Source organism: Sciurus vulgaris (genome assembly GCF_902686455.1).
Source record: "Sciurus vulgaris genome assembly, chromosome: 4".
In the NCBI taxonomy this organism is placed as follows: Eukaryota; Metazoa; Chordata; class Mammalia; order Rodentia; family Sciuridae; genus Sciurus; species Sciurus vulgaris.
This window is the reverse complement of record NC_136464.1, coordinates 31,296,954-31,515,333: the sequence shown is the minus strand read 5'-3', so window position 1 is coordinate 31,515,333 and position 218,380 is coordinate 31,296,954. Positions and strand designations below refer to the sequence as shown.

Below are 218,380 nucleotides of genomic sequence, written 5' to 3'. Positions count from 1 at the left end.
ATACCTTCTTACCAATGATCTGAGGAGGACATGGTAGATGTTCTCATTTAACAGAGGAGAAACATGGTTCTAGGTGTTCAGTGACATCCCAAGGCCACAGAGTTAACTGATGGGCAGAAGTTGAGAGATGCAACTCTTTGACAGGAACTTCCCCAATAGCAACAGCTTTAAAAACTGTTTGTGGGCTTGGGTTGTGGCCAGTGGTAGAGCACTTGCCTAGCATGTATGAGGCACTAGGTTCAATTCTCAGCACCTCATATAAATAAAATAAAGGTCCATTGACAATTTAAAAAATAAAAACTGCAAGGTTCATTTGGAAGGAATGGAGTTGCCATACCCAAAGCAATAAGGCCTTGAGGGGCAGGAAGGTTATTTTTAGGTAATTGGGGTTGTGATCTGTTACAACACTGGGCAGGAAGAAAGGGAAATTGAAGGGTTAGCCTGTTGCCCAAGACAAAGAAGCAGCAGATAGTCTGGGTGTTTAATTTAGGACTCAAGCCCTGGGGAAGGGAGAGGGCCTTTATTACCCGGGCAGCGCATTAGGCCCCACATGGTACAGTTGTGTCTGTGCATGGTGTTAAAGTCCACACTTTTGACTTAGGAAGCCTGGGTTTGGTGCCACATCCCTGCTGTGTGAGCTGGGGTGGGCAGTTGAGCTCTCTGCCACGGTATCCTCATCTGAAAACAGGTTGCTATTATGAGGCTCAAATGACGTGATGTGTGTGAAATGCCTGGCACACCACTGCTGCAGGAGGTCAAGCAGTACCTGAAATAAAAAGCTGAAGGTGTGCATGTATTACTTGCTTGAGGAAGGCGGCGCTGTGCCAGTCAGGTCTGATGTCTGTGAGTGCCGGAGGGAAGTGACCTCACAGAGGGTGTGGGAAGTGCGAGGCTCAGTGGTGGGCACACTAGGAGGAAAGAGAGGTGGGGCTGGTTGGTCAACAGCAGGGTGACTGTGGCCAGGGGCTGACTTTCAGACCATGTTCACAGAGACAAGTTGTCTTTGTTGAGCAACACAGAGACAAGTCATCCTGATTAAATGGTTTAAAACTAGTCGTGGAGGTGATTTCTTGTCATGGCAAGAGAACAGTCTTTTCTGTTGATAGGAATTGTCCCCCTGCCAGGTAACTGGTAGCTCAAAACATTCACCCTTCTGGGAGTTATTTTGCTTTAACAAAGGATCCTTTGCTCAAGGAGGGAAGGTTTTTGGACTGGCTGGTAAAAAATTTTGGCCTGACCCAGACTGTGGCACTGAGGTCGCATTTGTTACCTCTCTAACATCCTGGGGCCAGAAAGTTCCCAGCACAGTGAAGTTAGCTGCTGGGCAGAGGAACATGGAATCAGAAATGGGACCTAGAAGCCTAATTCCCAGTCACTTGTCCTGTACCTGAGATGTGAGGCTTCAGTGGATAGTATGGCTCCCCTGGCCACACCTCATAACCACATTTTGTTCCTGTCTGCCTGTCTTTACTGAGGCCTTTTCTTTTTCTCTCCTTATGCCTTCCAGTGAGCAGGAACCTGTGTTGTCTTTTGTGGATATATATATATATATATATATATATATATATATATATATAGTGTGTGTGTGTGTGTGTAGCTGGGAATTGAACCCAGGCTTCACCCATGCTAGGCAAGTGCTCTACCACTGAGCTACTTCCTGGCCCTTTTTGGTTTTTAGTACCAAGGAATATGCCACCACGCTCAGGTGAGAATATCATATTCTTGCGAGTCACACTCCTGAGATTATCCCTGTGCTACACGGGAGAACCCTGTCTTCAGTCTTCCTATGGCAGAGCCACTGTTTTAGGTTCCCCAGAGCCACCTGCCCACTTCCTTCCATGGAGCAAGGGCTTTTGTGGATTTTTTTTTTTTTCTTAATAATTATTTACAACTTTTTGAAAAACAGCTTTATTGAGATACAATTCATGTATCACATACCATACACTTTTCTCTGTTTCTTTTTTTGGTGCTGGTACTCTGTTTTTTTGTTGTTGTTGTTTTTGTTTTTTTGGTGGCACTGGGGACTGAACCTAGGGCCTTGTACTCACAAGGCAAGCACTCTACCAACTGAGCTATATCCCCAGCCCCCCAGTTCTTTTTATTTTTACTCTTAGGGTCTCACTAAACTGCTGAGATTGGCCTCAGTCTCCAGAGTCAGATTACAAGCCTCTTTACTCATTTAAAGTGTACCAATTGGAGTCTTGCCTGAATGGGTCTCCTTATCAGCTTGCAAAGGTGCTTCCTCTGGCTAGTATTTTGGGGGCGGCCCCTGCCAAACCAGCCCAGCCCAGGGACAGGACTCAAAGATACTGAAATCTGCGTGGATCCAAATTATTTGTAAACCAGAGGATGAATAACCAGTGGGCATGAGAGGTTGAGAATATTCCACTTCGCTGCAAACTTGGGTAGAGATCATTTCCCTGTAGGTTGGAGCCAAGGAGCACAATGAGTAGAAGAAAGCCCCGAGGTGGAACAGTAAGTTCTAGACGAGCCCAGAAGTGAACTTGGGAAGCAGCCTCCACCCCTGAGATTTCCTTGGAAGCAGAACCCATAGAACTTGTGGAAACACCTGGCGATGAAATCGTGGACCTCACCTGTGAATCTTTAGAGCCTGTGGTCGTGGACCTGACTCACCATGACTCTGTTGTGATTGTTGACAAAAGGAGGAGGTCAAGGAGGAGCACCAGGAGGCTGTGCCAAGACCATGCCGACAGCTCTGTAGTGAGCAGTGATGACCAGGAGTTGTCCAGGGACAGAGATGTGCCCTCTGGTACTGTCAGTTGTCCCGACTGCATGGACAGATACTCAGAGATTGTGCAGAATGGACATCTCATTGTCTCTGCAGAGTATGGCCATGTCTTATTAGCCAGTGCCTCTGTGTTCCCCTTAAGAATGCTAACACTTGCCCAACTTGTAGGGAAAAGATCAACCGCAAAGGGTTTTATATATGAAGTGTCAGAGCTGCTCAGAAGAGATGGATGGACAGACAGCCCAGCTTGCTCTTCACATGGCATCTGCCTCCAATTTCCTGAGCTCAAAAAGACTGTTTCAAAACCAACAACTGATATGTAAACTTCTCTTTTGTTTCCAACCCCCTTATACCCTTAATTTTTTTTTTTTTTTTTGGGTGCTGGGGATCGAACCCAGGGCCTTGTGCTTACAAGACAAGCACTCTACCGATTGAGCTATCTCCCCAGCCCCTCCTTATACCCTTTTGTAATCTCATTTGATGCTCTGGATTTGGACTAGGACCTTCCCCATCTGGTTCCGTATCTCTGCTCCTCTGGGGTGGTTTCATCCCGGAGTAGGAAAAAGGGAGTCAGGACACTGCAGTTGAAAATTGTGCTTCCAGCCTTTCTGGGCCTACATTTGCCAAGAAGTTTCCCTGTTTGGAAAGCTTGCCCCATCTCTCCCAGGCGCATGGCCTTCCCAGGCACCTGTCAGTTGGCCAGTCCATCTACTACGCAGTAACCAAGCCAGACATGGTCCACTCGGCCCAAGGGTCCAGGGGCAGGAGTGGCCCCCTGGAAAACCCAACCACAGGAACATTTTTCAAGAACTTCGGCAGGGCAATCCCTTGTTTCCTAAGAACAAAAAGTGCAATAAAGCTGCTCTTTACTCCCTTACAGCAGTCCAGGAGATGTAGCACTGCCAGTGTCCTCTGCAGAGCCCTAATGTTGCCTGTGGAACAGTGCCCATCCCATCCTGTCTCTGCTCACCAACTGTTCTCAGGAACCTTACCCAGGCTCCAAAGTTCTCCACCTGCCATAGGACATTCGGGGTCAATAGGGCAGGCATGTATTTGGGTTTCCTCTCTTTTCTGATAAAATCCGTCCTGTGTTGGCCACCTGCCCTCCAGTCCTCAGTTCAATTCCTACTCCCTACATCTACACAGGTACCAAGAGGTGGTGGCAGAAACTGTGGCCTTATCAGTCGCTCACTTCCATGCTTTGGCCAAGACACTGGTGACCCCCGTTTCAAAGATGTTGGCCCATTGGCTCTGGCCCTGGCTTGGCTTCTCACTTCCCCCAAGTCGACACTTAATACAGAAGCTGCTCTTCTGACCAGCTGAGCTCTGATCCTTTGGGCTTTTGACTGCTCTATAGGTTTGGTTGGCAGAGCATGGTAGTAACTCTTTCTCTGCAAAGGCCTGAGGACAACCTCTACTCCATAGGTGTGTGGGACCCTCAGGTTCCCTGGGACGTGACAAGGTGATCCAGGCTGCCCCTGAGGCACTGGGAGTTGGCTAGTAAGGGAGAGGCCTCACCTGCAATGCAGGCCAGCTTGTGCTGCCACACCCTCCTTCCTCAGAGGGCTTCAAGCCAAACCAACAGCCTTTTCTTGCAAAACACCTTCCTGTGGGAAAGGGGCCCTTCTGGCTTTGCTAGCAATAACTGACCTTCGGTGCACTGTCCTGAAGGAGCAGACACTCCGCAGACTTCACTTTAGACGGGCTGAAGGAGCACCCCTCCTCTATGTGAAAGAAAAAGATTTCATTCTTCACTCTGGCTTCTCAGCCGCCTGGCTCACTTCCAGTTAGTTGGAATGAGAGTCATAACTTTCCTCATGGAGTTGAAGAGGGTAGGAGCTTCTGTACTCATCGTAGTGACATGCTGCGTGCCTGTCCCCTGCTGGACATCATGGCCATGAAGTCCCCTCTGTAAAGAATCCCACTGAAACCACACCAGACACGGGAAATCACACAAGGGAGTTTATTAAGCAAACAGAGTGTCTCCCTGCAGGGTAAGAGAGAAAATGAGAGGAAAAGAGAAAGGAAAAGAAAGGGTGTGCGCTAGAGAGAGTGGAAAGCGAGGAGGAGAAAGAAAGTGAGTCAGGGGGAGAGAAAAGCAAGAGAGAAAAGACGGCAGTGAAGCTGTCTTTAAGAATTCCACCAGGCTAACAGGAGACCAAAAATGGAGAAGGATACTTGCAAGCTGACTGATGAACCGATAGCTAGCTAGGATGTTCACAGACTGACAGCAGTTGGGAGGCGGGGAAAACGGCTGCACTGGAGAGGGCGGGGAGAGCAGCTTTGTATTACACCCTCCATGTTTCATGGAAGTGCTCTTGTTAGGCTGTAGCAACCCTGATTTCAAGGGTCAAGGTGACTGTGAGGCCATCAACCCATAGATGTGGTGACACCCATTTAAAATTTTCTTTGTATTTTATCCTTAAAGACAACTTAAGCGATGGATTATAAAAGTTGCATTACTCCATTCTAAATTAAATTGGGAAAAAGTGCATTTAGTCTACTAATGAGAAACTGCAAATTAGGAAAAGACTGGTGTGGGAAAAAAAATCCCTTTCCTCAGTGTACATAGTTCAGCTCTTTGTTACATTTAAACTGTATCCACATCAGTCTGTTTTGGACTCCTCTGCTAGTTTAAAGATGTAAATAAAACCATTAATTTAGACCAAAAAAAAAAAAAAAAAAAGCATACAAATTGTTTTTAGTATCTTCACAGATGTGTACAACTTGACCACATCACTTTGAGAACATTTTTATGACCTCAAAAAGAAACTGTGTATTCCTTATTTATAACTTCAATCCTCCCAGCCCTAGAAAGCTAATCTTCCTTCTGCTGCTATAGATTTGCCTGTTCTGGACATTTCACATAAACATAGTCATATAAATTTAGGTCCTTTTTTTTTTGTGGTGCTGGAGATTGAACCCAGGGCCTTCTGCATGCAAAGTAAGCAAGCACTCTACCAACTGAGCTATTTCCCCAACCCCTTAGGTCCTTTGTGAATGACTTCTTTCATTCAGCATGTTTTCAAGGTTCAGTCATGCTGTAGTGTATGTCACTACTCTTTTTTTTTTTTGGATACCGGGTATTGATACTCAGGGGCACTCAACCACTGAGCTACATCCCCAGTTCTATTTTGTATTTTATTTAGAGACAGAGTCTCAGTTGCTTCGGGCCTCACTAAGTTGCTGAGGTTGGCTTTGAACTCAAGATCCTCCTGCCTCAGTCTCCCAAGCCACTGGGGTTATAGGTGTGTGCTGCTGCGCCTGGCTACTACTTCATTTCTTTTTATGGCCAATAGCATTCCACTGTGTACATGTCCCATATTTTATCTATTCACCTGTTGGTGGACATTTGGGTTGTTTCCACCTTTTGGCTATTGTGCATAATACTGTCATAAACATTCATGTCCATTTGTGTATGAGTTTTTGGGTGGACGTTCTCATTTATCTTGAGTATATAGCTAGGAGTGGACTTGCTGAGTTACAGACTCATTTAATGATAAGGAACTCATGTGGATTTCTGTTTGTGGTTCTTTCTTGTCCACATTTCTGAGGCTGAACAACCTGGAACCTGTGCCCAGTGCCAGCTCAGAGGGGCCATTTTCTTCCCCTGCACTCAGAAATATAAAGGCCATTGATTTTCCCGCTGCACTCCAGTAAAAACCTTTAATAGGCCTATGGAAACCTGGTTACCTTGCCATCATCTGTCAGCTACCTTTAATAGCTTTCCTATTCACTGAGTGCTGACCTGAAGACACTTCTGAGGGACATAAAGTGTACTTGTGGTGGCCAGGAGAATACAGCCTTCAGATCTCACATAGCAAGGAGCTGGTTGGCCAGGGCCCCAGCTGCTTCACTCTGAAATCCCCCCCAGAGACTGCACTGCCTGTATGTTACCTCCACCTATGATTTAACATCCCCACATCAAGGCTACCCAGGCAGCCCTGATCCCAGGAGACAGGACTCCTTGAAGGGTGACTTTGACTCAAGGACTTCCCAACAGGCTGCTGAATTTTCCTTAGAAAGTACCTGCAATCTAAGATGCTTCCACCCACCCCCCTTCCTTCTCTCAGAGTGGCACTTGGCTCCCCCTCCCCATTTCCTGTCAAAAGCAATTCTCCTGACACACTTCCTCCAAGTCCTATCTTGGCAACTGCTTCTCAGAGATCCTGGACTAACACACTACCAAATGCTAGCCATTCACTAAACTCCAGAACATTTAGTGCAAATAACAAAGTGACTGTTTCGTACTCAACATTTAATCTAAGAAAATATAGACTAAGGAGACAGTTGTATGTGAACGAGGGTAGAAGGAGCAAAGACATCTGTACACTGCCTGGCTTTGAGCATGGTCATCTTCATGGCTTCACACACAGGGCCACAGTAGAGGGTGTGGTGCATACTGTGGGTCTCTCCTCAGACAAGCTCCGTAATCCAGAGAGAAGGCTGTACTGAAGCTGGGCTGAGCACTCCAGCCTGAAGACAGCATTTAGAGGTTGGGGGGGGGGGGGGTGTTGTCAGGGGAGTTCTAGAGAAAGCCACTAGCCTGCCCGGAACTCTCCTCTTGCTTTGCTTTTCTGGTTCTGACTCTGTTCCTTCTTAATGGCGACTGCATTTCAAACCTCCAGAAAGCACAGCTCCTTTTCCTAGAAGCCAGTCATCAGCTTGACTTTCTCTCTCTCTCTCTCTCTCTCTCTCTCTGGCATAAATCCTCTCCTCAGACACTGCCAAGAGCTGAACATCTGGTGATGAGTTTGCAAGATGGTTCTGCAAGTAAAGACATGTGGTGTCTTCACAGGGAGTCTCGGGGCTGAACAGCATCCACCCCTCTTCCACTCCTCAGAGCCTTGCCCCACTCATTCTAAATCTGGGCTTTCACTGAATGTTCAGTACTTGATAAGGGAGTTATTTTTCTGTGGAGAAAATACATGGAGAAGGAAGGCTGAGAGAAGCCTTTTCTGTTCTGGAGGGACAGTGAGGGTAATGACCGTGACTCCTGATTATCCTTTGAGTTTTCCTAACCCACAAGGCTTGTTGTTCAAAAACGTTTAGTCCTCAGACATGGGTGACACATGCCTGTAATCCCCAGAAAGGCTGAGGTAGGAGGATCACTAGTTAGAGACCAGCCTCAGCAATTTAGGGAGGCCCTGAGCAACTGAGACCCTGTCTCAAAATTAAAAAAATAAAAATAAAAAAGGGCAGGGGGGATGTGGCTTAGTAGTTAAAGAAAGAAAAAAAAGAATCTGTGAAGTTCCCTGGGGCCTGAGAAATTAAACACTACTCTGGAAGGGGCCAGGGTGTGTATGGGGTGGGGGGAACATTTTGCCCTAAGAGCTCAGGATTTAGAGTCCTGCTTGGAGGAAAGTCCTGATCAGATTTTTTTTTTTTTTTTTTTTTTGCCTTTTGGCACTGGGGATTGAACCCAGGGTTGCTTTACCACTGAACTACATCTACGTTTCTTTTCATTTTATTTTAAATTTTGAGACAGGGTCACACTAAATTGTTGAGGCTGACCTTGAACTTGTCAACCTCCTGCCTCAGCTTCCTGAGTGTCTTGGATTACAGGATTACAGGTGCTAGCCTTACTCAACCCCCAAACCCAGGTCCTCATGTATATTAGGCAAACACTCTACTGCTGAGCTACATCCTGGCTCCCAGTTTGAATTTTTTCGTTAGGGTTTATTACTGATGAGTATCCCTTGCCTGAGATGACTGCTGAGAGGACATGGAGCATGGATCTGCCACCGCTATCCCCACAGATAGATGGATTTAGTTGGACCCAGTTGCTGCCTACAGGGCAGAAAAGCAGGCAGTGCCCTGTAGGGAATCCTTGGGTGCTTTCAGGAGGGGTTGGGGAGGATGATGGATGTGCTAGACCTTAGCTGTAATCAGATCCTTTCCACCTGTTTTGTTCTCAGGACTGTGAATACTCCCCTATGTCTCCCAGAGCTTTAGAAGCCCAGGAAGCAGCCCTGACACATGTCTTAGTGTCTTGTGTTCAAAAGAGTTAAGACTAAAATTGAATGAAATTGAGGATGAAATACACTGATTTATTCCTACCTTTTACTGACATTTAAGAAATCTTGGTTTGGTAATCTTTAAGCTTCTTACATTTGAGATGCTGTGATAGGCACTGAGTGGGATCCCATATTCACCAAGGAATTCTGTTTCTGGCTGCATGGCCTTCAGGTCCTTGCCACATGGGCAGGCATAGCCTCCCAGTCCCTCCCTCTCTGGATCTCTGCACCTGTCTCTCTCTTCTCACACAGCAAGTCCCAACATGGAGGCCCTTCCCCATGGATCGCCTCTGACTTGTTACTGATAAATCTGGTCTCCTGCTCATCTCCTGATCTTTTGAATGGTTCCCCTCACTTTCCTTATCTTTCTGATGTGAACTGGAGTGGCAGGAGGTGGGCACTTGTAGTGGAGGACTGTTGAGGTCTCACCCAGTTCTGACACCCAGGGACATTCAGGGACACTACGAAGGGCAAAGGATATTTCCACCTGCATGTGTGTGGATGTATAAAATAGTTAAGATGTGGCACCCATCCTCAAGGAATTTGCAGTTGAATAGATTCATGAAAAAAAAAAAAAAAAAAAAAAAAAGTGAGGAAGCCAAGCATTGTGGTGCACACCTGTAATCCCAGGTGCTCAGGAGGCGGAGGCAGGAGGATCATGAGTTCCAGGCCAGTCTGGGCAATTTAGCAGCAACTTGTCTTGAAATAATAAGGGCTGGGGATGTAGTTCAATGGTGGAGTAATTGCCTAGCATGTGTGCGACCCGATTTCAATACCCAGTACTGCAAAACAAAACAATACAGCAAAAAACTTAACTCCGAGGTAATTTAATCCAAGGTAAATATTCTGTGAGGCACAGAATTACCAGAGTTCATCACGGTTTCAAGGAGATAAGAGATTCCTTCTGGAGGCAGAAGGGGTTGGTGAAGGAAATAAAGCAGATTCCTTAGTTCTTTCCTAGGGTTGGGACAGATGCCCTTGGACTCCTGCCCAAAGAATTCTACTTATCTGTCTTGCTCTTATTCCTGCAGGCAAGCCATCCCCTATCAGGCATCCTGCTGGGAGGAAAGCCTGTCTAAAGGCTCCCCAGGCTTACAAACTCTGAATTGGTGGTCTTCATTAAGTCTTGTTTGTCGCCTTGATCTCAGTACTAACAATATTTATTATTAATATAATGCTATTAATATTTATTATCATTTATGATTGGTTGCTAGACACAGCACTAAGTTCTTTCCATGCACCATTTTATTTCTCATGACACTGGTGTATGTGGGTATGAACATAATTTTTTTGCAGTGGGTAGTACTGGGGATTGAACCTGGGGTGCTTATCCACTGAGCCACATCCCCAGCCCTTTTTGAGACAGGATCTCATAAGTTGTTTAGGGTCTCACTAAGTTGCTGAGGCTGACCTTGAACTTGATCTTCTTGCTTCAGCCTCAGCCTCCCAAGTCCTTGGGATTATGGACATGCACCACCACGCCTAGCCATGGATATGATTATTGCCCCAGTTCACAAATGAGGAAACTGAGAAGGAGAAGTTGAGTTATGCATCAAAGGTTCTAGCTGGAAGCTGAGACGTATTTAAAATTAGGTTTCCAATGGCATCTTCCTCCTATTCACACTTCCTAGTCCTTACAGAAATGGGAGACTGACTAGAGGAGGACACAGGAATCTTGAATTTCTTGAGAGTGGAGAGTGGTGAGGAGAAAGGGAGTAGGAGTCAGAAATGGGGACAGGGATAGAGGTCAAGGCGGAGGGACAAAAAGTCCAGTCAGAAAAGCCAAGGTTAAGCCAGGCACAGTGGTGCATGCCTGTAATCACAGCGGTTTGGAAGGCTGAGGCAGGAGGGTCTTGAGTTCAAAGTCAGCCTCAGCAACTTAGTGCATCCCTAAGCAACTCAGTCAGACCCTGTCTCTAAATAAAATATAAAAAGGGCAGAGGGTGTAGTTCAGTGTTTAAGCACCCCTGGATTCAATCCCCAGTACAAAAAAAGTCACAGTTAAGGTCAGAGGAGCTACTCCTGGGAAGGCCTGCATATCAGAGCAGGATGACCAAGCAGCAGGGAAGACTGGAGGAGGAATTTCCTAAGAGGGAGTCTTCCTAGCATCCCGGATGCGTGTGTGTGTGTGTGGCCAGGAGTCCTTTGAGGACAGTTCTAGCTGTGCAGCCCTGGAGTCCTGTGAGTTTCTGGGTGCAGCTTTTAGGGCTGCACCTCCTCCTAGTCATCTATGACCCTGAATTCTATCTTCTCCCAGCTGCAGAAGAGGGAGGCAATGGAGTGCTCTTGTTAGAATGCCGACTAGGTCATTGAACTGCCTGGGTTTGAGTCCTGTGTCTCCTCCACTTCCTACTGTGACTTTGTACACAGTCTTTCTCTGTTTCCTCATCTGTAGAACAGAACTGTATGAGTACCTACATGATATGAATTGCTGGAGGGTTGAGATAATAAACACGACATATTAAACTTCCACAAACAGTAGCTATTATAATTTATCTACAAGGTGTCTTACGTGTTTTGATTTTTGAAGTTCTGAAAGTGCCTTTTCTTTGCTTCTCAAATCTTTTCCACCCTTTGTGGTCAACAAATACTTAAAATGCAATGAAAATATGAAGGTTGAAGAGAAGAGTATAGGTGAGAGCATGGACTTGGGAGCCAGTTAGCCTAGGCTTGGATTCTGGTTCCAGTAACCTTGGGCAAATGACCTTATCCTCAGTTTTCTAATCTGTTTAAGTGGGGAGTGTCTGTTTCAGGGGGTCATTGTGAAGATAGGAGGAGTGAATGAGTTAGTGTTTGTAAAGCACTTAACAAGGCTGCTAGGCATGTAGTAGGTATTTTACCAGTGCATGCCAAAAATCTTTCTTTTTTTTTTATTGGTACCAGGGATTGAATTCAGGAATGCTCTACCACAATCCCAACATCCCCAGTGCCCAACCTAACTCCTTGGCCCTTTTTTCTTTCTTATTTTTTGGAAATGGGGATTTAACCCAACACTGTTTTATCACTGATTCACACCCCCAGTCCTTTTTATTTTTCATTTTGAAAAAATAAAAAAAAAGGTCTCACTAAGTTGCTTAGGGTCTCACTAAATTTGTGAGTCTGGCTTTGAACTTGCAATCCTCCTACCTCAGCCTCTGGAATTGCTGGGATTACAGGTGTGCACTACCTACCCTGGTTAAAATCTTTTCTAGGCTTTCTGTCAAAATACAGCAAGCAGGGGTTGGGATATAGCTTAGTTGGTAGAGTGCTTGCCTTGCAAGTACAAGGCCCTGGGTTCAATCTCCTGCACTGGGAAAAAAAAAAGAAAAAGAAAAAATACAGCAAGCGGCACAATTTTGTTTACTGTTAAAATGTGGGTCTTACTTGATCTCTGCTTGCAGTGAAGGACAGGAATTCAAGTCATCCTCACTGCTTGGCACATGTTTAGTGTTCATTAAAATGGTTAGATAGAAATAAAGTAGGAGAAAGGGATCTGTGCAGGAGAAAGCAGCCCAGACGGGTAGATATTTAAACTACTGATTGGGGCAAGAAGAGGCCGGACAGTGACCAGAATCCACCACTTCCCAGAATATCTGAAGGGGCCTTAGCTTTTGCTTCATGGCCGTAGGGAAAAAACATCAACGACAAGCTGTGGACAAGGATTGGATCAACAGCCCTGTGTCAGATACAGAGCAGGGTATGGAATCAGCAGAATTAGGATCCTCACCTGTGAAGTAAGTAAAAAGACCAGTATCCTGGTCTTTGAAACGGCAACAATTTTGTTTTTCTTCTTTTGTGGTACTGGAGATTGAAGAAGAACTTTCCACAAGCTAGGTCAGCACTCTACCACGGAGCTACATTCACAGGCTTTGAGACAGAGTCTCGTTAAGTTTCCCAGGCTGGTCTTGCGATCCTCCACCTTGTCTTCCGAGTAGATGGATGACAGTATGTGCCACACGCCTGGCGCAACTTCCACTGTATGCTGAGCACTTCCAGGTAGAACTGATTCAGGTACCAGGTAGGAATTATGAGGTCCATTTTACAGCTGAGGCTGAGATAGCTTTTGTGACCTGTCCGAGATTCTAAGTAAATAAAATGGATGAGTGAAACTTCGAACGCAGTTGTGAATCAAACTGTGTACAACTGGGACAATAACCTGGCGGGGTTGCCTAGCGGTTCACTGGATAAGGGCTCATGAAAGGACACAGCAAGAGAAGAGCGCCGCCCAACCCAAGCACCAGGCAGCGTGCGAGCCCAAGGCCCCGCCGCCCTGTGCTTACGTGCACTCCGTGACCGCCGCGGGGCCGACAGCAGAGGGCGCATGCGCCCTGGAGTTTCGGAGCGCGCCCCCTCCCTAAACTGGCTACAGCTCCAAGCAGAGGACGCATGCGTACACCTGGCGGGCGGCGGGCGTTCTCGAGAAAGTGGAAAGATTTGGTAGAGAAAGTGCGCGGGAGCAGGGCGTGGGGGTGCGAGCGCGCAGGCGCGGCCGGGGGGCGGGCTGCGGCTCCGGAATCTCTGCAAGCCTCAGTCGGCGCCGCATCCTCACCTCGCCGCCATGGCTGCCTACAAGCTGGTGCTGATTCGGCATGGCGAGAGCGCCTGGAACCTAGAGAACCGCTTCAGCGGCTGGTACGACGCCGACCTGAGCCCGGCCGGCCACGAGGAGGCGAAGCGCGGCGGGCAGGCGCTGCGAGGTACCGAGCGGGCTGGGCCGTGGGGGGCAGTGCGAAAGGGTCGGGCGCCCGGCCTCGGAGGCACCCCAGCTTGCACCTGCGCGCTTCGGGAGACGGCCGACACCTTGCGCAGTGTCTCTCCAGTAGTTTAGCTGGCAGTTGGGAAAGCGGACGCAGCGTGGGCAGTCGACTTGCTCAAGGTCACCCAGTGGAGTGTGAGGGGCCGCGCCGGGAGGAGGATGGAGGCTGGTTGCTTCGTAGCCCTTTGCACAATTGGGGACACCTCCTGGCCGCAATTTCTCCCTTTTTAGTCTTAGAATTTACACTTCAGGGATGGGTTGCCCGGAGAATGGGCTGCCCGTGGTCGGTAGGCCTTTTTAGTGTTCCCTCAGGGCTGGGGGCTCTTGGAGAGTGCCTGGTGCCTTCCGGTGGCTGGCCTTCTCAAGGGGTTGCTGCAGATGCTAGCGAAGCGGCAGGCCACACGCTCTTCCCCGCAGTACCGGGAGTGAGACTGCGCTAGGGGTGCCTCACATGCTTGAAGACACCGGGGAATCCGCGTGGTTGGGTAGGGCTTTGCAGTTCACTCACATGCTACAAATACTGTATCCAAAACGCCTCCAGATGCAGGTAAGTGAATGAATGAAAGATTCGAGTTGATCGTCTCTAAAGTAGCCCCATAAAAACCCCTCCTTCCTGTCCCTCCCTGTCCCCCTTTAATAGTTGGCAAAAGTGAGGGTTGGAAAGGTGATTTGTCCAAGGTCATATACTACCTATTAGTCCACGGTCCTTGCCCTGTTTCTGGGTGGAGTAACAGGTAGGTGTGAGAAACTGGCAGGCTAATGGCCAAGGACAAAGACTGAGCAAAGTGGAAGTGGCAGAGAAAATGCTTCCCTACTTAAGACTTGACCCATCTCCGTGATTTTGGAATTCTAATAAGAAATCCCTGTGATGAAGAAGTGCTTTCACTGATAATTAAGGCAGATAGGTCCTGCCCTGGTCCCCTCGAATCTTTGGACCAAACAGCCATATAAAAAAGGTTTATATGCCTGGTTGATGTGGCACTGATATTTGGCCCCAAGTTGCACTCTCTAACTTCTTGCCTTCATTGTACATCCTTTTGAAATGAAGTAAAGCTTTGTAAAGTTTGAGAAATGTAATCCTGTTGGGGGGGGGGCGGGGGGCATATGAACGCTTTGGGTTGCCCTGTTGTAACTTCAGCATCTAGGAGAGGCCCTAAAGGAAAGATACTAGTAAAGGAGGCCATTTTCTTTGGTTTTGTGGCAGGAAGAACTGTGTAGATCTGTGGTGTTTTGCTGATGCTTAGCCTAGGACAAAGTAAATTTACTTCTCTAAGACCACCAAATGGTTAAACTTATAATTACATCTGAATAACAAACCCCATTTCCAGTCTTATTAGTGTGCGTGTGGGACTGAGATCGCGGGAGGGAGGGGGGGGCGTGCTTTTTTTTTTTTTTTTTTTTAAATTTTGGGACAGGGTCTCCCTGGGTTGTCCAGGTTGTCTAGCCTTGAACTAATCCTCCTGCCTCAGCCTCCCCTGTCACTGGAATTGGAGGTGTGCCACCATGCCCAGCCCTGTTTCAGTTTTAAAATAAATATTGTTAGCATTAAATTTTAGGAAAATCAGATAAAAATTTTTAATGTGTATGGGCATTACAAATAATTACATTGAAGAATAAAATCAAAAGCAAAACTCTTGATCATTATGAATAATCTAGTAATATAAAATATCTCAAATACATATTAAATTCATTTGTGCTTCAGTTAATAGGATTTTTACATTCTTGATTTTGATTTCAGCAGGAAGCTAGTGATAACTGTTTCCAATGCAGTGTTAAGGTAGAGAAAGGGAAAGATACCTTGGGGAGACTGGAGTCCACCCTACATTATCATCCTATCTCTAGTTATACTCTGATTTAATGGGCAAGCAAGCCAAAGGAACATGCTTTATGATTCTGATCCTTTAGCATTCTCTTAAAGAGTCCTAAGGGAGTAGCACTTTTCTCCTTGGGGACTTCCTGTATCCAAAGTAAGATGCTTCACTGCAAGTGGAAATAATTGCAATAAAACTGCCTGTAGCTTTTCATCATGGGAGCTGAGGTTTGCACTATGGGTATTCGCTTTTGTTGGGAGTCATTCCTCCCTTTAGGTTAGGGAGGTAGTTAAGTCGGGGACAGTAGCCAAGTCTAGTCAGACTTGTCCTGAGGGTCAGTGGAGGGATCTGTAGTCTTTTCTCACGGTGGTGGGTTTCCTGGTGGTTCATCTTCCCATTCCCTGTTGGTTCTTAACAGCCTTATTCTCAGTTGAATGACTGGCAGGAAAATTCATTTCATGTTTTGTTAATTACAGTTGCTAACCTCTTGAAGCAATATGCAGGAAAGTTTGTGCTGAAATTTTTTTTTTTTTTTTTTTTTTTTTTGGTACCAGGGATTGAACCCAGGGGCACTTAACCACTGAGCCACATATCTAGCCGTTTTTTTTATATTTTAACTAGAGACAGGGTCTTGCTTAGTGCTTTTTAAGTTGCTGAGACTGGCTTTGAACTGGAGATCCTTCTGCCTCAGCCTCTCAAGTCATTGGGATTACAGGCCTGCACCATGGTACTCATCTGTGCTAAAATTTGAAGAGGACCTTGTAGTGTTATGGAGAACAGGAATATTTTCCTGACTCATATAAGGAAAAAGTCATCTCCCCATTCAGGTGGGAGGGAAAATCATCTTTTATGGAACAAGACTGATTCATTGTAAGCTATTGGTTGGGTCAACATAACTCTTAATTATAGCTGACACACAGTAACTAACATGTATGGAGAAATTAGTGATTTCATTTATAAAGGAATCAGATAGCTGGGTGCCCCTGGTGCTGTATGACTACTGTAATCCCAGCTACTTGGGAGACTGAGGCAGAAGGTTAGCAAGTTGGAACCCAGTCTGGGCAATTTAGTGAGACCCTGTCTCAAACAGGGCTGGGGATGTAGCTCAGTCATACACTTTTATAGTATGTGTGAGTCTCTGGGCTCATTCCCCAATACTGCAAAAATAAAATAAAAGGACTAATACAGAATACAGCATAGTTAGGAAAATGGAGATTGCTAGAGATGGTGGTTAAGAGTTGGGGTTGGGGGCTGGGAATGTGGCTCAGTGGTAGAGTGCTTGCCTGGCATGTGTGAGGCCCTGGGTTCAATACCCAGTACCATAAAAAAAAAGTTAGGGTTAGGTTCAGAATCCCTCACCCTCAGGTTGTTTTTTTGGTGGGGGACAGGGTGGAGTATGAGGGATTGAATCCAGTGGTACTTTACCACTGAGCTATATTTGCAGCCCTTTTTGTTTTTATTTTGAGACAAGGTTTCATTAAGTTGTCTGAAGCCTCACTAAATTGCTGAGGCTGGCCTCGAACTTGCAATCCTTCTGCCTCAGCCTCCTGAGTCACCCAGCCTACAGCCTAAGTTTTATTTGTTCAAATAGTGGCTGTAACCTTGGAAAATTTGCTTATCTCTTCACATTTTTATTTTCCTCATCTGGTAAAATGAATTGTAAGGATTATAACGTCATAGGATTGTTACGAAGACCAAGTAAAACATAGTGCCTGACCAATGGTAAGCCATCTGGAAATGTTAGCCATTGTTATTTAGGAGGAGATTCTAAGTTGCCTTTTTTTGTACCAGGGATTGAACCCAGGGGTGTTTAACCACCAGGCCACATCCCCAAGTTTTTAAGAGCTTCTTTAAAGAGTTGAAGCAGAAATAATTTTTTTTAAGTCCTTTTTTTTGGTACCAGGGATTGAATCCAGAGGTGCTTAACCACTGAACCACATCCCAGCTCTTTCTATTTTTTAGTTTGTGACAGGGTCTTGCTAAGTTGTTTAGGGCCTTGCGAAGTTGGAGAGGCTGGCTTTGAACTTGTGATCCTCCTGCCTCAGCTTCCTGAGCCACTGGGATTACGGTCATGTGCCACTGTGCCTGGTAGAAATAAATTCTTGAGATTAGCATACAAGCACATGTATCAAGTTAACTGGTTGTCAGTACATTTAGGCCTTGGGGTAGATGAATTATTGGGGAACTACTAGGAAGTATATATCTATAACATAAGTCAATAAATTTTGCCGGGCCTGGTGGCACATATAGGCTGAGACAGGAGGATCATAAATTCAGCCTCAGCAACTTTGTGAGGCCCAGAGAAACTCAGTGAAACCCTGTCTCTAAATAAAATACAAAAAAGGACTGGTGATGTGCTTAGTGGTTAAGTGCCCCTGAGTTCAATCATTGGTACCAAAAAACAAAACAAAACAAATTGTCTTTCTCAAAGGCACAGTATTGCATTTACTACAGAAACATACACAATAAAATATTTCATCAAATAATTTTCATTTGGATACCTGTATAACAAGAGATTAATATTAAAAAAAAATTCTGGTTCAGAGTGAACTTATTTAACTTATCATTTGGAACCTCTAATTTCCAGATGCTGGCTATGAGTTTGACATCTGCTTCACCTCAGTGCAGAAAAGAGCAATCCGAACCCTCTGGACAGTGCTGGATGCCATCGATCAGATGTGGCTGCCAGTGGTGAGGACTTGGCGCCTCAATGAGCGGCACTATGGGGGTCTGACTGGCCTCAATAAAGCAGAAACTGCTGCTAAGCATGGCGAAGCCCAGGTAAAGATATGGAGACGCTCTTATGATGTCCCGCCACCTCCAATGGAGCCAGATCACCCCTTCTACAGCAATATCAGTAAGGTATGGGCAAACCTATGCTTGGTCACTGTACTTCACCCAGAGCCAGGAGGATAGAATCAGGGAATCAGGCCCTTTTTTTTTTTTTTTTTTTTTTTTTTTTAGCTTTTATTAGTGACTTCTTGGCCCCACTGAGCTTATAATTTATGATAAAATAGTTAATGGAATCTTTCCTCTACGAACGAATGAATGACCATGGTTATAAGATTTAGTTGATATTTTGTTTACCTGAGAAGAATTTTTATCTCCATTCTTATACCTCCACTGGCAAATTTTATAAAACCCATTCATAGGCTTCCTAAATCAATTACAAGTTAAAGTGTAGTGGGAAGAGCCTTGTTGCATAACTTTTTTAGGTTTTCTTTCTTTTGTACTGGGTAGTGGGGGAGGGAGAGGCAGGATAATGATCCCTTTTCCCAAGCTGGCAGCTATGTTCTGGACCCTGGTGAGAGAACTTCATCCATCCCTTCACTCCTTAAGAGATGAGGATTGGCAAAATTAATACATTCTAAAAGCCATTTAATGAATGCAACTGGTAATAATTTGTAAACGAGTTTTTTTGTGGTTGTATAGGATCGTAGGTATGCAGACCTCACTGAGGATCAGCTGCCCTCCTGTGAGAGTCTGAAGGACACCATTGCCAGAGCTCTTCCCTTCTGGAATGAAGAAATTGTCCCCCAGATAAAGGAGGGGAAACGGGTTCTGATTGCAGCCCATGGCAACAGCCTTCGGGGCATTGTCAAGCATCTGGAGGGTATGTGCATTTTTTAGATGGGCCCTCATAAAGATGGGTAAAGCAGAAGTTCCATGAATTAGGGACTTAATTTAGTATAAAGGAGACTCTTGGGAAAAGGCCAACATACTGATAGCCTCTGACAGTTTAGGTTGACTGTAGTGGGTAGACACTTGTACCCCTGTTTCTCAAAATTTGTCTGCAGAGCAGCAAGAGCTGGACTCCTGATAACAGGTTGTACATATAGAATGCCAGGTCCTATTCTAGACCTGGTTCAGAATTAATATCTATGACCCAGGAGATTTGATACACATTATAGTTTGAGATGCCCATCTCTAGACTAGGATGGAAACTACTGGTAAAATCATCTTCAGTCACAGCCTGGCCCAATTTCACATATTAATCTCCATCTTACATTATTTCACTCCTGAGGACCTAGGAGCCCAGAGTGCCAATTTTTGGTAGATAGGTGGACTATATACGAAGTTTGGGATATGGAGAGTCCTGCTTCACTATAGGTTTAGATCACTTAGATATGAATGTAGGGATATCTGCAGTATACACCTTTCAGTAGTTTGTTGGTGGCCTATCTCAGGATCTTGTGTACCTTTTCATACTTCTTTTCTTGCTTTTCAGTTTAGTGGCTTGAGAAATTAGTCCTGGGGGGTCATTCCTTGTGGGGTGAATCTACTATTACAAAGATTCAATTACCATTACAAAGATAGACAAGGTATCTTAATTCCTACCGAAATCTTTTCTCACCTGGGGGTGAAGAGTAAACCTAGAGGGGTGATGTGGATTCACACTTTGTATGGCTGATCAGGGTGGCTCTTTTCAGGTCTCTCTGAAGAGGCCATCATGGAGCTGAACCTGCCAACTGGTATTCCCATTGTCTATGAATTAGACAAGAACTTGAAGCCCATCAAGCCCATGCAGTTCCTGGGAGATGAAGAGACCGTTCGTAAAGCAATGGAAGCTGTGGCTGCACAGGGCAAGGCGAAGAAATAAAGGCAAATAGCAGACTATTGTACTAAGGAACACCCTGCCCATCCATTCCTTTGTCCTCTCTCCTGCAACAGACCACATCTGTAGGCATCTTAAGTTGTAGCTGCAGATGGGGACCAGTAGCTCCCATTTTAATTTTAGCATTTTGTCTCTTGCACCCACTCCCTTTGTAGATTCTAGTCAGAATAACACCTCTGGGACACAGATTCTCATTCCAAGCCCAGGGAAGCCTCCTTGTGTCCAGAAAAGTTGAGGTAGTAGTTCTGGGTTTTTTTCTTAGTGATTGTTTAAGGACCTACTTCAGAAGGGGATAGGGAGGAACTGTGCCAAGGCATGACCAATGAGAAGCCAGAGAGCCTGTTTGTGTTTCCAAGAGTAAGTTCTGCACTCTTCTGTAGTCAGGTCACTGTCTGGAAATGGGGAGGCAGGGGGCTCTAGTCCTTCCAGTGGAATATGAATGTAACCTGCATAGTGATTTTAGAAAAACAACTATTTCCTCCCTGGCCCTAGAAGGTTGGGAATCAACTCTGAATTGTTTGTTACATTTACTTTCACAAAAAGAAAAATAAATAAATCTATATATAAATAAATACTAAGCAAAGCCCTCTGGGGTTTCTAGTGGTGGTTAGTCCCCCATGTGGTTACCAGAAAATAAGCCATTCCTCACACCAATATGGGATAAGCTCCTTGGCCTGTAAGGTGTAGGAGTGTTATCTCGCTATGTATCTGAGAGAATTCCTCCTCTGCTTTGTTTCGTGGCAGTGAAATGCCTCTTGATCATGTCCCAAGTGTGTCTTTAACTGTTTGATTTCTGAGTCATGTTGCAGTTGCTTGGCTCTGCCACACAGGCCCAGTACTCATTTTATGCATAACTGTACTAAATCTTTTTCCAGATCAGTATAATAAAGGAGTGATGTGCAATATTTTCCTGTGTGATGTTATACCTCTTGTCTGAGGGCTCTTACATTGAGCAAAGCTTTGATTAGGAGCTTTAGAACAACCATTACATGCTAATAGTATTTGAGTTTCTAGCAGTTTCCAGACCTTACACTAATAAGTCATAACTAAAAGTCCTGCCTGATGGCAAGAAAATAATGGAACAACTCTATCAGCTACCATTAACACTAGGAAACCAACAACTACTAGACCTGCAAGACAGTTCTCACTCTGAACACATCAGAATTCCCTGTGGAGCTTAAAAATACCTGCTCTGGGTTCAACCCTTTGAGACTCAGGGGCAGGGCAAAGTCACCTGCTTTATTTAAAGCTTTATAGGCAGTTTCAAGTATACTAACCCAGGGCCTATCATTCTAAGGTACAGAAAAGTCAGCCTGAAGCTGGGTAGAATGGCACATGTCTATAGTCCCAGCTACTCTGGAGACTTGAGGGAGGAGGAGGATCACTTGAACACAGGTCGGGTCAGCCTGGGCAACACAGGGAAGACTATTTCTTAAAAACAACAAAATCCCCACTTTTTGGAGGGCAACTAACTAGTCAATGTCATCCCAGGAGCAAGGGCTGTCATGCTCTCTTACATCATCATTGCAAGCAAAAAAGGCTCTTGTAACTTAAAAAAAGGGAGGGGAAGAGGGCAGCCTCCTCTCAAGATGATTTCAGGTTAACAGTCTTGACATCACTCAGTGGTCCCTAACGTGGCAAAGCTTCTCTGTTGACAGAACACCCAGCAAAATTTTTATTGAGTACTTATGTGTTAAGGCACAATACTAAGTCCTGGGGATTCAAAGGTACTACAGAATCCTGCCCTAAAAGGAGTTCAGGCACATAACTTTGTACAATATTGTATGCTTGTGGGTAAGAAAATTGGTTTACATTAGATCATGGAATTCTATTAACTAGTTGATTCAAATGCTCTGTCAAAAGTGACACAAAAAGTAAAATCAGTACTAGTTGGCCTCCACTTCTATACCCTGAAAAATTACATCATGAAAACATTTGCTACTTTAATGAAATCTACATACTAAATCTAGAAACTACTGAAATGTGGAAATAATTCTAGCTGGGCACAATTAGAGAAAACCAGCCTTATTCCATGTGCAGTTATTTTCAGTATTGATTGGTAGGAAAGAAATAAATACATCCTGATTGAAATAAAGCATTAGATAGTAGCCTAAGTTAGGCCATACTGCTTGGGTAAACAAAAATGGCCTTCTAATCACTACCTTGTTCTGCTTTTTTTTTGAGGGGTGTTTCACTGTATTGCTCAGGCTAGGCTCAAACTTATGATCCTCCTGTCTCAGCCTCCTGAATAGTTGAAAAGGTACCACCACCACTGGCTTTGTGCATATTCTTAGCTCCAGCATTCTACTTCTGAGAATCAGTTGTGTACAGGCGTGCATGCACAAGTATAAAATGGTATACAAGTTTTCTTTGTAGCACTGTCTGTAATAGACTAAAGTTAAAGTACTTATTAATGGTAAACAATCTACAAAGTGTCTAACATAAGGCCTGGGACTTGGTAGTACTTTATAGAAGGCAATTGGATATGTATAGTAACCATGATATATAACAATAAAATTAGCATGTACTGGGGCTGGGGTTGTGGCTCAGTGGTAGAGCGCTTGCCTAGCATTGTGAGGCACTGGGTTCAATTCTCAGCACCACACATAATTAAATGAAAAAAATAAAGGTCTATCAACATCTAAAAAATATATATTAAAAAAATTAGCATGTACTGAACACTTATGTGTTTCTCCTTCATAATAATCTGATGAGATACTACTATCCCAATGAGAAAATGGATAAAAACAACTTGCTTAATATCAATGTCAACATGCTGGTGTTTATATTTTTTAGGTGGTGCTGGACATTGAACCGACGGCCTCTCATAGGTTAGAAAAGTGCTCTGCCACTGAGCAATTATAATTTTGCAAAATGTCTTAAGTGGGAGAAAATGGGCCAAGGGTACAAGGGATCTCTGTATTCACTCTTTCTTGCAGGGCTGGAGATATTGCTCTTCTTTATTTTAGTGCTAGGGTCGGAACCCAGGGCTTTGCACATGCTAGGAGAGTAGATCAGTGGTATAGCATGAGCTTGGCATGCACAAAGGCCTGGGTTCCATCCCCAGCTGTGCCAAAAATAACAAAATCAACAAATCAAACAAAACTGCATGTGGACCTACAGATACCTCAACAAAATTTTCCATTAAAACCAAAAAACCCTAACCTGTTGAAGGTTAGTAACTGGAGGGCACAAAACCAGGTGCGCTGTCTTCAAAACTCACCCTCCACCACTGTCAGCACACACTAGGGTCATGGGCTTTGTGAGCAACATCTCAAGAACAAGCTCATGTTCATCTTTCCTTCCCAAGCCGTCTGCATGTTTAACTTATATCCCTCCCTCATCTCCCAAACTATGCCTTAATTTCTGCTTCTGCACTTTGCTAGGGCTTCTTTCTGCCTGGAAAGGGGCTTTTTAATTCCCTTTGATCTCATGTCACACGAATCCTTTCCTGGCTACCTTGCATGATAATGCTTTGTCCCTTTTCAATTAACAAACATCTTCTGAAGTACCCACTGTATCAGTATGTTTACCAAAGAGCTCACATGCTACCTGATCACCACATACATTCTATAATGTACCTAAGTAAGGGGTGCACATGAAATGTTTGACCCAGTGTTTGGCACCTAGAAAGCAAAAGCACATAAAATAACAGGAAAAATATCAGAGATCAGCAATCAGGATTTGTCTAGAGCAAGCAAGAGTTGACACACATCAGTTAATGGGTACTATGAGGCAAATAAACCCCTGCTCTAATAAGTGTGACACTATTTAGATGCCTTTACTTGCTCAAGACAACAGAAACCATAAAATCCTTTTAATAAAAATGTTTTCTTTGTCACATCAAAAAATATATACTTAAAAGGACTGTCAGGTTATCTCCAAAGTTACACAGTGTTGTTTGCTGGTGTCCCCAAAAGACAAGCTTTATCCTCAAGAATCCAATTTACTAAAAGGTTCACAAAAATAATGTTCCACCCATAGTAAATTACTGGCAGAGTTTTCTAGAGGTGGTCACTGGCTGACCCCAGGTATCTGAATAAAGACCATGGCATCCTGATGTTATTTTCATCATGTACTCTTGGAAATAGCTTACCCCCCTCCTTGGGGTAAAATGTAGCATCTTAGGTCTGCAAAAATTCAGGTTGTACTCTGGCCACTTTCCGGAATTCTTTAGTGTGGGTCTTAGGACACTGCATCTCACACCAGCTGATGGGAACCATCTGGACACCTAGAGGGAAAAAGCCAATGTTGGAGTTGGGACCCCAGATATTTTCCTGAGACACCTCTTTTCAGTTGAGTATGAGAAGGCAATGTTAGGCTTGGCATGTGGTTAAGTGCTGGAGTACATGCCTAGCATGTGCAAGGGCCTGGGTTCAATTCCCAGCCACCAGGGTAGGGATGGGTTATCAGCAGTTACCTAGGGACAGGAAAAAAACTTTGTTCCATTGACTTATGGAGTTAACTACCTTTTTGCTTAGATTTAGGAGTATCATTCTGGTTTTTTTTTTTTGTTTGTTTGTTTGATGTGGGGATACTGGGGGTTGAATCTAGGGGTGCTTAACCACTGAACTACATCCCCAGACCTTTTATATATTTTATTTAGAAGCAGGGTCTCACCAAGTTGCTTAGGGCCTTGTTAAGTTGCTGAGGCTGGCCTTGAACTTGAGATCCTCCTGCCTCAGCCTCCTGAGAGGCTGGGATTATAGGTATGCACCACCACACCCAGCTAGGAATACCATTCTTTTTTTTTTTTTTTTTTTTTTCCTGGCAATGCTGGGGATCGAACCCAGGGCCTCATGCTTGCAAGGCAAGCACTCTACCGACTGAGCTATCTCCCCAGCCCCCCGGGATACCGCACACTAAGCATTAACTGATTGTGTCACTGGAGCTCCAACTTAGGAAGAATCATTGTAATTTCAGTAGTAAGCAGTCCTGTGTTAATGATGGGACATATTTTTATTGTGCAAATACCATAGAGTATACCTACTAAGATGGCTATATTATCACTAGGTGATATAATTTTTTTTTTTTTTTAAATCCTGGGTTTCAGACAAAGGGCCTTATACATGCTAAGCAACAGCTCTACCACTGAGCTGTACCCCCAGCCCTAGGTGACATAATCTATGGGACCACCACAGTATATGTTGTCCACTGTTGACCAAAATGTCATGCTGCACCACATGATGGTATCTACACCCATACTACTTCCACAATAGAAAACAAGGAAAAGCAGGAAAAACAATGGATTAAGTCCAAACCTCAGCTCCCAGGGTAAAGTAAGGATATGGAAAGTAACTCACCTGATTCACTGTGGGCCACGACCACTCCCAGCTCGTTTTCGGCAGTGGTCAGCAGGTAGTTGGACTGTGCATCACCTAGGGAGATCTAGTCACATAACAATGGTGAAGGAAAATGAGGGGTTTTAAGTGTTCCCCCTAGGGCCACTTGAAATATTTCTCTAGTTTCATTTCTTTTTTTTTTTTTTTTTTTCAGTGCTGGGGATTGAACCCAGGGCCTTGTGCTTGCAAGGCAAGCACTCTACCAACTGAGCTATATCCCCAGCCCTAGTTTCATTTCTTTTAAAAAATTAAAAAAAAAATTTTTTTTAGTTGTAGATGGTCACAATATCTTTAATTAATTTATTTATATGTGGTGCTGAGGATCAAACCCAGTGCCTCACACATGCTAGGCAAGCGCTCTACTACTAAGCCACAATTGCAGCCCCTTGTTTCTTCTGACAAAGGACAGATGTCAACAGGGAATAAAGGATACTACTTTGGCCAAGACAATGTCACCTGGGCGGAAACTCTTATAAATTTCAACCTGCAAAGGAATAACAGGAGTGTTATGTGAAGGGTCTAGATCAGGTCCACCTCAAACTTTCATCCTTCCGGTAGAGGTAGTTTACTTTCTAATTCCAGAATGTAGAGGTCATCATTACTTGTCAGTCAATACCTTTCATTGCTTCTACAGAATCAAAATATGAATCGAAGAATCTGAATTCAATAATCTGATCATAAATCTAACTTACACAAAAGGCACTACAGTTGCTCTGAAAGGGCCCAGAGTAAGTCTAAGAGAAGAGCAATGAATAAATAATCAACTTCAAAGGCAAAGAATAAACTAGGTAGGAATAAAACTCATAAAGAGTGGAAAAGGACAGTGAGATAAATTTCACACATTATAGCATAGAATATATTAAACTTCCTTGAACTCCACATTGCTCTGACTTTTAGAAATTCACTGGGATAATAATTTTTAAAAATTGAGATCCCTAAAGCCATGGGAAAATAAAATCAAACCAACAACCTTGTCTTTTTCAGTTGCTCGGACATCTTCCTTTCTATAAAAAAAGACAGAAAGATTAATTTTCTGTGAGAACTATCCTGTGGGGACCCAGCTGCCACCCATGGACAAAAGGTAGAGAGGTAGCCTTAGCCTGCATTGAAAGGATAAAACATTTTCCCATTCTTGGACCAGAGAGAAGGTCAGTATTGATACCTCTGGCTAGGGAAAAGCAGATCAGATTTAGCAGGAAAGGTAAAGGAACTTTGCTATCTCAGGAAAACTTAAACAGAGGTATTGTCCAAGATCATATTGAATCCTGACATTGGAAAAGGCCTCAAAAGTTAAATTAAATTATCTGGTTTGCAAGAATTTTTCATCCTTTCTCAACAAGTCCACAAGAGAAAAATCTATTTCACCTTCAGTGCTTCTTAATGTTTTAGAACTTCTGGGTTTAATCTATATTAAATTCAAGAAAAAAAAGGTACTTCCTAAAATGCTTTTGATTTGTTTGGTCTGAATCATCCTGATACTGCTAATCTTTAGCTTGACACAACTTTTTTGCCATAATTTAAAACCCTCTCTTATTAATATTTTTCTCATAGAAAAATTTTTGGTTACAACTTGGGGGTACTACTAGCACAAAGAAAAGAGAAAAACAGACAGGAGTAGGAATTGTAATTGTTCTTAAATGTTCCAATCTCCCTGACTATCTTATTACAGGTACTAGGGAAAATGTGAGGACAAGGGTACTTCTTACCGGATAGTTCCTCGGAAGGAGTTCTTAAGTGGTGTGGAACCCACATATAGGATGTGCACTTTGGCAAAACGCGAATTGATGCTAGAGACCTGTGGAATAGAGCAAGGATCAGCATCAAAGGATTAGCAGGTGTCACTTCAAGGACACAGCAAAAAATTAGGAATTACTAGGATTTTAGTATAAGCAACATTACTGAGAATTTAACATAAGTTAACTGCTATTTATCTCTATCAAAATGATATCTGTGGAATAAGTGGCCACCTGATAGGGTTACTATAGAAATCAAGTGAGATAATAGCATATAGATTTTAAAAGTCCACAAGTTTCACATAAATAGACACAGAGCATAGAAGCAATCTAGACCTCTAACAGATCTTATTAAAAGGCTTACATAGTAGATAGAATTTAAATCTATGTTTCATCTGCTGCCTAATATTTGGATCAATGCCTGCAGTTATTTTCAGAGTAATACACATACTTTCTTCTGGAGTAATTTATACAGTAACCAAGAGCTACAAGTGAACCTGGCAGAGGGTGGGGATGGGCAGAGGTAACTTATGTGTTACAGTTACAGTACATCAGTCAGTACCTCCTCTCAAAAAACCCTAAAAGGTCAGGCGCAGTGGTGCACATCTGTAATCCCAGTGGCTTAGGAGGCTGAAGCAGGAGGAATGTGAGTTCAAAGTCAGCCTCAGCAAAAGAGAGGCGCTAAGCAACTCAGTGAGACCCTGTCTCTAAATAAAATACAAAATAGGGCTGGGAATGTGGCTCAGTGGTTGAGTGCCCCTGAGTTCAATCCCCATAACCCTGTGCCCCCTTAAAAAAAAAAAAAAATTCCTAAGACGGGCTGGGGTTGTGGCTCAGTGGTAGAGTGCTCACATAGCTTGTGTGAGGCACTGAATTCGTTCTCAGCACCACATATAAATAAATAAATAAAGGTCCATCAACAACTTAAAAACAAAAACAAAAACAAAGACCCTATAAGTCTTTATCACCTGTTGGTATGCCCCACATCTCAGACAGAGGTTGAAACTACATGCTCAGAAACCAGCTCAGTGAAGAACCATGCATGCCTGAATTAGCTGCCTTGATCATTATCTTAGAATTTCTAGACCAGTATAGTTCAGTCAAACTTTCTGTGATGATAAAAATGTCATGCGCTTACCCATAAGGCACAAGCGTCTTGCTGGGCGGATTTCACTGTTTGAAATGTGGCCAGTGTGATTGAGAAAGTGAATTTTTAACACTCTAATTTAAACAGTTACATGTGGCTAGTGGCTACTGTACTGAACAATGCAGTTCTAGAATTATGATTTCAATATTGGATGAGTATCCTAAGCACGTAGGTTAGGACCAACTTACCTTACAGGTTACAATAGTTCCCACATCTGGAAGTAACTGGGACTCTGTTTCTCTCATTACAGATACCACAGGAAGCTATAGAGAGAACAATACAAAATAAATGTTCAGAATGTCCTGTCTAAGCCTTGGGCTTAGATAAGATATCTGTGGCTTATAACCGAGAAATGCCTTGATACATTTCTAAACATTCCAGATGAGTTCTAATAAATTTTATAAAACTATCTTGGAATTTCCTGGTATACAACCATATTGCCTGTAATCATGGGTAATTTAACTCTTTCCAGGTTTTACCAATGCCTGTTTCTTTTAATTATTAATTGTACAGCATAGAATTTCCAAATAAATGTTATATAATAATGGCCATACTATTTTCTTTCATTTTGTAACTATTTCTCACAAAAAGTTAAAGTTTTCTCTGTAAGTATGATATAGGCCATTGGTGTAAAACATATTTTCAACCTCATCTTTTATCAATCTCTCCCTTGCTCACTATACTTAGGCTCTCTCAGCCTCTTTCAATTTTCCCAACTTAAAGACTTCTTCCCACTTCAGCAGGATCTCTGTTTAACCTGTTCTTTCTGCTAAAACTGCATTTTTTCCACCCAACCAACTCTAATTTATCCTTTAGATGAGTCAGCTTAAATATCCCTTCCACTGACCAGGGCAGGTTCTCCAGTTACATGTTCTCATGGTGCTGTATAATATTCTTTCAAGGCAATCATCATATTTGTTAACTAGACACCAATTTGAACATTAATTTGTTTGAATTGTATCTGTGCTCCCTGATAGTAAAAACTATCTGTATCTGGCTTATTACTACATCTTCAGAGGTCAGCACTGTGACTGACACATGAAAATGCTTGAGTACTTTATGAAAGGAGAGGTAAGCACTCTCCTTGACAAAAATGAAAGAGGTCTTCAGGCCTGATAATACACATAGAGCCTGCTTCCAGCATCTAACCATTATTTTTCAGCAGCACAATTCACAGTAGCCAAACTATGGCATATATACACAATGGAGTTTATTCAGCCAAGAGAAGAACAAGATTATGTAATTTGCAGGAAAATGGATGGAACTTGAATACATTATGCTAAGTGAAATAAGCCAAACTTAGAAGGTCAAAGGTCCTAGGTTTTCTCCCATACAGAGGAAATACTACCAGGTTCAGTGGTGCATGCCTGTAATCCCAGTGACTCAGGAGGCTGAGGCAGGAGGATCACAAGTTCAAAGTCATCCTGAGCAACTCAGTGAGACCCTGTCTCAAAATAAGAAATAAAAAGGGTTGGGGATGTGGTTCAGTGGTTAAGTGCCCCTGGGTTCAATCCCTGGGGCTGAACAAAAAAAAAAAAAAAAAAGAGAAGAAGAAAAAAGGGAAATACTAAGGAATGATATTGGCCAAATTATATTGTTATATTGTGTGCACATATGAATATGTACAACAAATCACACCACTATGTATAATTATAATGCACAATTAAAAACATGAAATAAAAGGAAAATGTTCAAGAGGTATCTATGAAATAAAGAAACTTAGAAATGTTAAGGATATCCCCAAAACTGAATAGAAAGACCTTCATTACGGATGAGGAAAAACCTTAAGTTAAGAGTTTAGGTTTGTTTTCCAAAGCAGAGTCAAGGTCTAGTACTTTCAATTGGACATTCCAATTCTGAATCTCCTTTCTATTGTGCTAGGTTTTTTTTGTTGTTTGTTTATTTTGGTATTGGGGATTGAACCCAGGGGTGCTTCACCACTAAGTTACATCACCAGCCCTTTTCCTTTTTTATTTTGAGATGAGGTCTAAGGTGTTGAGGGTCTTCCTAAGTTGTTCAGAATTGCCTTAAGTTTGAGATCCTTCTACCTCAGCCTCCAGAGTAGACATGTGCCCCCCACCACTCAATCGATTGTGCTCTTTCAAATGCTCCTCCGAAGACTGCTTATCTGATCCTGAGCTAATTCTGGATAAACCTCTGGTACTAAGGATAGCATTATTCACTCATTCATTCCACAAGGATTTATTGACCTCTACCTTATGCCAGACATGGAAGGTATGAGAGTGGGGCCTTATTTCATGGAAATTAACCTCTAGTAACGGAAGAGTTTAGTGGGGAACATATAACTGAGTGTTTAGTTATATGCTGAAATATTCAGGGAAAGAAAGAGTTCTTTGTGAGTTTTAACAAAACCAAACCCCCTAAACTCCCACAAAACCCGTTTCCTTAACCAGTAGGTCTAGAGAGTTTCTATGAGGAAATGATACTAGGGAGGCTATCCGAAAGAGGTAAGAAATACAAAGGCTAAGGAGAAGAGGAGTGTGTTCCAGACAAATGGCAGGTGTACAAAAGCCCTGCGGCAGGAGAGAGCTTAGCGCGTACGATAATGAAATAAGCCAGTAAGACTAGACTGCAGTCAGTGAGGTGGAGATAGTGGAGGTGGAAGGTGGAAAGGCAGGCGACAGGCTGACAGGATTCAGCTCACTGCTGGGCTAGGCTACTCTGTTTGCATCTGCCCTCGACCCAGCCTCCTCCCGGAGTGTCAGCGAGACCAATCTAACTGGTATGTGCTAGCTTAAGTGCACAGCTGTGGCGATCACAGCTGGGGAAAGCCGAGAGACCAAATCGTTTTACTAGTAAGGCACCAAAGACGCGCCCGCGGTGCAGGTGTCTAAAGACCAGAACTCAAAGGCAGCCTAAGAGATAGGAAAGGGGAAGCCGCCTCCTTTACCGCGCCGTTCTCGCTGCTCTTCGTCAGGCAGCCGGCGAGCGACGAGAAGATGTAGCCGTGCCGGGTATAGGTGCCGCTGCCGGGGCTGCCTTCCTCCAAATTACACAGACGTTCGCCTGCAGAAAAAACGCCGCATCAGCCTTGGGCTCCCAGAAGCTGGAGGCAGCTCAGGTTCCTGCCTCTGTCACTATCCAGGCCTCTGGAACGGCACCCTCACTTACCAGGGATGCAGTATCTTACGGGTGGCGCCATGACTGCCACTGTCGTAAAGCCCGGATGAAAACGAAGCCGACTCCTCACTGGTCACACACAGGTGCAGTGTCTCAGTAAAATATGCGTCAATTGGTGCACTTTGTCACGTGAGCAGAGCGAGCTAATTCTCCGGGGTAAACTCCATTTCCCAGGTTGCCCTGGGACAAATTAGGGGGTGGAACTTCGGGGCTCCAGGGCACGCGCTTGCGCTCATGGTTGAGGATGAGGCTGTGGGTCCGGGTCCGCTCGCTGGCGCTGTGGGTGGCGAGCAATGGTGGGTTGGATTGAACCGGGCCTGGCCCGGGCGCGGAGCTGGAGGGAGTGGTGGTGAGGGGCCGCAGAGGCTGCGGCATTCGGTTTGGCTGATTGAGGAGTCGGCACGCAGCAGGTAAGGCGAAGTCGCGGCCCTCTTTCCCCATTCTAGCCCCTCTTTCTAAGATCCGGCCCTGTCCCAGGGCCTTGTAGTGAGTCCGGCCGGGTTCCTGCTCGCTGCTCTCCCCGCCCTGCAGGGCCGTGCCCTCCTCCCGCAGAGCGCACCCTCCGGGCATCTGTAAGGCAGAGCAGGAAGGAGGTCAGCCAACCCAACTTGCCCATTTCTCAGGTTTGGAAACTCAGATCCAGGGACAAGGTTTGACTTGTTCAACGTCTCGAAGATAATTCAAGGTAGAGCCCGAGCCAGAACCTAAGTTTTTTGGCCATCTGTCCTTTGCAGTTTGACATCGCCTCCCTCATTGACACAGAACATTTTCCTGGTTTTTGTAACTGCAGGTTCAGTGCTGCAGTTGGATCCTCTAGTTGTGAGGGTCCCTCCTTAACTGCTTGCACCTTCATGATAAAGTTATTACTTAAAAAAAATTTTTTTTAAGCATGGTAACCCAGACGGGAAGTCTGCACATGAATAAAATACTGCTTTTACTGATGTCTGACATCTCCTACTTGAGATCTTGCGAGCAGTGTCTTTGTCTAGATGAAATTTGCCACAACTCTGATCTAAATTCTGGCGATTTTGAAATCTGTTCCTCCTTATCTCCCCATTTCTTTCTGCCCTTCGTTTTTTTTTTTTTTTCCCCCATAGGGAAACAGATGGTGATTTAGAGCTCAGGGATGAGGGGAGTGCTGTGGCCTGTAGCTTCTAATCTGGTGGCAGATGGACACCATGGTTTGTGGGTACTACTGAGGAATGGGGCTAGTCAGAGTTTATCCTGGTATGATGGTAGAACTGTGCTTTACTGTTTTCCTTCCCTGTTCACTGAGCTCACTGCCCCTCTGCCCAACATATACTTTTTTGACATTTGCTTTACTTCAGTTTCTTGAAATGAAACCTGTTTTATTTGTAGCCCATGGATAACATGTCTTTTCCATGGTATCCCCGTGCCTCCTATGTCCCATTAGCTACAAGTGAGGGGAGGGCCCTGGCTTCATACTTTGTTCACCCAAATTTGACCTGTGCGTCTGCATCTTCAAGCTTTCTGTTTACATGTTTGGGTTGATTTCTTGTTGGACTTGTTTTCCAAAATGTCTTTTAGCTCCTTTTAGTGCTGTGATTCTAATAATGGTTTCTATTTCTCTCTTTATTAATCAGGAAGAATGTTAGCAGCAGACACTTTATTTAGTGTTATCACATTGGCAGGAGTGACCTTACTGATGTTTGTAGGACAGGTAGACATCTGACCAGGCTTTCCACTTCTGCATCCCTCCAGGTCATTAATTCAACAAGTATTTATTGAGTACTTCCTTGAGCCAGGTATTGTGCTAAGTACTTTATAAACTTTTCATTTATACTTTGCCAAATATATATACATTATTTATAAAGGGTTAGAGCTAGAAGGGATCTTAGATTTAATCTTACCCTCTGTTAGAATTAGAAAACAAGGTTATTAAATTCTATCAGGGATCAATGATTTGCCTAAGTCACAGGACTACTTAGGGGCAGAATTGAACCCTAAGTAATTAGGGTCTGGGAGATGAGAGTTGCTAAATCTAGTCTTTGAGGTTGACATTTCATGTAGAGCTCAGGAATTCAGGAGGTGGTTGAGAAGAATCTGAAAACAAGGAGAATTTTCGTTTTTTTAGACTACTAGTGGTGGCTTTGAGGTGGAATATGATTCTTGTTGATTACATATGAGGAATGTGTCTGATTTGTATGCCATTGTTACAAAAAGTATTTTAGCAACTAGGAAATTCTCCTTTATCTGTGGTAAGGGAATATACAATGGTATGGCCAGTCTAAAAATCACCTAGATTTGTTGTGGGGCAGTTGTTCTGTCCTACTCTTAGATTTGATTGTGGCTGTCTGCTGTTTTGATAATTCATGCTTCTGCCAAATCATGGTTCCAAACAATAGGCATCCAATTCAGAGAAGGTAAAAATCTGAGCTTATTGGTTTTCCTCTTTTCTACACTTCTTTTAATTTTCTTATCTTCCTAGGAGGTAATGGGAATGGCCAGTTTCTTTATTCTGGTGCAGTGGGTAGGTCCCTTTCAAATTGTCTTTCTCCTTTTTGTAGGCCTTGTCTGCTGGATTTCTTTTCTCCATAAGGCTTACGTGGCTTGTAGAAGGAGGTAATTATTTTTTCTGTGAAAGGTCTTCTGTGGGGATGAGCCAGAGTGCAAGGAGAATACATTGCTCCAGTTACTGAACTGAAACCATCCCTACAGCAGAGCAGCCTCCTCCAGTTTCTTCTGGGTTTTGAACTGCCTGTTAAATAAGTCAGTGGAGTTGTTAAGGACAAAGCAGCCCTCCCTGGCTGCCCTGGGGGAAAATCAGATAATTTCTTTTCTGGTAAAAGACTTCATCTGCAGAATCGAGACCATCATGGAAAGAGCCTGTTAGAGCATCTGTGTCCTGGTCATTGCCTGAGCAGTGAGCTCCTCCTATGCCGTGGATGAGGTGAAGAGTGCAAAGGGATGGAGGCTCTTGCACAGCTGGGAAAGCTGGTTAGGAAGCTTGGGGCGAAGGGCAGCAGCTACAGAGAAGGTCCTTTTGAGTCTTACTAGTGCAGAAGGGAAGACTGATCACTGAGAGGGCACACCCTGAGGTCTTCATGAGCCACCAGCATGGAGTTCCCTCTCCAGCCTTGGTTCTGTTGCTCTGAATACCTGAAGTTGTTTTGACTGCTATACTCTTGGGGTAGGGCAGGAGTGGAATTAGAGACAAAGCATCTTATGTCATGTGAGGGTTGGCTGTCTTGACAGGAGACAGGGAATCACATGCTACCAGGTTGAGTCTACTGACCTGGAATATCAGCCTAGAGGGAGTAGGAAGAAGTATCTTTTGCCAAGATAGCACCAAGGCAGATCTATGTCCAGGATCCATATGCTATACACTTAGTGGCCAGGGCAGGCAGGAGGCTCTGGGAAACTTCTGCCACAGTGGTCATGCTGAGATGTACTGGGCAGCTTTGTTCATGTGGTCCATACTCCACTCAATGGTCTCCACACAGATAGCTCAAGACTCCTTTGATTGATGCCACCTTTCTCCTCCCTCACTCTAATACTGTAACACATTTAGTCTAAGTGTGCATCACCTTGGATTTGCTGTGCACCCTTGTGGTATAATATAAATACCATTTTTACTAGTTCAGAAACTCCAGTCCCTCTTTCTGGTTGGGACATCAACACTGGGCATTCTGTAGAAAAGTGAAGTGACCTTCCTGTTCCTCAGAGCTGGTGACTGGCCTAACTGGGCCTTAATCTTAGGTGTTTGCCCTCTGAGCTGATACTCTGGGCCTTCCCACTGGTTGGGTAGGGAGGGACAAGACCCACACTAGATCCTTACAATGGTATGCTCTCCTAGGAGCCATGAGGGGTCAGCGGAGCCTGCTGCTGGGCCCAGCCCGCCTCTGCCTGCGCCTGCTTCTTCTCCTGGGCTACAGGCGCCGCTGCCCACCTCTGCTCCGGGGCCTGGTGCAGCGCTGGCGCTATGGCAAGGTCTGCCTGCGCTCCTTGCTCTATAACTCCTTTGGGGGCAGTGATTCTGCTGTCGATGCTGCCTTTGAGCCTGTCTACTGGCTGGTGGACAACGTGATCCGCTGGTTTGGGGTGGTAAGTGATGCCCAGGAGCAGGAAAATGAATGTTTTGGGGGGAGCAGAGAGGCATGTCTCTCACTGATAGACCCACACTAGGTTCTGGAGGCCAGCCCACTAACCCCAGAGAAATTCCTGAGTCTCCTCTGAGTGTAGCATTCTTACTGTCTATCTGACCTCTTTGGTGTTGGCAGGTGTTCGTGGTGCTGGTGATAGTGCTGACAGGCTCCATCGTGGCCATTGCCTACTTGTGTGTCCTGCCTCTCATCCTTCAAACCTACTCAGTGCCACGACTCTGCTGGCATTTCTTCTACAGTCACTGGAATCTGATCCTCATCGTCTTCCATTATTACCAGGCCATCACCACTCCACCTGGGTACCCACCCCAGGTGGGTTCCGCATAGTGGGTGGGGAGAGGCAGGGGCAGTGTGAGTAGTGGCGATGTGAGCCAGTCCCAAGAGTGGGAGGGAGAGTGCCGTGGGATAATTTGAGGCATAGAAATGGTGCCATCACAGTGGTCCTGATGCTCTTTCTTCACAGGGCAGGAATGACATTGCTACAGTCTCCATCTGTAAGAAGTGTATTTATCCCAAACCTGCCCGAACACACCACTGCAGCATCTGCAATAGGTTGGTCTTGGCTTTGTTCTTTATGAACCCCAGTGGTGACTCTTTTGTTGTGGCCCCAGGGCAAAACCTGACTTAGAGTTTGCTAAGACATGTATGAAGCACTCATCTTGTCCCAGGCAAGGTGCTCTTGATTTCCTGATACATAGGCCTCAGAATGGTTCTGAGTTTTGCATTATTACTTCTTGTGGAAACTGAGACTTGAGAGATTAGTTATTTTGTCCAGTATCACATAACCAGTAAGTTATAGAGCTGGGTTTGAAACAAAGCCTGGCTGTCTTCAAAGTCTGTGCCCTCTCCACCTCAGCAGGATGCTGGTCCTTGTAGGAAAGGATTGGTACTGACATCTCAAGAACCTTGGCCACCTAAACAGAGCCTGTGTCCCTCCCTCACAGGTGTGTGCTGAAGATGGATCATCACTGCCGTATCCTTTTGCTTTCTTCTGACTGAGGCTGCCTTCTTTAGTTCCAGAGCACTATACAGGGTTAATGGCCACAAGTCCAAGACTTCACCCTGCAGACAACACTGGGCTTATGAGAAGTTAGTAGAAAAGGCATTGTGGGAGTTGATCATCTCCTGAGGGCGCAGGAGGCTCAGAGGATCTCTGGGATGGACCTGGGAGCAAGGCATCTTCTAACAGGTTTCTTTTGTAGGCTGTTGCTAACAGCTATTGGGTGGAAAGAGATGCCCGCGTTTCTGTGACTGTACTCTGGGGGTACCAAATAGAACCGTGGGTCCCCTTCTATTGTCCCCTACAAATGTCCACCTAAGCCCAACTAGGTTGAAGGATTGGCAGGTTTATTTTCATGATTTTCTGGTGAGACTTTAGTGCTCTGAAAAGCTTATAAGACTTTGACCTGAACCTTAGGAAACAGTCCCATATTTTCTTGCCTTTCAAAAATAGTTCTTGCTTGATTGATGCTGTCTTTACCCAGGTATGAACCAGAGGCCTGGACACTCCTGAAATTGTGTTTGATCTTGTCCTTAATCATCCCCCCAACCAGCCTGGCTAAATAACTGTGTGGGCCACTATAACCATCGGTACTTCTTCTCTTTCTGCTTTTTCATGACTCTGGGCTGTGTCTACTGCAGCTATGGAAGTTGGGACCTTTTCCGGGAGGCTTATGCTGCCATCGAGGTGAGCCTATGGTTAGGAGCAGGGCGGTTCAATAGTGCAGTTTCAGGGTGTGAGCCTGTCCCTAAGGAATGGGACTGGCAGCACCCCCACCCCAGGGCCTTAAGAGTGTAACCAGCACTGTTTTCCATCCCCTTAGAAAATGAAACAGCTCGACAAGAACAAACTGCAGGCGGTTGCCAACCAGGTGGGCTGTCCCCACCCCACTGCCTCCTGCTGCTCAGGCCAGGGGCATAGAGCTGCTCAGGCAGCTGGGCCTGCTAGTTTAGGTGTAGGGGCTGACTGAGCCTTAGTAGGCCAAATCAGGGGCGTTTAGGGAGGCTGCAAGACTGAGTGACCTGGGGACAAGCTGGAAGTGTCTGGGATGTGACAGTTTTTGACAATCCCATCATCACCTTTTTGGGCTGAGCCTGGACTCTGCCTTGGTGATGGCCTGAGCAGCAAGGAGCCTGTGTTAGTCTGTGTAATGGGGTTCCAGGGGACAGATATAAAGCTGGTCCATCTGTATCTGGATACTCCCCACTCTGTGCCTTTTAGGACTCCTTATTCTGAGCACATCTTGGGTTCACATATTGTACCTCTGCTGCCCTTCTCAGTACTTAATGATTCTCTCCTCTCCTTAGTGTATGCTGGGTATGGGTCTGGTCTTCTTTCTTGGGGATACAGCCACATAAAGGAGTTATGGCTCAGGAATGGAGTGGCTTCCCCTGGAGCCCCATTCATGTTGTCAACCTAAAGGCCCAGGGTCAGCTCCTCCTGTGCTTTTCCATCTTGTCCAGACCTGCTCTGCCCAGTGTTTGTCCATGTGATGGTGCCATCAGGCTTGGTCCACCCCTTTGCCTGCTGTCCTGACTCCTCTGTAGCTTTAGTTTCCATTTTTTCTGCCTGGATTTGGAATATTTCCTGCATATAGGTGCTGGGGGCTTTGGTGGTAGTTGCTGGAGACCACCTGAGCAAAAGAGCCAGGCTTTGCTGTTTTCTTTTTCTAGACTTATCACCAGACCCCACCACCCACCTTCTCCTTTCGAGAAAGGATAACTCACAAGAGCCTTGTCTACCTCTGGTTCCTGTGCAGGTATTTAACTCAGTTTTGGTAGTTTTAAGGGTGGGGCAGCTTTAGAAAAACCTTTGTAAGTGCTCACATGCAGGCAGGAACCCATCCTGAATGACCTGCCTCTGTTCTAGTCTAATTGAGGTTGGCAAAGTCAGCACTTTTCTTCTTCAACATTTTGGGGCAGGGAACACTAAGGACGTGAGCATTACTGTTTACCAAGCACTAAGGATGTAAGCATGCTTATTACTTGTTATGTGCCAAGGTAAGTTAAACTCATTTATTCCTGGTAGTACCTATCTAAAGGGTAGGCAACTACATTTACAGATGAGGAAAACTGAAAACTGGAAGGATGAAGTATGTGTTCCATGGTTCATAGCTAGGAGTGCTAGAGCTGGAATGTGAATTTCATGTCACCCTTGTCTGATCCCCAGTGTTTTTACTACCCTTCACTGTCTCTCATGCATGAGTTTTTAGGAAATACAGAACATTTTTTCTCAGTAAACTTATTTCTCCCCATTCCCTTCCCCATAACTTATTCTTAGCCTACCTCAATTTTTTTTTTTTTTTTTTTTTTTTTTTTTTTAAGGAATTAGGGATGGAACCTGGGGCATCACACATGCTACAAAGGTGTTCTACCACTGAGCTACATCCTCACCCCTTTTATTTTGAGAAAGGGTTTCACTAAATAACCTAGGTGGCCTTGAACTTGTGATACTCCTTCCTCAGCCTCCTGAGGAGCTGGGAGCCTGATGTTCTTTATAGATATGATGAAGTACAAGTTAATTTAGGAAGTATGCCAGGAAGATAAGAAAGATGAGGCAGAGAGGTTGCCAACTAATCATTGTGTAGCTCAATTTCAGACCTAAATTCGCTGGCCCTAATTTCCACCAATCTTTGTCCTTTTTCTTAGTTCTGTGGCACTTGCCCTGGGTGCCCTAACCATATGGCATGCTGTTCTCATCAGCCGGGGTGAGACTAGCATTGAAAGGCACATCAACAAGAAGGAAAGACGTCGACTGCAGGCCAAGGGCAGAGTGAGTGGGGTTGAGGGCTTGGGTGGGCAGGTAGGTAACTGAAACGGCATCCTGGAAGCAGAGATGATCAGGGATGGCTTTGCAACTATCACATAAGGCCAGAACTTGTCTACCTAAGCTTTAGCTTGGCTGTCTGTCTCCAAAATGAGAAGGGGATTACATAGAAGAGGTTTGTAGAAATGTTTTTTCTTCCACTTGGCTCTAGGTATTTAGGAATCCTTACAACTATGGCTGTCTGGACAACTGGAAGGTATTCCTGGGTGTGGACACAGGAAGGTAAAGTAAGAGACCATTGCTACCCAAAGAACTGTGATAAGAAAGATGGCCTCTGCTTGGGAGTATATGGGAGAATGTGGACAGTGTTACTGAAGGGATTTCATTTTCATAAGTTTAAGTAGCCACATATAACCAAAGGTCCTTGTCTTTGCACAGTTCTAGACTGTAGGTGTAAAGAACATGGCTTTCATTTGAGACAGGGGCTCAGAGCTCAAACCATGGCTTAAGGAGCAGATAAGGTTTCAAGATGACTACATTAGAGTCCCGAGACAGGTAGTATGTAGTAGTTGCCAATCACTCTTCATTTGTAGGCAGTGTCTGAAGTTGAAGCCAATAATGTGTTGAGACTGAGGTAATCCACTTGTGATAGAGTTCTTGAGGCAATAAACAGGCTAGCTCTTTTAGCCCTAGAGACAAGGGGAGGTCATTCTTCAAACTGACTTACTGACGCAGTAACACCCAGATGAATGTCAGTTCTTTCCTTCCTCCCTTTCCCATCTTCTTGTCACTCCTGCCGAACACAGCTCAGAACCTCAAAAGGCCTTCAGTGCCCCAGAAGGCATATTAAATGGACAGTGTTAGACAGGGGAAATTAGGACTCTTATTACCTTTGTGCTTGATGTATGCATGCTGTAGAGTAAATCAAAAGGATACCAGGAGCTCTTGGAACTCAAACATTTCTGTCTTCTCTTGTAGGCATTGGCTTACCAGGGTGCTGTTACCTTCTAGTCACTTGCCCCACGGGAATGGAATGAGCTGGGAGCCCCCTCCCTGGGTGACTGTTCACTCAGCCTCTGTAATGGCGGTGTGAGCTGGGTTGTGCCAGCCACAACTTGAGTATTTGTTCTGCTGCCTCCAAGGGCAGCTTTCCTTGGAATCCTTCATCAAAAGGAACCAGTGGGTACTATGCAGGGACAACTGAAGGACCAACCTGGCCACTGCAGAAGCAAGATACAATGTGGAGAAATCCTAGGACTAAAATCCCTTTACTCAGGCAAACAAGTTCCAGCCCCAGCCTAGGGGTCAGGCAGCTAGCTACCTTGCCTAGTGCTGATCTGATGTTCTCCATATCTCAGCACTGGGGCTGGCTATCACCTCTTCTACTTGCAGTTTGGGAAAACACCTGAGGGATCCTGGGATCCTGGATTCTTACTGGGGCAAAGACAACAGGCCTGCTGCCCAAGTCACTGCCACTTTTCACATGCTAATGAAGGGAACAAAAATAAAGGTGTTTGATTTGTAAAGGTGTATGGTCCTCAGTTCTTTGCCTAGTTCTAGGGCAGGAAAGGGGGAAGTCGGGTCAGGGGCCTAGTGAATTCTGCTCATGCCTTTACTGCCCTTACTTGGAGGGGTTGGATGCCCTGCAGAATTCTTGACTAACCCCTAAAAATCATTGTGCTACCTCTGGTTATATGCTACCAAGGCATATGTGAGGTGATGGGGAATAACTCTGATGGTTAGCACCATTACCAAAAGAAATCTTTATTCTCCAGCAGGTACACACATGTCCACTATCATCCATTATCCCTGGTCTTCAGGGCCACAGTCATCTGCACTCATCCTTCAGCAGCACAGCTCCCTTTTCCTGACGTGAAATATAACAGAAGAGCCCAACAGCCCAAGATCTTCCTTCAAAAACAAGTAGACTCGCTCAGGTACTTCACAAATCCATTAGAAATTAGGACTCCGGTTTTTCTTATTTAGCCATGCAGCAGAGGTCTAGCACTTGTGCTGTGTCTGTGGGAAACGCAGGCAGAGGCTAGTGGTCTTGCCTTGGGCAAGACGGCTCGAGAGCTAGTTAGTAATTCCAGGTTAGATTGTCAGAAGAGTCTAGGCCAGAAATAAGGGCTCAGCTGCCAGGGCTTCCCAGCAGAAACCTGTAAGCAGAAAAGAACATTGGTAACAGCAGTAAGGTTTGTCTTGGTCCCATCTCTCCCCATGACCTAGAACTCACCATTCTCCCCTGGCTGACACAGCTTCCTTTCGCACTAGTCTCTTCTTATCATCCAGGGGTTTGGCTAATGCCCGGATCACCTGTGGTTTATATGGCAGCAGCTGTGGAGTCAAAAGGAGCCTATGTCAAACATAGCAATCTTAGCCTAAGTCAAACAGAGCAACCAGAAGTGCTGCTTCTCTGGCTTTGTAACTAATATTCTCAAAAGTACAGAACAAGTCCTATCTGTTTTTGGTGGGATAGACTGAACCAAAGGAAGGCCTCACATGTGCTAAGCACATGCAACATATCCTATTTTTTTTAGTGATCCTAGAGGATGCCAAGTGGCAGAATGGCCATTCTGTTAATTGGGTGGTCAGTATTTTAGAGTCATTCTGGCCCCAAGGGAAAAAAATTGTGCTTATCTGTACCTTGTAGTTCATATCTTAACTACACAGTGGGGTGGCTGATCTCACTTGATGAAGGCAAAAGGGTACTTCACTGGCTCTTGTAAGAGGTTCCTAGGCCAGGGAGCACAACCCAGGTACTTACCACAGGAGTGGGCAGGTGAGTGAGAGCATGCATACACTGCAGCGCAGCAATCCGGACAGCCTGGAACACAACAATAAGGAGGTAAGGGGAGACAGAGGAGAGATGAAGTACCAGAGAAGTGCTAGGGTTCAACGCACCATGGAAGGACTGGAACTGAGGTTCAGAAACTTGGTGACCAGGGTATCAACATGAAGACTCATGACTTGGGGTGCTTCCAGTAGAAGAGGCTGAAGACAGCTGAGGGTGGACAGCTGGACCACAGAATCAGGGCACGATAGGGCCTCCAACAGCAAGGAAAGAAGCTAACAGGCAACAGAAAAGGTGGGTGACCACACTGTGATGATCTTGGTTCTCTTCCCTTTTCTGATCCAGGCTGTGGGAGAAAAGCTTTGTCCCTTGCTTGAAGGCTTATTATAGAAACTTACTGTGGGCAGCTCTGGCAAAAGCACAGGTTTGGGCAATCTATTGAGTACATGAGACAGACCCTTCAGGTAGTTTGGCTTCACATCTGTTAAAAAATGGAGAAGCTTTAGGGGAGAAAGGGGCTTTTACATTCAGTATGAGAACTCAATTCCAATTTCTGACAAGGCTTTCAGCATACAAAAAGAGAAGGGAAATAAAGCAACTCAAGCTCAGAATAAGCAAGATATACCCACTGAAGGAGAGTGGGGCAAGAATCTGGAAGTTTAGTTTTCTCTGTATAGAACATAGTATAGCTCTAACGATACACTTGGGTCATAAATTATTTTAGAGTCTATTGCTAAGTGAAACAGGTCTATATATCTGGGGGCCTGCTTTTTAAACTTCTCACCTTGAGCAGCAGCATGGAAGCCTTGGACCAAAGCAGGCACATTATCTGTGAAGAAACGTTGACGGAACATGATCCGTACTTCAGCATGGCCAGCTCGAGTCAGCACATCAGTACAGTCAGACATGAGCAGCGAAAAGCCATCAGCTGCTGCTGGGCCTAGTTCTGGGTCACTCAGGAGGCCCATGAGCTAGAGAAGAGAGAATCTTTGTGGTACATCAGGGAAGAAGAACCTTAAATACCAAGGAGGATGGAAGTGGTTTCTAGGAGCCAATGGGGTCAACACGATTCATGTTTAAGTCGGAGTTCTCCTGTGTCCCAGAAAGCGCTTACCCGGGCAGTAAGGCAGGAACTGAGAGGATGGTATCTGAGTACAAGGGCCTTTGTTACCTGTAATATGAGAGAAAAGTCAAACCACAGAACCCTGAGATAGCTGCTTATGGCGTAGGGTCATCAGGGACATTTTATTTAACCAAATAAAACTGCCTATGTCTAGCCAGAATTTAATCCACCACCTTACCCAGAGCAGCAATGTGAAGGCCTGACTGCGGGAAGCCTTGGAGCCCAGGCCATTTTCCACTGTGTCCACAGCCAGCTGGAGGAATTCATCCAGCTGCTGCCCTAAAAAGGAAGCAGGACATGCTGATGCAATGGCAGCACAATTTAAGTGCAGAATACCCAAGAAACCATTAAAAAGGACAGTATCATTTTGCCTGTAGAAAAAATAAGACCCCAGCACAAAAGCCTGGTATAGTCTACCCAACATAGGGATGCTGGCATTAGAGAAGGTTGTCTACTCCCAATAAATACTTCACTGTGTCAGTATAGAGAGAGCCCTGTGATGCTTTGTCCAATTTCTCCTCTAGAGTCTTGTCCCAAGAATTGAAGACAGTGCAGGGGCAGTCCTATTACATTACTAATAACCTTTTTTTTTTTTTTTTTTTTTTTTTGAGGTACTGGGTATTGAATCCAGAGGTGCTTTACTATAGAGCCTACACCCCCAGCCCTTTGAGATAGGGTCTCAGTGAATTGCCCTGGCTGGCCTTGAACCTGAGACCCTGCCTCAGCCTCCCAAAAAGTAACACCACACCCAGTTAGCAAAACTTTTTTTTTTTTGGTACTGGTATTGAACCCAGGGGGCTTTACTGCTGAACTACATCCTTGGCCTTTTTTAATTTTTATTTTGAGGCAGGGTCTCACTGAACAGCTTAGCACCTTGCTAAATTCCTGAGGCTGGCTTTGAATTTGTGATCCTCCTGCCTCGGCCTCCTGAACTGTTGGGATTACAGGTGTACAACACTGCACCTGGCAATAAGCCCCTTTTTTAAAGGTTTGAGGCGGCTCCCAACCCAGGCTCACTCTAATACCTGCAGGATGTTTGTTGAGGAGTCCTGCAAAACACTTGGCAGCAGCAGTGGAGGAGAAGGGGCAGCCACGGCAGCAGCTCAGCTCCAAAAGCTCCCGCATGAGTTGGTTCAGCTGAGGGATTTCCACCTACAGAAAACCTGGTCATGTAACGAACCCAGAAAATACTTGAACTCCAAGAGATAACCCAGTAGGAAGTGCCAGCAGGGACTGGCATGAGGATTGATAAGAACGAAATTCTCTAGTGGGGGATGTAAAAAATCAGCCCAGGTCACCCAAGATCCAACTCCCCAAATGTTGTACTAACTTACATTTCGTGGCAGGGAGCAGACAAAGGCCATAAGCAGTGCAATCAGCCGCCTCTGCCCTGAGGAGCCATCCTATAAGGGGAAAAAAACATTTCAGGCCTGTCCTGCTAGCAGTAGACTTATCTGTCCCTATACCCATCCCAGATCAGCCCTACAAGTATAAGTTTGAAGGACACAAATCCCAAGATTCTCCCTCATCTGATTCATCAGTCTGTCTGTCACCTGGAACGGCTGGAATCTGCTTGGGAAGCTGTTTTCAGGCAGAAAGGAGGTGTTGCCATCCAAGAAGAGAGGCACAATGTGGGTGACACTCTGGGCAGCTAACCTGGGGGACAAGGTACAGGTGTTATCAGGGAGTTAGGATTCTAAACAGCCCTTTCCTCCACAGCAGTGCCTTTCCAACTGGGGTTCTCATTAGGGTCACTGAGCCAATGGGACAGGCCAGGATCATTATGTATTTGACAAATATTAATTTGGCACATATTATATACTTGGACCACTCCCTTTGAGACTGTTGTGAGAGAGCGGTGAACCAGATAGAACAAATCCCTACCCTCTTATAGCTTACAATTTAGTAAGGAACTCAATGTATATTTTAAATATGTTCTACAGGTGATTCTGTAGCTAAGAACACTGGCCTATGGCTTACCCACCCCTTCTTCTAGTGTTAAAAACCCCTTCTTTTCCTTTGCCAGCAAACTTATACTCACTCAGGGCTCAGGTGGGTGGTGGCGGTGCCAATGACAGACACCATGGCAGCCAAGGCCTCATCTTCCAACAGCACTTTTCTGAGAACTGAGGGTTCTTTCTCTGCAAAAACAAAACACCAACACACATACATAGAATCAGAAGGCCTTGACTGGTTCAGAAGTCCAAAATGGTTAATTCCTGTCCTTGTCACAGTGGGCTCAACTCGAGCCACACAGCAGCAGTTCTCAATTGTCCTCTAGTGGTATGTGATCTTGAGAATCAGCAAGGCACCAGAAACAAAAGTCTTCTAACCCATGGAGCTCTTGGGAGCATTGTGCATAGTCCTTAGACCAGGCAACAATGAGAAAAGAGGATGTTATTATGAACATTCTCATATTAGACCTAGAAATGTCAGTCTTTTAAAAAAAATTTGAAACAACTGAAATTTATAGGTCCTTATGTATAGCAACTATCATACTGAGTACTTGCTATGTGACTGAGCATCAAACATTATCTTCCTTTAATCCTTACCAACTACTCTGTGATGTAGATATGACTATCTCCACAATATTAATTAAAAGGAAATAAGGTATGTATCTTTTTTTTTTTTTGAGGTTTTAGGGATTGAACCTAGTGTCTCACAAATGCTAGACAAGTGCTCTACCAATGAGCTATATCCTCAGCCTGGTATGCATCCTTCTGAATACTACTAGCTCGAGTGGATTTTGGTTTCTGCCATTGATCATGTTAGCACCCTTTCCTCTGAAGTGAAATCTCACTTGGACAAAAAATTCAAAGAAACCTGATGGTACAAAATGCAGTATCATGCCAGGTATCACAATAGTAACACAATTTTGCTGATTTCTCGGGCTTTGTTTTGTTTTTGTTTTTTTTACCCCCGGTCCCTTTTTTTAATGGAGTGTGCTGGTTGTCTCTATAATTTGTTTAGATGACTGCAGAACCTGGAAAAGCTGTTGCTGCTATTGATGCATAACACACTGCTATTATTGGTCTTTTTATATACATATAAATATATATATATATATACATAATTTGAATTTTTGGAAACTTTAGCTGTGCTGTCAACTTTGGAAAAAGTATCCCAGTTTACTGTGTTGAGTTGGCATTGTACAGAAATTAACAGCCATATTGGTCTAGAAACGTTAAAATTAATTTTTTTCCATTTGTACAGGGGTAATGCACTGTATTAAATATGTAAGGTCTTATCTACGTGGGTTTGATTACAGAAACTAATAAAGGATTCTCTAAATAATGGAAAAAAAATGCAGTATCATCAATAACCCAGTGGATGGCAGTGCTGTCCAACAGTAGTGGAAGACAAAATTCAGAGAGGATGTGAAAGGGAGGTGGAGAAAATTACCTGGCATGGAAGCCTGCACAGCCAAAGCAAGCAGGCAGGGTACAGCGGTTTCATGGAAATACCAGTAGCTCTCCAGGTCCTGCTGGCATTTTTCTGCCACCCGCTGGAGACTCTGGCAGACAGCAATAACTTCAGTGGATCCTGCAACCACATTCCCTGGTGGGGAGAAAGTGTTCTCTAAGGTTTTCTGAAAAGCACTTCTAGGTATTTTTTGATATAGCAGATGGGAAGAATAGTCAAAGACAATGACTAGAGAAGAAAATGTCTTGTTAAAGAGCCCAGTCATTAGCTTTTTTCTCTTTTCATACTTTATAGTTGAGACCTTCTCTGTGCCAACTCTGTATCAGTATTTACTTACATTCTCCCCTGTTTTTTAAGTATTGCTTCCTTGGCTTTACAGAGGTAGATATGGAAGCTCAATGAAATTATCAGTGTTTTTCCCAGGGTCACAGGAAGTACAGAATCAGGAATCAGATCCAGGTCACAGTGTGAGTCTAGTGTTTTTTCCTCTACCTAATAGCTGCTGAATCCATCCACAAGGGCTGGACAGTCCAAAGCAGAGAACTGGTTAGTGAGGACTCATGGTGACCACAAATAGGTTCCCAGTAGCAACAAATATTGTCACTTTGGCTTTGAGGGTACCCAAGTTACCTGGGGATCCAGCTCAAAAGCAGATTCTTATCAGTGAGGGACTCAGACAGAATTTTTTAGTCAGTTCCTAGATAACACCCAGGCTGCTGGTTGACCATATTGAGTATCATGCCTCAAGGGTGATGCTTCTCAGTTCTGACCCCACTTGAAAATCACTTGGGAATGCTTTATCATTGCTATTGTCCAAGTCCCAACCTTCCTCAGAGACTGATTCAATTGGACTAAGGCCCAGGTAGCAGTGATTCTTTTTTTTTAAAGTTCACCACATCCACAGAAAGACAAATAGTGTGTTTTTTATTTTTATTTTTTTTTAAAGTTGTAGATGGACACATTTATTTTTATGTGGTGCTGAGGATCAAACCCAGTGCCTCGCACATGCTAGAGAAGCGCTCTACCACTGAACTACAAACCCAGTCCCTAAATACTGTGTTTTAAATAGTGGTTACCAGAGAGTGGGAAGGGTCTGGGGTAGGGAATCAAGAGGTGATAGTTAATGAGTATAGTGGGGTGCTCCTGGATAGGAGAAATAACTTCTAATGTTCAATAGTACAGTAGGGTAACTATGACTGATAACAATTAATAAAAAAAAAAAAAAAATTTGTTTCAGTGCTGGGGATCAAACCAGGGCCTCACTTAGTTGAATATTTCAAAATAGCAAATATAGAGGATTTTGAATGTTTCCAATACAAAGAAATGATAAATGTGAGTGATAGACCCTCCAATCATTCTCATCTGATCATTACATAGTATACACACATACTGAAATTACTATATACCAATTTATTTAAGAAGTTTATCACGTCACTCTTATGTACAGCTACAATTAGAACCATTGCCTTAGAGGTGTCAACTTCAACTGTGGCCGCCAACTCCCCATTTCACCCAGTTCCCAGTGATTATTCCTGGTACTTACCTTTGTTAGTCTGCCAGAGATGCTGCAGCAGCAAAGGCAACGTCTCCTTGACAATGCTGGGATGTGTTGAAACAGCTGACAAAGCTTGCAGACAGCGCAAATGCCGGGAGCATTTGGTAGGCTCATCCCCTCTAGCCAAATCTGACTCCCCTGAAAGCAACCCAGGAGACAGGTTTCATTATGTGATGGTAGCAGGCATGAAGGCCCCCAAAGCCTTGCTCTAAAGGGCTGGGTCAGAAGATTAGCCATACCTACCTCTGCGCAGTTCTTCAGCAAGCTTGGGTATCAGGTGGCTGCTGAAGGCCACAGGGTAGAGAGCAGCCAGGGCTCCTGAAGCTTCCAGTGCTGCCACCCTGCTGGGGCACACAGCAGATAAGCATTAGCTGAGTCTTGGCCTACTGTTCTCTCACCAAGGCCTGCCGATAGGCAGATCCAGGAGTGTGGGCTCCCAAGGCCACCTTGCTAAAGAGCAGGACTAAAATACCTACACCACTGAGTTGGACAGGGCTTCTTAATGCCCAAGAAAAGAGAGAGCAGTCCCACATCTCTCCAACCGGTTAGCAGCCAGAGCCAAACACAGAGCCCACCTTCCCTAAGGAGAGACAAGGGTCAGAAGCACAGAGCCCTGGTCCTTGCTGCGTCTGTTGCTGCCGTACAGAGGCAGGGAACAGCGTGCTCTACCTCACTGCTTTAGATTCTCACCAACTCTGGGAATCCTCCTCCAGGAAGCTCAGCCTGTACAGGTGACCCACTGCCAGCTCCAAGTCCCCAGTAGATAGGAGACCTGTGATTAGAAGGGAACATAAGGGCTGGGGATATAGCTCAGTTGGTAGAGTGCTTGCCTTGCAAGCACAAGTCCCTGGGTTCAATCCCCAGCACCGCAAAAAAAAAAAAAAGAAAGGAAAAAAAAGGGAACATAAGTCTCATCTTCCTTCCTCTGTAACTGTCACAAAATTCCTACTGGAAATCCCAAAACAAGTAGCACTGCGGTGAGAACAGGGGATGAAGACTGTTCTTCATTTAAGACAGAAAGCCACCAGGAAGGGGCCCATACCCATATCTTCTCTCTTTCCGCTAAGATGTACCTGGCTGGGCACCCAACACTGTCAGTGTACGGATGCCAACAAGTTGAGGCTGAATGCTAGGATCTGTTAAGGCCATGAACACCAGTGAGCAAAGCTGGTCCTTAAAGCCACTCAGAGGGTTTTCATCTAGGAAGAGACAGAGGTCAGGTTAGAAGGAAGCCCTACATTCAGCTAATGCTTATCTGCTGTGTGCCCCAGTACTGCAGTACTGCAAAGACAACTCAGGACAGATTTTAAGAGCTTAATCTAGTAAGCATCCAGGAACACAATGAAATAATAAATAGGTCTCATCCAGTGTTCTCTTGTGCTATAACTGCAGAACAGGACCACTGTTCTAGACTCTCTCTGCATAGTAATCTGCCCTGCTATCCTTTATACGCTGCAGGTTTCATCAGCCCTCAAGATACCTCAACTGGAAGGTCACCTCACCTTTGTCCTCATAGCTCCATTTCTGCTGCAGTTTCAAGAAACCCAGGATCATTTCAAGGATTGTCCGCCGCTGGTTGCTCTGAAATGTGAGTACTAGAGTCAAAAATATTTTAAAGGATTTCAATCCTGCTACTCTGGACATGGGGAAAATTATCCTTTTATGTAAGACTTGAGTCGGTGAAAGAGTGAATAAGGGAATGAACAGCAGCTAATGGGAGCAAAACCCCAGATCTCTCTGGCCCAAGATAAAGCTTTGGTTTCTCTCTCCCTTAATCTCCCTCTGAGAAAGGGATCTCGGCACTTTGGTCCCATCATCTTCCTCCCCAAAGACCAATCCTTACCTGACTATGCTTGTGGAACTGATCCAACAGTAGAGGCAGCACGCTGCTGGTGATGTGGTCACAGGCCCGAGCAGATGCACCTGCAGCTGCCTGCAACAGCTTGGCACTAGGCCACACCAGTTTCATATCTGGTTCACACAGATGGTGCCTGCAGTCTAGAGAGGCAGCAATCACAGACCTGGGGAGTAGGCCAAATGTTGCCGCCTGCCCCTACGGTCCATGAAGGTTGGAGACTTAGACCTGGAACAGTTTGCTAGCAGTTATCAAATTGTCTTCAATTCAAATTAGGGCTATAGCCCCCACATCATTGAACACTGGGGGATACACATGAAGGGTCACTGGCCCTTGAGAAATGTCATCTTTATTGTGCTCACTCCCCTTTCTGGCTGTCATGGTCCCATTACCCTGTAGAATGTTGCTAAGGAAGGAGTCAAGGAGGTCCTCAGCATCAGCCCTCAGCACAGAGCGAGACAAACACGCTGTCAGGGAGAGGAGGGCTGCCAGGCCTTCTGTCTCCACCCGCTCGCTGGCCGTCTGGAACACCTGTCAGGGAGGGATCCCATGGCTACTGAGGTGAGCCTGCACCAGATGAGACCCCACCCATCCACTGTATATTTATTTGGGGGCAGTGTATTGAGAATTTTTAGGGCACAGCAATAGAAATGGAATACCTCAGTGGTGTCTTTGCCACTGATTATCCTTACCAAGTCCTTGTCCCAATAGGATTATTACAGGTACTTTTTGAGAAACAGGATGCTAACTCTGAGTAGTGGCTATAGGGATCTACCATCTAAAGTCTCTTTCTTTCCTCACCATTCAGTATGGTATCCATACTATGACCCACACTCTTTGACATTAGAGAACAGGAAGTGGACAGAGTACAAAGGTGACCATGGGTCTTCATCATGCAGCTGGTTCATGCATAGGAACTCTCTCCCTTGTCACTCACTCAACCAGACTGGAGACTAGTCCCTGGTTGTCTAATGAATAACCAGGCCTACTACCCTGACCCTGGGGACAAGAGAGATTATTTCCCTTCATGCCTGTCAACTGGAACTAATAATAGTGAGTTTAGCTAAGTAAGTAACACTCACCTCTCTACGGATAGAAGCCCAAAGGCTGGGAAGGAAGTCCTTCAGTTCTTTCTGTCCATACACAGCACAGCAAGCATTCTACCAAGGAAACAGCAGGCATCAGCTACCTACACATTCAGATGTCCTGAGATGCAGGAATTTCAGCATAACGGCACATAAAGGAGACTGGCTCTCAGCAGAAAACCCAGCAGAATGTTGTAATAGTCCTATCCAGGACCCAGAAAAAGAGGAGTTCACCCTGACTTATGAAAAAGAAGCATAATGAGGAAGTCCTGGTGAGACTTTTCTCACCACTCAGTTACTATAGGATGAGACAATATGTATCTGGGGGCTTTAGGTGATCTCCTGGGCCCAAGTACTGGGTATACAACTTTTAAGGTCTATGAACTGTTCTCTGGAGGTCCAAGAATCCCTTTATCTTTTAATACTGCTAACTTGTCTAAAGGGAGTTGAATCCTGCTAGGAGTAAAATCACTCACCAGAGTCTGCAGAGAATCCAGCTTGGCACTCAGAATTTCAGAATCTACTTTCTCAATCAGCAGGGGCAGTAGGAACTGTAGGAGAGAACTTAAAGCTGAAATAGGTAGTGTCTGAGACACACCAAGGTCAATTATGTCCTTATTGCCACCAGTCTCAAGGGACATCAAGGAGCTCAAGTCAGGAGTTATGACTGTAAGCTAACATTCCTGCTAAACTGGCCACAGCCCTAGTTACCTGAAAAATGGGCAAGTTGGTAAAGCTGAAGGATTTCAAATCAACAGCACCATATAGGGATGGAATCACTATTCTAAGGGATGAGATGGTTAAGTTTTCAATATTGAAAGTCTGAAGATACTTGCCACACAAGACACCTGCAGGATGCCATACCCTAAAAATGTACCTTAGGTCCCCCTCCCCCCACCACGTTTCACTATTCTTTCTTCAGAGGCTTCAGTTGGCAGAGACTACCCAAACCCTGGCTAAGACCTACTTCTGCAAATCGTGGTGTAGAAGCCAGCACAGCTCGAAGACTGAGGATGAGATCTTCTCTCTGGATACCATGGGGATCATTAGGTGGCTGGAAAGGGAGAAGGGCCATGGGTTTGTATAACTTTTCAGACCACCCTTGGACACAAAAGCTAGAATCTGGCAAACCTGTACAACAGGGTAATGTTTATACTTAAGTTAGAGAATAGGAAGATATGAGACCTCGGCAAGAAGATATGCTTACTTTTATGTGTTCCTTGGAAGTTTTTGTCTTTTAGACACTTTTTTTTTTTTTAATCTGAGTACACACTTTCTATCTGATCTATCATTTTACCACTCATAGATAAGCACTCATAGCTTTCTGGGAATTGGTTTCTTCTCTGTACCTATATTAATATTACAATATGTTAGAATACATTGATTCTTTTTTTCTTTTTTTTTTTGGGTGCTGGGGATCGAACCCAGGGCCTTGTGCTTACAAGGCAAGCACTCTACCGACTGAGCTATCTCCCCAGCCACCTAGAATACATTGATTCTTTATACATAAATGTGATTGCTAGCCAGGCATGGTGGCACATGCCCATAATCTCAGCTACCTGGGAGGTTGAGGCAGGAGGATTCCAAGTTTGAGGCTGATCTGGGCATCTTCATGAGATTCTGCCTCAAAATTTTAAAAAAGGTGCTGGACAAGCCAAGGAATATGAAGGACTGACTACATCACCAGTTGCTGGGGGAAAGGCAAGGAAGGATTCTTCTCTGCAGGTGCCAACACCTTGATTTAAGACATCTGGCCTCTAGGACTGTCAGAGTATAAGTATAAGCATTGTTTAAGCTTAAAAAAAGGATGTGGGGGTATGTGGCTAGGAAATAGCTCAGTGACAGGGCACTTGGCTAGCATGCCTGCAGCCCTGGGTTTTATCCCCAATACTGGGAAAAAAATAAACAAAACAAAAAGATGTGATTGATTGCTCTGTACATATGGTCTATAATCTATTTCTTCACTTGATACATTAAGAACATTTTAAAATGATATTATTCTTTCATACCATGTTTTAGTGGTGGATACTATTGCATTGTGTGGTTCAGACACAGTTTATATAAATAACAATTCTTTGATAGACATTTCTGTTTCTTCACCCATATAAAAAGCTGTAACTCTGACAACATAAAAAGCATAGATGGTTTATGTGTCAAGACGGCAGATCTGAAAACATGAATCAGATTGGAATTCCTTTTCTCCTTTGGAAACTACACAAAAAAATACAATATAGGGATTTTCTTTTTTTGAATGGTAAAGGTTGAAGAGAACAAGAGATAGCAGCAATAAAATTTTAGAAGCTAAAAAGCAAATAGATATGAAGAAAATAATTCAACAGATCCAATACAACAGAATCTGAGGTGGACTTGGAGCAAGCTGAATGACTACCCATACACATACTGCACAGTCCTCAAAAGACTTTGGGACGGCATTTTCATGAGCCTCTGGAATTGGGAGTGGAGCTAGAAAAGCAATCTGACCTAGACTGCTTTCCAGCTCCTCATTAATGGCAGCAGAATCTGAGGCTTAATTTTCTGGAGCAGGGGTCTTAGTCTTGGAGCTGCAGGTGTGGTGGAGAGCCCCAGTACTACACCAAGAGAGGGGGTCTAAGTGATAGGTACCGAGTGCAGGTATTCCCAGCTCCCTCTGCTTGTAATCAGACCTCTCCTGGTGGGCAGATCTAAGGACTTTTTCTCCAAGTATCTGATTAGCCCAAGAAAAATAATATTTGGGGAGTTCTCCAACTATCTAGGTAAGCTGCTCTATGATGAAGCTCACACTTAATAAGTACACTTATAATCCTCACTTAGAAACATGTAAAAACTCCCAATTAAGACCCTGCTTCCAAAATAAAATTAAAAAGGACTAGGGATGGGGCTGGGGAGATAGTTCAGTTGGTAGAGTGCTTGCCTTGCAAGCACAAGGCCCTGGGTTCAATCCCCAGCACCCCCCCCCCCCCCCCCAAAAAAAAAAGGACTAGGGATGTAGTTCAGAGGTAGAGCACTTGCCTAGCATATGCTGGGTTCCACTCCCAGTATCATGGGGATTAAAAAGGAAACCAAAGCAAAAACGAACCTGGTAGCCAAACCAGAATCTTTCAAGATTTCAAAGGTGTAAAGCTGTTCTGGGTTATACAGGTCACTGGTTATGGAAGATATGAAAAGAATTTCAGGACAGAAGTGGTCCCAAGAAACACAGTACCACATTAAATAAGCTGGTAAGTAATTCCCTACAGCAAAAATGGCTACTGCACTTCATTTATGTTTATTTTTATGGTACTGCTGGGGATTTAACCTAGGCATGCTCCACCACTGAGATATACTCCCAGCCTTGTTTTTTCTTTTTATGGTGGTGGTGGGGGGTGGGTGCGGGGGGACAGGGTCTTGCCAAGACTGGATTCAAACTCACAATCCTCTGTCTTAGCCTCCCACCAAGTCACTGGGATTATAGGTGTGCAGCACAGCATTTGCGCCTGGCTGGCTGTGGCACTTTGAAGGCAGTGACAATCAATACTCAAATGTTGCTTGCTATGCTGCAACAGAACTCTTGGTTTCTTCCACATTACTGTTTGCAGTACACATACCCACGCATGCCTACACAGTGATTAGACCCTGTATATTTTGAAGTAGAAAAGAAATCAAATGCGAAATGGGAGGAAGGCCTAAGAGGGCCACAACAAATACCTCCTATATATACTGTGCTTGATTGTTCCTTTTTCATCCTGCCAGTTTGTTTTTATCTCCTGAAATGCCCCTACCAACTCCAGAATCATTCCATGCATTCCTCCAACACTAACTGAAATCCCATCTCATCTGTGAAGTCAGTTGTCTGCCCACTCTAGCTTACACTGAACTCTGTCTTCTCAGAACAACCACAGCATCACTCATTTTGGGACCTAATCTCATATTGTTACTTAAGTGTTTCAACTTCCAAGGGCAGGGACCATGTTTTCACAATCCTGTAGCCCTCAGCACCAAATATGTTGTTAAGGAACTTGAGGAGTCCCCTCAAATACTTGCTGATCTGAATCTTTCCTCCAATGGCAAATGCGTCTCCATTTCTCAGTGTACTAAAATGTAAATCCGTGAGGATTTCTAAACATAAATCTAGGGAATGTTTGTTTTGTTATGCTGTACCCTCTGTGCCTAGAATAGTGTCTGTACACAGCAGGTACTCAACAAATATTTAAATGAATAAACAAAGGTGCTACTTACAGGAGTAAAATCAATAGGGAAATAACAGGATGTCACTTCAAATAACTCCTCTACAAAGGGTCCTGTGACAACAGAGAAAGAATGAGGCTGAATTATTAGTTTCATTCATCTAACAAGCTCTAGTCAGTTAATTCACGGCCACTAAGACATACCCAGGCTATAGTCCCTGGAGATGAGATCATGGACGATGCGGAAAGCCACCAGAAGATTACGGGGATCCTTTTCCCCATCCATCACCTGGATGAAGCCAAATGTGAAGTCAGCTCCTAGGCCCTTTAGCTCTGGGAAGGAGAGAACAAGGTCACTACCGACCCATGGGATAGAAACTTCGGACTTTCTCCTAGGAGGCCTGCGTTCTCTTTCTGTTATCACTTGCTCCCCTTTCCTGCTTCTCAGAACAGACCTTTATTGTCTTCCTATCTCAAGACAAGTACTCAGTAAAGAGATGTGCAAATATATACAAATATATAATTTTAGAGATAAAAATTTAAAAGCCTTTACAATGCAGAAGGGGAGAACAGACCCCCAGTCGTCCTTTATCATTCTGAGTATTGGCTCTTCTATAAAATCCCCAGGCTAAAATGCAACCTACTAATGTGGAAAAAAGTATCATGTACTCACTTTCAGATGTTCCAGTGAGTCCAGCCTCTTACCTTCTTCCCGGGTTCGCATGAAGTTGGTGATGATACTGTAGACTGTGTGTCGGTCTACCTGGAGCAGGGACTTGAGGGTAGGGGAGAAAGGAAATGAAAGAAGAAAGTGCTGAAAAAGACCTCAGCTGATACAACCACTTCTGTTTCATAATCTCTAAATGGCCATTTCTCTTTATACCTGCATGAGATCAACCTAAGAGTAACTGAAGAGAGAGTATGGCTACTGACAAGCATGGCAGTGATGTCTTTCTTTATGTCTTACTTTCTCTTTAGGCTAAGAGGACACAGGTCAGACATAATAGCATGCATCCCTCCCTCTCCATATTTAGTAAGAACGAATACCATATAAACAAGGGCACAAGACCTGAAAGAGTTCAGAATTTAGAAAGCAATATGTTTTGCCATCTAATTCTAGTTACATTAAGGGGTAAGAGAAGAGAATACCACTGTGACAGTCACTACTCACCTGTACATGTACTTCCTGGAAGATGGCTTTAAGCACAGACACAGCCAGCCCAGGAGGCAGGGCCACACACAGGCTCTGGGGGCAGAAGGGAAGATATGTGAACACTGATGGAATTATAGCACTCTCTCCAAGACACAATCTAAAAGAGGCCTTGTTAGCTATACCGGGAATCACAACATCCTGGTTTAGGAGGAAGTACCAACAGGAACTTTCTCCATCTAGCTGAGAAGTTTTCTGCAGGTCCTTCCAGTTGAGCTGAATTCCAGTCCCCCAAAGGTTACTTTTACTCCTTGGAGTAAAAACTTAAGTAGAGCTGGCTAACACTAATATAGTCGCACATTTGGGTCTCTGTCCTTTAGCACGTAAAGCCTTACCCTCAGAAAGCAAGGAGAGAACTGGACAAGGGCTCCCATGAACACAGTTAGGTAATGAAAAGGAGAACTCACAAGTGCCCTCAAACCCTGCAGGACAGAAGGGATCACAAGATGATGGTCCTTCAGTCGGTTCTCATAGAACAGGATCAGGTGTACCACTGCACAAACCAGATTCAGCCATTAGTTTATGCAGGCATAAGGAAGGCCCACCAGTTTTCGCTCCTTCCCTCTGTAAGGCTGTTCCAGTCTGGGTTTCACTAAAAATATTCTCCTTCACCAGGAGATATATTCCATGCCTTCCCACATCTGGTGGTGGCTTGACCTGATGAGTCAGGAAAGTAAGGGAACACCTCTTATTATTAATTCTCACATAGGTCCACAGTGAAACCCATTCTCAGCTCCAGATCTATCTATAGATCTTTTTCTTTTTTCTTTTTTTTTTTTTTCCTTCCTTTTTTTTGGTGCTGACTGAATCCAGGGCCTCATATGTTCCACCACTGAGTTACACTCCAACTCCCTAAAAGATGTGTTCTTGTTTTTTTGGTGCTGGGGATTAAACCCAGGGGCTGCAAACTTTTCTTCTTAAAGGGCCAGATAGCATTATAGGTTTATAGGACATGGTTTCTATTGCTATTATTCAAATCTATCATCACTCTAACCTAAAAACAATATGGACAATAGATAAATAAATGGTTGTGGCTATGTTCTGACAAAACTGTAGTTTTCTTCTCCAGCTAGGACACAGTACTGGAAACACTGCTTTGTTCATTTGATAGACTGGGGAAGATACACTGAAAAAATTATCTAAGGCTAAAGTTGAAACCCATGTGTCTCATGGCTCAATTTTTACCACTGCAGCCAATATACCAGTGAGGAATAGAGACCTTGAATTAAGAGTTTATAGGTATGCTACAACCTCCCTCCCTAAAAAGTTGATTTGAATAGGCAGGGGATGCCTTGGCTCAGCAATCTGGGAAGATTCCTACTAGTGATGACAGTACCTTCCTTTTCCAGGAGCAATGAATGGCACTGGAGTAGCACCTGTGACAAAAGTTGGATCCCTCGTGCCCGAGTTCGGGGTTCTGGATTCTCTAGAGAGGATCTGGAAGAAAATGGGATAGAGACAGTCTGTTATTAACCAGTTCAAATCTCTGAAGTAAGACATACTCTGCAACTGGTCATACTCAGACCCTGGGCATAGAAGCAGAGTCAAGCCCTATTAAAAGAGTAGAAACATTTTAGAAAGGTGCTCCTGAGGTAGCAAAATTATAGATAACCAATAAGAACTGAAGCCTGAAAAACTGATCCCCATACGGATCTGGCATTATTAGAGGCACATGTGACACTACAGCCAACAGAAGTTTCTGTTTCCAGGCACTCCCACCTTGACACCTAAGAGGATTTGTGCTTATCCTCTTCTCCCCAGGGATATGATTGTGACCCCTGAAACAGAACTTAGCAGCTACCCACAAGACTTGAGATAACTGGCAGCTGCATCTTCTAGCAAAAGAGGAGAAGGGGTATATTTTGGTAGATTATTGCTAAGGAAACAAATGCTGAGAACCACCACCAAGGTCCTAGGGTGAAAATAACAACACACACAAAAAAAGTCACAACACAAAATCCCCAAACTTTATAACTGAAAGGTTACAAAGATGGCCAAAATAAAGGTTTTAATTATGTAAACTACTGATATGGGAGAAGCTGAAGCAACAAGGTGATTTACCTTCAAAATAGCTCTACAGAGATAACAATTGAACGTACTAGATACAACATAAGCAGGAACAAGCAGGAAGTAAATTCCTTGAGAGAAGCTGGCCACGAGTTACAGTAAACCTCAAGGATAGAGGCATGCAACAGGAATAAGGGGGCAAAAATAAGATCCCTTCTGACGGGATATCTAGGATAGAAACTTGTAGGAAGATTTCTGCTCAGAAAGTAGAAAATTATGCATTCTCAGCATTCATAAATGAATCAAGGCACACAAATGCTCATAGCAGCATTATGCAGAATATCCAAAAAGTGAAAACAATCCAGATGTACATCAATTTAAGAATAACTTAAGTTAAACAAAATGTGTGTATCTGGGCTGGGGAGAGAGCTCCGTTGGTAGAGTGCGTGCCTTGCAAGCATAAGGCCCTGGGTTCAATCCCCAGCACCGCAAAAAAAAAAAAAAAAAAGTTGTGTGTCTATACAACGGGGTATTATGCATCCAACAATGAAATGTATAACTGATAATAATACATGGGTGAACCTTGCAAATATGCTCAGTGGAAGAAGTCAGCCATAAATATCATATATTATATGATTTCATGTATACAACATTTCTAAAATAAGGCATATTCCTAGAGATTGCAAGGGCTGGGAAGGAGGAAGGAGTAATGGATGCTAATGAGCATAAGTTTCTTTTTGGAGTAATGAAGATGTGCTAAAATTGATTTTGGGGGGAAATCCATAAATCTATAAACATACTAAAAGTCATGGAATTAGGAACTTCAAATTGGTGAATTATGCTGGGTGTGATGGTGCATGCCTGCAATCCCAGCAACTGGAAGGTTGAGGCAGGAGGATCACAGTTGGAGGCCAGCCTCAGCAACTTAGTGAGACTGTATCTCAAAACAAAAATAAAAAAGGCTGGGGATGTACAGTTCAGTGGCAAAGCACCCCTGGGTTCAATCCTCAGTAACAAAACAACAACAACAAAAAGTAAATTTTATATGTGAATTATATTACCATGAACTATTATTAAAAAAAAAAAAAAAAATGAACCAAGAACACGAGAATGTATACCAAAAGGTCTACAGAAATGGTCTGTTATGTGGGAGAAATGCCTCGTAGATGATTCAGGTTTTTAAATTTCCCACATTTTCTAGTTTTCCCTCTTGTTTCAGAAGACATGCTGGGTGTGACAGTTAATAACCCTTGATAATAAGACTTACAATTTAAATGGTCTGCCAGTGTAAAATATGAGGAAGGCAGGTATTGGACAATAAACACATATTTTCTCTGGAGCGTGGAACCCTAGATTTTAAAAACACTGCTTTTAGCTGTTTCCCTAAGCCTTTTCCCTCAGTGGTGAACTGGTGTGGGGGTCAGCCTTCTGGCCACTTTCTAGACAGGGCCCATAGCTTATCTGCTTTAGGTCCAGGTCAACCAGATCCTGTAGAGATTGGGTGAGCCTAAAGAAGTACAAAAGGAATCCTTACTCTAATTAAACAATAGTGGATGGCCTTCAACCAACCACCTTGCCCCAACTTGTGGGTGCTGTGTACCTACAAGCTATGGGCTTCTTAACACTATCCTAAGCTTCAGTCAGGCAGCATGGAACCTTTTCAGGAGAAACAATTCAAAAATGTAAGCTTAGACTGAAATACTGGTAGGTGGGGTTTTGGGATATGGGAGAAAAATCAGGCTCAAGGAAAGCAGCAATACACAAAAATAATTTTCTCAGAGTTCATAGGTAGGGCTGAAAGAGCATTCTAGAACAGAGACTCTTACCCAAGGGCTTCCACCACTTGTAACACTGTATAGCTGCCAGATTTCACATCTAGAGGAAACAAGAGAAAGAAATTATGAAAAAACAAAAACAAAACCCCTATTACAGGGTTCCACTGCTCTAAATATCAGTGCTTCCTGCCTACCCTAGGCATGATACCATGGGGCCCACTGTACTTGCCAAGAACCCCCTCCTAGATAACCTAGATAAGAAGTATTACAGTAACACTTCAAATATGCAGCTTCAAGTATAAAAACTAAAAAGAAAGTATATCATTTGGAAATGATGTGTTTACAATAAATTCGAGAGAAATATAAAGTAAAATAATTTGTTACGATAGCTAGGCACAAAATTAATATTATGAAATTCAAAACCGTCACATATCTATTGTAAAATGACTTAGTGGTGGAAAATTCTATTTTTGTGTAGAGAGGTAGTGAGAGAAAGAGAAAGAGAGAGAGAGAGAGAGAAAGAGAGAGAGAGAAAGAGAGAGAGAGAGAGAGGAGGGAGGGAGGGAGAGAGAAAGAGAGAGAGAGAAAGAGAGAGGAGAGAGAGAAAACGAACATACACCTAGATATAAACTTAGCAAAAATAAATAAGTAAATCTGGGTATATATACAAAGAAAATGAAATCTATATCTGAAGAGGTGTTTGTACTCCCAAGTTCACTGAAACATTATTCATAATAGCCAAGGTCTGAAAACAACACTGAAGAAGTTATATACACACTGATAATAGGACATCTAAAAGCAGAATAGCAGAATGTGCAAGGTGGGTGCACACTTGAAGTCCCAGTTACTTGGAAGTCTGAGGCAGGAGGATCACAAGTTCCAGGCCAAACTGAACAACTTTTTTGGATCCTGTCTCAAAATAAAAATAAGAAGGGCTAGGGATGTAGGCTCAGTCAGTGGCAGAGTGCTTGTCTAGCATGTACAAGGCCTTGCAAATAAATACACAAATGCAGCACGGGGATAAAAATAGTGTGTACAGTATGTACAGATTACTGTTTTTAAAGTGGGGGGATTGTTCCTATTTACATGTCTGAAAGATATACCAGGGAATAATAACATTAGTTGCTTCAGAAAGACAATGAATAGCTATGGATTGAGAGGTAGACTTTTTTGTTTGTTTTTTTAAAATTTAGTACTTGGGATTGAACTCAGAGGGCACTAATCCACATCCCCATTCCTTTCTATTTTTTGAGACAGAGTCTTGCTAAGTTGCTGAGGCTGGCCTCAAACTTGTGACCCTTCTGCCTCAGCCTCCCAAACTGCTGGGATTACAGGTGTGCGCCATTGCACCCAGCAAGAACAGTATACTTTTCAATGAAATGGTTTATTTTGGAATAATTTTAGATTTATAGAAAAGTTACTAATATAACCTTCACCCAATTTCTAAAATCTTATATGGTACATTTGTCAAACCACATACATTTGTTAAAATTAAGGGACTCCCAGGTGTGACAGTACACACCTATAATCCCAGTGACTTGGGAGGCTAAGGTAGGAAGCTCAGAAGTTTGAGGCCAGCCTCAACAACGTAGTGATGCTCTAAGCAACTTAGTGAGACCCTTTCTCAAAATAAAAAGGGCTGGGGATATAGCTCAGTGATAAAGCACCCCTGGACTAAATCCCCAGTACAAAAAAACCAAAAACCTAAGAGATTAGTATTGCCACATACATGACTTTAACTAAACTCTAGGTTTTATTCAAGTTTCACCAGTTTTCCACTAATGCCATTTTTTTGTTTCAGGATCCAATGAAGGACACCACATTGCCATATCAGGAGTCCTTAGTGTCTTCTAGTTTGTGAAATTTTCTTACCTTTCCTTGTTTTTCATGACCTCAATAATTTAAAAGATGTACATTTTCAAGAATATCAAAGACATGAAATACCATTTTCCTCACGTCATATCTGGGGTTCAAGTTATCCAACATGGCCTCTCTACCACTGGTGAGGCTCTGATCACTCTCAGTCAAGGTATAACCACCAGGTCTTTGCACTATATAGTTACTATTTTCCTTTCTGATACTTTTTTCTTTAGAAAGGAGTCTTTAAGTCTAGCCCCATTCAAGGAGGAGGGGAAGAATAAGCTCCTGAAGAGAGGAATACCTACCTATATTATTTGAAATTCTTCTACAAAATAATTCAGACCAGGCATGGTGGCACATACTAGCAATTTGGTAGGCTGAGACAAGAGGATCTCAAGTTCAAAGCTAGCCTCAGCAACTTAGTGAGACTCTGTCTCAAAATAAAAAATAATAAAAAGAACTGAGGGTGTGGCATAATGGGTTCAATCCCAGGTACCAAAATAAAATTAAAAATTAAAAAGAATTCAGCGATTTATTGTATCAGTATAGATTCATATAGACTTTAATAATTTGGGTAACAATTTAATAAATCTAATCTAATTTATTAATACCCAAAAAAATAAAAGGTTACTTATATTGTTGTTCAAGTTGTTCCATCTTTGGCCATTGAAAAAATACTAAAGTAAGGTTGGCTCCTATGTCCCTTTGATATGATCCATGTTTTTATTTTTTGAGAACTTTTTACTTTCTAGCCCTATAAAACAGTATAGGTTCATCTTGCAATTTCCCTGCTCTATCCTTTTCTCCAAGAAGCCCTGTCTTTTTGTTTTTTTAAATGGTATTTAGAAACCAAGATATGCTCACTGTTAAGATAACACCATTTCTAAGCCTGCTCAGCACAGAGCTGGGAAACGGATATACGTAGCCTAACCTACATTACACAAATATCACTATTTCTCTACCTGTTCATATACATTAGTCTAATCTGAAGATCATATTAAAGTCTCCAACTCTAATCCTGGGTTCGTTCTAGCCTTCCCCCTTTGCTTACATGTAATTTCTTTCTGACAGTGAGAAAGCTGATTCCCATTATCTACCATTTATTATTGTTCAATCCTGGCATAGGCTATACAGTATTATCAACCACCCTGAGAAACAAATTTATAGGGCTAGAGGTGTAGCTCAGTGGAGTAGTGCTTACCTATCAAGTATGAGGTCCCAGTTTCAATCCACAGCACCACAAAAACAAAACAAAATGTATAAACAGAGTAGTGTTTATGTACAGTTTTGTCTTTTGGTGTTAGAAATAAAAAACAAAATACTGTTTTCCAAAGTTATCCAGGTTAACTCTTTCCCCCAACCCTCTTCAGGTGAGGATATGTCATACACTAGTAATATGGATAGGTTCAGTTGTTACAGTCTGCATTCCATCTTGGAGGGACACTTCTTGCTCTATTTTACTTGGGCACTTTTTGAATGCTGTGCCAGGAAAATATATTACTTAGCAATTTTAGCAGTACAAAAGTAACAGACAGACCTAACAGAGGCTTTTTAGTTTACAATTTCAAGGGAGAAACAAAGAGCAAAAGGTCATCTTCATAAGGGTTTATTAAGAAGTTTATTAGGGCTGGGGATATAGCTCAGTTGGTAGAGTGCTTGCCTTGCATGCACAGGGCCCTGGGTTCAATCCCCAGCACTGCAAAAAAAAAAAAAAAAAAAAAAGTTTATTAACTTCATAAGAGTAACAAAGAGGAGTTCCAGCTAATGAAGGTATGGTGTGCAGGGAATTACTTTCAGGAACCTGTTCTGGGTTCCTAACTCACCTGCTTCTAAATGCAGGACCTTAGCTAATCACCTCTTGCTAACAAGGGAAAAAATGAAAAAAAGGCTTGAGAGCAAACTCTAAGCCTCCAGTTGCCCTTAAGGCTCTGGTCTCAGGGCAACAGCTGTGAGCTGAGCTAGACAGAAGCTCACTCTGGTACTAGAGTAAGAAGTCCAAGCAGGCTGAGGAAAGGAGAGCTCTAGTTAGTATTCACAGCTCGTGACTGGCACCAATTTAGACATCAGGCACTCTTAGCCCTACTTGTGCCAGGATGTGGAAGGCCCAGCTGCTGCTCCAACTCCTGAGAAAGAGCCAAGGGAAAAAATGAGCAGGCTGGAGGGTGGGGGAAGGGGCAGGAGTCAGACTCACAGGACAAACAAACTAAGGAACTGATGGTTGGGTTCCATGCCCGATTCTTTAAGTGTAACACTTCCATGAAGAGAAATACCTATTTCTTGGTTACGAGCCATAAAAAAGCACTTTATGCTGGGTACAGTGGTGCATGCCTGTAATCCCAGCAGCTCAGGAGGCTGAGGCAGGAGGATTGTGAGTTTAAAGTCAGTCTCAGCAACTCAGCAAGGTCCTAAGCAACTCAGTGAGACTTTATCTCTAAATAAAATAGAAAAAAGGGCTGGGACATTGCTCAGCAGTTAAGTGCCCCTTGGTTCAATCCCTGGTACCAGAAAAACCCCAAAAAACAAACAAACAAAAAAAGGTTTCTATCAGCAAAGGAAGTTTCATTACGCCTCTACAAATCAACTCTCACTCTCAGAGTTTGCCTCAAATTTTATAATTGAAAATAACTTCTGGGCTGGGGATATAGCTCAGTTGTTAGAGTGCCTGCCTTGCAAGCACAAGGCCCTGGGTTCAATCCCCAGCACTGCAACAAAAAAGAAAAAAAACTTCTTCAGCATTCAGCGTACATCATTCTGAAACTGGCTCCTTTATTCTTACAAAGAAACATTTATTGGCATGGATTCCTTACATCCCAATACATGGGTGAACTCTCCTGATGGAGCCCTTTAGTCTGCAAAACTTTCACAAGAATCCCAACTTGAATTAATGCAGTACATTTAAAAGGGAGGGGGGAGGTCTAAAATAGTACAAAATTAGGGAAAAAAAAAATAAGGCTATCATACCACAGTAAGATTAAAGAAAATGGGAAGCTGGTAAAAAATATATATATATACAGAATTGGTATTTTGGGGATGTTTTCACAGAGTTGACTAAATTTAACATTCCAGTTCACCTCAGAAATGTCTTTCAAATATGAAAACTTCTTTTCATTCCTATAACCAGACTATATAGTGACTGCTGTCAAAAAGCCTTACACTTTTTGCTGTGATGAAAATGTTAGTGAATTTTTAGATTATGGAACACTAGTGAATTAAAAACAAACAAAAAACCACAGAACTGTTCACTTAAAATTGTTGAAGTGGAGCTGTGCATGGTGGTGCATGCCTGTAATCCCAGCTGAGGGAGGAGCATTCCAAGTTCGAGGCCAGCCTCAGCAATTTAGCAAGGCTCTAAGTGACTTTTTTTTTTGAGCGATCCTGTCTCAAAATAAAAAATAAAAAGGACTGGGGATGTGGCTCAGTGGTTAAGTGCCCCTGGGTGAAATCCCCAGTACCAAAAATAAAATAAAATAAAAAATAAAAAGATATAAATGCAGACAGGGAGCAAGGTGTGGTGGCACACACCTACAATCGCAGATAGATACTTCAGAGACTAGAGAATTGAGGTCACCTTGGGCAACTCAGTGAGACCTTGTTTCAAAATGGAAAAAAAAAAAAAAAAAAAAATTAGAAAGGTTGGGGATGTATCTCTGTGGTAGAGTGCCCCTAGGTTCAATCTCTAATACCACAGTAAAAAAGAAAAGAAACATATCAGAGAGTTTTGTGGGTTTTTTTGTTTTTCTGTTTGTTTTGGTACTGGGGAATGAACCCAAAGGCGCTTTACCACTGAGCCACAGCCCAGCTCTTTTATTAATTTTGAGACAGGGTCTGGCTAAGTTGTCAAGGCTGGCCTCAAATTTGTGATTCTTCTTTCTCTGCCTACTGTTGCTGGAAGTAAAGGCGTGAGACACCATGCCCAATGACAGGGAGCTTTTAAGGAGCCCACAGTTTGGTGGGGCAGTGAGATTAAAATAATCAGTAGTAGGTAAGGTGGCACATACCTGTAATCCTAGCAACTCAAGAAGGTAAGGTAGGAGGATCTCAGGTTAAAGGCCAGCCTTGGTAACTTGGGGAGACCCTGTCACAAAATAAAAAAATAAAAAGGGAAGCCAGGCATGGTGGTGCACACCTTTGATCCCAGCAGCTCAGGAGGCTAGGCAGGAGGATCTCGAGTTCAAAGCCAGCCTCAGCAAAATCGAGGTGCTAAGCAACTCAGTGAGACCCTGTCTTTAAATAAAAAATACAAAACAGGGCTGGGGATGTGGTTCAGGGGTTGAGGGCCCCTGAGTTCAATGCCTGGTACCCCCCACCCCCTGCAAAAAGGGAGGGAAGGGAGCAGGCTGGAGAGAGGAAAGAGGAAGGAGAGGTACTGGGGTCTGAATTAGAACAAGACATAGTCCATGCTTGCATAATTATGTCAAAATGGATTCTACTGTCATGTATAACTAAAAAGAACAAACAACAATTAAAATAAATAAAAGGGGTGAGGATGTAGCTCAGCTCAGTGGTAAAATGTCCTTTGGATCAATCCCTAGTAACACAAACTTAACACACACATCAATCACAGCCTAACAATTTCAGTGTCACCACAGTGATAGAAACAGAGACTGGGTTAGCAAAAGAAATGAGTAAAATTCCTGGGTTTACAGACCAAAGGTTACTAACTTTAAGTGATTAATCTTTTAACACTATAAGTACTCCCAAATGAAAATAACCAGAATACCTGGGAATACTGTTAAATTGGACTTGAACTTTTGGGATGAAAGAAGCTAATAAAGAGTTCATTTTCCTAAGGGTAGACTTCCTGGTATTATGAACAAAAATAAGTTCTTTCCCTTTCTAGCCGGCCTAAGTTTTCCCAGTATGTTCAAGATTTGCTTTTTACAGATGGACTTAACTAGCATCTTTTAGCTCCCCACTTCCCTCAGGAGGGAACTAATTCATGTGGGGTACAGAGGAGTCCTCAAAGGAGTATTTATGAGGTCACTGATCTAGAGGGCACAATCAGATCTCTGTCTGATAGAGTTACAGTCTCTTGAGAATCTAGAGTGGCAACCCAAAGCAGTGTGGGCAGGTCTGGGGTAATGCAGGAGGATTCATAGGAGCCAGAAAGAGAGAAATGTCTCAGGAGTAGGTTCCAAACAGGTTCTCAAATGCCCTTTTTGCTGCTGATGCCACAGACATTTCTCCAAACTATGAGCTATTCTTTTTTAATGATTTTTCACTTCACCAATAGTGTTCTCCCCTGGCAATTATGTATATGGGAAAATACAATACTATAAAAAAGACTGAAACAAAGGAAAATCCAAATACCTTGAGAGGGAAAAATTATATTCATCACTTGCAAATTCAACATGTCCAAAAATCATACTCTCCAAAATCAGCTCCTTTTCCAACTTCCTTTTATGGAGAGAATTCCCTTTATCTTTATACTCAGGCTCAAAACTTTGGAGACATTCTGGGCTCTTTCCTTCAAGCCTCATAACTGGTTTGACCTCAAATTCCGGATTCTTCCTTCGACATCTCTCACTCACTCCATTCACATAGGCAGTTTCTTCCTCCCAGTATTGCGAACTGAACCAGGTCCTCATGCACGCCTGGCAAGCATCTACCACTAAGCAACATCTGCAGCCCTTTCTAATTTTGTTTTGAGACAGGATCTTGCATTAAGTTTCCGAGACTGGCCTCAAACTTGTGATCTGCCTGCCTTAGCCTCCCAAGTAGCTACACACATGGCTACATAAGCAATTTTTATTGTGTATCTAGGAGACACTGGTGGTAGAAAAGGAAGGGAACGATTTGGAGATGTGCACAGACATAGCTACTAAATGAGTCTGCTAATAAATGCATGAGTGATTGAGAAATAAGTGTTACAAAGATTCAGAAGTGTAAGATGTTTGGGGCAACACTCAATCTGGACTTTGACTCCAACATGTAACCTAGATCAGAAGTAGTGGAGGGAAATGGGAAGGACAGCACTCAGGGGATTAAAGTGGCTGCTGGGAACTAAATGTCCAAGAGAGGAATAGTGAAAATGAAGGCTGACATTAAGTAGTGGCAGCCTTTGAATACCTGCCTGAGAGGTCTTAACTCTGGGCTTCCAGGTCATTTCCCTTCCATTGTTTACTCCTTTTTTACAACTGACACCTACTTTTCCCTAGGTCCAAAGCAAATTTGGTGGCAGATGCCTTTATGATCACAGGTGTTCCTTCTGCATTTATAAATTTGTAGGAGAGGCTGCTGCTGCAAGAGGCTGAACAGGAAGCTGACTAGTCCCTTTAGCACTAACAGAGATTGATATAGGCTAGAGGATCAGAAAGCAAAAACTGTCAACCTTCCACAAACCTAACTATGGCTGTGATCTAAGATAGAGAATACTAACTTAATCCTTTCCAAATCTGCTTTCATTTTATGGCTCTGCTTGTTCAAGGATCTACAATGACTCTATTACCTACAATAGGCCATTCAAATCCTTTGGTCCAAAAGACAAGGTTATGCATAATCTAACCCCATCAAACCTTTTCAATCTCATCGATCACTACTTCTCTATAACAACCTTCTTTACTTTAGATGGCTAAATTACAAAACGGCTAGTGTTACAGAGAGTTAGCTGAGTTGAGTTAAAGTAGCCAACAGTTTAGGCTATTTTTTTCGGGCATAAATAAAATTATGTTACAAAAATAATTTTAAGAACTTAGCTGTCAGACAGGCACAGTGGCCATGCCTATAATTCCAGCAGCTCTGGAGGCTGAGACAGGAGGACTGTGAGTTCAAAGGCAACCTCGACAACTTAGTAAGGTCCTAAGCAATTCAGTGAGACCCTGTCTCTAAATAAAATATAAAAAAGGGTTAGGGATGTGGCTCAGTAGTTAAGCACCTTTGAGTTCAATCCCCAGTACCGGTAGAAGGAAAAAAAAAAAAAAAAAAGAACTTAGCTGTCGTTTCAAAATGTAAAAGAAGAATCACAAACAACAATAATGTTCTTTACCTTGGTAGTAGATGAGACTGTTTTAGCTACAAACAATGAATATATATTTTGGACAGTATAGTTCATTGGATATAAACATTATACTAAGATAAACTGTAAACAAATTCTAGTCAATGATGTGCCAAAGTACTCAGACATAAGTGTACTGATACTTAAACAATTTAAATGGATGGATAAGTATATGATAAAGCAAGTTACGGAAAAATGTAATGGTAGGATCCAGGTGGTGGGTGTGTTTTCTTATAAGACTGTTCAGACTTTGCTGAATGTTTGAAATTTTTCATAATAAAACATTGTAAAACCACACTGACAACACATACTAATTGTAAGCCCTGATAACACACTATACTTTCTAAAGTTGTAATATGATAAGCTTAGTGGTAGCACTGGGCATTGCCCACTGATGCTTCCAAAGCAACCTGCACAAATCTCTTAGAGCTTGGTTGTCTCTTCAACCACATTATATGTTCTTGGTGGTCACATATCTAATCTAACTTGCTTTGCATCATATTTGGAGACTAATATGTGTTCAATATAGTGAAATGATTTGAATGAAAGGAGAATATTGCTAAGGTCCAGTGTTATGTTTCTAGTAGATTCATTATTCATTTGACACCTAAAAGTTAATCTGTTCAATTTGCAAGAGAAACTTGCCCTTTACTTTTCCCCAAGCGTGCAAAACTTCCCCAAATAAATACTTCAAAAAACCTTATCTGTACTCATTTTGTATTCTTTGAAACTTGAATGTGAAGGCCTAACATTCGATAATTTTTTAGGTTTGTTTCCCCCCAACCCTTAAAAAGCTAAGTCAGAATTCCAAAGTGGCCTGGAATTTGTTTTATTCAAATTTTGGAGTGTCGGAACTAAGGATTCCTGAACTGGTCAAAAGTAAAAAACTGGAGATCTGGGAAGAAGATAAATGACACATAAAAAGTCGTGAAGCAAATTAATTGAGAACACTAAGGCACGGAATAAATCTTATCTCCAATTCCCCGGAGACTGGTTCCTCTTCTCCTCCTCCCTCGGATTACAGCCAGTTAGAGAGGGGGCCATCGGCCACTCCCAGGATGCCACGCGACAGGAGCGGATGCCTCCAACATCCATCTCCCCACGTCAACATCACACAACGTGTCTGGTGGCGTGAGCAACTAGCTCCGATCTGAAGAGAGGAGTTCGAGTCCCAGCTCCCCCTCCTATCTGATCGGTAACCCAGGGCAAGTCTTTTGCCTTCGCCGGGCCTCAGTTTCCTTATCTGTGAAATGTAATGGTGTTCTATCACTGACTAGAGGGAGAGGAGGAGCGTAAAGACGCTTTAACAAAGATGCAACTGACGCTACTTGTTATGGCTTTCAAGCTCGCGATGCTCACCAAGCAGCCTGAGAACAATCTCTCAAAGTCACCTCTGTCCCTCACTCCCTTCCCACCCCGCGCTGGTGCTGAGGCCGCCTCCCTCCAATCGGCCATGTAGAAGCCACGCGGCGCTGCCAGCCGTACCTGCAGCCACCTGGTCAGCGGGACCCTCCTGCTGACCCATGACGAAGTCTTGCACGAGGCCCCACAGGGCGCCCGTAGGCGACGCCGCCGCCTCCAGAGCGGCGGCGGCAGCCATGACGCGCACCCGAGACGGTGGGAGGGGAAGTAGGAGGTGGTAAAAGAAGGACCTCTCCGCGCACGCGTCTTCTGAGCCAATTGCTGGGCGAAGGCCGAGGGGGCGGGACGCTCTCTGGATCACGTGCCTGCCGGCTCCGGGCCAGGCAGTTCCAGGGAGGGACGGGACGGCCCCCCCCGAGGGGCGGGGCCTGAGGTTGGGGCGGTGGCGCGTAGAAGGGAGGAGGCTGCTCGGCACGCAGCCGGGGGCCATTGAGGACGAATAATTCCCGGCCGGGCTACCCGGGAGACCGGCGGCGGGGCGGGCACCTGGCTGGGTGGGGCCGGGGGGCGGTGCGCACCCTGGGGGAAGCCAATGAGAAAATCAGGCCCGGCCCGAGGGGCGGTGCTGTCAGTCACATGCGCACCTGGGGCGGGTGGCGGCGGCGGCGCGGGCACCGCCAGCCGGCGGAAGAGAGCGGGGCCGGGCTGGGGCGGGGTTAGGCAGGTGAGTGACAGGCTCCGGGGGGCCGGCCCCAGCTGGGAGCCCCGAGCGAGCCCTGAGTAGCTGCAGCGGTGCCCGCCCCCTCTCCGCCCCTCCAGCGGGGCTGGTCTCTGGCCCGGCACCGTCGCGGGCCCCCCTGGCCCGGCCACCTGGGACTGTGCTGGAGTCCGGCCACCTCCCTCTCTCCCCTGGCCCGCAAAGTTTGTGGCGAAGCCGGCCGCCGGGCAGAAGAGCGCCCCGGGGGGAGATCGGGGAGCGCCGCTGCGAGCGGCAGGAGCCGTTGACCCCGGACGCCGCCGTCCGGGGCAGGAGCGCGGAGCAGTCGGCCAACCGCCGTCTCCGGTGCATGGGACCGGCTGAGGAGCCAGCATGGGCAACTGCGTGGGAGACAGGCGCCGTGAGAGGCCGGCCGCCCCAGGGACACCCCCGCAAGCGAGCAGGTAACGCCGGGGAAGTGAACAGGGCCACGTCCCTCCCCGCAGTTGCCCCCCTTCTTGCCGGAGCCTGGGGTTCCCGAGCGATCTCCCGTGGCTCCTGGTGCCTGGGATTCCTCGATGTCTCGGAGCCAGACGGAGCCCCCTCCTCAGGGCGGGGTGGCCGGGGAAGCCGAGTTGGGGCAACTGCAAGTGCTGACCCGGCTGCGAGACCAACTCGCTCCAACTGGGAAGCTCCTGGTGGGGGCGGGGGCAGGGGCAGGAAATGTTTGCAGACCGCAGTGGGGCCATGGAGGGAGGGCGCCGGGGCGAGGGCGCCGCTGGCCTGGCAGCCCCGGCCGGGGTCGGACGCCGGTCCGTCGGGGCGCGGCGCGGGCAGCCAGGCAGCCCCAGAACTCTGAGCGAGCGAGACGAGAACAGTCGCTCCTTCCAAAGACTGTGTCATTATCGGGCTGCAGATCGTGTCTGCCGGAATCCGACTTGCAAAAGCAGCGCAGGACTCTGGGAAGGAAATCTTTATTTTCCCCGCAGGGCTTTTAGAGTCTCCTGGCCGTCTGGGGGTTTAGGAAAGGTGGGGTGCGTGATGAGAGTCACCCTCGGGTTTGTTGGGATCCTTCCCGAGCACTAGGAATGGAATCTGCTCGCTGGTGACCCGCGAGGCCTGAGCAGCGCTGCTCCTCGCCATCTCACTTTCTTGGTACAAGCTTCCTATCCTGGCGCTTCACCCCGGGAAGAGGTCTAGCAGTTGTTTCCCTGAGGGTGTTGCAAGGACCCTTTGAGAATGATATAATAGACTTCAGAGCTCAAAGGGACCTTCAAAACTTGTCTAGATATCTAGTAGACCAACCCCCCCCCCCCCATGTAAATATCCATATTCGGAGAGGTTGAGTAACTTTTCCAAAGTCACATAGCTGGTTAATAGTGCAGCTGGGGCTAGAACCCCATCTTCTCTTCCACCCTATTGCCACATACGCTTTTGTGTAAGAGAAGCCACAGTCACAGTTGTTAATGAAGTGGAAACTCTCGTTGAAGTTTCCTGTCTAGTTTGCCACCAAAGGTGTGTTACTTGGATTTCGGAAACTAGGAAGAAGAATGGGGGAGACAGGGGGAAGCAGGGAAGGATGTCTGTGTGGTGGACAGGATGACTTGTTCAGGAAGAATTGTGTTTTCATAGGAAGAATGAGGTAAAACTTAACATTAAAATCCTGTTGTCTGAGTGCAACCCTGGCCATTCTTCTGCAGAGGAAAGTTGCTTCTCCACTCCAAGGGCTTCCTTTTCTTTCATTCATTCATTCATTCATCAACTATTCTTTGTAAGCTCAGTTCTTGATTTTTATAGCATGTTTTCACTGTTGACAACCCTCTCCCACTGAAACTCGCCCCGCTTCCTTTCTTGTCATTAGATTATCTTGATTTTCCTTTCTGATCTCTCAGACTCAATACCTATCCTTCTTCTCTTTTAGGGTTGGGACACCTGAGGTCGAGTTTGATATTCTTTCTCTTTACATTCCCTCCCGAGAAATCTTCAATTACACACTTGTCCATTGGGAAGATCCTTACATCTTGATCTTCAACCGAAACCCCAGACCCATGTCTCCAGATGCCCACAGGACACTGTGATATAGATATTCTAAGATTCAGCACCTCTAAAACTAAGCTCTGCATCTCCCCTCAACGAGCTTCCCTTCTTTATTCTGTTCTTCCAGCTGTCTGACTTTTACTTTGAAGAACTCTCTCTGGCAAGTTTGTACTTCCTTGTCCTTTGCCTCCCACCCAGCTGGTCACTGGGGCCTGCTGGTTCTTCCTTTAGACATGCCTCTTCTCAAATGACTTATCCCCTTGTCATCTCAAGTATACCTCTTCTGCCAGTCTGAAGTGAGTTCCCCACCAAGGGCAAGTTTGCCTTCAGTCATTCATCAAATACCTGCACACAGTGACCCCCCAGAAGGCGTTTGTCAATCAACATGTTTTAAACCCTATAATTTCAATATCCTAACTTTCACCTTCTCAATCCTACAAGCTCTTTCAAGGCTATTAAAATCTGACTTTGTCCTTAAGACTTATTTCTTTCTCTTTCCATGAGCCATCAGTATTTGCTTGTTCATTTTTCTTCCTTATTGAGATCTTTCTTTCCTTTCAAGGTCCACCTCAAATTCCAGGTCCTTCTTGATTGCCCTGCCTGACAACCCTACCCCCCCCCCCCCCAGCAGAAGTGATTGTTTCTTCAGAGACTCCTGCAGACACATTACCTATGCCACTTAACAATTATCTACTCCATATTATTAGTCATGTCTTTGATGTTCATAGCCTTGTATCAGCAACCAAGGTGCAAGCCTGAAGACTGGGTTCTCTCTTTTACTTCTGTATTTGTCTCTGTCTCTCACTCAAATGACCATGCACTCACATAACTCCGCAACTTAGCACAGAGACCTGTACATAGGAAGCACTCAATATTTGTTGATTTTAGAACGCTAACCCAAGTTCACCTTGCCACCTGAATTTTTTATGTAAACATTTTAGTGAAGTATATATCTGCATTTTTTTTTTTTTTTTTTTTGCCTGCTAGTGAATCGTTATTTTAATTCTGTGGGTCCTGCTATGAATAGCTTTATTCATAAAGTCCAAAGCTGAGGGGAACTCTGTAGGATCACAGATTTGGTACAAGGGAAGGAATCCTTCTTAACTTCACAGCATGCATCTGGCATTCCTTTAACATCTGCAGCTTACCCTTTGACAAGGAGTAGTTTCATGTTGTAAGGCTAATGTCTAGGGCTGGAGGTGTACCTCAGTGGTAGAGCTCTTGCCTAACACATTTGAAGCCCTCCATTCAATTTTCAGCACTGTTAAAAAAAAAGGGGGGGGGCAGGGGAAGCTAGGCGTGTGGTGGTGCACACCTGAAATTCCAGCAACTGTGAGGCTGAGGCAGGAGGATTTTAAGTTTGAGGCCAGCCTCAGCAACTTAGTGAGACCCTGTTTCAGAAAATAAAAAAGGCTGGGATGTAGCTAGTGGAAAAGTGCTCCTGAGTTCAATCCCCAACCAAAAAGAAAAAAAGAGAAAGAAAAAGAAAAAGACTAATGCCTGAAATGAACTCTCCAGCCCCCAGTGTGCACAGTAACTCTTGCTTTTCTTTGTCACTACTGAAATGGGAAGAAACCCTTAACAGAGCTAGAACCTGAATTCTAGTCCTGGTTGTCTGTTTGGTGACCCTGGGCAAGTCATCCATCCTCTCTGGGCCATACTTCCAATATCTCAGAAAGGGAGGGAATTATACAAGGTCATTAGAGCAGTTTTATCATCTTCATAAAGGTGACTATTCAAAACTGGAGTAATTGAGGTGAAAACTTTTGCCTTGTAATGCCACCTTTTGTTCTTGATTCTGTCTTCTCAGTTACTTGACAGGTGAACTCCTGCCACTGGTTAGGAATTCTTGCGTTGGGTAGAAGGATTATGGCACTCTCATCAAGTTTTATATTGTCACCATTTATTGTTTATTTATATTGTTTCTCTGACTGTATCCCCTGTAGGCATAAGTTCTTCTCCAGATACTGTGTGTGCTTGCATGCTTCTGTGAATACTTGAGGATTTGCTCCTTCGGAGGTTCCTGCCAGCCTATACATCTATCCCAGGTGGATCAATATTTCTACCACTGACCTGGGTGGAGCAGCCCATTCCCCCAGCCACTGTCAGAAGAAATAGAGGTAGTAGAACAGGCAGGTCTCTTGCCTTGCTCCACCTTTTGAAGAATGTGGCAGGGCTGAAACTTGAATATCTGACTCTGTGATGTGCCAGGCGTATCCATTTACGTTCTGGAATCTCAGGCTCTGGGAGTACAGACCCAGGGCCCTGTTTGGGGCTGGTTGTGCTTGGCAGGGAGTCTGCTTCTTTTTGTGTGGGCAGTGTGGCTATTCTTGAGGGTGTAATTGGGCAACTTCTCCATTTGCTCAGTAAATATTTACTGAGTGCCTGGCATTTGGCTGACTGTGAACGGATATGGTCCTTGGCCACATGGAGCTTACAGTCTTGTGGGGGACGGTAAATATGTAGACAGATAACTTGATCATCTGTGTGAATCTTGTATGATTATACATATGGTTACATATTATATATGCTGGGGATGCTCAAGTTTGTAATCTCAGTCATTCTCTCCAACTCCAGCCTTGACTTTGCTGCCTATTCAACAAATCTGATATCTACAACGTCCCTCAGTTTTATGTGTCCAAGCCAGAATGAATTCCCGCTTCTACCCCTCATGCTCCCCTCATAATTCTTATCTCAATTAAGGTTGAATTCTTTCTTCCAGTTGTCCAGGCCCCCAAACACTGGTGTCATCCCTGACCTCTCCTTTCCTCTCAAATCTCACATCCATTTAATCGATAAGTCTGTTGGTGTTGCCTTCATTGTATCCTGCACCTGATTCCCTGTCTCTACCACTTTCATTCTATGTCGGCCTCTACATTGACCTTCCTACTTCCTCCCTTGTCTCCCAGCAGACTATTTCCATCACAGCAGTCAGAGTGATGCTGTAAACTGTAAGTCAGATTTTGTTACTCCTTTGCTCAGCCCTTCCTGTGATTCTGGATCTTATTCAGAGACTGTACTGGCCTGTAAGTCACTATATGAGTTTTGCCCATTTTCTCTTCTTAAGCTACCTCTTGCTCTTCATCCCCTTGTTCAACCCCCTAGTGTCTGAATGGATCTGCTGCCCTTACCGGTTTTGCCTTTCTCCATAGTTTGTATCGTCATCTGACACTGGCTGCCTCACCTTACTCCCTGTGATCAGAGATTTGGTCTTTTGCACCAAGAGCCATGCCTGATGTATAGTTGGTGTCTAATCAGTATTTCATGAATGAAATTAGCATGCATAAACCATGTTGGTGAGCTGCGTAGAAGAGCAAGGATGGGCATACCTGATTGATCTCCCGGCTTAGGAGTTCAACCAGCCCTCCTGTGTTAGGGCAGGTAGGCTAGTGAAGGGACCTGAATTGCAGCCTCAGTGGTGTTCTTTCCCTGAAATGGCGTCTTTCTACTGCAGGGGCAGATGAGGTCCCCAGTACCTGAGGTATGGTTCAGTGTGGCTTGGGAACATCTTGCTGGAACCTCCTGGGGCTGAAGCTAGAAGCTAGAGAGCTTAGAGTGAAGGTCCCTTATTAGGGTCCCACCCAGGCAGTGGCACATTCTTGTCATTTCACATGTATGTCTGTGTAAGAGTGGGTCCTTGTCTCAGGTACTTGTGGTGTTTGTAGTCCCTAACTTGCAGGGCAGGGATGGGGTGGTCTAATAGACTGTGAGGAAGGAAGTTGATACGGGTCCTGGGCCTTTCTGCCCATCAGTTTTCTGGAGAATTTTTAGAATCATAGAATTTTAGAGCTGAAAAGGGACCTAAAGATTTCTGTAACCTCTTTTTTCTTATTCAGCTATTAAAAAGAGAACAAAGGTATATCTGTTCCCTGCCTAGTTCACAGAAATACGGTGCAACCTGTATAAAAACTGCATGGGCTGTTTTAAGTTTTGATGGTACTGAGGTCAAGACATTGTAAGAAGTGTTCAAGGTCAAGCATATTCAAAAGGGAAGGGGTCTAGTTTCTTCTTCACCACTTTCTCTTTCCTTCTTTCTTTTCTTTTTTTTTTTTCTTGGTACTGGGGATTGAACCCCGGGGTGCTTAACCACTGAGCCACATCCCCAGCCCTTTATTTTTTTTAATCTTTTGAGATAGGGTCTCACTAAGTTGCTTAGGGCCTAAGTTGCTGAGGCTGCCTTTAAACTCGTCATCCTCCTGCCTCAGCCTCTGAGCTGCTGGGATCACAGGTTCGCTTCGTTGTGCCCAGTCTTTGCCATTTTCTCTTTTCTCTTTTTCTTTCTTTCTTTCTTATTTTATTTAATTTTTTTTGTGTGGGGGGTACCAGGGTTTGAACTCAGGGGTACTCAGCCACTGAGCCACATCCTCAGCCCTATTTTGTATTATATTTAGAGACAAGGTCTTGCTGAGTTGCTTAGCGCCTCACTAAGTTGCTGAGGCTGGCTTTGCACTCGGAATCCTCAGCCTCCTGAGCTGCTGGGATTACAGGCGTGTGCTGCCTGGATGCCTTTGACACTTTCTTGAGTGGTGATCTTGGGCAGGTCATCTGTTTCATGCTTAATTGATCCTCTAAAAATAATATCTCCAGTTTACTTCAGTGAGATAATATGAGGATAAAATAAGCTAACACTGATTGTAAATAGTTTTATGGCCGTATGGTCTGCTTGAGTGTGAAATCTCAACTCTGAGTTGCATCTGGCATTGGTAAAAAATGAGACTTTGGTTCTCTGGGCCTTCTTAGTTGTTTGTGTGGCTTTGGACAAGCCTCTTGATCTCCTTGAACCTCAGTTTCCCCATTTGTACAATGAGGTGACTCCCTGCTCACCTCTCTGAGAGGTTGTAAGAATCAAGTGAGACCCTGAATGATAAAAAGACTTTGTGAACTTAGAAAGTTTCTGTTCAAAGCTACAGGATAGGGCTGGGGGGTTGTAGCTCAGTGGTAGAGCATTTGCCTAGCGCGTGTGAGGTGCTGGGTTCGATCCTCAGCACCACATAAAAATGAATAAATAAAGATATTATGTCCATCAACAAAAAAACTTTTTTTTTTTTTTTTTTTTTTTTTTTTTGGTGGTGCTGGGGATTGAACCCTGCTAGCCAAGCACTCTACCAACTGAGCTATATCCCCAAATGTTTTTAAAAAAAAGCTACAGGATATTTATAGTAATACAAATATGTATTTTTTTCTGACCATATTGAAGCTTATTGATTTAAGGAGTAAAACTCTAAACTGTATATTTAAAAATTATTTTTTGAATGGGAATCTTTCTGAAATGATTGATATGCTTCTGAGCAAAGTGTGCTCCTATTTGTCACTTGGAGTCATTGAGTCACACTTGTGTGAACCAAACATAGGCTTAGGGACAACGGGGACCACAAAAGGCCTTTCTCTCAAAAGTTTTAGCTCAGGAAGAAGAGAGTAGGTGGGCAGAGAACTGGTGGTGTGCAGAAGGAAATTACTGGGGGTGAGCCCATTTGAGAGGGACCCACACAGCAACATTGGGGTATGTGTGTTTTGCAGGGGATTTTAAATTCTCTTTCAGGTTCTTAAGTTGGAAGAGCTTATCCTGCCTGGTTACTGGGCTTATAATAGTGTGAGTGAGGATTCTGGGCTTTTAAGACTAAGGCCAGGGACCTGAAATTATAAGACTTCCGGCTACTGAACTTTTTGGGTTCTTGTTTCCTCCCCTATTATCCTTGCTGTCTTCTTCCTGGAAGTCAGTGGTTGCTTTTTGATTTTTTTTCTTTCTGATTAAGGAAAATTGTGGTGGTTGTGTGTGTGTGTGTGTGTGTGTGTGTGTGTACGTGTGTGTGTGCATATATATATATATATATATATATATACATAAAACTTACCCTTAACCATTTAAAGTGCACATTTCTGCAGCATAAGTGTTCACATTGTGTGCAGTCTTACCACCATCTGTCTGCACAACTTTGTCATTTTCCCCAACTGAAACTCTGTACCCATTAAATAGCAATTCCCCATTTCTCCCTTCCCCAAACCACTAGCAACTGATAGTCCGCTTTATATCTCTGTGGATTGGACTATTCTGGATACCTTATGTGAGTGGAATCATGCAAAATTTGCCCTTTTTTGACATGCTAGCACTTAGCATGTTTTCAGTATATCATCATCCATGTAGCATGTGTCAGAATGTCATTTTTAAAAAACAGACTAATATTCCATTCTGTGTATACACTGCATTGTTTATCCTCTCATCACTCACAGGACATTTGGGTTGCTTCTACCTTTTGACTATTGAGAATAATGCTGCTAATGAACATAGGTGTACAAATAACTGTTTAGTCCCTGCTTTCAATTCTGGGTGTATATACCCAGAAATGGCATTGCTGGATGAATGCTAATTCTGCTTTTAATTTTTTGAGTAACTCTCTTACTGTTTTCTTTAATGACTGCTCCAGTTTACACTCCCACCAACAGGGCACAAGGGTTCCAATTTCTCCAGGTCCTCATCAATGCTTGCTGTTTTCTGTTACTTTTTGTTTTGGTCTGTTTTTTCTTTCTTCTTGAGATAGGGTGTCACTAAGTTGCTGAGGCTGGCCTTGAACTTGTGATCCTTCTGCCTCAGCCTCCCTCCATGAGCATCATGTGCACCCACATCTCTGACCATCCTCAGCTCCTCAACTCCTTTCTCCATTGTTAGGAAAGGGGCTGGGGGCCCTTTCATTACAATGTCAGGGTGTTGGTATTGGGGACGTTAGCAGGACGATTCCTCATTGGTTTCTGTTTCCTCTGAGAGCCTGGTTCTAGGCACTGAGGGTGAATGAGCCCAAGTCCAGGCACCCATGAGCCAGCAAGCAGCCTGGATCCTGTAGGTGAGCCTATGGGCTTGTTGTTTTGAGGGTTTCAAGAGATGCAGTTAGCAGCAGCTCACCTTTGCAGCATGTACCACATACAGGGAGCATCAGGTGCAGGATCCAGGTTAATCCTCATAACCACCCTACAGGGATGCTATTATCACCTTTTTATAGGTGAAGAAACCAAGCCTCAAAAAAACAACTGCTGCTGCCCGTGGCCACACAGCTTGTAGACCGCAGAGCCCAAGCTTTTGGCCACTGTAGTCTGTCCTCAGAATGAGAAGATGAGAACTAACTCTCTTGTTGTTATATTTTTTCAATGAGAGTTTATTATTGAGCTCCTTCAGGTACCTGGCTAGGCCTGTTCACAAGCATCATCTGTTTGATTCTGCCCAGTTTGCCCGTGGAACAGTTCTCCCTGTTTTACATTTGGGAAAGTCAAGTGGTTGTTGCTGGTGATCACTGTGCCGAGAAGAGATTGCCTGAATGCAGCCTGGGGACTTTGACTGGAATTCCTGTGCCACAGCTCATTGCCTTGTGCTGCGAGCCCTGCCCACCCATGAAAAGTGCCCTCAGAGGTCAGCTGTGAAGTCTGCAAAACTCCAAGGGCTGTAGCCACCCCTTCCTCCTGTTGCTGTCCCCTTTTCCTCTAATGTCCTGGGCCCCAGATCACAACCTCTATAGATAGAAGCCCTCCGCGTCCATCTTCTTGGGTCAAAGTGCTTGGCACATAGTAGGTGCGTGGTAAATCTGCCTTGACTGCTGTTTGAAGGCTGAGTGTGCTAGAGGCAACAGAATTCCAGCCAAGACTGTGTTCCTAAAGAGAAACACCAGTAGAATGCAAATACTGTTGTTTCTTCCTCCTTCTCCCGCAGCAAACCTCCACTTTCCAAATCCCAGATGCCAGGGACTAGAAGAAAAGAGTGCCCACGCTCTGCAGACTTTGAATTATTCCCCAATTCCCAAGGGAAAAGAGGTGGTGGGGAGGGGGAGTCACATTAGCAAAATGCTTGCAGAATCAGGTGTCACTCTTTGTAATTAATAAGAGGAACAATCCATTGCTTTGCTCAGCATTTTGTAGTTTTCAAAGTGCTTTCTCAAGTATTATTTATCATGCAATCCCCACAGCCCATCTTGGTAGGCAGGGCAGAAATCACTTTTCCTCTTTTACAGATAAAGATACTGGGACTTGATGGGGATGTTAAACTGCCAGAGTTACTTATTAATAAATGGCAAAAGCCATAGGGAGGTGATGGCTGCACCACAGTAAGAAAGCCTCAGGGCAGAGCCTCAGTTTCTGCATCTGTAAAATAGGACAAAGGCCACCATTGACAGTAATCAAGGAATAATGTGATGAGTGTGAAGGGATCTTGGTGGATACACATAGGAGATGTTTAGTAAACGGTGGTGAAGGGTTGTTAATGAAGATAACCAAGGCAGAGCTCCTGGTTCCTCTGGTGGCTTATATTCTACATCATTGTTCAGCCCCAGTGTTGGGAGGAGCAGAGCTCTGTCTTGTACTCCAACCTGGGAAATCTGATTCTGGTCACCCTTTGACCATTTCCCTTGAGTCAGAATGTATAACTAGTGCAGGTCATGCATTAGCTTCCTTTGATTTGCATAATCTGAGGTCTTTCAAAGAGGACATTTGTAAGATAGGTTTGGTTTCTTTTTACGTTACTTTACCTTTTTTTTTTTTTTTTTTTTTTTTTTTTTTTTTTTTTTTTTTTTTTTTTTTTTTTGGTGTTGGGGATTGAACCCAGAGCTACATCCCCAGTCCTTTTTTATTTTGAGACCGGGCCTTCCTAAATTGCTGAGGTTGGCTTTGGACTTGTGATCCTCCTACCTCAGGCTTCTGAGCTGCTGAGATTACAGGCATGTGCCACTGTGTCCAGCCTATAAAGTAGTTTTCTTAAAAAAAAATAGTTTTCTTTTGGTGATAGGTAATTATGACAATTATGGCAAGTATATTATTCATTTAGTACCTATTTGCATTTTATTATCCCAGTCTTTACGCTCTTTAACTATGTAATCTTGAGCAAGTTTTTATTTTTATTTTTATTTGTTCTGATTAGTTACACATGACAGCAGAATACATTTCGATTCATTGTACATGAATGGAGGGCAAGTTGTTTAAATATTTTGGAGCTCAGTTTCCTCATCTGTAAAATGGAGATAAGTCCAAAGGGTTGTCATGATGATTCAAGTTACTCAGTGTAAAGAACCGTGCCTAGGACATGTTTAATGTGTAATATTTTGCTATTATCACTGCTTGGCACCACGTTTAGGCCAGCTGTCTTCACCCACCCAGCCACCAGCTGGTATTCATAGCCGATGGAGTCCATAGGCAAGACCTAACTTGCAGCACATGCCTGTAATCCCTGAGACTCAATTCCAGAGACTGAGGCAGGAAGATTGCAAGTTCAAGGCCAACCTGAGCTACTTAATGAGACTGTGTTTCAAAATTAAAAAAAAAAAAAAAAAAAAAAAGTGGGGGTGTAGGGGTTCAATCCCCAGTACAAAAAAAGACCTAACTTCTTCCCTGTGCCCTGGTTTATCTACCATTCTTATCATTTCATTCATTTAGGAAGGCAATTGGGAAGCAAGTTGTAAGACAGTGATATTATTATAGAGATAACCTTGAATCCAGCTTCATTTTTAAAAATACGAATCATTTACAAAAACTTGAGGTCTTCACCTCTTGATTGTAGCAAATCGCTCATAACACGCCCTGTAACTCTTGATGCTGACTTCAGCAACAATCAGTGGCCACTTTTCTAGGTTATCACCACATACTTTCAAACATTTCTCACCCAGAGGATCAAGGCTGGCGAGTGCCCTCAGTTTGCTGAGGCCCATCTTCAATTTGGCAGAACATCTCCAAGTATGCTGGGACTTCCCTCCTAGAACTTCATGCACTTCTGTGATATGTGTGGTCAATTGCACATGTCCCCTCTGAACTTACAGTTGCTGGTGATAAGCATCCATGAATTGACCTCTTTTAGAGTAATAAGCAGCCCCTGCACTTAGGTTTGAATCCCGTTGATTTTCATTTATTTTGCACTGCCATCCACTGAGCACCAGCTGTGGTGGCAGGTACTCTATCCTGATAGTTCCCAAGGTGGGGCTTTTCCTCAGTTATGGGGAGAGGCTGGGTGATATTTACTACTGTATGGAGGTGGGTCACACAGTGAGAAATGGATTTTGGTTTCTAGACCACTGTTTTTGATTCTCAGCCTTCCATGCCATTCTATCCTCACTCATTTGAACAAAGGGCTCACTGGCTCTAAACAGGTATGGCTGGTTTGCTGACGTCATTGCCACCTGTGACTCGCAGTACTCTACTTCTGCCAGTTCTTGCACTGCACAACCTGAACATGCCAGAAAGTACACTTGTGACAACCTTCATGGATCTGTCCTTCCTCCCACCTCCCCAAATCCCACCCAGCATCTGGGAGGCAGACCACACTGTCCCCTGTAATATGGGATATTACACATAACATTGATTTTTTTTTAAATTTAGCAAAAGTGCTCTGTTTCCCTAAAATAGACTGTGAAGTGGCACAAGTGTTTCTTTTCCCAAGCCCTCCCAGCAGCGGCAGGAAGGGTCATCACCAAAGGCAGTACCGTTTATTAGTCACCCGCATGTGTGCAGGAAGCACTTGCTAGATATCTTCAGTTTTTACTGGACCTTGCAAGGTGGGCATAATTGCCTACACTTCAATAAAGGCCTAGTTATTTCCATTTTACAGATGAGGAAGCTGAGGTTTAGAGACTTGAAAGTGAAAGAGCTGCTATTCTGGTAGGATTCTGACATTTGTGTCCTCAACCTGAAGTGGGAACACAGGACAGGGCTGTTCCTCTCCTCAAGCAGCTACTGTGTGATGGACTGAATAATGCCGGAGCGGCTGTGATTGGTTTTGCCAAACCCATTTCCACCCCTGACTCCTTCAGGCAGATCCATAACACACAGTGCCAAGGGGCCAGGAGAGCCCAGAGTGTGATTCCCAGGGGAGCCCATAGCACTTTTACAGTGTGTTTATGCCCCAGGCTGAGTCCTCTGTTTGCTCCCTGCCTTCTCCCCTCTGTACTCATATCAGGTTCACAGACCCCAGAGCTCATCTAAGTCTAGCTCCTTGTGATATTGTTGTGGCCTAGTCCAGGCCTGGCTGCTGAGGAAACAGGAGGCCTAATTTGGCTAGAAAGTTATCACTGCCATGGTTTTTCACAAGGTCCAGATGAATCTTTAAAAAAAATCCCCATGCTTATAGACATTATTATTTGGACTCTCTCCCTAGGAACAGAATGGGCTAGTCTTTGGGGTCAGTAGGCAGAAGGAAGGCTACATTTACTGGAGAATATGTAATCTGCAGCCAGCCCCTCCTGTTTTAAGCTGAGCCTCTTGGACCTGCTGGCTGTGTGCCCCATGGAAGATGCAGGACCTCAATGGCTGGCCCATCATTGACCATCACGTTCTTTTCCTGCAGCTCTGGGCAGAGACACTCAGCCTGTTGCTGATGGTAACACCATTTCCTGGGCATTCATCTATGCTTTGGCAGTGTCCAAAGAGAGACTTCAGCCTCAGGACCCTGTTCTTCATGTGTCTTCCCACCATCCCATGCTGGTTTGGGTATGAATGGATGGGGGAATCCTTGTCGTGGGCTGGATCTGGGGCCTCAGTTTTAGAGGTGAAATTATTCTTTTTCAAAATTGAAGTTAGGTCAGGTGCTATGGAGCACACCTGTAATCCCAACAGCTTGGGAGGCTGAGGCAAGAGAATTGGAAGTTCAAAGCCAGCTTCAGTAAATTTACAAGGCCCTAAGCAACTTAGCAAGACTCTAACTCAAAATAAATTTTTAAAAAAGTGCTGGGGATATGGTTCAGTGGTTTAGTGCTCCTGGATTCAATTACCAGTACCAAAATAAATAAATAAATAAATAAAATAAAAAATGAAATTGGCAGGCATCCTCAAAATCCATCCTTACCTTTCAGGGGAAGGGAATTGGTATATCTGGGTAGTTCAGTAGGAAGAAATTGGGGACTGGCTCAAGCCACTGATCAGTGCAGTTGCATTCAGAGGTGGTGTTGGGTGACTAGTCTGTGTGCCCTAATATTCCATCTTGCCTCATTCCTGCAAATGTATGTGCACAAATTATGGATGTGTGTTGCATCATGCATGATGACTTATGGTCTTCCTGGGAGAGGAAGCAAAAGCAAAGATGTGATACCATTTTAAACAAGACAGTATGTAGATAAGTGCTAAATCGTGCTTTGTACACAGGCTAAGACAAAGGCATGGGTAGACACTTCAGAAAGAGTTGAGATGGGAGAGGTTCCTGTGGACTCAGTATTTAGAGGTGGGCCTCTGACCAGGTGCAGAGCACGCCTATAACCCCAGACACTTGGAAAACTGAGAGATTTTTGCAAAGTATTGCAAGAACTAGACCAGCCTGGGCAACTTAGTGAAACCCTGTCTCAAAGTAAAATATAAAAAGGCCTGGGGATGTAGCTCAGGCTGTTCTGGATTGAATTCCCAGTACCCCCCCAATCCCCAAAAAAGTAAGATCTCTGAGGATGGTGGTCTCCAAGTTGCTCCTTGAGGTTGGGGTAGGGTTGGAATAGAGCAGGTCTTAGGGGTAAGTGGGCACAGTTTGTGGAAGGATTAGTGATTTGAGTAAAGGGTATAGGTTTTAGAGAATCAAGCAAATATGATTTTCTTTATTGTAAAAGTAATGTGTGTGTGTTCATGTGAAAAACGTGAACAAAACCAGAAAGCCCAAAGAAGAAAGTCTTTGTACACCACCCAGAGAGTTTCCAGGCTCCTCTGATGTTTATTCGTCCAGCTTTTCTTTTTCTTTTCTTTTAGGCAATAGGATCAAATCAATTGCGAAATCAAGATTACAGAAGTCCTTGCATGATAAATGGGGGCATTCAGGTAAATGAGAGGCCCTGTTGGTTCTTGTGCAAGGGGCACAGATGAATGAAAGGGTTTAGGAAGAGGCACCCGACATCCGTGAGCGGGCAGCATTGGAGCCTGTCATGCCACAGTGGCTTCACCTCCCCAAACCTGGGACTCGTTTCATCATCCACCACAAGAGAATGTCAAATAGACCCTTCCCTATGTTGCCCAGGGTTCAAAGGCAAGAATTTCTCCAGAAATGTCTCAAAAACTTGCTGTCCACCCATCACTTGCAGTCCTCCCCCTCCTGCAGACTCCTCTTTCCCACTTACCCCAGTTCTCTTCCTCTGGAGTTGGGGACATAGCCGGTTTTGCCACACCACAAACCTTTCTGCTGCGTGAGGTCATTTCAGGGGAGAAACTATATATAGCGAAGGACTAGCATCAGGACAGCTCCACATTGTTCAAGCGGTTTAGCATCGCCCTTCCGCTGATGCCGGCGGGGTCACCTCAGAAAGCGCACCCAGCCAATGGGGGTGCGGTAGGGGCAGTGAGCAGCCTGGGGCAAGTCTGTTGTGTCCTCTCTGTGTAATATCTTGGGTCTCCGGCTTCTCATTTGAATGATAAGGAGTTAGTTTGGAACAGGATTCTGTACAATTTTTTTTCAACTGCTGGAACACTGACAGATGCCAGTCATAAGACAACCTGATAGATACAACCAAATGGACACTGCACTGGTTAAAGCCAGAGGAAATGTGTCCCCAGGGGATTCCACGTAGGTTTGGGTGTCCTTTGAAAACCAATAGGCAAGACAATTCTCTTGAGGTTTCTTCATGCCTTCGGATTCTGAGACTGGCATCACGTCTGGTCTCTGGCATAATCTGCCAGATTGCTAGCTTTGTGACCTCTTAGAGACTGTGGATGGTCATCCTGAGTAAACTAGTCATGTGGCAGTGGGCATAAATCTCAGGGCAGAGTTGTTTGTAATAGGGTAGCCGGGGAATAGCACAGAGCTTGCAGATTCAGTTTGGCTTGCTGGCCTGCACTTTGAAGGGCTATTATTTCTGGCCTGCTCCTTTTAGTGCTGGTGTGCCCAAAGAAGAGAAGAAAATGAGGATATAATGCATTTTAGGCAAGGAAAGCACATTTAATTTGAGTTGCCTGGGGATGAGTTACACACTTTATGTAGAGAGTATTTGTAGAGCACAATGGTGCCTTTGGCAGAAATAGGAAAGCCAGGATCTGGGGCCAGTTTCCCATTATTCAGCAAGTGTTGGTGGAGTGCCTGCTCTGTATTAGTGGAGAAATCTAAGGGGGAGATCCCAGCTGTGTTAGGACCCCCTGATTGCAAGTAATAGAAACCAACTGAATCTTGCTTAAGCAAAAAGGACCCCACGGGTAGGATTGCTGCCTTGGAAAACCTTGCTCGATCCCCTGCCTCTGTCATTCAGCTTTCTTCTCTGTGGCTTCCCTCTTCTCTGCAGCTTACTTCCTCTCCCTGTCCTTGGCCAGCATGTCCCAGGTGATCCGCACAGTTCCAACCATACTTGAACAGACTAAGGCCTCATAGTCCAAAGTCTGTATTCCCACAGGAGAGGGTCTCTTTGATCCTGCTGGTGTCAGGTCTCCACCTTTAGTGTGCTCAGCTCCTGCCCAGGGGACGGGGTCACACAAGACAAAACAGGTCTAATAGGGACCACTCCAGGCACTGTGCAGATTGGGGATAGCTCCTGAAAAGGAGAACTTTGAGCTGGTCATACAGTCCTGAAACTTTAGTGCTCCTGCCAGCCTCAGTGAGAATCTCTGGTTCCCAGGGTGTATATAATAGCTGCACAAGGAGATTTTGAAAGAAGTACCCTAGGCAGAACTTAGTTGCTGCTGTCTAGTACACGGTTCCTCCAGTTGGAGCTATTGTAAGGATGGGACGGGGCTCCCTGAGCCTAATGTCGACAGTGTTCCGCACAGGGACAGAAGCCTGGCCAGTTAGCTCAGGGAAGGAGTATGGGTGGCAGGCGAGGCAGCCAGCCCCATGTGAGGTGGGACTGGAAGGGAGTGGAGGTGGCTCTGTCTCTGAGGCCGTATGCCCTCTGCTTTTGTGCGAGCATTTGCTCTTGGCTTCCCTCTCCACAGCCCCAGTCTTCTTTTACTCATTGGCTTATTCCATGGATGAGCACACCAGTGCCAGCATTCTGTGGATCAGCTTCTCTCCCCATGGGACCACCTTGGTATAGGCAGCTAGCAGGGGCTGGATTGCGTTCAAAGTGAGATTGCCCCTTCAGGGCCTAGGGCTCCTAGTCTCTAGTCGGGTTGCTGCAAATACTGGAGAATGGAGCCTTGAAGGAGATGGGACAGAGGAGGACCGCATCTAGCCTGAACAAAGGTGCAGGGAGGACGTGGCAAGTAAGTACTTTGGGGAGGGAGCAGGAAGCAGTGTAGCCTGAAGGGTAGCTTGACTGCCAAACTGAGGGACAAGGGTGAGGAAGAGCCACTGGGAACCTGTGACTAGGGGCATGCAAGGGACCTGGAAGAGCACTTCTGGGCTCAGAAGATACAGAGGGTGACCAGGGAAGGGACAGCACATGATGAAAGAGGGAGGCCAACTAGGAGACCTGCTGCTCTAGGCAGAGGGGCAAGGGTTGGGAGTGGAAGTGCAAGGTGGATGGAAACTGCCTTGAGAAAATTCACAGGGTTTGATGACAGGTTGGCTGAAGCAGAATACAGACCAGAGAAATGAGAGGCAGTGGGTAAAGGCATTGCGGAGGGGCTGATACAACTGGGAACTTTGGGAGGGGGAGAAATTACTCCCTCTAAGGAGCAGTAGGGTGTTGGAGATCGTGTGATTGCTGTTTTAGGTTGGGAAGAAGTGTCTTCAGAGCTGGACGGGAAGTCCTGGGGTGAAGTTCCTGCTGGAGAATGGTTCTCAGGCCCATCAGCTCTACATCTTAGGAACTATGACCCCAACCAAGTCAATCCAGCTTCCTCTTCAAAATGGAAACAATATCTGCCTAGACCCCTCAGAGTTGTGGGGAAGTCAAAGGTTATGTATGTGACAATGCTTCATGCATAGGAAGTCACACAGATGCAGGAAGTCTTGTTGCCATGGCCTTTTGTGTGATGACCCTTCTGAACCTGGGCTGTGTCTTGATGCCATCTCCACCAGAGCTGCCCCATACTCCTGGGCATATGGATGGCCACTGTGTATTACCTAGGGATAATGTGGAGACTTGGACCTGTCTAGAACTTGAGTTTGGGGGCATCTGAGTGACCAATTAGATCATGGATTTCTTAACTCCAGGTAACTTCTAAAATTCTCCTGATAGCTGCTGTGTGTGTATAGTGACCCGGGGCAAGACTGAGGCACAAGGGAGAAGGCTGTTCTTGCCTTCTAAGAAAGAAGAGGGGCAGCAAAAGGGCCTGAGTGTGGGGAAGCTTACCCCTTGATATTCCAGTGTGGCCCCTTGATAGTTGATTATCCCCCTCACCCCTGTTGGCCTCTTTGGCCTGTTTGCCACAGAGAAAACTAGAGTGCTCTTGTTTTATTTCAAAGATACCAGGAAAAGGGGAAATGATGTATCCAGTTTTGCCACTGGCCTAAGGGAAAGAACCCGGATGGAGATAGAAGGCAGTGCAGTGACTGGAATATTGACTAGTTCTGGGGCCTGCTGAGTCTGGGGAGATGGAGAAGGCATGAATGGGGCACCCATGGTCAAGCAGAGGAGAAGCTGTGGCCTTCCTTCCTATGCATCCTGACCTTTCTGTGTTGGGAGACCTGGTTCTTTCTCTCCAGCTGTCCTCCTTCAAGATGGGGCACAGTTTTCCTCTGCTGCTTCCTATATGTGCCTGCTGGCCTGAGGCTTCCTTCTGGCTCACCTGCAGCTGGCTTTCTCCAGGAAGGCGTTCCTGTGCCCCACACTGTCTTTGGTGTGTCTGTCTCCTCCTGCAGCCCCTTTGGCTATTTCTGTCCATTTCTCCCATAGAGCCTCTGTAGGAGCAGTTGCCTGCTCTCCCTCAGCCCAGGCCGAACTTTGTATTCTGCCAGCTCGCTCCCCAGCTTGGCCCCTTAGAGTATTGCTTTCCCTAAAACACAGCAGCTGGCATCTCCCTTGCCTGCCCAGCTGTTCTTGTCCTCAGCCACAGAGTTAGTCACTTGTGACAATAAATAGGAAATGAGGAGGAGAGGGTTGCCAGGTGCCTCTGGATTGCCCTTCCAGCTGCCTGAATTCCTACTGGGAAACAATCATAGTAGTAGACATAATAAAGCTAACACTTATAAATATTTTGCATGGTCACATTATTTTCCAGACACTGCTAAACATTGTACATATATTATCTCATTTTATCATACTGATCCACATCTTCTCACAGTAGAGGGAAACTGGGGCTCAGAGAAGTTATGTAATTTGGCCAACATCACCAATAAGTGGAACTAGACTAGAGCCTGTGACCTGAGTCCCATGGCCATTCTACCATGGCTATGTACTTGCCTCCCACTGGGGGAGGAGAGTGGTGAGAGGGCCAGGCATCTCCAGAGTCCACTTAGACCTCTTAGACCTCAAATTCTCCTTTCTCCCAGTTACCTGTTGCAAATAGTCATGAGCCCAGATAAGAAACCCCACAGTGTCATTGTCGGAGATGTGCTTTGTGTCTCTTCTCCATACCCCAAGCAACAGAGAGAAACTTTACATAGAAGGGGTCAGAATATTTCTCTTTATTGTGGATTCCTCCATACCAGTGTCCCATTACACTGTTGGGAAAATGTCTTCCTGAAACCTTAAAAATTTTGTTTGAAGCTGGGTGTGGCGGCACACATCTGTAATCCCAGCTAGGAGGCGAGGCACATGTAAAAACGGGCTGGGAGTGTAATTCTCTAGGTCAGTGCCTGCCTAGCATGTGTGAAGCTCTGGGTTCCATCCCCAGAACTGCAGAAAAACAAAAACTTCATTTATATTATCCTTACAAAGGGGCTTCTGAAGGAGGAATAGCAGACAAATCCCTTAGCTTTCCTCTGCTGATCTACCCACTTAGATCAGAGTGCCATCTTATTCTGAGTGTGCTTGAAATGCCCCCAAGGTGGCCTATGCTGCACATTCTGTACTGACTTGGGGCATTTCTAATGTTTGTGGTAGGCTTTTTGTATCTGTTATTATCTGTGAATGGTGACTGTCATTGCGGGGTGGGAATGACTTGCAATCTCTGGGCATAAGTGATGTTTGAAAAGCATTCAATATGATCATATTTTAGGTTTGGAAGAATACATTGTTTTTTAAATGGAAACTATTGAAAAGTGGAATTTGACAAAATCTTGCTGATATACAGTAATTCCCAAGCGGAGGCAGGCACGGCAGTTTTAGGTAGGGGTGTGTGTGAAAGTCTGCTTTGACACAGCATCTCCCAGCAAGAGACTGTATGTGTCCTGTGGTTCTGTCTCTTATGGCCAGGGGTTTACTGGAGTTCTCTGGGGATGGTTCTCACCGTATGGTTCATGTTAAATGGTCCAGAGTCTTGGGCAGATGCAGTAAACTCTGGTTTGCTAACTGGGACCAGAGCCCTATAAAGGGAAACCTTGTTACTTGGTGGCTAAGAGCAGAAGTTTGAATAAGACTAAGGCAGAGTTTAAATCCCAGGTCTACTACTTTGTGTTTGTATTCTTTAACCTCTTAATGTCTCTATTCCTTCTCCTGGTACCTGCCTCATGGTGCAGCTGTGAAGATTAAGTGGAATATGCATGGTGCCTGGCGCCCTGCTGGTGCTCAGTCAGCAGCAGCGGAAACTATTCTTACCCATCCTGCTTGCCTGTCTCAGTTGGATTACACTCCCTTGGGCTCTGGGTGACTGACCCAGTGGCCTTGCCACTCTTCCTGCTGTATGCCCAAAGTAAGCCATTAGTCCACAAGAGTTTTGGCTAATTGAAGCGTATACAGATGCTCCTCAACTCATAAAGGGATCATGTCCTGATAAACCCATCATAAACTGAAAATAACATAAATCAAAACCGTAAGCATGCTCAGTGCACTTAATTAATCTACAGTTGGGCACAATTATCTAACAGAGAGTATATTTGATAATAAAGTATTGACTAACCCACGTAATTTATTAAATACTGTACTGAAAGTGAACAACAGAATGACTGAATGGACATGTCTTTGCACCATCAGAAAGCTGAAAAATAGTTTAGTGGAAGCATCCTGAGTCAGGGACGGTCCATACTTCCAGAAAGCTCAAGTGTGCACTGAGTAGCCACAGGTCAGGCCTGGTGCTTGGTCTTGGGTTTGTAGTTGAACAAAGTAGATAGGGCCCTATCCTTGCTAAATTACCTACAAAATAACGGGGAAACAGATTATGCTCAACTGTTGTTGTAAGGCATGCCACTAAAGAAGGAATAGTGTTTGGGGAGAGAATTATGAGGTTGGAAAAGTGAATTATTTTGAGTGAAGGGTCAGGAAGACGTTCTTGAAAAAGAAACAATAAAACCGACCTCTGAAGGCTAAAACCGCCTTCATGTTTGTCTCATGCAGCCCCACCCCAGGCCAGGGCCACCAGCTGGTCCATGCGGCCAGTACCTTCCAGTGGATTACAAAAAGATGTCTCCTCAGGGCTGAGGCAGCCCTGTGGGGAGAAAACATGTGCTGGCCCTCGTCTGCCTTTGTGTATTGGCACAACCCCAGGGGGCACTGGGAATGGAACTGCATGAGGGAAGGCCCTTGGACAGCAGAGCTTGATGCCTTCCAAATAGGGAAAGAAGCCCCTGGAAGAAGCAAGTGGCTACCTCAGTTTTCGCCCTCCTGGTGAGGAGGTATTTTCAGGGAGACAGGAGAAGGAGGCCATGTCCAGAGCACTAGATGGAACCAGTACCTGGAGCTTGGCTCCCATGGGGCTATAGTTGGTGACTGTCTGCTTTGACCTAACCACAGCAGGTGTAAGGACTGTGAGGAGGAGAGGTGCCGAGAGGAGAGGTGCTGGGGAAGCTGGACTGGAGTCTGAGGCCCAGGGCCTGCCAGTCCCCACTCAGGCGCCTACTTTGTGCTGAGTTCTGTGCTAATCTGGAATATCATGGGTCTTTCTACCTTTTTTTTTTTTTTTTTTTTTAATCTTCTCACCTGAGATACAGCCTTTCACCCACAGGCAAGGATAATGGACTTAAATGCAAATGAGGGTTGACAAGGGCAGACTGTGCAGGATGTCTGGCCCCTCTCCTGGGGGAGGGGAGCAGGGCCTAAGTGAGGAAGTGGCTTCTGTTGTTCTTCTTTGTACTGGGAATTGAGCCCAGGGATGTTCTGTCACTGAGTGAGATTCCCCCAACCCTTTTAATTTTTTCTTTTGAAGCAGAGTCTCACTAAATTGCCCAGGTCGACCTGTAATCTTCCTGCCTCAGCCTCCTGAGTTACTGGGACTACAGGTGTGTGCCACTGCACCCGCCCGCAGGAAGTGGCATTTGAGTGTTCTGTACGAGGTGTTTGGATACACATGACCATTGATTTATGGAGTATCCTAAACTCTAAGCTGATGGGGGAAGGGATCCTATCTTGTTCAATGGTGAATCTGAAGGACAGCCTGACACCTGTCTCCTCTTGCTCAGGTCAATTTGAAGATGAAATTGGCCCCCTCCAGCACCTTATGGGGAGGGTCGAGTGCATGCTAACCCGGGTTTTCTGTTTCCTTTCCCAAGATCTGCCTTTGTGCTCCAGCTGCCCAGGGACAGAGAAACTAGGGAATGTTTGGGGAACTTGAAAATCATGTCATAAGGATCTGGGACTGTTTGGAAAAAAACAAAATCAAAATCAAAACAAAACAAAAAAGCAAAGGTGTAGGGAGATCAGGAAGTCTGCCTGGGCATTGTGGTGTTCTTACCCTTGCTTACCCGACATACAGTGAGCCAGGGCTACACACACAATCTCATTTAATCCTCACAGTAGTCCACAAGGAAGACACTGTCATTTCTACTTAATAAGGGGCTTGCTGAAATGATCTGCTCAGGATCAGCTACCTGGGATTTGAATGGGTCCCTCTGACTTCAATAGCCTGCAGTTGTTGAGTGATCTGAATCCTTACACAGTACTTGCTGCCTGGATATTTGTGATGCGATTTCAGTAGATAGAGCAGTTGCTACTGAAGTTCTGGGAAGCTAGTGTTTTGTTCCTCATAAGAGAGATCTCTCTAAAAGAGAGCAGTCTGAAATTGGAATGAACTGCCTCTGAGAGTCCAGCCTCCAGGGAAGGTCAGGGTCAGCTGAGAGGGGATGTTTGCATCAGCTGCAGCATGCACTTGTAGGGCCTCCTAGGATCGCTCCAGCTTTAGTGGGATCTAGCTCTGCAAAAATTAAACCTAGTAGAGGCTTGCTTTTTTCTTTTCCCTTCCCTTCCCACCCATTCCCTGAAATTGAACCCAGGGTCTTACACTTGGTAGGCAACCACTGTACTACTGAGCTGCAACTCTGTCCTGTTTTATTTTATTGTGAGACAGTGTCTCATTTGCCCAGGCTGGCCTTGAACTTGCAGCCCTTCTACCTCAGCCTCCTGAGTGGCTTGGATTACAGATGTGTGCTACCACACCTGGTGATAGAGGTGGCTTCTGAATTGAGCTGGCAGAGCCACTGTCAGTCAGACATAAGCAACAGATTCCAGGGTAAACCATCCTGGACACCTGTGTTTCTCTGATGTCCCAGCTGTAGGCTTTGATCTGGGTTTCCACCAATAGAAGCTGGGTGTCATCATGTCCTGTCCCCTTTTGAAATGGGTTACATAACCACCTGGTCATGTCTCTGGACCCTGGCCTTGAGGCTGACTGTAGGGTTAGGTCTTAGGATCAATGCACACCTATTCTGTTACCGGTGCCAACCAGCTGGTCTTGGGCTTCTTGGGACTATAGATGTTTGCATTGTTGGACTGATTGTCCTTTGACTTATTTGTTTTGTTTGAGACAGGGTCTCATTATGTTGCCCAGGCTGTCCTTGAGCTTGCAGTCCTTCTGCTTCAGCCTCCTGAGTAGCTGGGATCATAGGTATGCACCACCACACCTGACTGGCTTTTGAATTTTGGTTTCCCTTGCCTGCTTTCTGTGCCCCTGTGGTTGGCTTTGTGATGCAGAGGGATAAGGAGTGGTTCCAGAGACCCTGCCACAGTATCAAGCAAGTTATTATGAGTGGGGGCCTCTCTGAACCTCAGAGACTACAGGAGCAAGTCTGGCAATTATTGGAATTGAGCCCTGAAAGATACAGATCAGCTTGCCTCTTCAATGCCAAAGTGTTACGGCAGGTCGTTAGAGTTGGAAAAGCCATGAAGGTCATGCTGTCCAGCTACCCACCCAGTGTGGAGCTGCTCCACTTAGCACCCTTGTCAGGCAGCCAGCCAGACTTTTCTTGAGTGAGGCCAGCTCTTGAATATGCTAGTGAATAGGAAATCCTTCCTCGCTTGAGCCTGGCCTCTGTAGAATGTGTTATGGCCTGCCTTATTGTCCCAGGTCATGCCCTGTGAGAACAGTTCCTGTGAAATTGCATGAGCCTAGTGTGCCTTCCTTGTGTTTCCCACCTGCTAGTTCTGCACGAGCAGGTCTGTATCCTTCGGTGATGTTTTCCTGTTATTGTTCCTGAGATTTAAGTTGGGTGAGCATTGGTGCCTTGTCTTTTAGCACAGTAGGGGTCAAAGAGAGGGCATGTATGTGACTTGCCTAGGTCATCTTAAATTTGTGGCCAGACCAGAAACAGCTCTGGGTATGCATGATCTTGTCTTTGAACTGCCCAGACACATTCTGTCTGCTTCCTAACCTCTAACATGTATTATGGGCACGATTCTGAGAGCTCTTTCTAAATAGCAAGGCCAAAGCTTTTAGCCTCTTTCTTCTGCAGAATGTACCTGGCTGGAATGTGAGGGTAGGGATGAATGCATGGGAAGTCACATGGTGCTGGGAACATCACAGCTCGCAGGAAGGATCTGGAGGGGCCAGACGTAATGACTGAGTGCATCAGAGAAGGGCCAGAGCTGTAGGGCCTGGGCTACCCTAGTGAGTTCCTCCTTGGTCTCCTTTAGAGGACTTTCACCTCTGTGTCCCCTTTCTTGCCTGCTTTTCTTTTTTCTGGTGAGGCATCCCTGAGCTAGTTTGCCTCCTAACTGCCTTAGTTTCTTCTCCCCTGCCCACATGCAGACCCCCTGATCTTGACGGTTAGCCACCTTGACACATTGTGTTTCTATCTAGTGTCTTCTTCAGGCCTTCCCTGCAGCCTGAACTACTAATTCTGAGTGTCCTGTTTGCACCTGGGAGCTTTACCATCAGAACCTCAGCCAGTGGCTCTGGGTGCCAGCCTGCCAGGCTCCCAGACACTTCATTGTCCTTTGCAGAAGGTGACTTATTCCACAGGAACATTTTATAGACAGTGCTTTAACCTTGAAGGATAGGTCCAGTGGTAAGAATTTCATAGGTTGTGGCAGGACAGTGAGGAAGTCATTTGGGAGCAATGAAAGGCCATTAACATTTGTGGAGAACCCTCCATGCACTAGGGACATACTGTGTTTTCTAATGCCCTGGAAAGTAACATCATTATCTCTACTTTACAGATTGAGAACTAAAGCTTGGTTAAGTAGGGCCAGAGTGTGAAGCCTGTTCCACTTCCTCTCCATAGGGTCTGTCTTCACAGTTTTCCTCACTGGTACTCAGCCCAGCACTGGCCTAAAACTAAAGTGATGATTATAGGAGGTGGGTGAGAGGTGTCATGCAGATGGCCAGGTACCTGGTACTGAGAGGGCAGTGGTTGTCCTCAGTCTTTGTGCTTCTGGTGGGGCATGACTTGGTAGAGTTGAGAGTATTCAGAAGTGAAGATGAGGTAGTGCTGGGCACAGCAGACCCAGAATTTTCTCCTGTGGTAGAGGAAGACAGCACTCTGGGTCCTTGGTGGGAAGTGGCTGTGGTGAGGCTATGTCCCCTCTCCTCCCCAGTCAGCTACTGCCTCATTTTCCTTATTGTTCCCTTTTTTGTCAGGAGCCAGCAGGATGGGTGTGAGGAAGCCCACAAAGTGGGGCTAGAATAAATACCTGCTTTTGCTTTATGTCCCTAGCCCCTTGTACTAGTTAGCTTTCCATTACCATGACAAAGATATCTGAGATAATCAACCTGAAAGGAAGAAAGATTTATTTTGCCTCATAGTTTCAGGGTTTCAGTCCATGGGTCCTGTGGCAGTCCAGTATGTCATGGTAAGAGCCCCTGAGGAAGGAGGCCTGTTCACCTCATGGCAACAGGGAAGCCAAGAGAGGGGGAGACAGGAAGGGGCCAGGGTCTCAAAATGCCCTTCAAGGGCACCCCACCCCTGTGACCTAACTTCATCCAAGTAGGCCCCACTCCTTAAAGGTTTCAGTACCTTCCAAAATGCCACAGGCTGGTGACCAGGCCTTTAATACCTGGGCCTTTGGGGGACATTTCAGATCCCAACACCCTTCTTGCCAATGGATGTTGGCATTTTTAAACCTCCTATGGGCTCTGGTGCTGCCTCTCCCAGCCCTGTCCTTATGCACTTCCTTTATTTCGCCTCCTCTCTCTTTCTCTTTTAAAAAATATTTTTAGTTATAAATGAACACAATACCTTTATTTTGTTTGTTTATTTTTATATGGTGCTGAGGATCAAACCCAGTGCCTTACACATGCTAGGCAAGTGCTCTACCACTGAGCCACAACCCCAGGCTACACCTCCTCTCTTGACCCTTCTAACCCTTACTGGGTTGGCCGGGAATCAGGACTCAACATTCCTCCTGCTAGACAGTAAGAAAGGTTCTTGAATGTCATCAGCTTCCTCTCTGCTTCTTGGTTCACCCTGTGAAGATGCATGCATTCATTAGTGTAAAGCTCCATTGTGTCTTGGGGGCCTAAGGATGCAGTGGCTTAGAGAAGCTTACTCTCCTGTCTCATGTAATGGCTCTGAGGTCTTTGACATGCACAGACAGGGGAGGGGGCAGCTCAGATGCTGTGGTCATGCCAGGATCCAATTCCCTTGAAGGTGTTGCTCCATTATGGAATTGCTGTCTGTATGGAAATGGTTGCCACCATTTCCAGGATCCAGCCAGCAGAAGGGAGGGCAAGTGATGGAGAAGGCATGCCCACTATCCTTGAAACCAGGTCCACCATGGCACCAGTCCCTTCAGCTCATATCTCAGTGGCAACAGTGGAGTCACATAGCTACCCTGGCTGCAAGAAAGGTTGGGAACACAGTCTCTGTGGGCCACCTTGTACCCAAGACAAAGGGGGAAGGATTTGAATAGACATTTAGCAGTTCTACTATAAAAGCTGGAGAGTATTTTCACTTGCATGTGTTAAGAGAAGAACGTGTCCCCATCAGTAATGTGCCTGCTATGTCTTTGACAACTTACATACATGTCCTTCCTACTTGGTGAACATCTGTGTGTCAGAATCTGTGCTGCACAAACTTGGTGAACCAGAGGCTGACTCAGGCAATTTCTGGCTTTCAGCAACTCTCAGTGTAGTCTGGAGAGGGCACGTGTGGAAACCCCACAGTCTGTCAGTGCTAAAATAGAAGTTCTCACTTGTCACACACTAGGCACTGCAGATACAAAGCTAAAGGAACACCCATGGCCTTGACATGCTCATAGTCACAAGGACTGAAGAGGAGAAGTGCTTCATAGAAGAGGTAACACTTGAGCTGGGCATAGAAACTTTCAGTGTCAATAGGTAGAAAAGGGGTCTTCAGGAGAGAGAGTCAATAGCAGAGGTATGGAGACTTGGGAGTCCATGGAGGGTTGGTGGCTGTGGTGTGGTCTGAGTGTGGTGGAAGGGAGTGAGAGTCAAACAGGCCCCAGATGTCTGCACGGCTCACTCCCTGCTCCACTCTGGCCTCTGCACCTGTCTCCTTGATAGAGGCCTTCCCTGATCATGCTTTCTAAAATTATGTCTCCTCTCTTGGCTTCATTTTCTGCTTTATTTTTAGTATAACACTTATGGATACCTGACACACACTGTATGCATTATGATTCTTCTAGAATGTAAACTGCATGAGAATCCTAACTTTGTTTTGTGTGGGCAAATAGTAGGTACTCGAATATTTGTTGAATGAATGAATGCACGAACAGTGGGAATGCTGCCTGAAGATTATATTTTTGGAAACATGAGTTCCATGTCAAGGAGTTCTGCTTGGGCAATGGTGAGCCATGAAAGGTTTTTGAGCAGGGGAGTGACAACACTGTTAACCAGGTTCCTGGCAGCAGCAAGGAAGATGGGACGGGATGGGAAGAGTGCCCTTTCCCAGGTCCTAGTCCATCTCTAGAGCCACAGCCCCTCAGCCCAGGGAGCTGTTGGTGCAGTCTGGAATCCCGCTCCTGGGCACAGTTGTTTAGTTTGGAGTCGAGTAGAGGAGCTTGCCTCTGACGGTCTTTGAGGTGGATGTGAGCGGACCTCTTTCTTTTTTGGAGCCAAAGAGGGTCTAACAGGCAGTCTGCACTGATGATGGAAGTGGGAATTGGTACTCTTCCTGGAAAGCAGTTTGGCAAAGGCACTGGGAACCTTAAAATATCCCCCTTTGACCTGGAAGTTCCACAATGAGGACTTCATCATAGGGAATCAAGCTGAAGTGTGTGCAAAGCTTTATGTATGAAGACTTTCATTCCAGTGTAAAAAAATTGAAAACAATCTAATGTGTGACTTAAGTACCTCTCAAGTCCCTTGTTACTAAAACTCCGCTTGCCACATTATAAGGCTTCAGCAAAACCCAAGTCCAGGCCATTATGGTCACTCCTTTGTTGTGGCAGCAGCCTCCTAACTGGTCTTCCTCCCTGCAGTCTAGACCCCTTAAACACTCCTCCTCATGAGGTCCAGAGTGAGCTGTCAAAATGCATACCTTCCTCTGCTTTCCTTCCTCAGAGGTCCTCTCATCTCTTGAGGCAATGTCCAAGCCATGTCACTGACTTAATGGTCCTCCCTGCCCCACCAAAGCCTTCTCTTGGGCGTCATTTCTGACCTTCTCCTGTCTTACATGGTCTACACCAACAGCTCTGCGGGCTGCTCCCCAGACCCTGCTTCCTCAGAGGTCAGAATGGGCCCATGCTGTTTGCTCTACCTGGAGAGCCCCCGGCCCTTGGCCTGGCTAACTCATCTGTTGGAAGTCAGAGCAGACTTCAGGACCTGGACTTGCCACAAACTGAACAAGATTCCATTTCCTGTGTTCCTGTGATTCCTATGTGTAGTTGCTGCTTGTAGGATCCCCTCAACACCAAGATCTGTCAATGTTCAAGTATCTTGTAGATGTTATACTACATATTTTAGGGAATAACCTCAAGAAGAGTCTGCATATGTAGTACAGATGCAGTTAAAAAAAAAAAAAAATACTTGCAATCTGTGGTTGTTTGAATCTGTGGTTGCAGTACCTCACTATCCCTGCTCTTGTACATTGGTTTCTAGCTATCTCTTTATATGCCTGTCTCCCTTATTAGCTCTGACCTTGAGAGCCTATCTTCTTCACTTCTGTGCCTGCTCCCTGGCATGAGGCCTGGTGCATAGTAGAAACTCAGTACATGTTTTTGAATGAATGAATGAATGAAGAATGATATAAACTTTTGGTTATGGAGAAGTGCTTCCTGTACAATGCCTAACACATTATAAGTATTCAGTAAATATCTGTTGGGTGATTCTTCATGAAATGAAGACACCAAGCCAGGTGCAGTGGCTCTCCAGGAGGCTGAGACAGGAGAATAACAAGTTCAAGGGCAGCCTGGGCAACTTAGCTAGACCCTGTCTCAAAATAAAAAAGAGGCTGGAGATGCAGCTCAGTCGCAGAGCATCCTTGGGTTCAATCCCCAGTATTACAAGAAAAAAAAAAAAAGGATTTTTTGAAGTGTTTTATTTATTCTGGATGGATTTCTTTTATTTGCAGAGTCAGTGTTTAGGATAAAACCTTGGCATTTGTGTGGAGCAGTGTAGGTGAATCTGACCAGCAGCATGTGGTTGAGAATCTGTGGGCCAGCAGCTGGCATCAGATTAAAATAAAAACAGGAGTGAGAACATCACATGGTAGAAGTTTCGGTCGTACATAGTATATGATTGCAGCAATATGTATGTGAATTGAGAAGATAGGGTGTGGAAGGCTTATGGTTTTGTTTTGTTTTTCTTTTTAGGTTCCTATTATGTGATTTCTCTCCATTTAGCATATGTCATCTTTTCAATATCAGAAAATATAAGCAAGTTGGTGGGCAAAGGACTCCTAATTGTGCTTGGCATTGCCAGGGCATGAGTCTGGCCCCGGGCTGCAGCCTTCAGGCCACTCCTGGGCCCGATTCTGCTGCTCAAGAAACTGCCTAGTGACTTTGGAAACTGATAAACAGTTCCTAGGCCCTGAGCAGGTTGCCTTGAGGTTTTGGGTCTCCAGGGAGGAGGAGCATGAGGAGCGTGACAGAACTTGTGTGGTGGTATTTTAAGATTCTGCCACTGCACAGTGGTCTCCAAATGGGTCCCAAAATGGAGAAACTGGCCCCAGCTGTGAAGGGGTTGGGACTGTGAGCTTGGAGACAGAGGCAGCAGGAAGATTCAGTTATCAGGACATTGTGACACTGAGGGATGTGTAGTTGGACAACTTGATGGGCAGCTTGAGGAAGGAAGGGGCAGCCCAGTGGAATACTGAGGGTTTGAAAAGTGAGACAGTTAGTGGGGAACTGACTGGATGGGAGAAAGCAGCCAGCCAGAGGGAGCCCCAAAACAAGGTGCTCTTGTCTCTTCCTGTGGAGTAGCCGAGCAGCAGGAGCCATCTGTCCACAGGGATGTGCTGTCTTGTTTGTTGTTGAATGCCATCTTCCTCCCAGAGCCTTTTCTGTATCTTTTCCCCTGATATAGTCCCTCCTTCACAGCCCTGTTGATCTTTGTTCATGTCTCTCATGGCCTTCACTAATTTTATATTCTTGTTTCTGGGTGTGCCTTGGGTTCTCCTGAGGGCACCTTTATGGTCCACATAGGCCTGTGCAGTGCCTTTGCCCATGGTCAGGGACCAGGAAAGGAGGAGTGCTTTGCATCCACTTTCCCAGCTGGAAAGGTCAAGGCCCACTGCTAGTACAGAGAAGGCTGTGCCTCTCTGGCCTTCTGGCTGGCTCCTGCCTGGTGCTTCCCCAGGTCACCACAGCGACGAGATACTCACTTGCAAGCCAGCCTCAGCAGTTCTTGACCTCCAGCTGAGCTGAAACTGAGAGGATGCCTTTTCACCAGCTGGGAGCTGCACCCCTGTACTCTCCCTGTCCCTTTGGTGCCTGTGCTGAAAACAGATACCTCCTGCTGCCTTGGTGTGCCGCCTCCTTCCCAGCCCACTGCCAGAGCATGTCTGGCATCTGTGGCAAGGTGGCGGTTTGGGGCAAAACAGGTGGTCTCCTGCTCATGCAGAGCTGCCAGCTGCCACCATCTGCAGGAGCCTTCTTCCTGGGGCGTTGCATTCTCCTGGGTTTGCCACTGCAGGAGGTGGTCTTTCTCCCCGGCCCTGGGGTCCAGGGCAGTGTGGCTGAGAAGGCTGCTGTGGGGGTGGTAGAGTACTCCTGAGAGAACGAGGCTTGACCTGTCTGCCCTGCCCTTCGAAGTTCCACTCCCTCCCCCGGTCTGACGCAGCTCTTGCTTGACACAGATCTTAAGCCCTCGTCAAACTGGTTGCAGGAATGGCAGGTGATATGGGGCATGGCCCAGCTGCCCTAGGCTGGCCAAGCCCTGTAGCCTGCCACTGTGGGAAACTTTGCAAGCAGCGCCAGCTGTGGCTTTCCTGGTCATCTAGCTGTCTGCCTTCCCTTGTCAGGCAGAAGCCTAAGAATGGCTCCACTGGAAGTTCAGATGTCCTCTGCCTTTTGCAGGTCCTCTCTGGTGTCCCTTTCCTGGTCTCATCCTGTCTTTTCCCTGTCCAGCCATACTCTTCTAGCTCATTTTGTTTTATGAGATGGAATCTCACTATTTCACCCAGGATGGTCTCAAACTCCTGGGCTCAAGTGACCCTCCCAGCTCAACCTCACTAGTAGCTGAAACTACATTCATGTGCCACCATGCCCAACTTCCTTACAGTTTATCTGAGGTAAAGTGCACACAAAGTGGCTTAAGTGGGAGCTTTATTTGATCCAAAATAGCTAGAAACAGTCTTTTCTTTAGAGGTGCCTGTTAAATCTCAAGGTTTTTCTATCAAACCACATTTAAACAAAAGCTTAAGGAAAACACCCGTGCGCATGCATGCATGCACACTTGTATTAATTCTTAAAATCCACACATCCCCCAAAATATCCTAGAAGGTTAGAGGCCCCATCACCCCTTCCTTTGGTGGGAAAATTGGTGTGTACATTTGTCCAGATTTTTTTCTGTGTAGATGCCAGCCCGGTCTTTGCACACTTAGGCTGGTTTGGAGCTGCCCGTTTTCTTGGAAGGCACACAGCCTCCAAGGGTCTGACCCCTGGACAGTTACTCTGGCCCTGACATCTGCCCTGTGAAAAAATGTTGTCAAATTAGTTCTCCTTGCCCACCTCCCTGCCACATTGCTCCAAGTCAGTGTCTAAAGCCTTGGTTGGTCTTTCTCCCCCTCAACTCCTTTGAGCCCAAGATTCCCTTTCCTTGGAAGAGGAAAATTCATGTGGACAGTGGGGACATCTCGCCTGCATGTGAGAGACTTCGGGCCTTTGGGCTTTTCCACCTGTTCTTTCCCCACTGGCCTTGTTTCTTGGTTCCTCTACTCCTGTCCCATCTCCTGGAAACACTGAGACACACAGACATTCAGGTTGACCTGAACATCTTTTCTGGATTGGCATCCTGTCTGCTCAGTATTAGAACCAGTGTCACTAGTTTCCATATGTTGGTCCAGAGTTTTAATTGACATATGACTTAGCATTTCCATTGTTAAAACGTTGATATTTCATCTAAATATACTTGGAGAGAACTTACTTTGCAACCCGGGGGAGGAATTAATGAAAGATCTTTGTCATGACAAGGTTGGGAGTTCCCCTTTATCCCTTACCTCTTTCCCTGCCCTGTGGTGGCACAGTGGGTTAGGACTGGAACCAGTCATCCAGGGGCACAAAAATTAGAAAAGAAGACAGGGTGATCCTACAGCTGGAGGTGACTCTGCCCACTATGCTGTGGACTTGCTTGTGTTCAGATATTTTTGGAGTCCTGATTTGTCAACGAAGAATAAAGAGCACTGTTCAGTAGGAGGCTCATTTATGAGTGGGGTCAGGGCACCCTTCAGACCTTGTGGGGTCTGTACCCACTCATTGTACCCTGTCCTGCCCTGCTGGCTGCACTTGCTGTCCCAGCCTTGCTGCAGGCCTTGACTGCTTCTCTACCTGCCACCTGAAACATCTCCACACACGTTCTCTTTCAAGGCCAAGCTCACCAGGTCATACTTCCTCTAGGAAGTCCTGCCAGATAAGCCCCTTCCCTCCTTTCCTTGCCCACATGTTCTGAGCTTCCTTTATGCCACTCTCTGCTTGTATGGTGGCATAATTATCCATCTGTCCATTCATCCATCCATTCAGTGATATGGAGGGCCCTGCCTTGAGGGGCTGACATTCCAACTGGCCAGTGGGGGAGTTGGGCAGCAAAGTGAGTTCACAGTGGCTGAATTAGGAGGACAACCCAGGTGGGGAACAGGGAGCCCACTGGAGTCAGATCAGCAGGGAAGGCCTAAGGAGACATTCTTTATTTCCTTCCTTTCTGTATTTATTATTTTTACAATATTGGGGATTAAAGCCAGGGGTGATCTGCCCCTGAGCTATACCCCCAGTTCTTTTTATTTTGAGACAGGATCTTACGGGGCAGGCATGCGCTGCCATGCCCAGGAGGAGGCACTCTTTAACCCTTTGACATTCTTAAACTAATAAAGTTTCTTTGGTCTTTGAGGGCCTGGCTGGATCACCATCACAGTGGGTGTTCAGGAATCATGTGTTGAAATGAATCTGGGCCGTGACCCTTTTGTCTGGGCCTGAGCACCCTGGCAGCCAGTAATCGTCACCCTCTCCCACCTTGAGTCTCCCTGGCCCCACCTTCAGCTGTCATTTGACCATGCAGAATTGGGTTACCGTGGGCGTGGGGTGGCAAGGTCCTGTGTGGCCCAGCAAGGAGCAAACCAGTCAGCATAGGGGTGGGATAGCCACAGAGCCAGGGCTGATAACCTGCAGGTAGCCTGAGGCCCTTCCTGGAACTGGTCCTTTTCACTGGATCTATCTGCAGGGATGTGTCCCCTCCCCCATCACCATTATTATCTCAGAGGGAAACTGAGACCCAGAGCTTGCTGGCTGCCTCTTCCTCCAGCAGTGAAGGCCAAAGTTACTGTGTGTGTGGGAGGGTGAGGTGGGAAGTCTGAAAATGCAAGGTTGAGGGCGAAGCTTGTTCCCCTTGGAGCCCTCAGCAGCCAGCAAGAGCCTCTTTCCAGAGTCTGTCACACAGGGTCAGAGCTGGAGTCCTCAGAGATGATCTAGTCCAGCTCCCTCCCACCCTTTTGGCAGCTGCTTAAACTGAGGCTGCGGGCCAGAGCCTGTGCTTCCAGCATATCTGCCACATGCTCCACTCCAGCACAGGCCCATTTGCCTGCTTGTTTTAGTTGTTTGTTTTGTTTTAGTTTTTAACTTACATATTTATTATTTATTTATTTATTTATTTATTTTATATTTGGAAAATTAGAAACCTATTTTTTTATTAAAATCTTTTTTATTTTTACAGACTGCATTTTGATTCATTGTACACAAATGGGGTACAACTTTTCATTTCTATGGTTATACACAATGTAGATTCACACCATTCATGTAATCATACAAATACATAGGGTAATATTGTCTGTTTCATTCTACTATCTTTCTGTCTTCCACCCCATTTTCCTCTACACCTTCCAAAGTTTATTTTTTAGACCTGTGTATGATTTTAAATTTTTAATTTTTTTTGTTCTTTTTAGTTATGCATGATAGTAGAATGTATTTTGACATATCCTTGTATGTTCTTTAAAATGTGCCACAGAGTAGCACATTCCAAGGATTTCCCAAAATATTCAAATATTTTCCAAATAGTGAGCATGAACATAATGTATTTCAAAACCAAAAAGGTTAGCCATGCATCATCTGTGTGATTCAGCCTTGGCCCAAAGAGATGAGCTGGTCTGGTCAGGGACTCATGCTCGTCTGGGTATCTACTGTGCTCTCCTTGGTAGATAAGCAGTGAATGTTTTATAAATGACTGAGTGATCTGAGCAGTTTCCACTTTAATAGGATGGCCAGGGGTCTAGGAGAGACTCTCTCCTGTGTCTTGTAGCATTTCTTTTTTTCTTTTTCTTTTTTTTTTTTTTTCTCAAAGAATGTACAGCCTGTGTGTGCTCACGCATGCATCAAGATTTTGCCTTAACTACCTTCTGCCCTCAGGAGTTCTGCACAGGCTTTCCACCAAGGGGATCTGAGTTGAGTCTTAAAGCTAGAAGGGTCCCCGGGAACTGTGGTATAGAGAGGGGGCCCACATGAAGAGCCCCAGAAGACCTGTTCCAGGCCACATGGTGCACCAAGGGCCCTGCCAGGGAGTGCTCCTGCTGTCCTGGCCTGAGGTGTCCCAGTTTGGACAGAGCGGAGTTGGGTGCTGCCCAGGCAATGGCTGGCTGACAGCATGAGTAGCTCTTTCTGAGAGGCACGGGGTGGACAGTGCCAAGTGAGAACTGAGGCTCACGGGTCCTCCACTGGCGTCTCAGGGTTGGGCATGTACGTGAAACCCCCACCCAGAACAGCTCCACTTCACCTGTCTCAGGTAACAGGCTTCTTCGAAATCCTTTCACACCTTTCTTTAGGTTGGGCGCAAGAGTTTTCCTGTATAAAACATTTTTGAGGCTGGTTGTTAAACTCAGACTCAAACCTGGCCTCACCTACCTATCCCTCAGGCCTTGCTGTAGGGAGAAGTGAGGAAGGCCTGCATGGAGGGATGTGAGAACCTCTCCTTTCAGTTTGGGGGTCCTGCCCTTGACACCTGGCCAGAGGGAGGCCAGGGATATGCCGTAGGAGGCCTGGAGTCCTACTTCTTTGTGCTCCCCCTGCAGGCCTCCTCCTGGAGGCTGCACAATACTCTGGCTCCCTACCTTCCAGATCCACCTCCTCAGGTTGGTGCCAAAATAAATAGCTCAGGATGCCTGGGCAGCCCCTGAGGCCCTTCCACAACCACCCCCAGGGACCAACTTACAGTCAGAGCTTCAGGCCATTTCCACCCCCTCCTGAGGGGCTGATACCTCCCATCTGGAACTTTCTCCAGGAAAGGGGAGACATGGCATTGTCAGGGTTGGGGCCATTGCCTCTCCACCAGCGATCTGGATCCTGTTGTCCCCTGTAAGAAGGAGCGCGAGGCTCCAAATCCTTGTGTTTTCACAGATTTTTCTACTTTGTAGTTTACAGTAACTTCAAATGCCTCCTCTAGGCTGTATACAATAGATTCAGTAGTAATGCTTGTGGTAGTGAAGATAGTCAGAAGAGGTTCATTTATTGGTTCATGTTAGAAATGACTCCTGAGCCTCTGCTAGACCAGCACCCGTACACTGAGCATTTAATACCTTCCAGGCCTCTGACATCCAGGAGAGACAGGATCTGTGCAGGTCAGAGCCAGCCTGCCATCTAGCTGTATGACCTTTGGATGAGATAATTTAATACACATAAAGTGCTTCAAAAAGTGTTGGGCATATGGTAAGCACTTATTAAATGTAGGCCATTATTGTTAAAGTTGTGGTTATTATCATAGTTCTTATTAATCCCCTAAGGTAGTTACTATTAGTATCCCCATTTTCCAAATAAGAATACAGATTCTCAGGAGTTAAATAACATGCCCAAGTCACGCAAGTAAATGGCAGATCCAGGGTTCTCTCCCAGCTCTGGAATCTGAGGCTCTGGCAGTCTGGGTGTACTGCTTATCTGCTCTGGTGAGGCTATTTCTGGAAGCACCAAGTGCACTAGAGCTGAACCAGTCTGGGTAGAGGCTGGGAAGGACTGGGCAATAGTATCCAGCTAGCCTTCCCTCCTGGGCCAGAGGCAGAGCTGATTCTGTGCCTGTCAGCTGTGTAGGCGAAGGGTCACCAGGGATTCTTACTGTCCTGGGGAGTTGGCAGGCAAGGCAGAGACAGGCTGTGGGCTGGGAATGAGAGGATCTGAAACCACTCACTGGATTCCTGGGGTTCCAAACCTCAGTCCTCATCTATTATAAATATTAATTCTTGCCACACAGATTATTGTAAATGAAGTGAAGTATATTAAAAAAAAAAAAAACTTGCCAGGTGCAGTGGCACATACCAATAATCTCAGTGGCTTGGGAGGCTGAGGCAGGAGGACCTCAAGTTCAAAGCCAACCTCAGCAACTTAGTAAGATTCTGTCTCAAAAGAAAATATTTTTAAAAACAAGTAGAGGCTGGGGTGTGTCTCAGTGGTAGAGTGCTTGCCTAGCACATGTGAGGCACTGGGTTTGATTCTTAGCACCACATATAAATAAATCGGTCAATAAAACAAAGGTCCATCAACAACTTAAAAAAAAAACAGCTGGGGCTATGACTTAGTGGTTAAGTGTCTAGGTTCAATCCCTAGTACCAAAAAAAAAAAAAAAATGATGTGGTGCTAGGGATGGAACCTAGAACCTTGAACATACTGGGCAAGCATTCTACACTGAGCCACACCCCCAACCTTAAAAAGACTGTAATTCTCAGATGTAGAACTATTGACAATTGTTACTATCTTCTGCACTCCTCCTTTGTGTTCCACACAGTACTGATTACATATATATACATATATATATATATCCTGATTCATCCTCATAAACCATCCTTCCATGTCGATATTATTGCCCCATTTTATGTTCATGGAAACTGAGGTCCAAAGATTCAGCCGTCCCAGGTCACCTATGAGGGTGACATTGAGAGACAGTCCTAGGCACTCTGATTCAGAGCCACCTCTCCATGTTCCAACCCTTCTGAGTTTTTCTCCTCCTCCCATCCCCACCCTTTACCAGTGAGTTACTAAACCAGCCTTGGAGGATGTGACCATCAGGGAGCCAAGTTGAGGGAGGTGCTCTTGCCAGGCCAGCAACCCAGACCTGCAGTTGTGGTAGCAGGGTGCATTCTCCAGAAGCTTCTAGATGGATAGTTGAGCTTTACCTGCTTGTGGTCCTGGTTGTGAGCCCCTGGTGGGCTCCCCTTCTCACAGTCTGATGAGGGAGTTATGGCCTCTGAGTCACAGCAGCAGTGATGAGTCAGGTTTTTCCCTTCTTCATGCCCAGAGCAGCTGGGGAGGGGTGGGGGGTTCTTAGGAAATAGATGGCCTCCCTCTGCTCTCCTACTCATTCTCCTTGCCTCAGGAGCCACTTATTCTCTGTCCAGAGGGCTGTGGCTTGGCCCTGGAGGAAGGGTCCTTTGTGTCCCCACAGAAGAATGTTTGGGGGCCGGCCACACTGGACAAGAGAGAGGGAGATTCAGGCGTCAGGCTGGTTCAGTCAGGAGGTGGGAAGAGTGAAAAGGCAGGCCTTAGTAAGGAGAATGACATAGCTGGGACAGGGCTGACTCCCCATCCTCGGGGCTTGGCTTGCCTTCTCCTGTCTGTTACGACAGGACTATGTTCTGGGCAGTGTATCTGGGTTTCCCTGAGCAGAGGGTGCCCTGAGCCATCCTGTTCTTGCCATTTGACCAGCCTGGCTGTCCAGATGGTCAGCCTCAGGCAGGCATGGGGTTCTCCCTGAGCACCACTCTGCCAGGCCCTCTCAGAGACCTAATTAAACACAATCAAAGCAGCCAGCCCGGCTGGCAGCCTAGTTCCAGATCAGTGCCTCTCAGCCCTGGCCATCTATTAGAACCACCCCTGGAGAGATTGTAAACCCCTCTGATGCTCAGGCCAGACTCCAGAGCAATTAAGTCAATCCCTGGGGGTGGGCGCCTAGCCACTGTGTTTTTGATACGCTACACTGTGTTGCCTCTCAAGAGTCTGCCCACCAGCACTACCAGGGGGCTGCGTGTAGCCCAAGGCTGGTATGGGGGCTACAGGCCTGCATTCTGCAGAGTGTGGGGTCTGGCCCTTGCAGTGCTAGGGCAGGAGACCAGGAGGGTACAGGCCTGCCAGGGCTGGTGAGTCATGGCTGTAGAGGAGGAAGGGGAGGCATGAGTCAGGCACAGCTGCCTTCGAGGCCTGAGCCTGGCTCTGGAGCACAAATGTGCTCAGGCAAGGAGTTCTCTGTCAATCCACAAACAAATGTCCTGGGTCCTAAGCTGTGCTGTGTGAAGCCAGTGCTGATCCTTGAAAAGATGGGGCTCCAAGCCAGACACAGTGGCATATACTTGCAATCCCAGCTACTCAAAAGGCTGAGGCGGGAAGATTATAAGTTCTAGACCAGCCTGGGCAACTTGTTGAGATCCTGCCTCAAAATAAAAAATAAAAAGGACTAAGAGTATAGCTCAGGAGTAGAGCACTGGGTTCTGTCACCCAGTACCACCAAAATGAATAAAAAAATAAAAGAACTGGGGATGTAGCTCAGTGGTAGAGCACTTGCCTAGCATTCATGAGGCCTGGGATTCAATTCCCTGCACCACAAAAAGAAAAAACAAGATGGCGCTCCAGAGCTCAAGAATGTCATGCATCTGTGTGTACACTCTGTGCTCCTCACAGAAACCCAAGGGCATTTTTTGCATCTCTATAAGGAAGACTGGCATTCACATTTGGCAGATGTGCTTAGAGGATCATGCAGCCTCATGATGGAAATGGACCCCAGTTTCCTGACTCCCAGGTTCACCCCACTGCGTACACAGACCTAAAAGACAGTAACTCAGAACCCATTGCTGAGGGGCAGACTGAATGATGGTGCTTGAGAGAATTTGCAGCCCCAACCAAGGGAAAGTTTATAGGGTCCTTTTCTACCTCCAGCCATGACTATTCAGAACTATTTGCTGCTGTTTGCTGTGGGGCAGAGGGGGGAATTCAGGAGCCTGTGGGGTGTGAACAGACCTCACCTGGGCTCTTAGGGCCTCTGAACCACTCTAAGCAGCCCAGGAAATGGTCCTGGGCTTTTCTTTGTTGGGAATTTTTGTGACTAGTTATGGTGTGTTCCAGACATTCCATTTCTTCACAATTAAGTCTTAGTAGGTTGGATGTTTCTAGGAATTTATCAGTTTCAGCATCTGATTCAAGATGTTGAAGACATGGGAGAAACAGTAGGAGGAAGTGAGGATGTTCATTGTGGAGAACAGTGAAATGTCAGGTGCCTCCATTGAAGGGATGAGACTCGTTCTGTTATTTCAGAGAGTAGAGCCTGCAGACCTCAGGTCAAGATACTAATGTTGATAATAATGACAGAAGCAACTACAGTGACAGTAATAAGTGCCTCCTCTTAGCTAGGATGGTGCTCTTTTGTCAGTGTATCTTCAGATTTCTGAAACAAGAGCCTGCTGGGTCTCATGCTAAAGAGACCTCACCTGGGGTATTAGGTTAGTTGATTTATTATGTATAATCTTCTTGATTAGACTAGTGTGTGTGCATGTATGTGTGTGTGTGTATACTATATATATATAGATAGATATCTATCTATCTATCTATCTATCTATCTATCTATCTATCTATCTATCTATATATATATATATATCTTGATCCTTTTAACCTCTAAGAGGTGGGGCTTTGACTACTTCCTCCCAGAAGAGACTAGGAAGCTGAAGGCATTTGCCCAAGGTCACTTAGCTAATTAACGATGGATGGAACAGTTGTTTAAATCCAGGTCTATCTGGATTTATCTCTCAGAACTTCAGTCAGTTCCCAGCTCACAATGGGTTGATTTCCACCTTTCAACTTTACAATGATGCAAGAGTAACCCACAGCCATCCTGTTTCCACTTTCTGTACTAAATAAATTACATGAGATATTTAACACTTTATCATAAAATAGGTTTTGTTTTGGATGACTTTGCCCAACTGTAAACTAATGTAAGTTTCTGAGCAGGTTTAAAATAGGTGCTGATTTGGGTGTGATATGTCTGCCAAAATCATATTAAGTCTTGGTCCCCAGTATAACAGTGTTGAGAGGTAGTAGGGCCTTTAAGAGGTTCTTGGGGTCATGAGACCTGCCTCCATGAATGAATTAATGTGTTTCTTATGGGAGTTTGGCCCCCTTTTCCTCTCTTTGCATGTGTCTACTTGCTATTCCCCTCTTGAAATTTTCTGCTGTGTGCAGCAGCACATGCTTCCATAAAAGTCAAGTAGATGCCAGAACCATGAGCCTAAACCTTTTTTCTCTGTAAGTTATGTAGTCTTGAGCATTCTGTTATAGCAACAGAAATGGACTAAGATAGTAGGCTCAGCTAAACTGTGTTGTTTGATAGGCTAGGTGTGTTAAATGCATTCTTAATTTATAATATTTTCAACTTCAGTAGGTATCAGGACAAAACCCCTCAGAGTCAAGGAGCCTCTGTGATCTCAGATTCTGGGTATCTCTGTTTTAGGTCTTCATGTAGCTCAGTGGGGGTGGGGGGAGATAATTAACTGCTGTTTGCTTTTTAACCATCAGATTCATCCAGCAATGGGATAGGCTTCCTTATGGCATACTGAGCACTCCAGAAGGGGAGACACCACCAGCCAGGAGTGTTCTGTGGGGTGGAAGGTTGGTCTTCTTCACCAAGATCTAAACCAACAGTGCTGAATTGGGGTTTTGTGTTTCTTCAAGTACTGAATTGTGGGTCTGTGTTTCTTTGAGCCTGTGGGAGACCTAGGCATGCAGTCTTGTGTGGTGTCCTGGGAGGGCCCAGTTCTTGGATTCCCTTCCTTTCTGGGGGCAACTGGAAGGCCAGATCAGACTTGTGACTCTTCCCCATTGGCTCCTGCTGCAGCTTATGGCTGCTGCTTTTCCTGTTATCATCTCTGTGTGTTCAGCTCCTGATATTTTCATTTTCTAGTTAAAACTCAGCTTTCCTGCTAGTGGAGTGGTTTATTAGAAAGAAGCCCCCTCTCCCCCAACACACACATACACACAGGCCTGGGAAACAGCTGTGGGATCTGGGGCAAATCATATCACCTCTGAGCCTTGGTATTCTTATGTGTAAAATGAAGCAGCCAGGACAGTGACCTGGTCACTCCCAGCTTCAGGATTCTGCCTTACCCTGAGGGACATGCCTTGGTGGAGTGGCATGTATAAGGGAAGTGTTTATGGCAGTTGACACCAAGTGGGATGGAATCCTGGGCATCAGGTTTGGCCCCTGGGCCCCTGGCTGCTGATCCAGTGATCACCAAGGTCCTCCTTGACAGCAGGGAGTCTGGGCTACCTGAGGACTATGGACAGCACAGTGGCAGAGGACCCATGTCTCCCATCCCTGAAATCCCAAGGGAGCTGGCCACAGGAGACCTTCTGAGCAACCCCAGGAGTTTCTGTTTTATTTATTAGCCACCATCCTCCCTCTTCTGCCCCAGGAAAAGTGCTGACCCTGTGCTGCACAGCCAGCACAGGGAAGCAGCATCCATCAAACCTGCTTGTCCCTGTCAAGCAACCTCGGTTAACCCCAGCATTCTCCTGCACTGCAAGGTAAAGACTAAAGATTCATATAGCAGAGGTTTTCAAATGTTTTCAAAATCATAGCAACTTCATGGGGAAAAAAAAAAAGATGATAACCTTTAGTTGCATCATGGTAATAAGCAGTGTCAACTTGATTATTAGTGACAATGGCTACTATATTTTAAGCACTGTACAGAGTGGTGTCTCAATATTTGCAATGGCCACAAGGGAGGGGTCATGACATTTCTGCAGGTGGGAACACTGAGGCTTGGGATGGAAAGTCATTCCACGCACATTCTTGTAGATAGATGGTCAATATCCAAAGAGAATCCCCATTGTCCACCTCTGAAGCCCATGTGTGAGGAGCCAGATAGCAGAGGCCATGGTGTTTGTTTACTGAATGATCCATAGTCTAGGTTGACAGAAAACACGTGTGGTCCATTTCCCTCTAGAGCTGCTCACACTGGTCAGGACCCTGGTTGCACTTGGGGATAAACACATCAGTACCAGGTGAAGATGAGAATGTATTCACCACAAGAAAAGAATGGTTGTAATTAAACAAACAAACAAACAACATATGGACATAAAAAAAGAGAAGTTTGCTAATTTCCCAAACACCTCCTGTTTCACTCCACTTGTGAAGTTTTTTCTGCACACTAGGCCAGAGAAGGGGCTGTTGGTGGGGTGGCAGGTGGGCTTCTCTTTGTAGTAAGCTTAGGCCAGTTTCTCTCAGGAAATGAATAGGTGGGGGTTAGTTGTAGAGTGTCTAGCCCTAGGGTGCCCCCCTGCCCCCTGCCTGGCTTTCCAGGGGCCTGGCGGGAGGCGAAGGCCACAGAGCAGTTAGAAGCCTGCCCTCTCCAGCATGCCCAGGTGGCCGACTGGGTGAATGCGCACGTTGTGTGTGCCGCATGGAGCAAGCGCACCCTGTCCCTGTGCTCCTGTGTGCCCCCTTGTCTCGCCCACAGCGCAGCCCACGCCTCCCAGCAGGTCTGTTTCTCTTGGCTGTGCTCTGAGCTCCCTTGGCCACAGAGGTTCCGGCCCTCCCTGGTCTCGCCTGGCATCCAGCCCCCCCATCCTCCTCACTGTATACCCCGTGCCTGATTCTGTCCCCTCTGCCTGTCTCCTTTCTCCTTTCTTCCTCCTCTCTTCCTGTTCAGTGAGGGTTCTTCACAAAACAGTCTGCTGCTCCCCATTTGCAGGAGCTTTTTCCCGGCAGCTCCTCCTCCTTCTCCTAAGCCGCCTGCTCACTTCATTCACTCACTCATGAGGCGTGCCAGATGCTGAGTCTGCCCCTGGGACCTGGTCCCTGCTTTGGGCAGCTGAACAAGATCAAGGCAGAGAAGCAGATCCCTGGGCCTGGCACCTTCTTGGAGTTGAGAACAGGGCCTCTCAGAGGATGGGGAGCACTCTGCCCTGGTCCTCCAGTCCTACCTAGGACCATGGGACCCAGTATGCCCCAGGAGGGGATGCAGTTTAGGAAGTCTGGCCTGTCACTTAGCAACGGGCTCTACCCTTCTCCCTCCCTAAGCCTTGGAGTTGGGGCCCCAGGGAATGAATGGGGAGGCAAGGCTCACAGGCCCAAAAAGAGGCTCCAGCTGAGCACAGCTGGACCAGCCCTTTCTCTTCCGAGGGTAGACAGGCTCTGAAGGTCATCCCTGGCTAAGTCTGACTATAAATACTGTGCTTCCTGAAGGGATTACCTGGACTTGTTTCCCCTGGCTGGGCCCTCTGTGGCTGTGCTGATCCTTCTAGGGCCTGCTGTTCTTTCTGATCTCTTATCCCTCCTGCCAGGTGGTCATGGTGGTCATGGCAGGCCACCTGCATTCCAGCTGCGATTGCTGGGATAGGCAGGAGGAAGGAGGAGAAATTTGAATCTGCATCTGATTGAAGGACCCTTTAAGCACAGGCTTTGGGTCAGGGCAGCTCTGACTTCTGCCTTCTTCCTGGAGCTTCATCCCTCACACCAGCAAAGCAAGCCCAGACTTGTCCATAATTGGTACTTCTGAGAAGGACACTGTTGGCCCCATCCCTGAAACAAGGGCCTGGGGACAAGCTTGGTAACCCAGCGTGGAAATAGCTGCGAGATTGCCACAGGTATAAATAGGACTGTCTCCTGGCTTGGGTGGACTGTCTTGGGAAATCTCTGCTCCCTTTGGCAGGTCTCAGGCTTGGTGTCACATCCCAGGGGCTCAGTTATGTCAGACCCAGAAGCCACAGGAAGGATCCCTTGGGGTCTGAGATCAAGAAGTGCAGGAGCCTCCTGACTTCCCCCTGCAGATGCTCCCTGCCTCTTCCCTGCCGTCCCTGCCTCGGCGTGTCATTCCTGCACTCTTCCCCACCCTGTTCCCTGAGCATCTGTCACTTCCACTCTCAGTTCAGCAGATGTTGCTGAGGAGACCACCGCCCAGGCAAGCTGTGAGGCACCAGTCTGTTGTCCTGGTCCTTCCTGTGTTTCTGAGAATCCCCCCTGCTCTACAATCCTGAATTAAGCAATGTGTCAGACTTTGAGAGTGCGCACACATTCAGACACGCACCAGCTCCAGCAGCCCGGAAAGGCCCTTCAGCGTTCTCTTCCTCTCCTCTCAGTGCCCTCCCTTGCGTTGGTATTGCCAGACACCATTCATTATCGAAGCCAAACCACAGCGTCCACCATCATTATCCTCCTCCAACCCAGACATGGTGCCCTTTGCACTTTCTCCCTTCCCTCTCCAAATCTGCTCCTGGCAGCAACTTTGGAGCTAATTTATATTAAGGTGTGCTCAAACACACCATCTCCACTTCTGTCTTGCCATGTTTACAAATAGATTCTTAAATCAGAATCACGTTCATACCCCAGCCCAACCCCTAGTGCTGATTTGATGGATCTGATCTGGTCTCTGTGAATCTTACCTTTTCTTTCCCTCTCCTTTGGCGCTGGGAATGGAACCCAGGGTCTCGAACATTCTAAGCACATACTGTACTAGTGAACTACACCCCCAGCTCCCCAACCTGCCTTCTTAACCAGCACCCCAGGATATTCTAATGCAGGAGGTGTGGTGTGGACAACACTCGGCCTTCTGCCTCTGGATGCAGACACACATTCTCTACCCAATCGCAGATCTCTTCTGCTATTCCCTGTCTACCATAGTCACAGAACCCCATGAATTTTGTGTTTTGCCCCACTATCTCCCCATGCAGTTGAAAGCTTTGACTACTTGCATGAACTTTTTTTGTTTTTTTGACGCTCTTTTGTCAGCTTCATTAAGAATAGGGAACATTTCTGTTACTCTGCCTTTGAGTGAAGCTTATCTAGAAACAGGTGGAGTCCTAAGCAGAAGCCACTGGATACTTCTGCTGCTGAATCCAACAGAGCCTGCCCTGGCCCTAGACAAAGCCACCCGAGCTGCCAGCAACTGAAATTCTGGAACTGTGGGCTTCAGGCTTCTTGGCTGTACCACCTCAGCCCCACTCTCTCGGCTTCCCACGCTCTTCCTACTTTATTGTGATTGCTCCCCAGAACTCCATATTAACTTTCCTTATTAACTACTTTCATTGTATTATTCTTATTAATAACACAATAAGTTCTCATTGTAGAAAACTTGGAAAATATAAACCAAAAAAATCATTGGTAATTGCCAATCAGATATAACCTCTGTTCATATTTTGGTCATGAATTCCTCTTTTTTTTTTTGGGGGGTGCTGGGGATCGAACCCAGGGCACTTGTGCTTGCAAGGCAAGAACTCTAACCGACTGAGCTATCTCCCCAGCCCCATGAATTCCTCGTGTCTTTTAAAATATATACAAATTATGCATACTTTGCTTTGGTTTGGTTTGTTGTTGTTGTTATTTTAGGTGGGGGACTTGCCACGTCTCCCAGACCAGCACCACCATGCCCACTCATTGTGCATACTTTATGAGAAGAAAAAACTGGAACACAGAGCACCTGCTATTCTGGAACCTTTTCACATATGTTGTGAACATTTCCTGGTGTTACTCCACATCCTTCCTCACTGTCACAAAATGGCTACCCCTGATCCTTCTTACAGATGCAGATTTTATTTCACCTTTTTCCTGATGCTGTTTCTAGCTCTCCCTGATAAAAAATATTGCTGAGTTAAATAGCTTTGTACATAAATCCTCACCACACACACTTCTTGTGATTATTTTCTTAGAATAAATTCTTAGAAACCAAATAGCTGAGCCAAAGGAATGCATGTTTTTAAGTTTTTTTGGTATTATACCAAATGCCCTTCATAAGGCTTATACCAGTTTGTGCAGCATATGAGTGCTCACATCCTTACCACTGCCAATTTTTTTGACTTAACTAACTATAAAATACCTTTTTTATAAGTAATTGAAATTAAAATGTCATCATCGATTTATTAAATGCTTAGATGGAAAGCTTCCTTTTCCGTTTTTGTCTAAGTCTCTGCCTAAGATTGTATGCACCAGTATGTGAGCTCTGGTCTCCTGTGGGGCCTGTCTCCTGTGCATGCTTAGTCTTGTGCCTGGAGAACTCTGTTAGATATTTTTCTGTTGCATTTGACCCACTGATGAAGGGGGCTCACACTGGCCCAAAGGTGCTTTGGCTGCCCTCTGGTGGCAAAGAGGTGCAAAGATGCTGAGATGGAGCTGGTTGGGCTCCTGCTGTGTTCCTGCATTAACCCTGCCTGACCCCTGCCCACCATCACCACCACTGCATTATAATACCTTCCACTCAGAGTGCTCTGTGGAGGGTGAGGAGTTTCTATACCCTGTGTCCTGGGTCATTGCAGATGCAGTTAATACTTACGCTCACTTGCAGTGTCCACCTGTGGGTAAGAAATGCATAAATGACAGTTTGGAAAACTAGCTGTCTGGGTGTAGGGGAGGTGACCCTGAAAGCTGCTTCAAGAAGAATTCAAGAGGTGACAACTTTGAAAGGGGCCACCATGAGACTTTATTTAAAGATCAAATCCTTTAGGTTGAGAGAGAGATGCCATGTACAGTTTATAGCTCAGGTGTCCTTCGGTCACAGACCAGCAATCTGAGAGTCAGGAACAGAGCTAAAAGTGAACATTTTAAAAGTGCCCCAGCTGGGTGCAGGGGTGCATGCCTGTAATCCCAGTGATTTGGGAAGCTGAAGCAGGAGATCACAACCAGCCTTGGCAATTTAGCAAAACCGTGTCTCAAAAAATAGAAAAGGGGTGGGGATATAGCTCAGTATTACCCCTAGGTTCAGATCTGTACTACTAAAAAAAGTTTTAAGATACAATAAAATTAATTAATCAGAAATGTCCCAACGCTTTGTCTCTTTCTAGGAAGTTTCTTTCTTTATTTGATACTGGGAATTGAACGCACAGCGCTTTAATCACTGAGCTACTTCTCCAGCCCCTTTTAATTTTTTATTTTGAGACAGGGCCTCGCTGAATTGCAGAAGCTGGCCTCAAACTTGTGATCCTTGTGCCTTAGCGTTCTGAGTCATGGGGATTACAGGTGTGTACCACTGAGCCCAACTCTTGGGCATTCTTTGTGATCTCCTTTCCTTAATCCATATGTTTAAGGTGCTCATTTCTTCAACTCAGTATTTTGTAATCTGTCTGATAAATTCCAGTCTGAGGCCTTTGTGGTCTGATTCTTCTGTCTGCTGGCTCACACTGCTCTGTTCCCTTGCATATGATGTTTTTGTTTTGATTTATAACTATGCCCTTATTATTATTTTTCCTTGAAACTTTATTTGGGAATTTTTTGAGGCCTGGTTTGAAGTTGGTTTCCTCCAAAGAGGATTTGCATTTCCTTCTTCCAACCCACGGAACACTTTAAATTGAATGTTTGGCTACCGAGTTTTCTGCCCACACAGGTAGCTGTGAATTCAGATGGCAAACCACAGGATTTAGTCAGACCTGAGGTGGAACCTTCTCTGTCACTCTCCACTTTGTGTGAGCTCAGGCAAGTCATTTAATCTCTCTCATCTCCCCTATCTGCAAAGCAGCAACAATGCTACCCACCTCCTGAGGCCACTGGAAGGGTGAAATGGGAGAGTGTACACAGATGAAGCGCTCCCATGGGACTCTTGCCCACAGTTGGTGGCCAGTGAATGCCATCCTCTTTTACTGAGTAGCTCCCTCCTGCCTGAGCCAGTGGGAACAGCCTGGTGACAGCCCTAGCTTTAGTGAGTGCTTCCACCTGGCTCCTGTGAGATGCTCTGCCTTCAGCTTTGAGATGACTGAGCCTCCAGACACCTTTGAGGTCCAGGGTTGTTTTGGAGGTCACTTGGAGCTGGGTAACAAGAAAAATGACATTTGACAGAAATGTTTTCTTCTTCAGATGCCATAGGAATTGTTTGATTATGATTTTAAAAAAAGAATCTTGGGCTAGGCTGGGACTGTAGCTCACTAGTGGGACATTTGCCTAGCATGGTTGAGGCCCTGGGTTCCACCCCAGCCCCATGGGGCGGGGGGCGGGAAACCTTTGTAACTATCTGTATGGCAGCACATTAGTAACAAGACAATCAAACTGCTTATAATTTTAATTGTGGAAGTTGGCAGTAATATAAGTATGAGATGAAAAGAAAGTTGTATATTGGCGTGAAAATAAGAACAGGGGATATAAAGAAATAAATTTAATAATACAAACTCAACTATATTGTGAAAAATGGGGAAATGGAAGCTGGAAGGAATATGTGTAGGTGTCAACAGTAGTTACTTCCTAACGGTGGGATTCTGAGTAATTTTCCCCTCAGTTGTTCAAGGCTGGGTTTTGGAGTCAAAGTCTTACATTATGTTGGTACCTATGTGGCCTTAGACAAATGACAAACTCTCTGAATCTTGGGTTCCCCATCTATTGGATTGCTCCGAGGATCAAATGAATAAAGAGGGCTGGGGCTGTAGCTCAGTGGTAGAGCGCTTGCCTAGTGTGTGCGAGGCCCTGGGTTCAGTCTCCAGCACTGCAAAAAAGAGAACAAGTCCAAAGTGCCCAGCCTGTGATCTGGCACATGTTGGTTCTCTAAATGGTGGCAGTTACTATTTTTACATACCTACATTCTTTCCAGATTTCTTTTATGCTGAATGTATATTACTTTATACTCAAAGAGAGTAAAATTAAAACTTCAATGCAACAAGGGTGTGCAAACAGTCCCCAACTTAGGTTTTTTGACTTCCCAAGACTGCAAAAATGCTGCACATTAAGTAGAACCCACACCTTGAATTTTGAATGTTAAGCTTTTCCCTGGCTAGCAACACTCCATGCTGGGCAGTGGTAGCCCCAGTAGGCCACACAACCATGAGGGGAAATAACTGACACTCCACAGTGTGTTGCTAAGCTGTGGTGTTCAGGATGTTTGGGCAAACTAAGTACATTTTTGATTTCAGATATTTTCAACTATACATACATAACCTCATTGTAAGTTGAGGAGTATCTGTATATGCTTTGCTGACAAAGTTATTTTATACCCCTAAGTTGGGTTTCCAGACTCTTCCCTGCTATTTAGGAAGGACCCAGAGACCTAAATACTGAGGAGCCAGTGCTGCAGGGTGCTAGGCAGACCAGGGCCTGACCTCAAGAAGTGAGGAGCTAGAGAGAAGGTGAATTGTAGCCCAGGTGGCATTAGAGATGCTGAGCTTGTTCCCCTGTCCTGTCCAGGACGCAATGAGCCCCTGAAGAAGGAACGGCTCAAATGGAAGAGCGACTATCCCATGACTGACGGGCAACTTCGGAGCAAACGGGATGAATTCTGGGACACAGCACCTGCCTTTGAGGGACGCAAGGAGATCTGGGATGCCCTCAAGGCCGCCGCCTATGCTGCTGAGGCCAATGACCATGAGCTGGCTCAGGCCATTCTGGATGGAGCCAGCATCACTTTGCCTCACGGTGAGCTGAGCTGGGGGGGTCATCAGCACAGTTTAGTGGTGAAGGACAGCCAGTGGCCAGCCACATCAGGAGTGTCTCTCCAAGCTGGAGGAGGCAGGGAGGGGTAGAGGTGTGTGTGTGTGTGTGTGTGCTGTGTGTCTATTCATTTGTTCAATTGAGCTCCCCCTCTGAGCATGGACCATGAAGGCAGGGACACAAAGAAATAAAAGACACAGTCCCTGCTTGCCTACTGAGGGGACACAAAGACACCAGCAAACCTGAAAGCAAAAGACTTGCTCAGGGTGCTTTGGGGTCCCAGAACATCTGAGGCACTAATCTTCTGTTGGGTTTTATGTGCCAGGCACTGAGCTAGAAGCTTCTACTGCATGGTCTCATTTGCGTTCACATCAGCTTCATGGGCTATGGAAAGTAGAGAGTCACAGAGCTGGGTCTTAACTTGACTATATTCCAACTTGTGACCTTTCCTAGCTGTGTGACTTTCAACAAGCCACTTATCACATTGGAACCTGAGGACTTTGCAAGTGTTAAGGGACACAACTCTTAGGATTCAGCAAGATGCATAAACATCTGGTCCAGTCCCAACACCAAGGATGTGCCCACGACTCAGTAAATAGAGTTCCAGCTGCATTATCTTGCACTCAGCACCCAGCACCCGTGCTCAGCAGAGTTGTTGGGTGAGCAAATGAAAACTTGAATAATGTGCTAGGGCTGACGGGGCCAGCACCTGGTGGAGTGGGATGCCAGCCCACGTCTTCCCAGCTCCAACCTTGTGCTCCTCTGGTCATAAGGCTGTCCCAGAAAGACCTGACTGTGGGGTGAGCCTGGGGACTGTGGGGTGTGCCTGGGGACTATGGGGTGGCCAAGGTGGCTAGCTTAATCTGCTTGGATTGCTATAACAAAGTCCCACAGACTGGGTGCCTTCAACAACAGAAATCTGTTTCTCACAGTTCCAGAGGCTGGAAATCCAAGATGAGGGTGACAGCTAATTTAGTTTCTGGTGAGGGTCCTCTTCTTATTTTGTGGTTGGCCAGTTTCTTGCTGTGTCTTCACATGCTGGGAAGAGAGAAAGGGGGAGAGCTCTCTGGCTTCTCGAAAGGATAGTAATCCTGTGGATTAGGCCTCCCACTTATGACCTCACTTAACCTTAATTGCTTCCATAGAAGCCCCATCTGCAAAAAGTTACATTGGGGTGTTAGAGTTTCAACATTAATTTTCAGGGACACAAGCATTCAGTGCATGACAAGTCCCCAAGCCGACAATGACCACCTTGCCTTTCCCATAGGTACCCTTTGTGAATGCTATGACGAGCTGGGCAATCGCTACCAGTTGCCCATCTACTGCCTGTCACCACCGGTGAACCTGCTGCTGGAGCACACTGAAGAGGAGAGTCTGGAGCCCCCTGAGCCTGTCCCCAGCGAGCGCCGAGAGTTCCCGCTGAAGGTGCGCCTCTCCACAGGCAAGGACGTGAGGCTCAGCGCCAGCCTGCCTGACACAGTGGGGCAGCTCAAGAGGCAGCTGCACACCCAGGAAGGCATCGAACCATCCTGGCAGCGATGGTTCTTCTCTGGAAAGCTGCTCACAGACCGCACGCGGCTCCAGGAAACGAAGATCCAGAAAGATTTTGTCATCCAGGTCATCATCAACCAACCCCCGCCACCCCAGGACTGATGGGCCCACGGACTCCTGGGAAGAAAGGCCATGGAGGGCCTCTGCAGGGCTGAGCAGCTGGCCTGGAGCACGAGGCCCCCCACCCTGCTGCTGCCTTCAAGTGCTGTTGTTTTCTCTAAGGGCATCTCCCCGCTCTATGGCTCTGGGTGAGCCATGGAGGGACCCTGCCTCCCAGGGGCACTGTGGGCCACCAGTGCCCAGCACCCAGGGAGCAATGCTGCCACACACAGGCCTTGCCAACCTTGTCAGAGAAAAGGTGACTGGGGCCCTCCACCCTGCATCTCCTGAAGCAGGTTGGAGCCACAGGGGCCAGCCTGGAGGCCCTGGAGCCCAGATCTGTCATCTGGTGCTGCGCTGTGCTCACTCCGGTTTTCTGCTCAGGGTCGGGAAGCAGCTGCTGTCTCCCTCCTCCGCTCCCACCCTGACTTTGCCCTGGGCCCAGTGCCAGTCCCCTTGGGAGGAGGGAACCACCAGTGAGTCCCAGGGCTTGGGGAGCCTGAGGCAGGCGGGCCTCTGCCTCTCCCTGCCCCCAGCACAATTGGCAGAGGTGAGGCAGGTGGCCAGATGGTCGGGCTTTGTGGCAGGGGTCTGCACGGGGCCATCTCCTGGCTGTAACTCAAATGGTGGGGGGTCTGCAGCCTGGTCATGGCCTCCTCAGCAGGTCCTCATGTACAGACATATGTGCATATTTATCAATAAAGCCTTTGGCTCCTCCTCTCTTGCCTGGCATTTAACTTTGAGTTTTGCAGCTCCTGCTGCTGTGGGAACAGGTGGGCAGACAGTCCCCAACTTAGCACACAGAGCACACAGACCTGAGCTGCTAGTCTTCTGGGCCCTAATTTCAATCCCCCTTACATTCTTGTGGGCCCTGGGGAAAAGCCAGTTAACCTCTGAACCCATGTGACTTCTCCACTTTTAGGGTGGAGATGACTCTGCCTGCAGTTTCTGTGAGGGTTAAATGGGAGAGCTGATGTGACAGTGCCTTGAAAGTAAAGCAGCACCTAGGAAGGTGACATTAGTTGCTTCTGGTCTGTTCCTGCTGCAGGAGCGGGCTGGCTCTGGGCTCCAGTCCCACAGGCCAGGCCCTCATGATCGAGGTGTGTGTGGAAATCCTGCTGACACTGCCCGTGTGGGTGTCAAAGCAGGATTTCTGACAAATTTAGATGATGAGCATATGTCAGAGGTTTGTGAACCAGAGAGAAAAGGGAAATAGCTCCTTGTGTGTCAGGATAACCCAGAGCTCACCCTGCAAGTTCCAGTGAGGAACTGGGTGAGTACAAGTCTGCTTTCCCTCCAGTTGGGAGTATTCTTTGTTTCCAGTAAGCATGGCTGGTCCCCGGTCGAGGTAACCTGGCACTGTCTGGTGCTCCTTGTCAGCTGGCTTCGGCATTGCACTCTAGCTTCCTGAGATCTTGTCTTGAAGCAACCCTGTAATTCCTGCAGAGGTCCCTGAGGGAGACAGGTAGATAAGGTCTATCTGTGACTAACGGACATGGTCCGATGCAGTGATGCTTCGCTAGGGGGTGCTATGGGACCCAGAGAGGCTGAGGCCCCCAGGAGCTGTGTTCAGAGGGAGGTGGCTGGCTGCCCTTTTCCCCCCCACCATCCTGGTACTCCAGTCTGGACAAGGCAGTCTGAAGTCTGCCCCACCCCATGGCCAGGACCTGTACACAGGCAGCCTGAGGACACAGCCTGTCTTGGGTACCCTTGTTTGGTTTTCAGGTCCCTCAGGGGCACTAATTGGGCAGGGTTTCCAGGCATCCAGCAGGTGGCACTGCCACCCAGGCCAGAGGATGCAACCAGCATGTCCAGCAGGTCCAGCTGCCCTGGCTAAGGCCCAAGCTGTCAGGACAGACTGAACAGGCTTCTCCCTACACCCCTGCTCTTGAGGCACTGTGCCCTTTGGCTCCAGCAGGCCAGCAGTTGGGGGAGAGGCAACTTCTCTGCTCATGGTCCTGGCTCTCCTGCTCCCTGGGGCTGCCTGAGGTGAAGGTGACAGGTGGGGGAGGCAGGTGAAGAATTGGGCCAGTGAGCTCATGACAAAGGCGCCTGGAGGGCGGGGATGAGTTCTCTGGCCTACCTATATAGCCCCTAGTGCCCTGTGGCCTGCAGAGGCAGTCATGGACAGCACCATGGAGGGGCCCCTGGAGAACTCTGAGGCTGTGCAGAGGGCCACAGCGCTCATTGAGCAGCGACTGGCTCAGGAGGAGGAGAGTGAGGTGGGTACAGGGGTGCAGAGGCCTGAACGGAGTCTCAGGAATCCATCTCCTGTCATGGGAAGGGAGAGCCTGGCCGTTGTACCTCTGGTGGTGGGGTGGATTGGACAAGTATCCCTGAGGGCCCTGCTGGCCCCATTCCTGCCCCAGGCAGCTCCTGGCAGAGAGGGCTGCTGGTGAGAGACCGAGGCTTCAGTCCTCAAAATAGAGTTAGTGGTCGACCTGAGCTCAGGTGAGCTTCCCAAGACCCTTTCCACCCAACTGGGCCTCAGGAGACAGGCCAGGCTGTACAGGGAAAACAGCTGGGCACTGCCTGGGAACATCAGGAAAGTGCTGCTTTTGGGAGGCTGGGGCAGGAGCAACTCCAGGGTGGGGTCACTATAGGAGAATAAAGACTGGTACTGAACCTCAGCATGGTGGTACCTGTCTAATCCCAGCTACTCAGGAGGCTGAAGCAGGAGGAGTGCATGTTCAAGGCTAGCCTGGGTAACTTAATGAGACCCCTTTGCAAATAAAAAGGACTGGGGATGTATCTGTGGTAGAGTGCTTGCCTAGCATGCACAGTGCCCTGATTTCAATCCCCAATTACTGTCCCCTGCCACATAAATGGTACTGATGGAGGAAGGGATGCTGGGAAAGGAAGCATGGATTTCCCCAGTACTGCGGCCACATGTGGGGAGACCTAGGTGGCACAATTGCATTTTCTCTAGCATAAGGAAGAGGGCAGGAGTGCAGCCTTGTCATACTCTAAATTGTCATACTCTAATAAATATTTGTTTATTCTTGCTACTGAGGATTGAACCCAGGGATGCTTTACCACCGAGCTATGTCTCCAGCACTTTTTATTTTATTTTGAGACAGAATTTCACTAAGGTGCCTTGAACCTGTGATTCTCTTGACTTAACCTCCCAAATCAATGGGATTACAGGTGTGTGCCACCACGCCTGGCTTGTCTAAATTTTATTTAAACTAACACTTGGTCTAGTGTTTGTTCTGCCAAGAGTCTGATGCTGAAAGGAATGGAAGGACAATAAAGCCCAGACCCTGCCTTCTTTTCACCAACCCAGCATTCGTTTTAGCCAACACTTCTCAATCACATAGTCAGCTAGAGATGGTTAAGTAGAGAGGTGGATCAGCAGTGAAGGAGGTGGGTGAGTCATTCCAGCTGGGGGCCTCCAAGGACTCCTCTGTGGGCTGGATGATATTTGAGTTGGACCTTCAAGAGTGGTAAGTGAAATCAGGACTGGGGAGACTATTCCAGGCTAAGGAAATGACAGCACCTGTAGTATCCATAAGAGAAAGTGTGACTGTAAATGAGAAAGTCTGGTAGGAGGGGCTAAGGCCAGAAAGGGAGGCAGAGGACAAATCAGAAAAAGCCATGTTGAAGATGCTTATTCCGTGGGCAATGGGGAGCCACTAAGTGTTGTTGAGTGGAATGTGGTACCTTCTGACCTATTTTAGTAAAGAAGCTCTGATGGCCCTGAGAAGGACTTGTTGACTACAGAAAGGCTAGCTCTAACAGGAATGGAAAGGAGGAGATAGCTAGGTATTGTGGCATGTGTTTATAACCCAGTGACCTGGGAGGCTGAGGCAGGAGGATTGCAAGTCTGAGACCAACCTTGGCAACTTGGTGAGAACTTCAGCAACTTAGTGAAACCCTGTCTCAAAAAACAAAACAAAACAAAATGACTGAGGATGTAGCTCAGTGGTAAACCACCCCTGGGTGCAATCCCCAGCATACCCTCCCCTTGAGGAAAAAGAAAGGAGGAGATAAATCGGTTCAGAGGAAGACACCATTCACAAAAGGAAGTGTGGCTGAATGAGCGGTAAGTAAAAGGGAAGGATCAGAACTACAAGGGAAGAAGAGATGAACTTAGATTTGTCAAGGTAGAGCTGGGACTGAGCCTGCTGAGTTCTGGCCAGGGCATCCCTGGATCTCCAGGAATCCCACTTCTCATTCCCCTAAGGACTGGTCAGTGCCAGGAAGGGGAGTCATGCTGCTGTGTCATCTCTGGAGTGCTGCCACGAGACACAGGAATCTTGAGCAAGGGGCCCCTAGCAGTCCTCTTCCATTCATTCATCCAACAAATATAGCTGCAGGGCTATCAGGACACCGGGTGCCCTCAGAGCCAACCTTCCCATCCAGCGCCTACTATGTGCCCTGCACTGAGCTGAGCACTCTATAGAGATTCTTTTGTTTAACCTGTACAACCATCTGTGAGGTAACACAGGAGTTTTGTTTCATGAGCTAATATCCAATTTGACAAACATTTATTGAGCACCTATGTGACAGCCCACAAAGATGAATCTGAAGTGAGGGGCTATCAGTAAGACATGAGTGGCATTAGAGTCCATAGTTGTTCCCACCAGGCCCCAGCTCAGCAGAGAAAGCCTCTGGTTAGCCTGTGACTCCTTCCCATGCTGTGAGGGCAAGGAGATTTCAGGAGCTGGATCTCTCTTGTGGGGTGCTTACTGGGTTAGGTCATCAATGAAGACTTAGGGTGCGCAGAGATGCTGAGCCTGCCCACCATTATTAATTCACTCCTTCCTTTGTTCATTCACTGTAAATTCTCTGGGGATACCAAGATGATTAAGCCACTAGCCAACCCTCTGCTCCAATGGGGAGTCCAGACAGAGTCCCACATGCAGCAGCAGCTGTAGTTCCAAGTCATCTCTTGTCTCTGGAAGAAGATGCAATGTTCCAAGTGAGGCCAGCACTGGGGAGACCCCAAACCGTGTAAGCCCAACAAGAAAGAGAGAAGGTACTAGTTCACAGGACCTTCAAAATGGAGGCCTGGGAACCTGGGTATGGGGATGTAGCTCAGTGGTAAAGTGCTTGCCTGGTACATGTGAAGCCCTGGGTTCAATCCAAATAGGAGACCTAGGAAATAAGCCCTCCAATCCACCATGGAAGAGGCTAACTCTGGGACTCAGTGAGAAATGAGAAGGCAGCTGGGCACCACAATGGTACCAGTCCTCTCAGCTGCCCTCCTATCTCAGCACCCTCCAGCCTGGGCAGATGTTTCTGGGCTGGTATCCATACAATATGTGGGCTTGGGGGACTTGAGGGATGGAGGTGCCAGCACTTTACAAAGAGTGAAGAAGAAGTCTGGAAAAACCAGAGCTACAAATGGAGAGAAGACCTGGAAGGGAGATGAACTGCATTATTACAGCGAAAATATGGTGACTGCTTAGGGTACGCCTCAGCCTGACAGCTGAGAAGCTGCTCTCATCCCCTAGTTTCCCTGAGACCAATAGTTCCCAAGCTTTGGGGAAAAAAGTCAGTGTCTAATATAGCTGCTGAATTTTTATATTGCCAAAAAGGCCACTGAAAAAAACAAGTAAAATAAAATAGCAGTCACGTACAGTGGTGCATGCCTATAATTGCAACTACTCAGTAGGCTGAGGCAGAAGGATCACAAGTTCCAGTCCAGCTTGGGCAACTGAATGAGTTCTTGTCTAAAAAAAAAAAAAAAAAATTAAAAGAGTTGAGAATGATGCTCAGTGGTGAAGCATTTGGTTAGCATTTGGTTAGCAGATGTGAGGCCCTGGGTTTGACCCCAGCACTGAAAAAAAGAATTTAAAAACTACCATTTCTTATCACAATTTTCTCATTGAGGTGATTTTTTTGGGGGGGTGGGGGTGGGGATACTGAGGATTGAACCAAAGGTGCTTTACCACTGAGTTTCTGTCCTGTCCTTTTTTTTAAAGACAGGGTCTCACTAAGTTGCTGAGGTTGGTCTCAAACTTGTGATCTTCCTGCCTTAGGCTCCCAAGTCACTGAGATTACAGGTGTGCACCACCATGCCCCACTCAATGTGAATTTTTAATGCTAAAAAGTAAAAAAAAAAAAAGTGAATGCATTTAGAACTTCTGAATCCTTGCAAAATATTTGGGGAAAAGATTGTATCTACACTGAACATGCACAGATTTTTTTCCTGTCATTTTTTCCTAAACAATAAAATATAACAACTGTTTACATAGCATTTACACTGCATTGAGTATTATAAGCAATCTGGAAATGATTTAAGATGTACTGAAGAATGTGTGGAGGTCATATGCAAATACTATGTCTTTTTATACAAGGGGCCTGAGCATCTGCAGATTTTGATATTGCAGAGAGCCATAGAACTAATCCCCTGTGGATACCGAGGTACAACTATATATTTTATTTCATAAAAACTCGCTGCAGTGGCCTTAAGTCTTGTTTGGGAAGCAGGAGTTTGAGCCCTGGGTTGGGATTGAGACTGAGATGTGGAATTGTGGACATTACCCCCTTTTAGGTGCTTCTCCAGGAGCCCTGTTCTTGCCTGGGTTCTGAGGTCACACAGGGGTCATTGTTAAGGAGACCTTGGGTTGGTTGAGGGAAAGGCTACCAACCACCCCAACTCCCCCTCGCCTGGAGGTCCTGGAAAAAGTACTATCTTGGTTCACCAGAAACTGCGCGGAGCCGCCCAGGGGAAGCTGCCCATGGACATGCTGGTGCTTGAGGATGAGAAGCGCCTTGGTGCCCAGAATCTGGCTTTACAAAAGGTTAAGGTAAGTGTGAGAGAACCCAGTGTCTGCGCTCAGCCAAGCGCGTGTGGTCAGGGTTCCTCCTCTCCTCCTGGTCCCTGGACCAGCAGCTCAGCCATCCCGGAAACACATGAGCAATGCAGAAATTAACCCCACTAGACCTGACTAATCAGACTCCCCTTCCCTGCCTCCCTGCCTTCCCCGCATCTTTGCCATCTTGTCCTGGAAGGAGAATTGGACGTTGGTTCCTTTTCTCTATACACGCCACCCCCACCCCCACTTTAGCTCACGAGACCTCCACCCCACTCCCCAACTCTATGCTCCAGTATGGGTTTGATGAGTCATTGACACTCAGGGCCAAGAGCGCGTGCGTAAGACATCCCTGGACTTGCGGCGGGAGATCATCGATGTGGGCGGGATCCAAAACCTCATCGAGCTGCGGAAAAAACGCAAGCAGAAGAAGCGGGAAGCCCTGGCTGCCGCCCAGGAGCCGCCTCCAGAGCCGGAGGAGATCGTAAGGATCCTGGGAAGGTCATCTGTGTGGGCAGGGGAAAGCAGGGAGGCCCGGATCATCTGGGCCGCCCTCCATGACTGGACTCTCATCCTGCAGACCGGCCCCGTGGATGAGGAGACATTCCTGAAAGCAGCAGTGGAGGGGAAAATGAAGGTCATTGAGAAGTTCCTCGCAGATGGGGGTTCAGCTGACACCTGCGATGAGGTGAAGAATGCACCCCTGCCCCTGCACCTGCCTAGCTCACTCTGCTCAGACCCTGGTTCAGCACATTTGTGGGCCTGTTTGAGAATGGGCAGGTTAGGGGGTGCCCAGGATAGGATACTCTCTTCTTCACCCAGGAATTTACTTAAACCCTTCTTAGGTTTTTTTCCCCAACTCTGAACCACCTGCAGGGTAACTAATGTCACATGTTTCTGTAGGGAAGGTGGAGGGATGGCATCGAATAAAAAGAGCTCAGAACTAGGAGATTTGGGGGCAAATCCATGTCTACCACTCCCTAGCTTTGGGACCCATGCTTGGTCTCTGCCACCTCCCCAGGCCTCAGCTTTCTCCACTGAAATTTGACCTACTTGCCTCACATGTTATGATCAAATGGAATATTTGCTCCTCAATAAGTATTTATTGAGTTAATGAAAAACTGTGAAGCCCATACTAAGATACGGTATTTTTGTTTCTCATGGTGTAATCCTATACTGCCTTTTAAAAATTATCTTTTGTGTGTGGATCGAACTCAGGGCCTGGTACATGCTTTGCAAGTGCTCTACCACTGAGCCGTGTCACCAGCCCCTATTTGCAGTATTTTATCGTATTAAAATATAACATGAAATATGCCATTTTAACTGTCACTGACATTAATTGCACTTACAAAGCTGTGCAAACATCACCAACATCTTTTTTTTTTTTTTCTTCTACAGTACTGAGGGTTGAACCCAGGGGCACTTTACCACTGAGCTACATCTCCAGCCCTTTCTCATTAAATTTAATTAGTTAATTTGTAGTGCTGAGGACACTCTACTACTGAGCTACACTCCCAGTCTTTTTTTTTTTAATTTTTTTTTTTTTTTATTTGAGACAGAGTCTCATTAAATTATTAAGGCTGGCCTCCAACTGAAAATTCTCCTGCCTTAGCCTCCCAAGTCTCTGGGATTAGAGTCATGCACCACCATGCCTGGCTCCAATCCTTTTAAATTTTTATTTTGAGACAGAATGTTCCTAAATTGCCCAGGCTGGCCTTAAACTTGCAATTCTCCTATTCAGCTTCCCAAGCAGCTGGGATTACAAGTGTACACCACTGCACCCGGCTCACCACCATCTATTTTAAAAATGTTTCCATCACCCATCATGCTTATTTTTGTTTTCCTTGAAGCTGCCTCTTTGCACTTCTTAAGGATCCCCTTGCTCTTATATCTTGGGAGTAAGCATTAATGGTCACCTACCTTTGCTCTGCATAATTGTTGATTTTAACATGTATTTTCTGCTCTTTAGCCTCCAGGGTCTTAATTCTTTTTGTCTGTCCAAGTACCTTCTAGGTGCTAGAAAAAAGACAAGGGTTGAGAGTGGTGGGAGGCTGCCCATAACCTGATCTTAGCATATGGAAAGACACCATGGTCCCGTGTTTCAAAGTCCAAAGAGGAGCAACCTCCTCATTCTGATACTGTGCTCAGCACTTTTGGGAAATAGAGACCAGTGAGACTCCATCTACCCTCCAGAGCTCAAGGTCAAGGGTCAGCTCAGCCTAGTAGCAACTCTTGCCTAGAGGTTCAAAGGAAATAATGTTACATGAGTCGCGTTTTGAAGGAGTAGCAGATTTTCATCAGGGGAAGTGAGGGCAAAATAGACATACCCAGCAGAGGGTCTGGCTTCTGCAAGCGCATGGTGGGATATGCTGGGGGGCATCGAGAAGGTCAGTCTCCAAGGTCGAGAAGGGCAGGGGCTCTAAGGCTGATCTGGATAGGCGCTGCAAAACACATGGGGGCAAGGGGACCCAGCATAAGGGTCAGAATTGATTTGCAGCAAAGCCTAGACCTCAGCCTAGGTGGGAGGTGGGCTCAGACCTAGGACCAGAGGCCAGGGCCTCACAGCCTCTCTGGGGATAGTTCCGACGGACAGCACTGCACAGAGCCTCCCTGGAGGGCCACATGGAAATCCTGGAGAAGCTTCTGGAAAGTGGGGCCACCGTGGACTTCCAGGACCGGGTGAGTGCAAAGGCAGGTATTTGGGGTGGGGGAGGCAAGAGGTGAATCCTGTACCAATAGACCTCCTCTTCCTGACAACAGATGCCAAGCTGGCCCCACCTCTCGTAGGTTGTATAGCAGTGGGCAAGTCGCATTTCCTTCCTTCGCCTCCTCTGTCACTGGCTTGGACTAGATGGGCCCTGAGGGCTCTTCTGTCCCACTGCCCAGGCACTGTAGTATCTCTGCCTATTCTCTGAACCTTTCCCTAAGATGTCCTTCTGCTTGCTTGGCTGGGGTTCTTTCTCCCAGGACATTTCTTCCCTGCAACTCTTCAATTAAGCCCCATCCTCCCTTCTAGCTGGACTGCACAGCCATGCATTGGGCCTGCCGCGGAGGCCACTTGGAGGTGGTGAAACTCCTGCAAAGCCGAGGAGCCAACACCAATGTGAGGGATAAGGTGAGGCAGCAATGCTCAGGGCAGTAGATATTGGGGTGAGGAGGGCAGGGGGCAAAGGACAGGTCAGCAGGTGGCAGAAAAGTAGTGAGCTTGCCTAGTTTCTAGAGTGGGCAGAGCAGCTGCCCTTTGAGGGACCACATCTGGGCCGGGGCCCAAAAAGAGTAGAGAAGAGAAGAGGACAGGAGACCCACTATCTTGGGGGCTTGAGGTGCACCCAGAGGATGCAGGATTTGTTATCCTATGCAAACCTTCATCATTCTTCTGTTTATCCATCCATCCATCCATCCATCCATCCATTTATTCATCTCTTCATTTATTTGTTAACCTACCCTCCTTCCACTCATTTGCTCCTTCACATGAAACCCTGAACAAGTAACCAGACCTCTGAGCCTCTCTTCCTCATCTGAAAAATGTCTTGCAGGGTTCTTGTGTAGATTATGTAAATGAATCATTTATTCAACATAAAACTTATGTTTTGTTTTGGCCATCACATAATCAGATCCCAACAAGTGGCATCTTTATAATTATTTGAAGAAGAGTGGGCTGAGGACATGACTCAGCAGTATAGCACTTGTCTAGCATGTTTAAGGTCCTGGGTTGAAACCCCAATACTGCAAAATAATAAAAAATAAATTGGTATGGAGGAGTGAACTGCCCACAGCTCAGGAGAGGAGAATCATAGAAAGCTTTTGAAGGAGGTGGCATTTAAGGCTTCAAAGTTCAACTATTGGATAGGATAGTGGGAAACTATATTGCCTCCCTTCTAGGGCTCAGGCCTTGGCACTAGGACTTGGGAGAGGGCTCAGGCTAGAATCAGTTTAGCCTCCCACCCCCAGGGACACCACAGTCCAGGCCCCTCAGCCAGCACTTCCTGCCTCCTCCCACACAGCTGCTGAGCACTCCATTGCACGTGGCGGTCCGCACAGGACATGTGGAGATTGTGGAACACTTTCTATCCCTGGGCTTGGACATCAATGCCAGAGACAGAGTGAGTGCTGGGCTCCTGCTGCCTTGGCCCCACCATGGCTGTGTGGGGGATCATGCACTTCCACAGGCGAGTGGCCCTTCCCTTGGGAACCCTCAGACTGTGGTTCCTGAGTAGGGTCTCCAGCCCACCTTCTGTCACCCTGCTCCCCAGCTACTACCCCCAAAGGCCATGCTGAGTGCTACACTGTCTCTAGGAAGGGGACAGTGCCCTGCATGATGCTGTGAGGCTCAACCGCTACAAAATCATCAAGCTGCTGCTCCTGCATGGAGCTGATATGATGAGCAAGAACCTGGTAAGTCCCTTCCCTGAGTCAGTGATTGGGGTGAGCACTTGCACAGTGGAGGGTCTGTTGGGACCCTGGGACCATCCCAGCCTAGGGATACAGATCATTGGTTCTGGTCATCAGTACAGTACATAAAGATGTCCTTTTCAGAATACCATTCCAACTACCACCTTCCCCTCTCTCTCTGTGTGGCAGAATCTAGAGGACAAGTCCAGAGAAACAGTAGGAAGACTTCCTGAAGGTCCCCAATAGGCCACAGGACATCCTAGCATGCAGGCCCCAGGGGCACCAAGGTCTCAGAGGACAGAGCTGAAAGGAACTTAAGCATTTGGTTGGCACCTCAATTCCTAGCACACTGTGCTGGTTCCTGGTGGTCCATGAGTTTAATGAGGATGGATGAGGATCGAAGAGCTTGGATCTGACCCTCAGAAAAGAATCTTTGGGGCCCAGAGCAATCAAATAAAGAGAGGCATGGGAGGGTCCCTTTGGAACAAGGAAGACTAAGGGGATACTAGAAGGAAGCTATGGAGAAAGTATGGATGTTTCTCAACGTCAGTACTATTGACATTTGGGACTAGATAATTATTTGTTGTGGGGGGACCATCCTATGTATTGTAGGAGTTTAAGCAGTGTCCCTGGCCTCTGCCCACTAGATACCAGTAGCCCTCAATCTCCCAGTTGTGACCACTAAAATGTCTTCACTTGTGTCCAGTGGCCCCCAGTTGAGAATCACTGGTGTAGCCAAGGGCACCTTCTGGTACTTCTGAACTGTGAACAGATCTCCTTGTGGTCTCCCCAGGCAGGAAAGACCCCCACGGACCTGGTGCAGTTGTGGCAGGCTGACACCCGGCACGCGCTGGAACATCCTGAGCCAGGCACAGAGCAGAATGGGCTAGAGGGGCCTGGGAGTGGGCGCCAGACTCCTCAGCCTGTGCCAGCCCAATAAATTCCTGCCCTAGCCCAGCCAGGCACCTGGCTCCTCCCATGTGCAGCCAGATGGTCTCAGAATGGCCCAAGAGCTAACTGAAGACCCAGCCACCTCCCGCGTGATCCAGGAGCACCCACAAACTCTCACAATAAAAATGTTCTTTTTGCTATTTGTGATGTGTGTTTCCATTTGTGTTCAAATGAAGACTGGGGGAAAGGTGGGCTTAGGGACTAGGAGAACTGGAAGCCTGTGTACTGTGGTTTCTCTGTGCTTCTTTCCTGTCACCCCGTTTTTCTACCCTGGGAGTCAGGCTTGGCCCTGCACAGGTCAGCTTTTTGATATGCTCATCCTGGCTCCTTCCTGGTGACTTCTGTCCTATGGAGCTGTGTATGGCCAGCACAGGCCTGACACGTGGCCTCCTTGGCAGGAGGAGCCTGGCAGGGTAGTGAGGCTGCTTGTTACAAGAAGGTTCTCACTCAGTGTGTTAGCACCTCCCTCCTGGCAGGGCAGGGCCTGGCCAGCTCAGCCAATCAGCTCCACTAGCCTCAGAACTGCCTGGAACTGGCAGCACTCCAGGCGTTGGGGGCTGGGAATTTGGAGGAGGACCCAGCACAGGCTAGAGACGTCCCTTTAGTGTTGGGACCTCAGGCAGTCAGAGGGACATGACATTTCTCCAACTGCTCCCCCAGCAGGATAAAGGCTCTTTGAAGATTCTGGGCCTTGCCCCTTACCCTCAGGCAAGACCATCAGGCTTGCCTTAGTGCCCACAAGTTGGGAGGGGCCGCAAATTTTTAACTAGACCTGTTAATCATTAATAGCAGGTAAAAAGGAGTCCAAACTCAGCCTCACTCAGGGCCATAGACCAGCTGGGCCCCAGGCCTCTTATGGAGATGCTGGGCCCTCGAATCTGGGCCTCTGTGCAACAGGGGCTGAGCAGGGGCCTGTCTAGGAATGTGAAGGGCTGGGCCTCAGGGGAGGGGAGGAAGGTGGACATTGCAGGTGTCTACCCCCCTGTGACGACCCCCTTCACTGCCACCGCAGAGGTGGACTATGGGAAACTGGAGGAGAATCTGTACAAAATGGGCACCATCCCCTTCCGAGGTAAGCAGGCCTGCCCACTGTGGGAGTGGGGAACCAGAGACAGGGAGGGTGGACAGGCTCTGGCGCCTTGGACTGAGTCTCGCCTGCCTCTGTACAGAGGCACTGAAAAGGGCTGAAGTGCCTTGGTAGCTCCCAGGACTTTTGTGGGGATTACACTGGATGACAGGTGTGAACGTCCTTGTCAGCCAGGCCCTGTGTGCTGATGTGAAGAAGGTCATGTGGCAGCACAGCCAGGTCTCATTCTCCTCAAAGCTTTGTTTGCACATCCTCTTCTGGGCAAAGCCTCTCTTGGCAGAGTTAGCGCTGGCTGTGCCGGCGCCTCAGACTTATCTCCCCCTTTATATAGGTCTCTTCTCTGAGATCAAGGACTGGATCATATTTGTGACATTCGACATGCCACACAGCTACAGTGCAATAAATGGAAGTAGAACAAAATAGCAAAACCTGGCTGCCCTGACCTGCTACCCATCCATCACCCAGGGTAATCCCTGGGTAGTGCTCTTAATAGCACTGTGTCACACATGGGAACCTGGGGCTCAGAGACATGGTCACTGCCCAAGATCACTCCGCTGATTTAGCTAGGCTGAGATTTGAATTGTCTCTAACAAGGCCCATGCTCCATTTCTTTCTACTCACCCTATCTATAACCCCTTCCAAGTCACTAGACCAGACTATCTCAACAAATGACATCTGGTGGGCACCAACTTTGGGAATGGTGTGACTCTAGCCAGGCATAATTCCGCATGACTGTAATACCAGCAACTTGGGAGCCTGAGGTAGGAGGATCACAAGTTCAAGGCCTACTGGGCCACTTAGTGAGACCCTGCCTCAAAAAATAAAAAGGGCCAGGAATATAGCTCAGTGGTAGAACACCCCTGGGTTTAATCCCCAGTACCAGAAGAAATGGGGTGCAGGGTAACAGTTAAGACCAAGGACTCTGGTTTCCAATTACAGCCCTGCCACCGACTTACTGTGGAATAATCTCTCTAAACCTCAGTTTCTCCATCTGATACAGGGAAGTAAGAATGCCCATATCATGGGATGGTTGGGAGAGAAATCTGAGAGAATACAAATGAAAGCATATTGTAAATTGTAGGGTGCTAGACATGAGAAGGTATTGATCTCTATGGTGATAATTATAAAATAACAGTGTAATTGGCAAAGTTGCTTTGTGTCAGTGACCAGTGGCCCAGTTGAGATCCCATTCATTGCTAAGTGCTGAGGTGATATGACCCTTCCCCAGGGGACAAGTGCCTTGTGGGTGCCCACATTGAGCAGGGATACCAACTGAGTAAATATGTGCAGGGGCTTGTTCACAGAGGCCTGAAAGTTGGGCTGAATCCGATTCCCTTGAAGCAAAGCAAGAAGTTCCTCAGCCTCTTACAGATGGCTGTGCTTCAGCTTCAGGTTCAAGACTGGGAGGGTGAATTTTACATCTGGTGTCTGCCTGCCACCCAGAGAATCCACAGACTGTGAGAATCCTCATACTTTTCTCTGGACCCTCCCTTCCATCTATCCACCCATCCTCACAGGGGGAATGGGGTGCCCTGGAGCAGGCTTTGGTGGGTACGGCACTCAGGCTTCTGCTCCTGTCTGATCCCTCTCAGTCACATTCCAGGGAGACGGCCTGAGGGAGAGAGTCCAGGGTCTGGAGGTAGAAGCCTTGGGCTGGACTCGTGCCCTGGCCATTACAGAGACTTGAGAAATCACTTAATTTCTCCAATCCAGCTTCCTTGTTATAGAACAGGGAGCTGAGCTTCAGACTCCTAGCCACAGATTTCAACATAGTCCTCCTGAAGACTTTCACATGGAACAATGGAACAGGGAACACAGAGCTAAAGGGTACTGTCACTGCTCCTAGGCCGCAGTCCAACCATGTAAGTCCTGAAGTCAGTTTCCCTTGCCCTGTTCTGGAATAGACTTTGCAGTTCAATACTCAGGGACAGAAGAGGCAGACATCACATGTCACACTGTAAAGCTTCTCCAACAAAGCCCTCTAAAGAGAAGGTGGAAGCCTGCCCTGGATACATCATGAACACCAGTTAAAGATTCTTCTGGGAGGTACTGTCTGAAACTAGGTAGCTCTTTTTTTTTTTCTTTCCCATCTTTATTTATTTATTTTTTTAGCAATGCTTATTTGTACTGAAAATTTGACTAAAGAGTTTTCTTTTGAAATAAAAGTTCTAACCAGAGACTGGAGGGAGGGATTGTTCAGAAGGACCATTGGCCCTGAACTCACAGTAAACAACTTTGAAGATGGACTTTGAATTGTTATTTCCAAATGAAGTTTAGTGAATAATCACAGATACTCCAGCAAAACTGGGGAGATGATGTTCCCATAAAACTTTAAGCTTGTATCTTATTTTTTCCATATGTACAGTGGACCATGGTTTCTTGTGAAAGACTATATATAATTTTTCACAAGAAAGATTATTATATATATTATATATATATATAATTACTGTTAAAGGAAATATTTTGTTTAAAATGTCACAACTTTTACAAGCCTGTTTTGGCATTTCTTCATTTTATAAATGTGCTAGATGCCTTTGGGTGGGTCAGGGGCATAGAGTGACCCAGTCCTGTTTCTACCCTGATAGGCCATGGGAATTATTCAGGATTGCACAGGCAATTATGGAAAAGCCTAGACAGATGGACAACTGCTCACAACCTGAACCACACCTATTTGCCAGAGGCCAAATTCTGAGTTTTACTGTGTATCACTAAGGCATCCCACCACCCCAGGAATCTGGGACCCAATGAAGTCTCCTATCCGGTCTGCTCTGCCTTCTCAATCCACTGTTTGTCTCCCCCAATTGTGACCTCATTTTGTTCCAGAATGAGCTCCTTCCTGGGCCTTTTATCTTCTGGACTCTGCCATTAGTGGAGCTGCAAGCAGGAAGGGAATGTGCTGAGCTGGCTGCACAGATGAGTCCTGCATAGAGGCAGACACCAATCTCAGTGGGCCCAAACAGAATACTGGTCTAGCCAAGAGGTTCCTTCTACCATGACCACTTTGACTGAGCATCCTCTGCCCTCTGGGGGCCAACAACTGGGTAGGGAGAGAAACCAAAGATTGGAAAATAAGAAGGACTGAGTGGTACAATGGGTTACATTGGAAAAGTTGCCCTTCCACTGACGTTGACACCTGCCAGGGCAGGAGACAGAACCCAGGCCTTAAACAATGCCTACCAGGCTAGATGTGAGGGATGTGGTGACCTCCCCCCACCCCGCCCCCAGCTGCCTTCCTCACAATGGGGTTTATTGCTGAGGTGGCAGGGGGCATCCTAGGGAGGGTGCAGGAGCCTGCCTGCCAGACGCCCTTGGGGAGCCTGCTCTTTCAAGCATGAGCCGCACCACCTGGGCTCCCCCACTCCCCGTGTGCTCTTAGCTCTGCTGCCTGGAGTAGGGTCCTGGAGACCTTCTTGGAGTTCATCCAGCAACCATCATGCAAGGTGGTGCTGGGAACTATCCTCTTGCTTGGAGGCGGAGGCCTCATGCTGTGGGCTCAGAGGAAGAGGAGAAGGAAAACAACCACTGAGTCTGCACAAGATGAATCACCAGAATCCCACAAAGCAAAAGGCAGCTGGATCAAATCTCACTTTAGCCGTCTTTCTGATGAGAAGCTGGTCCCCAACAACTGTGTCAGAGTCAACAACAATGCCCCCCAGCCTGGGAGTGGGAATGGAGAGGCTAACACCACTATTCGAGTGGAGACCATTACCACCAAGCAAGGAGAGGAGGGCACGGCTATGCACCGGGAGTCCTTCACCAGCAAGCAGAAAATGTCTGGGTCCTCAGTGATCAAAGAGACCCACAAAGAATCTGGAAAATCCTCATCCACAGATGAGGCCATATGGGCTGCCGTGGCTGCTTGTACCAAGGAGATTGATACCAAGGGGCAGCACCTGGCTAACTCCATGTTGCAGAGAGCCACAGCTTACCAGCACTCAGGCCACCTGGAATCCAAGGACGTCACCCCAGAGGAGCTGAAGGCCCTCGAGGAGGTGGAGATGAAGCTGAAAGTGAATTTCCTCGCCCATCGGGAAAACACCATAGCTGGTGCCAACCACACACACACTTTCCGTGGCCACAGTCACCATGGCCACAAAAGCCAACAGAGTCATCTAGCTTACTCGAACCAGCAGGGTCAGCCAGGCCAGTCAAATCACCAAGGTCTTCCAGGTCACCCAAGCCACCAGAACCATCCAGGCCTCTCAAGTCACCAAGGTCTTCCAGGTCACCCAAGCCACCAGAACTATCCAGGTCATCCAAGTCACCAGAGCAGTCCAGGTCACCCAAACCACCAGAACCATCCAGGTCACTCAAGTCACCTGTGCCATCCAGGTCACCCAAGCCACCAGAGCCATAGCATGCCCAGTCGCAGCAACCAAATCTATGACTCTTGAAGCTACCTAACCATGTACCCCTTCCCCCAGCAGGGCTGGCCCACATACACAGGCCTGTTTTCCCTCCTTTTGGGAATTCTCTGGGGTCCAGGGTGAGATGCTGCTGCCCAAATCCCTTCTCCCTCAGGCCCCCCACAGGGATCATGATTGGAGTCTGCCAAAGAGGGTGGCCTCTGATGGAGGAAGAGCTGGGAGAAAGCAAGGCAGCCAAGCCACAACAGACCCTGAGGCCCCTGAAGACCCACAGAGAGAAGACCGAGGAGGCAGATCTCAGGAGCAGCCAAGAGCCCCACACTGATGCCAAACGCCTGGAATGGAGCCAATAAAGCCTTGTATACCCTCATTCTGAGTCTAGGGGCTCTGTGGCTGCCTGAGGTCTGGGCAGGGACGGATGGAGGGAGAGGGCACCTTCTCCAGCAATCATGCATGGCCTAGCTGGGGCCTTTTACTGGACCTGATATGAGATTCCATTAGCAACTTCCCCCACCTCAGGGGATGAGATACCTTCAGGGGCCTCAAACTCATCAGCCTGCTGCTGCCAGGGAAGGAGGAAGCAGCCTGGTATTGCGGGGGAGGGGATGAGGAATGGGTTTTCAGAGGCGTATGGGCAAGCAAGGTGGGACTTGCTCTGGGCTCTTGGGGCCATCTCAGGCCTGAAGCATCCATGCTGCAGTCCTCTCTCCCTGCCCCACCTGTTTCCAGGCCCCCCTAGGGATCTATATTAGAACCTCCCCACCACTTGTGTCCATTGTCACTGAGCTGTTATTACTATCTTATGTCACCATTGCTGGGGCTGGGACTGGCTGCTGGGGCTGGGACTGGCTACTGCTGCTGTTACCAGTATTACTACTGCTACTAGCAGCTTCCTCTTTTTTTTTTTTTTTTTTTTTTCAGTTTTTTTTCTTTAAGTATATGTTTTTGCCCCGTGTTAAGGGTCAAGTCACAGCTCCAAGAGGAAGATATTTTATTTTACAAAAAAAGCATCTGAAGTTTAGAGACATAACTTGCCTGAGAGGACATGGTAAGAGATGTTGCTGGATTAGATCCAGCTTAGACTCCAGCCTGTGGAGTCCCTTAATCCCTGCCCATGCTGCTTCCCATCAACCAACAGGATGCTGCCTCTCATGCCTATTCCTGACCTCTTTGGCACACGTCCTCCGCCTACCTACATACCTGGGACTCTTTCTCCTCTCCCTGGGGTGATTTCTCCCACCCACAATCAAGCAGTTAAAGGGAAGGCAGGTACCTCCCCTGTAGATCTTGAGAGGAGTCAACTACAAGGCACTAACTCCACATGACTCCGACAGAAATTTCTTACCATTTTGATCAATTATGAATTTACCAGGAGTTCCCAATCTATGGACCTTATACTTCAGGGGCCCAGAATCTCTGAAAAGGATGGATAAATCTACAAATACCCTAAATGTTGTCAACTGATTTTATAGAGCACAGTTGGGAGTATTTGAATTTTTTGAACATATCTAATAAGTGACAATATACAAATTTTTATATGCTTAAAATATTTTCTAAGAAAATTTTTAATTGGAAAAAATGGGGTCAAATCACACTGGCAAATGTTGGTGGTTGCTACATTAAACAAAAAGCAACAGAGTGATGAGGTTTGACATCTGAAAGTGATTATTAAAATGCATTCACACAGCTGGACACAGTGATGCACACCTGTAATTCCAATAACTTGGGGGACTAAGGCTGGAGGATCGAAGATTCAAGGCCAATCTCAGCAATTTAGTGAAGCCTTCAGCAACTTAGCAAGACTCTGTCTCAAAAAGGGGGTGGTAGGCTGGGGATGTGGCTCAGTGGTAGAGTGCTTGCCTAGTATGCATGAGGCCCTGAGTTTGATCCGCAGCACCAAAAAAAAAAAAAAAAAAAAAAAAAAAAAAAAAAAAAAAACGGGGGGTGAAAAGGGGGAGGGCTGGGAATGGAGCTCAGAGGTAAAGCACCCTGAGTTTAGTCCCCAGTATGAAATAAAATGTGCACACACAGTTGGGCACCATGACACATTCCTGTAATCCCAGTGATTTGGGAGGCTGAGGCAGGAAGATCCCAATTTCAAGTTAGCCTGGGCTACTTACTTAGTGAGAACCTGTCTCAAAATAAAAAATAAGGACTGGGAATATATAGCTCAGTGATAGAGCACCCCTGTATATAATTCCCACTCCCGGAAAAAGAAATGCATACATGGATTGGTGAGACATTAAATCCTTTATTAAAAGCTTATTATATCAAAGTTCAGATTAGCTAATTATAATTTTGGAATCTTAACTTAAAAAACAAGCTTCAAATTGGCATAATTAAGTCACCAGTTAATGGTGGCATGCCCATGACAATTGTGTGGTTCTGATCCCTAGGTGGGTGATGTTATTGATAGAGGCAGGATGAAGGATGCTAAGAAACTCCCCATATTGTTCTGGAACTTTTCTGTAGATCTAAAAACAGTTCAAAATTTAAAGCTAAAATGTTTTCAGACAATTTGAGTACATGTCAAAATGTTTTATTATAGTTGTGTTACAAATAAAACGCCCTCTAGGCACCAACTCGAGTATATACTCATGGTGGGGACATTCTTACTAGACCACTCTGAGACTAAAAACAAAGAGCAGTTGACAGCCACCAGACTCTGGCCTCAGTCAGTTGGGAGTGTGGCTGGTTTCCCAGATTAAGGCTAAATTCCATTGAAGTTCTTCGGGAAATTGCTTAAGTGTTTTATCAGGAATGATATTTCTTCCCAGAGAGAGGTTATGAACTATAGTATGCAAAAAAGTTCTGCCTCAGGCTAGGTCTGGAACAATTTTTCTTTTTTTTACACACAAATCATCAACATACGCCTCCTCAGCAGGCACTGTGCTTGTCTTGGAGGAGGCCAAAATGAGAGGGGCACTGTCCTTGACCTTGTTGAATCCAGACAAAGACAAGGGCTAGCTAGGCAAGAGCAAAATACTGCGGAGCATAGAGTGGAGGGGAGTGAGCAAAGGCTTAGTGACTCTCCAGCACTTGAGAGGCTTCCGCCGGTATCCAGGTGGAAGGGAAGGGCATGAGCAAATGGGCAGGGGTGGGAGAGGGAGAGGGCAGTGAGCTGGGAGACCTTGATAGCCTCCTTCTAGTATTGGGTTTGTGCTTGGGAGGCAAGCACTCTACCAGCTGAGCTATCTCCCCAGCCCTGTCTTGGCTTTTTATAGTGCAGGAACTTGAACCCAAGGCCTGCATGTAGGCCGGCACTTTACCAATGAGCCCTGTCGGTCAGGTTTTCATTGTTTTGATACTGGAGGTTGAACCCAGGGGTGCTTTACTACTGAGCTACATCCCCAGTCCTTTTTATTTCTTATTTCAAGTCGGGGTCTCACTGAATTGCCAAGACTGGCCTCAAATTTGTGCTCCTCCTGAGTCTCTGGGATTATAGTATGTGCCACCACATCTGGCTATTGGAAGTCAGTTTTGATGGAACGGAAGCATTAAGAGATAGGCAAAGGGCAGGGGAAGAAGCCAAAAAAGTGACTGTGAAACTTAGAGCCAGGGAGGACTTTGGAGACCATCTGGTCTAAGTTCTCATTTTATAGGAGAGACCAGATTGAGAAATTTTGCCTGGTTCTGCATGTGGGGGTGGGATGGGGCATTTAAGGGTTCTGAGGACCTCTGCATATGTGTGTAGGCATTAGGGAAGTACAAGGAGCAGCTAGTAGAAGCTCAGGAGAGCGGTCAAGTGGAGGGGTCCCAGGAAGACTTCCTGGAGGAGGAAGATGATGAACCTAGAGTGCTTGACAGTGCCCAGGGGACATTCATTCTGTGAGAAAGATTGTGATTCCTTTTTGGTCACAACAATTACCATGTTGCTTATGCGTTCCCAGCTTCAACACCCACTGCCCTTCTCAGGCCACCCCAGCTCTCCAGAGCAGCCAGCATTATCATGGGAGCAAGGGAGAGTAGCTTCCAAACTGAGAGTGGCTCACCTTACAGCTGGTGGACGGTGGGCAGTTGAGGGGACCTTGAGCACAGCCTTCCCTTTAGCACCAGCCACCTCTCTATGGCTAAAGTACTTTCCCCTGACTTGACATGAATGACAGCTAACAATTGAGAAGGTTCTATTCTAAGTACTTTACAAATATCATCTTATTTAATCAAAATGACTCTTTGAGAAAAGACCTAGTATCATCCCTATTTTTCAGTCCAGAAAACTGAGGTTTGGTTGAGCCATTTTCTCCAGATCTCATAACTGTGAGCCACACTGAGAATTGTCCTAGCTTTTCTGAGTTCAGAGCTTATGCCCATGACCACTCTACTGTCCTGCCTCCCAGCTTCTCCATCACCCACTTTCCTCACTCCCTGATCCACTGGGATTCCTGCCTTGTCCTCTTGTTTGGCCCCTCTCTACACATGGCCTGCAGTGGACATCCAGCCAGGTGGAGGATGAGGGAGGCACCTGTTTATGGATTTCAAAGTCTTTTCTGAATATCATTTTTCTATCTGAGACTTTCAAACAGCCCAATAAGTTAGAATTGAAATGAGTTGTCATTTCCTAGAAAAGGAAATAGAGATGTGATATGACTTGTTCACTAAACAGAGTCCCTCCCACTGAACCACAACCCCTTCCCCAGCCTGCATTTCTTCCTGGGAATCAGGCCTGGTTGGGATGCTCCCTTCCAGAGAAAGGAGAGAGGGCCAGTCCATGAGATCCTTGAGCACCGCGCCTGCTGCTGCCTCCTGGTGCTAGACCCTGCTGTCCTGCCTTGAGGCCAACTCCACACATGGGGCTCAGGGGCCTTTGGAACTGACCACTGGATGAAGGGTGACTTGGAAGTGACTGTGGCTAGATCGTAGACCACAGCACAAGCCTGCCCTAGCCCAGGGTGACAGATGGCTTTGGCATTCCTATAAGGGAAGTGGTGAGAGCTTGTGCTCTAGATTCTTAGTCAAGGGTGCTGGTCCAATCATAGCCAGATTGGAGCCCCCATCCAGGGCTAGCAGCTTTTGCACAGGGGTCCAACCCAAAGGGACAGCACTGGGCCTCCTTATGTAGCAAGATACAAGGAGGTTCTCTTTGGCTCCCAGCTGGACACATAGTAATGAATCCTCAGGAGGCGATCCAACAGAAGTTAAAAGTTATTTGCCTTGAAATGTTTCTTGCAATGTTACCAAGGCAAAAACTCAAAATAAAATAAAAGAAATGCTGATTATCGAGTGAGAGCTGTCCTGTTAACCCACGCAGTAGAGTCTAAGAGTGTCAAGAACAGCATGAAAAAAGGTTTGTGGTATAAAGTTGAGTCTACATCACACTGTGTCCTCTTCAGGATGAGTCACAGGAACAATTTCTCTTGGTCTCAGTGCCAGGAAACTCTGTGTTTCTCCAGGCAGCTGCTTTTATGTTTTGGGTTCTACATATCTGTTAGCTGACAAATGTTTCCCTTTTAGCTTTGACTGTCGGGAAGCTCCACATCACATTTATGGCTCATCTCTCACAACTGTATGGCAGGGATTTTCTATGCCAGTACTGTTGCCAGCTTTCTTTTCATTCTTCCAAATATTGTTCTATTTATTAATAATCCTATTGGATCGTATGCTGTGTTTGTAGCTACTTTAGTGGTTTTTTTAAAAAATGGAATAGAGTGGAGAGGCAAAATAAAGGAGGAAAAGAAGAGCTGAAAGGAAAAACTTGAGAGGAAATAATTCTAACATCCCTTTCAGGTTTAGCTGAAGAACATCAATCGATTCAGCTGGTCTCTCATAGAAATATAATGTTGACAGCTGTACCTGGTGTATATCAGAAATCTTCAAATAACTGACTGATAAGACAGGAAAATGCAAAATAAAATAATAAGATAGCACTTTTCACCCAAAAAATTGGCCAAAATCAGTTGGACAATACCAAGAGTTGGCTTGAATGAACACTAATGGACTGCTCCTGAGGCTGCTGGGGTGTCTCTGATGAACCCAGAAGTGTGAAGACACTTTTGCATTGACAAAAAGAATGAAGCATTCTAAACCTCCTCAATAAAAGAATGAGAAATAAATTGTGGTCTAACCATACAAACGAACCCTCTATGGCAATTAAAATGAATGAATCAGAGCTATGGGTGCTGCTGTGGACAAAGCTCAAAACAATGTTAGTAGCTGGGTGCGTGGCACATGCCTGTAATTCCAGCGGCTTGGGAGGCTGAGGCAGGAGGATTGCAAGTTCAAAGTCAGCCTCAGCAAATTAGCGAGGCACTAAGCAACTCGGTGAAACCCTGTCTCTAAATAAAATACAAAATAGGACTGGGGATGTGACTCAGTAGTCGAGTGCCCCTGAGTTCAATTCTGTGTACCCAAAAAACAAACAAAAAACACAATGTTAAACGAACACAGTCAACAGCAGAAGGTCAGACGAGCTGGGTTCCACTTCTACCTTGTTTAAAATTGCAAAAACCATATTATCTTGTGCTCAGGTCCATACATGTGCTGCCGGTGTATAAAGATACGAAAGAGGAAAATAAACACCTAAGTTGGGACAGACTGATGAGGAAGAGGAAGATCAGGGTTGTCGTGGGTGCTGGGTACATGGGTGTGGCCTCTATTACTGACTATTCTCTTTAATGTGGCTAAAACTTTTCACTAAACCAAAGAAAACTAAAGGGAGTGGGAACACCACCATGCACCTGGTGAACATCCTCAGCATCAGGACAAGGACGGGAAGGAAAGGTGTGAAGAGCTGTGGTGCTGGGGAGGTAGAGTCTGCTGAGTGTTGAACACCTGTCCTGGTCATTCCTAAGAAGATGGGAAGGTGCCAGTCACTGTGATGGGGCCTCTGTTGCAGGCTTTGTGGTCCAGGGCTCCACGGGCGAGTTCCCCTTCCTGACCAGCAGAGAGCGCCTGGAGGTGGTGAGCCGCGTGCGCCAGGTCATACCCAAGGACAAGCTCCTGCTAGCAGGCTCCGGCTGCGAGTGTGAGGCCAGAATACCCTGGGCCCCGGGGTGGCTGGGCTGTGGGGTTCAGACTCCTTGGCTCCGGGGTCAGGTTCTGTCTTCTTGTGCTGCCTCTGCTGGGCCATGCTGAGGCCCCCTTTGCTTGGCCCAGTGTGTTGACCCAGGCCTTCCCCGTCCTCTTTCCTTGCAGCCACTCAAGCCACAGTGGAGATGACTGTCAGCATGGCACAGGTCGGGGCCGATGCTGCCATGGTGGTGACCCCTTGCTACTTTCGTGGCCGCATGACCAGCGCTGCCCTCATTCACCACTATACCAAGGTGGGCACCACCTAGAGGCTTGAGACCAAAAGGAGGCCAGCTGAGGCAGAGGCTCCTCTTGGAAAAGGAGAGGAGAGAAGCTGGGAGTGGAGTCATGCCCCTACTTCATGTGAATGGCAGCTACGGGACATGGGTGGAATGTCACCATGTACAAGCTGTGTGACATTGGGTGACCAGTTAACCACTCCGTGTCATTATTTCCTCCTCTCTGAAATGAGAGGAATAAAGACATCTATTTTCTGGGTTGTTGAGGATGGAGATCAGATCATAAAGGGCTTCGAGCTGAGCCTGACATAGAGAAAGCACTCCGCAGATACTTGCAGTCATTGCTACTTACAGTCAAGGTTTGCAGCACAGATGACTTAGTGTTAGGGTAGGCCTGTCCAGGCAGCCCTGCAGTCATGCGGACCAGGAACTTGGAGGAAAGACTCCAGTTCCAGGACGTGGGCTGACTGCCCTCTCCCCATTTTTCTCTGCACCCCTCAGGTTGCTGACCTCTCTCCAATCCCTGTGGTGCTGTACAGTGTCCCAGCCAACACAGGGCTGGACCTGCCTGTGGATGCAGTGGTCACGCTTTCCCAGCACCCGAATATTGTGGGCATGAAGGACAGTGGTGGTGATGTGAGTGGCAGCAGCTCCTGCTGGGCACCCTCCTCTTGGTCTGGGCCCTAGCATTTCAGCTACCAACTTCGGGAAGCTCTGAGATCTGTGCTATTTCTGGGCTCCTGTTTGGCTTCTCTGTTGCATGTGCTCTCTGGGGCTTTGTCTGAACCTAAAGGCATCTCTCATAGAACTGGACTGTCATTCTGCAACATCTGCCCAGTTCATCTAGACAGGAGGCTGAGGCCTGGGGCCCAGCTCTCATACCATGTTTGCTATTGCAGGTGACCAGGATTGGACTGATTGTTCACAAGACCAGCAAGCAGGATTTCCAGGTGTTGGCTGGATCAGCTGGCTTCCTGATGGCCAGCTATGCCTTAGGTAGGCCGCCTGCTGCTCTCAAACTGTCGTGGGTGACCAAGATACTCAAGCAGGGAAATTGGGAGTGCCAAGACTGGGTAGTTTGTCAGTAACTTGGCCACCCTTCTGACTTGTCTGAATCCTGGATGCTTGAGAGTGACTTTTTTGGGTGGAAGGGTGGCCATATGCAATCCCAGGCCTGCAGTTTCTTCTAAGTCCTATGCTTGGATGACAAATTTAGCTCCTTTAATCTCATCTTGCTAATCATTCTCTGAAGGCAAGATCTTGGGGCTTCTCCTCTACGACAGAAGTCCATTTTCCTCTTTGCTTTAACCCAGACCAGGTGAACTATCAAACCTGCAGGGTTGGGCCAGGGATCTTCAGCTGCTTGAGCAGATCCTTTTTTTTTTTTTGGTACCAGGAATTGAACCTAGGGGTTCTCAACCACTGAGCCACATTCCCTGCCGTTTTTATGTTTTATTCTGAGACAGGGCTTCACTAATTTGCTGAGGCTGGCTTTGATCCTCCTGAACTTGTGATCCTCCTGCTTCAGCCTCCCAAACCACTGGGATTACAGGCATGCGCCACTGTGCCTGCCTGAGCAGGTTCTGTCCCAGTCCAGGATCCTAGGAATGTCATGTAGATCAACAACTCTTGTCTATTTTGGATCAGGGTTCTTTGGTTCAGGTGGGGCCTCAACCATGGAAAGAAGGGAAGAGAAGAGCAGCATCTTTTCCCTTCAGCTTTGAGCAACTTTTCCAGAACTGCAAGGGACAACACTGGTTTCTATTCCCTATGATCTCTGCAGACTTTGGCTTGTTGTCTAGGTCCTGGCACATCCCCCCTTACAGTGCAGGGGAAGGAGGGGGAACCCATTTCCTCCTCCTTCCTGAGAGTGGAATGAATGGGAAAGGGCACAGGCTCTGGAGGTGGGGATAGCCAAGCTAAACTCTCAACTCTGCCATTTACTCGTCAACAAGGGCCTGGGCCTGAGTTTCTGCTCTACAAAGCAAAAGGACATGAGAGCATCCACCCCACAATCTGCTAAAGTGTGTGGCACATAGTAGGTGTCAGGGTCCTCTGCCACGTCCCACGTGGAGGAGGAAAGGGTTAACTGCCAGAGGAGGATGTTGGCGGTTTTTCTATTAGCCAAAAAACTTATCTACTCAAAGAACACACAAGAGTCAATACTGTTTTTATGAGAGACAGGGTGTGACAGGTCCCTCCATACCAGCTCTGGCCTCTTACAACAACCAAGTCGCCCAACTCTCCTTTATTTATAATATGCAGGTAAAAGGGGGCCAGAACCAGGAGGAGCTTCTTCTGTGATGGACAGGATAGGGTAGAGTTAGGGGAGCCATCCTCTTAGGGGGAAAATTCCAGAAGGAGACAGGGAACCACTCACATGCAACACCACATATTTCCCGGGGGTTGCTAGAAGCCAGGCCTCTGCGTCACGTGGCTCAACCTAGTCTGATTCTGCTAAATATGAACAGCGTCCCACAGTAGGTATTCTATAAATTATAGCTATTAGCTCATTCTAAATTGTCTCTGCTCTTTCCTCTTGAGGCCACCATGCTTAGTGTCTTTTTTTCTTTTTCTTTTTCTTTTTTTTTTCTGGGTACCAGGGATTGAACTTGACCATGGAGCCATATCCCCAGTCCTATTTTATATTTTATTTAGAGACAGGGTCTCACTGAGTTGCTTAGCATCTTGCTAAGTTGCTGAGGCTGGCTTTGAACTCGTGATTCTCCTACCTCAGCCTTCTTAACTGCTGGGATTGTAAACATGTGCCACCGTACACGGCAGCTTAGTGTCATTTTTAACTAGGCTCAGAATCATGCTCAGAGGCTGGCAGAGGTGGCAGAACTTTCAGAGATCACAGCCAACCCATTTTCCTTGCTCAGAGGATTAGAGAGATTCTGTGACTTGTCCAAAATCATGCAGCCAGTGGGAGGAAATGTGTGGTCTCCTGACCCTGTGCCCAAGGTCCTTCCACTCCTCCACTCCATCCCACCACTGTCCCAGTGTGAATTTACTGGGAATAAGATTTCAGAAGAGCACAGGTGCCCATCCACTCCAATCCTTCCAGGACAGATGAATTGGGGGCTGTCATCTGGCATTGTGACCTGGTTCTGGGAGATGGTAGCTAGGTGCAAGGAAGAAACCATCCTTGAACTATTCCTCACTCTTCAGACAGCTGAGCAGCTCTTGACCTGCAGGATTCCATCTTGAATATGCAGACAGCTTTTCTCTCCGGAAACGTGTACTCTGGACTCGCAGAAGGTGCTTTTGATGTGGCCAACAGTGGTTTAGAAATCCAGATCCTATGTCCTCAGAATGAAGAGGTTGTGAATCAGGGTTTTGGATTCTCTTTGGAAGTGGCTGTGGCTGATGTTCTGTATCTTGCTCTGGGCAGGAGCCGTTGGGGGCGTGTGTGCCCTGGCCAATGTCCTGGGGGCCCAGGTGTGCCAACTGGAGCGACTCTGCCTCACAGGACAATGGGAAGCTGCCCAGAAGCTGCAGCACCGCCTCATTGAACCCAACTCTGCGGTGAGCTCCCAGCCAGAGGCAACAGGGGAAGGGGTGGGAGCCAGGCTGGCATTCCCCTCCACCCCTACTCCCATCCCTTCCCTTTCAGAGATTTTAGAGAATATTGAGTGTGAGAACTCCTTGTGCCTCCCCAGAAAATTTTGGCTGCAGACAAAGTTTGAGCCCTGTTACTTCTCAAGCTTACATATGCATTAGAATTCCTCTGGTGGCTTAAAAAAAAAAAAGTCCTAATTCCTTGAATTTGAATTAAAACAAGTGTCCTGTGTGATTACAACATAAGTAATCCTGGGACCATCCTAAGAGATACACTGCCTAGAGTAAACTGTGGATCGGTTTCCAGGGACCAGATCTTGAAAATCTGAATGATTAGGAGTAGCAAAGGAGAAGTTTGAAGGCTAATGATGTTCAGAACTCAGATTTTCCAGGAGAATTTTGTCTTCAATAATCTATTCTGCATTCAGACTGTGTGCCCCAATTCTGTGTTGGGTGAGTAAAGGGGAAGAATGTAAGATGGACTGATTGTCAAGATCAAAGCCATTTTGAAGTCTGAGGCAAACAGAAAAGTGTGTGCCTCTATATATATGCTTTCATATACATTTTATATTAAACTTTTAATCTTGAGACAACACATAGTTTTAAGAAATAATACAGAAAAATCCCATGTACCTCTTACTTACTTTCCCCCAATGGTAACATCTTACAAATCTATGGAATAATTTTACAATATGGGATAGGATATACTATATTGAAGTTGATATAGTCAAGGTATTGAATATTTGCATCTCCACAGGATCCCTCATGTTACCCTCTTACAACCATGCCCACTCAGTCCCTCCCGACTCCCTCCTTAACTCCTGTTGACTCAAATATGTTCATCATTTTTATAATTTTGTCAGATTCAAACTATACTATTTGGCTGCATTCAACACTATACTATATGGAAACATACAGTATATAACTTTGGGGAATTGACTTTTTTCACTCAGGATTATTTCTTGGAGATTCACCCAGGTTGTTGCATGTATCAATAGTAATTCCTTTTTATTGCTGAGTAGTATTCTATGGTATATCTGTACCTCAATCTGTTTAACCATTCACCCTTTGAAAGGGGGCTGAGTTGTTTCAAATCTTTGGCTATTAAAAACTGTCAGGAGAGCTGGGTGCAATGGCACACACCTGTAATCCCAGCTACTCTGGAGGTTGAAATAAGAGGGTTAAGATTTTGAGACCAGCTGGGTGTGGTGGCACATGTCTGTAATCCCAGGAGCTTGGGAGGCTGAGGCAGGAGGATTGCAAGTTCAAAGCCAACCTCAGCAATTTAGAGAGGCCCTAAGCAACTTAGTGGGACCCTGTCTCAAAGTAAAAAATAAAAAAGGCTGGGGATGGAGCTCAGTGGTTAGGTGTCCCTGGGTTCAATCCCCAATACCTGTGTCCCCCCCTCCACAAAAAAATATTCTGAAGCCTACAAAGGTATCACAGTGAGATCTTGTCTCAAACAAACAAACAAATTAAAACTGCCATGAACATTTTGTGTACAGGTTTTTGTGAAACCATCAGTTTTCATTTTTTCTGGGATAAATACAAAGCAGTGCAATTCATGGGCCATACATGATGGTTTTATGTTTAGTTTGTAAGAAACTTCCAAACTGTTTTCTAGAGTTGCTTTTTCATTTTACGTTTGCCTTACTGTGAAGGTCTGTGCAATCCAGTTTCTCTGCATCCTTACCAGCATTTGGTATTGTGGCCATTTTTTATTTTAGTCATTCTTAGCGGGGTGTAGTTAAGATCTTGTGGTCTAAATTTGCACTTTACTGGTAGCTAAAGACATAGAATATCTTTTCAGTTTTTATATCATAACCTCTTCACTCAAACCCTGGTTTGTTTGTTTGTTTGTTTGTTTGTTTTTTGCTTTGGTGATACAAGGGATTGAACCCAGGGTCTTACACAGCTAAGTAAGCACTCTACCACTGAGCTGAGCCACCAGCCCTTTTTATTTTATTTTGAAACAGAGTTTCGCTAAGTTGCCCAAACTGGCCTCAAACTTGTAACCTTCTGGCCTCAGCCTCTGAAGTCCTGGGATTACAGATGTGCACCACCACATCTGCCTTTGCCCATTTTCTAATTGGATTGTTGGGTTTTTCACTATTGAATTTTGAAAGTTCCTTGCATCTTCTAGATACTAGTCCTTTGTTGGAAATGTGATTTGCAAACAATTTTTCCCAGTCTGTAGCTTGTCTTTTCATTCTTCTTATAGTTTTTTTTTTCAAGCAAAAGTTTTAAATTTGTCAAGGTTTTCTTTTGTGAATCATGATTTTGTTGTCAAGTCTAAGAATTCTTTGCTTCATACTAGATTGTGAAGATTTTTATCCTACCTTTTTTTCCTAAAAGTTTTATGGTTTTATGTTCTTCAAGTTTATGACCCATTTTGAGTTCATTTTTGTTTGAAACGTGAGACTTGGGTCAAGTTTCCTTTCCTTTCCTTTTCTTTTTGGCCTATGGATATCTACTAGCTCTAGCACCATTTGTTGGAAAAGCTGTCTTTCCTCCATTGAATTGAATTGCTTTTGCACCTTTGTGGAAAATCAGTGGGACATATTTGTATGGGTCTATTTCTGGGCTCTTTATTCTTTCCATTGATCTATCTGTCTATCCCTCTACAATACCACTCAGACTTGATTGTTGTAGCTATACGAGTCTTAAAATAAATCTTATAATAGACTGATACCTCCCACTTGGTTCCCCCCCAAAAAAATTGTTTTAGCTAGTCTAATTCCTTTGTCTTTCCATATAAATTTTAGGATAATTTTGTCTATATATACAAAAAAGTTTTGTTGAAATTTTGATAGCAATTGGGCTAAACCCAGATAACAATCTGGGGATGATTGGCACCTTCACTATGTTGTCTTCCAATCCCTGAACACAGTGTGTGGCTCTATTTATTCAGATCTTCTTTGATTTATTTCTTCAGTATTTTGTAATTTTCAGAAAGAAGTTCTGTACATATTTTGAGAAATGTAAACTTAAGTAGCTCATATTTTTGAGTGATCAAAAACATTTTATTTTTTAATTTATTTTTAATTTTTAATTTGTTTTGGTACTGGGGATTGAACGCAGGGGTACTTCCCTACTGAGCTAAATCCCCAGTCCTTTTTATTTTTTATGTTGAGACAGGACCTCAGTTGCTTAAGATCTAAATTGCTAAAGCTGGCCTTGAACTTGGAATCCTTCTGCCTCATCCTCCCAATTTGCTGACATTACAAATATGTGCCACTGTGCTTGGCTAAAATGGTATTGTGCTTTTAATTTTCACTATCCAATTGTTCATTGTTAGTATTTAGACACATAATTTTTGCAATTCTACCTCACTTCCTGTGAATTTGCTGAACTCATAGTTCTAGGTGATTCTGTTTTACAGATTCCTTGGGATTTTCTACATAGACCCTCATATCAATTACAAATAAGGATGACTTAATGACTTCCTTTATGATCTGTATGCCTTTTATTTCTTTTTCTTGCCTTATTGCACTGACGAGGACTTCCTGCAGCATGTGAGAACACACATTTCTTCCTTGTTCCTGATCTTAAGGGAAAGCATCCAGCCTTTTACCATTTTAATATCAGCTCTAGGTTTTTGTAGCTTTTTTTTTTTTTTTTTAATCAAGTGAGGAAGTTGCCCTCTATTCCTAGTTTTCTAAGACTTTAATAAAATCATGAATGGGTGTTGAATTTTGTCAAATGATTTTCTGCACTGATTGACAAGATCATGTGACTGTTTCTTCTTTATCTTGTTAATATGGTGGATTATATGAAGTAATTTTCAAACATTTGGCATAGATTTGCTTCCTTGGAATAAACCTCACTTAGTCATGGTGTTTAATCATTTTGATTCATTGTTGAATTTCATTTGCTAATATTTTGTTAAGTATTTTTGTGTCTGTATTCATGAGGGTCATTGGTCTGCAGTTTCCTTTTTCATTTTTTTGTTTAGCCTTACTCTTGTTTTGGTATCCGGGTAATAATAGTTGCCTAAAATGGATTGGGAAGTGATCCTTCCTTCTCTATTTTCTGATTCTTTAGTTTGTAGAATTCTCCAGTTGAAACCGTTGGAGCTGGTAGATTTCTTCTTTGGGAGTTAAATATATTATACACACACACACACACACACACACATACACATACACATACCTGTTGGACTGGGGATGTAGCTCAGTTGTGCACTAGACTTCTACAGATTCTCCCTGGCTCTCACATGGCCTCTGCTGACATCACCTGGGTGTCTGGTGGGCAAGGGGGAGGGGTGGGAGATGGGAAGTACTGGGTGGCCTCTTTAAGGGTGGCAGTGGTGAAAGTCCTGACTCTCCTCTACTAGACCTCTTTGACACCATCCACCTGAGAGTGGGATCAGGGCTGGAAGTTCAGGCCTCCTTATCTACTCTGTGATGTTTGGCTGGGATAGAGAGTAGTAGTTTCCTACAAGTTTTCCTTTTTGCTAGACTGCCCCTTTCCTGGTCTTTTGGTTATAGAGAACTGGTTTTTGTTGGAACTTCTGTCGTGTCTGTGTCCATTGCCCTTTCATGGTTGCTGCCTTCAGTTCCACGTGTGGGCCAGCAGACTTGCCACCTGCTCTGTCTTGGGGCTTGAGGTCTCTGGTTGGTCTTCCTTCTCTGAACCTTTCAGAGTCTTATGTCTGTTTTTATATAATGCCCAGGATTTTTAGTGGTACTTATTGGAAAAACTCGGGACAAGTACATTTACTTCATCTTCCAGAAAGTGGAAATTCTTTTTTTTTCCTAAAAAGTGATTCCCTCTAGCCACCAGAACATTAAAGTATTTGAAAAAATACATTGCAAAGTGGGTATATAAAAACTCACACCATTATTTTAGGTTTAAATATTTTATGCATAGCAAAACCAATTCATTATAATTTTACTTTCCTGGTTTAATGGAAGTAAAGTCACTAAAACATTTTTCCCCCAAATCTACTCCTGTGGGAAAAACAAAAACATTAAAATACACACACACACACACACACACACACACACACACAAACATGTACATAGGGGCACATGGTTTACTTTTGCCTCAGGCTATAATAGGGAAGGGCTCTCTTTGAGTCTGTATTGAAAACTGTTTATGATAGATTTTGTTTTTTTGCATTTTTTTTTCTGTTACTGGGGATTGAACCCATGAGTGCTTTACCACTGAGTCACATCCACAGTCCTTTTTTATTTTTTCTTTTGAGAAAGGGTCTTGCTGAGTTGCAGAGGTCTCAAATTTGAGATCCTCCTGCCTTAGCCTCTTGAATCACTGTGATTATAGGTGTGCATTACTGCTTCTGACTTGATTTTGATTTTTTAAAAAATATTGGGTTGGGCGTGATGACGCAAATCTATAATCTCAGTGACTTGGGAGACTGAGGCAGGGTGATGGCAAGTCCAAGTCTTGCCTCAACAACTTAGACTCTGTCTCAAAAAAAAAAAAAAAAAAAGAGCTGGAAGAGCTGGATGTGTCAGTAGTAAAGGCTTCTGGGTTCAATCCCCAATGTCAGGAAAAATAAATTGCATTGCTCTGTAATGGAGCATGTTTCTAGCATGCTCAAGGTCCTGGGTTTGATCTCTGGCACCACTACCATCAAAAAAAAAAAAAAAAAAAAAATCACAATATTCTTTATTTTGATTATTGAGTTTTGTTTTGTGTATGTGTGTGTATGTTCCTGCTTTTCCTTAAGTTTTGCATGGATGGCACACAGTAGTCCTAAGCTGTATGTTACAGGCCCTCTTCAATGGTGCTTTGTTCAGTAAAGTGGAGGTGGACTCTAGACCTTCCTCAGCTTGTATTCTTACCTAAAGGGGCAGATTAACTCAGCTTTAGAGAAAGGACGCCTGAGGAGGAAAGCATGAGATCAGCCATTCTTTAAAATCATAGAAATGAGTGTCTTTCACCTAAGCCCATGGGGTACAGGTAGCCCTGAACATATTGGACACTCCACTGGGGTGGGACCTCAACTCTCCTACTCCCATCTACCTGTGAAAGAGAAGGTTCCAGAATCTGCATCCCTTAGGACAGAAAAAGGAGGCAATGCTTCCTGGGGCTTTGAGGACTGGTCTAATATTAGTGGTGTTTTTCTCATATGATCCTTGTGACATCTCTATGGGTAGGTATAGTTATCAACTCATTTTACAGAAGAAGCAGCTCAGGTTGCCCCTTGGGAAGATAGGAAGCCCAGTTGCCAACCCAGCTCTTTGCGTGCAGTCCCTCTTTACCCCATCTTGCCTCACCCTGCATTCTGTGCCCTCTCCTGTGCCAGCTCTGGGCACACATTCAGGAATGCCTGGAACCCCTTGCTGCTGCCTGGGCTGTAGGCTCAGACACCCCAAGAGCAGCCTGATGTCACTCTATTGCCCTGTCCTGGTCAAATGCAATGTCCTCTTCCACCTTCCCACCCAGCTGTCCTCCTGCCCACAGCTATATTTAGGACTTTCTGTGGTCTTTAGCACCAAAACAGTCAACTCTTTTCTAGGTCTGAAGAGGGGGTATACCAGCAATCCAGAAAAACATGGTAGAAGCAGGATTTTCTCTAGGTACTGCTTAGTTCTATCTCTTCCCCTAGTTCTTTTCCAGCTACAGAGGTTTGAGATAAAAACAACAAGAAAAAGAAACAAACAAAAACAAACAATCCAGGTTATTAGAACATCATGGGTGGGGACTAGGTCTGGGAGGAGAGTGACTTACCACCCATTCCAAGAAAAAGCCAGTGCTTGCTAAAGCCTACTGGCCTCTAGTGGTGAATAGTTGCTTCTACCCCAAATAACCTCACTAATTCTTACCCTTCATAAAGCACATACTTCTAAGATTTTGCCTTCCCTCCAAATAAAACCTATTTCCTCCCTCCCTCCTTCCCTCCCTTCCTTCCCTCCTTCTCCCCTTCCTCCCTTCCTCCCTTCCTTCCTTCCATTATGGATTGAACCCAGAGGCACTATACCACCAAGTCACACACTTGTACTCAGTCCCTTTAAAATTTTTTATTATATTATTTTATTTTTTTGTACTAGGGATTGAAACCCGGGGCTGGGGCACTTTACTACCAAGCTACATCCCTAGCGCTTTACATTTTTTTTTTAAGGCCAGGTCTTACTAAGTTTCTTAGGGCCTCTGCTTCCTGAGTCACTGGGATTATAGGCATGTGCCATTGCACACAGCCTCATCTAACACTTTTTAAAAAATAATTTTTTTTTAGTTATAGATGGACACAATACCTTTATTTTATTCATTTATTTTTATGTGGTGCTGAGGATTGAACCCAGTACCTCACACATGCTAGGCAAGTGCTCTACCACTGAGTTACAGCCCCAGCCCTCATCTAACACTTTTGATCATATGAAGTAATAAGCTGCTATACCAAAAACAAAGAAACTTGATGTTTCATTTATTCTGTAAAATTTCACGCATGATTTTATATTATGACAGTAATATAACACTATAACACTATAACAGACAAGCCTTTAGAGATCATGTTGTCTAGCCCCCTCATTTTTTAGGCAAGAAAACTTGCTCAGATAAGGAAATGACAGTTTCGCAACAAAACTTCTTTGGACAACAATGCGTTGTTTTTCCTGTGAAAGCATTTAAACAGGGTCCTGGAGGAGCTATGGGTGGGTGGGGACCCTGATGCCAGGAGGGGTAAGGGTCTGGGCTGTCTAAATTTCCCTCCTGACTTCCCAGGCCTGCTATGACCTGGATCATGCTCTGGGAACGGGGCTGCAGATTGGTGATACTCTAGCACCCAGTCCTTACTGCCTTCTCCCATCCCAGCCTGAAGACTAAGTGCCACTGTCCTACATGTTAGGGTAGATTTCCCTCCTAAAACCAAGGAGCCATCTTTCTTGCTCAGTCCAAGGATTTTGCACTTTTCTATGAAAGACCTGCTTTCTGATCTCTAAATCTGGATTCCCAATTTACCCTGGGTGCCACACATTTGGTAAAGTTTCTCTACTGGGGGAGGAGGGTGGGAAGCCCAACTGTCTGAAAGTGGCAGATGTCTGGATACTGAGTGTGCAGGGTATTCCACAGTCTCTTCTAACAGACCCTGCTTCTCAGGTGACGCGGCGCTTTGGAATCCCAGGGCTGAAGAAAACCATGGACTGGTTTGGCTACTACGGAGGACCCTGTCGTGCCCCCTTGCAGGAGCTGAGCTCTGCAGAGGAGGAGGCGCTGCACATGAATTTCAGCAGCAATGGCTGGCTCTGAGGGCAAGCATCACGAAGGCCTGCATCATTTCAGTCTCCTGCCTGGTTCCCATAGCCTGAAGAGGAGCAGGGGGCATTAGGGAGCAAGGGCTCCTCTTCCTACTTTCTCCTCTAGGTGGTTTTGTCCTAGGCATCTCTGTGCAATCTCCTTTTCACAGAGCCTGTTACTTCTCATATTCGTATCCTAGATGCTGAGTCTCTGGAGACTTTCAAACTGGGAAGGAGCAATCTTGGTCTTTTTACTGTGAATGCTTTCCTCTGTCCCAAGTCCCATGAACGAGGGAGCCGAGGGTAAGGGTAGGGGATGCAACTGGACAGTATGGACTACTTAAACTGGGGCCTACAAACCTGAATCTAGCACAATATGGCTGGAAGTCAGGGCTACGCCTAAAGCACATAGCCCTGATTCCTTCCAGAGGAAGCACCAGGTTAGAAAACCTGAACGGGAAAGTGTCACTGGTCTTTGAAAGGTTTCCGAGCTGCATTCTAGCCACAAAGTCCTTTCCTACATCTATTTTCATTCATTTCATATTCTTGTCTCTAGCTTTGATTCCCAGCACTGAGTGCCCAGCAGCTTGTCAGATTGGTAAATAATGACACCTGGTGGATAAACACCCAGTCTGCATTCTAGAAGACTATTCTGACCAGCCCAGTTCTGAAACGCAAGGGAGAGGGACTTGGCCTGAGACAGGGCTATCCTCTTGTCTATTGGCATCATACTATTTTTTGTTTTGTTTTGGTGGTACGGGGATTGAACCCAGGGTAGTGCTACCACTGAGCTCTAGCCCCATCCCAATACCCTACTTTCATTATTAAAAATAATCACTTTGTTACTATAATAATAATAATAATAATAATAATAATAATAATAAAGTTTAACAAGTAAAACCAATGTGGCTATGTACTAGGTTTCCTGTTCAGATGTTAAGAACCTTCCTAGAGGAAACTGAGTCCTCACTGTCTACCTTTTCACAATACTGAGCAAACAGCCATTAGATCAGTGGTGGCCTAGGAAACTCTTAGTGGTTTCAAATGGGAGACCATGAGTTGAAAGAGTGCAAGTAAAATATTTAGAAACATTTATCACATGAATCAAAATCAGAGGGCAATTTCTTCAAAATGTTTAATGCTTTTCAGTGGTTACATGACCAGTGACAGGAAAACCAAGTAATTTTTAAAAATGACTGATTTTTAAAAAGTGAAAATAGAGGTTAAAGAAGACTATAAAAGATAACCTTCAACTGAAACTGGCCATCTGACGTCATTAAAGCTTGGGGATTTGACTGCTGGGCTTCTCGCAGGCACCTTCTAGAGGAGCTGGGCTCAGAGAATCAGGTTTAGGGTTGAGGGAAGATGTGAGGGTTAGGGAAGAAAGCTGGTGGACTGTACCTCTATGCTGCAGTATGCCTGGGTTCAATTCTGGGATCTGCTCCTAGTGTCCATGGGACCTTATGGAAACCACCTACCTCCCCTGAGCATCTGTAATACAGGGATAATAATCATACCTTCCTCCCAGGACTGAGTAATAGCACTCATGTAAAAGGGTAGCATGGTGGGGGAAGTTCTGTCACTACTTGTTGCAGAGACAGGGAACCAGGTGGGAAGAGGCTTCAGTAAGGTCAACCAGCAGGTCTGGCAATAACGGTCTCAGGCCTTGCACACTCTGATGCTCAGGGTGAAAGGAGGCCAGCAGAAAGGGAGCTGGAATCAGAAAAACTGTGACAGAAACTCCACCCAGCTCCATTTACTCCATTTATCCATTTACTACTATGGGCAACTTAGCTTGTCTGATTAAAAGAAGAGTTCATGCATTCTACTCTGCAGACATTCTAAAAATTAGGTGACGTTTTATGTAGTACAGTGGTCAGTTCCAAGTCCCACTCTGACTAACTTTTAGAAAGAACAAATGAGTTGGTATTCATGAGGATTCAGGGAAGAAAGTCATAAAAAAAAAGTATAGGCAGATCTGGTGATTTGTTTATTCCTATGAGCACTTGATTCTACAATACAGTTCACAGAATAAATAGAGGCACACGGCTATAATTTCCACCATAGTCTGCTGTTGAGGAAGATTTAGTGTGAAGATGGGATCTGGGGGTGTGTCTGGGTCCTGCAGTCACTGGAGGCCTCCTGATGAACTGTACAGGGATTCTACCTGCCAAGAACTGACTGAGGCCTGAAGATCAAGACTCTTAGTGGGAAAGTCACAGCAAGTCAAATGTGAGAAGGAGCCAATGCTTGTTCAGTTCACTGCAGTCCCAGGATGGGTCCAAGTCTACCTACACCCAGGGATTGAGGTGAGTCTGATCTACCACCTATAGGGAAAGAACTGTGTCAACGTAGGCCTTCCCTAGCATTCAGTGTGCTCTGCGGGAGGGCCTCATGGCCTGGATATGTCTGCCCTTTGCCCTGGAGTAACAAATACAAGTTATAAGGTTACTATTACATCAGTTTCTTTCTTGACTAGGCCACAAAGAGATCCTATCTGATGTCTAAGGAAGAAGAGACACAAATGGGGGTTAGATTATGTGCCCTAACTCAGGTAAGGAAGATGACTTATAAAGTCAAGAGAGAAGAAAACACACTCTTACCAAATCCTTCACAGGGGAAACAAGCAAAGACTAGTCTGATCAGACAAAGTGGGAGTCTGGAGCCAGGATTCAAACTGCAGTGAATGAGAGGCTGATATACAGAAAAGCTTTGGCTTTGACTTTCACAGGGCCACTGTACTCTCTAAGACACCCCTATCTTTTTCTTCATTTCTCCAGGGCCATGCACAGCATTGGCCCTAAGTGGGGGCTAGGGTCATCTGCCCCAAACATAGGCAGAATAAAGAGATTCTGAATCACGTGGCAGCAATGGAGTGAAGGTCGCAGTCAGTGTGCACTGGGTAACACCAGGTCTTAGGAATAGGAAATACCAACAAGTAAGAAAACATAGCTCCTGTGGCTGGGCACAGTAGTACACACCTGTAACCCCAGCAACTCTGGAGGCTGAGGCAGAAGGACCACCAAAACCAGCCTCAGCAACTTTGCGAGGCACTTAGCAACTCAGCAAGACCCTATCTCTAAAAAAAAAAAAAAAAAGGGTCGGGGATGTGGCTTAGTGGCTAAGTAACCCTGGGTTCAATTTCCAGAACCACAAAGAAAAAAAAACACGGCTCCTGTCTCCGGCAAATAAGCATCAGGAAGACAACTGCTAACCACTGTTTCAGGGTCTTTGGGCCAAAATCCTCGGCGCTTTCTGTGATCAAATCCTGATTGGCAGGTGATGGGGCACATCACAGGCTTTGGCTCTGTGGTCATTCTCATCTCATCTCAGACCTGGTTCATTTTGTTTGCCTCAGGTGGGCATTGGCTTTACGGATGCTGTTCCAGTTGGTGCCTACTGCCCCATCAAGCAGTGAGATTTCTGGCTGACTTGGAGGCACTCTGGGCCCGCTGAACCACCGCAGAACACTTCTCCCGCCGTAGCAGCTTGTTGTTCTCAAATAGACCTTCGTTGCGGGGGATTCCATGAGAACCATCAGGGAAAGTCAGCAGGCCTTTGAAGGCAGAGAAAATTTGACAATGACATTAATGTGGCAGAGCTAAAGGAGAAAAACCCAGTTGAGTGTGATGGGGCACACCTGTAATCTCAGTGACTCAGAAGGCTGAGGCAGGAGGCTCTCAAGTTTGAGACCAGCCTCAGTAACTTAGTGAGGCCCTAAGCAACTTAGCAAGACCCTGTCTTGAAATTAAAAAATAAAAGGGGATGAGGTGTTACTCAGTGATTAAGTGCCCCTGGGTTCAATCCCCAGTTACAAAACAAAACAAAAAACAAAACTTGAAGTCTACTCAGGCATGCTCCTTTGGCGAATTCAACAGAGAGATATCCTTAGGATAATTAGGGCATGATCCTTATTGACTGCTGGATATCCACAGAAGAATTAAAACTAAATAGCCTAGGGCCAGGGATATAGCTCAGTTGGTAGAGTGCTTGCCTCACATGCACAAGGCCCTGGGTTTAAACCCCAGCACCACAAACAAACAAACAAACAAAACTATTAAAATTAAATAGCCTAAACCTACATTAGGCTGGCCTAAGTTACTCAACCTGCTGGCATGCAACTTACCAAAACCATCTACTCTGCCATTTTTAAATTCCCCCTCAAAGGTCATGTTGTCATGTCGAATGAAGACTCCAACGCCATTAAACTTGCCCTGGGCAAACTCCCCTTCATACCTGCAGAAACACCAAGATGATAGCCTTTCGTGGGCAAGTTAGCTATCCAGGTTAATTGAGTCGAGCAGCTACAGGTATGTATTAGTTAAAAATGCTATGGAGCCAAGTCCAGTATGGTGGTGCATGACTGTAAATCCCAGCTACTTGGGAAGCTGAGGCAGAAGAATTGAAAGGTTTGATCTCAGGGAAAGAACTTAAGTGAACGGAGGTAGGGTGGAAAGCCCCTCACCTCCTTGACATTTCAAATTTCATATCTATTTTAAAAAAGTAACCAATCAAAGTACTGCCCACTGCTGGTTTATCTTCTGCAGGGCCTGGGACAAACTCAAGGTTGATAAGAAATTCACCAATATCCTATTTTTATATCAGAGCCTCCCTCGTTGAAAGGTTGAAAAAGTAATGATCTAGTACTCACCTTGAGCCATCTGAGAAGGTCAGTACCCCAAAACCATTAAAGAGTCCATTCTCAAAATGACCCAGGTAGGTGCCACCATCTGCAAACATCAGTTGTCCAAAACCATGTCTGCGACCTGAGCAAAGGGAAGGACAGGTGCAGGTTAGAATGGGGTCACTTCAGGATCCCTTCTCACTTGCCTAACATCCCATATGTTTCATGACCCTATCTACAAAAGAAAGAAAAGATGTTGCAGCGTTAGCAGGGCAGAGTCAGACACCAGGAAACCTGGCTCCTGGAACCTCCCATTAAGTCACAACCGTCATATTTGGAGCCCATCTCTCCAAGTATGAATACGAGTAAAATAATAGTAGCTAACATTCATAGCACATATACTATGTGCCAGCCACTCTTCTAAGCACTTTGTGTCTATGATCTTACTTAATCTTTGTGCAACCTTATGAGGTAGACACAGTACTATTATTATCCCCATTGAATAGATGGGAAAATGGAGGCCAGGAGATGCTAAATAACTTATTCCAGATTCCAGAGCAAGAATGCAAATGCAGCAGACAGCCTGACTTGCAGCCCTCCATTGGCCTTACCTACACTGCCTGAGGAAAAAAAAAAAAAAAAGCATTCTTTAGCATCGTGAAGCTATTGGGCAAACCTAACAGCCTGATTGGCAGCACTGGTTTGAGCTCTATTACTTCAATAGGGCTATGTTTACTCACTAACCTGACCAGGAAACCCAAGCAAGATGCTGGGGAAGCAGTCATGCTGTTCAGACTGTGCAAGGGAGTTCTTTTGATGGGTGGAGACCACCCAGCAGAGCCTCAGCAAGTCTCTCCTCTAAAAGGCCATGTGAAAGGGGACAGCGAGTGTTGGAGGAGGGGGAGAAAAGGCTTGGAATGGAAGGAGTAAGGTCACAAAATGCACAATTTCTCAAGGCTCAAAGGTTTATCAACTGCAGGGATCTAATGTAAAAAGAATGAGGCACATGCCTGGTTACACTATGAACTGCCCTTCACCTGTTTCAGTGTAGAAAGTCCAGTCTCCTCTGGGCAGTTCCTGGCTGACTAGGACTGGACACATAAGACTTTAAAGTGGCCAGATTGTGTCTCCAAACCAAACATCATTAAACCACTTCCTGCATGGTCTCAGGCTCTGAAGAATTTTACTATTCCTATGAATAGATACTTCCAAATGTAATGAGCTGTCATAGGAAATGTGCAATGAATGTCATTTGGTCATAAGCATTACCCTAATTTTCAGATCTTGAACTTCTTAAGATTCACTGCAACCAATACATTGTAACAAATTCTGTACTCAATTTATAGGCTCTTAAAGAATTCATTTTGCTCTTCTGGTTACAATAGCATTTATTTAAGAAATTCCCAAACAATACTGCTAAGGCATGAAAGGATATAACACTTCAAATCAAGAATTTTGGAAAGATTCAACTCTTTTCTGCAGGTTCTAATTCCTTTAGAATTTTCTTTTCTTTCTTTCTTTCTTTTTTAAAGAAGATTTTATTGCTTTGCTAGCAAAAGAGAAACACAGGGTACTCCTATTCCAAAGGTTGTGATTCTGCCCAATCAGCAGGAACAGGGAGTTTTTAAAGAGGTGACTCAAAGGCTACGATAAACATGCTCTCTATTGGAGTTGTAATTCATTTGTTAATTTGGGAGACAGTCCTGTCTGAGATCTTCTGGTACCATCCCTGAAGTCTGGATTACTTTGTTCCTCTCCTTTAGAATTTTCTAAAGCATTTTCTAATTCCTTTATTTAATCCTAAAATAGAACAAAGGAAAGGCACTATGTGGAATTAAGCCCTGGAGTAGGAAATGAAGATTCATAAAGTTGGTGCTCTATCCTGATGTATTTTTCTTTCAGCCGAATGTCGTGTTCATCACTGGATCCCCAGGGTCCTTCTCACCCTCCTTCCACTCGCCACGATACTCCTCCCCACTGGAGTAGGTGAAGGAACCTTTTGTCAGGGTCATGGTGAGAGTGTATAGAAGAAAAGGACGAAATCTGTAGGAAATAAATGGAAAAGAATCAATGTCACAGGATGACTGGAGGAATGGACTGCAAAGTCGTTTCATAGATATGCTCTAAAGGCTACCAGCCTGGTGAATATAAGCTACCTTGTATACATTGAACAAAAATAACCTCCTTTCCAGCCACCACCACCACCACCCCATTATCACAACCACCACCAACAACCAATACCAACATCACCATCACTATCACCACCACCACCAACAACAACATCACCATCACTACTACCACCACCAACAGTGTGCATGCACTTGTTTTGACCCACTTAAAAGTTTTCAGCCCGTTTCTATTATCTATGATCTGGGATACAAATACAGTCTTCATCTACAAATAGTTACTCAACACCCACTATGTGTTTAGTTGATGTATACAATACAGTCTGTGTCCTCAGTGAGGAGTTAATCTAGTAGATAAGACTAGTAATTGAAACATTGAATTAAACCAGAGAAAATATAATGAAGTGCCAACTTGGATGGCAGAGATTAACAAATAAAAGGCATGGGCAGAATTTAAAATGAGTAGTGAAGAAAACCAAGAAATGAAAGCACAAAGAGCAACGTATACATGGGGTATGCAGAGTAGTTAAAAAGTTTGTTAGTGGCCAGGCACAGTGGCATGTACCTGTAATCCCAGCAGCTCAGGAGGCTGAGGCAGGAGGTTTGCAAGTGCAAAGCCAGCCTAAACAACTTAGGGAGGCCCTAAGCAACTCAGTGAGACCCTATCTCTAAATAAAATACAAAAAGAAGCCTGGGGATGAGAGTCAGTGGTAAAGTGTCCCTGGGTTCAATCCCTGGTACAAAAAAAAAAAAAAAAAAAGGAAGAAAGAAAAGGTTTATTAGTAGTCAAGCTGGGATGAGTACCCAAGCCTCCCTCACTATGGCCAGTCCTCCTTTGCCTGTACTCTGGCCTCTGATTTTAGGTCAGGCTAGCTCAGGAGATCTCTGAAGAGTACGCAGAGTTTATAGGAACTAAGGTGGGGAATTGGGAGCTCTGAGTGGCAGTGGGGGCTGAGGGCATTGGGAACAGGGCTGATAATGATGAAAGCAAGACTGGGACAGCTGCCCTGCTGAGCCCAGCCTCAAACTCACAGAAATCACACTGACAAATAAATGGCTGTTGTTACCAGCCAGTGTGTTTTAGGGTGGTGTGTTATTACCCAGCAAAAGCCAACTGATACATCCAAGTGTGAATGGGTGTCTGGGGGACACAGTGTAGAGGGAGCAGAAGAAATGCTATGACAAATGTATAATGGCAAAAAAAAGAAAAAAGCACCACTGGAACAGGCTAGATGGTAAAGAATGCTATATTCAGGATATTCTTTAAGAAAGCATTCAGGAAGACCTTAGAAGATGGACAGATCTCCCATGTTCTTGGATAGGCAGAATTAATATTGTCAAAATGGCCATACTACCAAAAGTGCTATACAGATTCAATACAATTCCAATTAAAATCTCAATGATGTACCTTACAGAAATAGAGCAAGCAATCATGAAATTCATCTGGAAGAATAAGAAACCCAGAAATGCTAAAGCAATCCTTAGCAGGAAGAATGAAGCAGGGGGTATCGCAATACCAGATCTTCAACTACACTACAAAGCAATAGTATCAAAAATGACATGGTGTTGGTACCAAAATAGACAGATAGATCAATGGTACAGAATAGAGGACACAGACACAAACCCAAATAAATACAATTTTCTCAAACTAGACAAAGGTGCCAAAAATATGCAATGGAGAAAAGATAGCCTCTTCAACAAATGGTGCTGGGAAAACTGGAAATCCATATGCAGCAGAATGAAACTAAACCCCTATTTCTCACCCTGCACAAAACTCAACTCAAAATGGATCAAGGACCTCGGAATCAGACCAGAGACCCTTCATCTTATAGAATAAAAAGTAGGTCCAAATCTTCAACATGTCGGCTTAGGATCAGACTTTCTTAACAGGACTCCCATAGCCCAAGAAATAAAAGCAAGAATCAATAACTGGGATAGATTCAAATTAAAAAGCTTTCTCTCAGCAAAGGAAACTATCAGCAATGTGAAGAAAGAACCTACAGAATGGGAGAATATCTTTGCCACTCATACTTTGGATAAAGCACTAATTTCCAGAACATATAAAGAACTCAAAAAACTCTACACCAAGAATACAAATAACCCAATCAACAAATGGGCTAAGGAAATGAACAGACACTTCACAGAAGAAGAGGTACAAGCAATCAACAAACATATGGGAAAAAATATTCAACATCTCTAGTAATAAGAGAAATGCAAATAAAAACTACACTAAGATTCCATCTGACCCCAATTAGAATGGCGATTATCAAGAATACAAGCAACAATAGGTGTTGGTGAGGATGTGGGGAAAAAGGTACACTCACACATTGCGGGTGGGGTTGCAAATTAGTGCAGCCACTCTGGAAAGCAGTGTGGAGATTCCTCAGAAAGCTTGGAATGGACCCACCATTTGACCCAGCTATCCCACTCCTTGGTCTATACCCAAAGGACTTAAAATCAGCATACTACAGAGATGCAGCCACATCAATGTTCATAGCTGCTCAATTCACAATAGCCAGATTGTGGAACCAACTTAGATGTCCTTCAATTGATGAATGGATAAAGAAACTGTGGTATATACATACAATGGAATATTACTCAGCTATAAAGAATAATAAAATTATGGCATTTGCAGGCCAATGCATGAAATCAGAGAATATCATGCTAAGTGAGATAAGCCAATCTCAAAAAACCAAAGGACGAATGATCTTGCTGATAAGCGGATGATGACACATAATGAGGGATGGGAGGGGGGCAAGAATGGAGGAAGGAGGGACTGTATAGAGGGAAAAGAGGGGTGGGAGGGGTGGGGGGAAGGAAAAAATAACAGAATGAATCAAACAACATTACCCTATGTAAATGTATGATTACACAAATGGTATGCCTTTACTTCATGTACAAACAGAAACAACATGTATCCCATTTGTTTACAATACAAATAAATTTTAAAAAAAGGTACTTAAACTATCTTTGAGTGTAAACAGACAGAGAATTATTTGAAATTCTGTTTGAAATCACTGAATTATTTAAAATTATTTAAAAAAGCAAACACTAAAAATTAAAAACAATTCCCTAGGTCTTTCTACTCACCCCTTCATCTCTTCTAGATCTAAGCAATACAATGTTTTCTCAAATGATGATGTTGCAGAGTCCTAGGCTCAAACTCAGACCTACTGAATCGGATTCTATACATTAGGAGCAGCGAGTCTGCAGATTTAACAAGCCATTACTAGATTCTCACTTAAAAGCTGTGGACCACTATTCCGCTAAATGGAAATACTGCATGAAAAGCTCTCTGGGATATAAATCACCACTGAAAAGTTCCCTGTGATTAATAATTAACCTAGAGTCTGAACTTCAGGCACCTGACTGAGTTCCAACAGGACACATGTACCTGCTCTTCAGAGCACAGGGGCCAGACCTGGTGGATGGTGATTCTCTAAAGTCTCTGCTCAGTATCAAAATGCTTCCAATATAATTCAAGGAACGTTTTGAAATAGAACAATTTAGCAAGTGGGACTAAGGAGGTACAAAGCTAGGTAGAAGAAACACAAACTATAATCGCCACTTACCTGTTCTTCCACCAATATCCTATAGGCTATTTTAACTCTGGGCATTTTTGATACAGATACCAAAAATCCAGAAAAGGTCTGATGTGAAAGCAGCCTGGTCTCAACACAGCAGGGTCAGGCATATCTTTGAGGTCCTGGCCCTGTCTCTAAGCTCTAGTTTCAGACACAAAGTCAGATGAGTCCCAAGAATCCCTGTGCTCTCACTCAGATATGAAGAAACATTCATTTCCAGTCCCACAATAAAGGCCAGTTTTGTGGAAGCTCTCCTAGAGATATTTGGGGTCAGTTCTCTGGGACTTTCTCACTTCTTTAGTTACCAGTCAGCAATTCCATATCCAGGGTCCTTCACATAGTATAAGACATTCCAAGCAAGGGTCACTTTTTTTTTTTTTTTTTTTTTTTTTTTTTAACTAAAGCTCCTCCAAACCCCTCTAGGGGCTATTTTCTCAGATAAGTGATGCTAGTACCTGCTGTGTCCTCTGTCTTGTGAATGTCCCTATATGGTCAGCATCCAATTTCAGGCTCACAAGCCTCCTACCATCAGCTCAACATCAGAGGATGCTTGAATAGAGGTCAACACGATTCCATTGCAAATGCAACATTAATGAGAGGAAGAGAAGAAATTTTCCATCAGAACAGCTGAAGAAAATTCTGTTGAGTCCAGCTAGGCATTTTGATAGCTACAAGTCATCTTCAGCTCTTCCCAGATTTAATAAGTCACAACACTAATAGTCAACTTATGATACAGATCAGAAATATTTTATCCTTTCAAAACATGTCCATTGTATTATGGTCTAAGGTATGTATCTTCAACAAAACCTTATAACTAAACCATCACTCTAAAACATAAGCACAAAATCAAGGTTATAAGGGTATTTCCTTTAAATGTTTGGAAACAGTTAACCAATATGTCTTCACTCCAAATTTGGGAAGACATGTATGGCAGTGGGATTTGAGGAGCCATAACAACTACTTTGGGACTTAGGGGGAGCATCCCCTTGTACTTACTTTTCCTAAAGACTACATGAAACTTCCAGAATGGTATCCCATCTTGTTCCAGAGGAACTAGTATAAGGTCCCTGAAAAAAGGAAAGTTTCTCCAGTTTGAAGATTATCCATGGTCAAGGTACTAGCCCTGCCTTTAAATTGTAAACCTTTTAGTATGCTGTCAGCCCTTGGGGTCTGTACCCTCAATACTTTAAGAAAACTAATGAAACTTGAAAGGTTATCTTATTACCAAATGTGGTATTTCCAAAGTTGCTTGTAATAATATCTCCGGTCTTATAAGTTCAAATATAATCTGACCTGCCAATGATATATCAAAAGTGAAGTTTAGGGGTGGTAGGTGGGGGGAAGAAAAGAATGAAGGAACTTTGGATGGTGTAGAGGAAAATGGGGTGGGAGATGGAAAGATAATAGAATGAAACAGACAGTATTACCCTATTATATTTATGATTACATGAATGGTGTGAATCTACATTGTGTATAACCACAGAAATGAAAAGTTGTACCCCATTTGTGTACATTTGTGTATTTTCTTAAAAATAAAACAAAAGTTAATTAAAAAAAAAGTGAAGTTTAACTCTATTCCCTTGAATTTGAGGTTTGTAACTGCTTCAACCATAGAATAGGATGGAAGCTTTGTGTGTTCTGAGGTTAGATCATTAAAGGTCATGCAACTTCCATCCTGCTCACTGGCATACCCACAGTTGCACAGCTCAGGGACCTGAGCCAGCACATAAGAAGTCCCAACTACCTGGAGGTTCCTATGCAATGAGGGAGCAAGCCAGATAGAGAGTTGTTGCCCCAGCTACCCGTCCATACCTTTGAATCATCCTAGCTTGGGTACCAGGCATCAATGAAGGAGCCTTCACATGACTTGAGCCTCCAGTCACTGGGTACAAATCTAATCTATCATGGAGCAGAAAGAGGCCATCCCCACGGTGCCAGTCCCAAATTCCTGACCTACAGAATCTATGAACATCATGTTAAAAGATACTAAATTTGGGGGTAACTTATTATACAGCAACAGTAACTGGAACACCATCTTTCAACATTAACCTTCCCATCATTCTTTCCTGTTTTCAAAAGTACATATTATAAATTTTCACTATCTAGGGAGATATAGCAAATTCCCTTTAGTAATTGTTTGTCAAAATCATGTCTATTCCCAAGACCCCAATCAGAAGTATCAATCAAAGGGAAGATAATGTAGAATCCATGGGTCTCCAGCCATGGTTGAATACATTTGGCAGGAAATTGCTACATACGTCCAAATAATTGATATTGTCACTGCATGGTATAGTGTCAGAATTTTAATTCGACTTCTGTAATTAGTTATTCTAATTAAGAATCAGCTGCACAGCCACTGTGCAAAAAAAGGAATTTCACCAGTAATCATGGTCATTGAGACAAATTAGTTTAACATAGCCAGTGTTGATAAAGATTGAAAAGCCCAATACCTTAATAAGGGAAGCAAATTGGTACTTGTAGGTTATTTAAATAATCTTGTTAAAGAGAATAGATGGCCTTGGGGTGATGATTCCTGCTTCTAAATAGACACCTATCCTCATTCTGCACTTTGGATAGATGAGTTGCAGGATCAGTTCAAACATTTACCTAAAAGAAAATTACTATTTTGTCTCTATAAATCAATACACTATTACTCTGCATACTAGAAATATATCCCGTTATTTATTTATTTATTTATTTACTTACTTATTTTTGGTATTGGGAAATGAACCCAGGGGCACTTTGCCACTGAGCTACATCCCCAGACCTAGGGTCTTGCAAAATTCCTGAGGCTGGCCTCTAACTTGCAATCTTCCCAAGTCACTGGGACTTACAGGCATGTGCCACCATGCCTGGTTCTTGTTATCTTTGTTTTCTTATGTCCCAGATATTCCAAAACACAACTCCGGGACAGAAATGAGAATTTTTTATTTTGTTGTTTGTCTTTTTAAAATCTTAGCAAAAAATCAAACTTGCTAAAGAAGGAACCTGTGTCCAGATTTAAGAGTAGGGGTGGGGTGGAGGAGAAAGTTCTACATAAAAGGAGAAAGATTTTCAATTAAAGACTATCATTTGGAGGCAGGCACCTTAACTACCACATACACTTTCAGACTATCCTAAAGCCACCATTCCCAGAGTATGACAGTCTTGCCAAAGTTCTCTCAGTAATTAAAAAAAAAAAGCACTTTGCCATCTTTTACAATTGAAATGCACAAGAAAATGAAGGCTCTGATGAACAAATACTAAGTTTTAAAAATTTTTTTTCATAAATTTTTTATAACATTATTAATTTTTTTTTAAATGTGGTGCTGAGGATGGAACCCAGCGCTTCACATATGCTAGACAAGTACTCTTTCTTGTCAGTGAGCCACAACCCCAGCCCAAATACTAAACTTCTTAGGAAACTAGACCAAAAAGATTTTTTAAAGTGCGTTTAAATGACCCTGACTCTTAAAATCAAAAATCATAAATCTAATCCCCTTTTCTCTCACTTGAAAAGTAAACAAATATATTGTTACTATATAAAGGTCTTATTCAGGAAGACTGGGATGGTTACATTGAAGAAGGTGGGAAGAAAACATTGACACCAGAAAGACTAAGAGGAAGACCTGGAAGCAATAGAGACGAGGGAGTAATACTAAAAGAATACCATTCTATTTAAAGCGAAAGGAGAATGCCTGGGCCGGGTACTAATACAGCGGAGGTACTCCTGTTGGTATCTAAGCAGTCTACGGCAGAGATGGTACCCAAAGTAATCTAGGCATCCCATTCCCCAAGCCTCCGTATGCAGGACGTCTCCCCACCAGCTTGGTAGAGGCGGAACCCAAAGCAAACAAAGCCCTAGATCTCCACAAGGCGACACTCCATTCTCCCACCCCATTCTTGCATTCCAGCCCCGCTCCTTCCATCTACCTGGGTCTGCTCTCCAGCCCCGCAGCTTCTTCTGCTCACACAGTCCTGTCATTCGCTCCAGACGCAGCCTCTTGCTAACCCGGGTGCTGTGGGACTCGACTCAGTGGTCGAAACTCGAGTCCTGGGCTTAGTACCCACCACCCAAGGCAGCCGCCCTCGGATCAGCACATCCGGGATGGAGTCGCGCTCCCCAGCCCGGGTCATCTGCTCGGCTCCTCTGTCCCTACCTGGCTAACCATTCTCTCGCGGGCCCCTCTCACCGGCGCCGCCAGCCAACCTGGGCTTGGCCTTTCGGGACGACTGTCACGCCCCAACGCGGGACTTCGGCGGCCCAGACCTCTGCTCCGCCGGGTTCCCGGCTTCCACCTTCCTCTCCGCCTCTTCCACCCTCTGCCCCACGCGACGCCGCCATCCCTGGCGGCCCAATTCTCGCTGCCCATTGGCTGTTACTTAGGTAACCAGGAGCAACGCCACCCTCTATTGGGCCAGTTCGCCACCGCGCCATCTTTGTGCGGGGCTGAGTGTACAGAGAGCCCGGGCGGAACCCCCGAAAGGGGTGGGTCTGAGCCTGCCGCGGGGAGATGGAGGTTCCTGGTGTCGGCTACCAGAGACAGCCTGGCAGGAATGTTAAGCCCAGAGAAAATCACACTTGCGTCGAAGCCCCTATGAACACTAGTTCAAGGGACCCCAATCCTCCTCTAATTCTTTAAATGTAAATGACTCCGCCGCTAACTTTTAAGTACAGAACTTAAATTCGGCTTTTAGAGGTGTAGCTTTGTAATTTATAACGCTCTGCATAAGACAACTGCCCTTTAATAACCCTGTGCCAGGCTCTGTGGTATCAAGACATTTTTTGCATTCATGATAAGAACTTGTGTTGTCATTACCCAAGTCCTTTGTGGTTAAAATGTAGTGCCAAAATTGGAGTAAATCTTCCTAAATACTATGTGCACCGATCCGTGTATCCATGTTTATTTACTGAACTATGTGAGTGCAGCAGGATGCTAGGTTCTGTCAGGCTTGTAAAGTCAAGGTTGCTGTTCTCCTAGGACCTACTGCTTTACTACATGCACGTGGAAAAATCTAGGACTCAATTATTAGTGTTACTGAAAGCCGGTTTTTGTCCTCGATGCCAATCCAATAAGGAGGACATGGTTTTGAGAAAAAAGAAAAATAAATTTTATTGCTTTGTTAGCAAAAGAGAAACACAGGGAACTCCTGTCCCAGAGGCTGTGATTCTGCTCATCAGGGAAAACAGAGGGCTTTTAAAGAAGCTATTCCAAGGTGCCCTGACAGAGGGGTCCCAGGTGTGTCCTGATGATGCATTGAAATTCACTTTGTTAATTTGGGAGATAGTAGCTTTCAGTGACATCTCCTTCCTTTGGAGGACAGATAACTCAAGGTAATCTTGTTCCCTGCCCCCAGATTCGGGGTGGGGGAGGGAGAAGAGGAAAAGAAAAACATGTCCCTTTTAAAATAACTAGCAAGGGCTATATTCAAAAGGTGAAGTGGACCACTATTACTTAGGAGAAAGCAAGTCCAAGCAGAGTAAGCAAATTGCTTTTCTGGATTGGGATTTCTTCATCTGTAGACTACAGAATGATAATGATGATAATAATAGTAATAAAGGCTCCCCAGGATTTGTATGATAATACTATGTAAAATAAATGGTAGCTTTAAATTGTTTTTTAAAAACTTGGATTCTTTGCTCAAATCCCATCTTTGCCACTTATTGTGTGTAACTTGGAGAAAGTTATTAAGCTCTGTAGCTTGTAAAACAGGATTGGACCAGTAAACCTATAAGATTAAATTCTATGCTAACTCAGTGGACACAGCTGAGGTCATTGAGAAAATGTCAAGGAAATAGATCTTATTAAAATGGAGAATGTATATTAGAAAATATGAAAAAATAAGATTAAATAGATTGGGAGAGACCCGAAAATTAGAGAGAAGATAATGATTTGCAAAATGTAGTTTCTTGAATAGGCAAATTGATAGAAAGTGGAAGAGAAGTTGCTATGTGTTAGAGGCAGAGAGGAGAAAGGAATTATTGTATAATGGATGCAGAGTTTCTGTTGTTTTGTTAATGGGTGTAGAAGGAAGGAGATATTTGTTGTTAGTGGGTGTAGATAATGAAAAACTTTTGGGTATAGATTGTGGTCATGACTACACAACATTAGGAATGTATTGAACCTCACTGAACATGGTGAATGCTTACAATGATAAATATTATGTGTATTTTACAGCAATAAAAATGTAGTTTCTTGGCTAGAGGAGTGACATAATGAAACTAGGATTTTAAGAAAATTAATCTGGCAATGATACCCAGAAATAAGCAGAGAGAGTGATTGGACAGAGAGACAAACTGAGAGCGAATGTAACTAAGATATCCTAAAAGTCTCAACACTGATGTGGCATCAGTGGAGATGGGAAGAAAGGGGATGAATATGTGATATAGCTCATAGGGATATTTAAAAGAAGCATTATACTATAGTTTTAAAAGCATGGAGCCAGGCCAGGTTTGGTGACCCACCCCTGTAATCCCAGGGACTTGGGAGGCTGAGGCAGGAAGATCACAAGTTCAAGGCCAGCCTCAGCAATTTAGTGAGGCCCTAAGCCCTGTCTCCAAATGAAAAATAAATAAGGGCTGGGGGATGTGGCTCAGTGGTTAAGCACCCCCGAGTTCAATCCCCAGTTAAAAAACAAAAACAAATACAAAAACAAAAAACCCCCAAAAACCAATAACAACAAAAACATAGAGCCTATTTGTCTGGATTTGAGTCCAGGCTCTGCCACTTACCAGATGAGTGACCATGGGCAAGTCATAGTCATTTTACCTTCCTGTACCTTAATTTTCAACATCATAAAGGTTATAATGCTACTTACATGAGTTAATCCATGCAATGTACTATGCACTTAAAACAATCTCTGGCATATACTTGGCATTTGGTAAGTCCTAGCTCTCCATGTGCTGATAATATGTTGACATTCTTTTCACTAAAGGAAAATCAAGTTCTAAGAGATAGATGCAGAAATAAATTCGGAGACTGTTTTCATGGAGGGAAAAAAAATAAAAACCAAAAGAATTCCAGGGAGAAGTTCAATTCTGGAACATTTCCTTGATCACAATTTGAAGCTCATGGGCTAAAGGAGATGTTAATACTAAGAGATCATCTCTGTGGTATGGCCTCTGGAACACAAGAGGCAGGCATTACTTTACTTGATGTCTAGACAGGAAAAAAATGCACAAGGTAATTGCACCTTAAATGGATCTTTGCCTAGAATGGTTTATTTGGCCCAGTTTCACATTCCTATGCATACAACTAAACAACTGTTCTTTCATTTCAGTACTGTTTAGCTGGCATTTGACTTGAGAAAGAATAATTATGAAATATTGGTGATCATGGAGTTGGTCATCTTTAGTGAAAATCCATACCTCTACTCTGCTAAACAACAAAAACATTAATAATAACCTGCTAAATAACAACAACATTAACAATAACCTCAGCAATGATGCTGGGTGTGGTAGCACACACCTGTAATCCCAGCTACTTGGTAGGCAGAGGCAGGAGACTTACCAGTTTGAGACCAGGCTGGGCAATTTAGCAAAATCCTGTCTCAAAATTAAAATAAAAAAATTTAAAGAGTTGGGAATGAAGCTCAGGGCAAAGCATTTTGAGGCCTGGATTGGATTCCCAGTACCACAAGAAAAATAATAAAATAAAAAAATGAAAATGACCTCAGCAATGATGTCTAATATTTGTTGAGTGTTTTTATGTATTAAGTGCTATGCTAAGTGCTTTACATACATCATAGATTTTATTTAATTAAATGAAATTGGAATGATTCTTCCCATTTCATAGATGAGGAGACTGAGACTTAGGGTAGATATTTTTTTCTAAAATAATCATTATGGAGCCAGGATTCAAACTCAAATGTCTCTGATTTCTAAGTCCATGCTACTAATTATTACACACTGGGCTTTACCATGTAGTGTTTGTTGGGGCTGTAGCTAAGTGATAGATTGCTTGTCTAGCATATTCGCGGTCCTGAGTTTGATACTCAGCTACACACACACACACACACACACACACACACACACACACACAGGCACACACATGGAGCATCAGTATAAATTTTAACTGAGCTCGGTAGAGTGGTACACACCTGTAATCAACAGCAATTTGGGAGACTGAGGCAGGAGGATCACAAATTTGAGGCCAGCTTCAGCAACTTAGCAAGACTCTGTCTCAAAATATAGAATAAAAAGAGTTCGGAATGTAGCTTAGTGGTAAATGCCCTGGATTCAATCCCCAATACCAAAAAAAAAAAAAAAAAAAAAAAAATTGAAAAATAAATGTGAACTAAAACAGTAGTCTATGGATTTAAATACATAATTATTCCAATCTTCTTCAGATGCCACCTATATGTATTCCAGAGTTACTTCAGGGTATCTGGGTCTGGAGTTGGTCAGCTATACATCACTTTCTTGCTCAATATATGTTCTATAAAGCCCGGCCCGGGGGTGCACACCTGTAATCCCAGTGGCTAGAAAGGCCGAGGCAGGAGGATCGTAAGTTCAAAGACAGCCTTAGCAAAAACCAGGCACTAAGCAACTCAGTGAGACCCTGTATTTGAATAAAATACCAAATAGGGCTGGGGATGTGACTCAGTGGTCGAGTGCCCTGAGTTCAATCCCTTGTAACCCCCACCCCAAGAAAAGAGATATATTCTATAAAGCTCCCTGTGCCTCTCTGCTTGGCTCTACAGGTCGTTGATAACCCACTTTAATCCTGTTTCCCCTCAATCAAGCAAATTTCTCTCCTTGCAAGCTCGAACTTCCTCTTTCTTTTCTCCAGCAACTCCCTCTGCTTGGTGTACCATTTTCCCCTTTCCACACCTCACCTTTTACCCAGTGATTTAAGTACACACTTCCTTTAGAATTTAGTTCATAGTATAGGCCCCACATGCAGTCTTCGCTGACTCTCCAGCCTACCCCCAAATCGGTGAACTCCTATTGTAGAGTTTTCAGCTAGCATTTTTTGGCTCCCCCCCCCACACACATTGCCTCAGAGAGCAGAGTGTCCTCAGCTTGAGGTCAGGGACTGTATCTTCCTTCCCTCTTCCACTAATAAAAATGTACCGAGGCTAGACACAGGTTTTACAGTGATGAATAAAAGGTATGGAATCTTACTTCAGGAAACTTTTTAGTCTTGTGGGACTATATCTTTCCTCAACAAATAAACATTGGGTAAAGGGTCAGGCACTATGTAAGATGCATGAGGATAGGGAATTTTTTAAAGTTTTTCCTTGAGATTGAAGGGCGGTGGAGGGTTTCTTTGATTCACTGCTGTCTCTCCAGAACTTAGAACACTGTAGGTACTCAATTAATGATACAAAGATGAGATTTCTTCCAGACTCACAGCCACTTCATAGTAGGCACTCAATTAACAAATGACTAATACGAAAAGTTGATATTTTGAAAGAGCCCAAAGACTGGTCAGCCAATTGGAAGCTAAGGGCGGGGCTGGGATGACAGTGGGCAGAGGGCGTGTCTGACCCGGAGTTGGCTCCTAGAGCATGCGCAGTCTTAACCGAAGGTGACGGGAGAAAAATGCGGAGGCCCGATTGCGTAGGAGCAGGTTCTGATTGGCTACTGTTCGCGCGCGAGGGGCCGTGCCTACTCGTCGCCAAGTAAACAGGACAGTCTGGAGGCGGGGCCACGGAGGTGCCGTGACATGATTGGTCGGGTCGGAGGTGGGGGGTGTTGCGGATTGGTCCCGGCCGCGAGCTCAGCTGTGTGGAGCGCGCCGGGTCCCGGAGCCGGCGGCCAGAGGGATGGACGAGACGAGCCCACTAGTGTCCCCCAAGCGGGCCCAACCCCCGGAGTACACCTTCCCATCGGGCTCGGGAACTCACTTTCCGCAGGTACCAGGGGGCGCGGTCCGCGTGGCGGCGGCGTCCGGCTCGGGCCCCTCTCCGCCAGGCTCACCGGGCCACGACCGGGAGCGGCAGCCACTGCTGGACCGGGCCCGGGGCGCGGCAGCCCAGGGCCAGACTCATACCGTGGCGGCGCAGGCCCAAGCCCTGGCTGCCCAGGCCGCGGCTGCGGCGCACGCAGCGCAGGCCCACCGCGAGCGGAACGAGTTCCCAGAGGACCCCGAGTTCGAGGCGGTGGTGCGGCAGGCCGAGCTGGCCATCGAGCGGGGCATCTGCCCTGAGCGCATCTACCAGGGCTCCAGCGGAAGCTACTTCGTCAAGGACCCTCAGGGGGTGAGAGCGGGGGTGGGGACCGCGGTCGCCGGGCGGGTGGGGCACGGGGAGTTCTGGGTTTCTCATCTCCAGGGGAAGAAGGAATGAAAAGCTGCAAGAGAAAAACTTCACAGTGCCAGCCCCTAGCAGGATTTTGGGATGCCACTCAGGACTGGAGATAGGGAAGCTCTGCGGGATGAAGAAATAAATCAGAACCTTTGTGGTGGAGAAAGCGTAAACCGAACATGAAAAGAGGAAACTGACCAGATAACAGGCGAAGGGTTCAGTAGTATGGGGCAATTTGCCTCTGGACAGAGAGGTGCGAGCAGATGCTGCTTTCCAGTAGGTTCTTTAGCTTTATAAACTACTGAGACTACTATTCGGCCATTAGTTTAGATTTGTACAGATTTGGGGCTTTGGGCTTGATCCTTCTTTTCGCACCGGAGCAATGTGTTGTTGTTCTGAAGAACAGGTGAGCCATCAGGGGCTCTGAGGATTCAGTTCCAGCCTTATGTGTTGTGGGGATATCTCCTGCCACAATTCCTGGACTTTTATTGACAGAAGTTAGTGTGTGTGGACTCATCAGTTTCACCTGGCCAGGTTATTGTTCACTTCCTCTGGGAGAAGGTTCAAATCATTTCTGACAGTTCCTCAGTTTAGAATGTGGAATTTTAGAAACATTTGCTTTTCAGCTAAGGTGGAGTTTAGCTGACCTTTACTTTGTCCCCTGCTTGTGTATACAGGGTGATGGGGATGGGATGGAGCAACTGGGGCAATTGGGAAGTGACCTTTTATCCTTTTGAGAACTACAGAAGAATTTAAGGCATTTGACTTATGTCAAACCAGAGGTATTGAAGTCGTCAGATGTTCCATAATTGTTTATTGGGAAAATGTGTTATAATAATGTGTTTAAAATTATGGGTGTTAAAGTTTCCTCACATTTTCCCAGCATCTCTCCTGTGTGAACTCTTTTAAAAAAAATATGTTTGTTAGTTTTGGTGGACCTTTATTTTATTTACTTATTTATATATGGTGCTGAGAATTGAACCCACTGCCTCACATAGGCTAGGCAAACCCTCTACCACTGAGCCACAAACCCAGCCTCCTGGATTGAACCCCAGGGGTGCTTTACCAGTAAGCCACATCCCCAGACTGTTTTTAAAATATTTTATTTAGAGACAGGGTTTTGCTGAGTTGCTTAGGGTCTTGCTAAGTTTCTGGGGCTGACTTTCAACTCATGATCCTCCTGCTTTAGCTTCCCCAACCTCTGGTATTACAGGTGTGTGCCACCGTGCCTGGCCAGTATACTGTTTTGATAGAGGAGTCCTGAGTGACCAGGATGAGCTGTCACTTGTAGCTCTTGGTCAGGTCCATTGAATGATCCAGTTATTCATGAGAGTCATCCCTGAATTATCAAGAACCAGAGGACAATTCTGCCATCAACTCTGTTTACATAAACTGGGTTGGGAAAGGCTTTGAGAGTAATAGGTCTTTCCAAGACCCTTAAATAAGAGAGTTTAAAAGCTCAAATGGGAACCATCATTTCCAGAAGCAAGGAAAGGTGAGTGTCCTGAGGTCTAAAAGTCAGCAAAGGGCTTTCATCTTTTGAGAACAGAATGAGATTTAAGGTATGAGTTGTTTTGTGTTTTTGGGGGGTGGGGATGGGGAGGTTGGTTTATTGACTGATATAAAAATGGGCTAAGATTATCTTGGATAGGTTCAGATTTTCGTTTTCTTTCATGACACTGTTACAGTTCCATGGCACTATGTCAGGAACTACTGGGAGTAATAGGATCTCTCAGTTCTCCCTGGAAGACAAAGTACTATCACCTCATACATACAGAGAGAAAGGCAGATCATAGTTTCTCGGTGATGTTTAGCCACTATTCTTTATTAGAGGGGAAGTCAAAACAAAATGCCCTCATCAAACTTTTAATGTAATCATCCTGCTCCCACTGAGGAAGATGTGGTTTAGAACAGAGTACTTCCTAAATGCTGTGGGGGGGTGGTTAGACTGGCCCACAGATTCACTGTAGTTAGTATTGTCATTTTGACCGTACTCCAAATGTATTAATGTTATTTAATAAATACTGATATAGCACTTACTATATGCCAAGTACTGTTTTAAGTGCTTTACAAATAGTAGCTCATTTAATTCTCATAACCACCCTCCAAGATGAGTACTATAACTATCTCCACAGGTGACAACACTGAAGCACATAGTATAACTAATTAACCCAAGATTTCACAGCAAGTTAGTGATGGGGCTGGGCATATTGGTTCTGGAGGTCATGCTTCTAATCACAATGCTTTGCTGCCTCAGAGTTACTCATCAGAATTTTTGGTTTCTCTTTTCAGCCAATATATTTCTTAGTACTGAATTTGGCAACATGTGACAGACATTTTAAAATAATAGTGACTTGAAAAAAGGTTCATTTATTTCTTATGTGAAGGAATTCTACAGGCTTCATGGCATTTTATTTTTTCATGGGTGCAGGTTCTTCCATCCAGGATTCAGCCTTCCTTAGTGTGTGGCTTCCACTTCAGGTTCCAAGTGGCTGCTCGTGCTGTAGACATCTACTTTACATCCATTTGGAAGAAGGAAAGAGGAAGAAAAAATATGTCCCCACCCCTTAGGATTCTTTCCTAGAGTTGCAAGCAGAGCCTTCTGCCTAAAAACACTGTCCATAACTTAGCTGCAGTAGTGGCTGGAGACTATAGTCTTTACCTTGCCCAGCTAAAAATCAGGGTTTCCATGACCAGGGAAGAAGCTGGGACCAGCAGTTTCTATAATGGCTACTTTTGGAACTTAGTCTGAAAAGATTCTTTGAAGAAGATAGTCCTGATTCCATTTCCCAACATAGGATGGTTTCTGTCACAGGGTAAGTAGGGACCTGGAACTGTTAGACGGAAAATGCTAGATTAGGAGTCATGGTACAGGATGCTCAAATTACCCCTCCTCACTTACATCCCTGTGCTTCAGGTCTCATGTTCACTCAGCAACAAACATATTTTTTGAGCATTCTCTCTTTTGTGTGGTCAGTTCTACCAGATGTTCATATTGCCAGGAATCACAGAACAGCATGTGATTTACTAGTTTAAGAGGATTAAATGAGATATCACACATGAAAGGCCCTGGCATAGTTCCTGGTTCTTAGCTGAAGCTTAGAGTTTTTTATTCTGTTGTTGTACTTATTGACCTTTGGTTTAAGCTTTCTTGGATATACAACATTGAAAAAGGCAAAAGTAGTATAATTTTGGGAAGATACATTTTTTATTTTTGGTACCGGGACTGAATTCAGGGGCACTTAATTACTGGGCCACATCCCCCACCACCATGTCCAGTTAAGAAGATACTTTTATAACCATTGAGAATAGCAATTCATTAGGTCATACTAAGTTTTGGTATTTGCATCAATGCCAGTTACAGAGTCTATAAAGACACTGCCTACATGTTCTGGAACTTGGGCTCCTATCATTGATTTTCAGTATTGAAAATCAGTATTTTCAGATTGATTGTGGTGCTGGGGCTTGAACCCAGTATCTCCCACATGCTAGACAAGCACTCTGCCACTGAGCTATATTTCCAGCCCAATTTTCAATCTTTAATAGGCTTTATATTAACAATTTGTCATGAAAGTGGTATCTTTTTCCATTTTTCTTTCTTTTCTTTTTCTTTTGGTTCTAGGGTTGAACCCAGGGGTACTTAAACATTGAGCCACATCCCTAGCCGCCCCCCCCCCCTTTTAAAAACATATGTATTTTATTTAGGGACAGGGTCTCACTGAATTGCTTAGGGCCTTGCTAAATTGCTTGAGGATGGCTTTGCACTTGTGATTTTTCCTGCCTCAGCCTCCCAAGCTTCTGGGATTACAGGCATGCACCACTGCCTGGCTTCCATTTTTCTAAATATAAAATTGTTATAGTATTGAATATGCTTCTTTCAATCACCTTGTGTCCTCTTAAGTAATGCTTGCTTCTTTTACTTAGTTGAGAACCACTATCAGATAATTTCAAACACAGTAAAATTCTTTTACTAAAATGTTCAGAGATAGTCACGTTTGTGCATCTTATACAGATCTTGAGATTTTAAGCATCATCTACCATCAATATAAGCAATTCTCCCAAGCCACAAGTTGTAATGGGGTAAGGCAGTTTGTGTCAATGGCACTGTGGTGTGAACATAAACGCAAGCTTAATCACTTTCACTACATTCTGTCTGTTTGGACCCATCTTCTTTCAGGGTTTAATATGTTTGGAGTAGCCCATTCTTTCCTTTTGTAGGAGTTAATGTGTATGTGCCAGGCACAGTGGCATACGCCTGTAATTCCAGTGGCTCAGGACAGTGGCTCTGGAGGCTAAGGCAGAAGGACCACAAGTTTAAATTCAACCTCATTAACTTAGTGAGACCCTAAACAACTTAGTGGGACCCTTCCTCAAAATAAAAAATAAAAAGGGCTGGGGATATAGCTCAGTGATTAAGTTCCTCTGGGTTCACTCCCTTGTACCAAAAACCAGAGTTGATGTGTATGTAAACAAGGCTGCTCTACCTAAATAAGTCTGGTACTGCTGTTTCTTCTTTCCAGTCTCTAATGCAGAATGCAGCAGTACTTAAAGTGTGGCCTGTGGGCTCCTGTGAGTTCTTTTTTGGGGTCCAAGGCTAAAAATTATTTTCATAATAAAAGTAAGACTTTATTTGCCTATTTCACTCTCATTTCCTTGTGAGTAAAGAGTGGAATTTTCCAGATGTCACATGATGTGTGATATTGAAACAGATTGAATACTAAGGAAGATGTGAGAACACAGTTGTCTTCTATTAAGCCAGAGATTAAAGATATTTGAAAAAATGTAAAACAATGAAAGCCTTTTTTCACCAAATGTATTTGAAAATAGTTATTTGTCATTAAAATATATCATGATTAATGTGTAATGGGCTTATGTTTATTATTAAGTGAATTAAACAGTTTTTTCAGTTTTAATTTTTAGTACAGCAGATAGAGCTTTTACCCACACAAACAAAAGCTTTTTCGGGTTCCTTTATAATTTTTAAGCATTTAAGAGAATCTTTAGACCAAAAGGTTTAAGAATTATCCACTTCGTGGTTACCAAACTTGTAAAGTTTCATTAAGGGTCACTTTTTTTTTTTAAATTAAGGATCACTTCTGTATATTTCACAGGCAATGACTGCTGCTGTTTTTCCTCCTCCTTCATCTATTCTTTTTCTTCCTGTTTTTCTTTCCTTCTCTCCTTTCCATCCTCCTCCCTCCTCCTCTTCCCCCTCCTCCCTCCTCGTCCTCCCCTCCTCCCTCCTTCTTTTTTAAATTTTGTTTTTCTTAAAGGGCCTTTTCTTTCATAGCGTAATATTCTCCTGTTGAACTGTAGGAAACTCTCTAGAGGTCCCAGGTTCCAGTAACTGATTGTAGAGCCTTACACCAGCCAATGGGTGACCCCCTGCTTCCTTGTGCAGTTCTGTTTTATCACCATCTTCATGGACTACTATTACTTAAGCTGTTTATATTTCATCCCCTTCATTAAATAGGGACATTACTAAGTGGATATTAAGGAAAGGAGTTTTTAAAATGTTGGCACTAAACTGAAACTTTCTCCTAGATGTAATAAAGGAATTGATAATCTGTTAAAGGAGAGAGGATGGTGAGAAAAACTAGGCATTTTCTTTCTCACCTAAATACTGGTGGGTGAGAAGGGTATTCTTGATTATTCAGTAGCAGTTGATTGTATGAAGTGAACATTAGCTTGAGTTGGCTGTGGCGTGAGGGGGGAAGGAGGGTCATATGATATGAAGATGAGTCACTTGGTTAGCATATTTGCTTTTCTTCCTTTGAATTGCCAGTTTGGGAACTGGAGGGAATTAGATAAATGTAAAACAACTTCAGAGAGCTGACAGGCCTGTAGAAGAAAACTTTCAGGAGGTAGAGCCAGAGTTTCTAGGCATTCCATGTTTCCAACAGCCTTTGAGAATTAAGAAGATGGATTTAATCTTTGTGGTCTCTTGCCTATCAGAATTACTTAAGATAATTCTATTCTAAACAGGTAGCAGATTCTCTTTATCTTTGTCTCTTTGGCTGCTTTTTTGGGGGGAGGGGGAATACAGGGGATTGAACCCAGGGACACTCTATTGCCCAAACTGACCTCAAACTTGGTCCTCTGCTTTAGCTTCCTCAGTCACTGGGATTGCAGGTGTGTGTCACCATGTCTGGCTCTTTGGTTGTTTTCAGAGACAGGGTGTCACTGAGTTGCTTAGGGCCTTGCTAAGTTGCTGAGGCTGGCTTTGAACTCTCAATCTTCCTGCCTCAGCCTCCTGAGCCTCTGGGATTACGGGTATGTGCCACTGCACCTGGCATAGTTGATAATGTTTGAGTCTTTACATAATTGATAAAGAGAAATAGTGTTTATGTATATACATTGGAAGTTAGAGTTTTATGGTATTAAATTTCTGGCATGTCATATAAAGGAAAGGTCCTGTAGGATAAGTAGGGCAGGAATACATGCAAAAAAAAAAAAAGATAATATATCATCCCTGACAAGTTATTTCCTCACTTTTGGAGGAAAATATTACTTTGGAACCTTTATTATATGCAGTATGATGTTATATCCTTCTGATATTGATAAAAGATTATAGTCTATGTCTCAAGAGGAGCCACTGAGTTGGCGTCTGGATCTTGCTTCTAGAAATGTACAAATCCATTTACCTTGTTTGTTTGAAGCACAAAGTCAGAGGTAGGTGCTTGCATGAGAGAAGAGAAATCGAGAGGAGAAGAGAAATCAAGAGGAGGAGAGAAGTAGCAAGGAAGAATGGGGAGATTTGACATCTTTGGCACAGCTCTTTTGATCAGTGGGTCTCAGTTGCACATACGAACTGGTGTCTTGCTACAAGTCTGACTAGACAGGAATTGTCTTCTTATGCCCTCTCATTTCCTTCTGGATTTCTGCTGACTTGGTCTGACGGTCTGACTTTGTGTGTGTGTGTGTGTGTGTGTGGTGTTGGGATTGAACCTAATGCCTGGTGCATTCAAAGTATACAGTCTACTACTGAATTACAATCCAGACCCCCAACTCACCTTTTTCTTTTGTCTGTGTAGAGGATCATTGCTGTCTTCAAACCCAAGAATGAAGAGCCATATGGGCATCTTAATCCTAAGTGGACCAAGTGGCTGCAGAAGTTGTGCTGTCCCTGCTGCTTTGGCCGTGACTGCCTTGTCCTCAACCAGGGATATCTCTCAGAGGCAGGGGCCAGCCTGGTGGACCAAAAACTGGAACTCAACATTGTACCCCGTACAAAGGTCGGTGACTCATTTCCAGGGAGTTTTATTGCTGGGCCAAAGTTTGACTGAGGCCTAAACCTTGTTAGTGGGACTTTGGGTCCATTGGGGGCCATTTCAATCTTGGATTCTGAACATTTTTGGGGGAAGATAATAGGATTAGGCTCACTAATTGTTCATCTGATGAAAACTGTGCTTAGAAAGATGCACAAACAGATTTTATATACAATTTCAGAGCTGCCTAATGCACATTGGCTCTTTTGGTCTTTATATACCAGGGAACCCCAACCTGGTTAAAAACCTAGCTACTTTTTTTTGGGTGGGGGAGACTGCAGATTGAACTCAGGGGCATTCAACCACTGAGCCACATCCCCAGCCCTATTTTGTATTTTATTTATTTTATTTAGAGACAGGGTCTCACTGAGTTGCTTAGTAGTCTTGCTTTTTTTAAAAAAAAAAAAATCCCCCAGCAGTGCTGGGGATTTGAACCAAGGGCCTTGTACTTATGAGGCAAGCACTCTACCAACTGAGCTATATCCCCAGCCCAGCATCTCACTTTTGCTGAGGCTATCTTTGAACTCATGATCCTCCTTCCTCAGTGTCTTGAGCAACTGGGATTACAGGTATGAACCACTGTGCCCAGCTAGAAACCTAGCTACTATTTAAGGTCACTCTCTTAGATTTCAGAGCTATTCCAGGATTTCAATTTTTTTTTTTTTTTTTTAAAGACAGGAACTTGCTGTGTTGCCCAAACTGGCTCTGAACTTCTGGGCTTGAGCAATCCTCCTGCCTCAGCCTCACAAGAAGCTGAGGCTGCAAGAGCATGCCACCATACCTGGCTTTAGATATAATCTAGAATGGACTAGCTATTTAAGAACCCCTGTACTACATGAAACTCTTCAAGAGTTATGAGGGGAAGGAACATGTTGGTCAGCATACAAGCAATTAAGGACACATCATCACCCACTGAGTATGTGGTGCCTGAGATTTAGTAACAACTTAAGTGAATGCCTATCTTATGCTCTGAGGCTGCAGAGGTGGCTTCATAGCTCTGGATCTTAACCTGAAGGTCCTGTTCTTAGAAAAAACACATTTTTGCCATTAGTATTTTGTGTATATTTTCAGGTGACCAGTTGAAGTCTATCCATTGATGTCCTCTAAACCATGCCTTGAGATTAAAAACCTTTACTTGAGGTTTTCTTCATAGGTTTAGATGGCAAAGAGATTGATCAGCAGGTAGGAACTTCCCTGCAAACTTGGTTTAACAGTTTTGGTTTTTTTTCCCCTTCGGTGCTGAGGATTGAAACCAGAGTTTCTCTATTGAGATACATCTCTAGTCCTTTTTGTTTTATTTTGAGACAAATTCTCCATAAGTTGCCAAGGCGGGGCTTGAACTTATGATCTTCCCGCCTCAGTCTCCTGAGTAGCTGGGATTATAGGTATGTGCCACTGTATCTGCCTCTTAGGATACTTTAGAAGACAGCGATTATTGTGAATGTTTGACTATTTCTGCTCCTTTTCTACTGAACTCTAAACAATAAGCCAGCTAGTTTGTAACTTTTTAGAAGTTAGAGATCACTTCTTGAGATATCCATTTCCCATTCTAAGAACCTAACAAAGTATTATAGTAAGAACCTAACAAAGTATTATAGTAACTAATCATTAAATATCATCTGAATCAGGGAAGGAATGTCTAATCATGGAAACAATCCCAAAGCTCTCCCAACTTCACCCTGCAGAGAATGTATGACCAGGCTTATAGTTCCCATTTGATATCTAATTCACTGCCTGGCATTATGCAGCTCATTCCCTCCCTTTGTAGTTTGATTTTATTTCACTGTGCAAATAGTTAAACAAAACACTGTGAACATCTTGTTTCATAATTGACACTTCCAGATCTCCTGACTAACTTGAAATCCTCCTATTAGGCCTCTCCTGGACTCTAGAAACTTTTAAACTACTCCTTGCTCATCACTCTAATTTCCTTCCTTTGCTAAGCAAATGGACTCTTCTTGGCTGTATGCCTGCCTACTATACTGGTGCTTCTGGAGAGCCTTGCCTAAGAATCTGAAGGCTTGAGTTTGAATTCTGACTCTTTTTATTTGTGTGACCCTTGTGCAAGTTAATTAATTGCCCTAGGCTGTTTCCTTACTGTAAAAATAGGGATATAAATAGTTTCTTGTAGAGTGGATATCAGGATTACACAAAAGGAATGAGAGAGGTTACTGAGTGGTAGACTGTTTGCCTAGCATGCACAAGGACCTGGGTTTGATTCTCCAGCACCACAAAAAAAAAAAAAAAAAAAAAAAAAAAAAAAAAAAAAATTACACAAGATAATCCATTTAAACATATAACCCAGTACCTGACACAGTGTGTATACTCCCTACCTGTTAGCCTGTATTATTTTTATAAGCTATTCTAATCATTAATGTCACCTGCATAATCCCTTTCTTTCCCATCTCTGTTCTTTCTCTTTCTCTGTTAATGAGGCCTAAGGATTTTTTGCATCAGAAAGTCAGGCAGAGTTAAAACACTTGTCTTCCACGAGACTAAGGTAGGACAGAACTTTGCAAGCTTAACGTTCAGATGCTGAAGAATAGTGAGAGGAATCTTTCCCTTTCTAACCTTCCCTATTTATGAGGGAATTCTATGTAGTTGATCAGAGCATCTGTCACTGTGAAAATGGGACTCACAATTGTCATGGAACTCCAATAATGAGTTTCTAATTCTTTTTTTTTTTTTTGGTGCTGGGGATCGAACCCAGGGCCTTATGCGTACGAGGCAAGCACTCTACCGACTGAGCTATCTCCCCAGCCCCATGAGTTTCTAATTCTTACTCACTGACTATTTCTGTTCTCTGTTCCTGTGAGATTTCAGGTTATGATAATTTCATTAATCCTAGGGGAAAAAGTGGTTTGTTGGGAAGAATGATCACAAATAAATCTGATAGGAGGCAAAGGATGCTTTATGGCTTGAGAGGATCAGGGTTTTTGTGGTGGAAACTGGCAAATTAGAAAGCCCTTTTCTTTCATTCATATGCCTGCATTTCCTGATTTGTGAGGTAGGGAGTGCCTGCTACTGTACCTTGCACATTCATTTCGGGGAACCCTGCTAACACTGGATGAATGGTAGGAGGGAGACTTGGTTGGGAGTAAATTATTTTGCTTTTAAGGTTCATGGGCAAAATAATGAGTTGTAATGAATTTTGCAAGGCTTAGGATAAAAATTTTCTTATAGATTTGATTTAAGTGGGGCTGGGGTTGTGGCTCAGTGGTAGAGCACTTGCCTAGCATGTGTGAGGGACTGGGTTGGATTCTCAGCAGCACATACAAATAAATGAATCAAATAAAGGTCTATCAACATCTAAAAAATTTTTTAAAATTTTTGATTTAAGATATTTGTATGCTAAAACCTGCTAGTTGCCTTCTCTGAAAGAAGCTTGTAACTCATTCATTCATTCTTTCATTCATTCTCTTAATACTTATGAATATGTGCCAGGTACTGTGTTAGGTACTGGGAATGCTAAATGTGAATAAGAGTTCTCTGTCTCCCCAAATCTCTAGACCCCTGCCCCCCGATAAGAGGGATTGAACCCAGGAGTGCTTTACCAATGTGCTATATCCCTAGCCTTTTTATTTTTTATTTGAGAGGGGGGTCTTACTGAGTTGTTAAGGGTTTCACTACGTTGTTGAGGCTGTCCTTGAACTTGCTATCCCTCCTGCCTCAGCCTCTGAAATTGCTAGGAGGAAAGACATAATCCTGTGTCTGACTCCAGCCCTTTAAAATATTTTTTTATTTTGAGACAGTCTCATTAAGTTGCCAAGCTAGCCTCAACTTGTAATACTCCTGCTCTGTCTCCCAAGTCACTAGGATTATAGGCATGTGCCAGCTCTCCCTGCTAAATCTCATTAATTTTAAGAGAGACGTTAGATACATGATTAGATAAGCATAAGACAGTGTGATAATGGACACACGTATGGATTACAATGGGGTCACTGCAATTTGACAGTCAGGTGTGATATGAGTCCCATTATAATTGGTGTGGGGGAAGTACGAGGGATTAAACCCAGGAGGAGTCTTCCTCTGAGTTACATTCCCAGATTTTTAAAATTTTATTTTAAGACAGGGTCTTTCTAAGTTGCTGAGACTGGTCAGCAACTGTGATCCTCCCTGCCTCAGTTCCCTGAGTCACTGGGATTACAGATGTGCACAATCAAGCCTGGGCCCATTACCATTTTTTGAATAGGCAGTGCATTGCATCTAGTGCAAAAATAAGAAGGCCACAAAAGAATCAAAAAAGGAGTAATTTAGCCTTCTTCCCACTCCTGTCTCCTGGTGCCTCAGTTTCCCTTTCCTCATACTATTCTAGATATAATGTGTTATGCATAAATCTAGAAGTACATTGTAAAGTGAAAAAACAAGTTTCCATATATATATATTTTTTTCTTTCTTTCTTTTTTTTTTTTTACTTTTGAGATAGGATCTCATCCCAGGCTGGCCTCAAACTTGTGGTCCTCAGGCGAACGGTTGTGACTCACCTAGCATGCGTGAGGCACTGGGTTCAATCCTTAACACCACATATAAATTAAAAAATAAAGGATTGTATTCATCTACAACTAAAAATATCAAAAATAAAACAAAATAGAACTTGTGATACTTCTGCCTGAGCCTCTGGAGTTTCCTGGGATTATAGACATCATCACTGCACCTGGCTTCATGTTTCTTTTGAAAATACAAATAATTGCACAAAGTAAAAAATTCAAACAAAAGGATACAGAAACAAAAGGATACAGAGTACAAGTTGTAGCATGTTTGTATCTGGAAGGAAAGTAGACTTTGGGCCTATTCTAATTCAGGAGGTGCCTGTTGTCAAGGGTGATTCACACTAGCTGCATAACAACCCCTTAATCTCAGTGGTTTAATATATTTAATAGGAATTATTTCTTGCTCATGTCTGTTAGGCAGCTCTCTCATATCCCATTTCACTCATGTTTCTTCAAGAGATATGGTATCCTTCCATGGTGTGGCTGTGCCATCTCAGAACCCTTCCATTTCCAGCTACACAGATGGGGAAATATGAACTAAAGAGTATGAGAGATTTTAGGGGCCAGGCCTGGAAGTGGTGTACCTATATCACCTTGTCAACATTCAATTTGGTCCAAATTAGCTGTATTTCCTGTCCTAGTTGTTGGGTAGGCTAAGAAATGCATTTTTTTTTTTTTTTTTTTTTGGTATGTGTGAGTTTGTGTGTGTGTGAGAACCAGTATTGGTGAGCATATAGATATTCTCTTCAATGGTGATCTGGTTCCTTAAACTTGATTCTAATGTGGGTATCTCTTCTCTTTCCACTGTAGGTAGTATACCTGGCCAGTGAAACCTTCAACTATAGTGCCATTGACCGAGTGAAGTCCAGGGGCAAGCGACTTGCTCTACAGAAAGTGCCAAAAGTTGGGCAGCGGTTTAACCGCATCGGGCTACCACCAAAGGTATAGATTGCACCTCTGTGGCATATAAAATATGGTGGTTTATAGTAGCACTTATTCAAGTGGGGAAGCAAGATGCCCACCCACTTGCATATGGGCTTATGAATAGCCTACCCTGAGGCTCCCATCTTCCTCATTTCTGTTGAGACATCTTACTTTCTCACTTTAATCTCTGGACCATTTGTAAAAGACTTCTTTTACAAAGTGAATGAATGATCTCTGTCACATCCCTTTTCTCCTGTACTTGCAAAGAAACGAAGACATGAAATGTTCCTGTCTCTGATGTGAGCTCCACAGGGCATTAGTGGGTTGCTGCCTTACCCCTAGGGCCTTTAGACTTGAACTGTAGGGAAATGATTTTTTCCTTCCTCTTGGTTGCAGGTTGGTTCATTCCAGCTCTTTGTTGAAGGCTACAAAGATGCAGACTACTGGCTGCGACGTTTTGAAGCAGAACCTCTCCCTGAGAACACCAACCGGCAACTACTGCTCCAGTTTGAGCGCTTAGTGGTACTGGATTACATTATCCGCAACACTGGTGAGCAGCCATGGGTGACCCCACACCCTGCACCAGACTCTCCCGAGGCACAGAGGAAAGCCTGGTGATGTGCAGGGCTTGAGAATCAGAGTGCCTTGTCAGGACGAGCTTGTTTTTCTATGTTGGAAGGGTCATGCACATTTAGAGAGGGTCTCAGAGAATACTTTTCCAGATTAAACTTTGTCCAGACAAAGCGTGTGGTTATCCAAAATGGTGAGCACTGGAGCTGTTTTATCCAAGCCTATTTCCTGGTGCCAGCAGAAGACACCTGACTCTTGCAAAACATTGAAGGAGCACGCCTATCCTTCATCCCAAATCATTCTTATAGCATCAAGATGTATCACAGGATAGTGTTGTGTTTTTCTTTTTCTTTTTGGTACTAGAATTGAACCCAAGGGCAGTTTACCACTGAGCCACATCCTCAATCCTTTTTACATTATATTTTGAGACAGGGTCTTGTTAAGTTGCTAAGGCTGGCCTCAAACTTGTGATCCTCCTGTCTCAGCCTCCTGGGTTGCTGAGTTACCTGCATGTGCCACCATGCCAGGCTAGTTTTGTCTTTTTCTGACTTCTTGAGATGGCTCTGTATATCAGTGATATTAAAAAAAAATTCTGGTACAATTTTAATTTTAATTCACTTAATCTGATCAAATTCAGTGCTTTTCTAAGCTATATTTTTTATAATATTTTGAATTATGATAAAATACTGTCTTAACCATTTTAAGGTGTACAGTTAAAGTGGTGTTAAGCACATTCATATTATTGCACAACCATCGCCATCAGTCATCTCTAGAACAAATTCTTTTTGTGGAACTCATCTTGTAAAATAAAACTCTGTACCCATTAAATAATAATTCTCCATTCTCCCTCCCCCAAGCCCCAATGATATTGTCTATTCTAAGTACTTGGTAAAAGTGGGATCATATAGTATTTGCCTTTTTTGCGATTTACCTATTTCATTTGGTGTTATGTCTTCAGGGTTCATCCATGTTGCAGCATGTATTGGAATGGCCTTCCTTTGAACAATGATTGTCCTTCTGTTGATTGAACAATGTTTCAGTTAATGTGAATACCACATTTTTCTTATCCATTCATCTTTTAGTGAACACTTGGGTTGCTTCCACATTTTAGCTGCTAAGAACATGAATTAACAAATATCTCTTCAAATACCTGCTTCCATTCCTTTTGTGTGTATACCCAGAAGTGGAATTGCTGAATCATATATGGTCATTCTGTTAGTAATTTTTTGAACTACGATATTATTTTCTATAGTGGCTATACCATTTTACATTCTGACTAACAATGCACAATTCTCTACAATTCTTCCAATTTCTCTACATCTTGCCAACACTAATTTCTGGGGTTTTTTGAGGGGAGGGGTACATGCTAAGGATTGAACCTAGGGCCTCACACATGCTAAATGTGAACTCTACCACTGAGCTATACTCCAGCCCTACTATTTTTTTTTTTTTTTTTTTAATAGTAAGCAGTCATTGTAGTGTTTTGTTTGTTTGTTTTTGGTACTGGCAATTGAATCCAGTACTGGGGATTGAACGCAGTACTTTACCATCCAGCTACATCCCTAGCCCTTATTATTTTTGAGATAGGGTCTCACTAAGTGGCTTTGGGTCTCACTAAATTTTTAAGACTGATCTTGAACTTGTGATCCTCCTGTCTCAGCCTTCTGGGCTGCTAAGATAACAGGCATGCACCACCTTGTGTAGCTCATTGTAGTTTTTGATTTGCATTTCTGTAATGATTAGTGATATTTAACTTATTTGCATGTGCTTATTGGCCAGCTGTATATCCTCCTTGGACAAATGTCTATTCAAGCCTTTGCTTGCTTGCTTGCATTCATTCATTCATTCATTCATTTTTGTGGCACTGGAGGAGGAATTCAGGGCCTAGTGCATGCTGGGCAAGCACTCTACTAAGAGCTAAATTCCCAACCCCCTTTGCTCATTTTTTTAAATTGGTTTACTTTATTATTGTTGAGTTTTTGAAGTCCCTTGTATATTCTGGGTGTTAATCCCTTATCAGATGTATGATTTGCTAATACTTCTTCCAATTCCATTGCTTTTTCACTCTGTTGATAGTCTTTTGATGCACAGATTTTTCTTTTGTTTCCTGTATCTTTCATATCCAAGAGTCATTGCCAAATCTAGTGTCATGAAGCTTTTGCTGTTTTTTTTTTTCTAAGAATTTTATATTTTAGGTCTTACATTTAGATCACGGATCCATTTTGAGTTAAGTATAGTACATGGTATTAAGGGTCCAATTTCAGTATGGGTGTTGAGTTTTCTCAGCACTGTTTATTGAAAAAACTGAATTTGAATGATCCTGACACCCTTGTCAGTATTATTTGACTGTATACATATCAGGGTTAATTTCTGGGCTCTCATTTTTGACCAAGGATTGAACCCAGGGCTACTCAATCCCTGAGCCATTCCCAGCCCTTTTTATATTTTATTTAGAGACAGAGTCTCACTGAGTTGCTTAGGGCCTTGCTAAGTTGCTGAGACTGGCTTTGAACTCTCGATCCTCCTGCCTCAGCCTCAGCTACTGGGGCTGAGTGTGCCATAGCACCCACCTGGGCTCTTTATTCTGTTCTATTGATCTGTGTGTCTCTCTTTATGCCAATACCACACTATTTTGATTACTGTAGTTTTACAGTAAGTTTTTAAATTAGAAAGTGTGGGTCCTCCAGCTTTGTCATTTTTCAGGATTGTTTTGGCTATTTGGGGGTCCCTTGAGATTTCACAGTTTAAGATGGTTTCTTTTTTTCTGCAAAAGACATCATTTGAATTTACTGTTTCCTTTCCAATTTGATTGCCTTTTAATTTCCTTTTCCTGCCTAATTCTGCTAAGACTTCCAGTACTATATTAAACAGAAGTGGTAAAAGCAATTGCATCCTTATCTTGTTCTTGTTCTTTGAGGAAAACCTTTCAGTCTTTTACCATTGAGTATGATTTTGCTATAGGTGTATTTGTATATGCTGAGGTAGTTCCATTGTATTCCTGGCTTGTTGAGTGTTTTTGTTATAAAGGGTGTTAGATTTTTGTCAAATGCTTTTTCTATATCAAGTATGAGGATTGTGTGTGTGTGTTTATTTTGACTGATTTTTATATGTTCAAGTCTCCTTGAATTACATGAATAAATTCCATTTGTTCATGGTCTGTAATCTTTTTAATATGTTGCTTAATTCAGCTTGCTAGTATTTTGTTCAAGATTTTTACATCAGTGTTCATGAGATATATTGGTCTGTAGTTTTCTTGTAGTGTCTCTTTCTGGCTTTATTTTTAGGGTAATGAGGGCCTCAGAACGATTTGGAAATGTTCCCTTCTCTTTGGTATTTTGGGAGTTCAAGAAGGATTGGTATTACTTCTTTAAATGTTTGGTAGAATTTATCAGAGAAGCAATTTTTGTTTGTTTGCTTTTGGAGATAGTCTTGCTATGTTGCCCAGGCTGGTCTCTAATCCTGATCTCAAGCAGTACACACACCTCAACCTCTCAAGTACTGGGACTGCAGGTACAGACCACCATGCCCAGTAGGAAATTTTTTGATTAATGAATCAGTCTCCCTACAGGTTTCTTTGTTTCTTTCTTTTTTTTTTTTTTTTTTTTTTTTTAAGATTGGGGTCTTGCTATGTTGCCCAGGTTGGCCTTGAATTTAAGATTTAAGATTTCCTACAGGCTCCTTAGTAGCTGGGATTAAAGGCGTGTACTATCATATCCAGTTTGAGATTTTCTAGTTCTTTGTGATTTAATCTTGGTAGGTTTCAGGTTTCTAGGAATTTACTTATTTTATCTCAGTTATCCAATTTGTTGGCATATGGTTGTTTATAGTGTTCTCATCTAATTTTTAAAATTTCTGTAGAATTGGTAGTAATATCTGTGCTTTCATTTTTTTATTTTAGAAATTTGAGCCTTCTTTTTAAAATTTTTCTTAGTCCATCTAGCTATAGGTTTGTCAATTTTGTTGATATTTTCAGAAACCAACTCTTGGGATCATGAATGTGGTTCAGTGGTAGAATGCTTGCCTGGCACATTTGAGACCCTGGGTTCAGTTTCCCAGTACTATAAAACAAACAAACAAACAAACAAACAAAACCCTTAAATTTGCCCAAAAAACCCTTAAAAAATTATGCAAACTATCCTACCTAAACAAAACTGGCAATATTTTTCTAGATCTAACATATTTACCTTTATTTTATTTTATTTTTTTGGTACTGGGGATTGAACTCAGGGTGCTCAACCACTGAGCCACATCCCCAGCCCGTTTTTGTGTTTTATTTAGAGACAGGGTCTCACTGAGTTGCTTAGGGCCTCGATTTTGCTGAGGCTGGCTTTGAACTTTCAATCTTCCTGCCTCAGACTCTTGAGCCACTGGATTACAGATGTGCGCCACCACACCTAAAACATTAATCTATTTTATTGCTCTTATTTTTTCCTGCATTTCTAAACTTCTACTTAGGGTTATTTTCCTTTGACCTGGAGTTTTTTATTTTTTATTTTTTTTCCTCTTCCTGTACTGGGATCCAGGCCCAGGGCCTTGGGCATGCTATGCAAGTGCTCTACCACTGAGCTGTATACATCCTCATCCCCTTTTTGTTGCCTCTTTGAAAGTAATCATTCTTTTTATCTAACTCCTTTAAAGATTTTCCCTATCTTTGGTTTTCAAAATTTTTACTAGGATAGCCTATGTATAGTTTTTCTTGTATTTCTCCTGCTAGGAATTCACAGGGCACCTTGAGTCTGTAGTTACATTTTATCAGTTTGAGGACAGTCTCAGATATTATCTCTTTCTTTTTTTCTTTTTTTTTTTTTTAATCTCTTTAAATATTAACTGTTGCCCCAGTTTTCTCTCCTCTCCTAGGACTCCAGTTACATGCTGTTAGATGCAACGATGCATACATTGTTTAATCCCTGTGTGCTTTGTTCTGGTTATTTTCTTATTTACTATCTCTAAATCACCATCTCCCTTTTCAGCATGATTTACTGTTAAGTTCATATACCATATTGAATTTTACTGTTGGTAATGTTTATTTTTTCACTTGTAGAATTTTTATTTGATTTCTTTTTTATAGATTATTTTCTGCTAAAACTCTTTTTTTAATCTTAAAACATTAAATATTTTATCTTGAACATTTAAAAATCTATGTAAGATATATCCATTGTTTGGAGACCCTATAGATTGCTTTAATTTTCTCATGTTTCTCTGTTTTATTCATTTCATTTTGTCTGTTTGTATATCTGGTTATTTTTGGTGATCAGATACTCATTATAAGAAAATTATAGAAATATTTACTGGCATAAATCCTGTGTGGACAAAGTTTGCTTTTGACAAACAGCAAACACACTAACCACCAAGAATTACTTTAATTTTAGGTACTGAGAGGGTACTGGCTTGCTTATAAGGTATAGATAGCTCTTCAGGTCTCAACCCATAGTATGGATGATTTACTAGTGTGTCCCCTTCCCTTATCAGTGATTGGATTATAACTTTTGTCTCACTAGCTGTACAATACTATTAGAACACTGTTCTACTTATCAACCTTCTAGTCACGTGTCTTCCCAAATCAGTAGGTTCATAGGAAAAAGAAGCCACAAATACTGGAATCTTTCCTCTGAATTTTCTTTCTCTCCTAGAACTTAACTGTTAAGTTTTTATGGTCTTGTTAGACTCAACAATGCCTTCCAGAGATTTTGAAATATTTTATCCATTTTCTTTAGTTCTTCTCAGCAGAAGGGTTGGTCCAGGCGTTCAAAATACCTATTCCACCATTAGTTAAATTAAAAGGTCACGCTGATTATTTCTGCTAACTTTATATTTCTGTTCACAGATCGAGGCAATGACAACTGGCTGATTAAATATGACTATCCAATGGATAGTTCTGGCTCTCGGGTAAGAGATTGTTCTACATCTCAAAGAAGAGCATGAAAGGAATATCTTTATAATATAGAAACACACAAAATGGTCATATAAGTTTAGAAGAACTGGGGAAGAACAAATCTTTAAAATTAATAGGTTAATATTTGTTTTTTCTCAGTGTGTTTTAAGGAACATTCTACTGACTAATTTTAATGGGGATAGTGAAGAAAAAGTCAAGTAAGTTTGGAACTTGACATGGAACATATTTGGAACATATTCTATTCCTTTGAGTTTCACATTGCATAGTAGCATAGTAAATCTGAGAGGCAGTGCATGAAACAAACCTGTTTAATTTTGTTTGGCCCAGGGAGTACCCTGTTCAAACCATGGAACATTTTTCACAACTGGCCACAGTTCCACAGAACTAAGATTAGAAAAGACTGCTTCTCTACCTTTCTTTCTCTTCTGTTCCTCTCATCCTCTGCTACTCTTCTCTATCACTGTTTGTCTACATGTCTTTTAAAAGTAGCAGGAAGTTTGGTTTTTATTTCTCTCTCCCTCCCTGTCTACTCTCCCTCACCAGTGTTAGGAACTGAATCCAGAAATTTCCACATGCTAGGCAAAGTTTTACCACTGGGACTTGAACCCAGGGGCTCATTACCACTGAGCTATATACCCAGTCCTTATTTATTTATTTATTTATTTATTTATTTATTTATTTATTTATTTATTTATTTATTTATTTATTTTTGCGGTGCTGGGGATTGAACCCAGGGCCTTGTGCTTGCAAGGCAAGCACTCTACCAACTGAGCTATATCCCCAGCCCCAGTCCTTTTATAAAAGTTTTTTTTTTTTTTTGAGACAGGATCTCCTTTCAATAAGTTGCTGAAGCTGGCCTCCAACTTGTGATCCTCCTGTCCTTGCCTCCCAAGTAGCAGGGATTACAGGTGCATACCATCACACCTGGCCCCAGTTTTTATTTCTCATGGTGGTTTTATTTCCTTCTCTTATACTGACTCTCAAATTTTGTGCCTGAATTATAAAAGAGTTGTTGTTCAGTGGTAGAACACCTGCCTAGCTTATGTAAGGCTCTGAGTTTGATCCCTAGCACTGCAAAACTAAATAGTACATTCCTCAGGCCTTTACTTCAGAAATTGATTCATCTGGTCTGGGGCAAAACTCGTTTCCACACTTTTAATAAGGGATTCCAGGGGATTTGGATGCAGTGTCTAGGAACCACAGTCCCTGTTCTTGTGATGGCACCAGTGAACCTGAAGTATGGAGCCACGTAGTGACTGTCCCTGTTTAGGGCTGTCACAGGTGGCCTGCCCACTTTTTCCATTCAACTCTGGTCCTTTTTTATGTATCATTGAAGCAGGAGAACAGACTCCTTTGTACAAAAACAGCCAACTGTTATCTTCTGTGGTTCTGTTTTTTCATTAGAAAATTTAGCATCACCAGTGAAATGGCATCTGAGTCAAAGTCCGTACAAAAGAACCCTGGTCATCTGAAGTGGGTTTTTCTTTCTTCTTTTCCAGTCTTGGAATTCTCATTGCCTATCCTTAGGATTGTTATATAATTGTTTTTGTTTTGGTCATTATCCTTTCCTGTGATAAGAAGGGAATCCAGAGAACCTGAAATGAGCAAGGTCAGAGGTGCCATAAATGTGCCAGGTTCAAGTAACAGTACAAAAACCAGCTCAGAGAATGGCTCCAAATAATTTGAAGGATTGGTGTCTGAGTGGGGTGAGAGGGTTGATTTGCTACTACTCTTCAGGGACTGAGGCAGACCGGCTCTCTCGCTAATTAGTCTCTCCTTGCTTTGCAGGATACAGACTGGGTGGTGGTGAAGGAACCTGTTATCAAGGTGGCGGCCATAGACAATGGGCTGGCTTTCCCACTGAAGCATCCTGACTCTTGGAGAGCATGTAAGGCTAAGAACACTGGTCTGACTCTTCTCTTGCGCAGTCTTAGTTTGCTTGCTGTACAGTGTAGATAATACCTCTATTATAGGATCATTCTAAGAATTCATGAAATAATTCACTCACCCTTTAATACAATGGCAACTGTTCAATAATATAAATTATTATTAATTTTTACCTTATATTATTCCCACTAGAGGCACATGGGTGATTAGAAATTAGAAACAGGGAGTTGGGGGGTGTAGTTCCATGGTAGAGCACGTACAAGGCCCTGAGTTCAATCTCCCACACCACAAAAAAAAAGAGAGAGAAAGAAGAGAAATTGGAAGCATAAAGATGAGTTTTCTCATCCACTTTGCATTCTTCATATTCTGTCTTAGAACTGAGAACTATCTTTTCATGTTTTATTCTATTTGAGTCACTACAGCAGCTGTCAGTGTCCTGTCTTCCTTATTGATATCCCCTACCACATTGTAAGTAAGAAGCTTTTGGAAAAAGGGAGGAAAAACAAGTAGGGAGTCACTATCCCTTTTGCAGCACTAGTCTTCATTTTCAGGACCATCTCAATATCTCAGGGCAGGTGGTTTCTTCTCTGTGATCTTTTATCTTGAAAGGACACATAATGTCCGGATTAGGCAGATCTGGGTTTGAATCCTAGTTCCTCTACTTACTATCCATACAACCTTTATGGTTAATAACATTTGTACGTATTCTTTTCTGTTGTGTATCAGGGAAGAGGGGTTTTCTCTTTGAAAGTGCCCTGATAGACTACAAAAGATGAGCAGGGACTTTTCCAGTCACCATCTTTGGTTTTGGCCTTTCCTCTTTTCAGATCCTTTTTACTGGGCATGGTTGCCCCAGGCAAAAGTCCCGTTCTCTCAGGAGATCAAAGATCTAATTCTCCCAAAGATATCAGACCCTAACTTCGTCAAAGACTTGGAGGAGGACCTATATGAACTCTTCAAGGTTAGTCCTGGGAACCTCAGTCTGGTTACATAAAGAAGATATTCCTGATGGTTTATCTAATTGATCCTGACACAAGCCAAGAGGGAATGGTTAATACCCATCTGACTTGAGTTAGCCAACAAAGAGCAAGGTTTCCACATATGGACAGAAGAACCTGGTTTGAATGGGTTTGAAAGAGACGCAGCTCTGATGGATCACACTAGCGTGTATCGTGTACATCATGTGGCTCCAACATATCCACAGAGCTCTTGATTCCAAATGGAACACTGGAGCCTAGAGTTTGAGATGGAAAACAAAATGTTTGCTTGTTCTATTTCTCATCTGTAAAAGCAGGAGTTCGTAGGGTACTAGTTGACTTTACCAAGCCCAGTAAGACTTATGTGGACTTTCTATATTAGAAAGTTTCTAACTAGGCAAGAAAATAGCTTCCTATGAAGCATTCACACAGGTCTCATCTCTATCCCTTCTTTTACAGAAAGATCCTGGTTTTGACAGGGGCCAGTTCCATAAGCAGATTGCTGTCATGCGGGGACAGGTAAGCCTGCACTATCCTCCAGATTCTTTTAGGCATCTCTCTGAGAGGGTTATGTGCTTATTTGAGCAAATGTGTAAAACTTGTGTTTTACATGCTTTTCAGTCTATGCCATACATGTTTGTGACTCTGTCCTAACACATGGAAAAGGAAAGGTAATACTGTCCAATCTCCCATTTCTTCCATGGGATCCAGTGCTTGATGAATTATGGGCATATCTCTGTGCCAGTTGCTGGATAAGTTATTGGTAAATAAGCCAGTGCTCCCTGTCTTCAAATTGATTAAGACAGGCCATATGCCTTGGTGGTTAAGAGCTGGTGTCTACAGTCAGACTATCTTACCACTTACAAGCTCTCTGACCTTGGGCAAGAGCCTCTTTTTTCTTGCTTATAAAATAGGTTAACAATAATACTTTGCACAATTGAACAGAAGATTGCCTGAGATAATGCATATCAAGCATTAAGTAAAAATAACACTTGGTATATGGTAAGCACTCAAATGTTGACTACAATTATAATTTTTTTGTTTGAGTTACAAGTGGTATTATGCCGTGTCTTTCCACTTTCACCTTCAAAAGGGAGCCACAGAAACTAGGGCATTTTTAATCTTCCAAAAGCATAGTAAAAATATGTTTGAACAATAATTTGAAAGCTCTGCATATCACTTTGAAGTCCTCTTAAGGAGATCTGGGATGGTCTAGCAGTTAAGGGCACAAACCAGTCAGACTGCTTGGGTTTAAAGACTTGCTGTGCCATTTACTACCTATGCGGCTGACCTGGGCACATTGCTTAATGTCTGCTTCCCTTCATTTTACCATTTGTGTCATGGAATTAATGAGTACTTGCTTCATTAAGGTTATTATAAGAATTATTTGAAATAGGTGTAGCAGTACTTAGAGTATTGAAGTACTCAATACATGATAACTATTATGATTATGATTTTGTATATAGAAAGTTAGCTTCTCACATCTTTAAAGAATAGGATGGTCTTCCCAGACATAATTATACATTTACTTCTTTCTACCATTAAGCTAAGGGCTCTTGCTGAGAGCACTTCTTGGGCTCATTGAGTCCATTTTCCCTGAAAATGGGGTTGTTGGAAGTTTTAAGAACTGCTATTATTATAGCTGTCCAAAAACCATAATGTGGTCTTCCTAGCTTTCTAAGTAAAGTTAGGGCCCTATTAGGCTGACAGAATTTTTGGAAACCTTTAAAGTCATATGATTTATTTTTGTTAGAGAATTCAATAATAAAGGAATAATCTTGCTTCCCACACTTATATTGGATGTGTCCGTATTGCACCAACTTCTCCAGTCCCTTCCCAAATCAGTCCCTTGCCAACACCATAGCAACTCTCCTCCCATTATACCCAGTTGGGGCAATTATCCAAAGTAGCAAAATGTAGGGGAGATTGCGGGAATGCAGTTTTATCTTTTTCTACATCTTATATTCTTAATGTCTTCAGAAGGCCTTTTGGCATAACTGTCAGTTTAAAAAGCACCAGGCTATCATATAAGCAAAGAAAGTATTTATTCAAGAATAGGAATCACAATTTGTACACATAACCAAGGGCAGACCTTAAGTGTGATCCAGCAAGGAACAGAGGAAGGGAAACTTTGAAGGAATCAAGCAGAAAGGTAGTCAGATCTTGCATCACTTGCTTTGAAACCTTGGTTTGGTTGACAGGAGGCTGAAGGTAGAAGACTGTAGGGCAGGACTGTGTCATGCCCTCAGGAGACTCTCTTATAGTCAGCTGACTCTTGGAAAATCAGGAATCTTGCTTAGTCTTACACATTCAGCCAGCTCACCTTTCAAAATGATAGTCAAGGACTGGAAATGTAGCTCAAGGGTAAATTGTGTGATTAGCTTGCACAAGGCCCTGGGTTCAGTCCCTAGTACCACATTTTTTTTTAAAAATGAGAGGCATGTTGGAGTCTGGCTTAAGCAAGTTTCACATAACTTAAAGTACACCTTAAGGTTCCATAAACATCCAATTTTTCCCAATGTGCAAGAGATCAATCACATCTGTACTTGTCTACTATTCATATACCAAAATAAAATGAACCTCTACCCTATAGAAATCTGAAGTAGAACAGGGAAAAGAGGTCACCAACCTGTCTGTTTAATTGAGCTCTCCCTACTTCTGAGTCATCATTACTACTTTTATTAACTGGAAGGGCAAAAAAATAGGGGCAGTATTTGTTTTTTATGTTTTTTGTTTTTTGAGATGGATCTCACTCTATTGCCCAGACTGACCTTAAACTACTGAACTCAATAATCCTCCTGCTTCAGCTTCTTCAGTGCTGGGAATTTATAGGCACAGGCCAGTGTGCCTGGCTTTTCATTTGTATTTTTAAAATAAATAGAAAGGTTTCCATTTTCTGTTTGTTGTCTCTTTGTATTCCTATTTTTGTAAATAGCCTACTTGTATGATTTTCCCTGGGTTTGTTTATTTTTTATTTTTTGGTATTGGGGATGGAACCCCAGGGTACTTTACCACTGAGTTATATCCCAATCTTTTTTATTTTTTGAGATAGGGACTTGCTAATTTGCTTAGGGCCTTGCTAAGTTGCTGAGGCTGCCTCCTGTTGCTGGGATTACAGGTATGACCCAGGCACTTGCTGGTGTGTTTATTTTTTATTGATTTATAGGAGTGCTCTGTCTGCTGACCTCCCTGCAGAGGAAGATCTGGAATCCCAGGCACCCCTATTTATCTCCTTTTCCCCACTGCAGATCCTAAATTTGACCCAGGCCCTGAAAGACAACAAGAGTCCTCTGCACCTCGTCCAGATGCCACCGGTGATCGTTGAGACTGCCCGATCCCACCAGCGGTCTGCCAGCGAGTCCTACACACAGAGCTTTCAGAGTCGGAAGCCCTTCTTCTCATGGTGGTAGCCCTAGTGGCAGGCAGAGGAAATGCTGTATGAGACATGGGCTGGGAGGAAGCCTGGGAGCTGGGTACAAGGAAGCCAGAGAAGCCTGTGGAGAGCAGCGCCTTTACCAGTCCTCCCTCTCTGCTCAAAGTCACCTCCCTCAGGGCTTTCCCACCCACAGGGAGAAGCACAATCAAGGACTGGAGTGCTCCTGGGCCCTTCTGAGGGGAGGCTGGAGTTCCAGGCAAGAAGTCCAGGTGGCTAGAAGGAGCACCTCCCTTCCAGCATCTCTTGGTGGCAGGCTGGGAAAGTCCCTACCTCCCTGACACCCTGCCCCTTTGTAATTCCCTATTATATTCTGCATCAGAAAACAACAACAAAACAAATTTAAATGCTTGTAGCAGAACCCAGATCCTCTCATGTCAGAAGCCTTTAATCCAGACCTAAATTTGCATAGACCCAGACATTCAGGTGCCTGGCAGTTGCTTACTCCAGGAACCAAGGCTGGTTACAAGGCCACTGGGTGGCTTACATTGTGGGACAGGACAGAAGCCACACCTTCCCTTGGGTTTTTGCCAAATCTTCTTTTTCTCTTCCTACCAGCAGTATGCTGGCTTCTTGTGGTGAGACAGGTTTTTTGCTCTGCACTCTCAGCGATTCTGCGCATGACTACAGAACCTCTCTCCTCTCTGCCCTGATGCAGCTGCCTGTCACTCAAGCAGAGGTATGAGGGGCTACTCTTAAAATTTCTGTTTTAATAGAAAGTTGATGCCCAGCAACGATTGTGATCCACATGCCTAAGTGCATGCTGGGAGCGTAAGTGGTCTCTGGTGTGAAATTTTCCCCAGCCTTTGCTTCCTGAGTCCTTAGTGCCAGTCCTCCTCCTAATTTGTTTTTAAATATTTCCCCTACCTTTTTGACTTAGGAGTCTGTTCAGGTTGTGGAATGGATCGCCCTGGGGTGTCTGGTTCATAAGAGGTCAGGATGTCATCAGGTCCTTGAATTCTTTATGTTCTCCCACTGCTGGCTTGTGTTGGCAACCAGACTTTGCATTCTGCCTCCTAATTAGCAGTTCCCTTTGCTCCCTGCTTCTTATCTGGATTGGTTTATCCATGGCTCCTTAAGAAAGGCAAGGCCCAAAGAGAAAGGTCTTTCAAACTGTCCCCCAGTGCCTGCCCAGCTCAGTGTGCATCTCTTCCTTGCTTTATGTGTCTTTTCCCCAGCTGCCCTGCTTGTCAGGTGTTAAAGCCCTTTCTACACCAAAGCAAAGAATGGACCCTCAGGAGGGAGTAAAAGGGTGCCACCTGTGGCTGAGGGCAGTTGTGTTCCATGTGCTATGGACACTTTGTGGTTCTGGTACCCTGCGATTGGTCAATCAGCCTTGAAAGAAAGTATTTGAAGGTTTGAAAAACAACCAAAGAAAAGGGAGGTGAGGATCTGGCTGTGTGTACTCTGCTTGACCAGCTTCTACCATCCAGGATGCAGAGAAGAGACATTGCAGCCTTCAGTCAGCTGGGCTCAAGCCACTTCCCATCTCTTCTGGCCCCCTGGGACCAACTTGTCCTGGGCTTCCACCAGCTGACAGGAAGTCTCTCAGTGCTAGGTATGCATGCCCTGTGGACAAAGGTACTACTCCCCTGCCTGCCCTGCCCTGACAATCCCATCCAGCCCACCTGGACTCTGGCCTTGGGAACCAGGTTTGAGAGAATACCTGCCTCCTGACCACAGGAGCCAACAGGAACCCGGTGTGGATAGCCCTCCACAGAAGTCTTCATGCAAACATGTTGGCAAGGCTCCTTACCTGGGTGCCTGGGAGAGCCAGAGGCACCTGAAGCAGAGCCTTGTACTTTCCCAGCTACTCTATACTGTCCTGCTCCAGACCAGCTCTGCAGTCAGGAGGAAATTGGGTCCAGTGTAAAAGAGAACCAGTCCCAGGTCTGGAAGGCAAGAGTGCAGGGCATCCTTTCCTGGCCCATCTCTCTCCCTTGAAGCCTGTATACTCAGGTTGCCTTGAATGTGGACTTTGGGAGAGCTCGGGGCCCTGAGTGCCAGGGCGGGCTTCTGATGGCACTCTCAGAATGGCCTGTCTCTGTCCCCGTCAGGGAGTGGAGGCTGGGCTGCGAGAGTGCTGTTGCCCCCTATCGTTCTTCCTAATGCACTGTAGAAACTGTATGTAATGTATTTAAATCAATGCAAATGTATGAATAACAAATCCAATTTGACCCTTTTTTGTCCAGTTCTCTTTGGGGGAAGGAAGACAAAGAAGGTAGAATACAGTTTTACGGACAAAGAAATCTGTGTTTCTATGGAGCTACAGAGCCATGATGCTGGGGCTCTTTACGCTTAGGAGAGGAAGATACAGGTCTTTCTTTTCCAGAGTTTCAGTGCTCTGAAAACCAAAAGTTTTTTCATGACTCATTTCAGAATCTTACTTGAGCCTGTATTGATGCTATTTTTATTCACATGTATCTCTTAGTGGACTATTGTTGCAGAAATGTTAATCTCTTTTATGAGACTCTCCCCTACCAGGGATCATATGGTATTTGCCCTATTTCTGAAAAACCAAAAAAAAAAAAAAAAAAAAAAAAAATTCGTATTTCAAAATCATCTAGCTCCAGGAATTTGGAATAAGTGGATGTACACTTAGGTGAGAGTGGCTTTTCTTCTTGGCCACCAGAGGGCAGTCCTGCCCCTGTGTTACGTACCACTGCCCTACTCAACCCTGACTCTTGAGTGATGGATGATTCCAGCTTGTGGGATGGGAAAGGGGAGGGAAAAAACTGATGAACACATAGTATGCCTCTTTTGAAGTGGAACCAAAATAGTAGGTAAAACCCCCCACAAATTTTCCAAGCTGTTGAGAACCTAGGATAATGCAGACACTTATGAATGATTGGTCCAGCTGTTACCAATGCATCTGAGATGGTGGACTCATAAGGATGAAGAAGCCATCAATAGAGCTGGTCTCACTGCTTTGACTGAGATTGAATCAAGGTGACAGTACCCATTGTATTGGGCTGACGATTAGCAGCCTTCCTGTTCTTCCCTGTGGATCAGGACTGCCTGCAGAGACATCCTGTCCCTCTTGGATCACATGGCCCTTGGAAGAAGGAGGGCTGTGTCTTAGGAGCTCCAGGGCATGGGCTGAGAAAGTAGAAGAGGCCAGCCCTGATTTCTCCTTCCTGAGGAACTCCTGTCCCTCCCCCTCTGGCTCCAGATTCTCCCATTTTGAGATTCTCCCTTTCCATGACAGACTCATTACAGTTCTTGATGAAAGTGTTTTTATTTGCCATTTCAACCATGGTTTCCTCATGCTGGCCTGACAGCACCAAGGGTGTGGGACAGGCTGTGGGACTATGGGTGACAGTAGTAGCCAGCTGGCATGGTGAGGTGCTGCATCTGAGTGCCTGTTATTTGATTCCCAGGGGAATATCATGCAGGCCAAGTATAGTGTTAGATCAAGAAGGGTGAGGCAGAACAGTCTGTGTCTCCTTGCTCTGAATGGGCATCATGTGGTGCAGAGCCCAGGGGAAGCCTCCAGTCCTATTGAGTTGAGCAGGCCAGTGGCAGTGGCCTCTTCCTTTCATTTATATGTGCAGGGCTGTCTACCTCAGGTCTCCCATCTTCACCTCCCAGGGCCTTTGGCAAAAGTCCCCATGATTCCTGGGGAAGATCCTGCCATTCCCAGCCCTTTCCTGGGATCAGTGTCTGATCTGGTGGAGGTAGCCTGTGACGTCTGGCTTCCTCCAATTTCGGCGGATTCTGGCACTTGTCCTCCTGGAGTTCCGATGCTGCTCGCTGGAGGCTGTCTCGGTGGCACTGCTCTGTGCATTGGCCAGTGGAGAGCAGGGCTCTGGCATTCTGCTGGAACGAAGGGTATGATAAGCCACCATCAACAGGGAGGATGACATGGGGGCTTAAAGAGATATTCATCACAATGGACTACAAAACACTGTTTAGGGCAAAATAAGACCAGGGTTCTGGTGACGTAGGCAATGAGGTGGATGACTAGGGAAACTGGGGAGAGACGCTGTCTCCAGGTGAAGTGTCTACAACTTGTAAGCTATGATGCCCTGTAATATACTTCTGTAAACACATTCTGTACTCCCACAGCTAAGGTCTTAACCAGTCTTCCTTTTGAATGTTACTATTCTACTATAAGTAAACAGAATTATGAACCGTAATAATACTCCATCCCCCTGGCCAGAATAACGGCAGTGAGGAGGTGCTGACTGGACCCAGGCACCCTCAGGAGCTGACAGCAGTAACAGCCGTGTTTTAGGACCTGTCAGGTGGTGGCACTGTGTGGATGTTAAAACCACCTCAATAGGATACTGTGGTACAGTGAGGCCAAGCAACTGGTTCTAGGTCATGCAGCCAGAATGTAGAGAAGCTGGCATCATTAGCACCCCTTCCCTTAAGCCCTCCAGTCCCAGGTACCCACCTGAGCCGGCTGCAGTGGTGCAGTGAGTGAGCCAGGGGTTTCTGCCTTGGGGGTCTCTTCCTACGCAGCCTCCTCAGGGCCTCCACCACTCGGTGGTCCCCTGCACACTCCCAGATGATCTGGGCCCGCTCCTCGGCCAGCTGGTCCCCACTGCGCCTGAAACAGGCCCTGGATCTGCAGCAGTTCAGCATCTTGGAAGATGTTGGCTGAGGCCTGCTTACGGACCCCGGGCATCAGTGGGGGCTTGCCAAGGGGGCGGCTCACTCACCACAGAGGGGGGTGCCCATCGTAGGCTCTCTGAGGATGGAAACCATGGAAACATCAGCACTGAGCAGGCTCTTCCCAAAGCTGACTAATGCAAGGGCTTCCAGTGTTTCGTTTTCCAGGATTTCAAACAAGTAAGTCTTGCTGTAAAAATCATTCTTAATTTCCCAGGGCACTTGGAGAAATGGTGTTAAGGCTGACAGCCAAACTTAGTTAAGTGCTATGTGTCAAATATGCTTATCATCTCATTTACTAGTGAAAAAAGAATTATTTTTCATCCCCTTTAATGAAGTGTGACTCAGGTTAACTGACTTTGCTGTCAAGGTCATGTGTAAGCACAGAGCCAGGAGCACTTATCCAGAGTACTCTGAATCCCTGCAAACACCAGCATGCCCAATAACAGCTCAGATTTGTTGAGCACTTACCATTGTATCAGGCCCTGCTGTGGGAGCTTATTTATATAACATTAATTAAATATAATAAGCACAACAGCCCTCATTCATTGAGGAGGAATCTGAGGAAGAGAGAAGTATGGCACCCATGATCATGCAGCTGGAACTAGATTTTAGACATCTCTGATATCAAGAAGGCCCAGGCTGTCACTCAGAGCTAAGAGAGAGGATGTGGAGTTGGCTAACCCTGGCTGGAAAACCACTTTGCCTTTTATCGGATGGGTGGCCCTCCAAGTTTCAGCTGCAAGTACCAGTTACTCACTTTTGTGGGGGTGATATGGAGGACACAGCATTCAGAATAGTGCTGAGCATTCTACTATAGGTTGAATATCCTTTTCTGAAGTGCTTGGGATTTTGAATTTTTCAAATTTTGAAATAATTTGCATCTACATAATGAAGTATCTTGGGAACAAAACCCAGTCTAAACACAGGATTTGTTTCATGTTTGTCTTACACATACAGCCTGAAGGTAATTTTATACAATATTTTAAATAATTTTTGTGCATGTAATGGTTTCATGGTGTGAAATTTTTACTGTGGATCATGTCAGCACTCAAAATGTTTGGGGTTTTGGGGCATTTCAGACTTTCAGATTGGGGTGTTCAACCTGAATCTGCTTTAAATTTTACAAATTGAAAAGAAACATTCCACATCCTATTTTTAAGACCTTGGGAATGAATCAAATCCATATAATTTAGCAAACAGTAAGTAAGTAAGAGACCAATCAGATCCAATCACAGTACTAGGGGCAGGGGAAGGTGGGGACAGAGAGGAGGCTACAAAGGTCAAAATTTACTATTAAGGACAGAGACTTTCCAATCATATCCAGGAAATGAAAATACCTTCCTTGATTCTGGATATTTGACTTTCAATAATAATAAGGGCATAAGAAGTTCCCTAGTTTATCCTTGTCTCCCATACAGCCTGAAAAGGCTATGGGATTGGAAAAGAGCCTGAAGACAGGGAAAGACCAAGAACTTTGGCAAGACATAGGACTGAATTTGAATCCCAGCTCTGCCACCTTCCTAGCTCTGTGACCTTAGGCAAGTTACTTAGTCTCTGAACCTGTTCCCTTAAATGTAAAATGGGATAATAATACCACTTCTCAGGATTGTCGTAAGAATTAAAATAAGTCTAGTGTGGTATCAGGCACCCAATAAGAGCTGAATAAATGGAGATGAGCCCTCTTTTTTTGGCCTCCCTCATCTTTGTACCTGGGTCAGGAATGTGATATAGATCTTCCAATCCATGTGCCCAGAGCCATCTAGGGACAGGTCTAGGTACCCCTCTCAGTCCACGCCTAACAGGGTAGGGAGGGCCAAGTCCTGGTCTTCCCCAGGGCCTGAGTGGCCCTGTTTCACAGCTGCCCACAGAGGTGGCTGTCAATTAGAAGCCAGCTGCAAAGGGGGAAAGGAAAGTAAAAATATATTAAAGATTTACATACTCACTGTAAAGAAGCAAACAGTAGGGAATCACAAATGAAAGCAATTCTAGTTTTCTACCCTCGTCCTAACTGCCTTTTGTTCTTTTTCTCTGGACAGTTTGAGTCATCTCTCCACTCCATTCAAACTCCCAGAATTATTACACTCTACCTTCCCCTAGCCTTCCCTCCACCTCACCTCAATAACCACCCTCATGACTCCCAGTACTTTCCACACTCCACCTGTCCCAGTTTCTGTCTTAAGAATCCCACTCTCTTTTTGAAAATATTTAATAACTAAAATAAACTCACAAAAGATACCCAGATAAATTAACTTCATAGAAATTGTATGTTTTTCCTTGAAAATGGGGACTGTAAAATCCTTAGGCACTATTATGGGAATCCAGTTAAAACCTAATATGTGTGGTAATTAAGTCCCCAGAGCTGTTGGTATAAACACACTGTGACAAGAAGACCACAGTGACCAAGGAAACACTTTCACGCTGATAGAAAAAGCTGCAATGGAGTGTATATTCTTTATCAAGCAATGTATATGGTATCATTTAATCATCAACACAATTCTAGAAATTAGGCACTGTTATTCTCATCCCTCTGCACAGAGGAGCAAAAAGGAACACAGACCACAGAATGAGATGCAGTGGCTGAGGCAAGGCCTGAAGCTGTTCTGAGCCTGCAACCCCTGATGGAAACCACCAGCTGCCATTACAGCCAAGCAGCTCAGAGCAATTTCTTCAGGTTTCCAGAGAATCACTTTACCATTCCTGTGGAATCACAGAGGGAAGCCCCTGCCAATAGGAAGGGAAAAACAATGAATTACCCCACAGGGTGGAGTCATAAACTTCAGTCTATTCACTAGAGTCAAGGTTGTTTACTGGATGAGTCCCCCAGGTCCTCCCAGCCTTAAAACCATAGCTGATGGCATTTTAGAGGAAATCCCCCGCTTCTACCAAAGAAAACTAGAACTGCAACCCAGCCTAGCACCATAAAACACTGGCTTATGGGTGAGAAGCCTGGGTTTCAGCCCTGGGTCTGCCACATGGCAGCTGAGGGACCTCAGAGGAATCAAGCCAGCTCTGAGGGCCTACATGGGTGTTGAGAGTCAATGACTCCATGACAAGCTAGGTCTGTACGGAAGCAGGGTGACCCTGCTGTCTGCCAGGGCCTAGGAGCAGAAGGTATGGACAGGTCTGGCTAGTTAGGTGCCAGGAAACTCCCCAACCAGTAGCTACCCCGCTTCTTCCTCCTCACAGTGTCTTGTTACAGCAGGCTATGGAGTAGGGTCTGGTGGAAGTCAGAACTTACTGCTCTAGAGCACCTAGTGAACAAGCCCAGGTGGGACCGCTAGGCTTGTTTGAGGTGGGTAGAAGAAGGGGTGATGTCCCTCCTCTGACTCAGACAGTCACACCCCCACCCCCGCCCCGGGAAAGAATGGCAACAGCAGCTGTTTGGGGGAGGAAATGGCTAGGGCCTGACTTCCCAGATAGTTCCAGCCAGGGGACTCCACAGCTCTGTCAGGGCTGCAAGGCCTTTCACTGTATGGCCTCCAGTCAGCTGAGTTATAACCCTCCCAACAAGAAACTATCTGGGAGAATCAGAGCCTCTAGCTTCGATGCTCACCAGATTTTAAGGCACCTCACTTTTGGTTCTGCCTCCCACCCGGGGATTCATACAGCAGAATCAGACTGGGAATAAAATAGGGGGCTGGGGATGTAGCTCAAGTGGTAGAGCACTTGCCTGACATGTGTGAGGCACTGAGTTGATCCTTAGCACCACATAAAAATAAAATAAAAGTATTGTGTCCATCGGACAACTAAAACAAATAAATAAAATAAAATTAAAATAGGGGTATTCCAGGTAAGACTAGATGGTAAACTTTGGGAAAACTGATAAAGCAGTGAATCAGAACACTTTTATTATTAGAAAAAAGTTTCCTGTCTATTCAATATGTTCAATAGTACTTTCCCCCTAATTTCCTGGACAAGATTCTTAATCCAAAAAGGTCAGTGGTATACTTGAACAATGGTACTTTTCAAAACTGGAAAATGAAAACATAGGGCTATTAAAAGACTACCAAATAGATCTCTTATTTCAGAGCTGACAAAAGAAAAGCATGGGGTCTGTGCACAATTGAGTGAAGACTAATTGCAAAATACTTCAATTTTACACAAATTAGGTTAAAATGAACCCCCAAAGTAAGTATCAAAATGTTGAAAATCACAAAGTTCTACTTGCTTTGAATTAGTCAATAAGAATGTAGGCTTTAACAAAAATATATTTTAAAAGTGACTCATCCAGCAATGAATTTGCAATAAATAAATACAGTGCACAATTGAGCATTCTTTGTTAACATATGAAGTTAGTTCCAACAGCTACTCCAGGTGAATATCTCACTGGGAATCTCAGGGAGCAGCAAGCACATAACCAAGAGAGTCACTGAACTAGGAGTGAGCTGGGCAACTCCTAGTTCTTACTCAGCTTGTCTCCTTTGAATAACCCTGGTGATGGCGATAATCTTTGTAATTAGAGGCTGAAGGCCTCTTAGAAAAATAACTGGAGGCTCTGGCTCAACGCCCAAATCAACACTTATGACCCTTGCCTGCTACCCTGCACAGGCATTCCACTGGACAGTAGCCAAAATCTGCTGTTCCTCAAGTGTGAAGCTTGAGTCAAAGAGCTGTGTGGGCTCGAGACCACAATGGGCCTCCAAATCTATTTCCCAGGAGGTGGATGAAGAAACTGGTGCTTTTCCCCACATCAATTATCAGACATGACCTGGAAATAAACTACTGGGTCTAGAAATAACTTTTCAAAAGTTCAAGAACTCTGAATTATGGCTATGCCATGGATAACTGGGTAACCTTGGATAAGCCTGTTTTCCCCTTCCTTGGTTTGCTCATCATTAAAATGGCGAGAAATAAAATTCTTAATGGGAAGAGGGAGATGAAGTATATAAGAGCTTTCATCCTAGTGCCTACCATACAAGAGACATTCCATTCTGTATGATGGTTGAATGAATGAATGATGTAAGGGGAAGACTATAAACTGATTGGATTATAGAATCACGGTTATCTTCATAATCACCAACAACAAACTCCCAGAGAGGCCTCCACTCAGGAGAAGTGGACAGGGAGATAGATTCACCTGCGTACTTTTAAGCTATACTTTATGATTAAACTCAGGCAGTTTGTTTCAAGTGAAGGACGGAGGGACTTTCTAATCCTCACCTGAGGTGGCATTATCACTGTCCTCCACTGTGGAGACACTATGTTAAACCCATTTTGCAGGCAAGAAAATTGAGCTCATAAAGATTAAGTAGCTTGCCCAGATTCACAGAGCTGGTAGGGATAAAGGTTGGGATATGAACCCAGGTGGTCTAACCCGAAGGCCCACACTCTCAACCACTATTATTCTTGTTCCCGCCAGATGGCCGAGAAGGTCTTCAGGGGAAAGAAGGATCCAGAAGATTCTGAAACCTCTCAGAGCCTACTGTCTGCTTCTGCGAATTTTTCAAGTCCCAGCAATCCAAAATCAGAAACACCAAGCAAAGCTCTGGTGCCCTCTGCTCTTCACCGCCACAAGGGGAATTAGAGCGGTTACGCAGTACACAGAAGGGCAGCTCCGCCGGAACTCAAGTCCAGGTGGGGCAAACTAAGATGCGCCCACCCCAACCCTTCCACGGCCTTTCGAAAGTGGGGGTGTAGCTCTAGGCTTCCTGCCGAGGTGCTTGTAAGGACCAGGTGGCGTTCACAGACAGACTCAGAGCCTGGGAAAGTATTCTGGCTGAGGTCACTCGGCGACATCCCCAGCACAGGTAGGTCCCCGAGGCTAAAGACGTGACTGCTCCGCAAAACGACAGGCCCCTAAGTGGATTTGGGGTGCGCGTCCCAGCGGTTCCCGGTCTCTGACTGACCGCCCGCCCGCTCCCACCGCAGAGCCGAGCCCTACCGCCGGCCTACGTACCTGGTTGCCCGAAGCGGGCCGCACGCAGCCCGCAGCCGGCCGGGCCACCTCGATCACAGTCAGGTTCCCCAGAGAAAGCGCTCCCGAGCCCCGGAACAGCCAATCCACGGTCGCAGCCTTGCTGCGAGCTCCGGGGTAGCCTTCCAAAATCGAACGCGGAGACTCCACCGGCCAATCAACGGCGGCAGGGTGCAGGGGGCGTGTCCGCTCCGCCCCCTTTCCTTTGCCGTCTTGAGAATTGAGTGCGGAGATGCCCTGAGTCCAATCAGCGGCCGAGCAGCAACCGGGGGTGTGTTCGCGCGGGCCCTGCCCTCCGCCCCGGCCGCCGGCGCGCCTTGCCTGGAGGCGCCCCCTCCATTGACGTCAGTCCCCTAGGCCAGCGCGGTTTTGCTGGCGCGAGAGCCGGGCGGGCTGCATTCCTGCCCCCGGGTGCGGCAGCTGCTGGCCCAGAAGGGTACACGTGACGGATGCCCCTTTTCCTGGGCCGAGGCCAGCGCGCGCGGCGCCGAGTTCCTGGATGCTGTGGCCTCTGCAGATTCTTTATACTCGGCAGCTCCTAAAACTCACCTCCCGCCTCCCAGCCCACCTGTGTTCTGGCTCCAGCTTTGAGGTAGAGGAGAGGCAGCCCGTGCAGCAGTCAGAATGGTCTTCAAAACCAGCGTCTTGTGGGGCTTGACTGTTGAATCAACCATGAGACTTTGGGCCAGTTACCTAAACAAGACAGTACTTAAAAGTTTGTATTTGTTCTACAACGTTCATTAGTGACCAACCCTGTTAGAATTCCTTGACAGGAAGTAACAGAACTATATAGCCTTGAGGTGTTTACAGCCTAGTAGGGGAGGCAAACACTGAAACAACCTAAAGCATTTAATCCGTGATTAAATTGTGATCAATATTATGTTGTAGGAAGCATAACCGAGGTACCTAAGTTCCCTCTGGGAGGCCCTGGAAGGCAGAAGAAGTAACATTCAAGGGAGATATGAAGGAGTTGAAATTGTTAGAATGACAAGGAATGGGTCTGGGAAGAGTGTTTAAGGAAGAGGCAAGGGCACATGCTAGGGCCAGGACATAACCTTTACTGGGGAGAAATGAAAAGAGGCCTGAAGTATGAAACAAGGCCTGGGTTAATACCAGTAAGGCAATTCCCCATCCGGTGGGAAGCAGGGGGCAGAGGCAGGCAGTGAAGAAGTTTGCATTTGATCCTCAGAAGTTCAAACAGGAAATAGCATGATATGTACTATTGAATAAGTACTATGTGCAAATGCACTTTACAAATATTAACTCATTTTATCCGGGTGACAAATTTGTGTTTTTAGAAGGTCACTGCAGTTACAGCTTGGAATTTGGAGAGGGCAGGAATGGATGCAGAATACCCATTAGGCTCCTGGTAAATACTTGTTTTCTTCCTTGGATGATAAGGGGTTGTTTGTTTATTTCCAGAAATGGTCAGGAAGGATGCCTGGGTATAGACAGCAGGGACTCCCTGACTTCTTTTTCACATCAAAGCTGACCTCATAAATTTAATCTCTTCTGTAAAAAGTCCAAGCTGGGAGAGTAAGAGGCACCACATTGAAATTAGTGGGTTCCCTTTTGCAAGTACGGGAATGTTTCGGAGCTGTTCTTCCTCATCCCATGTTCTACAGAACCGCTCTCCATCCCTCTGCACAAAAGCAGTAACACCAAATGTTATGCTCTAGCTAAAAAGATTTTAACAGTGATCGCTCTGTTTTCCTTAAGCCCTGGGAAAATGGCAACAATAACAAAGAAATCATCAATGTTCATCTCCAATGGAAAGTATTGCTTCAAAGTCATTTAGCCAACTGCCTGCCTAAGGAGGGGCTGTGCATGCTCTTAAACCAAACAAGCCAAGCACCTGAGCCAGGGGCTCATCTAGCTCACTCTAGGCATAGGAGAGCCAAACTTAGCATATCAGTGTTTGGAAATCTAGGAATTCTGTGAGCTATGAGCCCAGATGACCATACCTAGGTAGGAATCAGGAACTTGTGGTTTTCTGGGTCGATGTTGACTAGGCTGGGTGGAGAATATCTGGTGTCTCCAAACATTTTTTTGCAGCCATGTGACTGGACTTACCACACATGGAACCATTTCCATTGTTACAGCTTTATGATTCAATATTTTTGTTCAGAACATGGGGCACTTCCACAGTTGAGTGGGCCACAGGAAGCTGACCAGGAGTGGGGGTCATCTGGCACCTATATGATAGTGCTGGAGACAAAAACCACCAATACACAGGGCCCTATTTTTATTTTAATTTTTTTGGAGTACAACTTTTCATTTCTCTGTTGTACAATGTAGGGTCACACCATTTGTGTAATCATACATATACATAAGGTAATGATGTTTGTCTCATTTCCACCACCTTTCCTTCCCCTATCCCCTACCCCCACTCATTTTCCTCTACACAATCCAACATTCCTCCATCCCTCCTCCCACCCCTATTATGTATCAGTATCCACATTCAGGGCCCTATTATTAGAAGGTTGACTCTGGGGAA

The 218,380-nt window shown here is 44.9% G+C and overlaps 10 protein-coding genes and 2 pseudogenes across 26 annotated transcripts; 8 read left to right on the top strand and 4 right to left on the bottom strand.

Moving 5' to 3' along the window:
- Positions 1 to 2,259: 2,259 nt before the first annotated feature.
- On the top strand, positions 2,260 to 2,951 carry LOC306658888 (E3 ubiquitin-protein ligase RNF4-like; annotated as a pseudogene). Its single transcript has one exon. The product of its transcript is annotated as an E3 ubiquitin-protein ligase RNF4-like (transcript).
- Positions 2,952 to 13,160: 10,209 nt separating this feature from the next.
- PGAM1 (phosphoglycerate mutase 1) lies at positions 13,161 to 20,832 on the top strand. Its single transcript, XM_079137976.1, has 4 exons — positions 13,161 to 13,442; positions 17,900 to 18,174; positions 18,745 to 18,925; positions 19,743 to 20,832. Exons 1-4 carry the CDS (start codon positions 13,304 to 13,306, stop codon positions 19,910 to 19,912), a joined length of 765 nt encoding a protein of 254 aa, XP_078994102.1. The 5' UTR covers positions 13,161 to 13,303; the 3' UTR covers positions 19,913 to 20,832.
- A 3,080-nt stretch (positions 20,833 to 23,912) lies between these two features.
- Positions 23,913 to 31,351, bottom strand: EXOSC1 (exosome component 1). The gene is made up of 8 exons (XM_079137977.1): positions 31,282 to 31,351; positions 31,061 to 31,176; positions 28,338 to 28,412; positions 26,976 to 27,064; positions 26,240 to 26,273; positions 25,703 to 25,753; positions 25,231 to 25,315; positions 23,913 to 24,158 (listed from the first exon to the last, which is right to left on the bottom strand). The coding sequence occupies exons 1-8, from the start codon at positions 31,310 to 31,312 to the stop codon at positions 24,052 to 24,054; spliced, it is 588 nt and encodes a 195-aa protein (XP_078994103.1). The 5' UTR covers positions 31,313 to 31,351; the 3' UTR covers positions 23,913 to 24,051.
- A 131-nt stretch (positions 31,352 to 31,482) lies between these two features.
- Positions 31,483 to 40,706, top strand: ZDHHC16 (zDHHC palmitoyltransferase 16). Of its 6 annotated transcripts, XM_079137471.1 has the most exons (13): positions 31,483 to 31,700; positions 31,914 to 31,975; positions 35,108 to 35,355; positions 35,532 to 35,726; positions 35,878 to 35,966; positions 36,359 to 36,387; positions 36,968 to 37,101; positions 37,238 to 37,285; positions 38,088 to 38,173; positions 38,284 to 38,382; positions 39,063 to 39,186; positions 39,392 to 39,462; positions 40,159 to 40,706. In XM_079137471.1, the coding sequence occupies exons 1-13, from the start codon at positions 31,525 to 31,527 to the stop codon at positions 40,271 to 40,273; spliced, it is 1,476 nt and encodes a 491-aa protein (XP_078993597.1). In that variant the 5' UTR covers positions 31,483 to 31,524; the 3' UTR covers positions 40,274 to 40,706. The 6 variants fall into 6 exon arrangements, with proteins under 6 accessions (XP_078993597.1, XP_078993594.1, XP_078993592.1 ...); XM_079137468.1 differs by lacking the exon at positions 38,284 to 38,382 and having other exon boundaries at positions 31,485 to 31,700; positions 39,392 to 39,467; XM_079137466.1 differs by lacking the exon at positions 38,284 to 38,382 and having other exon boundaries at positions 31,486 to 31,700.
- Positions 40,707 to 40,926: 220 nt separating this feature from the next.
- On the bottom strand, positions 40,927 to 70,668 carry MMS19 (MMS19 homolog, cytosolic iron-sulfur assembly component). 3 transcript variants are annotated; one of them, XM_079137463.1, is made up of 32 exons: positions 70,510 to 70,668; positions 60,222 to 60,270; positions 57,725 to 57,825; positions 56,796 to 56,881; positions 56,350 to 56,424; positions 55,884 to 55,953; positions 55,383 to 55,511; positions 55,231 to 55,292; positions 51,983 to 52,069; positions 51,492 to 51,566; positions 51,013 to 51,090; positions 50,323 to 50,461; positions 49,919 to 50,073; positions 49,578 to 49,656; positions 49,149 to 49,274; positions 48,766 to 48,847; positions 48,548 to 48,655; positions 48,319 to 48,416; positions 48,064 to 48,213; positions 46,500 to 46,655; positions 45,139 to 45,238; positions 44,651 to 44,753; positions 44,432 to 44,500; positions 44,123 to 44,249; positions 43,276 to 43,376; positions 43,089 to 43,145; positions 42,759 to 42,945; positions 42,373 to 42,455; positions 42,085 to 42,249; positions 41,948 to 42,007; positions 41,417 to 41,517; positions 40,927 to 41,339 (listed from the first exon to the last, which is right to left on the bottom strand). In XM_079137463.1, exons 1-32 carry the CDS (start codon positions 70,622 to 70,624, stop codon positions 41,312 to 41,314), a joined length of 3,201 nt encoding a protein of 1,066 aa, XP_078993589.1. In that variant the 5' UTR covers positions 70,625 to 70,668; the 3' UTR covers positions 40,927 to 41,311. The 3 variants fall into 3 exon arrangements, with proteins under 3 accessions (XP_078993589.1, XP_078993590.1, XP_078993591.1); XM_079137464.1 differs by lacking the exon at positions 48,548 to 48,655 and having other exon boundaries at positions 48,319 to 48,419; XM_079137465.1 differs by lacking the exon at positions 48,548 to 48,655.
- Positions 70,669 to 71,016: 348 nt separating this feature from the next.
- UBTD1 (ubiquitin domain containing 1) lies at positions 71,017 to 123,493 on the top strand. The gene is given in 4 exon segments (XM_079137474.1): positions 71,017 to 71,524; positions 71,526 to 71,547; positions 120,884 to 121,111; positions 122,394 to 123,493. Coding segments are annotated over 4 exon segments (684 nt in total). The 5' UTR covers positions 71,017 to 71,476; the 3' UTR covers positions 122,780 to 123,493.
- A 138-nt stretch (positions 123,494 to 123,631) lies between these two features.
- ANKRD2 (ankyrin repeat domain 2) lies at positions 123,632 to 135,023 on the top strand. Of its 2 annotated transcripts, none has more exons than XM_079137472.1 (9): positions 123,632 to 124,998; positions 129,433 to 129,534; positions 129,866 to 130,024; positions 130,121 to 130,228; positions 132,121 to 132,219; positions 132,557 to 132,655; positions 133,545 to 133,643; positions 133,837 to 133,935; positions 134,726 to 135,023. In XM_079137472.1, exons 1-9 carry the CDS (start codon positions 124,900 to 124,902, stop codon positions 134,870 to 134,872), a joined length of 1,011 nt encoding a protein of 336 aa, XP_078993598.1. In that variant the 5' UTR covers positions 123,632 to 124,899; the 3' UTR covers positions 134,873 to 135,023. The 2 variants fall into 2 exon arrangements, with proteins under 2 accessions (XP_078993598.1, XP_078993599.1); XM_079137473.1 differs by lacking the exon at positions 123,632 to 124,998 and adding an exon at positions 129,124 to 129,148.
- A 472-nt stretch (positions 135,024 to 135,495) lies between these two features.
- HOGA1 (4-hydroxy-2-oxoglutarate aldolase 1) lies at positions 135,496 to 162,573 on the top strand. Of its 4 annotated transcripts, XM_079136650.1 has the most exons (7): positions 135,516 to 135,955; positions 147,170 to 147,298; positions 147,469 to 147,596; positions 148,083 to 148,217; positions 148,481 to 148,577; positions 150,976 to 151,109; positions 159,207 to 162,573. In XM_079136650.1, exons 1-7 carry the CDS (start codon positions 135,739 to 135,741, stop codon positions 159,354 to 159,356), a joined length of 990 nt encoding a protein of 329 aa, XP_078992776.1. In that variant the 5' UTR covers positions 135,516 to 135,738; the 3' UTR covers positions 159,357 to 162,573. The 4 variants fall into 4 exon arrangements, with proteins under 4 accessions (XP_078992779.1, XP_078992778.1, XP_078992777.1 ...); XM_079136652.1 differs by lacking the exon at positions 147,170 to 147,298 and having other exon boundaries at positions 135,503 to 135,955; XM_079136651.1 differs by lacking the exon at positions 150,976 to 151,109 and having other exon boundaries at positions 135,507 to 135,955.
- Positions 138,407 to 140,485, top strand: LOC306659237 (uncharacterized protein C10orf62). Its single transcript, XM_079136654.1, has one exon. It carries the CDS (start codon positions 139,453 to 139,455, stop codon positions 140,362 to 140,364), a length of 912 nt encoding a protein of 303 aa, XP_078992780.1. The 5' UTR covers positions 138,407 to 139,452; the 3' UTR covers positions 140,365 to 140,485.
- Positions 161,315 to 174,005, bottom strand: MORN4 (MORN repeat containing 4). Of its 4 annotated transcripts, none has more exons than XM_079136659.1 (5): positions 173,867 to 174,005; positions 165,913 to 166,010; positions 163,995 to 164,109; positions 163,470 to 163,579; positions 161,315 to 162,899 (listed from the first exon to the last, which is right to left on the bottom strand). In XM_079136659.1, exons 2-5 carry the CDS (start codon positions 165,977 to 165,979, stop codon positions 162,751 to 162,753), a joined length of 441 nt encoding a protein of 146 aa, XP_078992785.1. In that variant the 5' UTR covers positions 165,980 to 166,010; positions 173,867 to 174,005; the 3' UTR covers positions 161,315 to 162,750. The 4 variants fall into 4 exon arrangements, with proteins under 4 accessions (XP_078992785.1, XP_078992783.1, XP_078992782.1 ...); XM_079136657.1 differs by having other exon boundaries at positions 173,817 to 173,998; XM_079136656.1 differs by having other exon boundaries at positions 173,590 to 173,997.
- Positions 174,006 to 179,358: 5,353 nt separating this feature from the next.
- On the top strand, positions 179,359 to 205,848 carry LOC306658673 (phosphatidylinositol 4-kinase type 2-alpha). Its single transcript, XM_079135846.1, has 9 exons — positions 179,359 to 179,862; positions 186,942 to 187,142; positions 192,476 to 192,607; positions 192,986 to 193,139; positions 198,984 to 199,045; positions 200,841 to 200,940; positions 201,767 to 201,900; positions 202,376 to 202,435; positions 205,165 to 205,848. The coding sequence occupies exons 1-9, from the start codon at positions 179,428 to 179,430 to the stop codon at positions 205,324 to 205,326; spliced, it is 1,440 nt and encodes a 479-aa protein (XP_078991972.1). The 5' UTR covers positions 179,359 to 179,427; the 3' UTR covers positions 205,327 to 205,848.
- A 2,719-nt stretch (positions 205,849 to 208,567) lies between these two features.
- LOC306660365 (arginine vasopressin-induced protein 1-like) lies at positions 208,568 to 210,077 on the bottom strand (annotated as a pseudogene). Its single transcript, XR_013766622.1, has 2 exons — positions 209,749 to 210,077; positions 208,568 to 209,165 (listed from the first exon to the last, which is right to left on the bottom strand). The product of XR_013766622.1 is annotated as an arginine vasopressin-induced protein 1-like (transcript).
- Between the last annotated feature and the right edge of the window lie 8,303 nt (positions 210,078 to 218,380).

What these genes read in the sequence shown, in the direction of transcription:
- PGAM1 (XM_079137976.1), top strand. Translation starts at nt 13,304, where the DNA reads ATGGCTGCCTACAAGCTGGTGCTGATTCGGCATGGCGAGAGCGCCTGG. An exon ending in CGGCGGGCAGGCGCTGCGAG is followed by an intron (nt 13,443 to 17,899) that starts GTACCGAGCGGG and finishes TCTAATTTCCAG; the next exon opens with ATGCTGGCTATGAGTTTGAC. An exon ending in CATTGTCAAGCATCTGGAGG is followed by an intron (nt 18,926 to 19,742) that starts GTATGTGCATTT and finishes GGCTCTTTTCAG; the next exon opens with GTCTCTCTGAAGAGGCCATC.
- EXOSC1 (XM_079137977.1), bottom strand. Translation starts at nt 31,312, where the DNA reads ATGGCGCCACCCGTAAGATACTGCATCCCTG. An exon ending in GAACTATTGTAACCTGTAAG is followed by an intron (nt 27,065 to 28,337) that starts GTAAGTTGGTCC and finishes TCTATTCCACAG; the next exon opens with GTCTCTAGCATCAATTCGCG. An exon ending in ACATTGTCTTGGCCAAAGTA is followed by an intron (nt 25,316 to 25,702) that starts GTATCCTTTATT and finishes TTATGTGACTAG; the next exon opens with ATCTCCCTAGGTGATGCACA.
- ZDHHC16 (XM_079137471.1), top strand. Translation starts at nt 31,525, where the DNA reads ATGGTTGAGGATGAGGCTGTGGGTCCGGGTCCGCTCGCTGGCGCTGTG. An exon ending in CACTGCAGCATCTGCAATAG is followed by an intron (nt 35,967 to 36,358) that starts GTTGGTCTTGGC and finishes CCTCCCTCACAG; the next exon opens with GTGTGTGCTGAAGATGGATC. An exon ending in GACTGCAGGCCAAGGGCAGA is followed by an intron (nt 39,187 to 39,391) that starts GTGAGTGGGGTT and finishes ACTTGGCTCTAG; the next exon opens with GTATTTAGGAATCCTTACAA.
- MMS19 (XM_079137463.1), bottom strand. Translation starts at nt 70,624, where the DNA reads ATGGCTGCCGCCGCCGCTCTGGAGGCGGCGGCGTCGCCTACGGGCGCC. An exon ending in ACCACCCACCTGAGCCCTGA is followed by an intron (nt 44,754 to 45,138) that starts GTGAGTATAAGT and finishes CTTGTCCCCCAG; the next exon opens with GTTAGCTGCCCAGAGTGTCA. An exon ending in GCAGATTCCAGCCGTTCCAG is followed by an intron (nt 44,501 to 44,650) that starts GTGACAGACAGA and finishes TTCCCCTTATAG; the next exon opens with GATGGCTCCTCAGGGCAGAG.
- ANKRD2 (XM_079137472.1), top strand. Translation starts at nt 124,900, where the DNA reads ATGGACAGCACCATGGAGGGGCCCCTGGAGAACTCTGAGGCTGTGCAG. An exon ending in ACACCAATGTGAGGGATAAG is followed by an intron (nt 132,656 to 133,544) that starts GTGAGGCAGCAA and finishes CCTCCCACACAG; the next exon opens with CTGCTGAGCACTCCATTGCA. An exon ending in ATATGATGAGCAAGAACCTG is followed by an intron (nt 133,936 to 134,725) that starts GTAAGTCCCTTC and finishes TGGTCTCCCCAG; the next exon opens with GCAGGAAAGACCCCCACGGA.
- HOGA1 (XM_079136650.1), top strand. Translation starts at nt 135,739, where the DNA reads ATGGAGATGCTGGGCCCTCGAATCTGGGCCTCTGTGCAACAGGGGCTG. An exon ending in AGCAGGCTCCGGCTGCGAGT is followed by an intron (nt 147,299 to 147,468) that starts GTGAGGCCAGAA and finishes CTTTCCTTGCAG; the next exon opens with CCACTCAAGCCACAGTGGAG. An exon ending in TCATTCACCACTATACCAAG is followed by an intron (nt 147,597 to 148,082) that starts GTGGGCACCACC and finishes TGCACCCCTCAG; the next exon opens with GTTGCTGACCTCTCTCCAAT.
- LOC306659237 (XM_079136654.1), top strand. Translation starts at nt 139,453, where the DNA reads ATGCTGTGGGCTCAGAGGAAGAGGAGAAGGAAAACAACCACTGAGTCT.
- MORN4 (XM_079136659.1), bottom strand. Translation starts at nt 165,979, where the DNA reads ATGACCCTGACAAAAGGTTCCTTCACCTACTCCAGTGGGGAGGAGTAT. An exon ending in TCGTGGCGAGTGGAAGGAGG is followed by an intron (nt 164,110 to 165,912) that starts GTGAGAAGGACC and finishes CCCTTTGCTCAG; the next exon opens with GTCGCAGACATGGTTTTGGA. An exon ending in TGGCAGAGTAGATGGTTTTG is followed by an intron (nt 162,900 to 163,469) that starts GTAAGTTGCATG and finishes CTGCCTTCAAAG; the next exon opens with GCCTGCTGACTTTCCCTGAT.
- LOC306658673 (XM_079135846.1), top strand. Translation starts at nt 179,428, where the DNA reads ATGGACGAGACGAGCCCACTAGTGTCCCCCAAGCGGGCCCAACCCCCG. An exon ending in TGGATAGTTCTGGCTCTCGG is followed by an intron (nt 199,046 to 200,840) that starts GTAAGAGATTGT and finishes CTTGCTTTGCAG; the next exon opens with GATACAGACTGGGTGGTGGT. An exon ending in ACCTATATGAACTCTTCAAG is followed by an intron (nt 201,901 to 202,375) that starts GTTAGTCCTGGG and finishes CTTCTTTTACAG; the next exon opens with AAAGATCCTGGTTTTGACAG.